Below are 286377 nucleotides of genomic sequence, written 5' to 3' on the forward strand. Positions count from 1 at the left end.
AACTCCATTTGCCTTATAAAGATGCCTGCGATCCCAGAAAAAGTTAAAATTGTCAATAAAATGGACAGAATGGTCAGTACAGGCAGTTGAAAGCCAGGTGTTCAGTGCAAACAATCTGCTGAATCTCTCCACTCCTCTTCTGACTGGCGGTAGAGGGCCACTGATGAACACCTCTGCATTTAGAGAGCTGACAGTTTCCAACAAACATTTAAAGTCTTTTTTCAGAATTTATGACTGTTGTTTCACAACATAATTTGTTCCAATGTGCAGTACCACATTCTTCACAGTCGGATGTTCAGCCCCAATATGCAGGATCTTCTCAGCCAAGTCAGAGACCATATCCTTGGGAAAACAGAGTACTTTGGTGTTGTTCTTACTAAACAGACTTTTTACATCTCTTACAGCAGAGTCACCCACAATCAGAGTTTCAGGCCCAGTCGTCAGATTTCCCTCTAGCCTTTTATTTTTGGAGTAGCTGTTGGTCCTTAGCCTGCTGTGTGAGGAGGACAGGTTATCCAGGTCATCAGAAAGAGATCTCCGGTTCTCGGTCAGCGGAGCGTATCTGTTCTGGATTGGCACACTTGGTGGTTTAGGAGGATTGTTTGTAGTTCTCCCTGTAGCAGCTGTCCATGGCTGTTTCCTAGTATGAATAAGGGTTGAAGAGGCGCTCTTCCTGGGTGATAACAATGCAGGCCAGCCAGTCGCATTACAGATTTCAGAGCGCTGGGCTCTGCCTGTTATTCGTCCTCCCAAATCCCATGGAAATGATTTACTCTTAGGCTTTGCACCCAGAGAGTTCCAGGGAGGACTACCACTTGTATATGTATTACCCGGTACACAGCCCTCCTGTTCCTTGGAATCCTTGTAGCTGCTAACTAGCTGTGAGTTAGCATACCCTTTTCCATTATTTTGCAACACTGGTAAAGTGGTGTCATTCCCACTACATAGTCCATTCACTTCCACGTTAACTTCCAACCGTTGCATTTTCATTTCCAAGACAGCCATCTTCTGTAGAAGTTTGTGGAAGTCTTCTGTAGAGAACAGAGGCATTTTGCTACCAACTAGCTTAAGCTAAATAGCATGCAGTAGCCTACCAGGCTTTAGCTGTCGCTAGGCCACGCTATTGTAAGACTGAGGTTGTCGTAAAAATGTTGAAATATGGCTGAAAACCTCCGTCTATTTACGAAGATGAACTGTTCCCATGATAAGTTAATGTCCAGGAGCCGCTGCTCGAAGTTTTCAGAGAATAAGAATAGGAAAATCAGCATAAAAAGTAAGCAGAGGCAAGATTAAGCAGAAAAGAGTCTGCACTGTAAGAAAGATAAGATACAGCCCAGATACAATCTAGTAAATCATTAACAAACAAAATACCCTTCTCATGCCAATCACTCCAAAACAAGGATTTTCTGTTTATAATAATCACTCTATTTTCCATAAAGTAGATCCATGAGGAGAAAAATTGTGGGGAAATATCATTTTCCAATAATGAATATGAAAATTTGACAATTTGGTCGGAATCTTATTAACCTCAAAATCACATTTTAAAAGAAAATCAAACCCTCCTTGTCACGATTCTTGTGTTATGTCACGTTTTTAGTTTTGTATGTCTTGTTCTATTTCGTATACAGGACTGTCTCAGAAAATTAGAATATTGAATATAGAATATAGAATATTATTTTCTGTAATGCAATTAAAAAAACAAAAATGTCATACATACTGGATTCATTACAAATCAACTGAAATATTGCAAGCCTTTTATTATTTTAATATTGCTGATTATGGCATACAGCTTAAGAAAACTCAAATATCCTATCTCTAAATATTAGAATATCATGAAAAAGTATACTAGTAGGGTGTTCAACGAATCACTTGAATCGTCTAATTAACTCGAAACACCTGCAAGGGTTTCCTGAGCCTTGAAAAACACTCAGCTTGGTTCAGTAAACTAAATCACAAGTATGGGGAAGACTGCTGATCTGACTGCTGTCCAGAGGACCGTCATTGACACCCTCCATCAGGAGGGTAAGACACAAAAAGAAATTTCTCAAAGAGCAAGCTGTTCACAGAGTGCAGTTTCAAAGCACATCCACAAAAAGTCTGTTGGAAGGGGGAAATGTGGCAGGAAACGCTGCACAACCAAGAGAGATGACCGCAGCCTTAACAGCATTGTGAAGAAGAGTCGCTTCCAGAATTTGGGGGAGCTTCAAAGACAGTGGACTGAAGCTGGAGTCCAGGTATCAAAAGTCACTGTTCACAGACGTGTCCGGGAAATGGGCTACAATAGCCGTATTCCCATGGTCAAGCCACTTCTGAACTCAAGACAACGGAAGAGGCGTCTGACTTGGGCTAAGGAAAAGAAGCACTGGACAGTTGCACAGTGGTCCAAAGTCCTCTTTTCAGACGAAAGCAAGTTTTGTATTTCATTTGGAAGTCAAGGCGCCAGAGTCTGGAGAAAGGCTGGAGAGGAGCAAAATCCAAGTTGCTTGAAATCCAGTGTGAAGTTCCCACAGTCAGCGATGGTTTGGGGAGCCATGTCAGCTGCTGGTGTTGGTCCACTGTGTTTCATCAAGCCCAGAGTAAATGCAGCTGTGTACCAAGAGATTTTAGAGCACTACATGCTTCCGTCTGCTGAAAAGCTCTATGGAGATGAGGAATTCATTTTCCAGCATGATCTGGCACCTGCCCACAGTGCCAAAACCACCAGTAACTGGTGTACTGACCATGGCATTACTGTCCTCGATTGGCCTGCAAATTCCCCTGACCTGAACCCCATGGAGAATATGTGGGGTATTGTGAAGAAGAAGCTGAAAGACACCAGACCCAACAATGCTAATGAGCTAAAGGCCGCTATTGAAGCATCCTGGGCATCCATAACACCTCAGCAATGCCACAGGCTGATTGCCTCCATGCCACGCCGCATTGATGCAGTAATCCGTGCAAAAGGATTCCCAACCAAGTACTGAGTGCATTAATGGACATTTTCAAATGTTTGATTGTGTTTTGCTGTTATAAATCTTTTTTTTTTACTTGGTCTGAGGAACTATTCTAATTTTTTGAGATAGGATTTTTGAGTTTTCTTAAGCTGTATGCCATAATCAGCAATATTAAAATAATAAAAGGCTTGCAATATTTCAGTTGATTTGTAATGAATCCAGAATGTATGACATTTTTGTTTTTTTAATTGCATTACAGAAAATAAAGAACTTTATCACAATATTCTAATTTTCTGAGACAGTCCTGTATGGCTTCGCCCTCTAAGGCTATCTCTATAGAGAACCGCAGTGACGCGTCGTAAAACCCGGAAGTAAACTTCTTCCGGTTCCTTCTTGAAAAACCAATGCAAATTCTCAATAGGATTTTGAAAAATAGCTCGAAATAAGGTCTGCGGTTGACACACATTTAAGAGAGGGATCACGTTTTGTTCAGCCGGATAATCTCCACATGTCAACCCTACTTTTATAATTTCTGAATCATAAATCTAGTCGCCAAAAGCGAAATGCTAACGTTATGCTATAAACAAACTACAAGCCAGTAGGCCTACAGCAGCAGGGTCGCACGACTTCAACGTCACGCCAACTTAAGATCGTTTCAACTGACTTGCACTGAAACCCCGGTTATCTAGGCCCTTTTTGTATTGTTTAATGTATACCACGTTTATCTAGGCCCTTTTTGTTTTGTTTTATGTATACATGTCACACTTTGGGAAACGATATTTCGATATTTCTGGATGTATAACACATGTAGAATTTTTGACAATAAAGCTGAATTTGATTTTCGCGTACTTGCATATTTTAACAAAGCTTTCAATTTTAGCCACACTGAATTTAACTAGAAGTCATGGCTGTGTCAATTACCAGTCTGATATCGTTTTACAAAGATGACAAGAAAAGTGTAGATAGGAGAGAACCACTACAAGTCAGGACACGTAACAGTGCAGCCTAGATGAAGGTGTCCTCACCGGTGTTGTCAGGGCTAGCATAAGGGACAAGGTTTATAGTGTCGGTGAGTAGTGATAGCAAGAGTACCGTTAACCTAGAGTTAATTTATTCACATTAATTCCCATCAACAAATCAATTGTATGTGTTACATGAAATCTTTATTAGGCAAGGCAAGGCAAGTTTATTTATATAGCACTTTTCAAGGCAATTGAAAGTGCTTACAAAAAATGAAAGACATTAAGAAAATGGCATTTAAAATCAGTCATTAAAAAGAAAAGCTAATAAAATAAACATTAAAAGAAAAAATACATGGATAAAAGTTACAGTGCAGTCTAAGATATAAATAGTTCAATTAAAAGCAGCGGCAAAAAGAAAAGTCTTCAGCCTGGATTTAAAAGTAGTACGAGTTGCAGCGGACCTGCAGGTTTCTGGGAGTTTGTTCCAGATATTTGGAGCATAATAACTGAACGCTGCTTTACCATGTTTAGTTCTGACTCTGGGGACAGAAAGCTGACCATTCCCTGAAGACCTGAGAGATCTGGATGGTTCATCATTTAGCAGGAGGTCAGAAATGCATTTTGGTCCTAAACCATTCAGTGCTTTATAAACAGCAGCAGTATTTTGAAATATATTCTTTGACACACAGGAAGCCAGTGTAAAGACTTCAGAACTGGAGCGACCCGAAGACACCATTGCAGTAGTCCAGTCTACTGAAGATAAAAGCATGGACATGTTTTTCCAAATCGTGCTGTGACATTAGTCTTTTAATCCTAGATATGTTCTTTAGGTGATAGTAAGCTGATTTAGTAACTGTTTTAATGTGACTGTTGAAACCAATAACTAATTTAACCCGCTGACAAGAGAGCCCACCTCCGAAGATCGTGACTGGCTGAGGGACAGACTCGGGGGCAGGTTTTCAGGAATTTCTTGGCTTCTCTCCCCAGAGCCAGAAGAGGAACACTACAGCTTGGAAACACTTACTGTTCCTGAAATTATCAAATCTGTTGGGCATCAGGGACCTGAGGCAATTGTGGCAAGCATGGCATTGTCTGAAGAGCAACAGAGGGCAATTCAGGTGGCTACCACTGGTCAGCGAACCAGCCCAAACTGGCATTTGTTCAGGAAAGGAAGGTTGACTGCCAGCAACTTTGGAGCTGTCCTGAGGTCAAAGCGTGTGACTGCTTCCCTTATTGCCAGGGTGCTAGGGCAACAACAGGCCCTTGATGGTGTTTTGTCTGTACAGTGGGGGACTATGAATGAATGTGAGGGCGTCAGGGCATTCACCACTGCAACCCAGATGCAGGTCCATGAGTCAGATTTGTGGCTCTCCCTATCAGGATTGTTGGGGGCATCTCCAGATGGTCTGGTAGGGTCTTCCTTTGTGCTGGAGGTAAAGTGTCCCTACGGAGCCAGGGAAATGACAATTAGTGAAGCATTGCGAATCAAGGCCTTCTGTGTCAGTAAGGAAGGAGAAACATTCAGCCTGCGTGAGGAACATCCTTACTGGCACCAAGTGCAAGGTCAGCTTCACCTCACTGCAAGGAAGAAGAAATACAAAAATTGTGAATTGTTTTTAATTTACATTTATTCGCCTTTGCAATGTTGTGGTTGTTAGAGTGTTAGGTTTCCTGTCAGCTCGTCTGTTGGGAAGATATAAAATATTAGTTTCATGGAAGTCACACCGTCACATATACTGTAAGAGCATTAAGACATGCAGTACATAGGCTAAAACAAAACATCTAAAGATATAACCTTGCACTTTGATAAGTCTCGTGAACATTTTCACTATTTTGACATTTTTATAGATCAAAATTGAATTAAAGAAATAAATGGTAGATTAATCCATATTGAAAATAGGTGTCAGCTGCTACACTAATTATAATAGTTATATTTCTTAATTAATTAAGATAAGATATTACTGTATTGATCCCAATTTGGGAAATGTTTGTGTTGCAGCAGCATAACAAGAAAAACTAAATATAAGTTATTATTATATATACAAAAGTATGTGAGGGATGGAATATTAAATTGAATATAAATGTAAAATGTACATGTGATTTTACGTCCAAGAGAAGCTATGGAGCAGAGACTTCTCTGCCAGCCAGAGGTGATTTGTTATTAGTTCAATATGTCAAACTGATTTCCCTGACTACAATCTTTAGTTACTTGGTGAAACGTTATGCTGCTTGTACTAATTAGACTTATCATATAAGCCACACAGGTTTTAATAGGATGTATTCATTATCTTTACTTATGTTGCGGTCTTTTCAGCAGCGCCATCTCTAAAACGGCGATACAGTCACTACCCATCATTTACATTTCACCGTGACATGGACAAAAATGTAACGTCAGCTTACCTCATGGCACGAATCCAGACTCTCCTTTGGAAAACATTGGCCGGGAAACGATAGAACAAGCACGTTTCATGCGAAGACCTGTGGTTGCAACCCGGAGCAAATTAACAAACCATTGCATAGCTAACTAGTAGCGCTAGCTTTAGCTAACGTTAGCTAACGAAACGAACTGCCGAGTAAAATTGGAAAACACTGGTAATTAATTATTCTATAATTTGTAAAACTACTGTGTTAAAAACGACAATTTCAAAAATACAGATTCTAATGGTCAGATATAGATATACAGATAGGCTACTAAAGATAGGCAGGTACTTGCTTTCAAGCAGAACACAGGGGAAAACAAACTTACAGTAGCGGGAGTGTTTACGTGTTCTGCGTAATGACGTACAACGGCCTCGACAATTTCTGTAGTCCTATTCAGCCACTCGGTAACAACCATCGTTTTTCAGATGCGTAAACTCTTCAAAAATCCCCAGTGGGGTCACTGCTGATGTATTTAATGTCGTAGAACAAAACGTGACTTATCTCTTAAATTTGTGTCAACCACAGACCTTATTTCGAGCTATTTTCCAAAGCCCTATGGAAAAAATGCATTGCTTTTTGAGGAAGGAACCGGAAGTGCTAAAAATGCTAACTTACTTCCTGGTTTTACGACGCGTCACTGCGGTTCTCTATTGGGTAATCCCCCTGTGCACCCGCGCAGCACTGAAAACAATTGTAGTCCACGCCCGCCCACAAGGTGGGCCCCACCCTCGGGCTCCCTTCGGGTATAAATAGGAAGGAGGCCCGACAATCTGCTCCCTCTTTTCTTCAGCACCCCGTTACTGAAGCACAAGAGACACTTCAATTGCAGAGTAAACATGAGTAACAATTGTGTGAGAGATTGTCCCTCATGTGGCTCTGGGTTCATAATGACTTTTCGCGGGTGCAGACGGTCAGGAGTGACCCGATCTGGCCACGCTTCCCAGCCATCAGGAGGTTCCAGGAGGGGGCGGTGGCGAACCCGAGGACCCTGAAGGCTTCGGTGGCCACATTTGTTCCCCTCACCAAGGTGGAGGGGTTCACAGATGCTGGTTTTCCAGCCGCCCCTTCTCTGGAGCCGAGCCTGACAGCGTTTTTTGGGGTAAGACAGGCCAACATAATCGCCGGACGGCGCCCTACGTTGAGCGCCCCCAGAGACCAGTATGTCGCCCGCCAGACCGACCGGGTGCACCAGTGTGCCTTTCAAGTCGCCAGCACGTCAGCTGGCTCCAGCCTGCTCAGTCCAGTTGGTTTCGCTGTGGGCGCCCAGCCCACAGCGAAACCAACGTCCGCAGCAGCCACGGCGTCCACACCGGCCACAGCTGCAGCAGAGGCCGCAAGCGGAGAAACGCCCACAGCAACCAGGCTCGCCCTTCGGCGGCTGCAGGGGCTCCGTCCCACGTCTCCGCTCCCCGCCACCCCAGAGACAGCGTCTCCCGGCGGCGAGTCAGAGGGGAGTGAGGCTCTCCCGCTCCTGGTGTGCTGCACGAGAGCCTCCGAGGAAGCAGAGCCGGTTTTGACGTTCTGGGGGTTGTGAGTAAAATAAAGTGTGTTCATTTTCCAACTTTTTGTACTGAGTCATCAGTAACAAGTGTTTCTCACATATCCCCCCTGTGTAAGCCAGCTGCCTATAACCGGTTACTAGCCAGCAGGGCTCGTTGCAAAAGCCTGCAGGTTTTAACCTCGGTTAATAACCTGCAGAGCTCGCGGCATTCCTCTCTCCCAGATATGCCTCCTACACACGGTCATAATAAATCCACGAGCACCGTTATAACGCCTTGTGTGGACAGTACTGCACACACCACTACTCATCCCCTGGGCGTGTACACGCCTCATGATGAGAGCTAGAGTGAAATGCAGCGTGTGGAGATTCCCTCGCAGCCCTTTCGCTTCAAGAAGCGCAAGCAGCGAGGGCGTGGCTCGTCACCATGACGACCATTACAGCATATCACAGAGAAGCCTTCCCCCCCCCCCCCCGCAGTTCCATGGGATACAAGAAACACTCCTGTCAACCCAGGAACAGTGTCTTGCGCTCCATTCAGCGCTGCAGGAACTCCTGTTGAAATAGGCATTTTTTCCAAAAGGGAGGAAAATCAGGGGTTTTTACTCCCGTTATTTTGTAAGTCCCGGGAAAAAAACGGGGGAGTGAGACCCATCCTTGATCTGTCAGTGTTCCACATGCTGACGATCAAACAGATGCTGGAATGTGTTCACCAGGATGTGGTTTTATCTGGACGACCTGCTATTGCTGGCTCGCCCCAGGGAGGAAGTCGCTTTACAGACGTTACATCTCGTATCGCATATGTCAAAGCCTGGGTTTTCATAATGAATTTGAAGAAGAGCTGTCCTCTTCCCTCTCAGATATCCATTTATCTGGGAGTGGAATTAAACTCAGCCAGCAGAGCGCGGCTCTCGCGGCAGCGAGTGGAGAAACTGACAGCTCCCTCTCCGGAGTGTCACGTCAGTAGTAAGATTCATCCCGCTTTCATCTCATTAGTATGCATAGAGGGTGACAGGTGCTGTGACAGGTCACACCTTCCCCTACTTATGCTAATGAGCTAAGTCCCGCCTCCCTTTGTTCGAGGTGTGAGATCTCAAGTAGGTGTGATATCCTAAGTAGGTGTGAGATCCGTCGATAGGAGGGGGTTGATGTGTATTCACAGGTGTGAAAAGCCCCCACTGTTGCGCCTTATGGTGTATCATAAAAAATGTTTCAATCACATTAGTATGCATAAAAAGTGACAGGTGGGCCCGCCCCCAAGTCTATTAAAACAAAATGCCGCTTCCATCACATTAGTATGCATAAAAGTGACAGAAGGGCCCGCCCCAATTATGTGATGTCAGAAGACCGAGGGGGTGGAGTGAGATAAAAAAAAGAACCCCGTGCAGATAAAAAGCCAGTCATTTCCAATCATCAAGTCATCTCTCCAAAAAGAAAAAATGGCCAAGAGACGCCTCGATATGGGTTTAATCAGCGAGACGCCTGTGACAACTTACCGCCATCCGTCCGGAGCGCCAGTCAAGAAACGGATGCAGTATCTGTGCCGGGTTCAAACACCTCCGGTCGAAGATCTTGAAGAAAAATGGCTTCTGGAAAATGAACATGTTTGGGGATACGTATTCAACTATATGGCGAATTAACTGCATTTCTACAATCTGAAGAATGGAGAAACGTATGGACCCCACAGTGTTAAAGCGACGTTGACCTCAACAGATTGGGCTGTGTTAACTCTGGTGTCTTCCAGAGATCTCCACGCAACCATTGTATCGGAAGAAGTAGTGCATCAAGAAAATACTGTGAAACCAGCGGTGTACAAGATATTTGCAACAAAAAGCAAAGAAACGCAAACAAAAAGCGAGATCAGAGAAGAGTTTTCACCGTTACCCCTCAATGTGGAGGAAGAAGAAGGAAATATCCCCCCGCCGCCAGAAGTGAAAAGAGTCCTGACAAGCACCGTCTGGGAAACTAAAAGCGGACCATATGGACGATGGTATTACTGCGCAAGCCGTTTGCTGACGCAGGGGGGAGGGGTTCTCTCTAAAACACAGTGTCCTGCCATCTCTCTCTGTTTCTGCTGATGTGTAAAATATACAAAATAACGTTTTATATACTTACTCTCTTGTTAAAAGGTGATGAAGTTTGTAGCGTAAGCCAGCAATCAGTGTTCTAGTTTTAAGGATCGAAGGATCCAATGTATTTTTAAATGGAGCAGAAATAGAACTAGTCTCCCAGTGCAAGTATCTTGAACAGAGAGTGTCATATTGGACTCGCACTTGACTTTTTAAGAAACATATCCAGAAAGTATCCAATACCATGAAATTCAACTTGCAACATTTTAAAACAAATTAGACCTTTTTCTTTACTGTCAATGCTGCAAAGTCATACCTCCACTGTATGATTCTATCCCACATTGAATACTGTTTTACAAACTGGTCATTTGCTTGTGCCACACACCTGAAACCCATAGAACAGCTGTTCAAGAGAGCTATCCAGGTGTTTGACAGAAAGCCACAGTCATACCACCACTGTGCCATCCTTGAAAATCACAATTTCTTGAGTTTTTGACATTTTCATGTCTTTTAAAAGTATGTGTTTTTAAAAAAATAATATTTACATGGGCTGACCCTTTTCTTTTCATTCGCATTCTGCGTTTGCTTTTCATTTTTCTTCTCCTTTTCATTTTGCTTTTCATTTTTCTTCGGTTTTCTTTACTTTTGCTTTTCTTATCTGCTAAATGTCGTTTGCGATCTTGGTGAGTGGTATGAGATATATTGTTTCTATAGAGGTTATCTATAATACCATCTTTTAAAGAAAGATATTCTTCATATGTCATATTATCATAGTCCTCTTTTGTCCTAAAGACCTTACATGGATATGATATAGAGGAGAGCTCTTCTTCGGGAATATCCTCTCCCCTACTTTGTAACATCCATTCATTAAGCCCATATACGTTATCCTGGTGATAATAAGGGTAGGCTACATCAGACTTGGTTTTTCTCAGATCCATAGCTAGTTTTCAAACTGTCGTCTTAGTGGGGTCCTTAGTTTTATATGCTTTGCTGAGTGGAGGGAGGGACTTTTTGCGTTGAATGGGGGGAGTCATCTGTAGAATTGAGAGTTTTTTCACCAGTATAATGTCCCTCACTGTTTGAGTCTTTTTTTTTTTTAAAGTTATTTTTCAACTATCATTTTCAACCAAGCAGCAAGAGGTCAAATTTAAGAATAGGTAATAGTTTGTCACCATTTTACGGGAAATAGTCAGAGCGCAATGTCACATCTTAAAGACAGCTTGAACTGGATAAATGGTTAGTCTTCAAACATACCGTACGTTCTGCATGTTAGTATATCTGGCCAATTGGTTTAGACCCTACTGCCCTAGACGCATGCTCTCAATAGGGAAGTCACGCTTTGGGAAGAGGTGTTTCATTTCACAGATCCACCTTGATTCTTGTTGTGCTGGCTGAAGGAAGAGGGACGGGGGAGGAAAATTCAGAGGATGAAGAAGCAGAAAAATAACTTGTTTTGTAAAACGGACAGCACGTCAGTTTCAAGGAAAAGATGACACCGTGTTTATGCATGACATGCAAAATATCTTGAAGCCCTACAACCACAAAAAAAAAAAAAAGGTACAAGTATATTGTGTTAAAAATATGGCAAAAAGTCGTAATATTGTATAATGTATTGTTTCATCGAAACAGTGTTAAAATCACAAACTTGCCTTTTAGAGTCGCAGTCTTTTAGAAAAATTCTGTTTTGTTAAGAGCTACCAAAACATAGTAAACATCGCAATTATTCCCAAAACAAACTGGGAATGGGGACATCGATAACATATTTTAATGTTTAATTTTCTTCAGGGCTACCGTAGTGCACATTGATGAACACTTTAAAACAGAAATAATGCTTACAAGTGTAAATGAGCCGGATTTTAGCTTTGAGCTAATTTCCATCTGTAGTCCCGTCCCATACAGCATATAAGAACATGACATTTATATATATATATATATACAGCAAAAATAAAATACATGATATGCAGAAAGAGCATGAGCAGCATACAAGCATTGACCACATGGCAGTACAATGTAGCAGCTATGATATATAAAGTGCAAGATAAGATAAAAGCAATACATAAAGTGCAAGAGGAGATACCCCTGTGTTAAAGTGCATTTATTTAACAGTGATTACCTGTCTGTTTGTTGCTCAACCATTCTTTAAGTTGATCTTTAAAACTATTGAGAGTGGGACAATCCCGTATCTCAGTTGGGGGGCTATTCCAGAATGAGCTGCCTTTAATGGAGAGGACCTTTTGTCAAAGGTGGTCCGTCTGCAGTGGACCTCACAGTCTCCTCTGGTTTCTGACCTAGTGCTGCGTCCAGTGTGTTTTCTGTGGATGAATTCCCCCAAAGGGAGGGGGGCCAGCCCATGTAAATATTTTTTTTTTAAAAACACATACTTTTAAAAGACATAAAATATGTCAAAAACTCAAGAAATTCTGATTTTCAAGGATGGTACAGTGCTGGTATGACTGTGGCTTTCTGTCAAACACCTGGATAGCTCTCTTGAACAGCTGTTCCATGGGTTTCAGGTGTGTGGCACAAGCAAACGGCCAGTTTGTAAAACAGTATTCAATGTGGGATAGAATCATACAGTGGAGGTATGACTTTCCAGCATTGACAGTTAAGAAAAAGATCTAATTTGTTTAAAATGTTGCAAGTTGAATTTAATGGTATTGGATACTTTCTGGATATGTTTCTTAAAAAGTCAAGTGCGAGTTCCAATATGACACTCTCTGTTCAAGATACTTGCACTGGGAGACTAGTTCTATTTCTGCTCCATTTAAAAATACATTGGATCCTTCGATTTTGATTGATCGTTTACTGAACATCGTCGTTGAGAGTTTTTTCACCAGTATAATGTCCCTCGCTGTTTGAGTCTTTTTTTTTTAAAGTAATTTTTTCATCTATCATTTTCAACCAAGCAGCAAGAGGTCAAATGTAAGAATAAGTAATAGTTTGTCACGATTTTACGGGGGATAGTCAGAGCGCATTGTCACATCTTAAAGACAGCTTGAACTGGATAAATGGTTAGTCTTCAAACATACCATACGTTCTGCATGTTAGTATATCTGGCCAATTGGTTTAGACCCTACTGCCCTAGACGCATGCTCTCAATAGGGAAGTCACGCTTTGGGAAGAGGTGTTTCATTTCACAGATCCACCTTGATTCTTGTTCTGCTGGCTGAAGGAAGAGGGACGGGGGGAGGAAAATTCAGAGGATGAAGAAAGAGGAAAAATAACTTGTTTTGTAAAACGGGCAGCACGTCAGTTTCAAGGAAAAGATGACACCGTGTTTATGCATGACATGCAAAATATCTTGAAGCCCTACAACCACAAAAAAAAGATTATGTTAAAAATATGGCAAAAAGTCGTAATATTGTATAATGTATTGTTTCATCGAAACAGTGTTAAAATCACAAACTTGCCTTTTAGAGTCGCAGTCTTTTACGAAAATTCTGTTTTGTTAAGAGCTACCAAAACATAGTAAACATCGCAATTATTCCCAAAACAAACTGGGAATGGGGACATCGATAACATATTTTAATGTTTAATTTTCTTCAGGGCTACCGTAGTGCACATTGATGAACACTTTAAAACAAATATAATGCTTACAAGTGTAAATGAGCCTGATTTTAGCTCTGAGCTCATTTCCATCTATAGTCCCGTCACATACAGCATATAAGAACATGACATTTATATATATACATACAGCAAAAATAAATACATGATATGCAGAAAGAGCATGAGCAGCATATTCAAGGATGGTACAGTGGTGGTATGACTGTGGCTTTCTGTCAAACACCTGGATAGCTCTCTTGAACAGCTGTTCTATGGGTTTCAGGTGTGTGGCACAAGCAAATGACCAGTTTGTAAAACAGTATTCAATGTGGGATAGAATCATACAGTGGAGGTATGACTTTGCAGCATTGACAGTTAAGAAAAAGGTCTAATTTGTTTTAAAATGTTGCAAGTTGAATTTCATGGTATTGGATACTTTCTGGATATGTTTCTTAAAAAGTCAAGTGCGAGTCCAATATGACACTCTCTGTTCAAGATACTTGCACTGGGAGAATAGTTCTATTTCTGCTCCATTTAAAAATACATTGGATCCTTCGATCCTTAAAACTAGAACACTGATTGCTGGCTTACGCTACAAACTTCATCACCTTTTAACAAGAGAGTAAGTATATAAAACGTTATTTTGTATATTTTACACATCAGCAGAAACAGAGAGAGATGGCAGGACACTGTGTTTTAGAGAGAACCCCTCCCCCCTGCGTCAGCAAACGGCTTGCGCGGTAATACCATCGTCCATATGGTCCGCTTTTAGTTTCCCAGACGGTGCTTGTCAGGACTCTTTTCACTTCTGGCGGCGGGGGGATATTTCCTTCTTCTTCCTCCACATTGAGGGGTAACGGTGAAAACTCTTCTCTGATCTCGCTTTTTGTTTGCGTTTCTTTGCTTTTTGTTGCAAATATCTTGTACACCGCTGGTTTCACAGTATTTTCTTGATGCACTACTTCTTCCGATACAATGGTTGCGTGGAGATCTCTGGAAGACACCAGAGTTAACACAGCCCAATCTGTTGAGGTCAACGTCGCTTTAACACTGTGGGGTCCATACGTTTCTCCATTCTTCAGATTGTAGAAATGCAGTTAATTCGCCATATAGTTGAATACGTATCCCCAAACATGTTCATTTTCCAGAAGCCATTTTTCTTCAAGATCTTCGACCGGAGGTGTTTGAACCCGGCACAGATACTGCATCCGTTTCTTGACTGGCGCTCCGGACGGATGGCGGTAAGTTGTCACAGGCGTCTCGCTGATTAAACCCATATCGAGGCGTCTCTTGGCCATTTTTTCTTTTTGGAGAGATGACTTGATGATTGGAAATGACTGGCTTTTTATCTGCACGGGGTTCTTTTTTTTTATCTCACTCCACCCCCTCGGTCTTTTGACATCACATAATTGGGGCGGGCCCTTCTGTCACTTTTATGCATACTAATGTGATGGAAGCGGCATTTTGTTTTAATAGACTTGGGGGCGGGCCCACCTGTCACTTTTTATGCATACTAATGTGATTGAAACATTTTTTATGATACACCATAAGGCGCAACAGTGGGGGCTTTTCACACCTGTGAATACACATCAACCCCCTCCTATCGACGGATCTCACACCTACTTAGGATATCACACCTACTTGAGATCTCACACCTCGAACAAAGGGAGGCGGGACTTAGCTCATTCGCATAAGTAGGGGAAGGTGTGACCTGTCACAGCACCTGTCACCCTCTATGCATACTAATGAGATGAAAGCGGGATGAATCTTACTACTCACGTCCCGCAGGCCCTCTCCGTGATACAGCTGCTCAGCATGACGTCAGCTGGTCACGTGGGGATCCCCCTGGGACCCCCCCACAGGAGGAGTCTCCAGAGGTGGTTCATTCACCCGCGCATCGACCCGGTGCGTCAGAGGTAAAATGTGCTGGAGCTGTTCTCCGGTTTGGGAAGTATTCCAGCACTTCGTCCTGTTGCTGTACAATCAGACATGTGTTGATTTGCACAGACAACAGGCTACGGCAGCCTACCTCAATTGCCAGGGAGGAGTACGATCAGCGCAGCTTCTGAACGCAGCCAGGTGGCTGCTGTTCTGGGCGCGCACACGCGTTGCTCTCCATCAGAGCAATGTATATTCCCGGCGAATTGAACAGAGGGGCTTGCAGAACGCAGCAGCCGTTTTATGCGAGGAGTATGGAGACTCAGACCTGTGTCATGCACACTGGGGGGCATAGCCACGAGAAATCATTTTGCTCAGGGGGTGCTGCCAAATGTGGGGAGGGGGGTTCGTATCGCTATCAGTGATACGAGCCGCATAAATTGTTTGTTAAAGTCGAGAGACACGGCAGGCAAAAACATCGTTTTTCATGCACTGCTACATTTAGAGATGTTGTGCTATTTTGATTCCATAACATGTTTTCTTTCAGGCTTTTGGAAGGAAAACGTACAAAATACACATTTAAGTGTTTATTTTACTATATATTTTGTCTATTTCTCCTAAATTCACCAAAAGTTAGCATTCTAACGTAACATAAAGTACCGCGACCGCTGTTTGCACCATGCCATCAGAGATATCGTTGGAAAGCTCCGTCTCTCCTGCACAATCTCATCGGATCCAAATATGGTTGTTTCCTTTGTATCAGCAACCAATCGTGAAAGTACAAAAGGGTCTTAAACCAAGAAACAAAATCTCATTGGCTGGTGTCAACTTCTGACAACGTGATTCGGTCAGATGCGTCACGTGGTGTGCTAAAACAATTCCTGGTTAGCTTTCCGCTAGAAATTTAAATCTCAAAATGGCAAAAGAACAGCGAAAGAAACGTTCACAGAGAAGACAACAACAATTGTCACTTGCACAAAGCTTTATATTAGATTATACAAAAGAAAAACTACCCCGAACATGAAATACCTTCACGGAGTGCTTCGAGGCGCAAGCCGTCATCCAAAGAGCAGTAGGGTTTAGCTAGCGCCACATTGCAATCTTTAATGGTCGTTTTCTCAAAATGAGTTTTTTCTCCTACTCTGAGTCCGAAATGTCCACTTCAGTTGCACTTACATACACCAAACCTTCCAGTTATATTCCTATCAATATTATGAAGGCTTTTACTGAAGTGTTTGTTCATATATCATTCATAGCCTGAATTATATAAGATTTTATACCTAAAAACATAGCGCAAATTGATATTTTAGGGCTGTTGACAGTATTTTCTGATTTATGGAGTGATAAAAAGAGATATCCGAAATCCCTTCCGTAAAAGCCTTAGATGCTAATATGACTACAAAATGAAACAAGAATTTTGAACCTGGCTTTATCCAAAGTTCAGATTTCGGTTCCTGAAATGTGTTAAAAATATGCGCATATTTAATGAGATAATGGCTCATTTGCATATTCAGAAAACTTGTAATACAAGAAAAAATTGCCTTATTGTAGGTAATTAACTGGAGAAATTTCTAGCTGATATCTTTAAGTTAGAAAAATTAACTTATTCACCTGCCTTAACTGTTAATAAACCATTATAGATCTACATCACTTAGCAACAGCTGCACATGCCCACATGCTAACTATGGGTCTTACAAACCTACAAAACATTACAAATAGTCAGAAAATATTATTTACAATATTAATAAGACTATGAATTCAATTTTAACTGATTGACAAGGCAAAACACTGCACAGCGGCTGCAGCATTAAAGGAAAATATCGTCTTACCTTCACAAAACTCCAAATGTAGCTTTCCTCTCTGGGGTGGCACTAATGAAGACCCTCATTAGAGCAGATACATCCACATTGTCCAAAATGTTACTATGGACATGCATCAAAGTCAGATGTGTCAGTCTCTTCTGTGTCATATTACTCTAGTTGTAGAGGTGGTGGGCTGAGGAGTAGCTGGTGGTCCACCCATTTTATTGGGTTGTTTGTTGGAGAAAAAAATCCAAAATCCTTTTTTGCCCCATTCTAGAAAGTTGTCACTCTGCAGTGCGTGTGTCGCGTCAATTACGTCAATTACGTCACTACCCCACGACCTAGTCCTAGATGACTCGGATTTTATTTATTTGGATAATAAATTCAAGCCACCTGACTGATACAAATATATACTATGACTATTATATGCTACTGTATGCAGCTAATTTTATTTTAAGTAAAATCATAACTATTTTATGTAGTTTAATCATTTTTATTTAGGTGGTCACTCAGTTTTTCAAATGTACACCACTCGCCAACAGGGGATGATGCAGCACCCCCAGCACCCCTACTTCCCGCGGCTATGCTGGCGGGTCACGCGCACTGGCGCCTCAGTGGGATTTGGCTTTGGTGTTACGCGCACTAAAGCAAAGCCCCATTTGAACCTTGGGATCAGGTTCCCCTTAAACTGTTATCAGCCAAAGTAGTACTACTTTTGGCTCTAATAGCAGCGAAAAGAGTGAGTGATTTGTCTGCTCTCTCTGTGGCTCCGTCATGTCTCCGGATCCAAGGAGATGGCAGTTCAGCTGTTTTACGCCCTAACCCGGCTTCGTGCCTAAGGTCATCACAACTCTTTTAGGTCAAGAGTGATCACCCTGGCTGGCTTATTCCCTCCTCCTCACAGGTCGGAGGAAGAAGCCACGTCTCATCTGCTCTGTTCTGTGCGCTGAGGGAGGCAGAAAGTTTGATATAGTGTATTTCTGGTATATTCATTTTAATGTCCCCTCCTATATTCGTGTGTGTTAAATTTGAAGGGAAATAGTACATTTTTCCTCTTTTAAATATAGCGCAATAGTCTTTTCTTCCACTTTTATGTGTAATCAAAGGGGTGTTTTTTTGGGCTATTTGTGAGCAGGTATAATACAAATTACCTTTGACATCTGCTTTGCAGTTCCCAGACCTCTGAAGAGGCCCTGAGTCTCTGGCTTCCTCTGTTAAGTGCTAAAACTATTATTGATTAAGCCAAAGGACATTTTCCTCAAATATAATGCAGTTAAAGTCCTGTTAATGAGTGATTCATGTCCAGCATGCATTAGTTAAGAAACGATAAGGGTGTTGGTGTGTTGAAATGTACGTGCGTTTCCTGCAAGACTCTTTTCAGATCAGGAGATGATTGGGTCACACACAAGTTAGAGAGACAATTGTCCTTCTGATTCTAAAGTAAGCTGACTTTGGGGTGAAAGGAAGTTCACAGAAGCCATTAAGCCACAAGAACAATTAACTTATGTTGGTTGACTGATTCGGTGACTGTCATGGGACGATGGCGTTTGGATATTTACAAGTATGGCTTTCATAAAGAAAAACAGGTGACTGTTGTGTGATAAGGTACATGATAGGATGTGTGTGTGTGTGTGTGTGTGTTGAAGATGTTTAGGGGGAATGAGTATTTGTCCTGTCAAAGAGTCCTCTGTCATGACTCCAAATCATTGATTTGGGGACTGCCTGAGGGCAGAGGGACAGAAACACACGCACACACACACACACACACAAACACACACACACACACGCGCACACAGAAGAAACAGATGGAATCAACAACTGCGGACTCACTACCTGGGGTCCCGCCCAGAAGTGAAACCGACCAATGGAACACTGCCAACTCACTGGCTAGCTCGCTCAGAAATGAACTCGCCAATAAACAAATAGCTAGGGAGGAGCAAGCGATACAACTCCTCCCCACCTGTGTATAAATGTTGTGATCATTTTGTTGCTCTGCGCTCTTGTTTCTGACTGGCTCTCGTGGTACGTATATCACACGGTGGTAGAACCTTAGCCCGGAGTACTCTGCAGAGTGCTTCGTGATTAGGTGATTGGGTGATGTATTGTATGTTTTTGCCATTAAAACAGATTATTGTTTAACCCTTATCCTGGTGCTTTGACTTTTCCTTCTTTTAAAACAAACTCATAGAGGAACGCGCGGAGCAGAGGTTCTGCCCCAACAGCGCGCGCTGTCCTGCTATGTGGCGCGCACGGCTGCCTTGCGCCGTTCTCAGCGCCTGTTTGTGCATTATAGAGAGCGCTCGATCGGGGAGCCTCTATCTGCACAACGGCTGTCACACTGGCTGTGTGAGGAAGTGTCACAGGCATATGTCTCCTCTAGGGTGGATCCCCCGGAGAACATAAATGCGCACTGCGCCAGAGGAATTTCCTCCTCCACGGCTTTGCACGGAGGAATGTCAGTGGAAGATATTTGCACTGCTGCATCTTGGTCTTCCCCCTGTTCATTTATTCAATTGTATTTGAAGGATGTCTCCCATTCCTCTCTGACACACCCTGTACTGAGTGTCTTGTCAGAGTGAGTGACGTCAGGGATCCAGCTGTGCGCCTCTTAGCCTCACGGCACACGGAGAGCGGCCCTTTTTCCCTCTTTTTGTCACTGGGCAAAGTATGACCTTCGTCTCTACTTTTTCACAGCGGCAGGTATGTATTGTTCCCAGCCTTCGTCCCCTCATGGAGAATATTCATGTTATGCTATATTCCAGGGACGGTGATGCGCCATTATGCATGGCGCAATAGGCATGGCGCAATAGGCATGGGTTGTTATTGAGCAGGTGTGTCTATGCTTCTAGTACCGGGCGGACCCAGTGGGGCGCAGACTATATCATGCTTTGCCCTTAACCCAATAGCGATAGCCTTAGAGGGCGAAGCCATATACGAAATAGAACTGAAGTTACCTACTGTAGCTCCAGCTTCTATGAGTATTGGCGTAGCCCTCTAAGTGCTGGGCCCCACTGGCTCCACGAATAGCTGAAGAAAAGTTGTTTTGTATGGGAGCAGATTGTCGGGCCTCCTTCCTAGTTATACCGGAAGGGAGCCCGAGGGTGGGGCCCACCTTGCGGGCGGGCGTGGACTACAAGTGTTTTCAGTGCTACGCGGGTGCGCAGGGGGATTACCCGATAGCGATAGCCTTAGAGGGCTACGCCAATACTCATAGAAGCTGGAGTTACAGTAGGTAACTTCATTTATGGGTGTTTTGCTGTTCTCCCTGTCATGTTTTCCTCCTTGTGTATTGTCTGGTCCTTCTCTCTGTGTTTTCCTCCCTGTCGTTAGTTTCTAATTGTGTCTAATTGTCTGATTGTGTTCACCTGTTTCCCTTCTGTTTCTCCTGTGCTCATCAGCGTCAGCCCCGCCCCTGATTGTCCCCACCTGTGTCTTGTTATCCTGTGTTTGAATTCCCCTGTCTCCCATGTGTTCTTTGTCAGTTTGTCTTGTCTCTTGCCATGGTCAGGTCTATGCTCTCTTTGTGCTCTTGTAAAGTTTTGATCCTCTCTACATGAGCGCTTTCATTTTGTTCTCTATTTTTGTCATCTCAACTAGAGATTCGATAGTGACTATTTTTGGTTCATCTTGCTGTTTTTGGAAAATAAAGTATCTTACCAATACTTTACGTCTGTCTCCCGGGTCGTGCAATTGGGTCCTATATCCTGAGTGTCTGAGTTCCTAACAGAACGAACTGACCATTATGGACCCAGCCGACCCAAGAACGCTTCATGCCGTACTGTCAGCACGAGGCGAGAAGATTGATCACCACGAGGAACAGTTGGGCATAGTCAACCAGGGAATACAAGAGCTGGGAGAACGCCAGGCAGAGATTCAGGAAAACATTTCTCCACAGATTCAACAACTGGCTGCACAGATGAATCATTTGTTCACTCACCTACAGACTGCTCCAGTACCGGCCCCAGCAGCCATGGTTCTGCCTTCACTACCGGCCCCAGTAGCCATGTTCCCGACTCCAGTTTCGGCTACAGTACTGGCTCTTCGGCCAATGCCAGCTTCCTGTGTCCTGTCGGCTTACCGACCGTCTCGAGCCTCCTCTCGAGTCCCCTCTCAAGTTCCTTCTCAGGACCCCTCTCGAGTCTCCTCTCGAGTTTCCTCTCAAGTTCCCTCTGGAGTCCTTTTTCAAGTAATCTCTCGAGTGCCCTCTCAAGTCACCTCTCCAGTTCCCTCTCGAGTCACCTCTCAAGACTCCTCTCGAGTTCCTTGTCAAGTCTCCTCTCGAGTTCCTTCTCAAGTCTCCTCTCGAGTTCCTTTTCAAGTCTCCTCTCGAGTCCCTTGTCATGTTCCTTCTCAAGTCTCCTCTCGAGTTCCTTCTCAAGTCACCTCTCGAGTGTCCTCTCAAGTCACCTCTCAAGTCACCTCTCGAGTGCCCTCTCAAGTCACCTCTCAAGTCTCCTCTCGAGTCACCTCTCAAGTCTCCTCTCCAGTCCCCTCTCGAGTCACCTCTCCAGTCAGCTCTCAAGTCTCCTCTCGAGTCCCCTCTCCAGTCACCTCTCCAGTCAGCTCTCAAGTCACCTCTCGAGGTCCTTTTGAAGTCTCCTCTCAAGTCCCCTCTCGGGTCACCTATCGAGTTCCCTCTCAAATCTCCTTTCAAGTCACCTCTCGAGTCCCCTCTCAAGTCCCTACTCAATGTCCTGGTCCGTTGGAGGTTCCGATGGGGGTCCTGGCAACTCCATGTCCTGTCCCGTTGGGGGTCCCGCCAACTACTCTTCTGCCGGGGGTCCTACAAACCCTATTTTCTGTGCCGTTGGAGGCCCCGCCAACTACTCTTCTGCCGGGGGTCCTGCCAATCCTATGTTCTGTGCCGTTGGAGACCCCGCCGACTACTCTTCTGCCGGGGGTCCTGCCAACCCTATGTCCTGTGCCGCTGGAGGCCCCACCGACTGCTCTTCTGCCGGGGGTCCTTCCAGTCCTCGGTTCTGTGCCGTTAGGGGTCCCGCCGACTGCTCTTCTGCCGGGAGTCCTGCCAACCCTATGTCCTGTGCCGTTGGAGGTCCAATCGACACCTGTTTCGTCGGGAGTCTTGCCGGCTCCATGTCCTGTCTCGTTGGGGATCCCGCCGACTGCTCTTCTGCCGGGGATCCTGCCAGTCCTACTGTATGTTCTGTGCCATTGGAGATCCCGCCGACTGCTCTTCTGCCGGGGGTCCTGCCGGTTCCGTGTCCTGTCCCGTTGGGGGTCCCGCCGACTGCTCCTCTGCCGGGGGTCCTGCCAGCCCTATGTCCTGTCCCGTTGGGGGTCCCGCCAACACCTGCTCCGCCGAGTTTCCTGCCAACACCGTGTCCTGTCCTGTTACGGGTCCCATCGACACCAGCCCTTGCTCCGTCATGGGTCCCACTGACACCAGCCCAGGTTCCGTCCAGGGTCTCGTCTACGCCTGACCCGCCAGGGGTTCCACCAGCTCCTGCCCGTCCTTGTGCCCGGCCTCCTGAGTTCCCAGCGGCTTTCGCCCTGAAGTCCGGTCTCCTGAGTTCCCCAGCCGAGGACTCCACCATGAACTCTGCCTTGCCCCCGGGCCATCTGCCCGAGAACTCCATCATGGGCTCTGCCTTGCCCCCGTGTCATGGTTTGTGAAACAAGCAGGACCCAAATGCAGATTTAAACTGAAACTTCCTTTATTTCAAGGCTATGATATCTCTATACAATGACAAACAGAACACTCACCGCAGAACTAGTCAGGGAACAAGACGAACCGACCAAGACAGACAGACAACCCAGAACTTAAATACACACAAGACTCAATCACACAACAAGACACAGGTGAGGAGGGAGGAGAAAACACAGGGGCCCAGGTGAACATAATCAGACAATTAGACACACCAGGGAAACTAATGACAAGACAATAACCCAAAGGAAAACATGACATGGAAAACAGCAAAAACACCCAAACCTACAAAACTATAAACGTGACATAACATGAGAATCGTGACACCCCGGGTCGTCCGCCCGAGGACTCCACCATGAACTCTGCCTTGCCCCTGGGCCGTCCGCCCGAGACACCCATCATGGAATGTGCTTTGCCTCTGGGTTGTCGTCTCGGACCCCCTCCACCCACCCTTTTGGATATTTTGGATTTTTGTTTTGGAAGTCTGGAATCCATCCCTTGAGAGGGGTTCTGTCACGATTCTTGTGTTATGTCACGTTTTTAGTTTTCTATGTCTTGTTATGGGTGTTTTGCTGTTCTCCCTGTCATGTTTTCCTCCTTGTATATTGTCTGGTCCTTCTCCCTGTGTTTTCCTCCCTGTCGTTAGTTTCCCTGGTGTGTCTAATTGTCTGATTGTGTTCACCTATTTCCCTTCTGTGTCTCCTGTGCTCATCAGCGTCAGCCCCGCCCCTGATTGTCCTCACCTGTGTCTTGTTATCCTGTGTTTAAATTCCCCTGTCTCCAATGTGTTCTTTGTCTGTTTGTCTTGTCTCTTGCCATGGTCAGGCCTTATGCTCTCTTTGTGCTCTTGTAAAGTTTTGATCCTCACTACTTGAGCACTTTCAAAATGTATTTGGAAAATAATTGAGTTCGCTTTTTTAATAGCCGAAGAGACAAAACATGAGTGGCATGGATAAATAAGTTTAGATATACCTTCTGCTTTAGTAAGAAGAACTCTTCCAAAAATAGTAAGAACTCTAGTTAACAAACGACTGAGAGATTTCTTCATATCTGTGATACGGTTACAAATATTAAGATCTTCTCTCCTGATATAATTTTTAGTAGGGCTGGGACTTTAACGCGTTAATTAAGATTAATTAATTACACAAAAGTTTACGCGTTAAAAAAATTAACGCATTTTAATCGCACTTATTTTTGCACCGCGGAACGTTTCTCACTGGATTAGTTTCAGGGGTACCGATTATACTGGAGCACCAACTAACGTACATGACTTCAGACAACAACAAACCACAGTGAACAATATTCAAACTTGAACGAAGAAGCTGATGAGACCGCTTTGGTTGGCCCCGTGGATGGGACATTTTGTTTTAAAAAACGGACGGATGGAAGCGTCGATAAGAGCACGGTTGTTTGCAAATTATGCAAAAAGGAATTCGCATATCACCGCAGCACATCAAGCCTCAAGTATCACCTCAATGCAAAACATATAGCAGCTAGCGTAGAAGCTAGCGTGGACGTTAGCCCGACTCGTAGTACAAGGACCCACACCCAATTCGCGTTGATCAAACAGTGGCCTATGCAACAGAGAGATTTTATTTTTCATCAGGATATTGGAAGAATAGGAGGGATTGAGGTCAATCACTGGCACTTTTTTATTTTATTTTAAATGGTACACTTTATGTTGAACTATTTATTACGTTGTTGGTGCAACTGGCACTTTATGTTGAACTGTTTATTGTTTTGGCCAAGGTTATGAGAGAGTTGGACTGAAATGTATTAGATTTTTTAAATCAACTGTTGGTAAATCAACAAAGTCTGTTATGGCCTCTGAAGCAACAGAGAGATGTTTTCTAATAGTCAGGGTTTCCAATGTTCTGAATGTACTTGAAAGTATTGTGTTTTACTTAAAAAACAAAGTGTTATAGTTTACAGAAGGTCTACCTACCAATAGGCTACCTGAATCTCTGAAATGTACTATATTCCTAAATATGCTATTGCTACACTTTATGGCAAAAATTGCACTTTTCTGTTGGTCTTGGTTAAGTACATCCTTGAAAAAAATAAACAATGTTTTGTTGCTTAAGCTTATGTATTCAGTCATTATTCAATGGTATACTAAAATCCATGTGAAAAAAAATTGCTTCTCACTGTTCTCAGGTCAAATATTTATATGTGATTAAAAATGCGATTAATTTCGATTAATTAATTACAAAGCCTCTAATTAATTAGATTAATTTTTTTAATCGAGTCCCGGCCCTAATTTTTAGATAATGTTATTCCTAAATATTTCACTTCAGGTACCACTCTAATAGAGTCAATAGTGGAATCATCACATGAATGGATAGGGAGTAATTCACATTTTGAAAGATTAAGAGATAACCCTGATAACCCTATCCAGTTCTTATTATACATCCATGGCTTCACGTTGGTAACCTACTGCTTTCCTGTAGTAGCGGGCAGGTACCGGTAGGTGGCACTGCAGGGGCCCGGTACAGCATCCTGGAAAAGACAGAAGAAGAACATGTCGTCATTGTTTTGGTCTGTCTTTTGTGCAGATTGGATGGTAGAATACATGCAATCTTTTAAGCTTTTATTTTCCAAATACTAAGATGAGTTCAGCAGACTGATAACAGAAACCTGCTGAAACAGGACGGTTATTACAACGTTATTATAGCGTAATATGACACGTAAGATCTTTTACTGCAGCTTTCACTTTCCATAGGTAACATTAGCATACTGGGACGCTTATCTGTCTGGAATAGGATAACTCGATTAAAAATGTAATGGAATAACATTGTTTGAAGAGTAGTGTAAAGTTGTTATAACCGCATTTGACCGTCCTTTCAAAAATAACGACATGATTCAGGTGAAGAAGCAAGGAGTGTCTGCATCGACCTGTTCACAAAGCAGTAGTTATTATTACTTTTATTACTATATATTACTATTATACGTGCAATTAAGTACACTTTTGAGGTTCTTTACTTTTTTTTGTAACTTCAGTTACTTTATAGATGTGGATGTATTATGTGAAATATAATCAAGTGTTAAATCAGACTTTAGTTCCACCTGGAGTACATTCACAAGCTACCCTGCATTATACAAAGTCATTCAAATTAGCTGCACCTTTACCAGCTTTGAGAACACTTTAATGATCAATCATTATAAAACATATCATATATATTATTCTGAAATGGACCAATCCGCACGATGACTACTTTTACTGTCGCTCCTTTAACTAGATTTTGATTCTAATACTTTTGTACTTTAGTAGAAAACATTTGTTAGAGTAATAACTTTGACTTGTAAAAGAGTATTTCTACACTCTGGTACTTCTACTTTTACTCAAGTACAAGATCTGAGTACTTCTCTGCAAACGTACGTAACCTGTACGTTTGCAGAGACACAAGTGTGAAGATGTGTGTCAAATGCAATTTATAAGCAATAACAAACATAATGGAAGCTGTATATGTATATTAGTGATAGTGTGTTTCCTGCTAAACATCATGTAGGTTAATGGTAAGGAGGAAAGGCCAAAAAGAATAGCTAAAACCTGCAGGAATAAAATAACATGACTTATTTAATCATTAATAATAATTTTGATTTTAACGTAAGACTTGACAACCAAAGGCTGCTTTGTACATTAAAATAAAAAGGTTTACCATGTGTGACCAGCTCAGACGTGTAATATGTTTGTTTATATGAAGTGTGAAATATACAGGGTAGTGTCCATGCACAAAGAGTTGATACTAGAGGTCAATTCATTTGCACTAAAGTTCATTTAAAATGTGGTTGAATTACTTTTTGGTAGAAGTACTCTGTGGAGCTAAAAACTGGTACTAACTACAATTTGGAAGAAAACTTTCCTAAGTATAAGAGAATAACTGATGCAATTCACAATAAAGGAAATAATCTGCTCAAAAACATCCAAACACCTGTGTTTCAGATCATTCACCATGACAACCAAGCATGGGCTGATAACCGATTCATTCAAGGTGGTGAAGAAAGCAAAGAGAGGGGCGAGAAAAGCCAAGAGACCCCTTTCACCTCCTCCGACACACCAAGGTAAAGAGTGTGTGGGTGTGTGTGTGTGTGTTCATATTTTCCCCTCAGTGAAACAGAAAGACTGTGAAAAACATTCACATTTTCAAATATGTCTCTTTATATTTGAGTTTAATGTCAGCTTTAGTTTGTAAGTGTCTATCGACTGATACCTGCACACTGTTGGTGTGTCCTATACAATGCACAATGTGACCATAGCCTTTATGGAAATGAAAACCTGATGTCCAGTTTATATTAAATATAGCAGTGTTGTAGGAAAAAAATATTAGATTTTTATTTTTAACTTTTGTTTATATTGATTAATATCTACCTATTTCATTGCTGTGTTGGATGAATCTGGTACTTGGATGTGAGATCAAATATATTTCACATAATCTCTCTCTGACTCTGTCCTTGGAGCAGAGGCTGGAGCTGTGATGCTGCAGGAGGAGGAGGAGCTGCGGACCCTCAGAAACTTTGACCTGGACTGGAGGTTTGGGCCCTGCACAGGTAACACACTGCCCAAACAGATAAAGTGCTGTCAACTCAAATATCTGTCACTGGTTTAAATGTGTGTACAGTGTGAAAATCTCTGAGTATTCAAATCCATTTCATGAAAAAGGTAATAGAATCAGGCCCAGTTCTATTATAACAAGTGCCTCATGCTTAATCAAATAAAGACTGACCTTATCCAACGTTCAGATTGATTGTCATGTTTCAGAAATGCCCTAAAGAATAATCTGACTTTTTTAAAAACATATCTGTGTTGATTTAATCAGAGTAGAATTAGTTGTATCAGATTTCAGTCAGACAACTCGCGTGTTTCTTAATAGTTTTATTAGAAGCAGCATATAGTTTGAGTTTGGCGTCTAGGCTCGGGCCTCATCACTCCACAGATTTACAAAGAACATTGAGTAATGATTAGATAACTATCCCCCGAGCCTACAGTTGGAAGCTGGGGTGGTGGTGGGGCAGGCGAGCAGCAGCAACATGAAACACAGCAGCAGGAACATGAACGTAGCAATAGCAAGTGAACACAGCAGTGGCAGCAGCAGCATAGCGAGGCAGAGGCAGGAAGACCTGGCAGCTTAAATAGAGCGGCATGTTTAGGAGAATGTGTTTGGTTGGTTGTAAGAGGGACGAGGTGCGTCACGGGTTAATGTATCATTGGTGCTCGAGTTGACTGCCCGAACTAGCTCGCAGGCTTCGCCCCATATTTGGTATTTCTTTGTGCATCAAGTAGAGACAGGTCCAGGATGATGTTAGCCTAGCTTAGCTCAAAGGTGGAGGCAGAGGGAAACTGCTAGCTCCAACAAAAGAAGCAGATATACAGCCTTGTAGAAGTCCAATAAAACATAAAGATGATTTGAACATTGTATAGTAGAAATGTAACACCACAACACAAATCACCACCAGATGCATATCATGAATTATTCTTTAAAATAACATTGATATCCCCCTGAAGAAAGAAAGAATCATTTGTTGGTGTTGTGGTTAATGGAACATCCCATGTGGTGTGAACATCCACAGGATTCAACTCTTTTCTTTAGCTTTAAAGACTTTGGTGGGGGAGTGTTCTACACTTGATTGACAGAGGTGGTGGTGCAGGTAGAGAGTAGTGATGTGTCGGTCGCGAACGAGCCGATTCTTTTGAACGGCTCTTTGGTACGAACAAGGGGAACCGAGTCGCACTTGGTGAGAGCCGTTCTTGTTATCGTTCAATCGTTGGTCCGCACTCACTGCCAAAATCCACTCGCCTTTTAAAAAGCTTGATTTTGTTCCCCAAACGTATTCTGTGAAGACCCGCTCCTACTCTGATTGGTAGGTTTCAGCACGAGGAGTGAGATGGGGTGGGTCTTAATGGAATACGCGAGAGAGAGAAGTCATAACAAGTGGTACAGGACAGGTAACAACGTGTTTTTCGGATGGAAAATGAGCCAAACGCGAAAACGCAGCAGCATTTAGATGCACTTCAACCAAAACCCAGGCAGTGATAAAGCGCACCATTTGTAAAGGCAAAATATCCTTTAAAGCAGGGTCAACAAATAATCTCCATCGCAACTTAAAAACACATTATTTAATATTAAGAGTTGCGTGAATTTTATTCAAGGCAAGGCAACTTTATTTACTTAACACATACAGAGGGTAAATTAAAAGTATATTCACTGACATGAATGACATGGATATGGCGCCACCTTGTGTCATGTTTGTTTAGGTCTGGCAATACAGTCAATCATTATCCTGGTGATTATTTCACAGATATACCTAGTAACGCCCCCTCTAAAAAAAACGTCTCTTTTGAACGGCTCTTTGAAAGGAACAGAGCCATAAGATCCGGCTCCCTTCAAAGAGCCAAAATTCCCATCACTAGTAGAGAGGGGAGAGACTTGGGATTTTTAACACCCCCCCTGTGTTGCCTCTCTTCATCTTTTGAAAAGCGAGGATGAGGCTGGTAATATATATGTGGTAATATGATATGTGCCACATGAACATTTTTAAAATCCAAGTTATTAAAAGTTTAATATTGAGGGTTTATAATATCATATTGTATGGGTCCCACTGTTCTGAGGTGAAACTGAGCATATCTTCAACAGAACATCTGAACTGTCAGGTTTTAGGCAGGAAGGCGGAACAAAGAGCAGTAAAAACAAGATAAAGTAGTCTTTACCAAAAGCAAGATTTCATTTACAAAAAAGCTGAGAGTTAGGGTTAGGGTAAACAAAGAAAAAAGACACAGCTGGGGGAGGTAAAACACAGGGGCAGCAGGTGAACACAATGAGACAATCAGGCACAGGAGGGAAAACACAGGAACGAAGGCACAAGGAGAAAATAAATGTCAAAATAAAACAGGAAACTAAAAACACAAAAACTCCAATTATGGCAAGAACAAGCCTCAATTTTAAATTCTTCCTTGTCCTGCTCCAACCTCCGTAATTCTTTTGGGGGAAATCAATTTGTTCCTATACGTTTAACTGATTTAGACCCTAATCCCTTGACAACTGTCTGCATTTTCCATGAAAATGTTACAAGGACAGCTCTACAGATTCACATAAACACTCATTCCTCTTTTAGCAAGACAAAATAAAGTGTTATATTGGAAGTAGGCCAATGGGTGTGGGATGTTTTATATAATCTTAAATTAGAAGAAAAATGTAAATGCTACTGGATATAAGCCTGTACTGTTGTATCAAAACGTACTATATCAAACTTATTTATGTAATCTTATGAGAAAAAATACACACATTTATTAAAATAAATACTAATTATTATAATCAATATTTATCAAATCATAATGTGTGATGAAAGGTGATGCTCATAGTGATATATCAATAGACAAGAATGCCCAACAAAGTGGCTGTGTGTAGCCTTTACTGTTCTGATAAAGTCCTACACTGTCATATTTAGGGCTTTCAAACCAACGCGGTTCCAGGCCAGTTCAGAGTTGGAGCCTGCAAAGCACCGTTTTTTCCTGTTCACCCCGCAGCGGAACCGCCTCTAAGCTCCGGAATCCGGTTCGTTTCAAGCACCAAAAAATTGTCGGTCTAGAAGCAAGAACCGCATACGTCACGCTTACATCGGAGGGGGGCGAGATTAACCTGAGCTAACAGTTAAAGGTGAGTATGGCAAATGAAAGTTGTAACAAGCAGTAGCGCTGAGCAAAGTGACTAGAACACAACCCACTTATTAAAAAAAACACAGTTTATAAAGTCAGGCAACACTAACCAGGCTTCGTGTGATTCTGTTTATTTGCACCTTACTTTGATCATCCGTTCGCTGTTATTGATTATTATGGAGAGCAGGCAGACGTTTTGTTTTGTATTATAGCAGCTATCGGATGGAATCAATACATGGGCTGCACAGGTTGTCATGTCCGACTATCACAAGTAGAATCATAATGAAAAATACGCCTGTAAAATGTGCCTGTAGAAAACGGCTTATGCCACAATAGGATAGCAATAGCAAGTAGTCAGTTTAGCTTCGGTTGCTATGCTAACATCACCCATTTTATACCAGAGAAACTTTAATAACAGCGTTGTGATGCCAAACAGCGTCAATTCATACTGAAACACATTCTCTTATGGGGAATTGGGGATATGTATCAGCTGCTCGTGTGACAGTCAGACAGTGAATACTTTACAGCGGCCGCGGTCGTGTGAGCTAACCCGGAGCTAACGGGAGAATAAACTCCCCTGGAAGAGCAGCACTGCAGCGGTCGGTAAACGCCGGTGAAACACATGAATAAACAATGAACCACGGCACTCTGGAGAAAAGCATAAGGTTGGAGAAGTCGTTATTTAATTTAATCTGGCTTCGTATGATTAAAAGCAACACGATCATCGACCCGAATGCAAAACAACAGAAAACAAAAAGGACATCATACAACATAATTACAGGGGTACAAATGACAACCTATTCACAATGACAGGTATCAAATAGCATTTCATCTATCCGAGCTTTAAAATGACGCAGGGGAACCAAAATGCTCAGTTTCAAAAATGTTTGCAGAGTGTTCCAAGCTAGAGGGGCTGTACACATAAAAGCTTGAGTACCTAAAACAGTCCGAGCACTTGGCACATGTTATTAAAACACATCCCGGGATCTCAGGCAATAGCTACTTGCCACTCTCAGTGAGATCAAATAGCACATATAAGTTGGTAGTTTACCCAACATGGCTTTATAGATAAACATGTACCAATGACTGAACAGTTAGTGAAGGCAAACTTGACTGTACCCTACATACAGGGTACAGTGATGAGTAGGTGCTTTACAGTTTGTAACAAATCTCAGCGCACTGTGATAGGCGGCATCTAACTTGATCAGGTCAAAATTGGCAGGTGCATTCAGATCAGATCACCATAGTCCAGCACTGGTAAAAAGGTCACAGAGACTAGCTTGTTGTTGTTGTTGTTGTTGTTGTTGTGAGCGCCGTTGGGGAGAAAATCAGCGACGTAAACGGTGACGTCATGACGCAGCAGCGGCAGCACCAGTCGGGCTCTGTGCGGTGTGAACAAAACGGGAACTGAAAAGAAAAATCGCTTCCGAACCAGAAACGCTCTAGCACGGAGCTAGAACGGGAATCGCGTTGGTGTGAAAGCCCTAATTAATGCACAAATCAGTATTGTTGATTTAATCTGCTTTCCTTCAAGTTTTATTCGTGCTAAAGCAACTTTTCATCAAACAAAGCACTGAATCATTGATCAAACCTGTCTTTGTTCTCCAGGGATCAGCCGGCTGCAGAGATGGGAGCGGGCAGAGCTTCATGGTCTGGACCCTCCTGAGGAGATCAGAGAGCTGCTGCAGACACACACAGACCCAGAGTACAGCCTGAGGTAACAAACACAGTGTATTTGAAAACAAAATACTTACTTTGTATTTACTCCTATACTCACCATGTTAACATGGTTTAGTAACGCACACTGATGAATTTGGTTTAAAGCCCATGTGTTCTTTTTGTAATGTATATGATTTACCCTATTCATGAGCTAAGATGACTGACATGGTGCATACACTCAAGTTGCAACACAGGCTGTCAGTAATATTACTTGTTATGATGTGTTTATCATGCTATGATACTTTTACTAAGGTTGAGTATTTGAACTGTATCCATCTGTATTTGATTAATATTGTTCTTCATTATTCATAACTCGTAATTATGGATAATTTGAGTCTGCATTTGAACTAGGTAAGTTTCAGGCATGTTCATATTAATAGGAACTTTATTCATTTGTTAGTAATGATTTTTTTTTATCTTTCAGCTTATGGAGGGACTATCCTTTGTGAGGAAGACATCGTCAGAACGAGAAAATAATTCCGATTAAAACAAAAGCTAAGCTAATATCAACCCAAATTGTAAAAATGCGTGTCAGAGGGATTTACCTTTCGCCCTAAGCCCCTAGAAACCTACATAGAAGAAAACAAATTAAAAGGAGGACATTTAAAGGGAGTAACCTGAGGACGAGGAGCGGAGGAAAGGTCCATCTTACAGGATGGACACAGAAGAAGACACAGCCTCCAGTTTGGGTTTTTTCTTGCATTTGTTCTTCGTAGTTTTCTACTTTTATTAAAAAAAAGTCTACCAAACTACTGATTTCTTCTTTGTTGTGTTTTAATATAGAAGGAAAGACACTGTGGAAATAAGCTGGTGAAGTGAAAGTTACACATTCACACAGTTTGCCTCAGTAACAATTTGTTCATGTGAAAGTGTTCTACAGCGCTGCCAAGAGATGGAAACATTGAAAAGGGTTAAGCCAAGTCTGTGCTAGCCTATGTTAATGGTCAGTGAGATAACAATGTGAATGTGAGGATTAAAAAATAAAATAATGTTGATTATAAACACATGTCTATGGTTTCTGTGATTGAGGTTTCTCTTCATAAACAGGGAAACAACCATGATTAATTATCATTGTACTATTGTGTGTCACAAAATGCAGTTATAGTTCTATTTTTCAGTGAAAGTAGTGCTGTAATGATACAGTTTATTGTGGAAAATATAGATTGTGGAGGGTATTAAAACGAACTTTGCAGGTACTGTTTTAGTAATACACGAGGATGAAAAGGAGGGCTACCTTCTTAAACCGTAAACCTCCTATCCCAATCCATCAATTTTTGATTGGACAGCAATATCGTCAATCACCCAGAGCTCAAACCTGATTGGAGCCCGTATCCATCAGTTAACCGACAGCAGACGCACCGCCCGCTGATTGGCCGAGATCGCTGAGACTGAGGACAGGGGGGGAGGGCGTGGGCTGGATTTGAGAGGAATCTACAGGAATCTATCGTTCTACATTCCGGCTCTCCCATTTGGTTTATTCGTACTTTATACGTCGCGTATTCAGTTAATCACGTTAATTACGCCGCAGAATTAAGTGTCAAGGTAGATACAATTAGCCGCGATAACCCATGGCGATAACACTTGAAGTCTGTCGACTTTAAATGTTAACAACATCCCCTAATTTGACGGCGAGGGAAGAAATACAGCTGTCAGTTTTCCTGTGGTCGTTGAATACTTAAGGAATAAAAAAATAAATACATTTACGGTCATGAAATTTGCATTTAAATCACATCATGGCATATGGCACAAATGTTTATTCTGAAGGTTTGGACCGGAAGTGGTTTTATGTGACTGTTAGCTTGACTTGATTGGCTACTGTAACGCTAGCCTGTATGAGTATTAGCAAGGATGCTCGGTCTCTGGTATTAGTGACCCATAGACAGAGAGTGCAGCCTGGACGAAGATTGATAATACAACGCTGTCTTGTATGACCATAATTACACAATTATTCGCCTTATATAAGACTTACTTTCTTTTTAAAACAACATTTTTACCACTCGGGAATCGTAGGCTGTTTATATGGAAATATGATTAGCTGTCACAGTATAACGGACGTAAAGCTAGACAGTTTGTGGTAAAAACGCATTTTACTTTTTCTTTTCTTTTCCGTTGCTGTTGGGAATTTAGTTCAATGCGTATGGTGCTGAGATATATCGTGCCATTCTGAAAGTGCAGGGACGGTGGACAGACGTCGCTCCGGTAAGCAACCTGTTCATCTCTGAGGATTAACGGCGGAGCAGCGCTAAAGTAGCTGCGTACTTTAGCTAGCTTCACCTGCAAACCACCAGCTATCTGCTAGCGTGTGGCTCAGAGGCTTTAGCCTGTTATGGTTTTTCTCCTGTCATTTAAAAAATGGCCTACGGTATCAGCGTATAGCCTGCTTCTAATGCAGCAATATCAAACTGCTGGCACACTCAACATGTCTCTCCGTATCAACCGTTATGTCGTCCATAATACCTAGCATTAAGGCGAGGCTTCCCTTAATAACAGCTTAAAGTGTGTAACGTGACATTTACATTTCATGTTTAACGTCTAGCGGTAAGCAAATGACTTAAGTGTTCTCATTATTATTGTTAACATATTAGCATCATGTTGGCTCCTGTCTATAATGCGGGGCGGTCGCTCACGAATGAACAGCGTTACTCCGGAGGTATTATTTTAGACACAGGCCCACCTCTAACAACCTGTCTAAGGGCCTTTATCACTATTGAAAATATGGTTTTATGATGAATTCGACATTAACAATCCATTATGAAGCTTGTACAGGTATATTACAAGTGTGCAAACACACAGCCAGGGTGGTAGGGAATAGGGAGGGACCATGGGAATAACAGGCACTTCTCACTTTTAATAATTAGAGTGGGTAAAACTAGCATATTAGATTATTTTACATGGACCCTACTTGTTTACAAGGTCCTCGAGGATTGTTCCAGCTGCTACTTTGGATGTGTCAATAGGCAATATTGTATAACAAAAAAACCGAGAATACTATTAATTGTGTTTGGAGCTACTGTACGTTAAAAAGTCTGAGGCCATTTGGTATCCATTTAGAGAAGCACATCCTACAAACAGACGCAGCTCCATGTCTCCTGGGCCTGTGTCTCTCTGCAGGCTCTAGCGTGTGTGTTGCCTGGCTAACAGAACATCTGATTCCCCAGCCAGCTGATGCTGATAACACTGTGTGCTCTTTACACAATCAACAAGAGGGCTATTACAGTGTGGACATACACTGAAATACTTCATTTCTATTGAAAATCAGGTTACATGACTAAGACAAAGAACTGATAAGAACTTTAGTCTGAGGAAAACATTGAATTTTCATAACATCCTAAACAGCAAAACCTTAAAAATGTTCAACACAGCAAAAACATATCTGACAGCCTTTTTTGTCAGCCTTATTAAAGCCATATTACCTAACTATATTCTTTGTTATCAATAAGGATGTTTACATCAAAGCGTCTTTGAGCATTAGGAAAAGGGCTATACAAATCCAATGTATTATTATTATTATTATTATTATTACATATATGCTACAAACTTTTACGATCAGTTTTATAATCGTCTCCACGTTAGTAAAAAAAGAGATTTGAAGACACAATATGATGACTTTATTTACATGTGATGTATTTAAGATAATTGCTTATTTCTATTACGCATGTGTTCTTTTTCCTCTCCTCAGTGATGGATAATGCCCATACTAAGACGGTGGAGGAGGTTTTGGGCTTCTTCACTGTCAATGAGTCTACAGGTCTGAGCTGTGAGCAGCTGAAGAAGAACAGGGAGAAATGGGGAACAAATGGTACGAATGCAAATGTCAATGTAATACTGCTGCAAATTAAACACAGAGCTTGGGGAAGTAAAAAATAATTGATCACTGCTCTGCTATGTCATTTAATAATTAAAGTACCGGTGGTGTTAATGATGTCATTTTTCTTATTCTCCACCTTCTCTCTTTTTTCCATCTACCTTTAACTCTTTCTTTACTCACAGAATTGCCAGCCGAAGAGGGTAAGATATCTATCTATCTTTCTTTCTATGCAACTGTCATCCCTCCATCAACCTATTCATACTCATCCATCCATCCATTCATTCCACCACCATCCATCCATCCATCCATCCATCACACCTTTCTTTTTTTCTTCTTTATTCTTCTGCTGCTCATTGTGTTCCTTGATGTCTTCATGCAGGGAAGTCACTGTGGGAGCTGGTCCTGGAACAGTTTGAGGATCTGTTAGTTCGAATCCTGCTGCTTGCTGCGTGCATCTCCTTCGTAAGGAAAAATAACTGTGTGCAAAACCACACTCAAACACTTGTTCACAAATATATGGATTTTGAATGGACTGTGCACTTAAAACCTGCGATAAAACACATAGGATGAGTGTTAATAACACAATGCCACATCAAACACAAACCTTTTCTCTGTCTTGTCTTCTGTGCCGCAGACCCTGGCGTGGTTTGAAGAAGGGGAAGGGACGATCACAGCCTTTGTTGAACCCTTTGTCATCCTCCTCATCCTCATCGCCAATGCTATTGTGGGAGTGTGGCAGGTAAACAGTGTGCAGGTTTATTGGATTGTCAATCATGGCACCCTATTTGGCCCATTTAATTATATTAAAGGCTCATCAAAATGTCATTATGAATGAATTAAATGTAATCTCTAATTTCTTAAATATTTGTTTCCTGTTTGACACCATTAATTTAATACAAAATAGCCTATGGCTGCATGAATCAAGGCTCTACAATAAAGCAAGAGAGTAGCAACTGGTGCACCCAATGGCTTCCAATATATATATATATATATATATATATGTATATATGTATATATGTATATATATATATATACATATATATGTATATACGTGTATATATATATATGTACATATATATATATATATATATATATATATATATATATATATACATATGTACATATATATATATATATACATATGTACATATATGTATATATATATATATATATATATATATATACATATGTACATGTATATATGTATATATATACATATGTACATGTATATGTAGAGTGTGTGTATATATATATATATATATATATATATATATATATATATATATATATATATATATATATATATACACACACACACACAGACTCTTAATTGGAATGAACCCTGTATGTGCGTTAGGTGTAAATACAAGGCTGTAAGTCCTATGATAAGTGAGAAGAGTGTAGCAGTGTGTCATCAACACAAGGATCCACGCCAAGGTCAGCAGAGTGCTACACTCATGCCAGCCTGTTTCACATGTTGCTGAGGTCAGGTATGATTCAGGTCAGTGAATCAGTGGGGCTTGCTGAATTATTGGCAATAGCAAAATTAAAGTGAGTTGCCATTCAATGTCTATGGAAAGCTGTGGCAGCCTCTTTTAGCTCAGCGACTTAAAGGGGACCTATCATGCAAAATGCACCTTTGTACGTCTTTTATACATGAATATGTGTCTCCGGTGTTCCAGGGAACTCACCATGTGTCAGAAAACAAAACCCTCTCTATTTTCCTCCTTAGCCGAAAAAAACGGATCCAGATTTCAACACTTTTCTACGTCACAAAGAGGTGCTCCGCTTATTGGCCAACTCTCCACCTATCAGGGGAATGAGCCACGGCCACGTGCATTGCCAAACCTCTCATTCGCATATACTATAGGACGGATTTCCGTCCATTTGGCTATTCAAATGTTAACGAAACGGACAGACTTCCGTGCACATCAGCGGCTGTCGGATTAAAACAGTTTAATGCATTTTAACACTCACATACCCAGGATTCCTGCTCCTTTCCTGGGTTACAAAGTGAGGTGACGCAGCCTGTCCTCTGGGTGCGCTCTGTGGGGGGGGTATCGCAGCCTGCTCCTCTCTGCCTGCCTGCCGCTGCGCTCTGCCTCTATCCACACAACTTTTCCCCGCCTTTCAGAGACTTATTGCTGGGTCAAACTCTAAGTTACAAACTGTACACATTGCATTCTTGCTAATTAGCCAAAATATGAATAGAATAAGTAGCAAGCATCGTAACAAACAGAGTAAAATAAATAGGGACAACAGCTTGTCAACTAACCATTCAGAAACGTCCTGCTGCAACCGAGATGTTTGCACCTCCACCAAAACCTCCGCTGCTTCAGGGTCAGTTTCTGGATCAAATTGATAATATGCTTGAACACATGCATTACTCTGAGATGACATGTTTATTCCACACTCGTAATCACAGCAAACATGGTAACGTGACTCTCGCCGGCTCATGCCCCCCTCTTCTGCAGGGGGGCGTGGTTAGCTGCTGCTCAGAATTTTCAAAGACAGGCTTGGAATAGAGCAAAACGAGGCATGGCTAAAAAAGGATCTGTTTGGTATTTTGAAAAATAAAATATATAAATATACATTATACAGTATAGGTATGATCATACACTTGATTGATGAGCATGATAGGTCTCCTTTAAGTTAAATGCTAGTTTAATTTTCTGTGGGGAATAGTGGCGAAATAATACCCAAAGCCAATCAGTAACCAATCCTGTAACTCCTCAGACATGTATTCTTATGTTCTATATCAATTCTTCCCTTCATATTGCTGTTTCCCTCCATGGGACAGAAATGTTTAACTGTTGCAGAGGGACACAGTTAGCTATTTCCTGGTATGTTATCAGCAGTAGACTGAAAAAGTGCTACATTAGTGCAGATCATTTCCTTTATCTGTGGTGCACTATTCAGATGACAGTTTATAAAATACACAAACCTAACGCAAGTACAACAATCATGCAATGAATCCTCTTTTTAACTTGGAAATGAGTTAGCAATTTGACCACTTTAAGTTCCCTCGTCTCAATGTCAATGTTTCCTTTTACGTTTTAATGATTGGAAGCCTAAACTAAGGTCTGAGGTTAACACAAGTTAATGAGATTTTCAATTTGTGTGACAAGTGACTAAATAAGACTACTAAACATAATCACCCCAAACGTTAGCCGTCTTTAGCTTAGTGGCTGTGATACTCAGCCATGTGAAAGGCTGTAGTTTGTTTATAGCCTAACAATAGCTGAAATCCAATGGAAACATCTAATTTATAGGTTTGCCTTTTAAAAATACATAATCACTGCACCACTCTATTCATTAAGTTTCTCAATGTTCAGTGTTGGTTTAAACTTTTCTTACCCCTTTTATTTTTTCAACATGTTTATATCAATGGGAGTAGGCAGATTATAGAAACACGTCTCTGATAGTCGTTTAGGGGCTTAGTATTCTCACTTTCTTTTCAGAGACTCAGGCTAGACGTGGTACAACAACACAATGTTTGTTTTGTTTATATTTGGTCTGTTGTTTCCTGCTGACCTCGTTTGGGTTTTATCAAAAACAAGCCAGGGCAGCCACAAGTTATTTTAGACTGGTTGGATGTGTTTCTGTTACTTGGTTTAGCTTCTGTGTGTTATTTCTCTGCTCGTGGTGTCACGTTTGGATTCTAACATTTAATCGTTCACATAGATGCTGAAAATCAAACAAAAGTTACTTGTCGGTGTATATTATTTTTCTGTACTGCTTGTGGATTCTTGACCATTTCCTGCTTTTAAATCAGTACTGAAAATACGTCTATCTCAAACTGAGAAATGCCTGTCCCAGCAAGACCTGATATACTTTAAAAGCCTCCCTGCTGTCTCCGTCTTCACATGAGGGCAACCTTGCTGGAAGGAATTTTTCCATCAACGGTCCTAGCTTCCACATCGACCATTGAAAGAACCTTTCTATGTTCCTGTGTCCGCCAGGAGCGTAATGCAGAGAACGCCATTGAGGCTCTGAAGGAGTACGAGCCAGAGATGGGCAAGGTGTACCGACAGGACAAGAAGAGCGTCCAGAGAATCAGAGCCCGAGACATCGTTCCTGGAGACATCGTGGAAGTCGCTGGTAAGTAGACTATCACTACAGGAAGGGACACTTCTTGACATCTTTTGAGTGTCAAATACTCTTTGTATTGGTTAAGTTAAGTTTGTATTTTATGTAGGATTCTGTAGGCTTTCATTTAACTTACATATTTGATTTCCTCCTTCAATGATTAAAACGATTAATGTTTCATAGTAATTCCATAAACCATATCCATATGGATATTCCATCATTTTACAGTAGAAAAACAAACCATAGAAAGATGTACAACCAGCCCTGTAGCCTAATCTAACAGCTATATTCGCGTCAGCTTCAGCATCAGACAGACGAAGACTGACAAAGACAATAGAGTCCTGCGGGAGTCACGAGGGAGGCAAATAGGAGGCAAATCCTACTTTGATTGAGCTAATTATCGCTGGTGTTTTCTTTTCTTTTGTTTTTTAGCCCCTCATGCTATAATTATGTGTATTTTCTCCATTCCTGTTCATGTGTCTTCTCGCAATTATCACTGGCCCTGTGTATCTCCTACTCGATATAACCGGCCTGCTCTCGTCTATCCCACATGCTCCACTGAGATCCAACATCTAGTTACAGGTGGCCTGTGGAACTGCCAGTCAGCTGTTCCTAAGGCTGACTTCATCTCTGGCTACGCTTCCCTGCAGTATCTGGATTTCCTTGCTCTCACTGAGACCTGGATTACTCCATCCAACACATCCACCCCAGCAGCTCTCTCCACAGCATATTCCTTCTCCCATACACCCAGACCCACTGGCAGGGGAGGTGGCACTGGTCTCCTGCTCTCTCCCAAATTGAGCTTTTCCCTCTTCAAGCTACCTAACTTCACCCCTTCCACCTTTGAATTCCATGCCGTCACAGTAACCCATCCTATACAATGAACCATTGTTGCTCTCTACCGTCCACCAGGCGCCTTGGGGGACTTCTTGGAAGAATTAGTTAATCCCCTCTCACACATCCCTGAAACTGGCCCTCCCGCTGTACTTCTCGGAGACTTCAACCTCCAGACAGGGAAGATAGCTGAACTAACATCTCTGTTAACCACCTTTGCTTTCTCACTGTCTCCATCCCCACCAACTCATAAACCTGGCAATGTCCTAGATCTCATATTCTCAAGGAACTGCTCTACTTCTAACCTCTCTGTAAACCCGCTTCACACATCCGATCACTTCTTCATTTCATTCTCTCTAACCCTTTCCAAACATAACAAACTAATCTCTTCTAACTCTGCACCCGTCCACCAATCCCCAAAAACTATTTTCCATATTCTCCACCCTCTTAGAACCCCCCAAGGCCCCTTCCCCCTCCTCCCTTCTGTCAAGCGACTTTGTTAACTACTTTGAAAAAAAGGTTGATGGTATTCGCTCTTCTTTTTCTGACTCGCCTTTACTCACCGCTGGGTCACCAGACCCTCCCTTCACCCACACACTGACCTCCTTTTCCCCTCTCTCTCCAAGTGAGGTTCTTACCATCATCACCTCTGCCTGCCCTACCACCTGTCCTCTAGATCCTGTCACCTCAAACCTCCTTCAAACTATCACTCCTGATATTCTAGCGTTTCTCTTCCATTTCATCAACACTTCTCTAACTTCTGGTCACTTTCCAAACAGTCTCAAGGAGGCAAGAGTAAACCCTCTCCTAAAGAAACCCACTCTCAACCCGTCTGATGTTATAAACATGAACCATAAGATCCTCCTTCCTACTCTCCAAGAACTTGGAGTTTCAGGCTCTGCACTTTCGCTCCTCACCTCATACCTCAAAGACCACACCTACATGGCAACTTGGAGAGGGTCCGAGTCCAACCCTTGTCAATTAACTACAGGGGTCCCTCAGGGCTCTGTCCTTGGTCCCCTCCTCTTCTCTCTGTACACAAACTCGCTCGGATCTGTCATTAGCCCGCATGGTTTTTCATACCACTGCTACGCTGACGACACCCAATTAATTCTGTCCTTTCCCCGCTCAGAGACCCAGGTCGTCGCACGCATCTCTGCTTGTCTAGCTGACACCTCTCAGTGGATGTCTGCTCACCACCTCAAGCTCAACCTTGACAAGACTGAGCTGCTTTTTCTTCCTGGAAAAGATTGTCCCACTCTTGACCTAACAATCAACATTGGCCCCTCTGTTGTTTCCCCGACTCAGACTTCAAGGAATCTGGGTGTGACCCTAGATAACAAACTGTCCTTCACTGCAAACATCGCTGCTACAACCCGCTGCTGCAGATACACGCTTTACAACATCAGGAGGATACGTCCCCACCTGACCCAGAAAGCAACGCAGGTTCTGGCCCAGGCTCTCGTCATCTCACGCCTAGATTACTGCAACTCTCTCCTGGCTGGTCTACCTGCATGTGCCATCCGACCTCTGCAGCTCATCCAGAATGCAGTGGCTCGTCTGGTCTTCAACCTTCCTAAATGTTCCCACACCACGCCGCTCCTCCGCTCCCTTCACTGGCTTCCAGTAACTGCTAGAATCCACTTCAAGACACTGTACTTGCGTACTATGCTGCGAATGGATCTGGCCCTTCCTACATCCAGGACATGGTTAAAGCATACACCCCAGCACGTGCACTCCGCTCTGCATCGGCCAAACAGCTCGCTGCGCCCGCACTGCGAGGGGGACCCAAGTTCCCATCAGCAAAAACACGTCGGTTTGCTATCCTGGCTCCAAAATGGTGGAATGAGCTCGCCATTGACATCAGGACAGCAGAAAGCAGGGTTCCCGCTGGTCTTAAAAAGTCTTAATTTTGATAATCTGAATTTAAGGCCTTAAAAAGTTAATTGGTTAATTGCACAGCCCTAACACACACGCACACTCAAGCGACACACTCACATACACACTTTTTTTCTAACACGCTAACACAGTTCTGTATTGTTATGCTCGTATGTTCAGTCATTGTTCTTATGTTGAACATGAATACATTTACTTTGTAAGTAATTATGGGACGTATTTCTTCTTTCATAGCAATTTTCCTTCATACTTTCTTGCCGTGAAATTGGTCTTAGATTCTATTCAAAGTGGTCTTAAAAAGTCTTAAATGTGAGTTGGCGAAACCTGCAGGAACCCTGAGAAAGCTTACACATCTTCCAGCGCAGACTTAAAACTCATCTCTTTCGACTCCACTTCGAGCAATACAATTACTAACAAAGCACTTATATGATATACTAATAAAGGACTGGCTTATCTAAAGCCAGTTGAGTAGCACTTCAAATGTTTTGGCTCTATGAAACCTGATGTACTTACTGTATATGATTCTGTTTTCTTCAAGTTTGTATCTTCTTGGTCGAATGTACTTATTGTAAGTGGCTTTGGATAAAAGCGTCAGCCAAATGCAATGTAATATTCTGTTCTAGCTGTATTGATTTTCATTATCAATGTGAAAATGTTTGCATGGAACATTTCTCTCAGAACCCGTTGCTGTGTCTGAATTTGGACACATTACAGTATGTCACCCTCAATACACTGCATACTGTGCAATCACTGGGCATTCACTGTGTGAATGTCCACCGTGTAGTCAGTGTATCTCAAATCGCACACAGCTGCTGTGCCCTGGCTGGAAGTGTTGATCGCGACTGTTAGCTAGCTAGATAGCAACATTATCGTTCTGTATCAAATCATTACAAACTGCTCAATTAACCAAATTGAATTGACACAGGCCTCTTTCAACCACTATATCAATAAAATATATACATGTTTCAGTATTTAATAAAGAAAAACTATTTCACTATTTAATAAAGAAAAACACAATACTGATATATAGTGCTGTGTTCAACAGTTTTTTAACTTTCATGATGTAGCCAAGATGGTGGTTGTCGAGTGCAGGAAGTGTCCTGCGTCTTACATCAAACTTTTTGACCTTTAGGAGTGCAACAGGGTACTCGTAGTTCACTCAGTTTTGCCATACTTCACATTGGGACACACAATTAGCATGACTAGTGAAGGTGCTATTCCAAGACACCTTTCGTAAAGCATACAGCTGATACAAAATTGACCACAATGTCCATGTTCTTACTGTAACCACATCTTCTGAACGCATGTTATTCTAAGATGAGGTCCATGTGAACAAAACTTTAGGAACCCCTTTCAATATAAGGCGAGGTAATACCACAACTGCACAGCACAACATAATGAGTTACAGGGCTGCCATTGTTGGACTGTATTAGTGGCATCGTACAGGTGCAGAATATTAGAAGACATTTCAGCTTCAGTTATATATTTCTTAGTCATTACTACAGAGCAGAGGAAATCTTAAACATGGTGACAGACTCACAATACAAATATATTTTTGCCTTATTTAGTTGTTATAGCATACAATAGCCTATTTACACTGCATGCAGACGTAAGGTTTCATTAGTACTAGGCTTGTGAAAAATATGAAGTGCATATTTTTCAATGAGCCAACCAACCAACCGGCAATTCCCAATATATGCATGCATGCAGGTGTGTGTGATTGTATGTGTCAAAGACTATATATTAGGAGTTTGGTTGATCTACTCTAATTTGGTCAACATAAACTCCTACATTACAGAGTTAAATATAAAAGTGCTGGTGTAAATCATTTTCGATGTACTCAGCCAATCGCCATAGCCCATATATTCGTCCAACACTCCAACCTTGAATAGCACTCATTTGAAGCTGTCTTAATATTTTTGTTCGACATCAGCTATTGAAAATCTGTCTCTTTAGCTTGCAAGACAGGGAGTGACCAGTGGGTTTATCAATGTTTTTTGTATTGAAAACAGTTGCATGCTGTGGCTGAAATTGATTAGAATAGATGTGCCATAACACAAATAAAATGTCCCAAATTAGCTAGGAAATGCAATTATTTTTACAAATTAAACTTCAATAAATAAATAACTTTTCATTGGTTAATCCATCTTTTCATTGTATGCTGGCCCTCTGGGTCATTACTTTAATTAAATTAATTAAATTATTACAAATCATTTTACATACTGTGTTGAAGTACTAAATAAATAGTTATTTATTGATGTGAAATTCTAGGACATGATGTCCCTTTCGATTTTCATCATCTTTCATACTTTGGATGGTGTGATTGTGAAATGTATTAAATTATATCCCATGTGCTATTATTAAAAAGTTGTAATATTATATGAATCTTGCAGAAACCTGCAGTTAAGAGGAAAAGAACAAGTATATTTAAAAAGGCCCCTTCATGTTTTTACACACTACCAATGTGCTTGCACTGCATGCTGTTTACACAATGCGTCTTTGTTTAGTCATTCCTGGCTCACATCTCTGCCCTCTCCTCTGGCTGTTATCGTCATGGAAACCCAGTGAGAGGTGCACAAGGCCCTCACGGAAAATATTTGATCTCAGAAGCCTTTGTAATATGGATTCATAAATGCTCAAATGAATGACAAGAAATTATAATTTCTTCCTTATTTCAATAGTATTCTGTTTAAACCTGTTTCATCCACTCAGAGTGCTTCTGGAGTGCCGAAATGTTTTCCTTCAGTGTTAGAGTGCATGTAGACGTTTAAGGTCCTTGTGACTGCCAGGGTAAATATTAAGTAGTCAGGCTTTTTTGGATGTTAAGAATGTGATATGTCATATTACAGTAGTGTGTGTGTGTGTGTGTAGTGCTTTGATTATGTCTCAGGATAACCAGTCAAAGTGGAATGGAAGCAAAGGCTAACGTCTCAGTGCAGCCTCTCCTTCTGAGTTTCTCTCTCTGAGTTTCTCTGACTCACATATAAACAGTTTATGAAAGGCTTTGCTCTCAGGAGAAAGAATTCTAAACTTCCATGTGAAGCCATCTGTCATTATTGCATAAAGCAGACATCTTACCAAAATGGTAGTCGGTTCAATTTCTCCACAACCATTCATTGAACTGCACACCTAACGTGTGTATTGCCAAACACATATGGAAGCCCAGTGTCGAGTTCATTAGTTTGGATGAGCAGTATCAGGAAATCAAATCAAGTTGTATTTATATAGCACATTTAAAAGCGATTTTTGGTCGAGCCAAAGTGCTGTACATGTAATAAAAACACTTTACTACAATCACAATAAAAGACAATCATTTACAACAGAAATATAAAATAAAAAAGAACACAGGGAATAGTCAGGTGTCTATACTATATTTTCATGCTCCGCTCTGACTAGAAGGTCAGGGAGAAGAAGTGAGTCTTTAGTGAGGATTTAAAAACCCCTAGGGTCTGGGCCGACCTCACATGGAGGGACAGAGTGTTCCAGAGCCTAGGGCCAGCTGCTGCGAAGGCTCGGTGCCCTCGGGTTTTGAGCCTAGTCTTGGGCACTATCAGCAGCAGCTGGTCAGCCGACCTTAAAGCTCTGGCTGGGGTGTAGCGCTGGAGGAGTTCAGCTATATAGGCTGGAGCCAGCCCATTTAGGATTTTAAAATCAATTCTGAACCGAATTGGAAGCCAGTGCAGTGAGGCCAGAATTGGGGTGATGTGGTCACGCTTTTTGGAAAGCTGCATGGAGCAAACCTGGAGACTAAGCAATCTGCCAAACAGGCACTGCACTTCGGTTTGAATGTCATGAACACATGTATCTCTTTGGAAATAGGTGAAACATTATCTTTAAATCTTTGTGTCAAATATAGTCTACGTTTCCCTGTTTATATGCAAGACGCTCACATACTCGTGAATCAACAGAACATTGACTTTGACTTATGGTTACATTGTAAGATACGTTAACCTCATTAAATAATTGACTTTAACTTTGTCAAGTGTTACCAAGCCCACAGGAAGTGAGCTGGCCACGTTTTTGAAGTGACCAAACAGTTGAACTACAACTTCTGTGTCAGTCATGTGATGTAATATGGGCCCCAAAAGAATGCTGTATCCAGTTCTCTGTATACATCCAAGCATGTTACCCTAATGACCCCTAACTTAAGCTGAAGGATGAAGGAAAGACACTTGAAATGTGAATGTCTCAGAGATTGCTCTTTCACTGTAAAACAAGCGCAACAAATACAAATCCTGGGTTGCACATGCTGTACTTACCCACATTCAGCAGTCAGATTACTGCTGACAGTGAGTGTGAACAAAACAAACAATTATCTATTTCTATTTTCTATTAATATATGATATATAAACATTTGAGGTCACCTTGGTGTCTTGGCCTGTAGAGCTCTTTTATTATGTGGAGATAGTAGAGTGGGAAGGAAAGACAAGCAGTATTGCAATATTGTCCACTTTCAAGTTTTTTAAAATTATTATGTAAAGAGTAACTGTACAGTTTCTCCCGCTTGGATTTTTAAGAGGCACCCTTCTTCACCACTCATCGTTTAGGAAGCGAAGTTAATATACAGTGTTGAATTAAAACCCACAATAGTCCTAATCTAGATGTAAGAACAAAATGAAATTATTATCTGTTTATTACCTTGCAGTTGGGGATAAGGTCCCGGCTGACATCCGGCTGACCTCCATCTGCTCCACGACTCTGAGGGTGGACCAGTCCATCCTGACGGGTGAGTCTGTGTCTGTTCTCAAACACACAGACCCTGTCCCAGACCCCCGAGCCGTCAACCAGGACAAGAAGAACATGCTCTTCTCTGTGAGTCCCCACAACAACATACATACGCATAACAGTACAAGGGAGATCAGTCAAAACTCAATTCAGTCAGATCTCTTAAGTTGATAAGTCCACGGAGACCTGTGAATAAGGCCATGCTAGTTTTTCCTTTTCCTATTTTGATCCTTACTACTAAGGTACCAGAGGATGTGCTAGGTTTCCTAGTTTCATATCGTATTATGCTGCCCGTTACAGCTGGCAGTGCTGCAGGTCTTAGAGGGTTAATCTGACCCGCTTTTCTGGAGCACTCAACATTGCTTATTATATACTGTATATAACTGTCCGCTTAGAGGTCACTGTTGACCCTAGTTACCAGCATTTAGAATAAGTATCTTAATAGCTTGTAGCATATTTGTAATAATGAATAACCAATTGCTCCAAATAATGAATCAGGAATACATACCTTTTGTAGAGTGTAGATTTTGATGGCACTTAACGCCGACTATCAGAAACACTTTTAACGGTGTTATATTGGGTAACAGAATGAAAGACTTTGGGGCACCACCCATGTTTTTATTGTAAATTGGGGTAAATCTTAGTTTAATTTGAAAGCAAAACAATGCCAGGTGAATAACTAATTAGCTTCTTATCATTACATTATTAAGCTAAAATCAACTTATTCTTAATTCCGTTCCTCTGATATCACAGAAATCAGTGTATTCTGTAATAATGTAGATATGCAGTCATTTTTAAATGTAGCTACATGAGAATGAATCAAATCTATGAAGCTGCTCAATGCTGAAAACTCTTTTGAGAACAAGTTTCACAGTAAAGATCATGACCTTTACCCAGGGAACCAACATTGCAGCGGGCCGTGCCATTGGGGTTGCCGTGGCAACAGGGGTGCAGACAGAGATTGGGAAAATCCGAGATGAGATGGCTGCCACTGAGCCTGAGAGGACCCCCCTGCAACAGAAACTAGACCAGTTTGGAGAACAGCTGTCTAAGGCAAGACCCAAGGCAAACGTTATCATTTATTGTGATACATTGTCAAGTAGAGAAAATTATATATCTTTCTCTGTTCCCCTGCAGGTCATCAGTGTGATCTGTGTGGCGGTGTGGGCCATCAATGTGGGACACTTCAACGACCCGGTCCATGGAGGCAGCTGGCTGAGAGGAGCTGTGTACTATTTCAAGATCGCTGTGGCTCTGGCTGTGGCTGCCATACCAGAAGGTCAAACCTTCATATCTATCAATGCAGAAACATCACTTCTTACTCGTGTTTTTACTATGTCGGTGCAAGGACAAATAGGCATTGGTGCATCGTTCTCCTCTCACTCTAAATAACCTTACATGTGCCATTGAGTAAGACACCTACAACCCAACAATGAAGCCTGGCAATGCCTGACACGAAAAAGAAAGGCTGTCAACGATAATGCATTAACGCTCACTCTTTATCTGAAAAAGGAAACGTGTTAAATCAAAGGGTCTGAATCAGTCACATTAACAAGTTTGACCCCAACTTCCTCCCTTCATTCCAGCACTGATTTGTACTCCTGTGATACATGGCAATAACAGGATGAGTGAGGTGATATTCCTATCTGTTCCGAACAGAAAATTCACTTTTAAATTGCAAATGAGATGGTTCGCTTTAGTTGAGGAGTGGGATATCGAGGACTGGGTCCTCACTGTATGAAAACATATCGACTGGCATTATGATAGCAGCAGAGAGAACAGGCTCTGTGTGGCACACGTTATAAAGGGGGGGATCACAGCGGCTCTCTTTGTTCATGCTTTAGTTAAGTGTCGGAAAATTGGTAACAAGCTAGAAAAAGGACTGTTGGCGTTCTTAAAAACCTTCTTTATATGGTTGTCTGCTAATTAGGTGAAATTCATGCACATTTTTCAGTAAACAATTTTTTTTTTATCTTACCGCTAAACAGAAAATAAATGTTAATACTAGTATTGTACTAGATTATTATTACAATTCACTAAATTACGTTTTTTAACCAAATGACAACACTAGAAAAAAGACAATGAAGCTGTTTAGACTCTTTTCCTCTCTCAAAGAAAGCCTTCTCATGGCCATGGTCTGCTTCTCGTTCTCTCCATCAGGCCTCCCAGCCGTCATCACTACCTGCCTGGCTCTGGGCACCAGGAGGATGGCCAGGAAGAACGCCATTGTGCGCAGCCTGCCGTCAGTGGAGACGCTGGGCTGCACCTCTGTCATCTGCTCTGACAAGACAGGAACACTGACCACCAACCAGATGTCCGTGTGCAGGGTAAGAACACACACACACACACACACACACACACACACACACACACACACATACACATACACATACACATACACATACACATACACATACACATACACATACACATACACACACATATCACATCATGGCATTCATCAGTTAAACATGAGGGAGCATCCAAAGAAGGCCACAGAGTTTTAATGATTTTATTTACAAAAAGTAGTGTACTATATAAAACTAACGACTATAATACTACATTTAGGTTAACACATTTGTAATCTTAAATAAGTAAAGCATATACCCTAAATGATCTTATAAAAGCCAATATTTAAGTTACAGAAGCAGTCAAATAAAGGCTGGTTGCTAATAAGCTGGGGGGGGGGCTAAAAGGAGGCAAAAGCCTACTGCAACACAACATTTGACAGATATCTCACATTAAAGCCCACTGCAACAGCACATTTTGGGAAACAGTTGCATCAACAGTATCTTAAAACCAAATGGAAAATCAGCAAAGTAAAAGCAATTTCAAATAATGAATAATTGTTGAACTGATGGAATCGGGCGTGTTAACATTGACTTCATCCTAAATCCCCAATCCCCTTCAATGTTTCCCACCCTCTCTGTATTTGCTGGCCACATATGTTTGAAAGCTTTTATCTGAGAATTTCTGCTATTAGAAAAGAGATGGAAATGAGTATCGCTACAGATGTAGCACTGAATTTCGGACTCCAGTTTACAGCTTCCTGCCTACCACCAGCCAAAGACCAGTATAGAGGAATGTTAAGCCCTCCCACTATTTTCCGAGAGGGCGTTGCCAGATTTTCAATTTCAGGTTTTAACCAGGAGATGGCGCTTCATTCACAAATACAGAAAGACAAGTTTCATGGACTTTCAGTTGTGTTTTGAAGAGCATTTTAACACATCAATATTTTAGATCAACTAAAGTATATCTAATCTTGTAATTCAATAATATATAGTCTTTATATATTAAATAATCATAATTATAATGTAAATGTTTACATTACACTTCTTTATTTGTTATGCTCATACTTTAACCTTTACAATCGTTTGCTTTAATATGCAATATATTTTAGTTTTTGCTTCCTCCTGCTCCCTTTCGGACACATACTGTATGATTTATTATTATTATTAATATGAAGATATTATTAAGATAAGATAAGATGTTACTTTATTGATTGAACACTTTAGTTTAGAATGTGCTGTCCCACGGTAATTCAGAAGGCTCACAGGTCACATTCCGACCATTATTTAAAACAATAGGTGCTTTCACACCTTCTACAGTTTGATTTGTATAGAGGGAGCTCTGTCAGTTTTCGAATTACCCATTTGCTTTCGGGGAGCCCTATTTTTCAGAGCACATCCTGCTACTAAATATGTCACACGCACGCTCTGTTGACTGGCGCAGCAGCGCGGATGCGATCAATTGCTATAAAAACACTCTTCTACTAATACAGACGGAGTCACTATGCCGGCGGATGTGGCCGTTGTTGAAGCCTCTTCAGGCTCCGCAACGGCAGGCCTCTCCCTCAGTGTGGAGCTGTCAAACTCGACCCTAACGCCGCTTACAGCCGGCCAACTAAAAGTTGTTTTCCGTTCACGTTGTCATTTTTAGACTCCTTCGCTTCTTTGCTTGTGAATCCAAAAGCTGTGACGCTTGGCTGTTTTCGTTTTGCCATATTTTTTTATTACACAGCCAGAGTTAAAAAAATATCAATATGAACATTTCAAATACCGCGCCGGCATCACCGCCATAATCATAGCAACGTAAGTAAGAATGCAGCGCCGCCACATACAGATGGCAACACCCAGACATATTCACAAATATAAAACAAATATTCAGAAACTGTAATGAACAATAACTATTATTTATTTCAAGAACTGTTATTTACAGAAACTCAACATTTCTAATCTGTGTGACACAAATATGCACGATTGTTTTGGGCTCCCCCTATTTATCTCAAAGTCAGCCTTCAGGGGAGCTCCCTCCCTCTTCGGGGGAGCCAAGCTCCTCCTAGCTCCCCCCCATTTCGAACAGTGTCTGTGGCTGAATGGCCAGCGATTAGGTGCGGGGCATTTATCATAGGTGATCAGAGCTAACTGCCTGCCGTCAGATTTCATTTAAAAAACAGATCTGATTTTAAGACTATTTCTGCGCTCATAAAGAATGATAAGAATAAGAATAATGCGTATTGAACTGGTTTCATTAATTAGTGAGTTTATTTAATACTAGAACTGCCAATCGGGTCAATTTGTGTGATGTGTGTTGTGTGTGTGCAATGTAACTTTTTTTCAATAAAATATTAAAGTCTCCCAGTCCCTGACTTTTCCTGAAAGTGTGTTATGTAGCACCCTATGTTGTTAAAAATTGCATTCTAATAGCGGGATTTGACAGGTTTAGGTAGGCCTATACAAAAACCTCTGGCGGTTCTAGTGTTAAGGTAATTAGGTACAGTAGAAGCCCTTTTTTATCAGTAACGAATTTAGCAGTTGAACATAAAAGTCAACTAACTGAGGGTCACTTGCAATGACAGTGTTGTGTCTAACCGTAAGCTTGTCACTCAGAGTAACCTACCGTTAATTTAGCTGCTGCAGAAGAAAGATCAAGGGGGGAGGGGGGGAGAGAGCTGTGGTTGATGGGCCATTAGTTGTCTAAATACACAGCTGAGAGCTGCCGTTTCATTCAGACTGTTTAAAAAACTGTAACAACGGACTATTTTTCTTAGCGGATGCATGTCAATTTAAATCAATACATACCACTATTTTTTAAATCAATACATACAACTATTTTTTAAATCAATAAAAACATTTTCTAAATCCATAAAAGCATTTCAATTAATATTGGGAGTCATGTCGTTACTTTGTTGAGAATGTGGCCGTGTAATAAGCGGGATAATTTGCAGCGACTTGTTCCTTATGGGGAAAATAACACCCGTCATGTGTGTGTAGAGGTGTGTGTGGTTAAAACACTTTCATGAAGTGAAGGAATTTCCTTCTATAAAACACGGACATGAATTCATAGATCAAGGCAGACTGGTGCACACACTCTCCTGTCCTGCCAGGCGACACGCCCGTTCTAAGCCGTGTCCCTCACTCCTCACATCCCAAGCATCCCCACAAGTGTATTATGTTGTTACATCGTTTCAGATGTTATGTTTCAGTTGTGCTCTGTCTATGTTCAGTGATGCAAACTTGTCACCTTTCGGCGAAATTCGCCGTTTTGAATCCAAAATAAGTCGTTTGTGTGATTCATGTAGATCTGCAATACAAATATTTTTGGGGTATGGGGGGGGCTGGGACCCGGAGTAATCTGCGGCCGTGAGCTGTTATGTGCCATCATGACACGCATGGTGTTCTTTTTTTATATATTATAATGAAGTACGAGCTGTGTGCTCGAGTCTTCCTGCCTGTCGGCTCTGCTCATGGATGTATAATAAGGCTCTGCTGCTCCAAGATGATGGTCTAGCTTCAGCAGCTACATTACCTACGGGTGCGTTCGTTAATATTAACTGTGCGTCCGGAGTCACTGTGGCACAGACTGGACCGCTGGTGAACAGCTGTTAGAACGGGCCGTTCAGGTGTTCAGAGCACAGCTCCCTGTCGGAGCGGCAGAGCGTGATGTGAACTGAAAAGTTTTTCTGTGGCAATATTATTTAAGGAATCGTTGAGCTAGCTAGCTAGCATACATTGTCACTATCTGCTAACGTTAGCTTTAGCCTTCTATTTCTAATAGTTTTTTTCATAGGCTATAAACAGAGGTGGTATAAGTATATATATTGTACTTGAGTAAAAGTAGAAGTACTCAGATCTTGTACTTGAGTAAAAGTAATAATCCCAGAGTGTAGGAATACTCTGTTACAGTAAAAGTCCTGCATTCAAAATGTTCCTCAAGTGAAAGTAGAAAAGTATTATCATCAAAATATAGTGAAAGTAGCGACAGTAAAAGTAGTCATTGTGCAGATTGGTCCATTTCAGAATAATAGATATGATATGTTTTATAATGATTGATCATGAAAGTGTTCTCAAAGCTGCTAAAGGTGCAGCTAGTTTGAATGACTTTGTATACTGCAGGGTAGCTTGTGGATTTACTCCAGGTGGAACTAAAGTCTGATTTAACACTTGATTATATTTCACTTAATTAATCCAGATCTGTGAAGTAACTAAAGGTATTAAATACATGTTGTGGAGTCAAAGTACACCATGTACCTCTGAACTGTAGTGGAGTAGAAGAACAAAGTAGCAAAACATTGAAATACTTAAATAAAGTACAAGTATCTCAAAATTGTGCCCAAGTATAGTACTTGTTGAGTTTATGAACTTAGTTACTTTACACCATGTGGCTATAAAGATAAAAAGACTTAAGCCTTGCACAGAGGCATGAAAATACATTTTCAAAATGCTCAACAGTGCTGCCAAAATTATAAACTGACTGCTCCACAATTTGAAATAAATGCTTTTATATATTTCTATTAGATGTGACTCTTTGGTGTTTCTGTTATTATTAACACTGCTGCTTTAGTTGTTCTGACTGCTAAAATCCTCTGTCATTCCGTGGGGTGGGGGAGCCGGGGGCTCGGATCCTTGTCACCTTTTTCATACCTGATGAGTTTGCATCCCTGTATGTTAAAAAGCCTCAGTCACCTTAATTCATGTAATAAAAACATCTCAGGTCAGTAACACTCAAAGCTAAATGTGCAATACCATGTTCAGCTATGTTACTATTTATAATGTTATTGTTGTTACATCAGAAGATGTACATATTGGAATGATTTCTTAACTTACAGTAGGCTATTTTTTACAATGTGTGTTGGAAGGATTTATTAAATTACAATGAATATTGTCATTGTTGAAGGCTTTTAGAGAAGGGTGAACTATAAGCCTGAATTACATAACATTTTATACCTAAAAACATAAAAGCCACAATAAATAAATCACAATTATTCTAGTTATTTTTACCTCCCGTATTGCTTTCAACCCACCAGCTTTTATGGTGTTGTTACGTCACTAACTGTAAGCTTGTCACATACAGTCTATGGTCACTCAGAGTAACCTACTGTTAATTTAGCTGCTGGAGAAGAAAGATCAGGGGGGGAGGGGGGGGAGAGAGCTGTGGTTGATGGGCCATTAGTTGTGTAAATACACAGCTGAGAGCTGCCGTTTCATTCAGACTGTTTAAAAAACTGTAACAACGGACTATTTTTCTTAGCGGATGCATGTGAATTTAAATCAATACATACAACTATTTTTTAAATCAATAAAAACATTTTCTAAATCCATAAAAGCATTTCAATTAATATTGGGAGTCATGTCGTTACTTTGTTGAGAATGTGGCCATGTAATAAGCGGGATAATTTGGAGCGACTTGTTCCTTATGGGGAAAATAACACCCTTCATCCAGATGAGGATCCCTCCGCTACACTATGGGATCCTGATCGACCGACGAAACTCCATTAAAATATACATATTTTTGGTGAATTACTGAGTTTAGGCACGTTAATAACGTTTTAATGAAGTTGAATACAGTATATTCATATGTGTCAGTAATTTCATGTCAATTCGGCGAACATAAACATAAATGATCGTGGTGAAGATGATGATTAAATTAGGATTAAAAATCGAGAGCCGGGCTGCATTTCCTCCCGTTCGTTTTTTTCGAATAACAAAATTATTTTGTTAAATAACAACATGGTGATGTTTTGTAAATGATTACATGTGTCTTATTTAGCACAGAGTATGATATCCGTGACATATGGATCTTAACAAAGTTCCGCTGTACATCCAGCCTACTGTATCTGACTTTATTTCACATGAGCTCCAGTGTGGAACCCCACTGCACCTCCTGGTGGATCAATGATCCATTGCAGCTGGCTTCATTATAATTACATTTATCTATCACGGGGGCGGTCTCAAGTCAAGCTGGAGGCTTTCCCTTGAGCGAGGGCATATCACGTACCAATCACGGCCCTCGCGTTTCAAACTGTCCGAAATGAATCGCTCCATCTGTATATATACTTCAGAAGTTGCCTGAGTGTAAAATGCCCTGTTGGAATGTGGACCTAACCTTCATTTGTCTTCTAATATTATGGAACTAATCAACTCCTGCATTGTTTTTCTGCATGTGTTTGCAATTGTGTGCGTTTAGATGTTTGTAGTAGACAGTGTGTCAGGGGAGCGCTGCAGCCTGAACGAGTTCACAGTGACTGGATCTACTTACGCCCCTGAAGGGGAAGTGTGAGTGTCTTTAACCTTTAATACTGTAATAATGTAAAGCCATTAACCCCTGGCAGTCTTTGAATCATTCATATGGATTAAAACAGCCTTCAATTCATCTCCCCATCCTTATCCTTACCATTTGTGTTCATCCCCTCCCTCTTTACTGCTGTGTCTGCAGGTATAAGGATGGCTCAGTTGTGAAGTGCAGTCAGTATGAAGGCCTGGTGGAGCTAGCCTCCATCTGTGCTCTGTGCAATGACTCGTCACTGGACTTCAACGAGGTAAGACATGACTGCAGAGATGACCTTAAACTGGTTATGTGTTACGCCATACTAAAACCTGTGTGTGTGTGTGTGTGTGTGTGTGTGTGTGTGTGTGTGTGTGTGTGTGTGTGTGTGTGTGTGTGTGTGTGTGTGTGTGTGTGTGTGTGTGTGTGTGTGTGTGTGTGTGTGTGTGTGTGTGTGTGTGTGTGTGTGTGTGTGTGTGTGTGTGTGTGTGTGTGTGTGTGTGTGTGTGTGTGTGTGTCAGTCTAAGGGTGTGTTTGAGAAGGTTGGGGAGGCCACAGAGACGGCGCTCATCTGTCTGGTAGAGAAGATGAACGTGTTCGACACTGAGCTGAGAGGACTCCGCCCTACAGAGAGAGCTACAGCCTGCTGCTCAGTAAGTGTGTATGTACATGTAAAGTGATGCTGGTGAAAATGACATATTGATCCTGACTTCAGAAATATCAATGCATCTCAACGCGTTTCCTCAGAGACATGAAGCGAATGTTCTGCGTGTTGACCCGTGAACTCTAGGCCACACACAGACCTGCAGCAAACATTCATTGTTTTCATTTCTAGAGTTTCCAAAGTTGCAAATAATCTCCAGCACATTGTCTTTGGTGACTTCTTCCGGAAAATGGTTTGTTACAATAAGCCATCCTAAATAGTCTGCAAAATTCCTTAAAAGAGCACTTTATAAATGTATATATATGGTTAGTAACAGAAATATTCTAACCTCTATCTTATGATTACTTTATAAGTTAGGTAGGATCCTTTAAATGCATACTTTAGTCCATGTGATATATTCTGAACTGCTAACTTGTTTAATGTATTTCAGTATTATTTACACATTTATTATATCTTGCTTTTTATTACTTTGTGTTGTTGTTGCAAAATCCCTTCGCTGGTGTAACACATCAACTTTCCCTGTTGTTGGACTAATAAAGATTATTTATCTTATTTGGTCTCATCTTAAAGGTGCCAAGAAGCTATAGCAGTCATAAAATGTTCATAGCAGATTTGAGCTTTGGATAAACAAATAGAAAAAGTACACCCCATTAACCCTCCTGTTGTCTTCGGGTCAAATCTGACCGATTTACTACTTTCATTAATCATAACTTTTTTGTTTTACATTCGATTGCATTAAGGCTTAATGATATCCTTCACAGTAGACATTTGAACATATAAAATTGCTGATCACCACTTTAGTTGAATTTTGGATGATTTAGTCAACTTTGTAACACCCATGGTGTTCCCGGTCAAAAGTGACCGCCATGAAGAAAAGGAATTAGTAACCATCCGGATCAGATTCAACACACACACACACACACACACACACACACACACACACACACACACACACACACACACACACACACACACACACACACACACACACACACACACACACACACACACACACACACACACACACACACACACACACACACACACACACACACACACACACACACACACACACACACACACATTAGATGTGTTCCCCCCCCTTATGTGCCCAATCCCCACACGAAGGCAATAGGAGGGTTAATAACTTTAGAGGTCTTTACATTAATAATTACAATATTTATACACCTTTCTCACGGGAAAGATGAGCTGATATGTGTATGTTCTGCCAGGAAAGCTCACTGTACTGTACCAAGTGTACATGTTAAAGTTGTGTTGTTGTTGTTTTTTTCAGGTCATAAAGCAGCTGATGAAGAAGGAGCTGACGCTGGAGTTCTCCAGAGACAGGAAGTCCATGTCTGTCTTCTGTTCATCCTATAAACACATCAGGTCCGCCTCTGGAGCCAAGATGTTCGTCAAGGTGTGTTTCAAGAACTCCTATAAAACGTCTCTCACGTCTTCATTTTCCCTGCAGTGTCTAATCGCCCCCCCACCCCCTCTGTCTGCAGGGAGCTCCAGAGAGCGTGCTGGAACGCTGTAACTTCATCCGGGTCGGTGCTTCCTGTCGTGTGCCTTTGAGCGCGGTGGTCCGAGAGCAGATCCTGTCCACTGTGCGGGAGTGGGGAGCAGGCAGAGACACGCTGCGTTGCCTCGCCATGGCAACCAGGGACACACCCCCTGACATCAAAGGCCTCAACGTGGAGAACTCCGCTACCTTTGCTGACTACGAGGTGATGTTGGTCATTTTTGTATAAATATATCGTATATAACACTTAATGTACTGCCATGTATGTGCCGAACGGGAATTGTAAACTGGATAGTATTTTCAAGTTACTCTATCTAAACTAGCCCCCCCTCTCTTCTCTCTCCCCAGTCGGACCTGACCTTTGTTGGCTGTGTAGGCATGTTGGACCCCCCCAGGAAAGAGGTGCTCTCTGCGGTCCGAATGTGTCGGCAGGCTGGCATCAGGGTCATCATGATCACAGGTAACACACACAACCACACACACATCTAGATGTACTCTATATGTGCACAACAACTAGTAAACGTAACATTTTATAAACAGATAGACAGATACTTTATTCATCCCAAATTGGGAAATGATTTAGTCAGCAGCAGTGTCAAGCATTACACATGAGTTAAAAACATTTAAAAGATAGAATAAGATACAAATATATAATACAATTGCAATAGAAAATACATATATCACTAGAGTATCCATATAATACACAATATTAAGAGAATGCTGAATACATTTGAATACTCTATAATGTACATTTTCACTTGGTATTTGAACATTGGACAATATACCATCTCACTAGGATTAAGCTTCATATTTACAATAACGAAAATGTATAGGCTCTAGCCAGCAGGGACCTGAAGAGCTAACAGAAAAGCCAGACATGTAAGCAGTGACCTTAGAACTTAAACAAAAGGGATCTGACATTACTCCATATGCTGTGATTATGATGTAATTTATGAGAATACAATAAGTATGTGCAATTGACAGAATATGTTTCAATGGTAATGAATATGAGAGTATTACCCAAATGAGAAGATATGAAAGAGCGTTGACAAAATGATGACATTGTTCCTTGTACTTCATTCAAAATGAACCCAAACAAAGGTGAAGTTGCTTAACTAGCATCTTGTTAGAAAGCACCAGATAATCTGTTTATACAGAAAACTAAAACATCTGTATTTTGAATATGAGCACTGGAAAGCAATGAGTATTTAGTAATTGGCAGAAAACAATGAATACATAATGTATACAATACTTCCTTTAGTTTAGCTAAAAGGCTTCTTGCATCAAACGGATGAAGTGTTAACACGATTAGCTGATGATTCCTTTATTTCCAGGCGACAACAAAGGCACAGCCCTGTCTATCTGTCGGAGGGTGGGCATCATCACAGAACAGGAGGAGGAGCAGGAGGGCTTGGGGATCAATGGGGGCCTCACAGGGAGGGAGTTTGACGAGCTGCCCCCCCACCTGCAGCGCCAGGCCTGCAGGACGGTGCGCTGCTTCGCCCGGGTGGAGCCGGCACACAAGAGCCGGATAGTGGAGTACCTCCAGAGCCTCAATGAAATCACTGCCATGGTAAGAGCACAGCCACATACTTGAGTCGGTGTTATAGAGTGGTGCAGGAATGAGTCATGTAACATGTGTTTGGTTAGATGCCTGAAATAAGGTCTGTGATTATTGGCTTTAGAGATGTTCATGTTTCTTAACATAAAATACGTCAGTAAATACATTGCATTGGTATTGCCTACATTTCATTGGATTAGATTAGATCTACTTTATCCCAATTTGGGAATTTGATTGACACTGCATCATATTCATATAGCTGACGCTGTTATCCAAAGACAAGACAATGTTTAATTCACTTCCATTTTGCCTTCCACTAAACTTTTATATCTTGTCCGTCTCCGTTTGATGCTGAAGCTGAGGCTTGAAGTAAATGCTAGTTTATAAAGACGACAGTCTTGATTACTCAGTTGGCTACAGCTGTGGGGCACCACCCTTCTAATCAGTGAGCACTGAGACTGCTGTTAAGGGCCAGAAATCAAACAAACTGGCACACTTGATACTTTAATCAGGGACATTTGAGTGGTCTTTCAGAAGTCCCACCAAAAGCTAGCCCTCAATTCCACCCTGGTCTGAAGCTTCTATGTGTCTAAGTGACTGAATTGATTGTAACAAAATGTCATCACACAAACATAAGCTGCCTTTAGGGAAGACATGTGGCCGTGAAGTAGCTCGTTAATAGCCTAATAGCATTTGACTTCTGGATTGCATTTTCACTTCAAAAATCACAACATTTGTGTTAATATATGTCGGTTATCCTGCTGAACAAAAGGTGTAAGTACCATAAATGTGTGTTTGCCAAAGATCTTATTTGCTGCAATATTCAGACAGGTGACGGTGTGAACGACGCCCCTGCTCTGAAGAAGGCGGAGATCGGCATCGCTATGGGCAGCGGCACAGCGGTGGCTAAATCCGCCTCTGAGATGATTCTGGCTGATGACAACTTCTCCACCATCGTGGCTGCAGTGGAGGAGGGCAGAGCCATTTACAATAACATGAAGCAGTTCATCAGATATCTGATATCATCCAACATAGGAGAGGTGGTTTGGTGAGTAACAGAGCTGATAGAAGACGAAGGTGTACTAACTTTGGAAATGACATAGTTTTGTCATTGTAACTTCTTCTTATCTGTCTTTCCTCTCTCCTCAGTATTTTCCTGACAGCAGCACTGGGCATGCCTGAAGCACTGATCCCAGTCCAGCTGCTATGGGTCAACCTTGTCACTGACGGCTTCCCAGCAACGGCTCTGGGCTTCAACCCTCCAGACCTAGACATCATGTCCCGTCCCCCCAGAACCTCCAAAGAGCCTCTGATCTCCAGCTGGTTGTTCTGTCGCTACCTCATCATCGGATGTGAGTCATGAGCCAAGAACAGAAAATAAGATCCTCAGTTTCTACTACATACAAAATAAATGTCCTGTTACCCACCCCCTCTCTGTGCAGGTTATGTGGGAGCTGCTACTGTGGGGGCTGCTGCCTGGTGGTTCATGGCAGCCCACGACGGACCAAAAGTGTCCTTCTATCAACTGGTAAACACGTCACTATATCCCCATCACTCATTTTCTGTCATGCTTCTGTAGTGGAATTGATTTCTTGTAGAGCTAACACAAAAGGGTGAGCAATTGAAATCTTAAAGTGTGATCATTAACATGGTATTACATGTTATTCAAATGTTAACATGTTGCCTAAAATAGTAGTTAGAAAATCACTGCATCACATTAGACAGACAAAATGATTATATGTGACCTTAAAAACTTTAGGGCAACTTATTGATAAACTGTAGGATATATAATGCAATAGATATAAACAATTGAAAAATATTGGTACAGGGTCAAATGTGTTTAAAATAATAATAATAATTTTTAAAAAAGGCATAGTATGGTATGTCGTAAAAAATTACTGTTTCCTCATCAGTCCCACTACCTGCAGTGCAGTGAAGGCCACGCTGAGTTTGCTGGTGTGCAGTGTTCAATCTTTGAGTCTCCTTATCCCATGACGATGGCTCTGTCTGTCCTGGTTACCATAGAGATGTGCAACGCCTTGAACAGGTAAAATAAAACAAATACATCTGCACACACAAGCACATTTCCTACAGTGTTGTTCTGTTTAAATATTAGGGTTCAACTTAAAGATCACCTATTATGCAAAATGCACTTTTTTTGATACATAAATATGTGTCCCCGATGTGTAAGGACACTCACAAAGTGTCTGAAAATACAACCCTCTCTCTTGTCCTCCTTACCCACATCTCTAAAAAACGGGGGTACAACGGAGCTGATCCAGCTTTGCTGCGGTCATGAAGACATTACTAAACTGTGGGCCGGCTTTACATTGAACTCCTGGCAACGTCCCGCCCGGACCTATGGTCCCCATATACAGTCGCTGAATCCCCCCCTCAGCTGTGTGTCTGTGTATTCAGCAGGATGTCTACGAGAGTGACTCAGAGTGAAGTTGTTGTATATATAACACATATAATGGCACTGTTATAGCGGTAAACACTGAATAAAGAACATGTCAAGCTATGTGCTGTATCAGAAACAATGCACGACGTGTTTTGGAAGTACTATTGTCTGTGTTTACATTAGCAAGCATCGCTAACAGTCAGAGCTAACGCTGTACTGGAGAGAGTATGTTTAAATAGCAGGATATAAAAAGGTTCTGTCCTTGTGGTAAACCCGTGAGAGAGAAAGTGTTTGAGCTCCATACTGTTTCAGAAATAATCCTTGATGTGGTTTGGAACATAATATGGCGTTTAATCACGGCAGCGTTTAGCTGAGTTTCTGCTGGTAGACAGCCTTCTCTCCACAGAGCTCACTGCTTGCATGCGGACGGACGCTCCAAAGGGGCGTGGCCAGAAGCAGCTCTGTTACATTTAAAGGGCCAGACTAAGAAACAGCACTTTAGTAACAGGGCTGAAATAGAGGGGTATGAGGCATGCTACAATGGGTGATCTGTTTGGTATTTTGAGCAAAACACTTCAGAGACATGTTTTGTATAGATATGGCCCTATAATATATTGTTCAAATATAGCATAATAGGTGAGCTTTAATATTATTGCCTTTAACTAACCTAATACAGTTATGTGACATTTGTTGACATAATCAATTAAGCCAATGTTTCAGTTTTTTCAGTTTGTGTCACTGTGATGAATTCCATGTGACTGTAATGGTTTCTTAAGGCTGTAGATCCAGGAAAGAGATGTTCTAAACTCTATGGTGCTGTCCAGTCTTTCAGAGAACCAGTCCCTGCTGAAAATGCCTCCCTGGTCAAACCCCTGGCTGGTGGGAGCCATCTGTCTGTCCATGGCTCTACACTTCCTCATTCTATATGTAGACCCACTGCCGGTAAGCATGCACTCATCAATATATTTTGGCCTACACTTATTATCCATCCTTGACTTAAACTTCCTCCCACCCTCTGTCTGTGGCTTCAGATGATCTTCCAGATACGCCCTCTGTCCTGGCCTCAGTGGGTGGTGGTGTTGAAGATGTCTCTTCCTGTCATCTTGATGGATGAAGCTCTAAAGCTCCTGGCCCGCAACTACATTGAGCCAGGAAGCCAGATGCAGGTGAGAAGATCATGAGAGCTTCTGTTAATGCTATAGAGTGGTGCAGGAATGAGTCCTAAACCCAAAAATCCTGTTTTTGATTAATTTACTACTTCCGTGCTCCCTCATCTTGAAGCAATTGATTATTTTTTCTGTTTTTTTTTAATGAAATGCCCGAATCAAGGTCTGTGGTTTATTTAAGATATCAATATTTCCACCTTTAGTTGTTTATAGCTACCGTTAGTTTTTATCTCCCAGAGATTGCATATTAAGGATAATAATCATCATAATCGATTGTAGCGTAGTAACGTTGCTTCCTGATTTAAAAAAAAAAAAAGTTTTTTTTCTGTCACTTTAATATCAAATTGGTCGGTGACGCAGAGATCAGGGAACAGATGTGACAGCGACACCAAACACGGAGCAGTCTGCTTTATCCACCAACACAAGAACACCAGTCCAGAACCAACAGCAGAAAAACCCGCTCTGAATCACTCCGTGTCGCTGCGGCTCAGAGACACAGGGAGGGATTTATGTTTTAAAGAAATACTCGCGTTACAATCATGTCAGGTTTTTGGTGGATTTAGTTGAGTCTTGGATTGCAGAGTATGAATGTCCTCTTGCTATTTTCAGACGATATACTTGTGTAAAGTTTGTGAAGGCAGGAGGAAAAAGCTTCCGCACTCTCTGTTCCTCCAAACCCCGCCCCCCCCTGAAAATAATGACTGACAGGCTGATAGTAACCTGATAGAAACTTTATTATTCACTTAATCACTGATTGAGATATGATGAAGCTAACTTAATCTCCTACAATCATGGGATGTATGTAACAGTAAGATAGAGAATGTAAGTGTGCACCCACATGCACTATTTTAGATTTATGCTGTTGTAAATACTCCTGTTGTCTGCTGTGTTCAGACTCAAGTCATGTTCGTGATGCCACATCCAGGACCTTCAGTGTCCTTTCTTTAACAGAAGGCCCTTGCAAGAATGCAGCTAGACCGCAGAAGCATTAGTTTTTTGTTTTTGAGGATGGAACAACTTCACACACAGATACTGTATAGGGATGCAACAGCTATACAATTGATTTATCATGGTTTATAAATTAATGTCAAGACATTTATGTTATTGATTTCTGAAGCACTTTCTAAATAATAAAAATAGTTAATATGTATTTACTGCATGATGAAAAAGAAGCCATGTGCAGTGATATAGAAAATTGAGGATGCGACACCTTGGTATGCATCGTGATGCATCGGGATATCGAATCGAATCGGTGACAGGATAATCGTAATCGAATCGTGAGACCAGTGAAGATGCACAGCCTTATTGCATATACACTTCAAAATTCATAAAATGCGGAGATTATCCTGCTGAACAAAATGTGTTAACTTCATTATCCAATTGAAAAACCCTTACCAAGAACCTATGATGCTAACTTCTGTGTTGGCCTACACAAATAAATCATCCCTGCACCACTCTATAAGGTCTTTTTTTACCCTTTGTTGCAATCCTTCTCTCAAACAGACCGTGGAAGAGGAAGAGGAGCAGCGGAGGACGGGGGTGAGCCCGGGCTTGATGGCGAGGATACGGCAGTCATTGAACGGCGTGTCCTGGTCATTTGTCCTGATCTCAGCTCCGCTACTGATCTGGATCTTCAGCCTGGACTCTGACATCACCAACATCTTCTGGGAGTGATGGGAGGAAGAGAGGATGGCTGGACTGTGGGGGGAAGAAGAAAGAACATCTGAAAGACTGTTGGAATAGCATGCAGAGGGCTGAGTGTGTGAGGGATAAAGAGTAAAATAGTTGGCCAACAGACAATCGGAAAACAACAGGTAACGGACAGCATCTCTTCCTTTACCCTCAAATGTGCTGTGTGTAGCATTTCAATCATTGGCTCCAGGAATCCTAATGTATGTCAAACGCACCCAGAGTGTAATATGATAGCTCTAAAGCTGTACACTAATGATAGCGTAGCCTGCTAACCTGCTAACCTCTGCATTCTAAGAAGGTTAATGATAAACATTAGCATGTTAGCATGCTATAATCTGTTTCTGTGTTGTAAAGTTTTAAGACAGCCAGCGTAGAGAATAATGTAGATCGTTATGGTTCCCAGCTTATCACATTGATTCTTTCCCGAGTATTTCACTCAGGTTGCATCAGCTGGCCTAAAACCTAGTCTGTGTCACGCTCTGTGACGGCTAGCTAGCTTACAACTAGTCATTTACCAAATGTAGAATGCCAATCAAACTAAAGAAATGTTAATAAAGTAATGTGTAAATCTATTGATCAGAACATCTGTCCCATCAGATAAAGTCTACAAGAAGTTATTAGTTAGTCGTATTGTCGTGTTTTACAGTAGGCCAACCATTCACAATATTTTTTGTGAGATTATTGGGATATATTGTGTTTTTGTAAAATATAATTTGATGTATTTTCAGTTACGCAGTAACTGCTTTGTTTGGTGCAACCCAATTTATTTAATGATCCACTTCTGTTAACAAACATCAAAGTGTGGAAGTGGTGAAAGTTATTACTACTTCAATTTAAAAAGGCAACGATAGGAAAATCAGAACAATGTGTGCAGCAGGAATATGTTTGTGTATCATTCTAACAGCTTGTTGATGCTGTTTCGGTGGTTAAATGCTACACTTAGCACCTTTTTGGATACAAATGTCTGGTTAGTGGATCTGACACACACACACACACACACACACACACACACCAGATTTACCTCTACATTGTACTTCACCAGTAATAATCTGTGGTCAGTAACAAGTAATAAGGCCAGCTCTACTATCAAACTCCTCAACAACAGTCTTAAAGTATTATTGTTCCACCTTCCTTGTAGATACTGTACATTAGACTAAGACAAGCATTTAACCTGTGAAGACAGACCTGCATGTCAGCACACGTCACACATTTCTAACCACATCAGAAGTTCAGCCTGAGTCTAGACTGTCAATTACAGTGTGGACGTACAGTATGTACAGCGGGGGGGTTCTGCAGGTGGTAATAGCTTCCGAATAGGTGACCACAGCATTTAAAGGGCCAGTCCTTCATCCTCCTTTGTCTTTTCTCTGATTGTTACTGACCTTGAAAAGCTGAGAAAGTCTTAAAGTAACTTGACATCCTGAGGCTTCACACGCTGAAGCCGAGCCTTCACACATGTTGACTTTATTAGTTATGTTGAAACACACGCTTAAAAACGGAAACTTTGACTTTAATTATATCTATAATATCAACAGATTACACACAAATGTATTAGGTTAGTTGAAAGCAATAATATCAAGTTTAATTCAAACATATTAGGTTCTACTTAATATTATTGATTTCAACTAACCTAATACATTTATGTGGAACATTTTGACAGAATACATTTGAATGAAGTCAAACTTTCAGTGTTCTCAGTGCAGCAGGTTGTGCACTTGCAGGTACGGTCAGCGTCATCTGCTACGTGAATGTAAGCGTAACAGATGAATATACTTATTTTTGTTATACACTGTCTGTGTGTATTACTTTCACTACTGCTTGAGTTGTACCTCAGAGTGTACTGCAAATGATTTGAATTCTTTAAGCACCGCTGTGATATATTCCTCATGAGTCATGGAGAGGCCTGCTTTGAGTCAGCGTTTCATTAAAAGCTTTGTGCGATTCAGCCATTTCCTGTAGCCATCTCACTCTGTTTGCCATTGAAGGGATTTTTTTATTTGTGCGACTTTTTGGATTCATGTAGTTCGAAATGACTTATTTGTCTATGACATTTGGCCACAATGAGTATAATTACGGAAGATACAAGTACAACTAATATTACATTTTTCTGCTGACACAGACTAGAAGAGCATTACATAAAGTTGTGTCTATATTCTTGTAATATGTATCAATATTATTGCATAACATAGTATAATTGCACATTTGTTCCAGTAATGCTGTGATTTCTTCCTGTAAAGTTGCCACTTAATTCTTGCAATTTAATGTTTCAAAGTGATTACACATCATATTGCTGCTTTCCATTATAAATCTGTTACTCTGTTGTCTTCTAATTTCCAGTTGATTCTTACATTATAAATGATCACATCGTTTCATGACTTTCCTCCAAAAAGTGCCACTTCATTCAAAACGGAGACTTCATTCTCATTACAGCATGATTCTATTTCTCACAACATTGCGCCTTTATGCCCAAATGTCAGATTTCAAACATTGTTTTCCCTCAAATTGGCCCATATATTTATTCATAGGCTCTTTATGACACCATTTCATAAAAACATGAAGCTGGTTTCTTTGGAGCTGTTGTGTTCCAGGCAGTTTGTGGGTTTTTTATTTGTTTTTTATTTAATTTAAATTGTTGTTTTAATCACTACTGCCAGATAATTATTTAAACATATAGTATATATAGTATATACTGTACCTTTAGTTGCCCGTAGTTTTGCTTTATTTTTAATTTTTGCTCAATGAATCACACAATAGCTTGAAAACTGCAAAACGACTGAGAGAGATGTTTGTTGCAATATATATATATATATTTTGTTTTAACAGAAGAAACACAAAACAACTTTGTTTACAGCGTTCTTCATTGTTATTATTATAGTTGTTAGCTCACACATCTTCACGAAGAAAATGAGTGAAAGGCCTTTTGGTTCCAGACTGTCACTAGAAATGAAAGTTGTACCTGGCTGACTCACCTGTTTGAATAAAGGTTGAATTGAAGAAGTTAATAATGATGACGTCATATCTGTCTCCCTCTCACCAACAACTATCATTTTACTGACACTCAATGAAGGAGCACTATTTTGGTTTTGTTTTTTTTCTAACTATTTTCTAGTTCATTCTGCTGTTAGAGAGTTTGCTGTCTTTGAAAATGATGTTACAGGACTAAAAGAAGAATACATAATATGGGGTAGAATCTTATTGTGCTGTAATTGTTTGACAAGATAAAAAAGCTCCAGATAGGTAAAATAAAAACCTCTGCAGTGGTTAGTGTTGAAGTTCAGAATTTCCCGCTTGTATGTGAAAAATGGCAGCACGAGTGCAAGCGTGTGATGACTAGATTAGATCATATTAGATAACATCAACTTTATTCATTCATTCATCTTCAGCAGAAGGTTAACGGGTATTACACAAGTTAAAATATAATACAAAATAAACATGAACAGTAAATATATACAAATCAACAGTACAGAAGATATATATCAAAATAGTATCTTAAGAATACACAATATAAAATTCAACATACATTTTTATACTCTAATAGACCCGTAGAAAAAGTAAAATGTAATACATACATGTGACACTATATACATTGCAGAAGTATGCAGTTTAAAAAATATATATATATAATTTTAATCGAATGTGCTGGCTTGGGTACAAAATTTACAAAATTTAAAATGTCCAGACTATTATCCAAAGCGATTTACTTTCACTTCCATACAGTTAACGTGCCTACGGGAGCAATTTGGGGTCAGGTGTTATGCCTTTGGACACTACATACCACAGTCCCTCTGATTGGCTGAGGCCCATTTACTGTGTTGGTGGGACAAAGACTGTATATATAATCACATTTATTTACAGTTAAATTGTGTGATTAGGTGTTCAACAATGTTAGAAATAAATGTTTCAAAGCTGATCATACTACAGCTAACCACATGGTGGGACTAGTGAGTAAGCTCCCCCCCCTCCCTCCCCCCCAGTATGTCAGTGTCGCTGGTGACAGGTGCTTTTCCGGAAGGACACACTTAGAGTGTCAAGTGAATAAGAAAAGTACATCCTATAATACACACATTCAAGTTCTACAACCACTGGCGATATGAGGTTCTATCAAACTGTGTGTGTGTGTGTGTGTGTGTGTGTGTGTGTGTGTGTGTGTGTGTGTGTGTGTGTGTGTGTGTGTGAGAGAGAGAGAGAGTGGGGTGGGCAGGCAGGCAGGACATGAGCTCCATTTATAGACATGCAGTGCTCAGAGTCAAAGTGAGTGCACATGTGCCAGTGAGTACAGCTGCCACACTTTAAATCAACAAAAGAAAGAAAGATTAAACTCTGAGACAGAATCCAACATTGTCCGGTTGGGAAACAGAAGCTCCACTGGTTGAACGGTCATCTTAAACTACAGATCATCTACTGGAGAACTCACCTTTAAAGTAAGTGACTTTAAACCTGTTGCATGATTGTGTCCTCCTTATAAAGCCCGCGCTGACTTTGAATGACCAGGGACATCAGTCTGGGGTTCTTCTGAGCCAGAAGGTCCCCCTCCGTTATCTTATCATCATGTATAACTGGGAAAAGTGTCCATAATAATAATAATAAATTGAATTTATATAGCCCTTTTCAAGTCTCAAAGTCGCTTTACAGTTTGGAAGGGGGGGGGGGAGAGAAGGACAGACGAAGACGAACGACAGACAGAGCTCCGGAGTTTGGCCTTGGGGGTGGAAAGCAAACCGGCTGAGGTGGATCTGAGGGACCGGGGGGGTTGGTAGAGGATGAGGAGGTCAGTGAGGTGGATGGTGGCGGGCTTTGTATGTGAGGACCAGGAGTTTGTAGTGGATGCGGTGAGAGACGGGAAGCCAGTGGAGTTCTTTGAGGACCGGGGTGATGTGATGCCATGATTTGGTGTGGGTGAGGAGTCTGGCGGCTGCGTTCTGGACGCGTCTATTGAGGGAGGTGGTGGAGCTGATGCCGTAGAACATTAAAAAGTCGCTTTGTATATAAAAACACATGTGATGGTGAAATGGAGTGATGGAGTTGGCCAATAGCGTTTGTAGGAGTCCAGGGACAGTTGTAACACAGGCCAGTTGTAACGCCTTCAATATCTCCAATCACAAACAAGCTAGAGTGATGAAACTCACTCTGCACATGCTCAGTTAGATGGAAAGATTGCTGTGAAAAAAAGGAGCCACGTTTAAATCTGTCGCGAAAGATATCAGGAAAAGTGTGTTTCTTAGGTAAAACATTAACAAAAATGATATGATGTATTTTTTGGACACTGTCTTGAGGTCAAATGTCTAGGAATCCAAACTAGTATTATTAGAAGCACTGTTTTGTAAGCTAAACATATAGCTAAATATGGGTCAAGCTAGCAATCAGGCAGGTTCACAGGGGGTGAAAACATGACTGGTGGTCCTGGGACGGTTGTAACACGGACCACCTGGGACGGTTGTAACACGGACCACCAGGGACGGTTGTAACACGGACCACCTGGAACGGTTGTAACACGGACCACCTGGGACGGTTGTAACATGGCACATTTACAATGAGGGCTCATTTGCTCGAATTATCAATATTGTTGATTGGTGTGCATTGTCCCTGTAAATATAAACAATAACATACTGTACAGTAAAGTGTGTGTGTGTGTGTGTGTGTGTTTACAGTATGCCAAATATCAGAAAGAGGAAGACAGACAGGGGAGTGCCACTTCCTCTAATGCAGAGGGCCTCAAATGTGAACTCAAAGTTCAGGAGGGCAAATTGGTCAGGGCAGAGGCAAAGTCCCTGGATATATGCCATCTCACCCTGTACCGGTTCCATGGAGAGTCAGGGATCAAAATTCACCCCAAAGAGTAGGCTACTGGACACCCAAGAAGGTGTTCTCAACAGAGCAAGAGATGCTTTTGAGAAAGGCAGCTGATTAATACTATGGTCTCAGCTCAAAAGAGGTAGGTCTACATCATTAAGGTAGAATAGGCTATCTATACAGATGGAAGTGACTTTTACACCTGCCACAACTGTGAATCAGATTAATTCCATCTGGTGTTCTGTTTGAAGTTCTGTTCATTGTTCATTGTTTGTTGGGGGATGTGTGAAACCCCATTACAATCTTGTTGCCTTAGAAATTGACAGCTTTCCCTATTTTTTGTCATGTAGTGTGAACAAAGGTAACCGTTATTAACATGTTACAACCGTCTCTGGCATGTGTTACAACTGTCCCTGTACACAGGGACGGTGTTAACAGTTTATTTTTTAAAATACATTTTCCAACCTGTACTTATTTCATAGAAACATCTTAAATACATTGTTTCAGTAGTTGCCACATTGAAAATGTATAATATAGCAAAATGGCTATCCTAGTGTAAATGTTTTTTTATATTGGGGGAAACCCAAAAAGTGTTACAACTGTCCCTGGTCTCCCCTATACTTCAACTTGTGGTAAATATTTGTCCTACTGTGGGTGTCACTTCGACATGGAAGTGGTCATTTATTAGGACCACAGAGAACAAATAATGAGTGTAACAGGGTATTTAGAGAGAGATGTAGATATATTTAAGGATATAATGTTTACTGTGTTCATTGCAAGATTCCATTCTAACAAGGAGGTTGTAGGAGCCATGAAACGTGTGTAGTAATGCGTTTTGTTTTAATCCTATGGTTTTAATATAAGATATTTGTTTGATCTATTGATTGGTTGGTTTGGGTCACATGGATATGGGCGGCACTCATAATAATCCTGTTCACCTGCGTTAGGTGTTTGTGGAAGAGAAGGTGACACAGGGTCGTTGTACTTTTTGTTGACCGCAAGTTTAATGATTGCTTTTATTATAACTATGTTTAAGGAAAATAAGTTGATCATCCCAGTTTTCATTAAACTACATTATTTTTCAACAGAGTTTTGATCTCAGCAATTATTTTTTGTTTCCTGCTGTAGCTATATTTTGTCAACAAAAAATAACAAGCAGAAGAAGAATCATCATTATAGCGCATGGATTAAGGATCTATTGGAGGAGAATGGAGATAAGAAATCATTGGAAATAATTCACGGAGGTAAGCACTGGCTGTTAATAAAGACTGCAGTTTTAGAAGCCGCATTCAACGCGGATCACAGCCAGGTAAGCCTTACCACTGAATGTGCACATATTCTCCACTGTACATCTCCACTGTATCTCCGCTCTGTCGCATGGAGTTGCGCTGCTCTGTTTGTGGAAATGTGATGCTTTTGAAGGAATTTTCTTTCGATCTGTGAGTGTGTTACAATCAAAGGAATGTGTTGCGTAAGACATTATATTCAGCAGAAGTACCACGTTTGTAGTTAAACAAAGTAGTTTGTAAGCATCATCTTAACTAGCTGTAACGGACAGAAAAAACACACAACCACATTTCACTGAGTTTGGCCTGGAAAACTGACCGTTTATTTCTGCGCATGCTCATTAGCATCACCACGTTTCTTTCACACTCAGGCCCACTCTTAAGATGTCATATACACATGAACGGAAACATGACTTTGTTCTTATTCAAATATGCTTAACAGAATGCACGGAGGAAGCTCGAATAATTCATTTGAAGGAATAAATGGTTGGACGTTTGAAGCCACATTTTGAACAGGAAATTCGTTTATTGCAATTGTGCTAAGAAGCCTATCCTCTCTTTGTGTGTTCCTTTTTCAAGCTGATTGCACGAGTCCAAGGTGTGACCTCCTCCGCAGCACAGACATGTCCTCCATCTAGTCAGAATGTGTTCTTTCCATTCAGTGTTCTTTCCATTCAGTATCAGTCTGGGTTTCATTGGCTACAGTGATGGCAAAGCCAGTTCCTACAAAATGTGAGCGAGGCTTTGATCTGTTTAAACCAGTATTTGTTGTTATGAAGGGAGCATCTTGAATGTCTCCAATTACTGGGTCGGTTAAGATTTTAACTTGTCTCTCAATGAAATGTGTGATGTCAAAAATGTTGCCCTGCGGCTGTTCCTCTCCTGCAGCTCACAGGCTAAAGTTCTCCACTTGTCTCTGAATTGGTTACTGCACTTTTTTATTATGATCATCATATTCGCAGCCATGTCAAGCTCATACACACACACACACACACACACACACACACACACACACACACACACACACACACACACACACACACACACACACACACACACACACACACACACCAAAGAAGTGTTGAATTCAGTCCATCATATTTCAACACCGATTGCTGGTAAATACACACTGTGTATTGATTTGTAGATCATGAATGTTTCTGTGTACACAGGGTTATATCAGTGCATGAAACTTGATAGATCCAGTCACAGTAAAAGGTCAACTGGGGTCAAACTCCTCCCCCATTCCCTAATCACTTCTCTGCTTTCAGGTTTCATGACAGATCACATCCGACACCTCATATGTAGCTGATGCAACAGCGATGCCATTTAATGGTGATTGAATGAGGAGTACTTCTAACACACACACACACAGTTAACATTCACAGTTTTTCCTCACCAAAACTATGAGTGTATCGTTTTAACCTTATTTTGCCTTTTTTTGTTGAAACATTTACAGTAACCATAGACGGTTCAGAAAGGACGGGACCTGCTTGTCCAGAAGGCCTTTCAGCCTCGGGCCAACCTAAGGTGCTTGGACCCTGGATTGCTTCTGAAGTGTGTTGCTTGCATTTGCAGCTAACGTGTTTACTGGTAGCCCGTGTAAAGCGTTGGGTCAGTGAAGAACTAAGGTCAAGAGATGCGGCGGCACACAGACGAGTGGCTGTGCCGTCTTGTGTCTGAGACCATGCCAGATAATTAAAGAGATAAAAGAAAGAAGCTATTGTGTCTGCTAGTGGTAGTAACGCTACCCGTTTACACGAGGACGATACGGGTTGTATCCGCGTAGTTTGTCTTGCATATAGCCCTTTCGTTTACACACGCCGTAACAAAACGATAGAAACGGACCCCGCAAACGACAACGGGTCCCGAGGTGGATAGATCTGCAAACGGAACGCTCTGGGGGGGCAAACGGCTCTGTGTGTACGCCCTGCCTATACGATCATTTTCTGATAAGGATGAAATAGCCCCGCCTCCCTCTCCCCACGTCTCCCTCTCCCCACGTCTCCTGCTCATAGATCAGCTGCTGGGCTGTCAGAAGAGGGGGAGGAAAAGAGAGGCTCCGTTTATTATTCTTATATTATTATATAGAGTCGTAATCAATTTGTTTTAAAGCTCAATATATAACAAAGAAGACCTCTGACCGGCACTTTTCTAATTTTGTCCGGAAGATTTAAACTTTAACGGACATGTTGACCGGCGAAAAAAAACATCCAGCACACTTACAAAACTGAAACGTTGACTTTAATTAAATGTAGCAGATTTCATTGTATTAGGTCAGTTGAAAGTATAATATTAAGTTTAGATAAAAAAACATGAGGTTCAACTTATTATTATTGTTTTCAACTGACCTAATATTTTGACTTGACAGGTAGCCTGTGTGAAGTATGGGGTCATTGAAGAGTTTATTAGTTTCTCTCTCCCAAAAAAACTTAGATGAAGACATACGGCACACAGGTCTCTTATGTGCCATAGGAAGAAATGGGAAAAGTGGCTGAAGCCAGAATAAAAAGAGTTCAGGGCCTGGCAGGCTCTACTCCCTCCTGCTATGTCTGGGCTTTCAGCAGGTCAACCTCATTTAAGCCTCATTTCTTCCCCCACCTCAATGCTGGAGAGGGAGAAATATTCAGATGTGATGTAGACACTGGGTTCTCCTTGGAAAAAATGAGGTGCCCCCCCATCCCCCCCCCTTTATGGGTATTGATGTGTCCTGACAACAGGGAGGTCGTTTCCGCACAAGTTCTATATTTAAGGAAGTCAGAAAGGCCACTCAGAGAAGCAAGGTTACATTGAAAACGTACAACTGCACCAACTTAAAGGCACACAAAATGTTATGTCTTATCCCACCCACTTTCTTCCCTTTTGCCACCGTTGACTGACGGGTTTCTTTGGAAGTTTTTTCTTGTCTGATGTAAGGGTCAAGGACAGAAGGAAAGATTACGGACGTGGCAGCCACGGACATCTCCAACAATCTCCGGCAGTCTGCGAAAAAATGGCCTCAATAGCCATGTTCAGTCCAATCTCGGAAAATTCAGCGAGACTTAAGTCAGGGTCACCAGTGTAGTAGGGTTGTCACGATACCAACATTTTGGTTTCGATACCGATACCAAGTCAAGAATTGCGATTCCGATTCTTTTTCGATACTTTTCTTAAAAAAAGGGAAACAGTCTTAAATGTAATTATTGTGCTTTATTTCACACCAGAACCATAACCATAACACAAACTTTTAAACAATGAGAACAATAAATTAAATAAATGACTAGAATTTGTATTAAATACAATTAAGCATCATCTATAAACAACTTTTTTGTTTTTCGCTTCTGGCGTCTTTTTTGTCAACAAGCCAAGGCGCAGCGGCAGTTGCACCTCCCACTTGCAGCCATGCTTCTCGCTTTCTAACATGCTCTGGCAGCTAGCGCGTGCACGAGAGAGGGGCGGGACTTAGAGCGTGCTTGAGAGGGGAGGGACTGCAGGCGCGGGTGCAGCAGTGCAGGGAGTGGAAGCAGAGGGCTGAACACACACGGCTCTTATTAAAACTGTGCTTTCTCACCGGAGTACTTTCCCCGTCATTCTTAAAGTACCGATACTAATGAAACGGAGGAATCGTAACGTTCCGGTAGAAATTGCCGGGATTTACGTTTTTACCACCTTAAAGGAGAGGTGTCATGGCCATTTCCACTGATCATAATTCCATTGTTGAGGTATACTAAAATAGAAACATACTGTGCAATTTTCCAAACTCACATTGGTTTCGCATACAGCATCTCTGTAAAGTATGTGTATTCAGCAGTATTCAAAAGGCTTGTTTGAGACAAGCGAGACCTGCGCAGACCTGCGCAATTTCGATCAACGTCTTGCTCGTGCGTTGCGTTGTTAGTCATTTTGTCCGACTTGCTCTGGAGGCTCGCTCACATGAGACGTTGAAATCTCGCGGGACAAAGACGCCCGCAGCCTTGAGAGCGAGGCGCGGCGAAGCGCCGCAGTTCCTCTCCACGGGCTGCGGAGGCGAAATGCTTGATGGGAAACGACTCGCTGGTATCTTGAGCTGAGCGCTCATTGGCGGTTTTTACCCCGTACTGCTGATGAAGCTCTCCATTGGCTCTGCAAAAGTTTGTTGTTGTTTTGTGTCAGTTTTACGTCGCCACTTCCATTCACATTTTTCATCATTGTTCCACAATGTTTATCATCATGAAATTAATATCTATATATGTTATACTATACTTGCACTGCTTACCGTTTTCATACTTTATATATCTTAGCATATTCATACACACTGTTCATACTGCTCACAGGCTGCTGTGTATATCTAGTGTATTCATACCTCTCACTGTTTATTCATCATTCAATTCATTCTATATTTTATCCTGTAGATTGTGTACATTACTTTTCACTTTACTGCTTGTTGCACTCCTGGTTGGAAGCTAAACTGCATTTCGTTGTCTCAGTACCTGTAATATGTGCAATAACAATACATTTGAATCTAATCTTGAGCAGGAACAAATGTATTTACTTAGTACATATCTGACATTAACGATTAAACGTATGTGTGCATTCTTTATAAATGCAAACCGAGTCAAGCCGACTCCGGAGGTGGCGGTATGCACCTTAAGTGGTTTGCAATCCGCCAAAAAACCGAGAGAAGAAGAAGAAGAAGGCGAAGAAGTAGAAGAAGAAGCCGACTCGGACCTGTCCGACTTCAGGCGAGCTTTTTGAGACCTCCCCCGGCTGCGATCGGCTATTCTCGTCTACTTTCGAGGCGAGCCGCAACGCGTCTCAAACAAGCCTACTTTCTCCACTAAACGGCTCGCTGCAGCTCCCCCCCCCCCCTCCGTGATTTCCTTGTTTAGAGATAGACAGCCAAACACAGCCAAACTCCACCTGAACACACACAAAGTCACAGCCGAAATAAAAACAATAAGTGTGGCTTGATATTGAGTAAGAAAAAGGTTTATAGGTGGATAAATGCTGTGAGAATGGGTCTGCAGAGAGAATTTCGCGCGATCCCAACTGTCACTGTCTGTTATCAGCCTGCAGCAGGGAGCAGAAATCAGCAGGGCTGCCTGCACTGAGTGTGTGTGTGGATTGGTCAATTTGGACCAATCAGCGGGGGCTTAACGTAACGGCTCGGCGGACGTAACGTAACGGCTCCACGGATTGGCCCATTTAGTTCCGAGTACGTGGTTACGACATACTTGCCAACCCTCCCGATTTTCGCGGGAGACTCCCGATTTCATTGCCCTCTCCCGGTTTCCTCCCGGGGTCATATTTCTCCCGATTTCTGAAAAAATCAGATTTACTCAGGACTGTTTCCACTCGGACTTTAATACAGCTACACCATTGTTTGGTTTCCATGGTAGCGCGTCTCTTTAGTAGCGTGCGCAACTGGAAGTTTGAGAGGGTGAGGCAGATAGTCACAGAAAACAGAACAAGAATCGACAACTATACCCTCTGCTCACTCCTTTCCTGAAAAATACAGGTCCAGCCCACACATATGCTCCATCAAGGATGGTGCTACAGGCTGCAAGACAATGCACTTACAACTACAATAAGCATGTGTAGATGTTAATCTAATACAGTCCCCTCCCCCCCCTCCCCGCGGTGGTTTTTAAATGCACCTGATTTCTGAGGTCTCAAGGTTGGCAAGTATGGCTTACGAAAGCACGTACCCGGAACTAAATGGACCCGTACCCGGAAGAATCAAATGACGATGACCTCATGATTACTTTTCGCCAACGAGGCGTTTTGGGGAGGTATTCAATGTTTTAGAGTTTTACTCGCTACAGGGTGTACTTTGAGGGTTTTGACTCACACCGTTTACATGCAGAAAAACCTTCATAACACACAAGGGGACGGGTAATAACCGGAAAAGCATGACATGTGGCCTTTAATGTCTGACCAATGGTTGAACAGCATTTCCGTGCACATGACTTGTGTTTAAAGTTTATAGTCTGTTTGAGTTTTGCCCGTGTGAACGCAAACCAAACCTTTTGAAAAGTGAAACAATGTAACAAACTGTCGTCTAGTGCGCACCTGAGAAGCGACTATTAGTTGTGAATGCAAGACTAAAGTGAACTATCTAAACACTCAGAGTCCTTTACTTCACCTGAGTCTCTCAATCTGAGAGGAGAGGACTCTCCTCCAGCTTGTTGTGGAACAAAGAGCTCCTTATGTCTGTTAGTGCAGCTAGCTAACCACCAGATGCTAACAACACGGTCCCTGCTGCCACCCATCCCTCTCTCTCTCTCTCCCTCTCCCTCTCTCTCCTCCCTCTCTCTCGATCACACTAAATGCACTATTGCCACACAGACACAGATCCAAGCTTGAATGACACAAGCACACGTTTATTTCCATGCAACTCTCTGATTGGTCTGGTGTCATGCCTCTATTGCATTCACTGAACACGGGAAATTACAGTCCTGCCGTCCTCTCTTGTGTCATGATGAGGTTCACGTAAAGCACGGTCAATTATATTATTGAGGGAGAATTGTCCGCGGATACAGAAAGAACTGAAGCCCTGAATGCCCAGGCCAGGCGACGCCACTGCCGCCGCTGCTGTGCCTTCACCTGCGGCCGGGCAGCGCTCCTTCCTGCTGGGGACCAACATGTTTACGCCCATCCCCACGTCTCAGCACAGCGACCCAGCTTTCTACGTCTGGCGGATGTGTTCTTCATTCGCCAAAACGCCTACTGCGGCCCCCTTAAGACGGCGCGTTCCGGCCCGCCCCTACCCTCTCCTGCAGCCCCCCTTCCGATGGCCCGCAGCAGGCAAACCAAGTCTGCGTTTCGCTGCATTCCTTGATCTCCAGTTATAACGACAGACTCCATCGCCCGGACCTAACGGAGCCGCAGTGAGCTAGCTCCGGGACGCCGGCTGGAGCTAGCCCCCTGCGGCTCCGTTAGCTCCGGCGGCCACCACTGGGATAATTGGGTCCCCTATTAACATTTGCTCCCGTTTAGCATTATGGGCGTCATAGCCACAGACTATAGAAGTCTTACCCAAGGCTGAATCATAAACTAAAATGTATATATATATATATATATAAAGGATTACGTCCTTAGCTGGCTAATAAGTAATAAGCTAAGCTACCAAGCACACAAACACCTACGAACGGGATTAACATGTATAATATTATCATTTTAGACTTCTTGGAAGTTCTGTTAGTACATTCAAGCGCACAGCACGACATTTTAATTGTCTGGTATTTGTAACAATATTCCCTAAAAGGCACAATCACCACGAACACGGCTAAAGCTAAAGGGTCAAGTACAGTACTATGACTAACTAACGTTGTAGCCTCTATGGTTGTAGCCTAGCAGAGTGGACAAGTTGCTGTTAGCTGAGGCATGTACATGTCCATCAAAGTGACCACGCCCTAATTTATGCAAAAACTTTAAGACCTAATATAAATAAAAGGGTCGTGTTAGAAAACAATTCACTCACAGATTCATAATCATGAAGGTGGAATCTAACTATATCGATAATAAAATTTATTGCATCCATGGGTAGAAACATGTTTTTTTCTGCTGTAAAGTTGGGCATTTTAACATGGGGGTCTATTGAAATTGCTCCTTTCTGCAGTCAGTCCCTAGCGGCCCATGTATGAACTGCAGTGTGTTGCACTTCCGTATTGGCGTCCCGGCTGTCCCCCAGAGTTTGCCGCTTGGTTTGTACCGGGAACAGGAGACACCCCCTTAATGAGAAACTAAGAAATTATCGGGGAATCCCTCCGGAGTGGAGTCACGACGACTGGATCTGAATTATTTGTTTGCATTTGGTAGTTTGTGTTCCAGCTGTTGATCAGCAACTATATATCCATAATCCACCAGTTAAAGGAAATACTAGTGTGTTGTGTTATAGCTGTACAATTTACCACATATTAGACCCTCCAGAAAAACGCGGGCAAAAATCCTTGATTATGTGGGCTAAAATCCTTGAATATGCGGGCTAAAATCCTTGATTATGCGATTATGCAGGGTTTTTATGTGATTTTATGCGGTGAAATGGCGAAATATGCGGAAAGTTGCGAAAAATAATAGATTTCTTTTAAAATATTGGGCTGTCTTATTTATTCTCTCTCACACACAACCTACCACTAACGTTAAACCCCTTTCCTATTCAATTAAACACATTCAATGTTTATTTATTGTAAAAGCAATGGGGCTATTTTAATCACTCTCTCTCTCTCTCTCTCTCTCTCTCTCTCTCTCTCTCTCTCTCTCTCTCTCTCTCTCACACACACACTCACACACACACACACACACACACACACACACACACACACACACACACACACACACACACACACACACACCACTTCTCCGCCTCATTCTGTTTTCATTTACTCGTTCGTTATCCGACCAGCTTCAATCTTGCAGGCTACTCACTTAGTTTCTTGTAGCCCTCGAAAGGGTTTTGGAGGTTGATGCCTCGGTGAACGTGAGTTGTTTGGCTTTCTTGTCAGCAGCAGTAGAAAGCATTTTCGAATGTTTGAATGAATCAAAGTGGGTCGTCACCTTCGACTTTCTCTAAGACGTATGCTCCAACACACAGTTGCACAGGGTGCAGAATAGTTTCCCCCCACTTTCCTGAAAGACATCGGGGTATTGCTTTGCCTGGTCTTTAGCAGAAATGTTCGTTGTGTGAGTTCCACACGTTCACTCTACGGTGTTGTTTACCTTCTGTGATGCGCGAGCTGATGACGTCACGTCATCATCATCACTACTTCACGTCGAGACGAGTTAAAAAAAAAATTCTCAACTTTGTGTGGAAAAATGCGGGGATTATGCGGCCTTTTGATAAATATGCGTCCTTTTAAAAATCTGCACCATTTTGCTGATTATGCGGTAAATTCGTTTTTCTGGAGGGTCTAACATATGGTGTTCTTAGTTCTTAGTGTTTTACGAGCGACTTATCAAGTCTTGGCAAACGGCATAAAACATGATTAAACGTGATAGTATATAAAACCATGCTCGTATATACAACCTATAGAAATGCAACACGGCGTCAGTTTAGACGTAATTCTGTCCTCCTGCTTACCGCATCATTTATGAGAAAACATTTCATAAAATTAACACAATATATTCGAGGTGGTTTTAAATAACATATCGTATTTATTTACTGAGTCTCAAACAGGCATTTGTTTAATCATTTTAAGATTGGCTTTAATCTATGTTTGAAAATGAATTCTTCATATATGATAAATGAGAGGGAACATTTTATTTATGGTATTATTTCCACATATTTCTCTCCATTCTTCCTTTTGCCAACGGTGTCGCAGTTTCTCGTCTCTCCCGTTTTTGTGCATGAGTTAGAGTTTGCGTAGAGGACCGCACGTTTTCCCGTCAAGTTAGTATTTTATAAATCGCAAACATTGCTGGCGTACACCATTTTTTGAGCGTGTATCCCTTTATAAATGAGGCCCCAGGGGCGGACTGGGACTAAAAATCAGCCCGGGACTCTCGACCGGCCCACTTCAGTACCGGCCCACTTCAGTACCGGCCCACTTCAGTACCGGCCCATCGGGATTCGTCCCGAACGTCCCGATGGCCAGTCCGCCACTGATTCTGATTCAGAACATGTCACACGTTTTTAATACCAGGGGCCTCATTTATAAAGGGATATATGCTCAAAAAATGGCGTACGGCAGTTTCTATGCAATGTTTGCGATTTAGAAAATACTAACTTGACGGGAAAATGTGCGGTCCTCCACGCAAACTCTAACCCATGCGTACGCACTAAACTCAAAAACGGGAGAGACGAGAAACTGCGACACCGTTGGCAGAAGGAAGAATGGAGAGAAATATGTGGAAATAATACCATAAATAAAATGTTACCTCTCATTTATCATATATGAAGAATTCATTTTCACAAATTGATTAAAGCCAATCTTAAAATGATTTAACAAACGCCTGTTTGAGACTCAGTGCACCCAAAAACATAACTTGGAGAAATAAATAAATACGGATATGTTATTTAAAATCACCTCGAATATGTTGTGTTAATGTTATGAAATGTTTTCTCATAAATTATGCGGTAAGCAGGAGGACAGAATTACGTCTAAACTGACGCCGTTTTGCATTTCTATAGGTTGTAGATACGAGCATGGTTTTATATACTCTCGTGTTTTATGCCGTTTGCCAAGACTTGATAAGTCGCTCGTAAAACACAGGAGGTATGGAAACTAAGAACACCATATGTGGTAAATTGTACAGCTAATATAACACAACACATTAGTTGTATTTCCTTTAACTGGTGGATATAGAGTTGCTGCGGGGGGGTTGAGATGCACGGGCTGCAGTGGAGACGCTGCGCACAGCTGATCGACAGCAGGGATACAAACCACCAAATACAAAAAAAATATTCAGATCAGTCGTCATGACTCCACTCCGGAGGGATTCCCCGATCATTTCTTACAGTTTCTCATCAAGGGGGTGTCTCCTGTCCCGGTACAAACACACTGCCTGAGGAAGGCTATGTGTATTTTTTTTGTCATTAACCTTTTTCGGACTACTTATTTATTTATTTTGGTGACGATCCGACCTCCATGCTGCTACTCTGGTTCAAATTGCATCCACCAAACAATATGATTTATCTCGACCACCCCAAAATAACCAAAATCTGACACGGTGTGAGATGTATTTTTTAGCTGTTCTGTCGTAATTTCCTGCGATCTTCTTCATAAAGTCATTCAAAATGAATGAATGAATGGGCTTTTCTTTGACTATTTATAGGTAAATATGGGCGTTACGTGAAGCCCGCAAAAGCTGCACCGCATTTCGAGTCGATTGTGATTTATAAAGGGAAACCGGCGTAGGAAGTGCCGTACGCACTTTCCTCGCCGGTACGCAATGTTTGGTGAATCGAAAAATGTCGGAAAATATCTGTACCTATTTTTTGGATTTCTACTACGTAAGCAACCTTCCCACGTGAATCCGACGCACGGCGTTATAAATGAGGCCCCAGTGCTGCCAACCTTTGAGTTCAGCTTGGAGTGAGATTTGTTTTTTGGTGAACAGTAAAAAGAAACGTTCATGTGTACAGTTTTACAAATGTATTGAACATGTACAAACTAGGGTTTCCCATTAATGTACCGGGCGCTACAGTAGAATACACACATACACAGTGTACCCGTACAATGAAGGCTCGATAATCAGCTCACAGCATATAAAAGGGCATATAGGTGTAAGCAGAGGTAAAGTGCTATTTTATAAGTGTTAACATTTTTTTAAAATATTGAAGTTAAATGAATCAACCTGGTGCATTTTGAGAGCAAAATGAATTTATGGATATGTCTCTCAATACCCATATGAAACAGAACTGTAAACAGATTTTCTTTTTCTTTATGGATATTTTACAAATCACTCACCTTTTAGGCTGTAGTTATCTCTCTCAGTCTGACAGGAGAGAGCTCTCCCTCTCCTTGTTTTAGAAACGGCTTCTAATATCCGTGAGAGCAGCTAGCTAACCAGATGCTAACAACAACAATGCAAATAGTGAGTTTGGTAGAAATATACTGTATAAAAGTAAAGTTATTGAAGATGATAACATATTTATTGAAGATTTTACATTATAAATATTCCCCAAAATTATTCAAAGCATATTATTCAAAACTCCTTGCTGTAGTATGACACAGAGGAGACTATTGATGTGTGAAGTGAGTTTGGTAGTAATATAATGTATAATAATGATTGAATATTATTGTATTCTCTTTTTTCGGAGTTGCACTTTGCAGACTGTCCCTGAGCACTCGTTTCTTCTCCGGCTGCTAATAGAGACCAAAGTAATGTGTCTAGCTCGGAGGACGATCAAAATGTGATTGTAGTTCGTTGTCAACCTTACCACGGTACTTAGGAGACGTCATTTGTGTCTGAATAATGTTTTGTTCATGAGTTATTGATCCGTGAAATCCGAATCTCCCAATATCGTTCCAACTTTACTGAACTAAGCCCGGAAGACCGTCTCATTTCGTAGACCGCTCGGTTTGCAGTTCCTTCACTTTATTTTTATATTTATATACTGTAACGGACTGGTTATAATGTTGATGTGTTTGTTGTTCAGAGTTTGTTTGCATTCTACAGAGTGTCAGTGAACGTGCCACTGTTTTGATGGACGGTTCTTGTGACCTGTAGCTGTGGGTTTGGGTGGGAGAGTGTTGTCTGGTTGGTTGGGGCTGGAAGAGGGAGGTTCCTGGGGAGAGGGACGCGGGAAGCTAGGAGAGAGCTAGCGGGAGACGTGACGGAGTGTGAGAATACGACAGGGTTAGTGGATTGTTTTGGCGTGGTTATGGCCAATAGTTACATGTGATTTGTACAATAAACTCCCGGATAAAGGACAAACCAAGCCTCCCTGTGTTCCTGTAGCGAGACGCTATATTTGGTGTCAGAAGTAAAAGTTCAACTCGGATTAACGGCAGCTAACTAGCGGCATGCTACAGTGATTGCTGCCATACAGCCTACAGTTTCCATCTCGGTGAGAACATGTCGCTGTGGGACTACTCTAAAATTAAACGGGAGGAGGAAACTGACGAGCGGCAACACTTTGGCGCTGCTGAGGGTCGGGGAACGGACAGCCACAGAGAGCGGGTGAGAGAAATGACCATGAGAATGGCCGCTGAGGCTGGCTTCGACCGCTCCGGCTACTCCCCCGATAGAGACGCCACACGCGGGAAAACAGAGACAAAGAGGGCAGGCACGAGTCAACACACTGAGCAGCACAGAGAAGCCCTCCCCTCATCTATGAAAACCCCCAGGTATGATGGCAATGCTAACTGGGAAGCATTCCAGGCATAATTTGAATTGCTAGCCAAGGCTGGCAGGTGGTCTGCTGAAGAAAAGGCCCTCCAGCTTGCAATGTGCCTTACTGGGGATGCTTTAACCAGCCTGCTGCTACTTAACCCTGATGATAGGAGTGACTATGATGCATTGGTGGGAGCTTTAAAGAGGCGCTTTGGACTATGCTCTACAGCTAGCCTGCTCTGCTCTGAACTGTGTAGCCGCAAGCTTTGGCCTGGGGAGCCGCTGAGGGAGCTCGCCAATGACATTGAGGGGCTGGTTCACCGCACCTATGCTCACATGCCTCCTGTTATCCAGAGTGAGTTAGCCCGGGACTACTTCCTCCATGGCCTACTACCAGCCGACCTGCGTACACAGACTTTGTTCGCCCACCCCAAGTATCTACAGGAGGCTTTGGAGCTAGCCACAGAGAGAGAGATGCTATGTACTGCTTCATGGAGGGCGGATGACCACACACCGAAGGTGAGCGCTGCAGTCTCCGAGACCCCGTCAGAGGATCTGCTGGGGGTGTGGACAGCCTGGCAATCTGGTTCAAGATTGCCCTCGCAGCACAGCTAACCAGGGAAACGGGGCCGGGTCTGCATAACCGGGACAATGCGGACCCCTGATTATGTGTCCCGTCCCTCTTCAAATGAGGAAACGTTGCAGCGCATTAACCAAGCAGAAGTGTTACAACCAACAGAAGAGGCTGGCGGCCAGCCTGAGCAAATCATCAGGCTGGGCCAAACCTGGGTCGAGGACTGCTGGTATGCCCCAGTGACTATTGCGGGAACAGACTGTTTTGCGCTGGTCGACACAGGTTCTTCAGCAACCTTGGTGAAGCCTAAAACGGTGAGAAATAAAACAACTATTTGCCCCACCATTGTGAAATTACAAACTGTTACCGGGGAACGATCTCCGATGGTGGGAGAGACAATTGTGACAATGGGGGTGGGAAAGAAGTCTGTTTGCTGCCCAGTGTGGGTCGCAAACCTGGAAGATTGCATTCTGGGGCTTGATGTTCTTGGGACATAAGACTGGGTCATTGATACAAAGATGGGTACACTCACTTTTCCAGATGGACAGGTCGTTCAGATGTATAGGCGGCCACCCCAGACAGGCTGTCGTGCAACCCACACCACTATAACACAGAAAACCGAGACAGTGACCGACGCCGTTGCTTGTTGCGACCCCCAGATGACGGCACCTGCACAAACCCCCACCCTACCGACCCTGGATCCTTGCCTTCACCCAGTCATTGCTGCAGAACCTGTCGCAGATGAGAGAGTTTCGGCAGTGACAGACGTCTGGCAGAGAAACTCTGATGGACTAACTCCCAATGAGCAGAACCTGCTGCTGCAGCCCTTGCTGGAATTCAAAGACTGTTTTTCACTGTCTGAGGCCGATGTTGGCCGGACAGATCTCATTGAACACAACATCGACACTGGAGATGCACAGCCCATTAGAATGAGACCGCGACGCCTCCCTCTGGCCAGACCAGCTGCAGCAGATAAAGCACTGGGGGAGATGCAACGGGCTGAACTCATCGAACCCTCCAACAGCCCCTGGGCCGCTCCAGTAGTCATGGTTCCCAAGAAAAAGAAGGAGGACTTTCGGTTCTGCGTAGACTTCAGACCGCTCAATAAAGTGACCAAGAAGGACCTATACCCCCTTCCTCGCATCGACGAGGCACTCGATACAGTGGCAGGGTCTTCCTGGTTCTCCTCCCTGGACCTGCGCAGCGGATATTGGCAGGTCCCCCTTGCCCCTGAGGCCAGACAGAAAACAGCCTTCATCACCAACGGGGGTTTATGGCAGTTTAAAGTTCTCCCATTCGGCCTCTGTAATGCCCCTGCCACGTTTGAGAGGCTTATGGACCAGGTGCTGGCAGACATCCCCCGCCATGAGTGTGTTGTTTACCTGGACGACATCCTCGTCCATGGGAAATCCTTCGAATCAGCTCTCGGGGCCCTCAAACGTGTGCTGGTGAGAGTGGCTGGAGCAGGACTGAAATTGCACCCCAAGAAGTGCTGTTTCGTGAAGCGTGAGGTGACTTTTCTCGGTCACAGGCTAATGGAGGGCGGCGTTGGCACCATGGGAGAGAAGGTGCAGGCTGTGAAGGACTGGCCCACCCCCAGCTCTGTGCAGGACCTGAAGAGCTTCCTGGGCCTGTCCTCCTACTACAGGAGGTTTGTGAAAGGGTTCTCCTGCATAGCTGCGCCGCTGTTCCGCCTGTTACAGAAAGGAGAGGTGTTTTCATGGACAGTGGAGTGCCAGGCAGCATTTGCTTTACTACAGGAAGCCCTAGTGGAGGCACCGATCCTCTTCCCCCCTGACCACACCCTTCACTTCATCCTCGACACAGAAGACAGCAACAGTGGAGCAGGAGCCGTGCTGGCCCAGGTGACACCAGAAGGAGAGAGAGTAGTGGCCTACTATAGCAGAACATTCAACAAAGCTGAATGCTGCTACTGTGTCACCAGACGGGAACTGCTTGCTGTGGTCAGCGCCATCCGGCACTTCAAGTACTACCTAGGGGCCCTCCACTTCACAGTCCGGACTGATCACTCTGCCTTACAGTGGCTCATGTCCTTCAAAGAACCAGAAGGCCAGCTGGCACGCTGGATTGAAGAGTTACAAGCATATGACTTCACCATAATTCACAGACCTGGCGTGCAGCACGGCAACGCTGATGCACTCTCCCGCCGCCCCTGCTACAGTGATGACTGCCGCTACTGCGTGAAGAGTGAGACACAAGAGAGGGAATGTCTACAGGCTGAGGTGATATGTGCAGCGGTCGGACCAGTCGGGGCATCAACTGACCATGGACTTTTAGCTGTAGATGCTGCCGAATGGAGGAAGAAGCGGGAGGGGGATGTCGACATCAGGCCGGAAACCGCTTGGGTGGCTGCACAACACAAACCCCGGTGGGAACAGGTCTCTGAGTTTTCTCGATGTTTGGTCACTGTTTGAAGCCCTGCGCCTGTGTAATGGAGTGCTGCAGAGGGGATGGAAGGAACCGGCTGCAGGAGAGACACGGTGGCAGGTGGTGGTGCCGAGGACCCTGCGGGAGACGGTACTTTGGTCAGTGCATGGAACTCCAGGATCTGGTCACTTTGGGGTCTCTAAGACTCTCCGCCGCCTGCGACAGAGATTCTACTGGGGCCAACACAGACAAGATGTGGAAGATTACTGTCGCCGCTGCGACAGCTGCACTGCACATAAGGGCCCTATCGACAGATCTCATGCCCAGCTCCAGCAGTTTCCGGTAGGGTGCACAATGGAGAGGATCGGGATCGACGTTCTTGGGCCGTTTCCCCGCACAGAAAAAGGGAACCGCTACATCCTCACAGCCATGGACTACTTCACTAAGTGGCCTGAGTCATACAGCCTACCAGATCAAGAGGCAGAGACTATTGTGGACGCTTTGGTGGAGGGAATGTTTAGCAGGTTCGGGGCGCCTGAAGTCATACACACAGACCAGGGCCGGAACTTTGAGTCCCGAGTGTTTAAGGCTATTTGCAAAAAACTGGGATCCCATAAGACCCGCACCACACCCCTTCACCCACAGAGCGAGGGCCTCGTAGAAAGGTTCAACCGCACACTGGCTCAACAGCTTGCCATAGTGACGGCAAAACACCAAAGAGACTGGGACGCCCATGTCCCCCTCGTGCTGATGGCGTACCGGTCTGCGACCCAAGATTCCACTTCCTGCTCCCCTGCCCTCCTCATGTTAGGAAGGGAGATGCGCACGCCGGGCGAGATGATGATGGGCTTGCCCCCCGACGCTCCTGTGGATCCCCCAGGGTTCGAATATGCCAGGAAACTCCAAGAACGGTTGCAGTCTGCTCAGGACTTTGCCAGACGCCAGCTGCAGAGTGCAGGTGCGAGGCAGAAGAGGAACTACGACGTGCATGCTAGATGGTCTGGGTGTATAACCCACAGAGGAAGAAGGGCAGATGCCCAAATCTAGACAGCAACTGGGAAGGGCCCTGCAGGGTTCTGGAGAGACTGAGTGAGGTCGTCTACAGGGTCCAACTGCAGCGGAGAGGGAGAATAGTTGCTCTTCACCGGGACAGGTTGGCACCCTATCGGGGTACAGCGACACCACTAGGATCATGTGGTGAGACACAGGGGGCTAGGGACAGTGTTCTTCCTTCTTCCCAACCCCCCTCTCACGACCCGGGGACCTTGCCTGGTTCCCCACAACCTGGACTTTTTTTCCCTTGCCCTACTCTGGGCCACACGGTGGGCCTGTCTCCCCCTGCCGCAGACCAGGCACGGCCGCAGAGAAATCGCAGACCCCCTAACCACCTGAGAGACTTTGTTTATTCCCTCGAGGACGAGGGACTTTGAGGAGGGGCGAAAGTGTAACGGACTGGTTATAATGTTGATGTTTGATGTGTTTGTTGTTCAGAGTTTGTTTGCATTTTACAGAGTGTCAGTGAACGTGCCACTGTTTTGATGGACGGTTTTTGTGACCTGTAGCTGTGGGTTTGGATGGGAGAGTGTTGTCTGGTTGGTTGGGGCTGGAAGAGGGAGGTTCCTGGGGAGAGGGACACGGGAAGCTAGGAGTCAATTGATTTTAAGTCAATAAAATCATTTCAATTAATATTGTGAGCCGAGTCATTATAGTTTGTTATGTATCTGGCCCAGGGCCGGCCCTAGACTTTTGGGGGCCCTAAGCGAGCTTTGGCTTGGGGGCCCCCCTCACTCTAGCGCGGTCTCACTACACACAACACGGAACCAACTTTTGTCTTATGATGTTAGCATAAGCACACATATTGTATTTAAATAAGTATGTAAACACCGTGGACCTAACCTCCTCTAGGGGGAGGAAGATTTAGTTTTAAATATTGAAGTTAAAAGCATCAATCTGGTGCACTTTGAGAGCAAAATTAAGAGATCTATACATCTCTCAACACCCATATGAAACAGAACTGTAAACAGATTTCTCTTTATGGATATTTTACAAATCACTCCCCTTTTAAACTGTATTCTTGTTTTTTCATATAGTATTTCATAACTGTTTTTCATTTATTCTCTCTGGCCGTCCATCTCATAATGTTCACATAGAAACTAGCTGTCAATAGGAATATCAATCAGAAGAATTATAATTTCATGCAAAAATCTGTCACAAAAAGAGGTTGCACATTTAAATTCAGGTGTTGTATGGCAACGTCAGTGGCCAAACAGCCACATTTACTGCTACATATACGTTCAAACATGCTGTTGACACGCAGTGGCAACTCTGCCACCATTTCAGCTGACTTTTTCTCAGAAATACTTTCACATAACATCCATATATTTCAGTGCTAGGTTGATGCTTAGCTAAGCTAACTATGAAACACTTTAACTGACAGGACTCAGGATCAACTGTGTACTGTAAGTAGCTTCTTTGAAATCACCAGGTAACGCTAAAAAACATAACATTTAGATTGTATGACAAAGTGTTTATTTAATATATCTGGCTAGCTATAGCTACTGTACTTGCTAACGGTTTAGCTTACCCCCGCGATTCAAAGTAACATCAACGTAGCTGTAATTTATGCTTTACTTACATGTTCGCATAACTTGGAAGTTTACTGACATTTACATACCTTGTTTACTTGGCTCAAGTGGTGGCTCTGGGGTTGTTGTGTGAGCCACCACTTGATAATTGTCGTTGACAATAATATAATACATGACTTTGAGAGTACATTAACTAAATTAATCAAACATACTTATCACGGAGACGGTGTACTGAGATTATAAAAAAATTTTTGCTAGGGGGCCCTTAGTGACTGCGGGGCCCTAAGCGGCCGCTTATGTCGCTTAATGGGTTGGGCCGGCTCTGATCTGGCCGTGTCATAAGCGGGATAATGTGCAGCGAGGCGGTCATTATGGGGAAAAGAACACCCTTCAGGATGAATAGGGAACCCGATGCGAAGCGGAGGGATCCTGGATCAAAATGACTACATAAACACTTATCGTGTACTATACGTTGTAGCCTTTTTATGATTTAAAAAAAAAAAATTGGTGGAACTGCAGGACGGAGTCCAAAACTGATTTCCTTACGGGGACAATAAAGTATACTGCCAAAAAGTTAGAATAAATGGAGATGTCATTTTGGGATATACAAAGCTAGATGTTTTATTAGCTAAATGTGCTTAAGAATTAATATAGACAATGAATTGGTTTTGAAATAAAAAAAACTCCACTGTGTGTTTTGAATAAACTTGGATTAAGACTGACAGGCAATGATTGGTGAGGGAATACAGTATATTTATTTTGGTCATTACAGCTGATAGTTGCATAAAACCTAATTACAGCTCAGTTTATTTAAAAACATGTTGTCATGCTATGACTCTATGTTGGGAAAGTTTTTCCTGAATTATTATAGTATTTACTAATCAGAACACTATCAGACGTTATTACCTAAATATGCATCACAGTTTACAGACCAAGTTCAGTTACATTTTCACTCACCGTTGATATCACAATGTAATCATAATCTCAGTTTAACAGCCCCTACTTTTTCTTATTCATTATTCAAAATTAAAATAAAAGTGCTTTACATGGAAGAAAAACTATTTAAGGACTGCAATGAAGTAAAATTAGACAATTACAATAATAATAGCTAAAATTAAAAAAGTAATTCAAGAAGGGACGAAACATTAAAAAGATGTTGATGACAAAGTGTAAAGCAATGGTCTTGTATTCTAAGTATCTTTAGCTACATATCCAATAACCCTGACCACTCAAATGAAATAAAGGTATAACACCTTCTACATATTTGCATTACTCCACTACTGTATTTGCAGAAACTTGTTTTGGGTCACCCTTGTAGTGTTTTTCTAGGCTTGTCAAACACAAGATAGGGAGGAAACAAATTGCAAAAGCCTCCACAGATGACATGAGAAATGCATAAGGACATCTTGAAACAGAAACAGTAGGATCTCTGTTCAGGGGTTTAACGTTCTGTGGGAAAACTACAAGGTAGTAAAGCATGTTGGCGCAGAGTTAAGATTTGTTGGACTGTCCAGATTCCCAGTTGTTCAGTGGACTAATGTTTTCCTCTTCATGCTTCCTGTCCAGCAGCTGCGATGGCTCCCAGCTTGGCCCAGGCCTTCAGGAGGAGGTGGTGGATGGCAGTCACAGCCATCATAGAGAACCTGCTCTTCTCTGCGGTGCTGCTGGGCTGGGGCTCACTGCTCATCATGCTGAAGAGCGAAGGCTTCTACTCACACCTTTGTGTTGGTGAGAGCACCATCAGAACTGCCCTCTGGTCCTTTCTAGTGCCATTAACATCCCCAGTAGGCACACATAACATTCTCCCATCATTTCAAAGCTACAATATTATTGTGTTACAGGTTGTTTTACATGGACATTTCTAATAGTGGTACAGTACATCTGGCAAAGACAGATGCTTAAATGTTTTAGGTGTGTGACTTAGTGCCGACATGCTCGAGGTTCAGGGAGGTTTCTATTTCTTTGAGGAGAACATGATTGTTTTTGGAGTCTATTCCAGGACTGATTTTACTGATGGATATGACAACCATTCCATTTTGCAATATTTCTTGTTTTAAAAATAACTACTATAAAAGATGATCCTTGAGTCTCTTCGGATACTATTAACTATTTAGTTTCTTAGGTAATTATTTTGTTGAAACTTAATCCAAGACATGCAAGATTACTTTGCCAGCTGGTAACATTAAGGGTCAAACAAGAGATAGGATGCTTCTGTTAATGTACTCTTAGAAGTTAGAAAAAACACTGACCCTCAGTGTATGCAGATGGTCATTGGCTAGGATCAAGAAGAGCCTCTTTTATATTCTACACAAGCCACATGAAAGAACAGAATATTGCTACTAAAGCCTACTACCAGATTTGAACTTTGACATAGAATCAGAACTAATAGAACATATTGTTTAATAATGTCATCTTAACATGAGTCATTGGCAAAGCTTTTGGCAGTGTTTGCAAAAGCAGCAGTGTGTTTATTTAGTTACGGTTTGAGCCTCTATAAAACAAGACCATATATCAAAGCTGCAACTACCATGTGATTAATAACAAGCGGACAAAATGAACTTCCCAAAAATCAGCCCAGACCGAGACAAACCAGCTTCTTGCATTGACCTGTGACCACCAACACAAAGACTAACTACTCTGGGCCTATCCTGTTGGCAGCGATATATTGTATTATTTTTACCCACACAGTGTCATGTTGCGGTTCTCAGTGCAGTGAGGATTTTTTCTGTTCTCTACATTCTCCTTTTTTCTATGAAACCATCCAGAAAATGTGACTGTGGACCCCAACGTGACCGTGGTGGAGAGCGGGGCCTGGCCGAGCTGTACGGAGCAGGAGGAGGTGTTGAACCTGGGCTTCACCATTGGGTCCTTCCTCCTGAGTGCAGCCACTCTGCCTCTGGGCATCCTGATGGACAGATTTGGGCCACGCCCACTGAGGCTCGTTGGCAGGTGTGACAGATATTCCTTTGTTATTTGCCTTTTATCAGAACATAAGCGCAGATTTCAACCTATTAAATAAAAGTACCATCGGAACCACAGTCAACGTGCTCTGACATCCTGTCTCTTTTTCAGCGCATGTTTCGCAGCTTCCTGTGCCATGATGGCTGCCGCTGCTTATGATCCTGAAGGTACAGTAACAGTACAATACTCCACCAGAGATATAGAAAAAATATGCAGCCTTTTTAACTTCATGTCCTACTGTATTTTGTAAATGTTTTCAATTATCTGTAAAGCTGTAGAAATGCATTTACAAGTCCTTGACGAAACCGGCTACAAACAGTTAGAGTGACTTGGAACAGAATTAATTAATTAATTCCCCAACTGTGTTGTAAAAGAAAATTACATTTTCTTCACATCGTTTTTCAGAAATAATTTTGAACATGTTGGGTGCTCACTGTCAGTTTGTAATGATGGATGAAAGTACACATTTTAACTCTCACATTGAAAGAAACTTTGAATGCACCTTTAAATGGCCAATAAAGCTTATTTTCTTTATTTCTATGTGTTCCATCAGCGCTGTCTTTCCTCATCTTCCTCGCTGTCTCCTTCAACGGCTTCGGAGGAATCTGCCTGACCTTCACCTCACTCACAGTATGACACACACACACACACGCACACACACACATACACACACACACACACACACACGCACGCACGCACGCACGCACGCATGCACGCACGCACGCACGTGCACACACACACACACACACACACACACACACACACACACACACACACACACACACACATATTATTCATTTTCCTGACATGTATAGGTTACTTCATCTGCGTTACTTGCACATTGCTCTGCAACATACTCTGCACTATTCTATTCGACACTATTTATTTTATTTTATTATTGTTTTATGTCTTTTATAGCTATGTTGCCTTGTTGGAGGAGCTAGGGACTTAAGGTTTTGCTTAATTGAGCTGTCCTATCTTAATTGATGATGCAAAGTACATTCAGTCCTCTTTGACATTTAAAAAAACTGTTGAAACGCAATACAAAAGCACAACATATTAGTGTGTCAATGTGGAGCTAAAATAAGCCATCTGGTCTCATCAATGTGGAAGTTATGACATACAGGCAGCATTAGAAAGAGGACAGGGACACAGGACAAAGGACCTGACCATGGGACAGCAAGACTCCTAGGTCAACAGGACGCCTCGTGTCCAATTTTCCATCCCTCTATATCAGTCAAAACACCTGCCATGACATCACAGACTGGGGAGTGGGCGTAGGCCTTCAGAGTCCAACAACCTCTGTGTAGTTCAGTATTCAGCTTCCAAACACTGCTTTGTGTACACCTGAGATTATGAACATATGATCTGTGTGTGAATGGTACAATCCAGAATGTACCACCTGCACGGCCTCAGAATGTTCACAAACTCTCACGCCAGGCTGGTGTGTGTGTGTGTGTGTGTGTGTGTGTGTGTGTGTGTGTGTGTGTGTGTGTGTGTGTGTGTGTGTGTGTGTGTGTGTGTGTGTGTGTGTGTGTGTGTGTGTGTGTGTGTGTGTGTGTGTGTGTGTGTGTGTGTGTGTGTGTGTGTGTGTGTGTGTGTGTGTGTGTGTGTGTGCGTGCACGTGCGCGTGCGTGCGTGCGTGCGTGCGTGCGTGCGTGTGTGTGCATTTTGCAAACCAGCACATGCTGTACCACTTGTTCTAAATTCTGCTGCGGCCTCTAAGCCAATCCAAAGCCTGGGCGGACAACACACCCTCCATAGCCCTATCCTCCTGTCAACCTTCCTGTGTTCCTCCCCCTTTCTCTTCCTGACCGAGACCGTGTCCTGGACTCGACATGGTCATTCTGGCCTCACTGCTATCATTCCTGGCTGGGTGTGTGTTTGTGTCTTGTGTATATTATCTAGTTGATAAGCTTTTACATAACTACTTGATGTAAACAGTGCACATTCCCCGCTAACCTAACTAGCTTTTAAACACGCTCTGACAATGCTGGTAGGGCAGTGTTATTTTAAATATTCTGTTTCCTTGGTCTAAGCAGGGCCAATATTAGCCTTAATACATATTGATAAAGACTAAGAGTATACAGAAACTCTCGGACGCAACTGGCCTAGAAACGGTAGAGGTTAATTGAGGACCTGGGGGCGGACAGCGTGGAGGTGGATGCTTTAGGGGCGGGGCAGAGCAGGGGAAGTGTTGAGGAAGAACTTGTTCCTCGAGAGGCGATAGTGAGTCACTGTAGCGCCAGTCTGGCCTCCGTCCAAAGAAGGAGAGGTGAATACCTGTGATCCCTTTGTGTTTTGATATTTTTTTTGGATTAAATAAAGAGTCACAGACACGGGAGAAACGAAACGCACCCTGGCGGCTATAGTTTAAAGAGGCCAGATTAGGCTTTGTAGGGTTTCTCCCTTTCCTGTAGTGTGTTCTATAGGTTTTTGCCTGAAACGCCTCCATTGGACTCCTTTGTTAACTTCCGTAGCATAATGACATCACTATGTAACACTCAAGCTTCTATTGGCTAGCGCTCCAACACGTTGTCTGTGATAGGCTAAGGGTGGGACTTCTCTAAGCGGTTGACCAATCACAACAGAGCCAGCCAGCTAACCAATCAGAGCAGACTGGGCTCTGGTTTCAGACAGAGGGTGAAAAGAGGTGCTGCAGCACAGGCAGTATGAGAGAAACAAAGAGCTTTTTGAACATTAAAGCATGAAGACATGTCACAGTAGAGACACTACATACCGATATGAACCTGGAAATGAGCAGAATATGTCCTCTTTAAATGTTGCCAGAACAAACTCAGGCTCTTCTCCCAGTGCCCAATGAGCAAACTGTTACTTTCGGCATTGTGGTATGATCTGTTTTATTTTCACTTTAAATGGAACACTCTGCAAAAAATATTAAAATGAGCATTTTGGTTCCCCTGCATCATTTTAAAGCACAGCTTGAGGAATTGATATTTGATACTCCTGGTACCTGTCTTTGTGAATACGTTTGTAAATTGTACCCCGGTCATTATGTTGTATGCGTCCTTTTTTGTTTTCTTTTACATGTGAAACCAATGTGCGGCAGGTCTCCCTTGTAAAAGAGATCGTTGATCTCGATGGGATTTTTTAACCTGGATAAATAAAGGCTACAAACAAACAAGAGTGTAGATTTGTCAGATAAGAGCCTTTGGCGAATAACATACCAGCAGAGAACACGTTGTGCCCACAGCAGCCACACTGTGTGAGTATGAAAGAGCCCAGCCTGACCGATTTTCTTATCAGTCTGCACTGTTTACAGAGGCTCGAACCGTGCTGTTAGTCACAGCTGTCAGTAAAAGAAGAAAGTGCGCCACATTTCAATAAACCACTAAACTAGTGCCCATATGACTTTATAGATGTATTTATTAATTTCTAACAATCACATTACTATATTTTTATTTTAACTTCTGCAATAATGTGTTTATTATTTCTATCTTGGATTTTCCCTTTTACTGCATTCTTTTTTATAATACATTATAATAGCCCTGTTCGAGGGAGGGAGAAACTTATATGTCATTGGCAACGACTCAACTGTAGCTGTTGTTTCAAATGTCAAATAAAACTTGAAGGAAGCACAAGGTCCCGACTACTGAGTCCCCTTCATGACCCCGGTCCTACGTTAGCACATCAGACGGATGAAAATGAGGCATTGCATATTGTTACTTCAGTGTGGAATCGTACACGGACATTACTGTATGTCACGTGTCAATTATAACATGTAAGTGAGAGGTAAAGCCTATGTGCTGAGTCATCACGCATCATGTATAATAACACTCTTCTTGGTCATGATACCAGCTTGCGCAGGGAAACGCTAAAGCTAACACTTTTGGGTTATCTGTAACGTATAAAGAAACAATAAACGAAACTTGGGCAACTAATAAAGATGTGGCTGTGACATTTAAAATGCACAAAGTTACTGTTGATATACCTTTAGTGGGAACTAGCTAGTTAGCAAAGCTATTATGATAAATAAACCTGCCTTGCCTATGAAAAATAATGCCACTTTTTTCATGTTTAATATGCAGAAACTATTAAAAATGCAAGTATAACAAATAAATGCAAAGTTAATGTTATTATTATGTTGCTGATTTGAATGGTAAAACCACAATAGGCTATATAAAGCATATGCAATATGAAGGCCACCAGTCTATATCTAAACTGTATTTAATTTATTTTCCATTTTTACCACCTGCACGGCCTCAAAATGTTCACAAACTCTCACGCCAAGGTGTGTGTGTGTGTGTGTGTGTGTGTGTGTGTGTGTGTGTGTGTGTGTGTGTGTCAGAGTTTGGTGTAAAGGGATTCACTAGCACCACCTATTGGTTATGTTTTCAAGGTGCGATTCAATCACTGAGAATTCACATTTGTTTTCTCTGGACAGCAAATGAATAGATGTATTCTTCTAACATTGTACACTGGGTCATGCCTGGAAAAAGGTCAAAGGTCATAGCTGAACAATAGATTTAGCAGCATATTGAATATTGTTGATTCACTGGTTTAATATTAAAACTCATTTATCTCTCTCTTTAGCTGCCTAACATGTTCGGGAACGTACGATCTACCATCCTCTCCCTGATGATCGGATCCTACGCTTCCTCTGCGGTCACCTTCCCTGTAGTCAAGGTCCACAACCACACACTCACACACACATCCTTGCCTTTGGGGTATTGTGGGGGTACCAGATCAGAACATTCATTTTGGGGACCCCATCTCTGAGGGTTACATAGAGTTGTAAGAGAATCAGGCAAAAACAGAGATATAACGCCAAATTGGTCACACATGCACACGCACACACACACACGCACACACACACACACACACACACACACACACACACACACACACACACACACACACACACACACACACACACACACAATTTTACACTGTACTTTGAGATCATCTTATTCTGTTTTACTTATATATAGAGTTAACCTCTCTACATTACCAACATTCTCTTGCACTATTTTATTTCTACTCTGTTTCTTCTTGAAATATTTGTGTTGTTTTTTATTTTTGTTGTATTGTTTTATGTCATATATATTTATGTGGCATTGTTGGAGGACTTATTGGAGCATGTACATTGTATAACTACACTCTAGCTGTGGATATGACAAAAAAAGCCTTTGAACCTGGAATACACACAAAGAAAGAAAGAAAGAACGATGGGGAAGAATGGTTATAAAGGAGGATGATAAAAAAGTACAATGGTAGACAGGAAGATAAGGAAGGAAATACAACTCAGCTGTGATCTCAAGAGCTGTTATCAAAGTGATATGTGACACACATACAAAGAAGTAATAAGACTTTTTTAAAACACATTTTCTTCTCCCCCTCTCTTCCACTCATCCTTTTCCTCTATCCTCTTCTCTGTTGTCACCCGCCCCCCCCCCCCGCAGGTTATCTATGACCTGGGCGTGTCGTTCCGCATCATCATGTGGGTGTGGTCGGCCATGGCCTGCGGAGTCTTCCTCAACTGCTTCCTGAACTGGCCTGCTGAGTCCTTCCCTGCACCTGAAGACGTCAGATACACGTCAGTGCTCATGAAGACACACTGACTCTTTTTTTGGCTCCTATATTGGATGGCAGTCTTTGACCAGTCTTTAAACTCTGCCAGAGCCCATACTGTTTTCCCTTTAGTGTTTACTTCCTGTCTGCCTTCTTCTGCTGTTCTATTTCGTATATGGCTTCGCCCTCTAAGGCTATCGCTATTGGGTAATCCCCCTGCGCCCCCGCGCAGCACTGAAACACTTGTAGTCCACGCCCACCCGCAAGGTGGGCCCCACCCTCGGGCCTCCTTCCGGTATAAATAGGAAGGTGGCCCGGCAATCTGCTCCCTCTTTTTTTCAGCAAACCAGCACAGTTACTGAAGCACAGCAATTGAGAATCATCATGAGCAACAACTGCGTCCGTGGTTGTCTCTCATGTGGCTCTGGGTTCATAATGAGTTATGACCTGCAGAGATAAAAGCTGTATGCGAATCCTGCCGGGGGTCAGAGCACGCGTACGCGGCTCTAAACCAGCAGGTAGCATGCACTGCGCTCGTCTCCCCTCGGGCGACAGGAAGCGGAGAGCGGACACTCATGCTGCTGTGGCCGAGGAGGACGATTGGCCCGTCCAGGCTTACGAGCCCGCGGACGGGGCCTCGTGTCCCTGGGGCAGAGTGCCGGGCAGGAGTCCGAAGCAACTCCTGCCCCGCCTCCCTCCACGGTTCACCGTTCGGTTCTCCCCTCCCTCCTCTCCCCCGGACGGGGGAGACAGAGTCGGAGCAGGGTGCCAGCTTGGCGGCCGAACATGCTTTCCCCCTCTCCGTCACCACAGCGCGGCGGCGTCTGTTACGGAGACGGCCAGAAAAGTGCTACTGGACGCTCCAATCAGCCCGGACGGGCTGTTCGGACCCCAGTTCATGAAGACGGCCACGTCTCCAGTCGGCTGATCTGCCACAGCGGCACCAACGCCCGCAGCAGCCGCGGCGTCCACGCCGGCCACAGGAGGCCGCAAGCGGAGAGACGCCCACAGCAACCGCCCCGGCGGCTGCAGGGGCTCCGTCCCACGTCTCCGCTCCCCCGGAGACAGGGTCTCCCGGCAGCGAGTCAAATGGGAGTGAGGCTCCCCCGCTCCTGGTCGGCTCCGCGAGAGCCTCCGAGGAAGCGGAGCCGGTAATTAAGCCGGCTGCCACTAATCCGTTGATTAAGTAGGCAGCAGGGCTCCCTGCTGGTTTTAACCTATCGGTTAATAAACCTGCAGAGCTCGCGGCATTCCTCTGTCCGAGATACGCCTCCTACACACGGTCATAACCCATGAGTGCCGGTATAACGCCTCATGTGGACAGCACTGCACACACCTCCACTCATCCCCTGAGCGTTTACACGCCTCATGATGACAGCCGGAGTGAAACGCAGCGTGTGGAGGTTTCCTCGCAGCCCTTTCGCCTCACGGGCAGCGGCGGCGAGGGCAATGCCCCGCCTCCCTCCACGGTTCACCGTTCGGTTCTCCCCTCCCTCCTCTCCCCCGGGCGGGGGAGACAGAGTCGGAGCAGGGTGCCAGCTTGGCGGCCGAACATGCTTTCCCCCTCTCCGTCACCACAGCGCGGCGGCGTCTGTTACGGAGAAGGCCAGAAAAGTGCTACTGGACACTCCAATCAGCCCGGACGGGCTGTTCGGACCCCAGTTCATGAAGACGGCCGCGGAACAGGTGGACGGCATTCGTCAGCATGTACAGCTGGCTCCAGTCGGCTGATCTGCCACAGCGGCACCAACGCCCGCAGCAGTCGCGGCGTCCACGCCGGCCACAGGAGGCCGCAAGCGGAGAGACGCCCACAGCAACCGCCCCGGCGGCTGCAGGGGCTCCGTCCCACGTCTCCGCTCCCCCGCCACCCCAGAGACAGGGTCTCCCGGCGGCGAGTCAAAGGGGAGTGAAGCTCCCCCGCTCCTGTTCTGCTCCGCGAGAGCCTCCGAGGAAGCGGAGCCGGTAATTAAGCCGGCTGCCACTAATCTGTTGATTAAGTAGACAGCAGGGCTCCCTGCAGAAGCCTGCTGGTTTAAACCTATCGGTTAATAAACCTGCAGAGCTCGCGGCATTCCCCTGTCCGAGATACGCCTCCTACATACGGTCATAATAACCCATGAGCGCCGTTATAACGCCTCATGTGGGCAGCACTGCACACACCTCCATCCATCCCCTGAGCGTGTACGCGCCTCATGATGAGAGTCGGAGTGAAACGCAGCGTGTGGAGGCTTCCTCGCAGCCCTTTCGCCTCACAGTGGCGGCGAGGGCAATGGCATCACAGAGAAGCCAGAACGGGGGAATGAGCAGTATTCCAGGCTGAGTGCCCCCAGCGGTAGCGCCCGCAGCGCCACGGCGCCAGGTCTCGCTGCAAGAATCCTGCTGGTTTTAACCTATCGGTTAATAACCTGCAGAGCTCGCTAATTAAGCCGGCTGCCACTAATCTGTTGATTAAGTAGACAGCAGGGCTCGCTGCAGAAGCCTGCCGGTTTTAACCTCGGTTAATAACCTGCAGAGCTCGCGGCATTCCTCTGTCCGAGATACAACTCCTACGGTCATAATAAAACCATGAGCGCTGTTATAACGCCTCGTGTGGACAGCACTGCACACACCTCCATTCATCCCCTGAGCGTGTACACGCCTCATGATGAGAGCCGGAGTGAAACGCAGCGTGTGGAGACTCCCTGGCGTGGCTCGTTGCCATGACGACCACAGAACATCTCGAGCATGTGCGCCCGCTCTTAGAGTGTTTCTCAGAGTGGCAGCGCGTGTTTCTGATGGACAGATGGATGAGCAGGCTGATCAGCAGAGGATACGTCCTGCAGTTCGCCTCTCCCCCACCCCCACAGTTCAATGGGATACAGGAAACACTCCTGTCCTTCCAGAAGCTATGTCTTGCGCTCCAATCCGAGCTGCTGGAACTCCTGTTGAAAGAGGATATTTCCAGGGTTCCTCAAAGGGAGGGAAATCAGGGGTTTTCACTCCCGTTATTTTTCTAATCCCGAAAAAGACTGGGGGAATGAGACATCCTCGATCTGTCAGTATTCCACATGCTGACGATCAAACAGGTGCTGGAATGTTTTCACCAGGACGACTGGTTCACTTCCACCTGAAGGATGCATACTTCCACGTACCCATCATCCCGAAACACAGGAAATTCCTGCGTTTTCCATTCAGGGAATATCAGATCAGACAATCGTCTGCCGTTCGGATATTTCCTGGCTCCTCGCATTTGTGTAGAGAAGGCTGGAGCCACTACACAGAGGAGGGATGAGAGTGTGGTTTTCCTCTGGACGACCTGCTATTTGCTGGCTCGCCCCAGGGAGGAAGTCGCTTTACAGACGGTACATCTCGTATCGCATCTGTCAAAGCCTGGGTTTCATAATAAATTGGAAGAAGAGCTGTCCTCTTCCCTCTCAGACAATCGTTTATCTGGGAGTGGAGTTAAACTCAGCCAGCATGAGAGCGCGACTCTTGCGGCAGCGAGGGGAAGAACTGACAGCTCTCCTCCGGCGTGTCACAACCCACACAGCCCTCTCCGTGACGCAGCTACTCGGCGTTGGCGTCAGCTGGTCACGTGATGACCCCCCTGAGTCTCTTCCAACAGGGGGACACTCCAGAGGTGGTTCATTCCCTGCAGAAGCCTGCTGTTTTAACCTATTGGTTTATAAACTGCAGAACTCGCGGCATTCCTCTGTCCCAGATATGCCTCCTACACACGGTCATAATAACCACGAGCACCGTTATAACGCCTCGTGTGGACAGCATGCACACACCTCTCATCCCCTGGGCGTGTACGCGCCTCATGAGGAGAGACGGAGTGAAAGGCAGCGTGTGGAAACTCCCTCGCAGCCCTTTTGCCTCACGGGCAGCGGCGGCGATGGCGTGGCTCGTCACCATGAAGACCATTACGGCACTTCACAGAGAAGCCTCTCCCCCCAGCAGTTCCATGGGATACAAGAAACACTCCTGTCATCCCAGGAACAGTGTCTTGCGCGGTTTTTACCCCCGCTATTTTTCTAAATCTCCTCTGTCCGGTGCGCGCGCTGTCCTGCTATGTGGCGCGCACGGCGGCCTGGCGCCGTTCTCAGCGCCTGTTCGTGCACTATAGAGAGAGCTCGATCGGGCAACCTCTGTCTGCACAACGGCTGTCACACTGGCTGTGTGAGGCTGTGTCACAGGCATATGTCTCCTCTGGGGTGGAGCCCCCGGAGAACATCAAGGCGCACTCCACCAGAGGAATTTCCTCCTCCACGGCTTTGCACGGAGGAATGTCAGTGGAAGATATTTGCACGGCTGCATCTTGGTCTTCCCCCTGTTCATTTATTCATTTTTATTTGAGGGATGTCTCCCATTCCTCTCTGACACACCCTGTACTGGGTGTCCTGTCGGGGTGAGTGACGTCAGGGAACCAGCTGTGCGCCTCTCTCCTGCCTTTTGGCACGCGGAGAGCGGCCCATTTCCCCTCTTATAGGAGGGATGTTCCTTTTTCCTCTAACACACTTTGTACGGAGTGCCTGGTCAGAGTGAGTGACGTCAGGGATCCAGCTGTGCGCTCTCCTTTCTGTCTGCACGCAGAGAGCTGCTGTTCCCCCTCTACGATCGCAGGACGAGGTGGGACTTTTGTCTCTACTTTCTCACAGCGGCCGGTATGTATTGTTCCAAGCCTTCACCCCGTTGGGAAGATAGGCATGTTTTGCTATGTTCCAGGTAACGAGCCATTACGCATGGCACATCAGGCAGGGGGGTGTTATTGAGCAGGTATGTCTGTTCTTCTAGTGCCGGGCGGACCCAGTGGGGCGCAGACTACATGATGCTTCGCCCTTAACCTAATAGCGATAGCCTTAGAGGGCGAAGCCATATACGAAATAGAACTGAGGTTACCTACTGTAACCCCAGCTTCTATGAGTAAATGGCGCAGCCCTCTAAGTGCGGGGCCCCACTGGCTCTACGAATAGCTGAAGAAAAGTTATGTTGTATGGGAGCAGATTGCCGGGCCACCTTACTATTTATACCGGAAGGAGGCCCGAGGGTGGGGCCCACCTTGCGGGTGGGCGTGGACTACAAGTGTTTCAGTGCTGCGCCGGGGCGCAGGGGGATTACCCAATAGCGATAGCCTTAGAGGGCTGCGCCATTTACTCATAGAAACTGGGGTTACAGTAGGTAACCTCAGTTCCCTTTAGTGTTTGCTTCCTGTCTGTCTTCTTCTGGGTTATAGCTAGAAAGGATCCGTCTAGTGTAAATATGACGTCACGTTCTCGTTGTAACTCTCGTTGTAATCGGAGCGGCTCGGAAACACATCTACAACAGTAACATGATGCAACATACACATGAATGCAGCAGCAATATTAATAGAGAAACATCAGACATAATAGTAAAACACTGCAAGGGAACATTTTATTGCACCAGGAGCTATCTTGGGACTTTTACTGCGACAACGTTGACTTGCCTGTGAATAAAAAATAAACCATAGTGTTGGTGATCTACAGTGTTGTCATTCTTCTTTGAACACCAGCAAGACCGCTTTTCAACAATCACACTCCCTGTCATTGACATAATTAATAGATAGTTTAGCTTCTCACCATCATTTGATGTGGCCAACTGATGTTAACGATCCTAACTGAAAGGCTGCCTGCCAAACGTAAACATTCAGCCACGTGACATTCAGCCGAACTCTCGCGAGAGTTTTACACAAGACGGATCCTTTCTAGCCATAACCCTTCTTCTGCTGTTCCCTTTAGTGTTTACTTCCTGTCTGTCTTCTTCTGCTGTTCCCTTTAGTGTTTGCTTCCTGTCTGTCTTCTTCTGCTGTTCCCTTTAGTGTTTACTTCCTGTCTGTCTTCTTCTGCTGTTCCCTTTATTGTTTGCTTCCTGTCTGTCTTCTTGTGCTGTTCCCTTTAGTGTTTACTTCATGTATGTCTTCTGCTGATTTCTCTGTCCTCCATCCTTCTGTATGCTAACCTATTTCCTTCTCTTGCTCTTTAAAAAATAATATTATTCTCTTTTTAAATTGTCTTTTCTATATAGACAATACTTGGACTCTTAGCAAACAACAATATAAAAAAAACCCTGCTGAGGTTTTAAAATAAACAGGCTTTCTTCTGCAGATTATTATGACTGGACATGTACTTAACTTAGCAACAGTGTGCTTTTGGAATGCAGATTGTCCAAACAGACCAATCGGAATACAGTATTTAACTATGTTGTGTAAAATGTGTAGATTTCAGTGGATCATTATTAGCTGAGGGCTGTAGTTATTTGATGTCTTCCTCTTTGTCTGCAGTAAAAAGGTGAAGCTGGGTGGAGTTGTGACTGAGGACAAGGTGACTGGGGACAGGTACGTGACCCACGTGGCGCTCATGGAAGACATGATGGGACCCAAGCAGCCAGAACCCGAGCATGCAGACTCACAAAGCCCACCCCAAGGTAATAACATCATTCATTCTTGTTGTACTTGTAGTCTTGTTTTTGAGCTTTAAACCTTTAATACTGTGCCTACAGTATGTGTGCTAAGCTCATTCTAGCTCCATTACAAATGATTAACGATTCAATCTTCAACATAATACACAGATTTGTTTTAATTGTCAAGCTTTTCCTTAAATTAGAAGTTATGTCGCCTAGGTAAGATTAGATAAACTAAGGATCCCCACTCTCTCTTCAGGCGGGATGCCACTTTGTCACTCTGTGTGCTCGCCCATCTTATTGTGGAGTGTCATCACCATGGCAATGACCCAGCTGAGGCTGATCTTCTTTATGGGTGCCATGAACAAGATGCTGGAGTTCCTGGTCACCCACGGCCAGCCAAACCGTAACAATTCTACCCTACACCAACACTCGTTCATATAGTAGACGTACAAAACAGATTCTCAGAAAGGTCTTATTGACCAAAACTGGGTCATGACGTTGTGTTAACGCGTCTGACGCTGTTGTCTGTTTCAGCTTCAAAAGAGCTGCTGCAGGAGGTGGAGGAACAAGGTAATGTCACAGTGGACATCACCACTGCAAACCATGTCTCTGAAAATGCTTTTAGATCATTCAGATATTTAATATATATATATATATATATAATAACACTGTGTGGATAATCCTATTTTAATCGGCATACAGCACCGCACACAGTGACATGTAGTTTCTGCATTTAACACATCCTAGTATAAGAAGCAATTGGAATCTACTATACAGTGCCTGGGGAGAATTGTGAGGGTAAGGTGCCTTGCTCATGGGCACCTTAACAGGGCCTAAGAACTGACCTGGAACCTCTCAAGTACCAGTACTGGCGACCGTCTGGTTCCCAAGCCAAGTCCCTACAGACTGAGCTATCCCATTATTTACAGTTACCGTGTTACTGGCATGTGTCACAGGATCCCTTATTTCTCTGTCTCAATTGTTTTCCTCACAGTGTGGAGAAGGCTTTGACCTTTATTATTTAAGTACTGTACATAGAGGCGTGCATCTGTGGACCTCACGCTGCTTCTGCCTGTCCTCCCTAGTTGGTTTCTACTCCTCTATCTTCGGAACGATGCAGCTGTTGTGTCTTGCCACCTGTCCTTTGATTGGCTACATTATGGACTGGAGGTTGAAGGAGTGTGAAGAGGAAAATGCAAAGAACAGGTATGAGGAGGCGATGTATACACGCAGTATGCTGATGTTTGTATAGCGTAGGTTCAGAAAGTTTCTCTCACATGTACATTAAACTGAGATGTTGGCATGTGTCCCCTTTAGCGAATATGATCCCACAAAGAGAGACAGAAAGATCCAGAAACTGACAAATGCCATGAGAGCTTTCATCTTCACCAACCTCCTATTGGTCACCTTCGGAATCCTTTCCATGATTGACAACCTGCCCATCCAGGTTAAAAAACACCTGTACTGGATTACAACCTATGTTACATCTTAAACTCATACAGACTCATACAGAGCATGTTTATCAGTCGGTTCTCTTTCCTTCTCTTGTAGTTGGTGTCCTTTGTCCTGCACACCATAGTGAGAGGATTTATCCACTCCTGCTGTGGAGGTCTCTATGCAGCTGTGTAAGTAACCCCACATACAGGGGGGTCAGAGGGTCAGGATCCAGGGCTTTAGGGTTGTGATTCATTTCTCTCTCATGTTCCGCTCCAGGTATCCAGCCAACCACTTTGGAACACTGACAGGCATGCAGTCCATGGTCAGTGCTGCCTTCGCCCTGCTGCAACAGCCACTATTTATCCTGATGCTGGGACACCTCAATGGAGATCCTTACTGGGTATAGAACATGGACACCCACACCCACACCCACACCCACACACACACACACACACACACACACACACACACACACACACACACACACACACACACACACACACACACACACACACACACACACACACACACACACACACACACACACACAGATTATAAAACATGTTGTTCTCAACACTGATATGGCTCTCCTCCTACAGATCAATCTGGGCCTTCTCATCATGTCCGTGGCTGGCTTCCTGTTGCCAGGCTATCTATTCTATCACCGTAGAAACCTGACCCGGGCAAAGGCAGAACGTGATAGGTTGGCTGCCAGCCAATCAGACAAGGAGAATGCTCCTCTAGCCCAATCAGATGGTAGAACTGCTAATAGCCAAGCCAATGTGCTTGCAGCTAACGGCTACACAACAAACAACATTCAGTAGTTTATTTATTGTGAGGATGCAAATGCCACTCACTACATTTTAATTTGAAACATTTAAGAAACACATAATAGCACAGTTTAAAATGGACTAGGAAGCTGCATTTGTAACCCTAATGTCAGACATCTCTGTGCCTTTTCTTTAGATTTGATCACTAATCATTTCAAAATGACAAGTGAAGATGGCTCAGTAGTTAGCTGTGTGGCTTTCTGGCTAAGCCTCAGTCCTGGAAATACATGCTGTTCTCCTGTGTGTGGGCTGCTTTCTCCACAAACACTCTAAATGCCCAGATGTTAGAATATGTGTATGTAAGGGTTAGGTGAACTGCATGCTGGGAAAGTTTCCAGTCTCCAAATGCTTGACCCAAATATTATTTAAAAGAAATATATCAGCATTTAAGGCCATTGCGTATGTATGCAACTTTTATCCTGTTTACTGTTACTCAGATACAGTAGCTCAAACTCAATTTCATTGCGGGCCACATTCGCATAAAGGTTGCACTCAAAGGGCCGGTTGTAACTATATAAATATATAATATATATATATAAAATAATGTATTATATTTCATTGTTCCCTCTGAATTGGATTATTATCGGATAGGAAAATAACTTAGTAATTAACTACGTCTGAAAGCAGAAGTCTAGGGCAAATAATTGCAAGTCTCTTCAGTGCGCATGTCACAAAACGAGATGCATTGTGGGACATGTAGTTTATGGGCAACCTGCTTCTGTACATCAGCATGTAACCGTATAATACACTTATTGTATTCTTTGAAAGCTCTTGCGGGGTCACATAAAATGAAGTTGCAGGCCGGATTTGGCCCCCGGGCCTTGAGTTTGAGACCCCTGCTTTAAGTAATCCATCAAATCAAGCAGCAAAGCTGCAAGCCAATAACGCACGACTACATATTAGGGCTTTGAGCCTTATTTGTCATCTTGACATACCAATACAGAAAGGACATGCTTTGAATGTCTACTCTAAAGAAAAGTTAGACTCATTAATACTGAAACAAACTCTTGATAAATTCAATAAATTGCTCCTGTTGCTACTAATACTTTGGCTGGACTTCTTAAGTAGATACTTGCTGAATGCAGCCGGTAGTATCATTAATATCTGCTGGAGTAATGCTAAAGAAATAGTTGAATAGAAGATTGATACGACTGCCTGCATGTTCAATTGTATGTAACAGATTAGCTTAGTTTAGCATAAAGACCAGTGTAAAAGCTAGCCTGGCCCTTTCCAAAGCGTTAAACATACACCTAGCAATACCTTGGAGTCATTTTATATACAGTTTGAATGAATGTGTGAGATAATATAGAGTGGTGCAGTGATAACGTGTGTTTGTAGGCAGTCACAAGGGCTCCATCGACAAAACGAAGACATTGGATTTTAGGATTATTTGAAAAAAAGCATCGTGGCACACACATCTATGATACTTACACATTTTGTTCAGCGGGATCATTTTCACATACTAAAACATAGTTTTATAATAATTGAAGCGTAAATGCAATCATCAGAGGTTTAGTAGTCCCATTTAGACATTTGCTAGCATTCGCTGTTTTTATGACATAAAAGCTCAAGACATTCACCAGTGTGGTGTTTGCCGACATTTTTTATGTTGCAGAAACAAACGTAAATCTTTTAAGGTTGTGTTAACCACGGTTCTTTTTTGGGAATCTAACCAAAAACTCTTTGAGACGTGGGAGCCCTAATGTGCTAAAATGCTAGCTCATTTCATGGTTTAGGACTCATTCCTGCACCACTCTACTAATCTGCCACTAACCAGGACGACAGGGCTTTGTAGATCAACCTGAATGTCCCATTTGGAAAGCAATGAAGTGAGGATGGATGAGGTAGTCAGTGAGGATGGATGAGGTAGTCAGTGTTTACATGCTAAACATGTCACTTCAGGTCAGAGTTGGACTTTTCCTCTATAATGGTGACTAATGGATCTAACATAACTATGATTGTTGCAACTATGGTAACATCATTTAAAGGTTATATTTAAGTAGTTTCTGTTTATGGCTTTAAATATTAACACATTTCTCAACAACATCACACAAACAAATCCCTGAAACAGTTCTAATTGATATGTTTAATAAAAACAAGGCTAAAGGTGTCTATGATAGTGGGTGATCCGCTGATTGTGACGGAGCTTCCTGCTTTTATCACCACTACCATAGAGCATACATACAGCAGTTAGCTATTAGCAGGCTAACATAGTGGAGCTACAGAGACAGATGTTTTCCTGAGAAGTTGCTGGAGACCAACACAGAGCTAAAAGAGAGAGAATAATGGACATGGAATTTACAGAAGCAAGTTTGTCCAAAGTAAAGGAGAGTAAATCTAGACACACATGCAAATGACTCTGATTGAAGCATCTTACAAGCTTTCTGAGACTGTCTGCTGGTTTCTCACAGCACTGTATTTATAACATTTTGTCAAAGTTGTCATATTGCCATGACAACGCCTTTTTGACAGTCGTGTTGCAGCCAACTTGCTAAGTATCCCTGGGATATTTGAGTTTGATTTTATGAAGTTAACTGTATTTAAAGGAACAACTAAGTTAAAGGTTTTCAAAGTTTGAAAGCTCCGTATTTAATCCCCCACCCTGTCCTCGACTGTGCAGGCACAGAAAAGGAGATCATAAGAACAATTAAATGTGTAGTACAGTATAACAATTGATTTTGTCGTAGCTAGTCACTAAAGCTGCTTTATTTGACTGTTGCATTTTAAGAAGCACTTGAATGTCACAAAGGTTGAACCCCATGCTGAGTGCAGATCTGTGATTAGGTGAAGGCCTTCAGGCTGACAGCACAACATGGCTTTCAGATCATCTGTGAACAGAGAGATTGTACAGTGTTAATAGATATGTGAAAATAGTTTAATGATAGGCTTTATTTTGTGATTACATAATGAAATGTAAAACAATATTTATTAAATAATGTGCATGCTTACCAACAGCCTCAGGTTGACATCTAAGTGCCATCTGCTGATGTTTAAGTGTCCTGATCTAAGGCAGCATACGCACAAACAAAGAAACCATTTTGTTTCAAGTCAGCAACATGCTGCTTATCTGATAGTTTGACATACAAACCAAAAGCAGGTGCACCTTAAACATAATACAACCAGTCCAGGAACACTGGCCACAAAAATGATTGTGACAGGAATCTGATGCTATAGACTTATTTATTGTATGTCCATTGTATTGGACGCGTCATGATGTAAAGATGCTGCTTGTATTGTGTCCATCTTTTGTGTGTCTTTATTTTATTGTTCATCAGGGTTAATTCAGATGAAAATGGTCACAGCATTTGTCATCACTTTTGTTGAGGAAAAGGGAGCTAAAGTGTTCTTAAAAATGTCATCAAAATGAAAAGTAAGTTAACAGATGTGTATCATCGTTGAAAACCAATTGACCACTGAGAATATAGTTTAAAAATAATTGTTCCGTGTCAATAACTTTCCTCACAAGAGGACAATGTCTTTTGTGTATCATTTATTTGGTTTCTGACTTGATTGATTGTGGAACAGTTTTAAAATATTAAAAAATTATAAAAGATGTAAAAAAGGAAATTGTGTTCTTGTTCCCGCATTAACAGAGGACTCAGTTTCAGGTCCATATCAGAATGTAGTGTCTCTACTGGGACATGTCTCCATGCTTTCATGTTCAAAAAGCTTTTTATTGTTCTCATGCTGCCTGTGCTGCAGCCATAGGCTGAATATATGATTGATTGGTTAGCTGGCTGACTCCATTGTGAATCTTAGAATCCACTCAGCATGACTCAGCAGCTGTTAACAAATTATATTAGTATTATGAATCACCAAATATTTATTGGTAAAAAATTACTTTCTGTATGTTAAAGTGATCTTCAAAAGTCACCTTCAGCCATCTGTCTACAGAAGAAATGGTGGCTGTTAGTGTTTGCTGCTTTGCCCCCTGCCATGCATTGAAGACAGGAAGCCTTCTCACCTGCTGCCCTGTGTTTTACCCCCGGGTTGCCATTTGCCCATCCCTGATGTATATCAACCAATGTGTGTAATGTGAGTGATAAAAGTAATTTATAAAGTATATCTTCTTCTTCTTTAACATGTTTTAAGCTTCCGTTACACCTTCCTCAGATGACTTGCTTTGAGAGATGCTTTTGGCTAAATGTTGTGTTAAAGGTCCCATGTCATTCTTTTCCAGTTATTACCCATCCTCTTGTGTGTTATGAAGGTTTTTATGCATGTAAACGGTCTGCAGAGTCAAAAACCCTCAACCCTCAACCCTCAAAGTCTATGCTGCCCCAAAACGCCTCGTTGGAGATTTCTCATTTTCCATTGTTTACTTCCTGGGTACTCTGACGTGTGAATACCCAGAGGCCACACCCTCTGCCAGCGTTTCACGAAACAAAGCTTCACAAAACTTTCAGCGATTCATGCCGGATATGTACAGCGTAGGGCACTGAAGAACGATGCTGTTCCTACTTTGTTTGGACCAGCGGGAGATTCTGGGACACAACCTGTAAGTATTCATTGTTGTTTGTGTATTTATGATGTTTAAAACAAACAAGGTATCTACCACGACTGTTTAAATGGGTAAACGTTTTTCGGGCTGCTAAATTGGGATCGCGGAGAAATGCTCTCCGCAGACCCATGCTCACAGCGTTAAAAACAGCCCTGCACATAACTTTTTTGCCCTGGTTCTCAAAGGAGCACCTGGAAATGTTGCTTGGTGCGCATCCTCTGTATCACGAATGTCAACGGGGGAGGGGTGTTGCGCGCCCGACCCTTCACGCGTCTTACCAGTTCTTATGCAACTCGCAAATATCTCTCTCTTCTCTCTTTTCTATCTCTCTCTTCTCTCATGTCTCTCTGTCTCTCTCAATCTTGGTGCGCAAATGCGCTTTTTTCAAATGATCCGGTGCTCCTTTTTTGGCGGTGGGTGCGCATGCGCACCTGCGCACCAGTTATGTGCAGCCCTGGTTATAAAACTTTTTCTTACTCAATATCAAGCCACACTTATTTTTTTACTTCGGCTGTGAGTGTTTGTGTGTGCTCAGGATGAGTTTCGCTTGTTCTCTCTGTATCGCCGACCCGGAAGCCTGTCCGCTCCTCGCAGCAGATCACAGCAACGAGCCTCACAAACGTCCCAACCAATCAGAGCACACTGGGTTCACAGGGAGGGGGGGCAGGAGCTCCAACAAGCCGTTTAGGACAGAGATTGAATACCAGTTAATACACATACTTTACAGAGATGCTGTATGAGAAACCAATGTGAGTTTGGAAAATTGCACAATATAAATCTATTTTAGTATACCTCAACAATGGAATTATGATCAGTAGAAATGGCCTTGACATGGGACCTTTAATGGAACATCTTAAAGAGGCCAGTGACCTACAGTAGTTTAGGGGTGGTTTACTAAATGCATCAACTTTGAACATTAGCTCCAGTAATGTCTTGCCCTAATTGCCAGTTCTCTATTCCCACAAAGTTTCAGTTGAGGTTAACTCTCCGATTGCTGAGAGCAACATGTAACATACGGAGGCGTGTGGCGCAGTGGGTTAGTGCGTTAGTGCGTTGGTGATCGGATCAGGGGATCACAGGTTCAAACCCCACTGCAGTCAGCATGTTGTTGTGTCCCTGAGACACTTTACCCCAAATTGCTCCTGTGGGGATCACCCACAGTACTGAGTATGTAAGTCGCTTTGGATAACAGCGTCTAACAAGTGACATTTAATGTAACATATCAAATAAAAGAAAAGATGATGATTGTAGCTTTACAGCAACCTCATTAGGTTTGTTTTCCAATTAAAATGTGCTGATGAATGGCAAGGTAAACACATTCACTACATATTTGTTTAAGTATAATGATTAAGTTTGGTAAAACACATTTCGTAAGGTCAATTCTTCTCAAATTTAAATTAAAAAACATAGTAATAGTCATCTTGTCTAATAGTTCTCTTAGTTAGCCTGTTAGATTCAATTCCTTATATCACAATGCTCAGGTTGATAAACAGCGCTGAGACTCACTGCATGTTATTCTCTCTTTTGAGTTTTTGACTCACTGGCCAAACCTCAGACTGTGAAACACAGCAGTCTGAATAAGAACACAAACTAAATCTCAGTATCATTTATTTCCACAAGGTTTACAACAATAGAATAGAGAGTGGGGTAAGATGAGCCGGTGGGTAAGTGGAACCAAGCCCTTTATCTAAGGAAGTGTGCACATAAATGTGACCATAAATCCAGGAAGCCCCCATCACTTCTATTTGGCTGTGATGGAGAGAAGCACATGGTAAAGTGGTAAATGTGTTTTTTTCACAATAAACCATGTTTGGCTTGTCAAAGTAAATGTTCAACACGTCAGGTATAATTACTGTTCTGTCAAAGAAAATCCAGGTCTGAAAATATGTTTCATAAATGTTGGTTATTTAGCAAGGAGTAAAACCATGTGAATCATTTAGCTAAAGATTAGCATGAAGGACTAAGATCGACAGTGGGTTTCCAAAAAGGGGCTTTGGGGTAAAGTGAGCCAGTGGTTCAACTCAACCCCCCATGAGGCACTGAAGTTAAGTTAAAGTGGACCTATCATGCTATATTTGAATAATATAGTTTAGGACCATACCTATATAAGGCATATTTATACTTTTTATTTTTCAAAATACCAAACAGATCATGCATTTTAGCCATTCCTTATTTCGCTCAATTTAACACTGTCTTTGCATGGGCTGATTCTGTGAGAACAGCACCATCTACAGGCCTGGCATATGTACTACAGCGTCTCCAGAGGGTCTTCACAGGAGAGAGAAGGGGCATCAGACCAGATCCAAAAACTGCTGACCAGCATTATTATCATTTTGATTGAAAGAAGAGTTCCTGAATTAAAGCTCGTTGTTGTCGTAAGACTTTGACTATCTAATTGTTCCTAGCCTAAAAGGACAGCATAAGTACAAATTGGCTCACCTTACCCCACTCACCCCTACGTTTATTTGCAGTAGAAAGGAAGGTACTAGTATTTAAACTGTCAATTATTTTTATTGGATATTGATTACAGTAGTCAAAGTCAAGGTCAACTTTAGTGTCAATCTTTCAGTTTGTGTGTACAGAGAGATCGAAATAACGTTTCAAACAATCCCTAATACAAAAATACAATAATACAAATATGTATACAAATATAGTACATTATATTACCAAGCTTAAAAAGACAACTAATTGAATAGAAGAAAACCAAGTCCCAACAATGTTTTATTCTCTGAGAGATTATCACAGAGTAGATATTGATATATTACGAGATAAATGTAGGAACATAGTTATTGATGTGTGAGGTTGAGTTTGGGACAGTTGGGGGTTTATCGTGGGACAGCACAGAGGCTGTAGGGTTTGGGGCAGTGCGTGGCTCCTAACTTGTACTCCAGAGTTGGCTGCACCCCTGGGGGGGGCGCAAAGGAAAATCTCTGAAGGAGGGTGGTGAAGAAGATAAATAACTCGGCCCTGGCCAGCTGCTCCCCCAGACACACACGCTTACCTGAGAACACACAAAAAATCAGATGTATTCACACAATCTTTATTCACTTTTCAGACTTTGTGCCTGCTCCTTTGTCTATGGGGAGTTACACACTGAATGGATGGGCACATCATTAAACCCCCAAACATTACAAACTATCCCATTTGAAAGCTATAACTACCAACTAACCTGCTGAAAAAGGAAGGAAGGCTTCTCTCTTCCTGAATGTTCCATCCTGGTCCAGAAAGTGCTGAGGGTTGAAGGTGTGAGGAGTTTCCCAAATGGACTCGTCTCGTAAAACGGAGATCAGTGTGGGCAGGACCATGGTGCCCTGAGGAGAATCCAGTCAGGGAAATGTCTCTTTGTTTGCATTCTTCAAGTTAGTTTGTTTTAATAAACAAAAAAGAAACATGATTAAAAAAAGATTACAAGGTCAGCTTCTAGGTTCATTCTCAACCTTGGAAACACAGGTTGTCGAATGAATTAAAACATTAAAAAAAGCACCACACCTGTGCTGATCAAAATCATGTGGTACATGAAAAGCTACCAAATAGAATATAAATCTTTGAAACCAAAGGAAGATAACCTGAACAAAAAATAAATCTGTATGCTGAGTACAATTAGCTTGTTGTGTCTCGATGGGAGTTGGATTTTGAGTTTGTTTGTTTTTGATTGACATGATCTTTAATAGTTGAGTGACTGGTTAACTGCTATGCTAATAGAAAATCCAATTAACAGAACAAACAATAAGCACCGCGTACCTTCGGGAAAGTGTACTTGTCCAGTGTGGTCTCCTTGTTTGTCATGCGGACCAAATTGAGGGGAAGAATGTTGGCCATTCTCTGGATTTCATGGATGACTGCGTCAGTGTACGGCATGTTTTCTCTGTCAGTCACAGACGGCTGCTTGGATGAACCAACCACAGAATCTATCTCTGCCTGGACTTCCTCTGCACAGTGGAAACAGGAAACAGTGTGAGTCCGGGCACTGCATACATGACGGGGAAATGTTGTGCAACACACTAAGTAAGGTCAAGTAACGATGCAAACAAAACATGCAGGAATGGGTGTGTACAGGTACTAATCAAACAAACACACACCTTGAATATGAGGGTAGTTGATCATGAACAGCAGTCCCCAGTGTAAAGTGGTAGTGGTCGTTTCAGTTCCAGCACCAAACAGATCCAGAGTGCAAAAACATAAATTATTCAAATCAAAACCAGATTCTTTGTGCTTGTTCTATAAAAAAAAAAAAAAGTTCCATGTATTAGTTGACATATATATATTAATTAAAAATAGAACAGAGAAATCAACAAACACAATCAGGTGGTGCAGGTCCTTAAACCCGGAAATGAGTTAGCATTTTCGCACTTCCGGTTCCGCTTAGGATTAGATCCCTGATATAGATCTGTGGTTAACACAAGCTTAAGAGTTGTTTACGTTTTGTTCAACAACAAAAACTATAAGAAAATATGTCAGTGTACCACAGCCAGGAAGCTGACAAACAACTGATTCTGTCTTTTCCCCAGTCTGAAACCCAGGTGGTCGCACGCATCTCTGCCTGTTTGGCTGACATTACATTACATGTTACTTGTTAGACGCTTTTATCCAAAGCGACTTACATACTCAGTACTGTGGACAATCCCCACAGGAGCAATTTGGGGGGAAGTGTCTCAGGGACACAACGACATGCTGACTGCAGTGGGGTTTTAACCCGTGCTCCCCTTATCCGAACACCAATGCACTAATCCACTGCGCAACACATCTCTCAGTGGAGGTCTGCTCACCACCTGAAGCTCAACCTAAACAAGACTTAACGGATCTTCATCCCAGGTAAGGACTCTCCCATCCATGACCTGTCCATCAACACCGACCCCTCTGTTGTTTCCCCGAATCAGACTGCAAGGAGCCTGGGCGTTACCCTGGACGACCAGCTGAACTGCTAACATCGCTGCTACAACCTGATCCTGCAAATACACTCTGAACAACATCAGGAGGATACGTCCCCTACTGTCCCCTTCTGTCCCCTATTGTCCCTTTCTGTCCCCTTCTGACCCCCACTGTCCCAGGAGGACACTCAGGTCTTGGTCCAGGCTCTGGTCATCTGACGGCTGGACTACTGAACTCCCTCCTGGCTGGTCTACCTGCAAACGCCATCTACAGCTAATTCAGAATGCTGCAGCCAGACTGGTCTTCAACCTCCCCCAGTTCTCCCACACTAAACCTCTCCTCCACTGGCTGCCAGTTGCTGCCAGAGTACGCTTCAAGACCCTGGTACTGGCCCCCCAGGCTTTGAATGGATCAGCTCCTTCCTACATCCAGGCCTTGGTTAAACCATGTACTCCAGCACGTGCACTACGCTCGAGTCAGCAGATCGGCTTGCTGCTCCATCACTGCGAGTGGGACCCAGGAACCCCTCAAACATGCCTGTTAGCTATCCTGGCTCCTAAATGGTGGAATGAGCTTCCCATTGACATCAGGACAGCAGAAACTCTGCATATCTTCCGTTGCAAACTGAAAACGTTGTACTTTGGCAATTAAGTTATTCTAAAAAAAAGAAAGAAAAATAAGCCCTTTAAAGAGTTAGCTTAGGCCTTGTAACTGATTCAACAGCACTTATTATGGTATGACTTGCTTGAAGTGAATATATCTGCACTCCTTGTTTTTCCGTTTTTTAAGTCGCTTTTGATAAAAGCGTAGCCCAAATGAAATGTAAAAGTAAATACCCTACTGGTGAATGTCTGAAACTTCTGTGTGACGTAAAAACAGCGGTTGCTAAATGAGACAACTAAACGTCATCAGGCCAAACATTAGCTGCCTTTAGCTTAGCGGCGTTGTCAGTAAGTCATGCAACCTCTGGCTGTAGTTCCTCTCTAGCCTTACATTAGCTTTTTACTTCTGGTGATTGCATTCACGCTTAAAATAATCATAAATTGGTGTTAATATGTGGAGATGATCTTACTGAACAAAAATAGCAAATGTGTCAGCTAAATGCAAATGCAATGTAATGTGTGATCCACAGATCTTATTTTCTGCAACATTCTGTAACCCAAGGGAAAATGTATTTTGCTTTCTGTTGAGGGATCCTTGTGATGATAACTTTCAGGTCGGCCTACACTAATACATGATCCGTGCAGCACTCTATACAGAGCATATATCATCCATCACCTCTCCCATCTCTGTGAGGAAGCAGTCGATGTAGTCCCTGGGGAAGGACGGGTCAAAGCTCTCTCTGTGTTCCTTGATCTTCGTCTGTATGTAGTCAAGCAAATCTTGTGTCAGAGTGAAAATCCTCTGGTGGGGTCCAGGCAGTCGCTTCATCAGGCCGGGCAGGGTGTTGTACAGCTAAAGAGCACGGACACAAGAGGAAATTCAGTGTATACTCTATATACAGTATACAGTGCAAACAAGGCCTGTACACATTAGGCACAAAACACACACGCACAAACACATGCATTTTTTAGTTGTAAGAGCGTAGGGGCTACCATGTTCAGTACCCAGGAGTAGTTGTTGGTTCAGTGCATTGCTCAAGGACGCCTCTGCAGTGACCAGGAGGTGAACTGGTACCTCTCCAGGTTACAGTCCAAAGTCCTACAGACTGAGGTCATTTTTGTACTATTGCCCACTCCTAAACAAAACTATGTCAGTTTTACATCTGCACATTTATTCCAGATCTCCTTTCACAGGAGACATTTTGATCACGGTAGAAAAGCAAAGCTGTCAATATTAATTTGAATGATAACACCACTTATATAAACACAGCGGTAGAGAGTACCTCAGTACATTTACTCAGGTAGTATAATTGTTGAGGTACTAGCACATTCTTTAAATACTTTGATTATTTATATTATTCCTTTTATTTCATTTCAGAGTGAAATATTAAACATTTTAATACACTATATTAATCTGAAAGCTCTAGTGTCCTTTCAGAACAACATTTCAAATCAATAAAATATAAATATCATCATATAAAAAAGGTGTTCAAAATTGTTCAAAATACTAATAATCAGTTAATGCAGTCAGAGTCCAATAATGTAATATAAATGATATATAGATCATGGGGGATATTAGCATTTTTTGGAACATTTTGCTGTACATTTGAAATCATACTTTTGTATTTTACTTTGGTTTTAATGCATGATTTGTTTGTGTTATGGAGTATTTTTTTACACGGTTGTATTGACACTTTTACTTACAGTAAAGGATCTGGTTACATCTTCCATCAACATTTTTGAGTCGGAGTTCATTATTAAAATTCAATGCCATTTTAATTCAGTAGTTCTGGAACCCTCTTCCGAATTAGTTTAAAAAACTTTATGAAAATGTATGGGGTTTGGCTGGGTAATTCCTCACAATACAAATGATGAATGTGTATGAATGAGTCTCACATGAGCCCATATTCCTCCCTCTAAGTACATCAGCTCGTTGAAGGTCTCCAGTATATACTGGTGCTGCTTGTCATCGTAGTCAAAGCGGTCCCCGAACACCAGGCAGCAGATGATGTTGGACACTGCGTTGTTTATCAAGGATTGTGCGTTAAAAGGCTTGCCTGATAAATAAAAGGGAAAATATGTATAAGACAGGACAAAAAGTCAAAACATAACAGTGTGATGAGAAGAAGTTATGACTTTGATCACTGAAACAATGCAGCGCATGGTCTAAGGTCCATGCTCCAAATGTGAAGAGAAATCACATGTCAAATATTGCATCATGGGCCGCCTTATAGCTAGGATGGTCGAGCTTGTGAAGGACCCGGGTACGAATCCGGCTCAGGACCATTTAATGCACGTCATCCCCTCTTTCTCCCCATTTCAAGTCTTTCTCTTCAATAAAGGCACTAGTTGCTCAAATAATTATTTTTTAAAATAAAAAAATATTGCATCATGATGAGAAAAAAGCATTGATGGTTTATTTTTAAATAAGATCCGTGCCTTTGTGAAGGGTGAACGCCTCAGAGAGAAAGTGGCTCTCCTGCTGGATGGACGGCTCCAGGGACATCTTCCCCACACCAAAGTTTCTGAGGGTCCGGATAGCAAATCTCCGCTGCTGCCTCCAAGGATGTCCGTTTGATAACAACAGACCTTTTGGAAACAGAATAAAGCATTAGATATGAACGTAATTGGAATTGGACAGAACTAGCAGCTAATGCTAAACTAAATTCACTATGCTCATGTGTCTGATACAGTGTCAGACTGTCAGATAGGGCTGGGCTAAGAATGAAATCAAATATTCTGATTAGGGCTGTCACCGTTAATGTGTTAACCCTTGCGACTAATCCGGAAACTACAACGCGTTAAAAAATTAATTGATGTTTGTTTATGTTTACTGTGCCACTTCCGGTGTTAAAGGGGCACGGTCCGTGGGAAACTAGCCTTGCTAGGAACCATTCATTTTTTGTTTCATTTCTGGTTTGTGCGGTTTTTTATTTTCTATAGTTATTACGATGTCCAAAATGTAGGAAGTTATCTAGGCTCATATTACTTTATCAATATAATAGCGATATATTACCCAGCCCTAGTGTCAGTCTTATGCCAATACCCATTCAAATGCAACATACAGTACCATTATTCCCAGCTAATGCACTAAACAACGGTATCGTCGGGCGGTCCTCGTAGTCCTCTCCTTTCTGGATAAGGATCTCTCTCACCAGCTCGTAGTCATAGACGAACACAATTCTCCCACCAAAGAGCCGCAGGCTGAAAATCTTTCCATATTTTTCTGCAAACTGAACACAGAGAGCACACTGGTGTTCAGGATCACTGAGCAGACAACACACAAATCATTCCAGCTTTGGAGGTTTATATATGTAGAAGGATTCAATATCAATAAATGTATAACCTTTATTTACATTGAAGTACCGGTATATCAATAATACAATAATAATACAAAATGTAATCAACAACTAACCTATGATGTACTATAATCTGACATAATCCAGGGGGGGATTCACAAAGTACCCAGTGGTATTAAAAGTAGTTCACATAAAGTACTAAATCCTTACTTAGAAGCCCGAAATTGATTGAATTTACACTTAAAAAATCATAAAGTGGCGTAAATATGTGGAGATCATCCTGCTGAGCAAACGTGTTAAGTATCATAAACGTTTTTTGCCACAGAGCTTTTTTTCTGCAGTATTCCCAAATCCGATGGAAAAATACCATTGCTCGTAGTCGTGGCAGCTGCAACTTTAAAGTGATGAACACATCACACACATCGATAATTATAATCAGTAATGTAATATAGAAAGGGGGGACATTCTGCAAATGTAGTTCTATTGCGTTTGGTGCTTTCAGTATATTTTAATATGAATACTGTTTTCATTTGACTATGAACACAGGACTTTAAGATTCTGTTTTGGAATACCAACATCATGTCAAAGCAGAGAGATACAGCCATCACCTCCACATATTCCCAACTTTTAATTTTATATAATATATACAGTACTTACACCTGTCACAATTTGTCATGAACAATTTGTTATTCCCTTTCTCACCTCCTGACCATTATATCTGATGAAATACTTGTCTTCAATTAAATACTAGAGCAATTTAGGGTTAACTTCACTGTAGTAGACATAACCAGTGTTGGGCAAGTTACTTCCAAAATGTAATATAGTACATATTTCTTATTACTTAAGTAATAAGTTACATTACAATATTACTGTCTCTGAAATTTAATGAGTTACACTACTTTTATATGACTTTTGAGTTACTTTACCAAAATAACCTCAAAAGAATGGCTAGGTATTTTAAATGCTAAAATGTACTTTAGTGCAGCTCATTATACATCCAGTGAAGGGCAATGTGGTATAGCATAACAACTGTGTAGGACAGGCCATTAAGGCTACAAACAACTGTTATTACTTGGCATAGTTGAATACTCGATTCTGATTGTAAATTCATAACATGTGACATGTTGTTAATACAGTAGTAGAGACCACTGTCGAGGACTATAATGAGGATCAAGAAAGGTTAAAAGACGGAGCGCTGGACAATCCGTGTATCTACCGTCCAATTGTTTTTCTTTATTAAACACGTAAACGGAAGAGCGTCTTTTTGCATTTTGCTTTTTACCTTACTAAATGGTGAAATGGTGCTTGGAGCGAGGGGCGGGGTGAAACTCACAGAAGTGATTTCAAAACAAAAAGCACTCGTTTTCTTGGAACGGTGATAATATTATAAACAAGGGGAAAGGTTCACAAGACCTCATGAAAGACGACACACGAAGTGAGGATACCCGGCCCGGAGGAAGCCCGGGGTTCCCTTCTGGAGCCAGGCCCAGAAGGAGGACTCGTCGGCGAGCGTCTGTTGGCCGGGCTTGCCACGGAGCCCGGCCGGGCACAGCCCGAAAAGGCGACGTGGGCAACACCTCCGCTTCTCCGTCCCGCGGGCCCACCACCTACGGGAAACAGCGATGGGGTCGGGTGCACTGCCAGAAGGGTGGCAGTGAAGGCAGAGGGTCTCGACGGACCAGACCCGGGCGACAGAAGCTGGCTTTGGGGACGTGGAACGTCACCTCTCTGGGGGGGAAGGAGTCGGAGCTTGTGCGGGAGGTGGAGCGTTACCAGTTGGATCTGGTTGGGCTCACCTCTACGCACAGCGTCGGCTCTGGAACCTTACTTCTGGATAGGGGTTGGACTCTATTCTTCTCCGGAGTTGCTCAAGGTGTGAGGCGCCGGGCGGGTGTGGGGATACTCAAAAGTCCCCGGTTGGGTGCTTCGTTGTTGGAGTCTACCCCAGTGGACGAGAGGGTTGCCTCCCTACGCCTGCGGGTTATGGGGGGGAAAACTCTGACTGTTGTGTGTGCTTATGCACCCAACAGCAGTTCAGAGTATACGGCCTTCTTGGAGACCCTGGAAAAAGTCCTGTATGGGGCTCCTGAAGGGGACTCTTCAATCTTGCTGGGAGACTTCAACGCACATGTGGGCAATGATGGAGACACTTGGAGGGGAGTGATTGGGAGGAACGGCCCCCCTGATCTCAACCGGAGTGGTGGTTTGTTACTGGACTTCTGTGCTAGTCATGGATTGGCCATAACAAACACCATGTTCGAACATAAGGATGCTCATAAGTGTACGTGGTACCAGAGCACCCTAGGCAGAAGGTCCATGATCGATTTCGTTATCCTATCATCGGATCTGAGGCCGTATGTTTTGGACACTCGGGTAAAGAGAGGGGCGGAGTTGTCAACTGATCACCATCTGGTGGTGAGTTGGGTCGAGTGGCGGGGGAAGCCTCTGGATAGACCTGGTAAGCCCAAACGTGTAGTTCGGGTGAACTGGGAACGTCTGGAGGAGGCCCAAGTTCAGGAGGCCTTCAACTCACACCTCCGGCGGAGCTTTTTGGGCATTCCTGTGGAGGTTGGGGACATTGAACCAGAGTGGCCGGTGTTCAAAGCCTCTATTGCCGAAGCCGCGGAGGGGAGCTGTGGTCTCAAGGTCCTAGGTGGCTCAAGGGGCGGTAACCCTCGAACCTCCTGGTGGACACCGGTGGTCAGGGAAGCCGTCCGACTGAAGAAGGAGGCCTTCAGGGATTTGTTATCCCGGGGGACTCCCGAGGCAGTTGCAAGGTACCGACAGGCCCGAAGGGCAGCAGCCTCAGCCGTGGCCGAGGCAAAGCAGCGGGTGTGGGAGAAGTTCGGAGAAGACATGGAAAAAGACCTTCGGGCGGCACCAAAGTTGTTCTGGAAAACTGTCCGACACCTCAGGAGGGGGAAGCAGGGAACCATCCAAGCTGTGTACAGTAAGGATGGGACGTTGTTGACCTCAACTGATGGAGTGTTAGGGCGTTGGAAGGAGCACTTTGAGGAACTCCTGAACCCGACAACTCCGCCCTCTATGTTAGAGGCAGAGCTGGAGTATGACGGGGGATCGACACCAATCTCCCGGGGGGAGGTCACTGAGGTCGTCAAACAACTTCACAGTGGCAAAGCCCCGGGGGTGGATGAGATCCGCCCAGAAATGCTGAAGGCTCTGGGTGTTGAGGGACTGTCATGCTTGACACGTCTCATCTACGTTGCGTGGAAGTCGGAAACAGTACCCGAAGGAGTGGCAGACCGGGATGGTGGTTCCCCTTTTTAAAAAGGGGGATCAGAGGGTGTGTGCCAATTACAGAGGCATCACACTACTCAGCCTCCCCGGGAAAGTTTACTCTAAAAGGTACTCGAAAGGAGGGTCAGGCCGATTGTCGAACCTCAGATTGAGGAGGAACAATGCGGATTCCGTCCTGGTCGTGGAACGACGGATCAGCTTTTTACTCTCGCAAGGATCCTGGAGGGGGCCTGGGAGTACGCTTATCCAGTCTACATGTGTTTTGTAGACTTGGAGAAGGCATATGACCGGGTTCCCAGGGAGTCACTGTGGGAGGTGCTGCGGGAGTATGGGGTGAGGGAGTCTCTACTCAGGGCCATCCAATCTCTGTACTCCCAAAGCGAGAGCTGTGTCCGGGTCCTCGGCAGTAAGTCGGACCCATTTCAGGTGAGGGTTGGCCTCCGCCAGGGCTGCGCTTTGTCACCAATCCTGTTTGTAATATACATGGATCGGATTTCGAGGCGTAGTCGTGGGGGAGGTTGTCTGCAGTTCGATGGACTAAGGATTGCACCACTGCTTTTTGCAGATGATGTGGTTCTGATGGCTTCATCGGTCTGCGACCTTCAGCACTCACTGGATCGGTTCGCAACCGAGTGTGAAGCGGCTGGGATGAGGATCAGCACCTCCAAATCTGAGGCCATGGTTCTCAGCAGGAAACTGATGGACTGTCCACTCCAAGTAGGGAATGAGTCCTTACCCCAAGTGAAGGAGTTCAAGTATCTCGGGGTCTTGTTCTCGAGTGAGGGAACAATGGAGCGTGAGATGGGTCGGAGAATCGGAGCAGCGGGAGCGGTACTGCAGTCGCTTTACCGGACCGTTGTGACGAAAAGGGAGCTGAGCCAGAAGGCAAAGCTCTCTGTCTACCGCGCCATTTTCGTTCCTACCCTCACCTATGGTCATGAAGGATGGGTCATGACCGAAAGAACGAGATCGCGGGTACAAGCGGCCGAGATGGGTTTTCTCCGCAGGGTGGCTGGTGTCTCCCTTAGGGATAAGGTGAGAAGTTCGGTCATCCGGGAGGGACTCGGAGTTGAACCGCTCCTCCTTCGCGTCGAAAGGAGCCAGTTGAGGTGGTTCGGGCACCTAGTTAGGATGCAACCTGGGCGCCTCCCTAGGGAGGTGTTCCAGGCACGTCCAGCTGGGAAGAGACCAAGGGGTAGACCTAGAACCAGATGGAGGGATTATATATCTTCGCTGGCCTGGGAGCGCCTTGGGATCCCCCAGTCAGAGCTGGTTGATGTGGCCAGGGAAAAGAAATTTTGGGGCTCTCTGCTGGAACTGATACCTCCGCGACCCGACCACGGATAAGCGGGAGAAGATGGATGGATGGATGGATGGATGGGAAAGGTGAAATTAGCGATCACAACGAAAACGGCCAAGACACATATTGAACCCAGAAAAGGAATGTTATTAAGGCCTGTAAGTATAATAAGCCTGTGTCTAAAATGGACCACATTGTTAGGAGATTTGAACGATACAGCAATTCTGCACTGCGGTCACTCAGCCGTCTCTCGCGTTGTTTTTTCAAATCAGCTGCTCTTCATTTTTTGTCCTGCAATATTTGATGATCGATACAAATATTTGTTATCATAAGTTATTCATAAAACTGACACTGTTGGACTCGGTACCAGTTTGACTGCTACCAGAAATAAAATGAAGTACTTTTACTGTGTACTTTGCAGTGGTGGCTGGTGGAAAATATTTGTGGTGGGGCTATGGAGATGTTGACCAAACCATACTAGGGGGGTCCGGGGGGATGCTCCCCGGGAAGACACATTTGAGAAATAACCCCTTAAACTATGACTTCTGGTGATGTTAAAGGGGGGGGGGGGGGGGGGGGGAGGACAAATTGAGGCTTACAAATATGAGATAATCCATAATCTTCAGTGTGGTTAGCTATGAATCTTCCAAAACTTCCTAACACCTTGTCCTGGACATAGTTTCAACTGTGCAACAGTACAATAGGCCCACACAAACTGCAGAACACTGGTGCTTTTGGCAAAACTCCAATGATTTAATTCCCATTTAAAATCAGGAGACTAAATACGAACATTGTGTGTGTGTGTGTGTGTGTGTGTGTGTGTGTGTGTGTGTGTGTGTGTGTGTGTGTGTGTGTGTGTGTGTGTGTGTGTGTGTGTGTGTGTGTGTGTGTGTGTGTGTGTGTGTGTGTGTGATACTTGCCAACCCTCCCGATTTTTGCGGGAGACTCCCGATTTCATTGCCCTCTCCCGGTTTCCTCCCGGGGTCATATTTCTGCCGCATTTCTCACGATTTCTAACAAAATCAGATTTACTCACGACTGTTTCCACTCAGACTTTAATACAGCTACACCATAGTTTGGTTTCCATGGTAGCGCGTCTCTTTAGCAGCGAGCGCAACTCAAAGTTGAGTTCTAACCGGTTACATTGGCGACACACTTTACCTCACATTTACTATATTGATTGTAAGATAGCAAAACTAAACAGAGTGCAGACAGACTACTGAAGCCTCCTCTCCACATGAACTTCAACCTCTCTGTGAAGGTCAGGTTTAATGCAGTATGCTGCTTTGTTGCTTCTGTAGACTCTGTGCTCTTTCATTCCAGTAAAACTCCTCAGAAACCATTAGAAACCAGTATTTGACCAATAAACAAAACAATTGACAAAACTTTTAACTATGAAATATGTTAAACTTTGGTGAGCTTCAGCGGGGTAAGGCCATATAGGAGCTCCCTCACAAATACCCAGGGGTTAAATTGGGCTGGGGCTGTCCGGGGCTAAGCCCTGGCACATAGGACGATGCTCTGACGTCATCACCCTCACACATTTGTCATATGTTTACAAAAAAGGATATATATGTTAAGACTTTTCTCGTTCTTAATATAGACTATATTTAGGGTCTATATGTGTTGACTTTACTTTAAAATAGCAGATCTCTGTGACCGGATATAGTTTGGCTTCCGTTTACACGCATTCGATTCATTAACGTGTCCGTTCACACTAGACCGCTGGAAATGCTGGAAACGATGTAGTACATATGTCAGGCCTGTAAGTGGCGCTGCTGCCGCCCGAAATACACCAAAAGCAGCGAAGAAGATCCCGGAGCATGGTTGCCATGGTTGCCCTTCTGTTTATTCTCCGCGGTGGACGGCGTGTTCTCCTGCTGTATCTCTCAGGTAGTCCACCAGCAGATGAAAAACACCCACCTCTCCGCCTCTTCCAAGGAACGAGGGGACCGTGCGGCAGAGTTTCCGTAAAAAAAATGTTCCGCCGGTCAACCTATCCGTTAAAGTTTAAATCTTCCGTACAAAATTAGAAAAGTGCCGGTCAAAGGTCTTCTTTGTTATTTATTGAGCTTTAAAACAAATTGATAACGACTCTGTTCTCTGTATAATAATATAATAATATTTAATAAACGGTGACTGCCTCTCTTTTCCTCCCCCTCTTCTGACAGCCCAGCAGCAGCAGGAGACGTGGGGAGAGGGAGGCGGGCTATTTCATCGTTATCAGAAAAGGATCATATAGGGCACACACGGAGCCGTTGGACCCCCAGAGCGTTGCGTATGCCGGTCTACCCACCTAGGGACCCGTTACCGTAGTCATTTAGTTCCCCCCCCCACACAGAGCGGAGCAAGGCAACGAAACTTAAAATAATAAGCAGCATTTTACGGCGCGCTATGCATGGGGCCGCCTTGTGGGGTTTCCCGACATGTCGTTTCAGTAAATTAAAGGGTGTTTCATGTTGTCGTTGCTGTGAACCTTCTTAATACCTTGGAAAATGCCGTTTAATACTTTTTAATAGCCTTAATTTTCGCTAAATTGATTTATCAACTTTTAATAGTTTTGAAGACCCCGCGGACACCCTGCTGTAAAATACAGGTCCAGCCCAAACATATGCTCCATGGTGCTACAGGCAACTACAACTACAATAAGCATGTAAATGTTAATCTACAGCTCCGGCGATCCACTAGCACCTGTCTCCACCTGCAGACACAGCCATCCTCATCAACTACTTACTGTAGCATCACCTTGGATACGAGTCCAAACAACTCACAGACTGCATCGGGCGCTGAAATTGCCGCCCTGAGACCATCAGATCTGACAACGCTGATTGGCTGAAATTATGTTTCGGCGGTATAGTTTACAGATAGCAACAGTCAGCAATGTGTTGCCTGCTGCTGCTCTGGCTGAGGGCTCCTTTCTTACCGCCCAGACGAGAGAGGGTAATGATTCACGCTGCAGCCAGGCAGGAAACATGTGACTTATCAGTAACTTTAGACATCGTAAAACTATTTTAAATGAGATTTTATTGTAGATTATACATTTTACTGATACCAACTATATCATATTTACCTTACTTTAAAAAATATATATATATATTTTTTAATGACAATCAAACATGTGGGAAGAGGGGGGCGGCACCCCTAGTGCCCCTATGGGCCGACCGCCACTGGTACTTTGTGAGTAATCCTCTGTCAGAGTCCCCTCCATAGTACATAATGCATGTTTCCTGCTATCTTTGATGAATGACAACAAATACAATTTTACCATTAGCTCTTAATGATATTGATACTGTTTCACTCAGTAGTCTTACACCCACAATACAATGAAGTAATTCAAGTGTGTTGTTTAAAAATCCTCTGTCAATGTCCCCTCCTGAGAACAAAATCAAGCCACTTCTGTTAAGTTTGATGAGGGAAAAAATGATTTTTGCCATTAGTTCTTTGTGAGTTTGACACTGTTGGACTCAGTACTAGTGAAACTACTCCCACAAGTATAATGAAGTACTTTTACCATGTACTTTTCCAGTAATCCTCTGTCAATGTCCCCTCCTGAGTACAATAATGCATGTTTTTCTGCTATTTTTAATAAGCGACTGATATTATTGGAGTATTTTAAGTATTTTAAGAGGATATGGTGGACAAATTATCAGCAATACTTCCAGTCAGTACTCCAGCAGCAGCATGTTACACCTTGGAAAGTCTTTAGAGACTGGCCTGGATAGCTGGTCACAAATATCCTTCAGCAAAGTGACACACTTTGTCACTCTGGTTGGCCTCTTATGATGCTGCTGTCTTTTAATATATAATTATTTCTCTGCCGCTAGTTCGTACCTCGCAGATTCCTCAGTCTCATCAGCCTCATCCTTCCATCAATCCCAGTCAATGCCTCCAGTACACTTCCAGTGTATGACTCCATATGATATGGTCCTGATGCTGTAAGGTTGATGCCCCATGATCACACAATGACCCCTCTAAAGTCTGAGTGCCAGCTGCCAAGGACCTCATATTATGTCTGTCATTAATGTTACATCACACATTATAACCACTTTACAATAAGACTACTCTTATAAAGGGTTTACGAATAGTTTGAAAATGTATTTATTAATTAGGTTGTGAACACTTTATAAATCATTAATAAGCTTTTATAAGACATGAGATAAACAGGGCAACTGTGACCGGTTGCTTGCCAAATAGTGAGCCCACATTTATCTGTACTGCTAAGTCTTATATTGGCTACCTAGCTTACTTCGTCTTCTTCATCAGCCGGCATCCTTGGTATCTGCTGTTCACTGAGGTGATTCTCGCTAATACCTCATTCACACCAACGCAACTCCGGTTCAAGCTCCGTGCTAGAGCTTTTCAGTTTCAGAACCGGTTCTTCGGTTTAGCTCCGGCTCTTTTCACACTGCCCAGAGTCCGACTGGTGCTGCGTCATTGCGTCATCGTTTGAGTCATGACGTAACCGTTTGCGTTCTGCTTCATAAAGCCAAAACGCGCGGAAACCCCTCACAGCTGACACCGACAACAACAATGGCCGATTGTGCTCCAGCTTCCTCTGTACCTCTTCGGAAGACCAGATTCCCAGCAGGTAGCTGGTCTCTTCAGTGGACCACTGCTGCTTGTTAAGTTTCTCCATCGTTGTGTACAAACTGGATAAAATGTGGGCTTTTTGTTGTTGTTAAGAAGTTGATCCCGCCCCTGCCCCCACCTCGACGTAAGAGTGACGTATGTGGTGCTTTTGCTCTAGCCGGACAATTTGTTGGTGCTCTAAATTAACCGGATTCCGGAGCTAAGATGCTGCTCTGCTGCGGTGTGAAGAGGAAAACCCGGTGCTTTTCAAGCTCCAGCTCCTAACCGGCCCTAAAACACCGTTGGTGTGAATGAGGTATAAGTAAGGCTTAGTCCTCTTGCCAAATAGTGAGCCTGTGTTGCTGTACAGATGTAGCGATTCATTTCAGACAGTTTGAAACGCGAGGGCCGTGATTGGTACGTGATCTGCCCTCGCTCAAGGGAAAAACTCCAGCTTGACTTGAGACCGCCCCCGTGATAGATAAATGTAATTATAATGAAGCCAGCTGCAATGGATCATTGATCCACCAGGGGGTGCAGTGGGGTTCCACACTGGAGCTCATGTGAAATAAAGTCAGATACAGTACGCTGGATGAACAGCGGAACTTTGTTAAGATCCATATGTCACGGATATCATACTACTGTGCTAAATAAAAGACATTTAATCATTTACAAAACATCACCATGTTATTATTTAACAAAATAATTTTGTTATTCGAAAAAAACGAACGGGAGAAAATGCAGCTCTTGATTTTTAATCCTAATTTAATCATCATCTTCACCACGATCATTTATGTTTATGTTCGCCGAATTGACATGAAATCACTGACACGTATGAATATAATGTATTAAACTTCATTAAAACGTTATTAACGTGCCTAAACTCAGTAATTCACCAAAAATATGTATATTTTAATGGAGCCTCGTCAGTCGATCAGGATCCCAAAGCGTAGCGGAGGGATCCTGCATGAAGGGTGTTCTATTTCGTATATGGCTTCGCCCTCTAAGGCTATCGCTGGGTAATCCCCCTGCGCTGAAACACTTGTAGTCCACGCCCACCCGCAAGGTGGGCCCCACCCTCGGGCCTCCTTCCGGTATAAATAGGAAGGAGGCCCGGCAATCTGCTCCCTCTTTTTTTCAGCAAACAAGCACAGTTACTGAAGCACAGCAATTGAGAATCATCATGAGCAACAACTGCGTCCATGATTGTCCCTCATGTGGCTCTGGGTTCATAATGAGTTATGACCTGCAGAGATAAAAGCAGTATGCGAATCCTGCCGGGGGTCAGAGCACGCATACGCGGCTCTAAACCAGCAGGTAGCATGCACTGCGCTCGTCTCCCCTCGGGCGACAGGAAGCGGAGCGCGGACACTCTTGCTGCTGTGGCCGAGGAGGACGATTGGCCCGTCCAGGCTTACGAGCCCGCGGACGGGGCCTGGTGTCCCTGGGGCATAGTGCCGGGCAGGAGTCCGAAGGAACTCCTGCCCCGCCTCCCTCCACTGTTCACCGTTCGGTTCTCCCCTCCCTCCTCTCCCCCGGAAGGGGGAGACAGAGTCGGAGCAGGGTGCCAGCTTGGCGGCCGAACATGCTTTCCCCCTCTCCGTCACCACAGCGCGGCGGCGTCTGTTACGGAGACGGCCAGAAAAGTGCTACTGGACGCTCCAATCAGCCCGGACTGGCTGTTCGGACCCCAGTTCCACGCCATGGTGGAGTCCATGAAGACGGCCACGGAACAGGTGGACGGCATTCGCCAGCATGTACAGCTGGCTCCAGTCGGCTGAGCTGCCACAGCGGCACCAACGCCCGCAGCAGCCGCGGCGTCCACGCCGGCCACAGGAGGCCGCAAGCGGAGAGACGCCCACAGCAACCGCCCCGGTGGCTGCAGGGGCTCCGTCCCACGTCTCCGCTCCCCCGCCACCCCAGAGACAGGGTCTCCCGGCGGCGAGTCAAAGGGGAGTGAGGCTCCCCCGCTCCTGGTCTGCTCCGCGAGAGCCTCCGAGGAAGCGGAGCCGGTAATTAAGCCGGCTGCCACTAATCTGTTGATTAAGTAGACAGCAGGGCTCCCTGCAGAAGCCTGCTGGTTTTAACCTATCGGTTAATAAACCTGCAGAGCTCGCGGCATTCCCCTGTCCGAGATACGCCTCCTACACACGGTCATAATAACCTATGAGCGCCGGTATAACGCCTCATGTGGACAGCACTGCACACACCTCCACTCATCCCCTGAGCGTGTACACGCCTCATGATGACAGCCGGAGTGAAACGCAGCGTGTGGAGGTTTCCTCGCAGCCCTTTCACGGGCAGCGGCGGCGAGGGCAATGGCGTGGCTCGTCACCATGACGACCATTACAGCACATCATAGAGAAGCCAGAACGGGGAATGAACAGTATTCCAGGCTGAGTGCCCCCAGCGGAAGCGCCCCCAGCGCCACGGCGCCAGGGCTCGCTGCAGAAGCCTGCTGGTTTTAACCTATCGGTTAATTAACTGCAGAGCTCGCTAATTAAGCCGGCTGCCACTAATCTGTTGATTACCAGCAGGGCTCGCTGCAGAAGCCTGCCCGTTTCAACCTCGGTTAATAACCTGCAGAGCTCGCGGCATTCCTCTGTCCGAGATACCGCCTCCTACACACGGTCATAATAAACCCATGAGCGCCGTTATAACGCCTAATGTGGGCAGCATTGCACACACCTCCATCCATCCCCTGAGCGTGTACGCGCCTCATGATGAGAGTCGGAGAGAGACGCAGCGTGTGGAGGCCCCCGCGCAGCCCGTTCGGTCCAAGCCCACCTGGGGTTGCCTCACGCCCTGTGTAAACCAGCTGCCTATAACCTGTCAGTTAATAGCCAGCAGGGCTCGTTGCTAAAGCCTGGTTTTAACCTGTCGGTTTATACATTTCAGAGCGCGCTAATTAAGCCGGCTGCCACTAATTTGTTGATTAGTAGACAGCAGGGCTCACTGCAGAAGCCTGGTTTTAACCTGTTGGTTAATAAACTACAGAGCTTGCGGCATTCCTCTGTCCGAGATACGCCTCGTACACACGGCCTTAATAAACCCATGAGCGCCGTTATAACACCTCATGTGGGCAGCACTGCACACACCTCCATCCATCCCCTGAGCGTGTACGCGCCTCATGATGAGAGGCGGAGTGAAACGCAGCGTGTGGAGGCTTCCTCGACGCCCTTTCCCCTCACAGTGGCGGCGAGGGCAATGGCATCACAGAGAAGCCAGAACGGGGGAATGAGCAGTATTCCAGGCTGAGTGCCCCCAGCGGCAGCGCCCGCAGCGCCACGGCTCGCTGCAAGAAGCCTGCTGGTTTTAACCTATCGGTTAATAACCTGCAGAGCTTGCTAATTAAGCCGGCTGCCACTAATCTGTTGATTAAGTAGACAGCAGGGCTCGCTGCAGAAGCCTGCCGGTTTTAACCTCGGTTAATAACCTGCAGAGCTCGTGGCATTCCTCTGTCCGAGATACGCCTCGTACACACGGCCTTAATAAACCCATGAGCGCCGTTATAACACCTCATGTGGGCAGCACTGCACACACCTCCATCCATCCCCTGAGCGTGTACGCGCCTCATGATGAGAGCCGGAGTGAAACGCAGCGTGTGGAAGCTCCCTGGCGTGGCTCGTTGCCATGACGACCACAGAACATCTCGAGCATGTGCGCTCGCTCTTAGAGTGTTTCTCAGAGTGGCAGCGCGTGTGTCTGATGGACAGATGGATGAGCAGGCTGATCAGCAGAGGATAAGTCCTGCAGTTCGCCTCTCTCCCACCCCCCCCTACAGTTCAATGGGATACAGGAAACACTCCTGTCCTCCCAGAAGCTATGTTTTGCGCTCCAATCCGAGCTGCTGGAACTCCTGTTGAAAGAGGATATTTCCAGGGTTCCTCAAAGGGAGGAAAATCACAGGTTTTCACTCCCGTTATTTTTCTAATCCCCTGAAAAAGACTGGGGGAATGAGACATCCTCGATCTGTCAGTATTCCACATGTTGACGATCAAACAGGTGCTGGAATGTTTTCACCAGGACGACTGGTTCACTTCCACCTGAAGGATACATACTTCCACGTACCCATCATCCCAAAACACAGGAAATTCCTGCGTTTTCCATTCAGGGAATATCAAACGAGATCGTCTGCCGTTCGGATATTTCCTGGCTCCTCGCATTTGTGTAGAGAAGGCTGGAGCCACTACACAGAGGAGGGATGAGAGTGTGGTTTTTCTCTGGACGACCTGCTATTTGCTGGCTCACTCCAGGGAGGAAGTCGCTTTACAGACGGTACATCTCGTATCGCATCTGTCAAAGCCTGGGCTTCATAATAAATTGGAAGAAGAGCTGTCCTCTTCCCTCTCAGACAATCGTTTATCTGGGAGTGGAGTTAAACTCAGCCAGCATGAGAGCGCGACTCTCGCGGCAGCGAGGGGAGGAACTGACAGCTCTCCTCCGGCGTGTCACAACCCACACAGCCCTCTCCGTGACGCAGCTGCTTGGCGTTGGCGTCAGCTGGTCACGTGATGATCCCCTTGGGTCTCTTCCAACAGGGGGACTCCAGAGGTGGTTCATTCGCTGCAGAAGCCTGCTGTTTTAACCTATTGGTTTATAAACTGCAGAACTCGCGGCATTCCTCTGTCCCAGATATGCCTCCTACACACGGTCATAATAACCCACGAGCACCGTTATAACACCTCGTGTGGACAGCATGCACGCACCTCTCATCCCCTTGGCGTGTACGCGCCTCATGAGGAGAAACGGAGTGAAAGGCAGCGTGTGGAAACTCCCTCGCAGCCCTTTTGCCTCACGGGCAGCGGCGGCGATGGCGTGGCTCGTCACCATGAAGACCATTACGGCACTTCACAGAGAAGCCTCTCCCCCCAGCAGTTCCATGGGATACAAGAAACACTCCTGTCATCCCAGGAACAGTGTCTTGCGCGGTTTTTACCCCCGCTATTTTTCTAAATCTCCTCTGTCCTGTGCGCGCGCCGTCTTGCTATGTGGCGCGCACGGCTGCCTTGCGCCATTCTCAGCGCCTGTTTGCGCACTATAGAGAGCGCTCGATCGGGCAACCTCTGTCTGCACAACGGCTGTCACACAGGTTGTGTGAGGCTGTGTCACAGGCATGTCTCCTCTGGGGTGGAGCCCCCGGAGAACATCAATGCGCACTCCACCAGAGGAATTTCCTCCTCCACGGCTTTGCACGGAGGAATGTGGAGTGGAAGATATTTGCACTGCTGCATCTTGGTCTTCCCCCTGTTCATTTATTCATTTTTATTTGAGGGATGTCTCCCATTCCTCTCTGACACACCCTGTACTGGGTGTCCTGTCGGAGTGAGTGACGTCAGGGAGCCAGCTGTGCGCCTCTCTCCTGCCTCTCGGCACGCGGAGAGCGGCCCTTTTCCCCTCTTATAGGAGGGATGTTCCTTTTTCCTCTGACACACTTTATACGGAGTGCCTGGTCAGAGTGAGTGACGTCAGGGATCCAGCTGGGCGCTCTCCTACCTGTCTGACACGCAGAGAGCTGCTGTTCCCCCTCTATGATCGCTGCGCAAGGTGGGACCTTCGTCTCTACTTTCTCACAGCGGCCGGTATGTATTGTTCCCAGCCTTCACCCCGTCGGGAAGATAGGCATGTTTTGCTATGTTCCAGGGACGGTGATGCGCCATTACGCATGGCACAACAGGCATGGGGTGTTATTTAGCAGGTGTGTCTGTGCTTCTAGTGCCGGGCAGACCCAGTGGCGCGCAGACTACATCATGCTTCGACCTTAACCCAATAGCAATAGCCTTAGAGGGCGAAGCCATATACGAAATAGAACTGAGGTTACCTACTGTAACCCCAGCTTCTATGAGTAAATGGCGCAGCCCTCTCAGAGCTGGGCCCCACTGGCTCTACGAATAGCTGAAGAAAAGTTATTTGGTATGGGAGCAGATTGCCGGGCCTCCTTCCTATTTATACCGGAAGGAGGCCGGAGGGTGGGGCCCACCTTGCGGGTGGGCGTGGACTACAAGTGTTTCAGTGCTGCGCGGGGGCGCAGGGGGATTACCCAATAGCGATAGCCTTAGAGCAGGGGTTCTCAAAGTTTTGATGAGTGAGGGCCAATTTAGGTACCCAATATTGGATTGAGGGCCGCCCAAGAAAAAACGGAACACACAATTCCAAAACAAATCTTCTCTTTATTGCACACACACACACACACACACACACACACACACACACACACACACACACACACACACACACACACACACACACACACACACACACACACACACACACACACACACACACACACACACACACACACACACACACACACACACACACACACACACACACACACACACACACACACACACACACACACACACACACACACAGAGAGTATTGCGCTGGAGTTAGTGATATGCTGTGGATTTCCTGTCTTATCAGCAGGGCCCTGTTTCAGAACCAATTCCAGCTACTCAAGCACCACAGGATAGTCTCTGCAAGACAAATACAGAGAGACAGAGAGGGGGGAGGGAGAGAAAGAGACTTTTAAAATAGAAGCTTACCAAAGACCACAATAACACAGTATTCATCATCATCATTGTTATTATTATTGTTGTTGTATTTGTAACACAAATCGGCTATTATTGCCTGTCATCAACATACCTTTTCCTACTTTGAATGGGATTTATGGTGCTGTCGTCTGTTGGCTACTATTCCTTTGATGTCCGGTTCCATCTCCATTGTTGCTATACGAAGGAAAGCATGTAGATGGGCATCCGTCAGCCTGGATCTCAGCTGGGATTTGTTGATGGCCATGGTGGAGAAGGTTTTCTCACAAATGTATGTGCTTCCGAACAGAGAGGCCATTCTGATGGCATGTTGGCGAAGTGCAGGGTACGTAGATGGGGAAAGTCCTTTGTAGAACTCGATGAGATTCTTGTCTCGATATGCTGCTCTGGCCTCAGAGCTCTCCTGCAGGTCGATGAGCTCGAACTGCATTTCTGCAGGCTCTTCTTCGGGTGCACATGTGAAGGGATCTTGGAATAGGTTGAATGACTTCTCGTGGTCACTGAAGTCCGAGAAGCGGTGGTGGAATTCCTCTTGGAGTTTTTCCATGAGGTTGTGGTTCTTGTCTGAACACAGGTGATGTAAAACGTCACATTCACCTGCGAGCACCTTGCAGGTGGGGAAATGGGTTAGATCCCCCTCTCTGAGCTGTCCCTGCACTAGTTGAAGTTTTCGCTGGAAAGCTTTGACGCTTTCAAACAATGTGGAAATGAGCTTCCCATGGCCCTGCAGCTTCACATTGAGATCGCTGAGAAAGGTGTTCAGGTCAACAAGGAACGCTAGGTCACAAAGCCATTCAGTGTCACTTAACTGTGGCAGATCTTGTCCTTTTGATTGCATTAACTCAGCGATTTCTTTCCTCAAATTAAAAAAACGCTTCAGTGTGGCACCTCTGCTCAGCCACCTGACAGCAGTGAAGTATATGACGTCACCAAATTCAGCCTCTGATTGCACCAAAAAAGTTTTGAATTGACGGTGATTCAGACCTCTGGACTTTATGAAATTCACTGTCTTCTCACCTCCGTTATTGGCCACTTTGTCGCTGAGCAAAGAGACAGCGCCCGCCTTTCTCCCGACCATGGCTGGCGCTCCATCTGTTGTGACACCGAACATGGATGTCAGCTCCACATTGTATGCATCGAGACTACGACACACAGCATCACAAATGTCGATTCCCCTTGTTCTGTCTTTGATACTCTCCATGCTTAGCAGTTCCTCGCCTATTTCAAAGTCCTCCGTGACCGTTCGAATGAAAATCAGCAGTTGTGCAGTATCAGAAATGTCTGTACTCTCATCCAGTGCTATAGAAAAGGACCCCTTGCCTAGGCCTTCCACACGTAGTCCCAATTGCTCTTTGAGATCATTGGCCAGATCTTCGATTCGTCGCGTCACTGTGTCATTCGATAAACTTATGTCACGGAACTTTGACTTTTGTTCAGGGCATACAATGTCAGCCACTTTCAAAATGCAGTCTCGCACGAATTCTCCATCACTGAACGGCTTGCTCCGCCTGGCAATTTCGTGAGCTACCACATAGCTAGCCTGTGTTACAGCTTCACCGGATTTTGCAAGATTTGTAAAAACTGACTGCTGGGCAGTTAAACCTCTTTGAAGTTGTTCAAGTTTAGTTCTGCGCTCCTTGCCCATGAACTTCTCATACATTTTATGATTGGTATCATAATGGCGTTTTATGTTATACTCCTTGAGCATTGCATTCACCTGCTTGCAGATGAGGCATATCACTTTATCCGACCCCTGAGGTAAAACGAAGTAAGCGTTGCTCCATTTCTCCTGGAACTTCCTTTTCTCCTCACTGACAAAACGTTTTTTACGCGACGGCCCTGGCTCCTCCATCTCGCTTACACAACGAAAACTTCCAACAAATTTTGTTTCCGATGTTCACGTGAACACTTTGCCGCCTTTGGGACGTGCATCCAATCAGGGAGTGAGTTTGGGGATGCTCGCGCTGGGGGTATTCAGTGGAAATAACAGTGTGCCTGAGTGTGGACGTTGGGAGAGACAGCTTGTTGTTTTATTATTGTATAACCGGACTTTTGTGTGCGTTCATATACTTAACCACACACGCAAACACACACACTCTTTCTCTGCCGTTACATAGCAGACACTACTTTATCTGTCAAGTTGTCTCCGATGCCACCACAACTTCCTGTCAAACACGTTATCTCGCCTTCAAAATAAAAGCATGCAAACGGAACTGGAAGTTAACCTAAATTAAATCCAAAATACACATAAAACTACAACGAAGGCAACAAAAACAATGCAACATCTCCTTCAGTCTCAGAGGACACAAAGTTGGGTTATCTACAGACAGTGACTAGCTAAAATCGCTAGCTAACTCCCGTTTCTGATAACTTACAACAGATTTTCCGCTTAACTGCAACTCGCGAGATTTGCGAGATTTGCGAGATTCAGGTTACCAAATAAGGAGTGAGAGTGACGCGTAGAGGAACCGGAAGCTGCGCTAGCCTCCGGTGGCTACCATAATGCTATCATTTAGTTTCTCCGATTTTTGCACAAAAATGGATTGATGGACCATCAATAAATAAGCCATGCCTGCTTCATGTATGGAAGAGGACCAGCGCCTCAAGAAAGCAATCATATCATCAGGTGTGGTCTCTAACATTTATAAATTATTATCTAGGGCTGCCCCGAATACCTATTCTCCTGTCCAACTGTCCTGGGAGCATACCTTGAATATCTCTCTGTCTGCTTTGCAATGGAACTCCATTTGGCAGTCAGCTATTTTCTCTTCTAAATGTGTAAGATTCAGGATCATACAGTTCAAAATTCTCAATAGAGCTTACATCACCCCTGTTACAAAATCCAAGACGGACAATAAACAGAGATTTATGCTGGCATGAATGTGGCAAGCGAGGTACATTGTTGCACCTACTCTGGGAATGCCCAGCGGTAAAAAAAACTTTGGTCAGAAGTAATATCCTTATTGTCTGAATCTTTAAAAGTTAATTTCCCTACATGTCCCATTGCATGTCTACTGGGTCTCAAGCCAGATGGCAATCCTGCAAGGACTACCGATCGGCTCTGGACATTGGCCTGTTTAGCCACAAAAAGACTCCTATTAAAGTCCTATTAAACTGGAAGGAACGCAAACCAGCCTGCTTTACTAGGGACTCATGGCTGAGGGAGTATCTGGACCTACTGAACATGGAGCGTGCAGCTTCTCTGCTGGGGGATTTTGAGGGGAGACAGGAGGATTGCGGTTCACTGTCCGCAGCTCTCCTATCTAACCCTGTCAATATGGCATCTCCTGTGTAATGTATAATGTATTGTGTATGTAATGTCCTGTGTATGTCACAATCAGCTGTCTTAGGAAGTCATCCATGCATCCACCCCCCCCCCCCCCCCTCCCCCATTACGTTTTGTTTAGTTGTTTGTTGTTACATGTTTTGATGTACGGTTTGTTATCTGGAGCAATGTCTGTTAAAAAAAAAAAAAAAAAAAAATTTTTTTTTTTTACTGTACTTGGGGTTTAACAGGTTAACTATCGCGGGCCGCCAGAAACATTTCCGAGGGCCGCCATTGGCCCGCGGGCCGCACTTTGAGAACCCCTGCCTTAGAGGGATGCGCCATTTACTCATAGAAGCTGGGGTTACAGTAGATAACCGGTGTTATTTTCCCCATACCGAACAAGTCGCTGCAAATTATCCCGCTTATTACATGGCCACATTCTCAACAAAGTAACGACATGACTCCCAATATTAATTGAAATGCTTTTATGGATTTAGAAAATGTTTTTATTGATTTAAAAAATAGTTGTATGTATTGATTTAAATTGACATACATCCGCTAAGAAAAATAGTCCGTTGTTACCGTTTTTTAAACAGTCTGAATGAAACGGCAGCTCTCAGCTGTGTATTTACACAACTAATGGCCCATCAACCACAGCTCTCTCCCCACCTCCCCCCCTGATCTTTCTTCTCCAGCAGCTAAATTAACTGTAGGTTACTCTGAGTGACCATAGACTGTATGTGACAAGCTTACAGTTAGTGACGTAACAACACCATAAAAGCTGGTGGGTTGAAAGCAATACGGGAGGTAAAAATAACTAGAATAATTGTGATTTATTTATTGTGGCTTTTATGTTTTTAGGTATAAAATGTTATGTAATTCAGGCTTATAGTTCACCCTTCTCTAAAAGCCTTCAACAATGACAATATTCATAGTAATTTAATAAATCCTTCCAACACACATTGTAAAAAATAGCCTACTGTAAGTTAAGAAATAATTCCAATATGTACATCTTCTGATGTAACAACAATAACATTATAAATAGTAACATAGCTGAACATGGTATTGCACATTTAGCTTTGAGTGTTACTGACCTGAGATGTTTTTATTACATGAATTAAGGTGACTGAGGCTTTTTAACATACAGGGATGCGAACTCATCAGGTATGAAAAAGGTGACAAGGATCCGAGCCCCCGGCCCCCCCACCTGTTATGTGCCATCATGACACGCAATGGCCCATCAACCACAGCGCTCTCCCCACCTCCCCCCTTGATCTTTCTTCTCCAGCAGCTAAATTAACGGTAGGTTACTCTGAGTGACAAGCTTACAGTTAGACACAACACTGTCATTGCAAGTGACCCTCAGTTAGTTGACTTTTATGTTCAACTGCTAAATTCGTTACTGATAAAAAAAAAGGGCTTCTACTGTACCTATTACCTTAACGCTATAACCGCCAGAGGTTTTTGTATATGCCTACCTAAGCCCGTCAAATCCCGCTATTACAGGGTATCTGCAGGATTCATAGAGATGAATTTACTACCTTTTACTACCTTTTTTACTACCTCCACAATATTTTTTACTACCAACACGACATCAAGCAGCAGCCCTTTTTGGACTACTAATTATAAGGTATTAGTGTGACACTGTCACACCCGTCATACATATCAGGTACACTAATGTTTAATTGTGATCATTAAGTATTGTCATTGTCAATTGTGTTTTTTTTTGTAGTGTTGAGTTGACCCTTAGCCCTAATAAAGTGAGTAATAACCTTGACACTTCTTAAACACATATCACTTAACAACCATAAATATTAATAATAAAGTGTCACATCACACACACTTACTCACAAACACGCATTCTCTCACAAACACGCATTCTCACACACACACACACACACACACTTAAGCAGTTACTGGTGCGTATTAATAATGCGTATTAATGAAAAAAATTGAAAATCAATCAAATAAATAACTTTAATGAACAATATGCTCTGAGGACTACAGCTTTCAAAGATCTGCTTCAATATAACATTCACCATATTTAAACACAATAACGTGTGTGAGGAGTGCATGTATGCACATGTCTGTGGGTGCGCCTTTGTATGGATGTTGTTGTTGTTGCAATCTACATTGTATCTAAGTGAATCATTTAAAACAATAACTGTAGGGGTGTACGTGTGTGTGTGTTTGTGTGTGCGTGTGCCTGCATTCGTCTGTGGGTGTGCCTGTGTGCAGTTGTTGCAATCTACATTGTATCTAAGAGAAACATTTAAAACAATAACTGTGAGGGGTGTACAGTCACAGAAGTCTCAGTTGTGAGGACTTATCTTCAATTATTTTCTCCAATTTGCAGAGCTCTTCTTTTTTTTCTTTCTGCCTTCTGCGAAGGGTATTGGACTTGATTATCAGTTCAGCCATTTTGGACCCAGCCTTTCCCTCAGCCTGCTCGGCCAACTTGTCCGCGTCCTTTTCCAGTGAGTGACAAACACGGCGAAGTACCTCTTCCTGTCTTCTGAGGTCCAGAAGCTCCTCCTCCACTGCCTTCCTCCTCAGAGCATGGGCAGCACTCTCTCTCTTTTTCTTTTCACTGTCAAGGTACAGTCTGTACTGGGATCTAGCTGATGAGGCAGAGGCAAGGAGCTCCTTTGTGAGGGGCACTTTCAAAACACCACCACAACTGTTGATCCTGTCACAAACTAGTCTCAGTGATTCCAGTGTGCGGTCATGGAGATTGCATGTCTCCACCTCTTTGTTCACTGAAAATCCTCTTTCCACAGTGGCTTGGCCATGGGAAAGAAGGAGGAGACTCTGGCAAAACTGCAGCAAGTCAGGGTAAGGCCTGCTGAGGGTTGTGTAGAAGAACACATCAAGGCGGTCCTTCAGTGGCTTGAAAGCCAGGAAACGTTCATCCCGTCCTTCCAGAGAGGTCAACGATTCGAACTGTTGAATGATAACATCACCTACAATATTGACAAAAACATAATCATTAATGACATTTAAGTACATTTCAAAGTAGAACACCCTTAGAACATGGCCTTCATTTGAATGACCTTCCCTGTCCCTAGACATACTGTATTTTTTCTTACCAGCTGGAATGCCACCTGTCAATCTCTTTCCCTGAAGGAATGTCTGCACTACACTCTTCATTTGCTTGATGCACCACTCCGGTTCTTGGTGGATTTGTGTGGGATCAAGGCATGCAATGTGCCTAACCATTGGAACCTTTAGGGGGGATTTGTCTTGCAATTTCATGACAACCTTAACAAGGCACTGCAAACATTCTTTCCTGAAGGTTAGCAGAGAGAGCTCCCCTATCTTGCCTCCTGGTTTGCTCTGAAGGGCCTAACAAATAGAGAACATTAATGTTCATACAAGGATATTTATTTGTCACATATATAGAGATACTTGTGTAAAACCTGTGGGGAAAAGATGTTGGTTGTCTGCTCTCTGGTGTGTGTGTGTGTGTGTGTGTGTGTGTGTGTGTGTGTGTGTGTGTGTGTGTGTGTGTGTGTGTGTGTGTGTGTGTGTGTGTGTGTGTGTGGGTGTGGGTGTGTTTGTGTGTGTGGGTGGGTGGGTGGGTGGGGGAGTGATGGGATATGTGAGTATAGTTCAGGATGAGTTCAGGATGCATAAACATTCACTGCTATGATTGGAAATTAAACTATGACAAGTTACACATTTAAAACAATCCTAACAATTTAACCAGAGTGAGAAAGAGGTTTGGTATATCCTCATGGCTGTGGTTCAGTTTAAGCCTCAATGCCAAAGGCCTGGTGGTGAAGACCACTGAAGTTTGAAAGATAACCATTAACAACCACACAATTACGATAGCTATATTGCTTACCACAGAGGTGGTTAAATAATGCCCAATGTTACTCATTCATTTTCTACCCTAATAGTTCGAAGTAACTATTTATTTGTGCCGACAGCACATTTCATGTATGACATTGAAAGTATCTGCAGTAATTACCTTGATGGCAGATTCAGCACCCAGGCCGATGTCCACATTTTTCAGAGCCACCCAGTTCTTCTCCTCAGACACCTGGATTGTGATAAGTTGCAGTGGGCTTCGGTCCTGTATAAGTTCCCTTTTAACAAATCGCCGCAGTAAAGCCTTAAAAGAACAACAAAAACTGTTAGCAATCAAGTCACACCTGTCAACTGATACAGTTTAATCACATTCAAATAAAGACAGTTACTCTACAGGAATTACATTTCTTACCATCAGGAGTTCTTTCAGATCTTTAGCAAAAAAGGGCAGCACAGGCTCGTCGGTCTGATATTTGGTCAGGAAGGGGTTGAAGCTTCGTGCAACTGACAAGAAGAACTGGAGCTTTGGAATTATCAAATTATCATCCCGTGCTGCCAAAATGATATCATATGACGCCGTGTTTGGGTTTGTCACCTTTTTCTTCTGAACAGCATCAACATATGTTAAAAGCACAGGCCAAATGTCGACAGCTCTCTCAGCCACAGGGACATTTTCCACCCATCTGTGGCCACAGAAAGATCGGGGAAAGGTAGAAGATCCTGTGGTGGCGGTGTAATCTTCTCTACGGGCAGGAACATTGTGGAAGATGTAGTGCATAGCTCGCAACAGTTTGTCTACCTGCCATGTTGCGAATCCTGCCTTCATGGCATTGTGGAGGGTGTGCAAGCCACAACTGCCAACACTGATGAGTTGTGCATCCCCATGAAGCTCTGAATGTTCGTTCTGAAGGAGCTTCAGCAGCTTGAAGTTGACATTTGGGCCATCCATACTGACAGACAGCAGGTGTCTCAAGTTGAGTTGTGCAACACATTCCTGTGAATTGTCACAAAAAACAAAGTTTATTGAAAATTTTAATCTGTCCTGTGGTTTTTGGTTATTCATAAAATAGACAATAGATAGACAGTAAATACAGTGCCAGTAAGTATAAGTCAAACGTGTTTCCCCCTTTGTAGTACCAGTATGCATCTTTCAGAAATATTAACCAAATCCTTCATCAAAATGTGACCCTGCAAGGCGAAACCAGTCGCTTTGGTAAAATGTACAAAACTAAGTTATTGTTCTCATATGAACGGCCATAAACTAAGCTTTCCAACGATATGTATATTGAGGCTATTGCTAGAACAATCGTTAAGATAACTGTATCCAAAGTGGCATGGTTCTCCTGTCATGATAATGCTAGAAGAGGAGAAAATCACCTTTTTAAGCGGCGTTGACAAATGGTATGACTGCTAATGTGTTGCATCTTCACCGGGCTTAACAGTCAAAACGTATGTTTTTCCGTGATTTGTCCACGATATGAAATGATATGTAGACTGTATACTGTCAAATTATGCGAAAACATGAAATTCAACATTTTAACCCGGATGTTTGTTTACCGTGGATTTTCTCAAAATAGCATTGAGCGCAAAGCGACTGATATCGCCTTGCAGGGTCACAAAACACACCCGACACACACGTCGTGTAGGCTAAAGCTTAGGCTAACTATGACATAAACATTTTCAAATGGGCATATAACGACAATAAGAAAGAACAAACAAGAAAATATCAACTCACTTTAATGCTTTGCAGCAAGTCTTCAGCCCTTGCATGTCCAAGAAACTGTGACCCAAAATATGAAGATGTCACGCGGTCATCTCTCCAGAACCGAACGTGAATATCCATTTGCTTCTTCTTGGCGGACTGGTTCAGAGACTCGTCAAACATGACAACATATGGCCCAGAAGCATTGATGCTATTTATAAGAAGCTTCTTAAAATGTGGAGCAATGCCAAATCCAAGGATATACGATGTCTTATCTTTGCCACAAACAAAACTTTTGGCTATGTCGGAGTCAGTGAACATGTTTTCGAACAATTCCCCAATGCCCTCATTCGAATTGAATGAATGATGGTTAGCTGCTGTGTTCAGGCACCAGAGAACCTCAGCCCTGAGGGCTGATGTTTGTGGCGGTAACGTCTGCTGTTTGGCTATCGCAGCCGTGGTGGTGCTGGTGGCACTGGTTTGCTGCCGAGGTGGTGCGACTGTTGCTGATAAGTTGGCATGATCTGCCGCGATCTGTGTGGTGCTGCTGCTAGCATCGCAAAACAACGAAATCGGCAGCTGTCCCCCCCTCACCCGAAGCCGCTGCTGGTGTATAGCCGATCCACTGTGGGACTTGATAGCAGTAATGCCGTTCCAGGTAACATTTATAGTTTTTTTGCAGACACTGCAAAATGCTTCACGGTCATTTCCTATGACGGGTTTAAGCCAGTCTTTATATAAGGGGTCATCAACCCATAATTGCAAAAACTTGCACTTCCCCATTTCACACTAAATTTGCTCGAATTTGCTAACATCAGAAAAAGTAGACTGCAACTGTGGCAAAAGGCGGCTCTGCTAACGTCAATTGTTGGAAAAAGGCGGAAAATGTTGTAAGCGTCGCTGATAGGCTATGAAGTCCACACAGGTTACCTCTACGTCATTGCTATCAACTACGCCTCACTCAGGTCCTGTTAGCACCGTATATATTTTTAAACTACGTAGGCTAGATGAAATTCAAACATGCAGACATAAATAATAAGCAAACAATGGAAACTCATTATATATTGAGGCAGAGTTTTAAAAAAATTACTACCAAGTCAAATTGCGTTTGTTACCTTTTACTACCTTTCAAGGGCCTTAATTTGGGTAGATTCTTTTTACTACCTTTTACTACCTTTTACTACCGCGCGGACACCCTGTATTAGAATGCAATTTTTAACAACATAGGGTGCTACATAACACACTTTCAGGAAAAGTCACGGACTGGGAGACTTTAATATTTTATTGAAAAAAAGTTACATTGCACACACACACACAACACACATCACACAAATTGACCCGATTGGCGGTTCTAGTGTTAAATAAACTCACTAATTAATGAAACCAGTTCAATACGCATTATTCTTATTCTTATCATTCTTTATGAGCACAGAAATAGTCTTAAAATCAGATCTGTTTTTTAAATGAAATCTGACAGCAGGCATAGGCTCTGATCACCTATGATAAACGCGCCGCACCTAATCGCTGGCCATTCAGCCACAGACACTGTTCGAAATGGGGGGGAGCCACCCTGAAGGCTGACTTTGAGATAAATAGGGGGAGCCCAAAACAATCGTGCATATTTGTGTCACACAGATTAGAAATGTTGAGTTTCTGTATAACAGTTCTGGAAATAAATAATATTTATTGTTCATTACAGTTTCTGAATATTTGTTTTATATTTGTGAATATGTCTGGGTGTTGCCATCTGTACGTGGCGGTGCTGCATTCTTACTTACGTTGCTATGGTTATGGCGGTGATGCCGGCGCGGTATTTGAAATGTTCATATTGATATTTTTTTGCAAAACTAAAACAGCCAAGCGTCACAGCTTTTGGATTCACAAGCAAAGAAGCGAAGGAGTCTAAAAATGACAACGTGAACGGAAAACAACTTTTAGTTGGCCGGCTGTAAGCGGCGTTAGGGTCGAGCTGGACAGCTCCACAACGAGGGAGAGGCCTCAACAACGGCCACATCCGCCGGCATAGTGACACCGTCTGTATTAGTAGAAGAGTGTTTTTATAGCAATTGATCGCATCCGCGCTGCTGCGCCAGTCAACAGAGCGTGCGTGTGACATATTTAGTAGCAGGATGTGCTCTGAAAAATAGGGCTCCCCGAAAGCAAATTGGTAATTCGAACACTGACAGAGCTCCCTCTATACAAATCAAACTGTAGACGGTGTGAAAGCACCTATTGTTTTAAATAATGGTCGGAATGTGACCTGTGAGCCTTCTGAATTACCGTGGGACAGCACATTCTAAACTAAAATGTTCAATCAATAAAGTAACATCTTATCTTAATAATATCTTCATATTAATAATAATAATAAATCATACAGTATGTGTCCGAAAGGGAGCAGGAGGAAGCAAACACAAAAATATACAACAAATATACTGCATATTAAAGCAAACGATTGTAAAGGTAAAAGTATGAGCATAACAAATAAAGAAGTGTTATGTAAACATTTACATTATAATTATTTAATATATAAAGACTATATAGTATTGAATTGCAAGATTAGATATACTTTAGTTGATCTAAAATATTGATGTGTTCAAATGCTCTTCAAAACACAACTGAAAGTCCATGAAACTTGTCTTTCTGTATTTGTGAATGAAGCGCCATCTCCTGGTTAAAACCTGAAATTGAAAATCTGGCAACGCCCTCTTGGAAAATAGTGGGAGGGCTTAACATTCCTCTATACTGGTCTTAGGCAGGTCGTAGGCAGGAAGCTGTAAGCTGGAGTCTGAAATGAAGTGCTACATCTGTATGTTAGAACTGCTTTACAAATGGTTCTTAATGATTAATAAAGTGTTTACAACCCAATTCATAACCTAATTATAAACCCTTTATGAATCATTTATAAGGGTAGTCTTATTGTAAAGTGGTACCCAATTTTCTTTCCTTTTTTCTCTTCTCTTAACTGAATAGTCCTGTCTTTAAGTATAATACAATATAAAGTCCTTTTCCTGCACCATTTGAAGGCTTCATAAACAGGCATTCTAACTGTATGTGTTTGGAGAAATAACACAATCAATGGCCCAGAATTGTACTTTATAAACTATGAATCTTGTGGTGCTTGAAAAATTACACACTGGCTAAGCCGGCCAGGTTATGCCTTTTATGGAGCCCTTTTTTGCAATATTTATTAAAATATTAGTTTATATTCTGGTTCTGGTTCTATTTCAACTACTTTATAAAGGAAACCTTTATTGGCTGAAATTTTTTATTTAGAAAGGTTTTTGTGACAAATAATTTCCAAAGTAACCTTTTTTCTCATTTTATATATCACTTTCAAATGTTTACACACAACATTATTAATTTATACATTTTTATCTAATGTTCAGTTTTTTTTTTATAATGTATCAATTAATTTGATTATATTTCCTTGAGGCTGAAAGATATCCAGCAGTTCAACATGCAAATGTTTAATACAAGTAAGTATATTATTATAACAGGGAAAAGTAAATAAAATAAGTTTAGTAGGAGGATGTAGATTTATTTTTTCTCTCACCTTGTAATTACACAATCAAACAATCAATAATTTAGCTCCGGCCTTCACTCACAATAAAACATTTTGTTGAATTGGACACATTTTTCGAAGCCCAATTGACTGACATGCAATGCCTGGACTGATGGAAGAATCTGCGAGGAATGAACTAGGAGCAGAGAAATAATCATATTTTAAAAGACAGCAGCTTCATAAGAGGCCAACAAGAGTCACAAGGGTTTTGTCACGCGATGTGGAGGTGAAATGTCACTCCTATCTTTTTTACTGATATACTTACTGGACCATTTCTTTGCCACACCCTCTGACACTAGTTTAGATGTAACTGTATTTATGACAGTAAAAGAGCTGCTCTATACATCTTTACATACATTTGCAAAACGTTTGTCAAGATTATGACCCTTCTATTGATGTAATTTTATTCTCTTTTCTATGTCTGTGTTTTTATCTCTGATCATTCTTTATAAAGAGTTTTGCTCCATAATAACTAGTAGGCTAACTAATGATTAAAGTTTTGCACTGTTGTGCTTAAAGGTGGGGTATGTCATTTATTTCCGAAACACTTTGTTATATTCCATGGAATACTCTTAACATCCCGATAGGATAGCAATGAATACATTAAATGCTTTGACAATAAATACATTAAAAAAATGTCATCTGTGGAAGCCGTGGTACTGTAAAAAGCACGACCAATCATTTTAGCCAGCACGGCTAAAATAACTGGATGGCCTACCTGCCTGTCAGCCTTCCATCTGTGCACAAACTTATCTCGTGCCCTCATTGGTCATGTGGGTGTTCGTGTGTTGGAGGATGGGCTCTGAAATGCTGCGTTCACACCGGACGCGACGCGAATATTCGCTTCGCTCTAAAAACGCTGCTATCGCATCGCTCTAGTCCAGGGGTGGGGAACCTCCGGCCTCCGGGCCGTATACGGCCCGCGAGACCATTTGGTACAGCCCTCGAGGTAATTTATAAAACACACGCAAAAAAGAAAAAAATTCAAGAAATCTAGACCGCAAAATAATTAAACAAGCGAGTGCCTGTTTTTCCTGGCCAAGGTCAGGGTCCTTGAACACAACACGAGCCTAACGTGTCATCAAGTGGTATATGTCTCGTCTGACAGGAGTGTAGTTCTAACGGAGAGCAACAGAACGCGGCTCCGGGCCGGGACTTCACAAATTGCAATACCCATAAGGAGCCGTACACATGCCGCAGTTTTTGCGTGGCTGTGTCTTTAGTTGAAAGCCCAGTGGCGATCTGTTCATCTGTCATACTGATCATACAGTCAATAACGTTGTTGTTATTAGCATCTGGTTAGCTAGCTATGCTAACGAATATAAGAAGCTTTTTCTCCAACCAGTGAGGTAAAGGCACATCTTTATATGATCATTATAGTTATAGAAAAATAAGAGAATAAAGTAAACAGGTATACAATACTAATATGACAGTAAAACAAAGTTGTTATTAATAAACAAGAATACAGTTTAAAAGGGAAGTGATTTGTAAAATATCCATAAAGGAAAAAAATCTGCTTACAGTTCTGTTTCATATGGGGGTTGAGAGATGTATCCATAGATCTCTTCATGTTGCTCTCAAAGTGCACCAGATTGATGCTTTTAACTTCAACATTTAAAAAAAAAATCTTCCTGGTGGTGCATGCCCCCAAACCCCCCTAGATGAGGTTAGATCCGCCCCCCCCCACCCCACTTAAATCATATCCACATGGATATAAAACTAAATACATTTGCACACATCTTGTGTCCATATCTTTCCGTTTTGGTGGTCATGCCACGGTGCATGAATGCGCGGGTCATGGTCAAATATCTGGATTAAGAGGTTGCTTTTTCTTTGCACAGCATGAAAGAAACGCGAAATGAATGGGCTGTGATTTGAGTTTTTTAAGCAGACGTTGAGTTCAATCATTTGTACGGCCCTCGAAGGATGTTGTAAAAATTGAAATGGCCCTTGAGAGGAAAAAGGTTCCCCACCCCTGCTCTAGTCGCTCGAGTTTAATGCTACGTTCACACCGGACGTGATGCGACGTGATTACATGTAAAGTCAATGCAGAGATACGATCAGACGCGAATTCGCTCCGACGGCACGCATGAAGCGGTGGACGCGGCGCGAATCAGCATATCGTTAGCCTAATAGCATAATTGCCCAAGTCATTTTTTGGCCAAATTGTGATATCTGCCTAACTTTACTCTCCTACCACTGCTGCATCACCCTGCCTTATTGCCTATGTCCTCAGCCTATCAGAACGCATTTTAGGGTACAAAATCACTATCTGCCTAAGTCGTCTCTTTGACTTAGGGATTTTTGACGCTACATACAAAAATGGCGGACCGCATGAGACAGAGGGTTCTGCTGACCACAAGTGAAGCATTAGCTCTTCTTTTTGATTCATCTGGTGAGCTAGTTCATATTTCTTCAACTTTCTAGACACTAATTGTACTTTCAGTCAATCAAAGGGATTAGGAACTGTGTGTTTAAACTTTTAATCACATTTCTGCGACAAGGTATGATGAAGTAGCAACACTCAGCAACTTTATTTTCTTCTGCTTCAGGGTCAGGAAATGAACTTGATAACAATTTAGAGAAGGACTCAGAGAAGGATTTAGATGACAGTAGATGTGAGAAAGAAGGAAATGACATAGACATTGGGCAACGGATTGAAGAAGAAACAGCCGATGAAGCCTCCAGAGCTGATTCTGATCCTGATTCATGGTCAGAAAGTGAACACGATGACTCTGTCTTGGATGAGGACTATAGACCTAAGAAAGATGACCGCCCAGATGATGATAGTGATGCAGACACGGCTCAACATAGTGAAGAAGAGGCTGCACTTGAAGCTCCCGCTGTTAAACGTCATAAGCGTCCAAGGTCACATATGTGGAAGCAACAGGTGATAAAAGAGAAGCGCCTTAAGGGGGAGAATTACAAGAACGCAACGGGACAGGAGAGGCAGCCAAAGACCATGGGCCCACCCTGCACATCACAGCACTGCTTAAGGTCGGAGAAACGAAGTTGTGAACTGCTGAGTGAAGAAGAGAGAACGGATATCTTCAACAATTTCTGGTCCATGCCCTCCTGGGAGACACGCAAGCTGTATATGCAGACTTTAGTGGAAAATGTGCCTATAAAGCAGAAGAAAGGTGGTGTTGCATCAAGGAGAAAAACGTCCCTATCATACCACCTGCAACTGGCAGATAGATGTAAACTACCTGTGTGTAAGATTATTTTCTGTTCAACCCTTGGCATTGCCCCCAGAACCATCGGATCATGGTTAACTGTGGACATGAAAACCAAAACTGATCCGCCCAAACCCAAGATCAATAAGACTGGTCCACATATGCCCATATAAGATGCTGACCAGACCTTCCTGAAAGAATGGCTCTCTGGGCTGCCTACTGTTCCATCCCATTACTGCCGTCAGGTTCCCTCTTATCAGGATAAGAAGTTTGTGGAGCCGGGAACAGTTCCAAGTGACCTTCACAAGGAATACCAGAAAGCTGCTGGTAAAAGTGGAGCACGTGTTGTGAGTGAGACATATTTCCGAAAAGTGTTCAGTGAGCAGAAATACTCTGTGTTCGTACCAAAAAAAGACCAGTGTGATGTATGTATCGGCGCCAAGGTGGAAAATATAGATCAGGATACCCTTACTACTCACATGAAATTAAAGGCTCAAGCTCAAGCTGAAAAAGCTAATGATAAACAGGAATCCAGTGACAAGGTCTCAGTGTGGACAATGGACCTTCAGAACATTCTTCTGTGTCCCAAGACAAAAGCTAGCAAGATGTATTACATAACTAAATTACAGATGCACAACTTTACTTGCTTCAACCTGGGTAACAAAGATGGATATTGTTACGCCTGGGAGGAGCATGAGGGCTCCCTCAGCAGCAAGGTTTTTGCCCATCTGCAGTACAAGCACTTTGAGTCAGTCCTTGATGCCAACCGAAACATCGAAAAGGTCATAATCTGGAGTGATGGCTGTGGTTATCAAAATCGATGTTGTACCATCACAAATGCGTACCTAGATCTGGCCATGAAGCATGGTGTCACCATAAAACAAAAGTTTCTGGTTGCAGGGCACACACAAATGGATTGTGACTCCATGCATAGCCTCATTGAACGGCGTACCATCAAAGATATTCACACTCCACGTGATTACATTGTCATCTTTGAGACTGCACGTTTGCACCCATCCCCATACAAGGTGACCCAGCTATACCACAGTGACTTCATGAAGTTATCTGGGGCCTATGTCACCAAAATTCGACCAGGCAGAAAAGTTGGCGACCCCAGCTCTCCAGTACTTGGCAGATGGGCGAATCCGGCACAAGTTGGATTTTGAGTCTGACTGGGAGGACCTACCTCAGCGACTCAGCATCCCCGAAGAACCGGTCCACTGGGTCCCACTCTTTCCTGCCCAATTGCCAATTACTCTCAGGAAATACAATGACTTGCAAGCAATGAAACCAGTACTACCAAGAGTGGCCCACCAGTACTACGACAACCTCCCTCATCAATAGAAAACGAGTTCACACAGCACCTGAGTAGGATTTGGTTAAGGTTAAACAAGTAAAACAACTTGGTTAAGGTCAGACATTAAGAACAACTTGGTTAAGGTTAGACAGGTAACACAACTTGGTTATATTTAGGAAAGTAAAACTACTTTTCTATGTTATGTTTGTATAAATGTGTACAAAAAGTTGTGTAAGAAAAATGGCCTAAGTCATGGCACATTCTGCCTAAGTCATTTTTATTTGTTATGCAATTGATGTTGTGTCTTTTTTTTTGGTGCAAATTAGTTCACACATCTGGTTGCACTTACTGTTACAAAATCAATAAAAAATACCAATGTGCTTGCTAAAAATTTAGTTTTTTCTTGTTTTCCAACAACATTCAAATATGACATGGGCAATTATGCTATTAGGCTAACGATACAATGTTAGCTTAGCCTGGTCGACCCAATCTCCATTCAGAAAACAAGCATTTTAAAAGGTTTTTCGCCTGCCGTCTTGTCTGCAGACTTGTCAAGCATTAATTCATGGTTTTTACTAACCGGTATCAGTATTTTGTTACTTCGGCATCATTTAGAAATGTGTATTACAATTTAATCACGGTAAAATATGTTCATTTTCTTGTGGTTGTAGCTCCCGAGCCAGCGCGTCTTGTTGAATGATGCGAATAAACACAGCTGGCAGCCGCGGTTAAACTCGAGCTACGAGAGAGTCCGGTGTGAACGCAGCATAACCGCGGCTCCCAGCTGTGTTTATTCGCATCATTTCTAAAACTGAGCATATTCTGTCAGCTCAGATTTTATTTCTGCTTTTTTAAACTGTAGTATGTGCTCGTCGTGTGTTTCATTGATTGTGTATAGGCTACTGCCTGAATATGCTGAATGAAAGGCAGGTTTTCCTATCAATAACATCTCTGAGCAGATGACCGGTGGTTAACTAACACAAAGCCCCGGTGACGCGCAATGCACGAGCAGTAGACGTCACTTCAGTTATGTTAAACAGATGTTTGTGTGAAAAGCATTCGATGTATTGTTTGTTGTCCGGATTTAAAGAGCATTGTAACGCATAGCCCATATAACAAAATATGGACTATGCTGATAGTATATGGTAGCCTACGATGCAAACACATACATGTATAAACCATAGACTGTATATATAAAGGTATAAACACATAAAGATATGCATACCTCCGGGATCTGCAGGTGGAATCTGGTGGGACTAACGCGAAGCAGGTCGCCAAGGAACGGGAGAGCCCATGGTCCGGGGGGGAAGTTCGCCGGGGCTCTGTTCTTCAGAACGTCCGCCACCATCAGGAAGACAAAGAGGAATATCAACACACTCTGACAGTCCACACACTCCCAGCCGAGCACACTGCGAACAGCCTCCATCCTTCAGCTCTGTTCGGAGTGCTGAGAGCTGCTCTGTTTTACTCTGTCAAACAACTTGTTGTACAATTTATCGACTAATCAACGCTCAGAGGGAAGTGGGCGGGGTGACTCACCTTCAAAATAAAAGTCTGAGTTCACTTCAGTACACTACTCAGATTACCGAAGACAGTAATACTAATAATAAAGTGTTATGGTACCTGTCTCCAAAAAGTGGATACAGTTAAATACTTGGGTCTATGGCTTGACTCTGAGCTCACATATCGACCCCGTATTGAATACATGCTGCAAAAAGATGATCTAGTTTGTTACTAAGTCCAAAAAACTGCTTCATCATCACACCCACTGTGACTGTACTTCTACTCCACTACAATTCAGAGGTAAATCATGGCATACTTTTACTCCACTACATGTATTTAGTTACTTTACATACATGGATGAATGATGTTAAATCTAACCAAGTGTTACATCAGACTTTAGTTCCACCTGGAGTAAATCCACAAGCTACCCTGCAGTATACAAAGTCATTCAAACTAGCTGCACCTTTACCAGCTTTGAGAACACTTTAATGATCAATCATTATTAAACATATCATATTATTCTGAAATGGGCCAATGTGCACAATGACTACTTTTACTTTTGGTACTTTAAGTAGGCTATATGTTAATGCTAATACGTTTCTACTTTTACTTGAGACACATTTGAATTGCAGGACTTTTACTTACAACACAGTATTCACTCTGGTACTTCTACTTTACTTGAGTACAAGATCTGAGTACTTCTTCCCCCTCTGCTCTTAAAGTAAGCCACTCCTTATGCATTAGTAATGTCTAAGAATTTACTTAAATGTTTCGGCAAGAAAAAAGGTAGGACAAGTTGTGTAAATGTACAACTAAAGAAATATTTTATAATATATATTTAAAAAGCATTAATTGCGTTATTATGATGCAAAGTGATGGTAAGGGGCTTGGAAAAGCATCATGTTGCTAAGGCTCCTCACACTGTAAGTAAAATCACGATGTGGAGTTGACATGTCACTCCTATCTTTATTACTGATAATAACTGACCCATTGTATTGCCCCACCCTCTGATACTAGGTCAGATGTAACTGTATTTTAATACTTTAAATAGACTTCTGCTAAATACAACTTTTACACAGTACACTTGCATTACTGGTAAATCTTCCTTAAAAAAAATGTCAACCATACTTTGTCCATGCACATGCCTTCAGTCGACCAGCTGACAAGTTGAAGCTCCAGCTTGTTTTTCACCTCAGAGGCAAACAGTGTTACATAAGATTAATGCCATGCCTTTGTTCAAATAGCCTAATATGACCTGCAGCCAAATAACCTGAGACCACCACAAATTTTACAGACGGTCTTTTAAAAATATATTTACCATTACTTTGCAAGCACTTTTTGAGACGTTTGTTCCGTTTTATATGAATCCTGACAATATCAGACACTGGAGTCCACATAGCCTTCCACCTGGAAACTGTGAAGCAGCTCACTCAGGAGTACGTTCCAGTGTTCAGCTTGGGGGGAGGCAGCGAGAGGATGGTGTGTATTTCAGGAGAGAATATGGTCAAACAGCTTTGTTGTCCCTGAAATGTCTTTCCTAAATGAAGCAAGTTCTTCAGGGCAAAACTAAATTCCTGCATAATGTGTTCAAGATCGACACAGTGCTAATATTATGGCGTTCGTGATATACCCATTTGTTAATAATTCGCTAACACTTTCCCACGGGCATAGCTTTGAGCAAAGGTGTGCGAGGTCTCAGTCCATATCTAATCTTGCACACTGCACAACCCATCAGCCTTATATTTGTTGTGTTTATCCCTTTGTGTTCATTCATGCAGGGATTCACAAGTTTTAATACCACATACCATCATTGACTGCTGACTCCTCATTACTCTTAACCGGCCAGTACAGTGGGCTTGTTTAGTTTTGAGTGTTTGTAGCTCTGTAGTTTGGCTAATAGAGCTAAAAGCTATTGGTTCTATAACTGAGTATGCCGGTTGTTTTCTGGTAAATGGACTGTACAGCTCTTTATCAGGTCTGTACGACCCCTCGAAGCGCTTTACATACGAGTCATTCATACCTCATTCATACAGAGCAGTTCCACTTGCTTTGGGAAGCTAGCATTAATACACATTCACCATTCGCCATCTGGACCAAGATACATCGACATGTTGACAGCACGGGCTGGGATGGAACCATATGGAACCCACAACAGTTGCCTTTTCTTACCAAATAAGTTGTAATTACTCAACATTTTGATGCTGTTTTTTTTAATGCCACTAACAACTATAGATGATGATAAAAAGTAAAGAAAAAACAGGAGGTAGTTACAATCAGTGTGGTACTAAAATATGGATTCAGGCTTTGCACTACTGTAGTTGTTTTGGAAATGTGTGTGTGTGTGTGTGTGTGTGTGTGTGTGTGTGTGTGTGTGTGTGTGTGTGTGTGTGTGTGTGTGTGTGTGTGTGTGTGTGTGTGTGTGTGTGTGTTAATAAGAAGCTTGGTAGCCCCTGCTGTCAGTTTAATCTCCCCTTTGTTTTGCTGTGTCCAGACCTATGGTCCAGACCCATATGGGCTCACGCACGCACGCACGCACGCACGCACGCACACACACACACACACACACACACACACACACGCACACACACACACAAGCATACGTTAGTGTGTCAGTGTGCCACCACAGGAGAGGATTAAAACCTCATGTCAGAGACAGTTTATGAGGCAACCATGCTTAGAAACAATAACATATTACCATGGCATTAGTATCTATTGCATTCAGTCAACAAGCCTCTGCCGGGTGTTGCTGTGTTGGTGAATTCATTTAATCACGATTAAGTGCAATCATGACGTTTACTGTAAAGGAGGGGCGGGCGTGGCTGGAAAAGCAATAGAAAACCATTTCAGCTTGACTGACACCACATTCGTCCAATCAGTGATGTTTTTGTTGGGACAATTCTGTCGTTGGACCCTGGCATTAGAGTTTTGTAGTAACCTTTCTTACAAATATGTCGGCCTCTGGGAATCTCTTGGCCACCAATATTATGGATAAGAACACAATTGTTTAGGAACAACTTCCGTGTTGGCGGAGTGGCCTGTAGACAGATGCAAGCTATTTTAAAGAAGTTAAGGAACCAGGCAGCTTGCAGCCCTAACGCTAGCTCACAGTTGTTACCGCAGAGCTAGCTGTGTAGTAAATAACGTTAGGCATAGTGCGAGGTAGCCACACATTTAAGGTATTAGCTTGACGCTGGGAAAGCTAATTCAGCGCGCACAGCTAGACTCGTTGCGGTACAGCTTGCTGGCACCGCTGAAGGAGTCGTACCGATTTTATGGATGTAACGTTAAGAAGCTGTCTCAATTTATTTTAATCCCAGGAGGAACTAACACCACCATGACTGACACATCCCATTCACCGTGCCTGGACCCAGAACAGCTGTGAAGCCCTCACAGGTGAGCTGAAGTGTTAGCCTGCTGCTAGCCAGGGCTAACCAGTGTTAGCTGAAGGATAGCTAATGTTCCATGTACAGGTAGCGAATACAGTATACTTAGCCTTACCTTTCACACTTACGGCCTAAACCACGAATCGTATTTAGTGTGTTGTAGCTAATATATAGGTATTATGTTATACATCTCCCCTGTATCCTGGTGTTTCATTTCCATCCCCGTGCTTGTTACCGTTAACCCCAGTTATCTCCACCCTCTTTTCATCACAATGGCCTCGCTAACGTTACAGTTATTTTCTAATATAAACTAGCTCACCTTACAGTTTAGCTGGGTCTTTAATTGCAACTTAATTGTGCTTCTCATGCCAGGACTGTAACGTTATTACCGCAATATGTGTCCCCACCCCGGCTTCGAGATCACCCACTCTCCAGTGTGGGCTGGATGTCTTTCTAAGAACACAACGCTATGCCAAATTATTGATGTGAGATTTGCCTGGATGTTTTGAAGATCGGCAATCAAACCGAGGAGCCGCTGCAAGATTACATACATCCATGCCAATTTCTAGATTTTATCCCACAATATCGAAAAAATGCTTTATAAAATGTCTCGTTAAATGATCACTTGCTAACCGTCCTTATCACACTACACATCTGTCAATTACAATTGTCAATGTAATTTGGCGTGCTGTTTTCTTTTAAAAGTGAATGGCACGTCTTGGCCGGGCTCTATGGTTTCCACTGAGCTGTCAAACCGTGTGAAGCAGTCAGTGCGTGTTGCGGCTCAGCTGTGTCCATGGAGCCTCCTCTGCATGCATCTGAGAGGTTAGCAAGCCGAGCGATTCCACTCAAATCGGCTCTGCAAAATGTCACTTATACGTAAATCTAAAATTGGAGACTTATTGTCTCGAGATAAGGATGTTGGCATCATTTGTCCGATTGGGTTCATCTACCAATGCTCCAACCGCGGTTCCTCCTGTGCTGCCGAGCCTGCTGCGGGGAGCACACACACACCCTGGATTTCTGTGTGCATGTGCTGTCAAGCTGGAAGATGCTTTTAGATGTAAGAGGGTGCCATTGTGTCTGGGGATTTAATAGCATTAACAGCATTGTAGAATAGTGGTTCTGCTTGATGGTCAGCTTTGAACAGATCACATGTAAATGATTCATAGATGATTAAAGGCATAACTAACTCAATGCTTAATGAGCTTGATGAAATGCAGCTGTGTATGTTAAGAATTCCTCTACAAAATACATTTTAGAAAATTGAGAGCACTCAATAAGGGTTAGTGTGTGAAAAACAATTGTGCTCTAAATGTCACCATAGGTTCAATACATTATAACTGTAATAACATTGGAACTCTGCAGTGTGCAACTTACCTTTTTCATTTATTTTCGTAATGATTGAAGGCACGATGATAGGTTTCTGTAACGCTATAAAGCAGATGTAGCATATCCTTTTTGCACAGTCCAGGAGTTGGCATCATGCCACTTGGACGTACCTGGTTCATTTGACAGAGTTAGAAACGTGGATTTCTGCCATTACATTACATTGCATTGCATTTAGCTGACGCTTTTATCCAAAGCGACTTACAATAAGTGCATTCGACCAGGAAGATACAACCTTGAAGAAAACAGAATCATATAAGTACATCAGGTTTCATAGAGCCAAACATTTCAAGTGCTACTCAACTGGCTTTAGAAAAGCCAGCCCTTTATTAGTATATAAGTGCTTTGTTAGTAATTCAATCGCTCGAAGTGGAGTCTAAAGAGATGAGTTTTCAGTTTGCGCCGGAAGATGTGTAAGCCTTCTGCTGTCCTGATTTCAATGGGGAGCTCATTCCACCATTTTGGAGCCAGGATAGCAAACCCACGTGTTTTTGCCGACGGGAACTTGGGTCCCCCTCGCAGTGCGGGTGCAGCGAGCTGTTTGGCCGATGCAGAGCGGAGTGCACGTGCTGGGGTGTACGGTTTAACCATGTCCTGGATGTAGGAAGGGCAAGATCCATTCGCAGCATGGTACACAAGTACCAGTGTCTTGAAGTTGATTCTAGCAGTTACTGGAAGCCAATGAAGGGAGCGGAGGAGTGGTGTGGTGTGGGAGAATTTAGGAAGGTTGAAGACCAGACGAGCCGCTGCATTCTGGATGAGCTGCAGAGGTCGGATGGCACATGCAGGTAGACCAGCCAGGAGGGAGTTGCAGTAGTCTAGGCTTGAGATGACGAGAGCCTCGACCAGAACCTGCGCTGATGTCTGGGTCAGCTGGGGACGTATCTTCCTGATGTTGTAAAGAGTGTATCTGCAGCAGCGGGTTGTAGCAGCAATGTTTGCAGTGAAGGACAGTTTGTTATCTAGGATCACACCCAGATTCCTTGCAGTCTGAGTCGGGGAAACAACAGAGGTGCCGATGTCGATTGTTAGGTCAAGAGTGGGACAATCTTTTCCAGGAAGGAAAAGCAGTTCAGTCTTGTCAAGGTTGAGCTTGAGGTGATGAGCAGACATCCACTGAGAAATGTCTGCTAGGCAAGCAGAGATGCGTGCGACGACCTGGGTCTCTGAGCGGGGAAAGGACAGAATTAGTTGGGTGTCGTCAGCGTAGCAGTGGTATGAAAAACCATGCGGGCTAATGACAGACCCGAGCGAGTTTGTGTACAAGGAGAAGAGGAGGGGACCAAGAACAGAGCCCTGAGGGACCCCTGTAGTTAATTAACAAGGGTCGGACTCGGACCCTATCCAAGTAACCCTGTAGGTGCGGTCTTTGAGGTATGAGGTGAGGAGGGAAAGTGCAGTGCCTGAAACTCCAAGTTCTTGGAGAGTGCGAAGGAGGATCTGATGGTTCACCGTGTCGAATGCAGCAGACAGGTCCAGAAGGATGATGACAGAGGAGAGGGAGGCTGCTTTAGCAGTGTGCAGTTCGTCAGAGACAGCAAGGAGAGCAGTTTCTGTTGAGTGACCTGCCTTGAAACCAGACTGGTGCGGATCCAGAAGGTTGTTCTGATGGAGATAACAGGAGAGTTGTTTAAAGACAGCGCGTTCAAGTGATTTAGATAGGAACGGGAGGAGAGAGACAGACCTGTAGTTTATAACATCAGAGGGGTTGAGAGTGGGTTTCTTTAGGAGAGGGTTTACTCTTGCCTCCTTGAGACTTTTTGGAAAGTGACCAGAAGTTAGAGAAGTGTTGATGAAATGGGTGAGAAACGGTAGAATATCAGTAGCGATAGTCTGAAGGAGGTTTGAGGGGATAGGGTCCAGAGGACAGGTGGTAGGACGGGCAGAGGTAATGAAATGAATGCCATGAAATGTCTACATGCCTATATGCATGAACATGTGGCAGCCTGCCAAGTTCATAGATATATTGGGTAGAATACAAGAAGCGCTATGCTATCTTGTATTCCTGCTTGTTTGCATGGCAGTGTGCATGTGTGCAATCAGCCCATGTCATCTCAGAATGTGTGGATGCATTGTGCACAAACCTGTCTGTGGCATAATGGTGTTGTTTTCTTTTATATTCAGAGAAGTGATGACATAGGCAGGCTTTTATACTTCATATCTATATCCAATTGTCCATTAAACCAAATGTGTCACCTTGTTTAACTTGTGTAACTGGAGCAAAGGTTATGCTTATGTGCTACCGACTCATTAATGGTCCACAGGTACCGCCCGAATGCAGCCCAACATTAGTGATCATCATGCATACCGTAGCATCGGGTATGACGTTATGCTCGTTCCACACGCCCTGTAGTTTATGCACATCTACAGGGCTCGACATTAAGGACTGCCCGATGGCCCGGGGCCATCTAGTATTTAGCTCGGGCAATGAAGCCTCACCTGCTGGTTGCCCGATCGGGCAATCTATTATGCCAGTATCATGCAGCTCGCGGATCCAGTAATGAGTGATCCGACAGTAAAAATAAGCATATCTATAACTAGTTTAGGTAGTTTGAGAGGTAATTAAAATAGCTACGTGTGATATTCTAACCTGAAGTGTTTGTTTTGTCCGCTCACCGCTGCATGTGATCATGTAGAGCTGCGTGTCGACTCGTCAGCAGCAGCTGGTCTCTCTCTCCCGTCAGATTAGACTTCACTCGCGTTTATGTCCATATTGATCAGATCCAGCTAGTTCTAGCTAATGATATGACTACCTGCTTATTAAAAGACACCTAAACAATAAGTATCGCTATGCAACCGGGTGAGGCCACAAAGTATAGCGCAGCATTATGCATTTGTTTACATGCCCACCGGAACCCCGAGGCATTACCAACAGATCAACGCACAATCAACCCAGACAGGACATCTCTTTCTCCACATTACGTGTTAGACATTAGAATTGACTATTATTGTCTGTCACATACTCTTCTTGTCTGTCACATAAGTGGCGCAACTGAAGCGGTATTGCGCTAAAGGGAAATTATTTTGAGAGATTTAGATTTGCCGGCTAACGGGAACTCCGACGTCACCATGTTGTGTGCTTCGCGGATGCGCTCGGCTCCTCTCGACCGCTGCTTGGGTCTGCTCGGTCAGCTTCCGGATGAGGAATTATTCATTCGACCAACTTACAGTAGATAACATTACAAACATTTTTAAAAGGGGCCATAATAGTGTAAATAATGTTTGTTTTGACAGTTATAACTGAATGTAATGTTTTCTACTTTTTTACATCTGATGAAGGCATTTGCCTTCATCAGATGGAAAGTGTCTTGATCAACAACTTAAGTATTTCTTATAGCTATGCAGGGCATGCAAGCGAGCAAACAAGAGCAAACAAACAAGTGAAATGAAGAATAACATTTAAATTGTACAATATAATATTGTGGTGGTTCATCTTATAATTCAGTCTAGAGAATGCACCAGACAGCATCTACAGTAAGACCTGGAAAAATCTAAATGTTCTAGGGGGAGGCCCCCCAAACCCTTCGTGCCATTTCGTCCGTCGGCATTTTTCAGGGCAATCTCTATTGGGCTCAGGGCCATCTGTAAATTAGCTTAGATGGCCCACAGGGCCATTAATACTTAATGTCATGCACTGCATCTAGCTTGTTTGTTGACAAGAAGAAGACAAAGAAAAGAATCACAGTCACCATTGCTCACCAACATAATTCCTCTTTAACGGAATACAAAAAAAGCAACCTGGCATTAAACTCCTTTAAAACAACAAAACTTCAAGTAGAAGATCAATATGTGGATAATAGTAATAATAACATCTACCTACAACACTAGGGTGTCAGTTAATGCACTGTTATAAAGCAGGTTTTTGATCACATTGTAGGTTAAACTACCTAATGTATAACATATTTGGTGTTTAGACTGACAGGCTGAGGTACATGTTGTCTTTTATGACCAACCTCCTGTCATTTCGACTATATAAAAAGGCCAGAATGATGAGATGAGATAATGGGGAGCATCGCTCTAGTTATCTCCGCTCTTCAAACATCCTTAATGCTGATGAATGGGGCCGCAGTAATGGATAAGGAGAAGTAGGACGGGTCCATCTGTCACGCCTGGCCTGAGAAGATGCACTACTTCGCTTATTGATTTAAGGGTTAAAGTCTGGAGTCCATAAAGGGAACAACTGTGTGACTTTCTCTCTCTGCTTGTCTCTGTACCTGCTAACAGCCTTTACTGTTGAAGCTGCTGAGCTGTGCGTGCCCTGTGATGAGCCAATGACAGGGAGGCAGGCAGGTAGTAGCTCTGCTGAGCTGTTAGTGCCATGAGGCCGATTTGAAATGCCAGAGCAGTGATCCTTACTAGTGTTTATTCCTCCGGGTCGTCTTAGGTCCCTGCCCCACGAGGACGAAAACGGTCGTTTGCGTTACTGTTTAGTGTCATATAGACCGTTCTGCCACACTAGGACGACCGAATATGACAGTAAACAACTGCGGAAACGATAACGGGTCCCAAGGTGGATAGAACGGCATACGCAACACTCTGGGGGGTCCAACGGCTCCGTGTGTACGCCTTATACCAGGGGTGGGGAACCTTTTTCCTCTCAAGGGCCATTTCAATTTTTTCAACATCCTCCGAGGGCCGTGCAAATTATTGACCTCTGCTTAAAAGTACTACAATCACAGCCCATTCATTTCGCCTTTCTTTCATGCTGTGCAAAGAAAAAGCAACCTCTTATTCCACAAGATGTGTGCAAATGTATTTAGTTTCCTATCCATGTGAACATGATTTAAGTTGGGGGGGGGGACCTAACCTCCTCTGGCATGCCCCCCCGGGAAGATTTCAAACTGTATTCTTGTTTATTAATAACAACTTTCTTTTACTGTCATATAGTATTTTATACCCGTTTACTTTATTCTCTTATTTTTTTATAACTATAATGATCATATAAAGATGTGCCTTTACCTCACTGGTTGGAGAAAAAGCTTCTTATATTCGTTAGCATAGCTAGCTAACCAGATGCTAATAACAACAAAGTTATTGACTGTATGATCAGTATGACAGATGAACAGATCGCCACTGGGCTTACAACTAAGACACAGCCACGCAAAAACTGCGGGGTACTGCTTGGAAGTGCTGGAGCGACGTTCTGGTGCTCTCCGTCAGAACTGCACCCCTGTCAGACAAGACATATACCACATGATGACACGTTAGGCTCTTGTTCTGTTCAAGGACCCTGACCTTGGCCAGGAAAAACAGGCACTCGCTTTGTTTAATTTGTTTGCGGTCTAGATTTCTTAAATGTTTTTCTTTTTTGCGTGTGTTTATAAATTACCTCGAGGGCCGTACCAAATGGTCTTGCGGGCCGTATACGGCCCGGGGGCCGGAGGTTCCCCACCCCTGCCCTATACGATCATTTTCTGATAATGATGAGGCAATAGCCCCGCCTCTCCCCACCTCTGCTGCTCACCCCCGCGTCAAAGTAAATTGCACACTGAATTCAGATTAGCCTATACTGTATATCTTTCTCTCGATATGGACATAAACGCGAGTGAAGTCTAATCTGACAGGACGGAGACACGCAGCTCTGCTCACCTGCAGCTCCTCCCGCTGTGATGCAGCGGTGAATGGAGCAAAACACACACTTCAAGTATAAATATGTTTATTTTTACTGTCGGCTGGGTCACTCATTACTGGATCAGCTGCTGCATGAGACAGACACTGACGCTGTCTGAAGAGAGGGAGGAAAAAGAGAGGCTCCGTGTATTTTATTATTATATTATATAGAGTCGTTATTCATTTGTTTCAAAGCTCAATAAATAACAAAGAAGACCTTTGACCGGCACTTTTATAATTTTGTCTAGAAGATTTCAACTTTAACACACGTTGACTGGCGAAAAAATCTGCCCGGTTCTCTCGGCCCCCACCGCGGAGAATAAACAGAAGGGCAACCATGATTCTTCGCTGCTTTTGTGGAGGAAGTTACAGCGCCACGTACAGGCTCGGCATATGTACTGCAGCTTCTCCAGCGGTTGGAGCTAAACGGAGCTGTCTCGTGTGGACAGACACTATCCGGTGAATATTGCGTGTGGACGGAAGCTTTTTTGCGTTTGCGTTAATCCTATGCGTTTTCTAGAATGCGTCCTCGTTGGGCCGGGGCCTTAATCAACCTACTGGCTATGAATGATTGTTTTGGACAGTGGTTGTGTGAAAAGAATCAGTCACCATCTCCAAGTAAAACCCTGCTAATTGCTAAAAAGTTGAATCTAGAAACACCCTGACTTGGCTGGGAACTGACAGACTTTGGCTGGGAACTGACAGACTTTGGCTGGAGGAGAGTTTCTAGTTGGTTCCTTTTGTACTTATGCAAGAGTCAAAAACTTCTGCTTTAATGCTGAACAAACACTCTCCCAAAAGGCAACAGGTCACAATATGTTATTAAACTTAAAAGTATCTCTTAATGCAGTGGTTCTCAACTGGTCACGCCTCGAGACCTACTTTGTTCCTTTGTCCATAAATCGCGACCCGAAATTTTGAACCACTCAAATCTATTCAACAAAAAATCGTGCTGCAATATATATTATACGCTTTTCAGCAGACAATATTAATTAAAGTGAAGTGCATATATCCCTTATATCCCTTCACAGAACTAAAGTATGGTTTAAAAAAAGTTTTAATGAGATGATGGAATCAAGTTTCTAGAATCAAAGCTGAACTGTATAACATAAAAAGGCACACTTGTATGGTACTCAATAAAAGGGCACACTTGGAGCCAATTCACCAGACGTGAACAATGTGACATGCTGAACATCCAACCCCAGAAGAGGGTCTGGGGATTCTCCCCCATGGAGATTTTTAGAAATACTAACATATAAATACGCATTCTGGTACACTCTGAGAAAAAAATAAATAAATGTATTACTACCCGACATATTAATAATATTTGATGCCATTGTTTGTTTTTCACTTTGTTCTGAAGCTGAACCTTCTGCTCCACACAGAGAAAAGAGCAAAGAGGAGATGGTCTGTGTGATTGACTTTAAATTGTGGATAAGGGTAGATAGCCCCCATTGTTCTGTGACCTGTCAATCATCAAACCGGGGGTCATATTTCATTTTGTGTTCATTTTATCTGAAGTTGTACCCATGGATGTATAAAGAGTAGTTCTACAGCAAAGTTATTCTCCGTGGGGACTTCCGGCAACAATCTTGATTCTGATTGGCCAGAAGACTCGAGAAAACATCTGCAAAGATGTTTTATTGAGAAGTCTTCAAAACCGTTTATGTTCTCCGGTACTTCCAGTCCAACGCCTACTGCATGTCACGATACCAACATTGTGGTTTCGATACCGATACCAAGTCAAGAATTGCGATTCAGATTCTTTTTCTATACTTTTCTTAAACAGTCTTAAATATAATTATTGCGCTTTATTTCACACCAGAACCATAACACAAACTTTTAAACAATGAGAATAATAAATAAAATAAATGACAACAATTCGTATTACATAAAATTAATACATTTCTTACAGACAGGCCTCGTGGTGTCCGTAGGCTTGCCCTCACTGTCAGAGATATAGCTAAAATACTTCCAAATGTAGCTTCTGGCGTCTTTTTTGTCAACAAGCCGAGGCGCAGCGGCAGTTGCACTCCCACTTGCAGCCATGCTTCTCGTTTTCTCACATGCTCTGGCAGCTAGCGCGTGCACGAGAGAGGGGAGGCACATAGAGCTTGCTTGAGAGGGGAGGGACTGCAGGCACGGCTGCAGTGCAGGGAGTGGAAGTAGAGCGCTGAACACACACTAGTGATGGGAATTCCGGCTCTTTCGGCTCCCAAACGGCTCTTCAGTTTACCACATATTATACCTTTTTACAATTAAATCAAATGTAGCCCTGTTTTGACTAATGAATGATTTATGTGTACACATATATCACTTAAATTATTCAATACACCCTTTGTACTGAAGTATTGAAAAGTAAAAATTACATGTTTAATATAAATGATTTGCTGTGGCCAAATGTTTCCATTGCATTTACAGACCCTTGTAACTCTCTGATACCACCCAATGAATGCACTGACTTGCTTGTAGAACCACGCTACACAAAGCAGATAGCAACACCTATAAAAACTTAAGCATAGATATTTAAAAAAAGGGGCTACTGTATCGAAATTTTAAAATTATATTTAAAGAAAAGGCCCTGACAAAACAGCAGGGCTCTATTTCAGTAACTATTAACTATAGGAAAAAAGACAGCAACAGCTGACATCAAATATTTGCTGTGCCTAAGGATAATCATAAATAAATAACATAGTGAAAATAAATATATTGCAATGCTCAAAACAGCAGCATCCAACCGTCTCTAATCCTTGGATATTACATGTCACTGCATGCATGCACGGAGCAGCTGTAGCACAGAGATCATCATCATCATCATCATTCTGTCTTGTATTACTTAACAAAATAACAAAAAAAACGGCTTGTTCGTGGGCGTGAGCCGGCTCCCGTCGTTCACTTTAAAGAGCCGGCTCGTTCGCGACCAACACATCACTAACACACACGGCTCTTATTAAAACGTCGCTTTCTCACCGGAGTACTCCGGTCTCCTGTTTTGTCGGAGTCCTTTTTCCCCGTCATTCTTAAAGTACAGATACTAATGAAACGGAGGAACCGTAAAGTTTTTAACGGCAGGGTATCGTGGTACCTTTCAAGTATCGGTACACCGTGCAACACTACTGCATGCACAGCGTTAGAAAATCGGCCCTTCAAAATAAAAGTTTTCCCCCAAAAACTCACACATCTGCGACCCACTCGAAACGGGTCCGCGACCCATTTTTGGCTCATGACCCACCAGTTGAGAACCACTGTCTTAATGTATGCTATAAAACTTGCGAATACATAATATGATTTGCCTTATCTTGTCCTGGTGATATCTGGTTGATTAGGGCTGGGTAATGTTCACATTTGATACTGGTCCCCGGAATTTGGTACGTTACCTTACTCTCTCTGTATTATCAAAAAGTAATAGCCAGTTGTAAATAAAAAAAAAAAACACTTAATTTAAAAGTTATTCACAATTTAGTTATTTATTTCGAATGTTTTACACACCGCATGGAAATAAAAACCCTCCCTTACCTCTGAGCCTGTCACTCTGTCAGACGGGCATTACATCGTCAGAGAATGAAGCCGTGTTCTGGAGAAAGCAGATATGAGAAGAGCCGCCCCGAACAGCTTTCCATTTTGCGGCTAGACTGCAGCTCATATTTTCTCATCCAGATGAGCTCTCAGGTAGCAACATTTAGCACAGATTGATTCAACGTGACGTGGTACTTGGCAGTGCCGACTGCATTTGGTGTTTACCGTTAAAAGTACTGTCTTTGGTACCAAAGCCTATGAGTGTTGCCGTAAAAAACCTATAAAATATTTTACAAAATAAACACTGATTATTTGAGCTTTACCCAATTTTTGTTCCTCTCATTGCTTCTGTAGGTGCAGCCTCCTGACCAACCACCAGACTGGATTATTTTCACTGGCAGAGACGTGTGGTTTGAGTTGATACTCAATACTGCCACCTCTGTGTTTTATCCACATATAAAGGAATACAGATCGAGGAGGTCACTGATCAGCACTGGATCCTGTTGTTGATGTTGGAAAATTATACATTAAACCTAAAAAAAAACAATATACAAAAAGGATTCTCCCTCTTCCATACATAAAAGCCACAGCGTTTTTGTGTGATTGAGTTCATCATCAGGACGTTGCTCCGGTGAGAGTGTATCCTCCAGGAGATTGTTGTGCGAGGGTGTTATCAGAGCCTCAGTGCTCTCCGCTGGGAAAGGAAGCAAAGGGAAGGCCCTGCACGTCCCTGGAGAAGAAGGGAACAGAGCCCATAGCTGGAAGGCTGACTGTTAGATAACTAACAGGCACGGTCACACTCTAACACAGTGGAGCCAAGAGACCAGTGGGGGGTTTGCGTTTGCTGGCTGATACACTAGATAAAACCATTATCTATTCGCAAATAACTCCCAGTGCTCCAAATCCACACTGTATATTAAGTTCATTTCCATGGATACTGATGGATGTTCCTACAGATGTTTTCGAAAGACCACCAATGTCTTCTTATTGTCTTCCGATCCCATCCCCGGAGCTGCTGGCAGGTGAGGTGGTTTGAGTCAGCCACCGGCGGGGTTTAGGGATGCCCCGACACAGGAAAACCAGGCTACTCCACTGGCCCCTTTACAGACTGCTGGTTCTAATAAGAGTCCTAGACTGAAGGCAAATTATCTCCTCCCGAAACATTTTTTTTAACCAAACATTTTCTGGCTTTTAATTTAAGTGAAGGGGAATCTCCAGACATTTTGCTAGCACAGACTTGGCTACAAAATTGCCCTACACACTCACAACTTATTTAGTTTTGAGCTTTCCTCTACATTATTTCCTTGTTTCAGCCTAATTTGCTCCATCTTTTCTCCTACTCAGACATGCCTACCTCTGCCATCTCTTGCACCTCACCAGACTCCATTCACAGAACAATCACATGAAGCTGGAGGAGTTCACATCAGGTGCAAGTTCATTCGTTTAGCTGCAACGTTTCTCTGTCAAGTTTTTATTGGCACCAATTGAGTTTTAATATCTTGTTAACAAACCTCTTTTTTTATTGCACCATCGTCATGTTTTTAATCAAGCCTTTATTCACATTGCAAAACCTCAAGCAATGTCCTCTCTTAAAATGATACTACTCTATTGGAAACCGACACAGAGGAATGATCACATACAATTTGCTTGTGTTTGTAATTGAATGTCATGTTTGGAAGAACAGAGCTGTGAGGACCCCTCCTCCTCTACAATTAGCGGCTTATTTTTTCATCCTGCTTTTTCACCGGTTTCCTGGCTTTCAGGAAAACAAGCTTTTTTTTAATCTCACACACACAGTACATCACGTTTTTTCCACGTTAAAGAGGACGCCCTCTTTAATTATCCCTCCTTTTCTGTTCTATTGTCCTATTACGTTTTTTTGTTTTTGCCAATCCATCATCTCTACCCCCTACAAATCTACTCGTTACAGAGACACTTATCTCTGAGTGAAACATTCTTAACCATAGCGGTTGCTGGAAAGATAAAACCTGCTACATAAAGGACGTGATGCCAGGTATCGGCAGTAAGAGTGGAGGGCGGGGTCCGTCCTCATCCCCCCTCCCTCACACCGTGATCCCGGCCAGCAGACCCCTGAGACCCTCCCGCTATGTCCCGGTGTCTGCAGCCACTTTCTTCCTGGTTGGCTCCACCACGCTCTTCTTCTGCTTCACGTAAGTGTCAACAGTGCATGGTCTCACACACAAGCCTGTTTAAAGGTGAAATGACTGTTTCATCAAATAATGCATGAGAAACCATAACATTCAGTAAGTAATGATAGAGAGCAGGGCCTCGTTGTTTGTACATGTCCCGGCAGCGTCTTATCGTTTTTTCAACCCAGTTGAGATATAACCAAACCCACTTGAGGAAAGCATCGATGCAGCGTCAGAGCGCCACACACAGCGTTTTCCTCCCACTAAATAGGAATTTGACAGCTACAGACGATTCATAGAGCATCTTTTTCAAAGTCAATTGTTGAAAATAGCGCTTTTTGAATATGCATCGCTGAATAAATGTTAATTAATGTAAATTCAACATAGATTTAAGAATAATAAACGTTCAAACAAACTAGTCTTTGTGTTCTGATAAACAGCCTATATCGTTTTTATGTGTTTTATGTTATATTACTTCAGCATTGTTAACATAGGGACGTTCTCTTCGTACATCCATGAGAAAGTCGACAAAAGCTACGTGAATGTGGAAGTGGGTATGGTTAAATCTCCATTGGGTTGGAAAAACAATAGACTCATCCCTGCAGTGACCAGAGAGCAGCTGAGTCTCGTCCTCCTGCGCTGACCCCCCATGTGAACGATGAACACATGGCTCTGTCTCCTCTCATTATCCCTTAGTGAAGTGGTGGAAGAAGAACTCAGATTTTTTACTTAAGTAAAGGTAGCAATACTGCATTTAAAAGTTATTCGTTGCAAGTAAAATTCCTACATTCAAAGTCTTGATTAAGTAGCATCAAAATATGCTTTAAGTACCAAAAGTAAAAGTACTCCTTGCGTAATGGCCCATTTCAGAATCGAATATATACTGTATATATTGAGTTACTCGGCTATTATTATGATTATTCATGTGTTTTTATCACGGCTGGTAAATATAGGGATAATATAAATAACATGCTATACTGCTACTGGATATCTTAACCTATAAATATGTCAAACTTGATTTATATTTTATATTGGCAAGTAATCGTTATCTAAAAAGTAACCAAGTTCTAGTGGAGTATAAAGTGGCATACACCGGGAATACTGAAGTACTTTAAAATTGTACTTAAGTACTGTACTTTAGTTAATGTACTTTGTTACTATCCACCGGTGCCGAAGTGTGTGCGAGGGTTGGCAGGCACCTACACGTTTGGTGTTTTGATTGTCTGGCGGTGCAATTTTTTCCATTGACTTACATTGAGAAAGAGATGGCAATTGTATAATGCAGGTATTCCGTACAGCGAGTGAAAGAGGTTATGTGACTTAATTGCAATATCCTCTTGAATTGTAATACCTTTTGCAACATTTGTGTCCATTATCTTTTCTTATTGATCAAATCAATTTGTCTATGTTTTTTAAGGTATCTCTATTATTATTGTATTAACAACATTTTCAAAAAGGTTTGACATATATGCAGTGTCGCAATACCAAACTTGAAAAATCAAATACCTTCCCAAAGAACAGAGGATTGAATGCCCTGATGGTACAGAGTGATGTGAGAGTCACCCTGAACTAAAGGTTCCTCCTCGACTCCTCTCTCCTCTGTGACTTGAACCGGAAATCGATCAAGACACGCCATGTTGAAGGACGTCCCAATCGCTTAAATGCACGCGGTGGAGTCGAGGAGAGAAGAGGCTTCCAGAGGAGACGAGAGCGAGGGTACACAAGAGTAGACAACGCGGAAGTGTTTTCACTACTCGTGCATCAAAGCTCCGCCCACAACTGCACAGCCGTCTGCTCACTGCAACTGTTCTGACTGTTCAAGTAGGATCAGTCATTAAATGTTTAAAGTGTGTGAAATATACTTACAAATTACTTAATAATGTTTTGATTATAAAATAGTAACTTACAGTTCTTACTTGTGGTTTTTGATGCATGTGTGGACAAAACCCACAGAACGTCAAACATTAAGGATATATAAAAATACGGGTAACATACCGAACTAATCTTTTAGTGATTTGTGTCTCTATGTAGGAGAAATTAAATAACACCTAATACAAAAGTTCATCTGAAACAAGCTCAAATAACATAATGATATTAATCCATCAATTATTATTATTGTTATGATTATAATTATAACTTAAAGGTAGAGTAGGTAAGTTTGAGAAACCGGCTCGAGATACACCTTTTGTTATATTCCATGGAATGCTCTTAACATCCCGATAGCAATGAATATCTTAAGTGCTTTGACAAAAAATCCATAAAAAAGTCATCTGTGGAAGCTGTAGTACTGTAAAAAGCACGACCAATAATTTTAGCCGGCCCGGCTAAAATAACTGGATGGCCTACCTGCCTGTCAGCCTTCCATCTGTGCACAAACTTATCTCGTGCCCTCATTGGTCATGTGGGCGTTCGTGTGTGTTGGAGGAGGGGCTCTTTAAGGAAGTGGCAGATTTTTTCCAGCTGTGTATTTTCAAATTCTAGCGCACTCGAGCTGGTTTCTCCAAAATGACCTACCCCACCTTTAAAGGGGACCTATCATGCAAAATGCACTTTTTGATGTCTTTTATACATAAATATCTGTCTTCGGTATGTCGGGGAACTCACGCAGCGTCAGAAAATAAAACCCTTTCTCTTTTCCTCCGTACCCAAATCTTTTAAAAACTGGGGTACAACAAACGCCGATATGAAGTGAAATCGGCGGCGGACCCACACAAAGTTGCTATCAGAAACAATGCCTGATGTGTTTTGGACATAACCTCGTCTTTGTTTACATTAGCAAGCCTCGCTAACACTCAGAGCTTGTGTTTAACCCTGGGGGAAACATCTTGCAAGAAACAGCGTCTGAGGGCTTCTTAACATTTAACAAACTATGAATGTGTCATACGGGAAGAAACTCAGCTATCAGACAATATTAACAATTTTTAGCTAAATGAAACACAAGGGTAATATCAAGCCTCTGAATTATCCGAGAGCGAAAAAATGCTAACGCACTTAGCACAGAAGTCACGGTATAAATACTTTATTACTTATCGGATCTGCACAAAAAAGATATCAGATTCTAGAGGTATAAGTGTCATCACTGTGCAACCAAAACTCATGGCATTGAAGGCAAACCCAGACAACACACCATGTAGCTTTACGGAGCCAAAACGGCAAATATGCCTTACCTTTGCTGTTTTTCTGATCAAAAGTTGTATTCAATGGCATTAAAACAATATAAACGCTGCTGAAGGTTAATCCAATGTCTCTGTGTCCCTTTGAAATGATTACTGATAATCCATCATCATATTTATGGCTATAACCTAGTTTTCAGAGCGTAACATAGCTTTCGGTTTGGGCAAGCTGCGTGCGCATCACTCTCACTCCTCAATGTTAACGTGTAGGTGGATTTAGGATCTTCTCCTCAATTCGAATTGGCTCTAACAGTTCAAAAGAGGTGTCAATCATCAAAATCGACGGAGGGTGGCCAGATACAGTGGGGAAAAAAAGTATTTAGTCAGCCACCAATTGTGCAAGTTGTCCCACTTAAAAGATGAGAGAGGCCTGTAATTTTCATCCTAGGTATACCTCAACTATGAGAGACAAAATGAGAAACAAAAAATCCAGAAAATCACATTGTCTGATTTTTAAAGACTTTATTTGCAGATTATGGTGGAAAATAAGTATTTGGTCAATAATAAAAGTTCATCTCAATACTTTGTTATATACCCTTTGTTGGCAATGACAGAGGTCAAACGTTTTCTGTATGTCTTCACAAGGTTTTCACACACTGTTGCTGGTATTTTGGCCCATTCCTCCATGCAGATCTCCTCTAGAGCAGTGATGTTTTGGGGCTGTCGCTGGGCAACACGGACTTTCAACTCCCTCCAAAGATTTTCTATGGGGTTGAGATCTGGAGAGTGGCTAGGCCACTCCAGGACCTTGAAATGCTTCTTACGAAGCCACTCCTTCGTTGCCCGGGCGGTGTGTTTGGGATCATTGTCATGCTGAAAGACCCAGCCACGTTTCATCTTCAATGCCCTTGCTGATGGAAGGAGGTTGTCACTCAAAATCTCACGATACATGGCCCCATTCATTCTTTCCTTTACACGGATCAGTCGTCCTAGTCCCTTTGCAGAAAAACAGCCCCAAAGCATGATGTTTCCACCCCCATGTTTCACAGTAGGTATGGTGTTCTTTGGATGCAACTCAGCATTCTTTCTCCTCCAAACACGTCTAGTTGAGTTTTTACCAAAAAGTTATATTTTGGTTTCATCTGACCATATGACATTCTCCCAATCCTCTTCTGGATCATCTAAATGCTCTCTAGCAAACTTCAGACGGGCCTGGACATGTATTGGCTTAAGCAGGGGGACACGTCTGGCACTGCAGGATTTGAGTCCCTGGCGGCGTAGTGTGTTACTGATGGTAGCCTTTGTTACTTTGGTCTTAGCTCTCTGCAGGTCATTGACTAGATCCGCCCGTGTGGTTCTGGGATTTTTGCTCACCGTTCTTGTGATCATTTTGACCCCACGGGGTGAGATCTTGCGTGGAGCCGCAGCTCGAGGGAGATTATCAGTGGTCTTGTATGTCTTCCATTTTCTAATAATTGCTCCCACAGTTGATTTCTTCACACCAAGCTGCTAACCTATTGCAGAGTCAGTCTTCCCAGCCTGGTGCAGGTCTACAATTTTGTTTCTGGTGTCCTTTGACAGCTCTTTGGTCTTGGCCATAGTGGAGGTTGGAGTGTGACTGTTTGAGGTTGTGGACAGGTGTCTTTTATACTGATAACAAGTTCAAACAGGTGCTATTAATACAGTTAACAAGTGGAGGACAGAGGAGGCTCTTAAAGAAGAAGTTACAGGTCTGCGAGAGACAGAAATCTTGTTTGTTTGTAGGTGACCAAATACTTATTTTCCACCATAATTTGCAAATAAATTCTTTAAAAATCAGACATGTCTCTTTTTTTCTCATTTTGTCTCTCATAGTTGAGGTATACCTAGGATGAAAATTACAGGCCTCTCATCTTTTTAAGTGGGAGAACTTTTTTGCCCCACTGTATATGGCAAATCCACCCAAATGACCCCAGAAGTGTTTTTTGCTGTTGCTAAACCTCTCTAAAAAGGTCAAATGTCACTTGTTTTCCATCAATCTTGATACAGGGTACTTATTATATGTTATTGTTTGGGTTCCTAGTAATGTTTTTATATTTTACCATTGTTCAATCTGAATTTACTTTAAAATAAAAAAACATCTATATTGATTCTGACTTTTCGACATCCAACTCACAGGTTTATCATTGCTTTGAGAAAAAAGATTATTAATTTGCCCATTTTTAGAAGTGAAGAAATAGTCATTTGTTCTGGGAATGTCATTTTCGAGTCTGAGACCTGAAAAACAGGCTCAGGGGTTAACCGGTTAAAAAGCAGGAAATAAAAAAAGAACTCACCTTGTGATAAACCCGCAAGAGAAAAATTATTTGAGCTCCATACTGTTTCAGAAATAATCCTTTATGTGGTTTAGAACAGGATGGTGTTTTATCACAGCAGAATTTAACTTATAACTAATGTCTCCGGTAGAATTCTGATCAGGCATTAGCTCCGCCTCCTTTTTTTTTTTTTTCGAGCTATGGACACAAAATCCGCGTTCCTCTAACAGGGCTGCAAAAGAGGGGTATGAGCAGTATGAGGCATGGCTACAATGGGTGAACTGTTTGGTATTTTAAGCAAAAAACTTCACAGACATGTTTTGTAATATTTTTCCAATATAGCATAATAGGTCCATTTGAAATTACATTTTATACCTGGAAAAACAAATACAGGACCGAAAATAATACATTGAAATCTATAATAAAAGAGAGGTATGGAAGAGATCGACAAAATTATTTAAATGTAAAATTAAATCCCAGGTTTGAAGGGATTTGTGTGGAGTGAAGTCCAGTGACGGGTGATAAAACTGCACACACCAGAAGTAAAGGGGGTTGTTTATGGATACGCTGGAGTGAACGAGGACATCCCAACTCATACCTGATGACTCCTCTGTCCTCGCCTCTCTTCCTCGCATCTTTCACTCGCGTCTTACAGGGGCGGAGCTAAGACGCAAGGAAGGGGCGTGAGGGAAAGGAGGAGGCGAGATAATCAATTGGGATGAGCCTTGAGTCTGTGAACCGTTTACGTAGCCTGCTAGTGAATAGAAGTGAGAACCTTGTAAAGCCAACTTCGGCACGGATTCTCTACCTGAAATTTGCTCTGAATCATGTTTTTGGAACCTTAAATTGAAAAAGCCATAAATACATACGATGAAACCCACTGTAACATTTATCAGCATTGGTAGAATATATTGGATTTATGTTGATCCTGTAGACAAAAACAAACACCCACACAAAGTGCTTATTTTTCTCCATGTCTGGTGGATATGCAGCGGAGCAAGTTGTAAAACCCAAACGACATATTATATTGTATTATACTAAATTGACATTAAATAGTGACCCATCGGGCTTATTCAAATGAATCACTTTTGAAGTTTAACTTCAATTGTGATATAGGTAATTGAGAAATCTTGAATATGTGTTAATATATTAATCTGTTTTCAATGTGTTCATTAAAGATTAAACCTCAATACATGAATAGGTTGGTTTAATTTGTCCAGTGTTGGATACTAAAAGAAGAACAACTGTACTTAACTATCAGACTAAAGGCACCAGGAAACATAGTATTTTAAACCAAGACAGGTTGATGTATTTGCCACTAAAACACTATAATGTGGATTGAAACCTGTAGTCCTTTCATAAAATGCACCTTTATTAGAAAAAAATCAAACCAACAAAACAATTATAGAGCTGATAATCGTTTGACCTTTGATACAATATAATATTGTTATCCAAGATCAAATCCAGCTGTGTTGGAAGAACAAACGGATGTTTAGATAACATTAATAGTTTTTTAAGAGGATCATGTTTTGCCTGCATCAATACATTGGCTACAGGGAATGAGGAGAAATGAAGAAGTGAAACGTCCCCAAGTGTTCCTGGCCAGATTAGAACCAGGGACAGCGCACTTCATGGCTACTCCTGAACCTCTAGGATATCTTTTTAACTAGCCAACAGAAGAGATTTACAACTAGCTGAGCAGCAGAACATTATTATTATAACCAGGGTGAGAGTTAAAGTCTCTCCTGAGTGGGTCAGATACAGCCTCTCGACAAAGAGTAGGAGGTAGGGGATTTAGCTGTAGTTTAGGAATTTGGGGATTGAATGAGAATAACAACAAAACACGAAAAAGTGTGTTTGGTTGTGTGTGTACGTGTGTGTTTCAGTGTGCATGTGGTTCAAATGTGAGAAAGTCAGATTGTGAGTAAGTGTGCTTTTGTGGCCGTCTGTCTGCGTGTGTTTGAGTGCATAAGTGAGAAAATCTAATCTGTGTGTGTGTGGCCCTTCAGCTTTAGATTGGCGAGGGGTAAATAGGCCAACATCTGTCAATCTGACAAAAGCCCGTGATCCAGTCCCTCTCTGCAGTCTCACTAGTAAATTAATAGTAATCTGAAAAGTGAGGGAATAACAAAAAAAACCTAGGGACCCTCCGGCGTGGGATCACTCTGTCAATGAACCCTCCCCCAATTGAAACGTGCTCGGACCACGCCTATTTTAGACCGTGACCATTTATCTTGATCTAAACTTCACACCAATTGTAAGGGAATCTTCTGCAGAAATGGAGAGTCAGGACTCAGAGAGACACGAGGAGAGTTGGAGCTTTGATGTCAAACACTGAATGTTTATTTACAAGTATTGGACGGAGAATTTCACATCACAAGTCACACAGCCAGAGATTCTGACTGCCTTGGTGGGTTGCCATGTCAAATCTGCCCAGCCTCTTTCTGATAGACCTTTTAACTAGTTTACAGAGAGTTAATCCACATATTGAGGGATGGTGCGTAAACACCTGGGAACACTGGAGATATCGCCAACATCTGTAAATACTGAATCACTTGTCTGTGGTGCTTAGAAGCCAGTGTTCTCACAATCCTAAAACCCTCTGTGACCGATAGGTCAGGCCATAAAACTGGTAATGTCAACAATAGCTGAGACTTCCCATTCCTTAAGACAGATAACAGACTTAGGGTTGGTCGTAAACGTCAACACACAGAAAAGGTTAGACTCCTAGGAGTAAGACTAAATTAATCCCTAACACCAATGACCCAGAAAGTACGCCGGGGATTGACCACATTTTTATAGTGAGTGACCAAACATTGGTACTTCAACTATTTTGTCAGACATGTGAAGTACTTTTTCCCATTGACTTACATTGGGAGAAATATGTCTGTAAATCAGCGTATCATTTATTTTGAGGTAAATGAACAATACAGTCTGAAAAGTTGAATTGCCCTTGTTACACACTTGTAACATGTTGTATCTGTATCTTGCACATCAGTTGAGCAATCGCTTTGACAAACTCTCCCGACACAGAATGACAGAATTATAAACACCTGAAGTTCTGAAACCTCCGCTGAGGTTCTTCCTGCTATAGTAGGAGTCTCCAAGAGCACATTTTGCTATGATGACCCACACTGTCAAGCTGGAAAGGACACTAGCGTTGAAGCCGTTAATAACTATTAGTCCGTAAAACGTGTCAGCGCAGCTTGTCGCTCTGGAAACACAGCCTCACTTTCAAATGTAACCTTATTATGTATCAGAATCTTTGTCTTGCTTTTCCTCTGAGTGTCGTAATCTGTCTTCATGTTTCAGGTGTCCGTGGCTCTCAGAGCGGTTCTCTGTGGCTGTGCCAATCTACAATGGAGTCGTCTTCCTGTTTCTTTTGGCTAACTTCTGTATGGCCACATTCATGGACCCTGGCATCTTCCCGAGAGGTGAGAGCACGGACAGTTTAATGTACTGTATTTGTGTGGTGTTGATCCTGGCTTCAAGTGTTTATCTTTCTTGCTCATATTTGTATCCCTGTTAAAGCCTTTTTAATCGTAGGGTTGTGTTAGTGACGTGTTCTTTTCCTGTCCCTGCAGCCGAGGAGGACGAGGACAAGGAGGACGATTTCCGCGCCCCCCTCTACAAGACTGTGGAGATCAGAGGGATCCAGGTCAGGATGAAGTGGTGTTCAACCTGCCGCTTCTACAGGCCGCCACGCTGCTCCCACTGCTCCGTCTGTGACAACTGTGTGGAGGTGATCTTACACTCACCCATTCATTTCACAAATACATCAAATGCATACATTCACGGCACCTGTCGTCTGTTTACCCTTTAAAAAAATATTTATTAAAACTTAACCTGTTTTTATTTGCTAAGTTCATTAAAGTAGGCCATCATCCGTAGTAGGAGCTCAACTCTATCAAGTGCTTAACCCTTAAATGGTTTCTGTGTTCTTGGGTACAGGCTGTGCCAATGTCTAAAATGGGTGTTATATGTATTATATTATAGTATACTCATATCGGCAAACGCTCCCACCAGTCTCCTGGAAACACTTGCAACAAGCATGCCTAAACACATTTTTGAAGTTATCAGCAACAACGGTGGGGCTCCTCACTACTGAGTTATTTTATGAAACTTTAAGTTCTGTTTTTGTTGTTCTGTTTTTTTTGGGCTTAAACTTAATCTTTTGATCGGCTGATGAACAGCTTGTTTGAGTTTAAATGCTGTTTACAAAAATTGCCAACTCTCTTTCAATCATCAAACCGAGGGTCATATTTCATTTTGTGTTCATTTTTATCTGAAGTTGTACCCATGGATGTATAAAGAATAGTTCTACCGCAAAGTTATTCTCCGTGGGGACTTCCGGCAACCATCTTGATTCTGATTGGCCAGAAGACTCGAGAAAACATCAGCAAAGATGTTTTATTGAGAAGATGATCCCTATGTGACAGAAGTCTTCAAACCGTTTATGGTCTCCGGTACTTCCAGCCCTACGCCTACTGCATGCACAGCGTTTGAAAATCGGGCCTTCAAAATAAAAGTTTCCCCCCCAAAACTCATACATCTGCGACCCACTCGAAACGGGTCCGCGACCTACCAGTTGAGAACCACTGTCTTTTTCTTTTTTTTTTTATATTTTATTTATAATTTTCAGGTTTATGCAACAACAAAAAAACACGTAGCATAAAAACGCAAAGCATCCCCCCCCCCCCCAAAATAACAAAACCAAGAAAAACAAAAGTCAGTGCATAAATCAAAACACAACAAGATACTACACATACACAGTGCTACTGTATGTCCAGAGGTCTGTTGGTTAATCAGATAATATACCTATGTGGCGTCAGTGATGCATCTATAAACTCTAAATAAGGCTGCCAGATCTTCAGAAAGTTGTTATATCCTTTTCTAAGACTATATGTGATCTTTTCAAGAGGAATACAACTGTTCATTTCTAAAGACCATCTATCAATGAGGAGAGGAGTCAGATTTCCATGTTAGTGTTATGCATTTCCTAGCCACACATAAAGCAATTTCTATACATTTTATTTGGGATTTAGTTAAAGATCTATTGAGACTTGTGAAATTGCCCAGTAAGCAAAGCTCAGGATCTAACCGGAAGGTAGATCCTGTGATCTTGGTTAAGGCGTCACAAAAATCGTACCAAAAGGGCCTCACTTTTGTGCAAAGCCAGGTGCAGTGTAGGAAGGAGCCGACTTCAATACCACACCTGAAGCACATCTCTGACAGCTCGGGCTTGGATCTATGTAGTTTCGGTGGGGTGAGGTACAGTTGATGGAGGACATTATAGTGAACCAGTCTGTACCTGGCATTAATAGTCGCTGACAAATTGTCTTTACATCAATCTGACCAGAGCTGTTCATCAATTGCTACATCCAGATCTGACTCCCATCTCACTCTAGATTTGTGTAAACCTGGCTTTGGGACCTCATTCAGCAGTAAAGAGTACATTTTAGAAATACCTTTGTATACATTTCCCTCATGAAGCAGTTTCTCCACATCAGTCAACACAGGTAAAGTCATCCCAGGGTCCAGGTTGGCTACAAGAAAGGATCTTAACTGAAGATAGCAGAAGAAGGTCTTGTTGGACAAGTCATATTTCCTCTTTAATTGTTAGTTGTCTGTCTGTCTTGGATATAATCCTGGGGTTCCATTTATAAATAAATTCGCTAAACACTTTTTCTTTCAGGAGGTGCAATCCAATTTGTATCCAGGATGGGGCACCGTCACCCTCAAAAAAGGCTGAAACAAATCGTATTTGAGCCGCCAAATAATACTTTTTAAAACATGGTAATTGAAGGCCCCCTGATCTGTAATCCCACATCAATTTCTCTATAGATACCCTGGCCACTTTACAGTTCCATATAAACTGTCTAACATGTTTATTGAGGGTTTAAAAAAAGAAGAAGTTTGAAGCAGTTGAATGGGCAAGGACCGGAAAAGATACTGTAGCCTTGGTAGTATATTCATTTTCACACAATTAACTCTGCCAATTAGAGTAATGGGTAAACTCATCCACCTTTGTAGATCACTTTCAATTCTACTGAGCAATGGGAGGAAGTTAAGTTTGTATATATTTTTAAGGTCATTATCTATAGTTATCCCAAGATATTCTTTATTGTTAAGCCACTTAAATGTACTCAGTGTAATCAAAGTTAGTTAGTAGAACGATTTCACTTTTCTCACCTTATATCCTGAGATATCACCATAAGCATTTAGCAGAGTCTGTAATTTGGCGAGGGAGTTACCAGGGTCTGTCATCTGCCAGGAGATTAATTTTATGATTTGTCTGATCTACTCTAAAACCCTTTATATCAGGATCCTGTCTAATTGCTTCAGCTAGGGGCTCAATAGCCAAGACAAAAAGCCCTGGAGACAAAGGGCAGCCCTGTCGGCTTGATCTACTCAATTAATAAACAACTGACTAAACCCAAACTTGGCCAAGACTTTAAATAAATATGGCCACTGCAACAGGTCGAAGGCCTTTTCAGCGTCTAAAGCTACATCTATACTGGGCTCAGTCTTTGACTTTGTTAAGTGGATAATATTAAAGAGCCTACATAAGTTATCAGCTGATGAACGTTTAGAAATAAAAAACACTCTGGTCCGGGTTAATTAATTGTGGCAAACCTTGGCCAAGCCTGTTAGCCAGGGCCTTAGATATTAATTTATAGTCCGAATTCAATAATGAAATTGGTCGAAATGAAGAGCACTTTAATGGAGCTTTATTTTGTTTGTGGATCACAGTGATTATGGCGACTGTGGCTGCAAGGGAGTGCGGTCGTCTTTCAACCAGAAGCTTGTGGGTTCGATCCCAGCCCATGCAGTCAACATGTCGATGTATCCTTGGGCAAGATACTTAACCCTGAGTTGCTCCCGATGGCATTGCCAACGGTGTGTGAATGTGTATGAATGTTAGTTCCTCCACTGTATGAATGAGTGTGAATGGGTGAATGACATGTAGTATGTAAAGCGCTTTGAGGGGTCTTAAAAGACTGGATAAAGCGCAATATAAGTACAGTCCATTTACCATTTATGGCAGTAGAGAATGATTCAGGCAGAGTTTGAGTTTTGATGCGAAGTTAATTACATCCATGATGAGTGGGATGAGTAAATCCTTAAATTCTCTGTAAAATCCTGGTACGAAACCATCTTCCCCCGGCGATGTATTAGATTGCAATGAGCCCAAAGCCTTTTCAATTTCTTTCAGAGTGTAGGGAAGATGAAGTTTATTTTGGTCTTCTTGGCCAAGTTTTGGCAAGTCAATAGTGGACAGGAATTCATCAATTTTAGTCAGATCTTCTGGTGATTCCGATTTATATACATTTGCATAAACCTGTTTAAATGTGCCATTAATTTCTACCGGGTTATGTGACACTGAACCCGCTTCAGTTTGAATTGCGTTAATTGTTCTTGAGCTTTCCTCTTTTCTCAATTGCAAGGACAGCATTTTATGTGCCCCCAATTCTTAATACCTTTGTTTAGCTCTTAAAATGACTTTTTCAATTTTATAAGTGTGTAGCGTATTGTATTTGAGCTTCATGTTTAACAGCGATTGGTATAATACCTTGGACCCAGATAGTTGAAACTCCTTTTCCAATTTCAAAATATATGTTTCCAGTTTTTCTATTTCTGCCATATATTTCTTTTTAATACCTTTTGTATAATAGATTATTTGTCCCCTTCAATAAGCTTTAAGTGTGTCCCATAGTATAAAACTATTGGGGGAGGAAGGACAGTTAGTCTCGCAGAATAGCTTTATCTGGTCCCTAATAAACATGCAAAAATCAGGTTTTTGAGGAAGGGTAGGGTTCATTCGCCATCTATATGAGTTAGTTTTTTTTTCTGGCATCAAAATAGACAGGGTCAAAGGAGAATGATCAGACAGGGTCCTAGATAAATATTCAGATTCCAATGCTCTATGAACTAGCTGCGTTGATAAGAGAAAAAGGTCAATCCTAGTATGAGACTTATGGGGACAGGAATAGAAAGAGTAGTCTCTGCATGAGGGTGCATCCGTCTCCAAAAATCTGTCAAATTTAGATCTTCCTTAAATGCCAGGGTGGTTTTGGCAGCTTTTGATTTAGATACTGCCAAGGATGACTTATCCAGAATAGGATCCAGGCAAAAATTAAAATCACCCCCTACCAGTATGTTTTGTCGTCCCCCTGACACCGGTTGGGTGCGTATAAGTTTAAAAGTGTCCAGGATTCTGAGTAAATCTGACAATTAACTTTAGACTCTTTTCCTTTTAACCGGTCCGTTTAGTCCATTCACATTAAAGCTAAAAAATGTCACTGCCCTGTTCATCAACAATAAGAGTATACATCGATCATTGTATTATGGCCTCTTTGTGAAGTCACCATGCAAGTGTAAATGTATCTCCCGCAGTAAAGTGGCAAAAAGTAAGATAAAGCACTGACAATAGAAAGAAAAAAGAAAACGCTCCCACCCACCCACCCCTCTCCCCCCGAAGTGCCTACTCCTGAACATCCGGCACAGAGATACAATATTCTTCTTCTTTCTTTTAACCCTTCTTTTGTAGGACTTCGACCACCACTGTCCGTGGGTGAACAACTGCATTGGCAGGAGGAACTACCGCTACTTCTTCCTCTTCCTCCTCTCTCTGACGGCGCACATCATGGCCGTGTTTGGGTTCGGCATGCTCTTCATCCTCTACCATCGGCAGAATATTGACCGCCTGCACGCCATCGTCACGTATCCTTTTAGGATCTGTTTTTTGTAGTTTTTCCTTTTTAGGGATGGCAAACCAGTTTAAACATATTCTGGACAACCAGTTTCGATAGCACCATGAAATCAAAACATTGATCTTGTCTCTTAAGGTTTTTCCTTAACCCCCATGCTCTCAGGCTGGCTGTAATGTGTGTTGCAGGCCTGTTCTTCATCCCTGTGGCTGGTCTCACTGGCTTCCACATAGTGCTTGTGGCCAGAGGCAGGACTACTAATGAACAGGTGGGACCTTCACTAACAATTCGTAGTCCCAGAAATCCTGTAGTTGATATTTTTTAGCCACAGATAGCTGGGTAAATGTTGGCTCTCTGTAAATAATAACAAGAGTACAATCTAGATCAGCACTAAAAGAAAAGTGTCTGTTTGTGATATATGACTACAATAGAATAGGAAAATGCAGAGAAGGACATGTCTGTTTAAGGTGTAGAAACAAAGTGGCAACAGCTGCTTTGGAAAGATGTGGAACTAGGAAAAAACCCAATATTAAAGTTTGACATTATGAGCTATTTTCCCTTTTCCACACAGTTTTAGTTCAGGTGATAATCCTAACTGGTACATAGATGTTCTCTAGGTATATATATTTAAGCCCCACATGCTTTGTTATCAGAATAAGTGACATTATTCAGAACATATTGAATATAAGTGATCATGCCCATACTGTATTCATTTCATTTGAGTGGGGACATGTTCAATATCCTTTCATACTTTATCCATCCTCCCTCTCATCTTTTGATATCTCTGATGTCCTTCTCTTTCTTCAGGTGACAGGGAAGTTCAGAGGAGGTGTTAACCCTTTCACCAATGGCTGTTGGAAGAATGTCTCTCATGTCCTCTGCAGCTCACAGGCGCCCAGGTGCATATTCTTCCTTTTCCTTTTTTTGTAGCCTACATGCTCATATAGTTTAGTTATACAACAGTAAATGCACTACAGTAGATATGATGCGTCCTGGTGCCGGGCGCTTGCTAACTTTCCTGTTGTGCCGATTCTGGCCGGAGAGACGTTATTACCAGCAGGTGGATATACCTTAAAAAGAGCCATAACCGTGCTCGTCATAGGTGCGCTTCGGCGAAGATACTACATCCCTGACAGCGCTCGCCGCTCCACGGTTATGCATGCTTGAATTTCTGAAGAACAAAATGCAATAAAAGATGTATACATTCCTTGATGATGTCATTCTTTATCAATTGTTTTCAAGCTTAATAATAACCACAGTTAATATGTAACTTCCAATTTGTCACGTTGACCGGTAAGATTATTTTTCTAACAGAAACTCTGGTGAGTATATCACTGCATTTAGAAGAAGTCTTTCTTGTGACAGAAGTGCATTTGTGCAGTGGTTGGTCTTCATGGTGTGGTCTGTGCTCTGCAGGTATCTGGGCAGGAAGAAGTGTGTGCAGAGTGTGTGTGTGCAGCCTCCCTTCCTGCGGCCGCAGCTGACAGAGGCCCAGCTGGCTGCAAAGATCCTGGACAACGGCATCCAGGGAGATCTGCACCGGGTAAGATCAGCAGGATGGAGCGGCGGTATAAAAACAAATAGAGTTGCTTTGGCCTTTTGGTCAAACACACGTGAGGTAAATGTGATGTGCTTCTCACTCAGATTGCACTTGGTTAGTCTATTTATAGGCAGGTCCAGGTGGCAGCAGGTGGTTTAGAAGCTGTTTGAAATTTAAAAAATATATTGGTGGGCTTGATTGCAAAATGAAATATTCCCACAGGGATAGATATGTATAATATGTGTAGTAAATGTACAGGTAAAAAAATGATTTCAGAGTGAAGCAGGAAGAAGCGGTTATTTCCAGGTCGTCAAGCATTCTCTGGCAGCAACCACAGTTTAAAAAGACAGGTCAAAGTAAGGCTGGGTCTGATGGTAAATGACCAATCTACCTGGCTAGTTTTTGTCATTTTTAGTAGTTAAGTAATAGCAATACACTTTTCAAGTGTGTTGTAAGAGACTGGTTATTCAGTGGAAGCCTCAAGGTGCATGGACATTTTGATAAATGCATTTTGAAAACTGCAACCGTTAAAATTGAAGTCTTTATAATGTTAACATAAATGTGAAGCAGCATTACCTGGTGAGGGAGATGCAAGATTGAGATTCACTTTCAATGTTATTCATACAGAGAATGTTCTGTGGAAAGTTGATTAACAATTGCAGATAGATGCATAGATGGAAAAAAAGGAAAGGAGATTTAGTTTTCCCCAGTATAATGTTTTGATAATCAACCCCTTTAATCTGTATTCATAGTATAATGTTGTTTTCATAACCCTCCCCCCTTTAACATTTGTATTCATAGAACAATCTTGTTTTGATAATCACTCCCTTACCCCCTTAAAGATAAACAGTAAAATAATGTTCAGAATCAGTCACTATACTCATGGCAAACCAATGATTTGGCATCATGCTAAGTAATGTTGTGGATGCATTGAGCTGCCGATAAGTTGCACCTGATATCAAATGTGATATTGCACTTGATCGTTTGTTGCAGTTAATGATGCATTTAATTGGGATACAATTTTTCTTTTTTTTTATCTTTATAATATATGCATTACGATGTTATTATTTTAGGACAGATGGAGATTTTTTAAATCTCACATACTCCCTGCAGTACTCCAAAGAACCCCTAGGAGGACACTCACTGCCATTTGAAAAACAGTTTTCTGAATGATACTAATTTGGTATTTTTAACAAAGGAGGGGAAGTAATACCATGACTTACTGTACATTTCAGTCATGTGATTCTTTGACTTTGTATTTCTCTTCCATCCAGTCCAAGTCCAGTCTGGAGATGATGGAGAGCCAGTCATGTGACGCTGAGCCTCCACCTCCTCCCAAACCGGAGCTCCGCTACCCTGGGATCACCCGAGGAAACACAGAGGGTAACGCTTTCTGACTCTTAACCATACAATGCTCTGGTTCACTACTTCACAGTGAGTTTATTCAATTATTTTTCTTCCCACCCTCCTGCAGAGTGCAGTCTACTGAACAAAGCCCCTCCCACCCCCACCATGTACAAATACAGGCCCACCTACAGCCCTGGGAAGAACCACACAGCGCTCACACATGCTTACGCCAACCAGGTAATCCACACATGTACAGCAGGCTGCATCTGAACAAGCAGGGGTGCATAAATGAAAGGGACATGGAGGGTGTAAGGGGGCATTGAAACAGATATAGTACTATATTACACACAATTACAGAACACTTTATTAATCAGAGCACTCGCACATTTAGAGCACTACATATTTGTCTATCTTTTAAACAATAAAAGGAATCAGGCAGAGATACTGCATGACCTATGACACAGTGGTCTACAGTTTATTGATCAAGCTAGTGTCTATGTTGAGCAGGGGTCGTACCAACATATCGTTTTTATGAGTATAAAAGCAAGACATTATTCGGCATCCAGTCTTGACACTGATTTATTAATGTGGAACTGATCGGCTGTCAAGATATGCATTATCAGTGTAGATTAAGATTTCCTTTTTTCTAGAATTACTATAATTTGTCCAAAGGGTGTTTATATAAATACATCAAAAAAAGAGGGCCAAGGATTAAGCCTCGATATTTTACATCGGAAATAATAATTTTGTATTTTTACATTATAAACACATCTCGTTCTTTCTGATAGCTAGAAATGTAAATCATGTGAGAGCCAGGCCAGTTGTTCCTTCAAACAGAGTGGTCAACAGTTTCAAAGCTGCACTAAGAAATACAGTGCTGAAATCTGAATCCAGGAGACTAGAAAAAGGGAAGTAAGAATAAAGAAATGTTTCTATTTCATATTCATTTCTTCAACATGATACAGCTCTGAAACAAATGAAGAGACCACTCCACATGTTTCTTAAATCTCAATCTCTACATGTATGGCAGCCATTCCATTCCAGTGTCTGTTGAATTCCTTCACAGAGGAATGTTGTCAGTAGTTTATAGAATAAAAAAAACAAAAACGTCAATTTGACTCAAACACATACCTATATAGTAAAACCAGAGAAACTGATAATGCTGCAGTGATCTCTTAATGTTTTCCAGAGCTGTAGTATCCAATCAAGAGTGTTGCCTGATGCGCTGTAGATCTATGAATAGGTCTTGTGCTAATTGGAGCAGGATAGCTTATATTAGTAGTAAATATTGGTGGCAGTGCAATGATGTAGGGATACAATTTAGATTACTTCAGATGCTCTGAATGGGACAGCATGTGACAGTTTACCACTGCCAGAAGTAGGGATAATAATCAGATTTCTATTATTCCCATATTTGGTAAGGCAAGGTATGAGTAATACAGTGAAGCTGACAGTCTCAATTTAAAAATCAGCTATCAGTATGTAACTAAAAGTATATCAGATGCACTAAGGTGTGTGTGTTTTCTGTTTTTTTTTTTCATTTGTCCCTGCCTTTCAATCTAATGCATCTCCATTTTTGTTTGTTTTTTGATTTCCTGTCGCCCATCTGGGTTTGGTTTCTCAGTGGCTTTCTGTCGATCAATATCAGTAAGTGGTTGTGCTGAAAGCAATTTTCCTCATATTTTCTTTGTTTCCTGCCCCTTTCTGTTTGCCTGGACATGGGTGAACTACTGTGTTAATACATCTAGAGACTGGATTCATCTCTCTGGTAATGTATAGGGCTGAGGAATAGAGAGTCCTTTGTGTTTGAATCAAAGGACTGTATCCAAGTACATCTAGACATGGTACGGATGGTTCTACTCAGAATTTTTACCCATGTCCGGTTCATTTCCTCCTACCTGTCAATCCACAACTTTGTTTTGATTTTCCTTAATTTTTCCCGAATGAGAAGTCTCCTGTAGATTCACCAAGAGCTTGTCAAAGAAGTAGTCAAACACAGTATCAAAAGTACCACAAGTGCCCTTCGTATATAATTTGATGTTTCAGCTGGGTTCTTCTCATAAGGCGCATTCACACCGCAGTACTTTTCCCACAAAGGTTCATGTACGTAGTACATGAGAACTCTTTAGTTCTCTTTAACTAAGTACAGACCGCGTTCACACCGGAATAAATCCCTGAGGGAGGATTAGGCAAATGAAGCCGCTGACTTCAATTCTTCTTTTTCTGCTTTGGGTTTACTGGCAGGCCGCAAACCACTTCACGGCGTATACTGCCACCCGAAGTCCCCGGCCGGAAGTCCCCGGGGACTGGCTTCAGTAGAAGCTGCTGGGACTCCCAGCAGCTCCTACTGAAGCCTTCCGAGTAAATCGCCAGAACGCCGACACCTCCTCATCTCCACCGCTTCCATGTTTTCTTTTGTGTTGCCGTAAGTTAGTCTCTCTGCGTTTCTGCGCTGGGCTAATGCTAATAATGCTAATGCAAGGATAATAAAATGGCTGCTTCACAAAACTTTGTTGGAGTTTTACGGGCCGTGGTTTGCAATCCGCCCAGCCACTCAGACATAGGAACCTTTTTCTCCCACGAAAGTACCTGCTCTCTAGCAGGGACGGAAAAGGGGGTAAAAAAGTTCTGATGAACTAATTTTTGTTCCGGCTCTTTTTGGTGTGAACGTGACATTTCGGAACTATATCGGAACTAAAGTGGGAAAAGTACTGCGGTGCGCCTATACAGAGATGAGCCTAATGACGACTCAGAAAGAGGAATCATGTTCCCTCTTCTCCTTGGTTGCAGTTTGAGGTGAAAGCAGTAAAAGAAGCAACAAAATAAGTTGTTACTTTTAAGTGATAATGACAAAAGTTTATTTCAAAATTCATGAGGATATTATGACTTGTGTAATGAAACATTTGTGACCTCGATACACAACATGTATACATTACGCATACATACAACCATTTATCATACTATATTTTCCGTTTACAGTCTTTTGTTGTGTTGCATTTTTTTATTTGACTTTTTACCCTCACAACACCACAGTACCAGAAACATTGGTATCAAAATAAACATATTAAACTTGTGTTACAGTTAAGTTAGTGTGCTGTATCCAACTAAAGCTTTCCTCCTCGAGCTCAGCCTCTGTCTGCATACCATACAAAATGTGTTCACCAGTCTGAAATGTTACTACATGTATGCAAGTAGAAGTACCCGAGTGAAGGAATACATTTTTACAAGTAAAAGTCCTGCATTCAAAATGTTACTCGAGTACAAAAGTATTAGCATCAAAATATATTTAAAGTACCAATGGGGAATTTAAGTGAAAACCACGCCAAAGAGGCAAAGAGCGGGGGTGCAGCTCCATAGATCAAATGAGAAACAAACTCAGAATAAATGTCTCCAGACCGGGACCAGTGACCGGCGCTCTGCCTTATTGTAAGGTGTGCAGAGTCTTCCTCTGTCCACGCCTCCTCCATCTCAGCACTGTGATCTTCTAAAGGCCCTCGGCATCAGAGCTGACCTGAGTGGAGCTGTTGTGTCAGGAAGTGTACACTAGAGGGAGTGAGAGTGCAGCAGGAATCAAATCAACCTTTATTTATATAGCCCAATATCACAAACACTTTCTCTGAGAGGGCTTTACAGATTAACAAACTTAAATGACACTGCTAAAAGATCAAATGAATTTACAATAATATAATAAAAACACAAGATAGCATGTCAAATACAAATACAATCTGATCAAAAACGACAAAAATACATTAAAAACAAAAAGATAAAATGGATGACAAACATTGGGCACTCTTAAACCAGCTTTAACTTTATGCTTTTGAAGGTCTTCAGAACACTCTTAATATTTTGTACACGGTCTGACTCCCAAATAAAAACGGTTGGTTCCAGAGAGAGGGAGCTTAGTTGAACGCTCTCATCTGGTTTTGGGGGACCTGCACTCTGGACGTAATGCCCGAGAGGGGCAATAGTGGATTCAAATATCTTTTAGGTAGGATGATGCCTGACCATTAAGCGCTTTGTAAGTAAGAAGTATTTTCAATTAGATTCTGTAATTTACTGGGAGCCAGGGTAGAGCTGCTATAATTGGAGCGATGTGGTCCTTTTTCTGTGTTTTGGTTCATAGACAGGCTGCAGCAAGTTGTACCAGGAAGTACAGCAGGAAGTAGTTCAACTCCAGGTTGCTCCCTTGCTCAGCTGCTTGTTGTTTCTTTTCCCTCTCCTCCTCCTCTTCCTCCTCCTCCTCCTCCTTTTCATCCTCCTCCCTCCTCCAGCTGAGTCGAGGAGAGAGTGTTGGCAGTGCAAAGGACTCCTCCTCCTCCACCTCCTCCCTCCTCCAGGCCAGTCAGCAGCCCGGTTTCCGCTCCCAGCCCAGCCTGGACCGCAGGGACGCTGTGGGGGGGGCGGGGGTTGGAGCTGGGGAGGAGAGGAGGGAGGGGAGAAGAGAGGTGGGGGGCATCCCTGGCTACACCCTCGGTGGACGTTCGTACCCCTCCTTCTCATCCAGCTCCACCCACACCTCGGCCGGCACCACCCACCTCTCCGAGGCAACCACCACCTCCGCCAGCTTCAAGAGTTTAGCCAATCAGACGCCCCCGCCTCACCACCCGTCCCGCAACGGGAGCCTTTCGTATGACAGCTTGGTGGCAGATGGAGAGGACTTCAACAAAGGGGTGGTGGTGGCCCCTGAGGCTCCGTCTGGGAGACCCTGTACGCCGGCAGCAGGCGGCTACACCTCCCCCTTCCTGTCTCACCCGAGAGACGCTGAGATGCAGTCGCCCCACCACTACCACCGCTCCTCCCACCTCCACCACCACCAGCCCTTCCTCCATCGCTCCTCCTCCACCACATCCTCCTCCCCCCCACCTCCCCTAGACAGGGAGCGCCTGCTGGGGGATCCTCACCCCCTGCCAGCCAATCACACCTCTGCTCCGCCGTCCTCTGCCGCCCCGCCTCCCCCACACCATCGCCACCACCACGCCCATCACCACCACCACCACGCCCACCATCACCACCACTCTTCTTCCTCTTCATCCACCAGCCGCCCTCCCCGCTTTGCCGGCCCTTACGCGCCCCCCCACCACCATGCCTATCCCTACCGCACCCGATCCACCGACACCCCCCTGGGACCCTCCTCCTCCACCTCCACCACCCACCCTCCCCGCTCGCCCCACCCCCCGCCCCTGGGCAAGTCTCTCTCCTACTCCAGCGCCGCCGCAGCAGAGATGCAGTACCGGCTCGTCCGTAAGGCCTCAGCGTCAGCCGGGGCCAACGCGGCGGGGGTGGGAGGAGGAGGGGGAGGAGCTGGGGGAGGAGGAGGAGGAGGAGGAGTAATGCTGCCCCCAAAGTGAGTATGACCTTCGCCTTTTGTCGGGACCATTGGTTTGCACCTGCCCGCCTCAACAGCTGACTACCTGATTGACTGCTCTTCCTGCTTCTCCTCCTCCTTCTCTCCTCCTCCTCCTCCTCCTGCCAGGTTTCCTGTGAGTTGTCTCTCTTTCCCTTTGCCTGTCTTCCATGTGTCTGAGCTTTCATGTGTGATGCTGCGTTATCATAGGAATCATCAGTGCATCATGTGTTCTGTTCTGTACTTTTAATATCACGTTCTCACAAGTCACCCCCAGACACAGACAACATTTAGCATGAAGGCGCCTGGTCTGTCTGTCGCTGCATGTTCCTGTCTTCCCCTGCTCACTGTCCCCCCCATGCACAGGGTCATTTCATTGTGTCTCCACTGTGATTACTTGTTGAGTTTGAATGCTGCATGAAATCCACTTTTCAGATGATCTGTGTTGAATCAGTGAAATAAAAATATGGTTTTAACTTTCATACTGAGATACAAAAATGTTTCCGCATCACACTTTTATTTACTTATGAAATCTTTCTTAATGAAGGAATACCCTGATCACATTCACAGCAGGAGGCTCCAGTCCTTCAAAACATAAATATATACATATATATGCAGATATATATTCTACTTAAAGTTTCAAAAGTACTCATAGAATGACAAATACTCAAGTAGAACAAAGAAAAGATGTATAAAGTACAGTCCTTGAGTAAATGATGATGCTGTTAGGGTCTCTCTCCTCAGGGTGCAGTGTGATGATGGTGTTAGGGTCTCCTCAGGGTGCAGTGTGATGATGGTGTTAGGGTCTCCTCAGGGTGCAGTGTGATTATGGATTTAGGGTCTCCTCAGGGTGCAGTGATGATGGTGCTAGGGTCTCCTCAGGGTGCAGTGATGATGGTGCTAGGGTCTCCTCAGGGTGCAGTGATGATGGTGTTAGGGTCTCCTCAGGGTGCAGCAGAGACTGTGTTCTCTGTGTGGGAGGACAGAGCTCTCTCTGGACTTCCTGCCCCTCACACTGTCTCTGTGTCCTTCCTCCTTCAGGGATGAGCTGATCCAGAGGAAGCCTCTGAGTCGGTCCAATGGCGGCCAGCCCTTCTCCTCCTGCTCCGCCCCTTCCTCTCCCTCTCACCCAATCAGCGTGTGTGCCCGACCCGGAGTGGCCTATCCCAGCTCGACCCTGACCCACAGTCCTGCTCACAAGCCTCAGGGGGGCGGGGTGAAGAAGGTGACGGGCGTCGGGGGCACCACCTACGAGATCTCTGTGTGAGCGGCCACCAGACCCCCCCTGGAGGAGCGAAGAGGAGGTTCTGCGGCCTCCTCCCCCTCTGAGGGAGAGAAACCGCTTTTGAGGGTCTGAGGAGGAACCAGATCTCACTGCTGGTTGGCTGTGGAGCTAGACTGGATCCACCGCACTTCCTGTGCAGGTCACGTGATGCTGGAGCACGCAGGAACCTTCTCAGTCTGCTCGCTGTGTTCAGGTGTTACATTATGCATTCCCACTGCCAGGGGGAGGGCTCTGACCCCCGCCAACTGTAACGTTACAGTCTGCTTGCCAGCACTGTGAACCCAGAAATGTTGAGTACCCCAAAGTTTCATGTTAGAAATGAAGTAGTGGCCCTCCAGTAATTACAAACTGCCGGATGGATAATATGTTGGGCAATTTGCACAATTTGCATAAATTGCGTTAATTGGCATTAATTAGCATTGCTATGTGGACAATAGTTTAAAAAAGGCTTGGCCGATTTGGAGAATTCTAGAGTGGATTTGGGGGTTATTGAGGACGCTGAATCCGTTTCTGACATTTTCAGGATCAAAAATGGAAGTTTAACCAGAAAGTGGCTATATTTGTACTCTGGGTGGGCTGATTTTGACTACCATCAGAAGTGTTAGAGACAATTGGATATAGAGGGCACAAGTTGAAACTCTACCTATGAATTCTACTGTGAAGAATTATTGTTCCAACAAATAAGCAATGTTTCCAATACAAATGATCCAGAGTCCACTAAAACTTAAAAATGGACCCAAATTTGTCAAAATCAGCCCACATAAGCCGCTTTCACACCAATTACTTAGTGCCGGCACTTAGTGCCCCCAGGGCACTAAGTACCAATCGCGTTCACACCTGAATAAGTTCCCTGAGGGAAGATTACGCAAATGAGCCGCTGACGTCACTTTGTCTTCTTCTGCTTTGGGTTTACTGACAGGCCGCAAACCACTTCACGGCATATACTGCCTCGCGAAGTCCCCGGCCGGAAGTCCCCGGAGTTGGGGATTGGCTTCAGTAGAAGCTGCTGGGACTCCCAGCAGCTTCTACTGAATCCTTGCGAGTAAATCGCCAGAACACCAGAACGCCGACACCTCCTCATCTCCTCATCATACATTATATTTACAGGATACATTTACATAGTTATAGACATTTACAAGTGCCCATAGTATCAACGAGCATTTCATTTAGCCTAGCTTTAAAAACATGCGGAGGAAAGAGATTGCTCTGTTTCAATTCTTGCTGAAGATTGTTCCCAGCAAGTGGAGCTGCGCACATAAAAGCTGTCTTACCTAAGACAGTCCTTGCTCTTGGCACATCTAACAATACTACATCATGCGATCTCAGACAAAAGCTGCTTGCAACTTTCTGCGTTATCAGAGAGCAGATATAATACGGGAGTTTACCCAACAAAGCTTTATAAATAAACGTGTACCAATGACTGAGCCTCTTTACAGTAAGTGATGGCAAACCTGCCTTGGTATACAGGGTACAGTGATGTGTAAGTGCTTTACAATTTGTGACAAATCTCAGTGCACTGTCATAGGCGGCATCTAACCTGTTCAGGCAATAGGCAGGTGCATTCATATACAACAAATCACCATAGTCCAGCACAGGTAAAAAGGTCACAGTGACTAGCCTTTTCCTGGCCTCAAGTGAGAAACAGGACTTGTTTCTGAAAAATAAACCGATTCTAACCCTCAGCTTTTTAAGCAGGTTATTGACATGAAGTTTAAAAGTCAATCATCAAGCCATATTCCTAGGCATTTATAACACGTAACCACTTCAAGTACTTGTCCTTGCATAGTAACAATATCTAAAACAGGCTCTGGTGTCTTTTTAGCCTTTGAAAATAGCATTACGTTGGTTTTATCAACATTTAAAAGAAGCTTAAGCTCAGCGAGCTGAGTCTGAATAATGTTAAAAACAGCCTGTACTGTAATTTAAAAACAGCCTCCTGAATGGAGGGACCTGCACAGTACATCACGGTATCGTCCGCATAACAATGTAAAGTAGCTTCATCCACATTTCCACCTGTTGATATATATGGAGAATAAAAGTGGACCTAAAACAGAACCTTGAGGAACACCATTAGCCATGTTTAACCACTCAGAACTTTCAGAGAGGTAGTTCACAAACCACCCCACTGCATGGCTGGATATGCCAATACTGAGTAGCCTCTGCTTTAAGATGCGATGATCGACGGTATCAAACGCTTTGGAAAGGTCAATAAATAGAGCTGCACAACTCTGCTTATTGTCTAAGATACTCGTAATAACATTCACCACTTTCATTGTGGCAGTGATGGTGCTATGTTGCTTTCTGAAACCTGACTGATGTTTAGACAGGATATCATTTTTACATAAAACTCCTTTACTTCACTCACTAGGCGTTCGAGCACCTTCGCCAGAACTGACAATTTAGAGATTGGCCTATAGTTATTTAAAATAGTTGCCTCCCCTCCTTTTAGTAAAGGCAAGAAATAAGCTGACTTCCATATTTTTGGAATTGCATTTGTGCTGAGGGAGAGGTTAAAAAGAGTAGTAAAAGGTGGAGCAATAAAATCTGCAGCTTTCTTTAAAAAGAAAGGTTCTATGTTGTCCGGGCCAGCCGGTTTCTTAGGATCTCACTTAGATAATGCTTCAAGAACAACATTGACAGTAAAAGGAGTAAAACTGAAAGGGCTTTCCAGACCACATTGTTCAGAGTCACGGATTGGGGTGTTCACAGCAGCAGAGTTAGTGACAGAATCAAACTGAGAGCCACAAGACACAAAATGCTTATTAAAGCAATTTAACATGGTAGCCCTGTCCGATATAGAGCCAGATGCTGTGGTAAGGCACGGAGGTAGCTCATTACGGATCTCACCGGTGGATATCGATTTGATGGGTTTCCAACATTTCCTAGGATTATTTAGGTTTTCTGTGGTAACTGACAAATAGTACTTCGACTTAGCACTTTTGACATGTGAAGTGAAGCTATTCCTTAGCTGCCTAAAACGCAGCCATTCTACCTCTGAGCCTGTTTGCCTAGCCTTTGCCCTGGCCTTGTTTCTCTCATGAAGGAGACTAGACAGTTCAGCAGAAAACCAAGGATTGTCTCGTCCCTTTACTCTAAATGTACGCAGGGGTACATGTCTATCAATGATCTCCTTAAAACCAAGATAAAAATAAGACCATGCAGTTTCTACATCAGCACACAGATCGATTTTTCCCCAATCAAACCCAAACAGATCTTGACAAAACCCTGCTCCACAAAATGTTTTATGTCTCTCTTAATAATAATACGAGGTTTAGCCTTTTGGACCTTAGTGTCCCTAATTGTGGCTACAGCACATTGGTCACTCAAATCATTCGCAAATACTCCCACAGATGAGTATTTATGGGGAACATTAGTTAGAATGATATCAATTAGGGAGGATTTATTAGGGGACTTAATGTTAGGGCGAGTAGGACTGTCAACAATCTGAGTAACATTTAAAGAGATACAAAGGTTTTTAAAATCCTCTGAAACTGCAGTTAACCAGTCCCAGTTAAAATCACCAAGTAGCACTATTTCCTTGTAGTCTAGTTGCGATAAAAGATTTGCTAGCAAAGACAAGGAGTCCTTGACAGCTGAGGGGGGTCTGTAACAGCCCACCACCATGACCTGTTGCTCCTTTGCCACTTCTATATTTAAGGCTAAAAATTCGAATTGCTTACTGATAGATTTGGAAACTAATGTGGATACACTGAACTTATTCTTAACATAAATGGCAACACCACCACCTTTATTAGGCCAGTCGGAACGATACACATTATAACCATTTAAGGCAATGTCAGAGGCCAAAATAGATTTATTTAGCCATGTTTCTGATAAAACACTGACGTCAGCGTCAGTCGAGCTTGCACAAATGCGGACAGAATCTAGTTTACCTAACAGACTGCGCACATTCAAATGGATGAAACCCAACCCAGACCTAGCTTTAAAATCAGCAGGAGCAGCGATCTGACTACTACTACTGGGCGGACCAGGGTTAGGTTGTACATTTCCTGACAGTAATAGCAACAAAAAAACCAGGCATCTTTTCCTCTTAATCGACACACATACATTGTCATCTACTTTTAGAATCACTGGAAAAAGTCTGCGAGAGTGTGATTAGAGCTTAAGAAGCAGTCCTGAAGAACCATCAACGCAGGCAAACAAAAAAGACAAACATATTTTGTCGAGCAGATTGTCTGTGACAAGGCAACCGGTAATTGTTTGTGTAACACATCCGAACCTTTGCAGGGGATGCCCACTGCGGGTAGCAGAACAGACCTGAATCCAGTAGACTTCTCAGAATGACTAGAGATCTTCTCTCCTTTAGTGCGCTGGGCTAATGCTAATGCTAATGCCAGCAAATACAATGGCGGCTTCAAAAAACTTTTCAGAGTTTTACGGGCCGTGGTTTGCAATTCGCCCAGCCAATAGCAATTGGTACTTTTTTGGTACCACCTCTCTAGCAGGCACTAAACATGGGGGTAAAAGTTCCCGGCACTCAGTACTCTTTTTGGTGTGAACGCGACATCAGGGGTACTAACGGAACTAAACGGGAAAAGTACGGGGGAAAGTACTCTGGTGTGAACGTGCCTATTGTAGTAGAAGTATGGCCAATTTATGCTTAAAAATGCCAATTTGGATCCTGAAAATGTCAGAAATGAATTAAGCATCCTCCGTAACCTCCAAAGCCACTCCAACATCGGGCAAGCCATTTTTTTAACTATTGTCCACATAAGCTATAATGCTACATTTCTAACACAAAATGTTGGGGTACTCAACATTTCCGGGTTCACAACAGGACTCTATGAGCTGACACCTAGACTGTTACCCAACAGCACTTTTACACTGAAGCTGCATTGGGTCACATTGGTGTTATTTTCCATCATTTCCACACTCAGTTTTTGAACATCATTGAACGCTATGATGATGATGATGATGATGCAGCACAGTGTGTGGAACCTGATTGAACTGAAATTGGAGAGCTTCTCACAGTGGAGCTGTTCAGTGTAAACTAAATGTGATGTGTACTTTGAATAAGCCTCCAGCAGACGGAGTGATCTGATTGGACCTTGAGCAAAGGTGTTTTCGTGATGTGTGATGATCTGCGGCCACAGCCTGAAGTCAGTAACGTGGTGTTGTATTATGGGCTGGAAGGAACAGCACATGAACCTCTCCATTGATGTTGTGAATGGACTCGCCTTTATATAGAGCCATGAAAACTGTGACTGAAAAAAAAACGAATTGCTGATTCCCCGTCTGTTGATTTGCTCTTAGATGTGAATATGATTCCATGTTTGTACAGGGTGATGTGATTTTAAATGTGGATTTCTCTTTTTAAGTGGCATTCATAGCAGACCGCAGCATGCACTACTATTATACTGGCCACTGAGTGTGGTCTGTGAACAAACGGGAGACAAAGTGAACAAGGAAGTCATGTTTCGGCCCAACACACACAACTCATTCCTAAGCAACTGCCTTGAAAATTAAAGTGTTTTTTATGTCACCTATTTAATTTGAAATGGTTTGATATGAATTGATATAGAAATATATAGCTGTTGATAAATGAAGAGTTTTAATATTGACTTAAAATAATGGTTGAGTTTTAGAATCCTGATAAAAAAGAAAGTGAGTAAATACCTCTCAGAACAGATGCCTTATTTCTACATGTTCAGTAGTTATCTATACGACGTTTACTCTGTTCTACCATAGAGGAATATGGCTTCTCCTTTAAAAAAGAAAGAAATGAAGCCAGTGGCCCCAACACTAACTATTCAAAAAGGAAACAACATCAGCGGAATTCACGTTTGGTGTGGCTTGGGAAATGCTTTTATGATGAAGTTAAAAGATAAGAGAGACTCCTGGTCTGAGACATGTGTTAAATGGTTGTGAGGATGTGTTGACACAAACAATAACTGTCCTGATGAAGCTTTCTGGGACAGGGTGATCCAGGATCAGCTGCACAGTAGGTCTACAGTGGACACTAAATCTAACCTTTAAATAATATTATTGTGTTGCCTCTTTTATATACATCACACCTTAGGAAACAATGGAACCAACTGATGTTAAGAGTTGTTTACACATCATTAGGTTGATCTTTAATGTGAACATTTAAATGTAGTAGCTGGTAAAGAAGGATTTCACCTTGATGACATTTGATAGCCTGGTATCCTTATTCATGATAGCACATCTTAATCTATCAGTGGCGCTATCTGGTATGAATACATCTAAATTTGCAGAGTAGCCTTATGATGTCTGTTACGTATGGAATCAAATTAGGGTCAATAATATTCACAAATTATTTCACAGTCTGCAGTTGTATATCACCTGTTGTGCGCATGTGAAAAGATTTTGTGCATGTGTAAAAAAGTTTTGTGCACACAGATATAATTTGCTCGTGTAAAAACATTTTGCAGCTGTAGAAATATTTTGCAGATATAATTTGCACGTGTAAAAAAGTTTTGCAGGTGTAGAAATATTTTGTGCAAGGATATTTACAACAGTGAGGTTTCACAAAGTCTGAGATACGGACACACAAATTTCCTATCTGTGTGTGCGAACCTGAAGTTACAAGCTACAAGCTGCTATTTACGAGTACGAATTTTGACCCTGTTTTTACGCCTGAGTATGCTAGCCAATCAGCACGTTGCCCACTGACTAGCCAATCGGGACGTAGCCCACTGACCATCCAATCATAGGACACAAGGTTCTAACGCGTTCGTTTTGCTGACCTGCGCCACTTGGAGCGTGCTTGCGGGAGTCAACATGGAGGAGCCCGAGGCGAACTCTTGTGGGACACAGGTGGGTTAATTACATGCTACCACGGAACATGCCACTACAGTTTTAATTAACTAACGTTACATCGTAATTAACTAAATATATCAAGACAGCTGTGCGTGCATCCCTGAGTTACTTATATTTTATATTTAACGCTAGCTAGTTGATGTGGTCTTTGCTATTGTCTTAGCTAGCTACAGTCTGTTGGCTAAATTAACGTTTGTTGTTGTTGTTGTGCCGTTTGAATGAGTAACGTTAATGTTAAAGAAATTAATGCAACACTTTTGTCGGGTGCTTCCTGACATAATGCCCCGGGCATTTAATATGGAGAGGAAGGTAACGTAACGTTAGTTAGCCAAAGGTCGAAAAGGTTCAGTTTCCAATCCGACTTGTGTTCACGTCAGCTGGAAAATAAGTGAACAGAAAAGGAACGATAAAGTGGGCTAACCATACGATCTTCATAATCAATAATAAATAACTGTATGGCCTACTCAACACAAATGCTCCTTACAACCCGCTGCAATAGACGATGAGCGATTCATGTTTTCTTAAAAATCAATCAATCATATTATTATTATTATTATTATCAATCTAATTATTTTATTTGTTTAAATATAATTCTATATTTTTTTCATATACTCTACAGTCCATACATTATACTTTTTTGCATGAAAAGGGCAGAACTTCAAAAGCTTTAACCTGAAACACATGCCTCACTGCTCGAGTTCAGGCCAAAATTAGCCTTACTTCATTCATTTAAAAGACCAATCAGCAATATTTAGGACACAAATAACATATTTATAACAATAAATGCTCTTCCTCAGCTTTGTTTTATATAATGTAAACACAAGCAGTATTGTAGCCAAAGATAAACATTTCACTATACATTGTGCGGGTCATCTTATGTAGGCGCCGATCACATCATGTTATTCAGCACAACACCACAAAAAGGGGTCTGGCGATGGACACGAAGATTATTTCAATCATCAAAGGACTTGGTGGGACAAGATGTGGTGTGGATACATCAAGCAATTAATACCTTTTTATTTTGCAGATATGGTATGGTAATATTTGGTGGAATTGATGGATTTTCAAGAAAGGTTAGTGCTTCCTGGAGTTTATTTTACAATTGACCAAAAGTGAATTGATATTAAATGCCATTTTTTAAAGTTAATTATCACGCACATACAGTATGGGGTCAGTATTTAATTCATTAATAGGTTATTTGAGTACTGTGTTTCTGTGGTGCTTACTTTTTCTTTTCTATAAATGCTCTCATAGATCATGTACCTACAAGTAGCCAATAACAACAAGGCTTCAACAGCTCTGCAGTTCTTCCTTGAGGCTGTGGACAAACACGGATTTCCATCCAGGTAACAGGCTATTTCTTGTTTTGTGTGTGTTTTTTTTTACATGTAAACATTGGATTATTGGAAATACTGAATATGAAGAAAAATGTCAGGTGCACTTGATACAGTTAAAAGAACACTGATTTGTATCAGTCTAGGCCATTTTATAAAAATAAGGTAGACTTTTGTCACGGCAGCCGTATTGACATGAACTAACAGGTAAATACAGGTTAAATTAATTAAGTTGATATAAGGTTCCATTCTATTTAGTGCAGTAGAGCCTTTCCAGTGAGCCAACATGCACAATAGCAGCACCCTGACTGTTTGATCTGAATGGAACAGAACATTAATTAGTATCACTGGTAACACCTGTGTTTACCCTACTATTTTATGTCAAAATGGCTGCTTTTCAAAAAGGTCTATAGGCCTACATGATCAACAGATTTTTCACTAAGTTTTACAAGAAAAGTTGTAAATTGATAGTTGGGGATATAGTGCCTATTAAGCAAAGGCCCAGGAAGCCCTAGCACCCCCTATATGTCATTTCTGAAACAACACTTTACCAGTGATGACACTTATGGGGATGGCCTTAGAATGAGATTGGATTATTCATTCCTTGTTTATATTACTTTACATGACCTCATGACATATTCCCAATATTATGTGTAGGTCTTTCCAGTGATGTGCCCATAAAGAATGTTTCAGTCTCATACTAAAACCTCTTGTTTCTGTGGTAACAAAATCTTTAAAACTGCTGGTTCCCTGGGGGATTAGCCAGGAGCCAATAGTGAAGCTTGTTAAATGGCTATAGCTGTACTTAGAAAACTGGAGATACAGCCAGCTCTAAGAGTACAGAGATTCAAATTTCACATTGTCAAATTACTTAACATGGTATCTGTATGGTTGTACATGTCAAGGGTCAGAGGAGACCAAGGTGTGGAAAATGTGGACATTGCCAGACATATGTTTGACGTTCGTGGGTGCAGCAGGGGAAGCATCATCTCAGGGAAAAGTGTTCATAATCAAAGGTAATATCAGTGTATGGTTGTAGCTTCTGTCATAAAGCTTTCTTTGGTCAAAATATATTTTGCTAGTGTATCGCTTAATAGTGACGTGCTGCCATTAATTATGGTGCTAAAAGTTGTTGCTGAGATTAATGTACATATTAGTGTTATTAGGGATGGGGAAAAATCCATTGAGTTACTATTTGCATTTTTTGCAACGTAAAGGTGTGATAATTGTTTACGGACTGCATTTATTCATTTATTTTTGTCAACTGTCTTTCAGGATAGAGCGCCTGTGGCGTGACGTGTGGAATGTCGTGTCAAGTATTTATTACGATCTGCTCCACAGCCTAGAGGAGGATGGCCTGCTCGACCCAGCAAATTGCACACACCTTTTCTGTGCTCAGTATGTCTTTCTGCCCCGAATTCAGGAAGATCTTGACACATTCACAGATGGCTGGAATAACCATTCACTCCGAACAGAACGTAACCTCACTCCTAACCAGCTGTGGGAAATCGGGAAGAGTCAGAGCCCTGTCAGCCCTCCTGACAACTTCGAGGTAAAGGGGAAAAACTGTTTTGTAGTTCTGTGTTTTATTCACCATTGTGGAGGAAGCCAATGTTAGCACACCTTGCTTTCTTTTAGAAGTCATAACAATGTTAGTATTTGGTTATATGTTTATTTGACAAAATCCTTACACTGTTCTTAATATTATAATGAAAATGCAACACACGGGAACTGGAATTTAGCCTACCAGGACCACTGTGTTTCACTTTACCAGGCATCTTCCAATAGTACACAGCAATAACCATATGCATAATCAGGCTACAGCAGAATTACAATTTGTGTCAAAGCCAACAATGGGCTATGCAACACAATGTAACATTGAGTTTCAGTTGCATAGAATAGTTTTGTTGATATACAAAGACATAGGCCACAATCCCAAAAATGTAAAACTAATGAAAACAACTACTGTTGTTATTTTTCTTTGAATTTGTAGGCCTCAAAAATAATATTGCAGGAAAAAAAGATGCTGACTTCTTTCACTGGTAAATTAACACCTGAAAACTGCAATGAATATGCAGTGCACTAGTCTATTTAGTCTGTACAAGGATAACATTTAAACTAAATAAATGGCTTAATAAATTAAAGTTCAGTAATGCATGTCAAGTGATTGAAATCTAGTTTAGTATTCATGTCAAGATTGACAAAACAACAATTTAATCAGTGGGGTGGAAATAATTTAATAATAAATAATGGACTGTATTAGTAATTTAGAATTTGTATTTGTTGGGAGCCAAATGATTTCTAGAAAAGGTTCCTGACCACTGTTTTAGGGTGTCATCCCATGTAATTATTTTAACAAACCCGATTACTTTTTTATTTCAGGGGATCCATTTTCCAGATGTGGAAATTGCAGACATGGATCAAATTGGAGTACAGGTTCCTGAACTGGCATCTCCCCTGGGCATCGAAGAACTGGAAGGACTGAATCAACTTTTTAATCCTACTGCTCCTTCATTGTGTTTTGGGGCAGACATCTATAGTGCTGTAGTTCACTACATAGAGGGTGTCCTTGAATCAAGTCAGGAAGCATAAGGCACAATGCATACTAACTTTCAGCAGTGGAAGAAGTATTCAGTAATTAGTTGCATATAAATCCTTTATATCCTGTTGGCTAGTTTAATCTCCATCAATGCATCATATTCTATAAGATCATCATGTGTTTGTATCTTTGTCTCTGTCCTGTGAGAACCACGTATCTCTACAAAGTCAGAAAAACAGCCTGTTTTCAGCTTTGTGACGACTACTTTTCAAGCTGATCCAAGAGGCTTTTTAAAGAGTTTATTTAGCTGAAGAAGAATTTAAGTAACACTTCATCCTTCAGTTGATCACAAACATTCAACACCAACACATCTGGAGATACGTGGTACTTTTGTGGGGGTGGTTGGGTAGAGGATGATGGAATATATATATATATATATATATATATATATATATATATAGGGCATGACTGTTATATTCTCATTTTGAAAAGGGAAAATAAATGTATTTCAATTTTAGAGGCCTACTTTATTTGTAGTAACCTGAAATGTTACTCTTAGAATAACATGGCTTTCCACTAGCTAATGCAGTTCCTTGTTACATGAAAGATACTACAGTAGTAGTATAATGTTCTATTTTAGAACTCACAATAATGTCCCTACCTTTCATCCTGACATTGACTTCTGTTCATTCCGCTACGACTTGAAAAAATCATTTTCAGAGACTTCAACCTGCATTCAAAATAGTCCCCGGGGAAATGTTTACACAGCAAATGATCAGTTCTGTGGTTTATGAATGGAAATTACTTTTTTAGCCGCAGAACATTTTAAGGTATATAATATAATAATTCACATTTTGATTGTTGTGAAAAATGTAAAATGTGGGTAAATTGAAATGAAGCAAACATCCAAAGTCACTGGTCAATGGTTTATTTCTTAGAATCTTTGGATACAAGAGCTGTAGGATTCAAGTAAATACATCAGCAATAACAAGTACTGTAATAGACCATTTTCTAAATATTGACTCTATTAACAGAATGAATGATGCCATTGGTTACAACTACCTGAACCAGGTGCCAGAACTACATATGGCACAATCCAAACAGCCCTTCCAACAAAATGCAGTACAAAAAGAGTACCAGGCAAAGGTTATAGTATCTGTCACAAAATGTCATGTTCAAGTTCAATTTTGAGCTGACCACTGGAACAAATGAAGTAGTAATAATCTCAAAAGGTTTCGTTTCTGTGAGTCGATATTCTTAAAATGGAGATCTCTTTTCAGGTAAAAGAATACCAAAGACAAAATCCCTTTTTACACCAATGAACAAAAGCAGAAGCTCCATAACACTGAAACAATGTTTTTTTTGCAACAGAATCATACTGATGAGCAGTATCTAAACTAGACCAAAGCCTGTAACATAGGTTGCAATGCAGCTCTCCACATGCTTGGAAAAGTCCTCATAGTTTTGGAAGTGCCCAGGTACATGCAATGTGCCAAAACATGTGGAAGACTTCAGGTACGCCCCCTTCACAACTCGGACCTTCAAGGTGTCTGTAGGGATTTCCCACCCTACCCAGAATTTTGTCAGCTGTTCGAGTTGGGATAGAGAGGCTGCATTCAAAGACAACAAGAGGTTGTGGAAATACATCAAATAAATGACATTTGCGTTTTTAAAGATGAGCTGTATTTTACTGCTTTACCATGTTGTTTTATATATAGGTAAATGGAAATACTTTGTTGGGATAGTACTGAGCCCAAAAAAGGAGGGTGGCACAAAGTAGTATTAGCAAAGACCACATCAACTAGCTAGCGTTAAATATACAATTTAAGTAACTCCGGGATGCACGCACAGCTGTCTTGATTTATTTAGTTAATTACGATATAACGTCAGTTAATTAAAACTGTAGTGGCATGTTCCGTGGTAGCATGTAATTAACCCACCTGTGTCCCACAAGAGTTCGCCTCGGGCTCCTCCATGTTGACTCCCGCAAGCACGCTCCAAGTGGCGCAGGTCAGCAAAACGAACGCGTTAGAACCTTGTGTCCTATGATTGGATGGTCAGTGGGCTACGTCCCGATTGGCTAGTCAGTGGGCAACGTGCTGATTGGCTAGCATACTCAGGCGTAAAAACAGGGTCAAAATTCGTACTCGTAAATAGCAGCTTGTAGCTTGTAACTTCAGGTTCGCACACACAGATAGGAAATTTGTGTGTCCGTATCTCAGACTTTGTGAAACCTCACTGTTGTAAATATCCTTGCACAAAATATTTCTACACCTGCAAAACTTTTTTACACGTGCAAATTATATCTTCAAAAACTTTTCACACACGCACAAAATATTTCTACAGCTGCAACATGTTTTTACACGAGCAAATTATATCTGTGTGCACAAAACTTTTTTACACATGCACAAAATCTTTTCACATGCGCACAAAAGGTGATATACAACTGCAGACTGTGAAATAATTTGTGAATATTATTGACCCTAATTTGATTCCATAGTTACGTGCCAGGCAGGCGGTACTTGTTGTTTTCCTTCTCCCTGTTCTATTTCGTATGGAGAGGCGAAGTCCCTCCCCTTCCGGGAGCCTCCATGGGACCCCGGAAGCGGAAAATTATACATTGAAGTCAATGGAGAGAGAAAAGTTATCTTTTGATCGCGTTTGAATTGTGCCACGAATGACACATATGATGTTTGTCAATCTTAAACAATCATTTCCATGTAAAAAAAGTCACAGTTTGTCGTAAAACTGTTGAAATATAAGACTATGAAATATACGCAACTAGAAAGACTACAAATCCCAAATGCATTCTGCGTCGCGTAAGTGATGTCATAGGCGATAAAGACTGGTTGCGACTCGCAAAGCAAAGAGGAAGAAGAAGACTGATTTATTCCCTCCAATAAATATAAGAGATTGCTCCAATAAATTCACTTTTACAAGATGCCTGTGTGCTTTGTACCAGGTTGTAATGACAAAAGAGATCATACCACTTGCTCGTTCTATCGCTTCCCGTCTTATGAAAGGACCAGGAGTCGTTGGACCAAACATATCAGGTAATATACATGTTTTGCATGGAACATAGTCAAGTTAGCTACCTAGCTAGTAGCGAGCATGTTAGTTAGCATTACATTACATTACTTAGCCTTGTCATTTGTATTAGCCTTAACATGAAGTAAACCAAAATGTTAAACAGTAAGAGTAGTTATGATGGTAAGTATTTTGTGAAACATTTGAAGAGTAGCCTATCGCCCCCTCCACCAGGTGCTAAGGGGGCGGGAGGTAGGCTAACGCCACATTAGCATATTTTCTACTTAATGCTATCTGCACAAATGGTTAACATTGAACATTAAAAGATCAGGCAGTTCAGGTAGAGTCGAAGGAAGGAAGGCAGGCAGCTTTGCATGACATTCTTCTGGACGTGTTTCATTGTGATGATAGTGAGAGTGAGTCAATCTGTTTGTTGGAAAGTGTTAGAAATTAAAATCAATGTTTTGATGCTATAATGTAGCTTAAACATACCGTCAGTTTAAACGCTCTTTTATACTGAAAAACCAGAAATTCTTGTGCACAAGCAGTTAAGCTTTTATTCTGAAAATCCTTCATCTACGGTTAGCATGTAGCATGTGGCTAATATACGATTTCCTAAAGAGGTGAATTGAGAAGCGAAATGACTTGGTGTGGTGAAAACCGAAACCTACTGATTTAACACTACAACGATAGATGTCGAGATACTACCATGTTGAATATTAAATGAAAGTACAGTTTGTTTGAATACATTGTTGTTTACAGACGAGAGTAGCATGTGGCAACATCCGGAATGACCGGAAACCAAACGAGCCGAGAAGTATTGTTTAGAGTATTGATTACACCGTTTAGAATGTGTTAAATGAAAAGTGATGAAAGAGAATATGAGGAGAAACGGCGTGTTAAGCATATATTGAATGTGAAAAGAACCTATCCTCTGTTTAAATGCAATAACGGACATTGGAGACGAGGTGAGCCGGCTGGCGGGGAGGAGCCAGCAGAGGATATATATAGCAGCGCCGGAGGAGAGATCCGCTGTCTTCTTCTTGCTCAGGAGAACCAGATCACAGCTGTTTTCTGCCGGAACAATATTCTGTCTGTAACACTACCGCGCCTTTTTTAATTAAAGTATCCCATTTGAATCTTTTCAGAGACTCCATTTAGTCTCATTTTAAAGCTTCTCTCCTGGACGTGAGAATAAAGAACATATTTAACAAAAGACAGTAGTTGAGTGATTACTGAGAGAAAATTATTAAAATAGATAATTATTCAGTGTTGTTACTTTAAAGTGTTGTTACTGACCTTTTTCTCTTTTATTGTCTTTACCTCACCTGTAACTGCTGAGACCCTGAGGAACATGCACACTGGACTGACCTGTTCTGGCAACCTGATTTCCACTGTACGTAATATTATTTGGTTATGGTATATTATTTATATACATCAAAGGCACAATGCACCCCCCAGAGACACACATGTATTGAGTGTGATATTTTGCATTGGTCATGTGGAATCATCTTTACATACTAGAAAACTGTAGGAGCGGCAACTTGTTTTGAAATTGAATTTTTAATATCCGATAAAGTTGATCTGTTTTCTTTATTCTTCTCTCTTCCCAGCTCCATCCATCACCATTCTCTGTTCCTGCAGGTCCTGCTTGCTAATCAATATTCATATTTTTTTACACAATTACAAATAAAGTCAATGTATTGTATGACATGAAGTTGTGCTTCATTCTGAGTCAATAATAGCTACATGGATGTGTCGTCGTCGTCGTCGTCGTCGTCGTCGTACAGATATGTATACAAATATATATATATCCTATATACACCATGTATAATGATGGTGTATGATGTAGAAGGAAGTGTGTTAGATAACAAGTAAATATAGAGTTACATACAGATCCATGTTACAGCAAAAGATGGAATAACTAAGAAGCACGCAGTATAATAATAATTACACGCAACAATTAAATAACTGCTCAGCATCTCCACCACAATCCCAATCTGCTGTGTCCTGTTTTCCTCCCCTCTGCATAACACCCCATCACACATACGACCTTACGGTATAAATAGGAAGGAGACCCGACAATCTGCTCCCTCTTTTCTTCAGCCAGCGTTACTGAAGCACAGAGACACTAAACAAAGTCAATTATGAGCAACAACTGTGTACGAGATTGTCCCTCATGTGGCTCAGGATACATCATGAGATACGACCAGCACACGATGTGCGAACCCTGCCTGGGGTCAGAGCACACGGACACGGCTCTCAGCCAGCAGGTCGCATGCTCACACTGTGCCCGTCTCCCCTCGGCCGACAGGAAGCGAAGAGCGGACGGTCTCGCTACTGCGGCCGAGGTGGACGATTGACCCGTCCAGGCTTTCGACCACGTGGACGGCAGCAAAAGCAGGTGGACGACATCCGCCAGCACGTTAGCTGGCTCCAGCCTGCTGGGCGGTCACAGCAGCACCAACGCCCGCAGCAGCTGCAGCGTCCAACCTGACCACAGCGGCAGGAGGAGAGACGCTCACAGCAGCCGCAGCGGCGTCAGGCTCGCCCTTCGGCGGCTGCAGGGACTCCGTCCCACGTCTCCGCTCCCCCGCCACCCCAGAGACAGCGTCTCCCGACGGCGAGTCAAAGGGGAGTGAGGCTCCCCCGCTCCTGGTCTGCTCCACGAGAGCCTCCGAGGAAGCAGAGCCGGTTCTGACGTTCTGGGGGTTGTAAGTAAAATAAAGAGTGTTCATTTTCCAACTTTTTGTACTGAGTCATCAGGAACAAATGTTTCTCACATATCCTCCCTGTGTAAGCCAGCTGCCTATGCCTTATCGGTTACGAGCCAGCAGGGTTCGCTGCAGGAGCCTGCCGGTTTTAACCTATCGTTTAACAAACAGCAGAGCTCGCGGTATTCCTCTGTCCGAGATACGCCTCCTACACACGGTCATAATAAATCCATGAGCGCCGTTATAACGCCTCATGTGAACAGCACTGCACACACCTCCAATCATCCCCTGAGCGTGTACGCGCCTCATGATGAGAGCCGGAGTGAAACGCAGCGTGTGGAGGCCCCCTCGCAGCCCTTTCGCCTCACGGGCGGCGAGGGCAATGGCGTGGCTCGTCACCACGACGACCATTACAGCACATCACAGAGAAGCCCGAACGGGGGAATGAGACTCATCCTTGATCTGTCAGTATTCCAGGCTGAGCGCCACCAGCGGCAGCGCCCGCAGCGCCACTGCGTCAGGGCCCGCTACAGAAGCCTGCTGGTTTTAACCTGTCGGTTAATAAACTGCAGAGCTCGCTAACTAAGCCGGCTGCCACTAATCTGTTGATTAGTAGACAGCCGGGCTCGCTGCAGAAGCCTGGTTTTAACCTGTTGGTTAATAAACTACAGAGCTCGCGACATTCCTCTGTCCGAGATACGCCTCGTACACACGGCCTTAATAAACCCATGAGCGCCGTTATAACGCCTCGTGTGGACAGCACTGCACACACCTCCATCCATCCCCTGAGCGTGTACGCGCCTCATGATGAGAGTCGGAGTGAGACGCAGCGTGTGGAGGCCCCCGCACAGCCCTTTCGGTCCAAGCCCACCTTGGGTTGCCTCACGCCCTGTGTAAACCAGCTGCCTATAACCTGTCGGTTAATAGCCAGCAGGGCTCGTTGCTAAAGCCTGGTTTTAACCTGTCGGTTAATACATTTCAAAGCGCGCTAATTAAGCCGGCTGCCACCAATCTGTTGATTAGTAGACAGCCAGGCTCGCTGCAGAAGCCTGGTTTTAACCTGTTGGTTAATAAACTACAGAGCTCGCGGCATTCCTCTATCCGAGATACGCCTCGTACACACGGCCTTAATAAACCCATGAGCGCCGTTATAACGCCTCGTGTGGACAGCACTGCACACACCTCCATCCATCCCCTGAGCGTGTACGCGCCTCATGATGAGAGTCGGAGTGAGACGCAGCGTGTGGAGGCCCCCGCGCAGCCCTTTCGCCTCAAGAAGCGCGAGCAGCGAGGGCGAGGCTCGTCACCATGACGACCATTACAGCATATCACAGAGAAGCCTTCCCCCCCCGCAGTTCCATGGGATACAAGAAACACTCCTGTCATCCCAGGAACAGTGTCTTACGCTCCATTCAGCGCTGCAGGAACTCCTGTTGAAAAAGGCATTTTTTTCCAAAAGGGAGGAAAATCTGGATTTTTTACTCCCGTTATTTTCTAAATCCCGGGAAAAAAACGGGGGAGTGAGACCCATCCTTGATCTGTCAGTGTTCCAAAAAGAGAGAAACACATGCTGACGATCAAACAGATGCTGGAATGTGTTCGCCAGGATGTGGTTTTATCTGGGCGACCTGCTATTGCTGGCTCGCTCCAGGGAGGAAGTCGCTTTACAGACGTTACATCTCGTATCGCATATGTCAAAGCCTGGGTTTTCATAATGAATTTGAAGAAGAGCTGTCCTCTTCCCTCTCAGATATCCATTTATCTGGGAGTGGAATTAAACTCAGCCAGCAGAGCGCGGCTCTCGTGGCAGCGAGTGGAGGAACTGACAGCTCCCTCTCCGGCGTGTCACATCCCGCAGGCCCTCTCAGTGATACAGCTGCTCAGCATGACGTCAGCTGGTCACGTCAGCTGGTCCAGAGGTGGTTCATTCGCCCGCGCATCGACCCTGTGCGTTAGAGGTAAACGTGCTGGAGCCGTTCTCCGGTTGGGAAGTATTCCAGCACTTCGCCCTGTTGCTGTACAATCAGACATGTTTTGATTTTCACAGACAACAGGCCACGGCAGTCTACCTCAATCGCCAGGGAGGAGTACGATCTGCGCAGCTTCTGAACGCAGCCTTCGTCCCCCTTGGAGAATATTCATGTTATGCTATTTTCCAGGGATTGTGATGCGCCATCACGCATGGCGCAATAGGCATGGGCTATTATCTGAGCAGGTGTGTCTGTGCTTCTAGTACCGAGCCGACCCAGTGGGGCGCAGACTACATCTTGCTTCGCCCTTAACCCAATAGCGATAGCCTTAAAGGGCGAAGCCATATATGAAATAGAACTGAAGTTACCTACTGTAACTCCAGCTTCTATGAGTATTGGCGTGTGTGTGCTGGGCCCCACTGGCTCCACGAATAGCTGAAGAAAAGTTATTTTGTATGGGAGCAGATTGTCGGGTCTCTTTCCTATTTATACCGGAAGGGAGCTCGAGGGTGGGGCCCACCTTGCGGGTGGGCGTGGACTACAAGTGTTTCAGTGCTGCGCGGGTGCGCAGGGGGATTACCCAATAGCGATAGCCTTAGAGGGCTTCGCCAATACTCATAGAAGCTGGGGTTACAGTAGGTAACCTCAGTTTTCTCTACAGCTAATCAGCAGCTGATCAGTACCTGTCTGGGCAGCTGAGTCTGACGGCTGATTGGGTCCCCTCACCCTCAGCTGGCCTATCAGCAGCCCGGGCCGATCATAAAGGAGGCACCCAGGAAGCGTTCTCCTTCTCTCACCCTGGGGCTGTGTCTCAATTCAGGGGTTGTATCCTTAGGGGTACGCGGTCGACGCAGGATGCGGCCGACGAGACCACGTAGGCTGGACCGAGCGGCCTCTGAAATGAGACAGTCTAGCCTACGGAGCGCTTCGTATTTACGTCACGTGATACGCGCTGTTCGGTTGCGTTGCTCCAGCAGCCTGCTAGCAAATTAGCTGAAAAGGATCCACAAACTTTACTTTTACATTTTTTGGAGATCACCGTCGGCGATGAAACAAAGAGAACCATGGCCAGGTAAATAAGATGAAGCTGTTCCTTTAGCCCCCAGTAATGTTACATTAGTAAGTTAACAAATTCAATAAATATAGCTGATGTAACTTAATCATATTATTTCATATTTAAAATAAGTCTTCATTTTTCTGTACTAATAAAACTATATGTTTTTTAAATGAACAAAATCATGTTATATCGATTGATTTTTAACAATATTAGTGTTCTAATCTTAATAACTGCGACTGATTATAACAGTTTATATTCTCCTTCTTCTCCTAAACCTGCCCAGATGATGTCCCACTGGCTCCAGGTCAGCCCCCCCCCCCCCCGCTCTGCTGAAATACACAATTAAACATTTTCTATGACCTATTTTTTGAATTAGTAAAATTAAACTGAAGACAGTTTAATGACCTAGAGATATCCTATTATTCCACTACTTATGTACACATGTTGTAAATAATGGTTAAAACCTCAGTAAATGAAATAAACAATGTGTGTACAATTATTAATTTTGTATTTTCATCTAAACACAAAGTAGAGGTAAGAATATATCCATCCTCTCTCTGCAGCTTCAGGTCTTCTATTATTATAACTTTCATCATTGAGACAGAGGAAATCAATCATGTTATTTAACATCATCAGCAGTAAAAACAAATATCAGCAAAAGTGTGTTTATCGAGTTGTTTATTTGTATTATATGTGCAGCAAGTATATAGAAGCAGTTGTTTGGGGAATCAGACAGACTCAAGCTATAATCGTTAAATATCTATTAAAAGAAAGGACACATACAAAATCAAATTCTGAAAGTAAGACAGAAGTCTGTAGGACGGCAGTAAGCAGAGGTCTGGGTGGAGGATATTCCTGATCGCCGTTTTGCTTTCTCCAGCACCACGGGGTGTCCAGGTGGATGGCAGCTCTGTCCTGATGATCCGCTGGGGTTAGGGGTCTTTCTCCAGCACCTCGGGGGATCCAGGTGGATGGCAACTCTGTCCTGCTGATCCGCTGTGCACTTTTCAGATTAGGGGTCCTTCTCCAGCAGATCAATTTCTCCAGAATTGTCCTAATTACAGAGAAAAACAAGAGAAAAAAGAAAAAAGTGAATTAATCATATTAAACACAGGGTTGCAAAAGTATTATTGCAAACATTTAACTAAGCATTTCAGACAAACAATCCTTAAAGGATCATTTAAAATGATGTACTGTTCTGGTTTTTTAAAAACTAAAGAGATTAAATGACAGTCACACGTGCATCCCTTTGACAGCACTGCACAAACTAACATCAAGCAAAAGGCTGACTGTCTATTTTTGATTGTCTTATTATGGGATTAGGATGTTTAAATACACCTAAATAAAAGATGATCAAATCTGGTGGAAATATTTAAAATAGGCTTTTCTTTTAGCCCTACCTCAAGGCAGCATGAGCTGAATAAAAAGGTTGTAATGTTGTCCCAAAGTTTAATAAACAGTAAAACATTGGAACATGTCAGAAAAATAAATAAAGCTAACAGCAGCTACACGTCAGGTTAGCATTTTATAAATTCAACCGTAGCTACTGTAGGCTATACCGGTCTAAATGTTTTCACTTTGGTCTATTTATGTAATGTAAAGTATAACTTATCTATAACAGAGCCAATAGGCTTGTTTGAGACAAGCGAGACCTGCGCAGTTGCGATCAACGTCTTGCTAGTGCGTTGCATGATGGTTAGTCATTTTGTCCGACTTGCTCGGTTATGGCTAGAAAGGATCAGTCTTGTGTAAAACTCTTGCGAGAGAGTCAATTACAGGGAGTGTGATTGTTGAAATAGGGTGTTAGCGGTCTTGCTGGTGTTCAAAGAAGAATGACAACACTGTAGATCACCAACACTATGGTTTATTTTTTATTCACAGGCAAGTCAACGTTGTCGCAGTAAAAGTCCCAAGATAGCTCCTGGTGCAATAAAATGTTCCCTTGCAGTGTTTTACTATTAAGTCTGAGGTTTCTCTATTAATATTGCTGCTGCATTAATGTGTATGTTGCATCATGTTACTGCTGTAGATGTGTTTCCGAGCCGCTCCGATTACAACGAGAGTTACAACGAGAACGTGACGTCATATTTACACGAGACGGATCCTTTCTAGCCATAACCGACTTGGTTTGGAGGCTCGCCTACATGAGACGTTGAAATCTCGCGGGACAAAGACGCCCGCATTCTTGAGAGCGAGGCGCGGCGAGGCGGCGCAGTTCCTCTCCACGGGCTGCGGAAGCGAAATGCTTGATGGGAAACGACTCGCTGGTATCTCGAGCTGAGCGCTCATTGGTGGTTTTTACCCCGTGCTGCTGATGAAACTCTCCAATTTGCTCGGCAAAAGTTTGTTGTTGTTTTGTGTTAGTTTTACGTCGCCACGTCTTCCAGTCACATTTTTCATCATTGTTCCACAATGTTTATCATCATGAAATTAATATCTATATATTTTATACTATACTTGCACTGCTTACCGTTTTCATACTTTATATATCTTAGCATATTCATACACACTGTTCATACTGCTCACAGGCTGCTGTGTATATTCATACCCCTCCCTGTTTATTCATCATTCAATTAATTCTATATTTTATTCTGTAGATTGTGTACATTACTTTTCACTTTACTGCTTGTTGCACTCCTGGTTAGAAGCTAAACTGCATTTCGTTGTCTCAGTACCTGTAATATGTGCAATAACAATAAAGTTGAATCTAATCTTGAGCAGGAACAAATGTATTTACTTAGTACATATCTGACATTAACGATTAAACACGTGTGCATTCTTAATAAATGCAAACCGAGTCAAGCCAACTCCGGAGGTGGCGGTATGCACCTTAAAGTTGTTTGCAATCCGCCAAAAATCAGAGAGAAGAAGAAGAAGAAGCCGACTCCGAGCTGTACGACTTCAGGTGAGCTTTTTGAGACCTCCCTCGGCTGCGATCGGCTATTCTCGTCTACTTTCGAGGCGAGCCGCAGCTCGCAAGGCGGCGGGCGTCTTTGTCCCGCGAGATTTCAACGTCTGATGTAGGCGAGCCTCCAGAGCAAGTCGGTTATGGTTATGGCTAGAAAGGATCCGTCTTGTGTAAATATGACGTCACGTTCTCGTTGCAACTCTCGTTGGAGCCGCTCGGAAACACATCTACAGCAGTAACATGCAACATACATATTAATGCAGCAGGATAATAGTAAAATACTGAAAGTGAACATTTTATTGCAACAGGAGCTATCTTGGGACTTTTACTGTGAAAACGTTGACTTGCCTGTGAATAAAAAGTAAACCATAGTGTTGGTGATCTACAGTGTTGTCATTCTTCTTTGAACAGCAAGACCGCTAACACCCTATTTCAACAATCACACTCCCTGTCATTGACATAATTAATAGATAGTTTAGCTTCTCACCATCATTTGCTGTGGCCAACTGATGTTAATGATCGTAACTGAAAGGCTGCCTGCCAAACGTAAACATTCAGCCATGTGACTTGCAAACTCTCGCAAGAGTTTTACACTAGACCAGGGGTCTGCAACCTTTTTGACCAAAAGAGCCATTTTTCTCCTTTTTCCCAAACATTTTTTTGTCTGGAGCCGCAAAACATATTTCATAGCTTGATAGCTAATAAAGTTGCATTTATTGTTATATCAGAAAAAAACTACAGTTTTTTTGCATTTATTAGGCTATTTATTACATTATATAAAACTGTTAACCTCTAATAAGAAACAAAGAACTCCTATAAGGACTGCTACAGGATTTGATTTGTAGATTTGATTTGTTTTTGATCTGTATTTTTGAAAATTATGTAACTTTTTTATTTTATTTTTAGCATATTGTTTATTATATTATAACTTAGTACTTTTTTAGCATATTGTTTATTGTTTATTATATTATAACTTAGTACTTTTTTTAACGCATTTCAGATATGCTACACTAAGCTGTCTGTGGCTCTTTCCTGCCGTAACGCTGCAAATTTCCCCTCTGTGGGACTAATAAAGGGATTCTGATTCTGATAAGGAGAATTAAAAATAATACACAGGCCTACTTTAAAATAAATTAAACACAGCACTTGGGGAGTCCTCTGCACATTTGAAGGGAAAAAATATGATTAAAATGGGCCCACTTTGAAATAAATAAAACATATAGCTGCAACCTAAAAAGAGTTAAAAGTAGGGTAGGTAAGAATGGAGAAACCAGCTCGAGTGCGCTAGAATTTGAAAATACACAACCGGAAAAAATATGCCTCTTCCTTCAGACTTTCTTACAGAGTCCCTCCTCCAACACACACGAACGCGCATCATCAACAAGGCCACGAGATAAGTTTGTGCACAGATGGAAGGCTGACAGGCAGGTAGGCCATCCAGTTATTTTAGCCGGGCCGGCTAAAATGATTGGTCGTGCTTTTTACAGCGCTATGGCTTCCAGAGATTAATTTTTGTATGTATTTATTGTCAAAGCATTTAATATATTCATTGCTATCGGGACGTTAAGAGCATTCCATGGAATATAACAAAAAGTGTTTTCTGAAATGAATTACATACCCCATTGAATTATGACTGAAGATCGTCAGCTGTTTTCCTCTCCCTTGTTGTTCCTCGATACGTAAAGGCTGCAGCACCGTTGACAACTTCTCTCTACATATCAAACATACCGGTAAACCAGCATCGTTTGCTGTGAAAGCATATAACTGTCCACGCAGAATTAAATCCTGTGTTCCTCCGGTACTTTTCTTTGATTTAACCATAGTTCGCTCATCGAGCCGGGGGTCCCCGCGCGAGCGCCTCCAAGAAAAGGCGCTCGCGCGGGACCGTAGCAGGATGTGACGCATATTTTAGTTGAGTTGACCTAATTAAAACCGTTTTGTGTCACAGTATCACCTCAAAATACAAGATACGAAACATTTTCAACCATGCAACAAAATATAAATAGTCCTACAAATACTTTTATTTTATATCCTTCTTATTTTTGTCTAAGCTCAAGGGAACCAGAGCAGAGGGCTTAAAGGGCCGCATGTGGCCCGAGGGCCGCGGGTTGCCGACCCCTGCACTAGACGGATCCTTTCTAGCCATAACAGAGCAAGTCGGACAAAATGACTAACCATCATGCAACGCACTAGCAAGACGTTGATCGCAACTGCGCAGGTCTCGCTTGTCTCAAACAAGTCTAGTGATTCCTCTGCTTGCGGCTGCTCAAGCGGCAAACCCTGGGGAAGAGCCGGGACGCCAATACGGAAGTGCCACACTGCAGTTCATCTAGTGGAGCAGTTTCCATAGACCCCCATGTTAAAATGCCCAACTTTACAGAAGAAATAAACATGTTTACATCGTGGTTCAAAAAACCATATTCTCTCTATAGTTAGATCCCCCCTTCATGAATATGGATTGGGGGGGTGAATTTTTTCTCAACTCATCTGTTTAATTAATATTAAGCCTTAAAGTTATGCATATATTAGGGCGTGGTCACATTGAGTGACAGCTCCTGACTGCTGCTGCTAGCTTCTTGTCTCTCTGCTAGCTGCCCCGTGAAGCTAGCTACAGGGACTCTGCCTGCTCAGTTCATCCAGGGAACACAACTTGATCCGGCCGTGGTTGTTTGTTCTTCATGCTTATATATCGGACTATTGTGACTCGCTCTGCGGTTAAAACGGACGGTGCATTAATGCGGTTTTGCGGTAAGTGAAATTTGAGTACTTTATTTATGTGTTACAGTGGCGAGCCGTGACTTTTATACCTAGGCCCTCTGACACTGACCCCCCCCCCCCCTTCCCTCTTAAAAAGAAGAGATATTACGTCACAGCGTATACTTCAGCGGAATATCAAAACAGCGGCCCGGCGTGCAAACGCATCAATGACACACAAAACCACACAAAATAACACAATTTATATCAACACCTATCATGACAGGGCACCCACAGCCAAGTAACAATTACAAATGAATTAAGTCGGCACGGTGGCCCACATTGAAAATGACTTAGGCCTACCTTTGATGATCAAATCACTTAAACACAAAGTCCATCCTCCTGTCCTTTTGGATGAAGCACTTGCAGGTCATTCAGCTGATCCTTTGCCACTCCAGTTTATCATTGTAACTCAATCTTGAAAATGACTCGGTTAATAATTTCGGAATCATAAATCTATCGATCATAAATCTATCGATTAGATTTTTGATTTGAAAATAATAAAAGTAGGGTAGACATGTGGATATTATCTGGCTGAACAAAACGTGCATTTATCTAACAGGTTCGTTTTCCACAGACCTTATTTCAAGCTATTTTCCAAAATCCTATGGAGAAATCCCATTGCTTTCTGTAGAAGGAATCCGAGCGCGGCTTACTTCTGGGTTTTAGGACGCGTCACTGCGTCACTGCACCACTTGCATAGAGTGGCGAAGTCACGCCCACTTACTTCCGCATCATGGGACCTTATTCCGAAAAAATAATACATTGAAGTCAATGGAGAGAGAAAACTTATCTTTTGATCCCGTTTGAATTGTGCCATGAATTACATATACAGTGGGGCAAAAAAGTATTTAGTCAGCCACCAATTGTGTAAGTTCTCCCACTTAAAAAGATGAGAGAGGCCTGTAATTTTCATCCTAGGTACACTTCAACTATGGGAGACAAAATGCGGGGAAAGAATCCAGGAAATCACATTGTAGGATTTTTTATGAATTAATTGGTAAATTCCTCTGTAAAATAAGTATTTGGTCACCCACAAACAAACAAGATTTCTGGCTCTCACAGACCTGTAACTTCTTCTTTAAGAGCCTCCTCTGTCCTCCACTTGTTAACTGTATTAATGGCACCTGTTTGAACTTGTTATCAGTATAAAAGACACCTGTCCACAACCTCAAACAGTCACACTCAAAACTCCACTATGGCCAATACCAAAGAGCTGTCAAAGGACACCAGAAACAAAATTGTAGACCTGCACCAGGCTGGGAAGACTGAATCTGCAATAGGTAAGCAGCTTGGTGTGAAGAAATCAACTGTGGGAGCAATTATTAGAAAATGGAAGACATACAAGACCACTGATAATCTCCCTCGATCTGGGGCTCCACGCAAGATCTCACCCCGTGGGGTCAAAATGATCACAAGAACGGTGAGCAAATCACACGGGGGGACCTAGTCAATGACCTGCAGAGAGCTGGGACCAAAGTAACAAAGGCTACCATCAGTAACACACTACGCCGCCAGGGACTCAAATCCTGCAGTGCCAGACGTGTCCCCGTGCTTAAGCCAGTACATGTCAAGGAGGCCCATCTGAAGTTTGCTAGAGAGCATTTAGATGATCCAGAAGAGGATTGGGAGAATGTCATATGGTCAGATGAAATCAAAATAGAACTTTTGGTAAAAACTCAACTAGACGTGTTTGGAGGAGAAAGAATGCTGAGTTGCATCCAAAGAACACCATACCTACTGTGAAACATGGGCGTGGAAACATCATGCTTTGGGGCTGTTTTTCTGCAAAAGGACCAGGACGACTGTTCCGTGTAAAGGAAAGAATGAATGGGGCTATGTGTCGTGAGATTTTGAGTGACAACCTCCTTCCATCAGCAAGGGCATTGAAGATGAAAAGTGGCTGGGTTTTTCAGCATGACAATGATCCCAAACCCACCGCCCGGGCAACGAAGGAGTGGCTTCCTAAGAAGCATTTCAAGGTCCTGGAGTGGCCTAGTCAGTCTCCAGATCTCAACCCCATAGAAAATCTTTGGAGGGAGTTGAAAGTCCGTGTTGCCCAGCGACAGCCCCAAAACATCACTGCTCTAGAGGAGATCTGCATGGAGGAATGGGCCAAAATACCAGCAACAGTGTGTGAAAACCTTGTGAAGACTTACAGAAAACGTTTGACCTCTGTCATTGCCAACAAAGGGTATATAACAAAGTCTTGAGATGAACTTTTGTTATTGACCAAATACATTTTCCAACATAATTTGCAAATAAATTCTTTAAAAATCAGACAATGTGATTTTCTGGATTGTTTTCTTCTCACTTTGTCTCTCCTAGTTGAGGTATACCTAGGATGAAAATTAAAGGCCTCTCTCATCTTTTTAAGTGGGAGAACTTTGGTGGCTGACTAAATACTTTTTTGCCCCACTGTATGTTGTTTGTCAATCTTAAAAAATCATTTCCATGTCAAAAAATTCAAAGTTTGTCTTAAAACTGTTGAAATATAAGACTATGAAAAATACGCAACTAGAAAGACTACAAATTCCAGAGTCGCGTAAGTTCTTTCATAACTGATGTATTCCCTCCAGATAGCTAAAAATACATTTACTTACTGTAATTACTTACTTTAACAAGATGCCTGTGTGCTTTGTACCAGGTTGTTATCATACCAGTAATAGTACCTCTTGCTCGTTCTCGAAGAGCAACTAAAACAAAACACGAGAGTGTACCTTGTTAGCTAATCTTAGCTAGCTGACATTAACGTTACACATTACACTCGTGTTACTCACCGAAACCTTGTAAAGCCGGTCCCGCATGCTGGCTCTTAGAGAACCGACTAACTCCCCTATTTCGTATGTACAGCTCTCAACATGCCCAGACTTGTAGTGATTTTCACCTCTTTTAATTCTTTCGCCTCATTCTGAAAGAAAGAGGTGAAATGTACCAACGTGACGGCCATCTTGGTGTTGATGACGTGTGCAAGACCAGAGTTGTAGTTCATTGAGCGCTTCACACAAAGAAATGTGTAACTTCACAGTTTTACGACACATTTAAAAAAAATTGACTTGCAAAATTATCTTTTAAATTGACAAACATCATATGTGTAATTCGTGGCACAATTCAAACGGGATCGAAAGATAATCTTTCTCTCCCCATTGACTTCAATACATTATTTTTCCGATATAAGGTCCCATGGAGGTCCACCGGAAGGGGAGGGACTTCGCCACTCTATATACGCCGGGATCCGGAGTCATGGATGATCCTGCGGTCCTGTGTCATGGAGCGCGAGTCCTGGATCTTGAGTCGTGGCTGTGGTCCTGGATCATAAGTCCTGGATGGATATCCTCGTGGATTCATCTTCCTATTATACACACATGCATTTCCAAACATTTGGACTACCTATGCTACAAATGTATTATCTTTTCAATTTACACACGGCATCTATTGCACGTCTGTCCGTCCTGGGAGAGGGATCCCTCCTCTGTTGCTCTCCCTGAGGTTTCTCCCATTTTTCCCTTTAAACTGTGGGTTTTCTCTGGAAGTTTTTCCTTGTACGTTGTGAGGGTCTAAGGACAGAGGGTGTCGTATTGTCATACTGATATTCTGTACAAACTGTGAAGTCCACCGAGACAAATGTAACATTTGTGATATTGGGCTATATAAATAAACATTGATTGATTGATTGATTGATTGATTGATTGATTGATTGATAGACCTCACTGCGGGCGGAACTTGTCATAAAGTCCGCGAAAATAAAGCCCGCCCATTTAGAGGGAAGATATGATTGGTCAATTGTACTGTCATTTGACATTACTCTCTCATTGAGTTACTATAGCGGGCCCTCTGTGAATGTAGAGAGGGACCGAAAAGCCCTCCCGTCTTCACAGTAACTCGCAGGGACGGCATTTAACCCTTCACATTCCAACAGAAACTGAACAGGCAGATTCGAAGGATTTATTTCTTTGGAAATTTTATTTTAAATACAATTAAATCAAGTTATATTTGGTAAAACTAATGAAAAATGTAACAACAAAAAAATATTAAAAAACATATTTTTTTTTTTTTTTTTTTTAATGTTTTCAAATATTATTTTTTTGAATATCTTAGGCCCTCACAGAGGGCCTAGAGGGCCCTGACGGCTCGCCACTGATGTGTTAATGATTTTAATCAGCTACGTCAGGGGCGGAGCTTCAGGGGGGGCTGTAGGGGCAGGGCTCCCCGGGCCCGGGACGGTCGGGACCCAATGGGGGCCCGTCGCCGAGGCAGCAGGCTCCGCCCCCGAGATATTCGCCGGCGGGCCCTGCTGCCTCGCGCCACTGAGTGCACTGACGTTCCTGGTCATATTAGGTATAAAGCATTGTAGCCTATAATATGAGTTGAACTTGTGCTGCTATTTTCACACTCACATTTAACATTAAAACATGAAAAATTGCAAGTGAATCCCTTCTATTGTCTCCAAATGTATTTTGGGTAAAATCGTCATCAACAGCCGTCCATCAACATCATACGTAAATGAACGTCAACGTCATCATCAATCACTTGTCATTCAACAGAGCACTGTCTAAGCATGAGCAGTTATAAACACAAAAGTGGAGCTACAAAACGCAAAGAAAAAGATAAAAAGGACCATGGAAAAGCCTAATTGTCCAAGCTAGATGGATATTTTTTTTGCCCTACTCCTCCTCCTGCGGGAGATGAACCTGAAGTTGTTGCCACAGCCAGCCGTGTTTCATCCCCGAGCCCCAGCCCGCCAACAACGTTAGTGGGGGTTAGCCAGATTTACAGGTAGGCTACAATCACGGACACACACTGTCAACAAGAAAATGTGAGTTTGTGGTAAATGTTGATATCATGGTTGTTGTTACTTCGTGTAGCTCGGCCGCCTAGCTTATTTCCTTTTCTGTCTCTCGACTGTAGTGATGATGATAATAATAATAATAATAATAATAATAATAATAATAATAATAGGGACGACTAAGCAGCTGCTAGCTGCTCGTCTAGAGGAGAGCCAGGCCTGACGCTTGACCAGCCGCACCCCTCCCCCTCCGGCTCCTTACCTGCTGCGCCGCAAGGTGAAGAAGTACCGGACACTGGGAATGAAAGCAGCAACAGGTCTCCTCCTCATGCTACTCCTACGGGTGAAACTCAGACCACGGATCATGATGTGTCCTGCAATTATCCTCTGGAGCGTTTTCCGACTGATCGGGCAAACTATTTTTGAAAACATTGAGGACGCCAATATCAAAAGATATATCTTTAAAATGGGCCCATGCAAACCCAAAGGTCCATTTCCCAAAGACAAGGATAACCGTTGCTTTTCAGAAAGCTATTACACCTCCACCACTAAAGTTGGGATGAAATTTCCACGCAGCTGGATGTGCTATTCCCCAAAATTGGACTGCTGCTACTGTGAGCCTTGCTGGCTTTTTTGCCAACCGAAAGGCACCGTTCTACAACAATGCATGGGTAAACGGAATAAAAGAATGGAAACATCTTTCTACTAAAATTGAGAGGCATGAATCCACTCAAATACACCTTGGTGCATGCGTAGTATATGAGCAGTGGAAAACCAACGGCACAATAGATGCTGACATGGAGTGGAATGTGCATAATGCCGCCCAATTTTGGAGACAGGTCGTGGAGCGCATTGTTAATGTAACTCTCACTCTAGCTTCAAGCAACTTGGCATTCAGGGGCCATCGAGAGGTTCTAGGGAAAAGCTGGCAACTTTTTGTCAATAATAGAATTATTGGCTCGCTACGACCCTGTTTTGAAAGAGCTAATCAACCGAACAGAAGGGTCAGTGAAATACCTCAGTCACCAGACAACAGTCATGAGATTATTTACATATTATCTCAACGTGTGAAAGCTGACATCATTGATGAAATAAACGAAGCCCCATTTTATTCCGTCATCATGGACACAACGCAAGATGTGTAAAAGATAGACCAGTTGAGTCAGGTTTACCGCTACATAACTGTTGTTAAGAACGACATGGATATTGCAACAGATATACAGATCAATTAAGTCTTTTTGGGTTTTGAAGTGACTAAAGGTTCATCAGCTTCAGAGCTTGAAAACAAAATCCTTGGTTCTATAGAGAAAAACGGATGAGATCTGTCTAAATGTCGCGGACAGGGCTATGATGGGGCGGCTAATATGAGTGGCGTGCAAGCAAGAATAGCCGAGAAGGAGCCCCTTGCCCACTATGTTCATTGCGCTGCTCATAATCTCAACCTAGCACTCAACGACTCTGTTAAAAATGTCCCTGGAGTGAAGCAGTTCTATGACACTGTAGAGACGCTCTACAACTTTTTTGGTCACATTATCAAACGATGGGCATTGCTCAGTGAGTTAATCACGCCAGAGAGCAGAACTATCACATTAAAACGCTTATGTCCCACTCGCTGGTCATCTCGCCATGATGCGCTTGTTGCGTTAAGGCACAAATATGGAGACATTATAAAAGCCCTCGTCAAAATATCCCTTACCAGTGACAAAAAGGATGAGCGCAATGAAGCAAGTGTACTCAAGAATGCCATAAGCAAATGTAGCTTTCTATTTTTGGTCAACATGCAGACCAAGATTTTGGAAAGCATAAATTGTGCTTCACAGTTAATGCAAGCAAAAGACGCGGATATTCTCAAAGCATCTACTCTACTGCAAAATGCCATCAGTGTTTTGGTGAAGTATTGGGGACAATTTGATGAGGCGAAGTCCGCCACTCTTGCCCTGGCTACTAAATGGGGAAGTCAAACACAGTTTGAAACAACCAGGGCCAGGAAAGTTAAGAGACACTTTGATGAACTTTCTGAAGACAGCCGCCTCACTGACGCAGAGAGCAACTTTCGGGTGACCGTTTTCAATGCATGTCTCGATATAATCATCCAGCAACTGTCCCAAAGATTCACCATCTTAAATGCAACTGTGAACATGTTTGAGGCAATTCACCCCAACACACTACTACAAGCAAAGGATGAGGATTTACACCAAGCTGCCCAGCGGCCGCCAGCTTCCCTGGCCAGCTGCTTTCTTTCAGAACCTGTTTCAGGGACAAAATACAAAAACTAAAATCTGTCGCGGATCTGGTAAAAATGCTCATTGTTTACAACCCAGCAGTAACATCTACATTTAGTGAGGTTTGCACAGCCTTCATCTTATTTCTGACTCTTCCTGTCACCGTGGCAACCGCCGAGCGCTCTTTCTCCAAATTAAAACTCATCAAAAACTATTTGAGGAGCACGATGGGACTGGCCTTGCTGTCCATCGAAAAGTGACCGAGCCAAGAAATTGGACATACAGCGGATTGTGGACGAGTTCGCGGAGCACAAGGCTCGCCGAGTGCCCTTCAAGTAGTGGGGAGTACACTTCAAATTTAATTTGTACAGTAGCCTACTTGTACGTGAATGTATGGGCCGCCGTGCCAATTTTACACTGCTGTGCTCTCATGGTGGCGGCTGGCTGTCCATGGTGAATGGTGTGTCAGAAATGTAGTCATTTTATTAGGCTATGTTTTCGTTGTCCTTGTGGTTTGTTGGACTTTATGTCATGTTATATCATTATTATCTCTGATATATATTTAGTTTCTATACCCTTTGCAGAAACGAAATCTTAAATATTACACCTTTTCTTTAGTTACTTTTCTTTCAAACATTGTTTTAAATTGTAATCTTACTGACTGAGCGACTTTTTACGCACGAGCGTCAGATTACCATACCGCCCGACTCCCGATATTTTTGTCAAGCTTTATTGGGTTTAAAGGGCCCAGTCATGTGGCCCCGCCCCCCGGCCCGGGTTTGATATGTGCCGCCAGTGAGCTACGTAATGAATGTTAAGGCTTGGTTTAGCGTGTAAGCGAGTGGTAGCTACATCGGTACTAACGATGCTAATAGTAGCCTCCAAGTTAAAATCGTAGACTATATATAAAGGTTAAAACGAAATAGACAAGTGTTAAGCGTTAAGTGGGATAATACTGTACAACAAACGGCTTCTGTTTGAGGTTGATAAAATAAGGTCATCCTTGTAACTTAGAGAGATATTTTATTACGTAGGTAGGAACTGTATGCATTGCTAGGGTTGATTTAAATTGGCTGTGCTCAAGTATGTAGACAAGCTAATGTCGAAGTAGTGTATGTGAAATCAAGCTCACAATAAGATGTGTGTATATTACAATTATTAATGTCATATTTCAAGATGATTACTTAGATATTACAATATGGTTGGTTGATCTGGAGTTCATTATTGAGCTTACACGTTAACGTCACAGTCATTTGAAGAACAAACCCAAACCTTGTTGTTTTTATTAATCGCATTACCAAATGGGTATCAAATAAACAGGAAGCATTGGTAACACAACTTCCAAAGTTACAGTAAAATAAAAAGGACCCTGACTCTGAAAATACACAATCCAACATGTTCAACATCAGTTATATTGTTTGTACACATGGTACTTTACATATATCTGTTTGTTTAAGGTGTCCAGGTGATGCAGACAGGCTGGACCAGAGAGTGAGAGACAGAACTGGACTCCTCACAGCAGTGAACTTCAGCACAGGTATAAAGACTCTATTTTTCATACTGTAGAAAGACTCAAGAAAGATATTGGGTTAAATGAATGAAGTATTGACTTTAATACACTGATATACATTCCATTAAACAATACTAGATCACCTACACATCAGTTAAGTTGACGACGCTGAAGTTGGCTTCCGATTCAGAGCATCCGATCCGACAGTTAAGGGGAAAGTTAAGGGACATTTAATTTACAACGCTGAGCGAACAATCCTCCGTGTTTGAACCTCTTAAATCGCTGCATAGCCGATTTATTTGGACTGGATTATCCCAGAGACTCTAAAGATTCTTTATAACACAGTTTTAGATTTGTGAAACCTTCATTCTATTTGTGAAAATAAAAAAAAAGCAGATTTCAGTGCTTTTTTCGCATCTTGACCCCATAAAACCAGGTCCTGATCTAAAACCACTAGACCTAGACTCATCAAATCTGGACCGGATTATCCCACTGAGGCTAAACATTCTTTATAACACAGTTTGAGATTTGTGAAACTTTTATTCTATTTGTGAAAATACAAAAAAGGGAGATTTTGCTGCTTTTTTTACATGTAGACCACATAAGACCAGGTCCTGATCTAAAACCACTAGACCTAGACTCATTAAATCTGGACTGAATTATCCCAGAGAGTCTAAAGATTCTTTATAACACAGCTTGAGATTTTTGAAACCTTAATTATATTTGTGAAAATACAAAAAGGGAGATTTCACTGCTTTTTAAAAACAGATCTAGACCACATTAGACCAGGTCCTGATCTAAAACCACTATAGCTAGACTCATCAAATCTGGACTGGGTTATCCCAGAGAGGCAAAAAATTCTTTAGAACACAGTTTTAGATTTGTGAAACCTTAATTCTATTTGTGAAAATAAAAAAAAAAGGGAGATTTTGCTGCTTTTTTTTACATCTAGACCACATAAGACCAGGTCCTGATCTAAAACCACTATACCTAGGCTCATCAAATCTGGACTGGATTATCCCAGAGAGGCTTTACATTCTTTATAACACAGTTTTAGATTTGTGAAACCTTAATTCTATTTGAGAAAATAAAAAAAAGGGAGATTTCAGTGCTTTTTTCATATCTAGATCACATCGGACCAGGTCCTGATCTAAAACCCTAAAAATCTAAAAATGTTTGGTTTTTGTGACCAGTTAGACTCATTAAGGCCATTGTTTCCCTTTATAAGTACAACTACGGACGTGGATTGGAGTCTTTCAGAGCCAGTGTAAAGCTATATGTACATTAGTAATCATAGTTTTTCTATGTCAAAAAAAGTATAAACAGCATCAATATCAAAACTTGCTAAACATGCTCATGCCTTTATTATATTTGTGTTGCAAAGGTCATGCCACAGTCTGACAAGCATAACTTGTTTAAGAATTCAAAATGTAGCCCCCACTTCAATCCATAAAGCATTCCAAATATATATCATGTGCAGTGCTCATTAGTAGCCATCATCCCATTGAGTTTAAATATACTGGGACCCCAGCAAGGCAGCGTTACACTGGTGAGTACATGTGAAAGGATTTCAGGAGACTTTTTTGCTTCATTTAAATTATTTTAGTGGTTTGAGTAAGAGTACTTTTTAGAAATTCTAACAATGTATTTTTGAAAATGTATGAAACAAAAAAAAGTCTCCATACCTGTTAAATAACAAAGTAACTTTCTACGAATAAATTCAAGAGGTTTTTTAAGATAGGCTACATGTTCTGAAGCCACTGTGGCCTCAGGATGCTTCCGACACAACATTCAATAGCTTTAGCCAACGAGCTGCTGGGTCAGGTGAGACTGCATCAGCTCTGTGCCCTGATGTGAGCTACATCATCTGTCTTTTCGAGTATGTGGTGTTCTAAGGCTCTGTGCCCGTTAGCATGTTAGCCTAGTTCCTGCTGTGACAGACCCTGCAGTTTGTGATCGACTCTTACCGCTGATACACTGGCAGAAAGAACATAATTGTGAGGCCTGGTCTCCTAAAAAGCAGATGCAGTCTACAAACAAGAGCAGGGAGGATGAGACACATGTTGGCACAGTCGTGCATTACAATCATAAAGCAGAACAAAAACAGTTAGCCAAAAGCAAAGCAGCATGAGCAGAACACGCTGTGGTGTCTCTTAGCAACGCGGTGCAAATTATTTATGACTGGATCATTTATTAATTGCTGTTAAAGCATAAACAGTTAGTTGCTTTAACTTTAATAAAATGATCCTGTGAGGATAATAAGTTAATTTGAAGCAGACTGAGTGTCAGGGTTGGGGAGAAATAGGACCCAAATGCAGTAAAAGGACTAAAAGGTCAGGTAACAAAAAGCGAGCTTTTTAAAATGCACTGAAATCTTACTTTTTTTTATTTTCACAAATGGAATTAAGGTTTCACAAATCTAAAACTGTGTTATAAAGAATCTTTAGAGTCACTGGGATAATGCAGTCCAGATTTGATTAGTCTAGGTATAGTGGTTTTAGATCAGGACCTGGTCTAATGTGATCTAGATGTAAAAAAGCAGCAAAATCTTCCTTTTTTGTATTTTCACAAATAGAATAAAGGTTTCACAAATCTCAAAGTGTGTTATAAAGAATCTTTAGACTCTCTGGGATAATCCAGTCCAAATAAATTGGCTATGCATCAATTTAAGAGGTTCAAACCATGGTTCAAACACGGAGGATTGTTCGCTCGGCGCTGTAAATTAAATGTCCCTTAACTTGCCCCTTAACTGCCGAATCGGATGCTCTGAATCGGAAGCCAACTTCAGCGTCGTGTTAAGTTGAGGGTTTTTTCCATGCAAAAAGTTACATTTAGATGTTAACAAGCAATATGATTTTGTCAGCTTTCTAATTTAATATATTGAAGGCAAAGATATTTAACACAGTGAGAACTGCTACTATTTATCTCTCAATATTGTCTGTAAAAAACGTGGTAAAAGTTATTCTTTCAGTGAGACAACAGAGCAAGCTTCAACAGTTGCACTACATTTTGATAACAGTTCAATATTATTTTGATAATAACATACATTTCAATGTTGATGAACTTCATACTGTTCATTCATAATCTGATTGTCTTTGTAGCTCACTGTTGAAATAAAAAAAAAACATTACAATTACAAAATAATTATATCTACAGCCCCTAAACACACAAACACACCGCTTTCATAAATAACACACTTGTTCTGCAATAATATGTTTTATGTTTCCTGTAATTTTTGTTAGGAAAGGACATGCCTGAAAGACACGACATGTTCTCCTTCTCTGAGTGTCAAGAAGAACATCAAAGAGGAAAATTAAAAGCTGATGCTATGAGATTTTAAGACCAGTACACTAAGAAACTACTTTTATTGTAAAAACAGTCAGCTGATCGAATGCACCTATTTCCACATCTACACTCCATCAGCTGATTTTTTGTATTTGCCTCGCTTTATGAGCTTCACATCAATTGTGCCTTTTACCGCAGAGTTTGCAATGTCACAAATGAATGGGGCCAATCTTCAGTCAGATGTGAATGTGTAATCTAACATTTTCAGTAAGAATAATGGACAAAAGGAGTGCAAATACAATTTATTCAAATGTGAACCAAAAGTTAATCAAACATGTTTTAAATAAAAAGCACATATGGACAGAAGGTTTAAACCTATTAAATGTATAAGTAAACACATTTAGTCAAATAAAGTGACAGACTAGGCCCTGTGCAGTTGGTATCAGCTTTGCCCAGCATGGGCTCCTCTGCGAGGAGGACCAGGCCTGATGGAGGACATCAGGCCGGGTCCTCCTTGCAGAGGAAAGACCCTCAGTCCTCTCCGGGCCAAACCAACAGACAGGACGTCCATCACACGGAGGTTTCTCCCTGAAGTCTCTGCAGCTTTCTGGACACCACGCTGTCTCAATCCGTCCAAGCTGAATATGAGAGGGGGAAAATGAAACTAATAAATGCTTTAGAGTTTAGACAATAAGAAACATAAAGTTGACTGTTGAGTTGCTCAGTTTTTTTAGATTGTCAATACTATTACTGTATAACTAATATATCAGGTTAAGAGGCACATTCAAATAAAGATTGGTCTTTAAATACATGTTGTCTTTTGAATTGTTTGTCTAAAGTCAAGGATCTAGAACTGGTACTTAGTTTTAATGATACAGTCTGGTTATTATGCTGTTTGGAGGAGGCCTCACAGGTAAGAGCACTAACTAGCTACCATCACATGTACCTTAGCTTTTATTAAACGTATAATTAAGTGATATCAAAATATAAATAACTAATGTCATGCAAACATATTAATATTTGCTTGATTCCAGTGTTGAATTTAGCACAATTGCATACAAACGTTAAGGGATTTTAAGATTCTGAAGTATTATGCTAAAAACTCAATAACTTAGATTATTATTTATAGTTCTCATTCATAACACTCCGTTCGATGTCTCACTATGGGATGCACTTCAACGCGTATGCAAACAGAAGCATCAATCTCATGATTGGCTGGTGATCTTGACGTCTACGTCAGGGAATCCACCCACCCTTTAAGTAGCTTGCGCTATGTCGCAGCGTAATTCAAACACCTCTTCTCGCTTCAGAGCACATCTCGAATGTCAGTAGCCGGGCTAGCTTAACGGTCCACAGACTGAACCAAGCAAACATTCGGTCGACGGGCGCTTGCCGGTTACTATTTTGCTTTGCAGAAGAATTGAACAAATATTAACACACCAGTTGATATTATAATCTGCCCCGCCGTTTTTTCTTTCGAAATAACGGTAAGGTTTGATTTTTTTCTTCAAAAAGTAACATAGTTGTTAGTTAGTCCCTCCGCGCCGACACCACGGCGAGCGAGGACGGACTCTTCTCTCCCTCACACCAGAGGAGACGAAGATAAGAAAAATATTAACACACCAGTTAATATTTTTTAAAGAAAAATCTACCCCGTCGTTTTTTCCTTTCGGAATAACGATAAGGTTGGATTTTTTTCGGTAACATACCTGTTACTAGCTTGTCCCTCCGCGCCGACACCCCGGCAAACGAGGATGGACCCTTCTCTTCCTCACACCAGAGGAGTCGGAGGCTCGGAGGCTCGGCTCTGCGGCTGCGGATTTAAGATCTCGGGCACGGACTCACACCAGGTCTACTCGTCCTGCCTTGGCCTGGAACACTCCCAGGAAGCTATCGATACCCCCGGTTCGTGCGGGCACTGTGCCCGCTTCATCATCAAGAGCCTCCGCCGACGGCTAGCGCGCCAGGCTAGCCTCTCGGTCCAGGAACCCTTCATGTCCGTTGATTCGCCGGCCGGCAATCGGGACATGGTGGCGACCGCCGCGGAGATTTAGCCCGGCGCTGTGTCAGGCTGCGGTTCAACAATGGCGGTAGCCGCGGAATCGGAGCCCCGCGCCGTGTCAGGCTGGGGCCCGGTGGCGGCAAGAGCCGCGAGAGCAGAGCCCCGCGCTGTGTCAAGCTGGGGTTCCCAACTGGGCCTCACCGTGGTTCCACCCGCGGAGGATGTCCTAGAGCTGGATTATATGGAGGAGGATGAAGAGGATGCCTCTGAGTTCCTCTTATCCGACTCGGATGAGCACGAAGATGACATCTTCGTTTCATCTGCCCAGGCTGCCAAGCCGGAGGCGATGTCCGCTCCCCCGGGCAAAAGCACACCAGCTTCGCCCTGCCTCAGTATGGACTTGCAGGCCGTCTGCCAATGTGCTGCGTCCAGGCTGGACATCCCCTGGCCTGAAGTGGCCAAGGAGACCTCCAGATCTCGCTATGAGGGGAAGAACTTGCCCCAAGCAGCGAGGATGAAGAGGCAGCTTCTCCCAGTCTTTCCAGAGATGCTGGACGAGGTGTCGGTCTCGTGGAGAGACCGCCCTTTCAGCAACAAGGCCCCAATCCAGGGTGCCTCCTCTTTGGACCGTGACGCCATGGAGAAGCTCGGCCTGCTCCGCATGCCGCCCATGGAGCCGCTGGTGGCAGCCCACCTCCAACCGCGGCTGGCTTCGGCACCGAACGAGCCTATAAAGCTGCAGCTTTGTCCGCCAGGGCGCTCAACGTCTCCTCGCTGCTGACCGCCTACCAGGCGGAGCTCTGCGAGGACATGACGAACAAACCGGAGCCTGCCGTGTGGGATGAAATCGCAGCGATCACGGACATTTGCCTTCGTGTGCAGCGCTGTGCAGTCCAAGCCACGGGCAAAGCACTGGGGATAATGGTGATACAGGAGAGAGCCAGGTGGCTTAACCTGACGAACCTTCCAGACCAGGAAAAAGAGGACGTCTTGGACATGCCTATTGTTCCCGAGGGCTTATTTGGCTCCGCTCTAGCTTCGATGCAGCAGCGGTGTGAATCCAAAAAGAAGGAGGATGAGGCTCTCCAGCTTTGTCTTCCCCGAAGGGTCCAGCCGCCGCCTTCAACGGCCCCGCGGCAGTCCTTCGCTCAGGCTGCCTCACGTCCTGCCCGTTTCAAGATCCCGAAACAGCAGAGGCCACAGCCCACCCCGGGTCTCCAGCCCAGACACGAGGCGAGGACGAGCTGGCCAAGAAAGTCTCTGGTTCTGGCAGCAGCCGCTCAGGCACAGCCGGTCCAGACTTTCAGCCACCAGTGTCGACCGGGGTTGTCAACCTGGGGGTACCACCGTGTTCAGACACTAGAGGGACCCATAACACAACAAATAAAGACACAGAGGGCAGACGACAGGGATGTGACATCTCCACTCGCTTTGAGAAGCGAAAACTGAGGGATGCTCACAGATTCTGCTTGGGTTTTCAAGACAATAGCACACTAGCACAGGGTTACAGACTCCAATTCGCTGTAACCCCCCCTCAGTTTTCGGACATTCTGCATACGCAAGCCCGGGGAGAGTCGGCCCATATTCTGGAGCAAGAGATTCTCTCGCTATTAGAAAAGAAGGCTATATCTATATTACCCTCCGAACAGAGTCAGAGCGGCTTTTATTCCAAGTATTTACTCATTCCCAAACGGGAAAGGAACGGAATTCGGCCTATACTAGATTTGAGGGCTCTGAACAAATATCTCAAAAGATACAAATTCAGAATGCTCACTCACACATCTCTGTTGCGTGCGCCAAAACGATTGGTTCACATCAGTCGACCTGAAAGACGCGTATTTCCACATCCCAGTATATTATCCACACAGGAAATATCTGAGGTTCGCCTTTCAGGGTGTCTGTTACGAGTACAGAGTACTTCCCTTCGGTCTGTCTCTCAGCCCACGAGTGTTTGTACGGTGTACGGAAGCCGCGATAGCCCCGTTAAGACAACAGGGTATTCGCCTGGCAACTTATCTGGACGATTGGCTCCTTCTCGCACAGTCGGAGCAAGAGGCTATTACGCAGACGAATGTCCTCGTAAAACACCTGCTCGACCCGGGTTTCGTAATAAACACGGAAAAGAGCATGTTGTCCCCAGCCCAGACTGTACTCTTCCTGGGCCTACGCCTGAATTCGGTGCCCTTTACTGCCCGCCTGTCAGCAGAGAGAGTGAAAGCCTTCAGGGCTTGCCTCGCTCATTTCCAGCCACGCAAATATGTTCTCTTCAGATCATATCTGCGGTTACTGGGGCTCATGGCGTCAGCCATCCTGGTGGTACGACTGGGACGCTTACACATGAGGGAGTTTCAGCGCTGGGTAGCTGCCCTCAGACTGTACTCTGTGCGTCATGGCGCGCGGAGAGTGATGGTCACTATGAAATGCGTAATGGCACTGCGCCACTGGCTGCACCCGACCTTTCTGGTACGGGGCGTGCCTATGGGTGCTGTCCTTTCACGGAAGGTGGTCACCACAGACGCATGTCTGACAGGCTGGGGAGGTATTTACGAAGGTCGTCCGGTGAGGGGTCTCTGGAGCAGTGACCTCCAGCGGTCGCACATAAATTACCTGGAGCTTTTAGCGGTGTTCCTCACCCTGAAACGCTTTCTGCCTTTTCTCAGAGGACATCATGTCCTCGTGAGGACAGAAAACACGACCACAATATCGTATATAAACCGCCAAGGGGGTTTGTGTTCTCTCCAGTTACACATGCTGGCACGCAAACTGATCTTATGGAGCTGCGGACGTCTCCTCTCTCTGAGAGCGACGCACGTACCAGGAGTGATGAACCTCGAGGCAGACCTGCTGTCCAGAGGCGTACCACTATATGCAGACTGGACTCTACATCCAATAATTGTGAGTCAGCTGTGGGTGCGTTACGGCCGGGCCGCGGTGGATCTGTTCGCATCAAAAGAAAACGCTCAATGTCAGCTGTTCTTTTCAATGCACGATTTAAACGCACCGTTAGGCGTGGACGCGCTCGCGCACGTTTGGCCTCCGGTCCTTCTGTACGCGTTCCCACCCCTGGCTCTGATACCCCCAACTCTGGCCAGAGTGAGAGAACAACGCCACACACTGATTCTAATAGCTGATCCTAACGCAGGAACATACTGTCTCAGGCGGGGGGGACGATTTTTCACCCACACCCAGAGCGCTTGGCACTATGGGCCTGGCCCGTGAGTAGTATAACCTGAATACAGTGGGACTCCCTCAGAAGGTGATAAACACTATTCAGAGTGCAAGAGCTTCCTCCACCAGGTCCCTCTATGACTGTAAGTGGAGGGTGTTTGAGGAGTGGTGCCTTCAAAAGGGACACATCTCTTTTCAATGTCCTGTCGGGGTGATTCTATAATTTCTAAAGGATCTGATTGATAAACACAGAGCTTTCTCTACGATCAAAGGGTACCTGGCTGCTATTGCTGCATGCCATGTGGGCTTTGAGGGAAAGACGGCTAGCCACCATCCCTTGGTCTGCCGTTTTATGAAAGGGGCTCGCAGGCTCCTCCCTGTTTCCAGGTCACTGGTGCCCTTATGGGACTTGGTAGTGGTTTTAGATGGGCTCAATCGACCTCCATTTGAACCCCTGGAAGAAGCTGACATGAAACACCTGTCACTGAAGACAGTGTTGTTACTGGCTCTGGCATCTGCCAAGCGAGTCAGTGACATTCATGCGCTCTCTGTACATCCTTCATGCACTCAGTTTGCCCCGGGGCAAACGAGAGTGTTGCTGAAGCCCAACCCTGCCTTTGTCCCTAAGGTGGTTGGCTCATGTACCCCCATTGACATTGAGGCATTTCCTCCGCCACTGTGTTACTCTGAGGAACAGCGGCCGAATTTGCTGTGCCCAGTCCGTGCTTTACGCACCTATATGGACAGGTCAAAAGAGTTTAGATGCAATGACCAACTCTTTGTATCCTGGGCTAACCCCCATAAGGGCAAGCCCGTTACCAGGCAACGGCTCTCCCACTGGATTGTGGAAGCGATTGATACGAGTCAGGGTTTGCAGGCACCAACGGGCCTGCGTGCTCATTCTACTCGTGGACTGGCTACATCCTGGGCTTTGTTCAAGGGTGTTTCCATCCAAGACATTTGTGCAGCAGCGAGCTGGTCCTTACCGCTCACTTTTGTCCGCTTTTACAGGCTAGATGTCTCTGCTCCAAGTGTGGCCCGTGCAGTGCTGGGCCCGGTGTTGAGACAGGGTTCTACCTGTTAAGTTCTGGTTGTTTTGGTGATTTTCGAGATAAGCATGTCTAGCAATACGGGAGTTTCAATATCCCATAGTGAGACATTGAACGGATTGTTATGAATGAGAACTATAGGTTACTTACGTAACCCCAGTTCTCAGAGTAACATGAAGTGAGATGTCTCACCAGACGGCCCTTCTTGCTAATGCGAAGCGAGAAGAGGTGCTTATTTTGAATGACGCTGCGACGTAGCGCAAGCTACTTAAAGGGTGTGTGGATTCCCTGACGTAGACGTCAAGATCACCAGCCAATCAGGATTGGCGTAATGAGATTGATGCTTCTGTTTGCATACGCGTTGAGGCCAGGGCCGTATCCAGGATTTCCTAAATACCGAGGTCCAAATATGTTAGGGGATTTAGTCTAATCTAGTTAGGTGCTTTTTAAGTCCTGTGGGGGGTCACAAATTGGATAATATATTGATTTCAAACCATGTCAGTGGGCTGCAGCATCAATTATTTTTGAAAGTGTAATACATAACAATCAGTTGATTGTTACTATTAATGATCTGGACATGCAGAAGAGGCTAAAATGATCACAAAACATTGTCAACATTCATTTTACATGTCTCACTCCTTTCCATAACCTGCATTCTCTCTTCCATCTTCTTTAGTCTCTCTGTCTTCTTCCTGTTCATTACTCTCTCTGTCCTCTACACTTTCTCTTTGTTCAATCTCTCCCTCGTTGTTCACTTTTTGCTCCTTCTCACTTGTCACTCCTGCCAGTGAATTAAAAGCAATTCAGCAATTTAGTTCATTTCACTTGTTTGTTTGCATTTTGTTTTTATTTAAATTTGTTTTGTTTGATTCTCAAAAGAGAACAAAGATGTAAGCAAATGGTGTTTTATACAATTGTATGTTATGATGACATCAAAACTGCAATAGATGTATGTTGTTTTACAATTATGCCTATTGTAAATTAAGACTGTTGTTATAGATATATATATAGATAGATATATAGATGGGGTTATTAAGCCTACATTTTTTTGTGTGACTGTACCTGCAGTTCCTCCCTGACTTCCATCACACTTTCTCTCTCTCTCTCTCTCTCTCTCTCTCTCTCTCTCTCTCTCTCTCTCTCTCTCTCTCTCTCTCTCTCTCTCTCTCTGCCTGTCCTGTCTCTTCCTTACCAAAGCTGAGCTTCGACTGACGGTCTTTTCATTATATCTAAGTCAGTGTAAAAAGAAAACAATACAATGTTATATCTTCAATGTTTTACTCAAATTTAAATGAAAGAAAAGCATTACAACGTTTGTTAAAAGGTAATCCTTCTGACATTGGATGAATGTAATTAACTTTAGCTCTCTAGCTGGTTTATTCACGCAATTTAAACCAAAGTATAGCCTATAGCTGCAATATAAGTTAGTGTGTTGTTATGTTGTCGGACGTCCACTGACTAACGTAGAGCGTTCACACAGGATCTGTTGGTCCTATGATGTCCTGATGAACAGAAACACAAGCAGCTGCTGGACTCAGATCTCTAGATACCTCGTCACTCCTTCGCTGCTCCGGTTCAAGTCCGTGCTGCGGTGGTTTGTTGATACATGTCGTCTTCTTCTGTTTGCTTTAATCGAGGCTATGTAGTTATGCAGCGCCCCCATCGGCAGTAAATGGAAGTACTACAAAGAACCCCTTTTAGTGCAATTATTTCACAAGTTTTGTATACACAGCTCGAAAAATATTACCGAGGTCCGGACCTCGGTGACCTCAATGGTAGATACGGCCATGGTTGAGGCGCATCCCATAGTGAGACATCTCACTTCATGTTACCCTGAGAACTGGGGTTACATAAGTAACCTATAGTTTTGCTGAATAGTTTCATGTCCGCTTACCTTAGAAACGTAAAATGCCACGGCAGTGTGCAGATGGGGAGCATGTTAGCTTAACTTGGTAGCTTCAGCTAGCTCTGGAACTTTCAGCTCGGTGGCAGGAGGTCCCGCCTCGGCTCCGCCTATTTGCCCTTATTTGGAGCAGGCTGGACTAGGCGGGAGTTGAACTCTGACGTCAGTGTCGAGCCGTTAGTGGCCGACTCCGCCTACTAAGGGCTTCTCGGCAACTCTGCAGAATCCTATGTGTGACGTCACGGACCCTACGTCCATTTATATATACAGTCTATGGCCGTTTCTCAATCGCGAGGAAACTGGCTTCCAAGCCAATATTTCAAGGATACTACGTCATCGAGTGCCGCCGAAGGACTGTTCCAATCTCCAGCATACTTGGAATTCCACCGAGGCCACGTCCTTGGTTTGGGGGTAATTTTGAGGCTGCACATGGGTAGACTTTGCGTCCTTCAAATCCCCACAATGCTTTGCGCACGGACCAATTTCAAAAACCCTTGCGGAGAATGGCTGAACCGACGCAGCACAGCACACATTTAAGTGTAAGTATGTAGTGGCGTAGAACATGTGTTGGTAAATATGTTACTTTGTTGCATTTGTTATCACCAAAAATGTGTTCCGTGAAAGTAAAGCAAGTTCATAATTAGATAGACATCGTGAGGTATTTATTTTCGGTACAGTTTATGTTGAAACCGTTAGAGAGAGTGGCACACTTGTTAGCCTGTTCCATTCTTCTTTGTTTTCCGAAACCGTGGCTTGGAAGTATACTTGCTTCGTTTCTGAAGGAAGTGACTTGGAAGTATGTGACTACCAAGCCAGTATCCTCGCGATTGAGAAACGGCCTATGTTTTAAATCCACTCTGCTGGGGAGACCGGAAGCCATTTAATTTGAAAAAAACTCCCTCTTCCCTGCGCGCATTGCACCCTGGGATATGGTAGGCCGCGGAGTGTACATCAGATGTATCCTTCAAATTGGGGAAAAGTAGGCTGCATTCGTGGGCCGCATTCGGAGGAGTCTCGTCTTTTAAAAAAATTGGGACAGCCTTCTTTCGGCGGAAGTGACGTGTGCGGTCTAAGAATGCACCCTTCTAAGGATACAACCCCTGAATTGAGACGTAGGCTGAAGTTGAATAGTACATTTAGCTTAGGAACCTTCCTAACGCAGTGAAATGACCCGGAAGTCCCTCAGTGGCAGCCATGATAAGTGCCGTTCAAATTCTCTAGAATGATAGGAAAGGAGGTTTCAAACTTCCCTTATAACCTCCTTTAGCTTAGGAACCACTGGACCTCCCTAACCGAACGGAGAGAAGAAAATGCTGCCCCACAATGCCTTGCAGCCGCAGCATTTGCCCTCACACAACAGCCGGCCGTTCACGGAAACAAACGATTATGACGGAGAAGTTATATCATGAAAGTTACGGTGCTTATTAAGCATTTTAAAACGTATGTGGTAACTTGCCAAAGTGCTTTGTTTTGAAAGTTCATCAGTATTATAATCAAAAAGAGAAATATGAACATTAGTTTTTACTGAAATGATCAAATAAAGTCAACATTTCACTGAGCTGTGTGGGGTTTGTTCAACTTTTAAAAGATGCTTGAATGGTGATATACACAGTGATAGATGTTAAGGACTAACGTTTATAATAAATACATTTGTATTTATTTTAAGATATTTTCATACAATCATACTTATTGGGATCATTTGTATTAATGTGGACCGGAGGGAGAGGGTGACGAGCATACATTTCACTTTCCTTTTTTATTTCAATTACAACTTTGGTCATGAAGAATATGTTTCTCTGTTGTCCACGTTCATAAAGCATAAAACAACAGCATCAGAGCACGGTGCAGAGTCTCTAGATGAGTTTACAGTAGTCCCTCGTTCTTTTTAAACATCCATGTAGTCCGTTGTATAGAACACTGTAGTTTCCATAGTTTCGCCCAGTGGCGAGCTGTGACTTTTATACCTAGGCCCTCTGACCCTGACCCCCCCTAACCTTTATTAGTTACTAAATTATAAAAGTAACTAGTAACAAGTTACTTTACTTTAAAAATAATAACAATAAAAATACAAGTGTTTGTGTTGTTCTGTGGCACAGTAAGAGAAAAGACAACTCCCCATCATTGTAGCATAATAGAAACATTAACATTATGGATAGATTACCGGCCCACAAGCGAGTACTGCAAGACATAGCCCAAGAACGCAATGGTGAGAGATCTATTGAGGCACGTGGTCTGCTGGCACAGTTGGATCTAGAATTCATTGTGCATCTTGTAACACTCCGTAAAGTGTTTGCAGAAACAAAATTTCTCTCTGACATGTTACAGTCTTCATCCCTTGACCTTTCAAAGGCTGTGGATTTAGTTGGATCTTTAGTTCAGACATTGAATGACTTCAGGCAGGAGTAATTTTTTGATAACTTGTGGGATGAAGTGTTGAAAATTTCTGAGCAATGTGATACTGCAATACAGCCAGCAGCAAAACGACAAAAACGACTGAGCTCTAAACTTGCTGAAAGCTTCGTATTGACTACTATTGGACAGAGAGAGACAGAACAAGATAAACATGGGTTTCGTACAGCCTTTTTCTACCCTGTCATTGATCAGAGGCTCAATGAGCTTAATAGACGGTTTTCAAACACAAACTGTGACATGATGAATAGCATCCAAACTCTTAACCCCAAAAGTGATGCCTTTCTGAAGGAGACAACTCTGTTTTCATTTGCTCAGTTGTATGATGCAAATATTGAGGACTTGGGGTATGAACTACATCAGCTCAGCAGAATTTTAGATATAGATAGAAAATAAAGACTTGGATGCAGAGACCTGATAGTACAGTGGAGCTTGTTCAGTTCATTGAGACTTATAAAGAAGTGTTTTTTGAGCTCTTCAGACTCTGCAAAATAGCAGTCGCAATCCCAGTCAGTTCTGCTTCCTGTGAGCGTAGTTTTTACTACATTGAAGCTGGTCAAAACTTTTCTCAGATCCATCATAACTGATGAGAGACTGAGCAATCTGGGTGTGCTTAGTATTGAGTCTAGGAGGTCAAAGGCTTTGAATCTTGACTTATTTGTTGATCGGTTTGCCAAAAATCACAAAAGCCGCAGGATTTTGTTGCTGTAATGTGAGATTTTGGGAAGGAAACTACAGCCTGGGATGCAGACACCCTTATGTAAAGTAGAGATGTAACTGTTCATTGCCTTTATTTTTATATGTAAATCTGTGTGTTTTCCAGATATCACTGTTTTACGTTTACTAGAAATGTGACGGAATAGACAAAACTGATTAGTGCGCGTGCAGAAGAGGTGTGCATTCTGTATTCAGTCTTCATGTTTGTTAAATAGCCTACGTGTCTGTGCTTATGGGAAATAATACATCTGACATCTATGTTTTCTATCTATATCCATGTATTTTTATTTAAGTCAACATTTAACATTTGTAGACTTGTATATTAAATCCTTTTCTGTGGATTTAAAAATGTATATTTTCTGTTACTCTCGTTGCGTAAACTTGTTGATCGGTTTGCCAAAAACCGCAGGATTTTGTTGCTGTAATGTGAGATTTTGGGAAGGAAACTACAGCCTGGGATGCAGACACCCTTATGTAAAGTAGAGATGTAACTGTTCATTGCATTTATTTTTATATAAATATAATATGGTGATAGTGCAAAAATGGTACTATAACTTAAGCTGAAGCTAACAGTAATAACTATAAGATCTATCTGAAATAAATAAGTGTACTGAAACAAATACCAATAACTGTATTGCATTGTTTTCTTATGCCCAATTACTTCATACTGTCTAGTTCTCTTTTTCGTCCTGCATTTATTGTGCCCCCCTCAGAAAATAACTGGCCCCCCAGTGGCCCCCCCAGTCAAATTGGTCTAGAACCGCCACTGCATAAATCTATCGATCATAAATCTATCGATTAGATTTATGATTCGAAAATAATAAAAGTAGGGTAGACATGTGGATATTATCCGGCTGAACAAAACGTGCATTTATCTAACAGGTTTGTTTTCCACAGACCTTATTTCGAGCTATTTTCCAAAATCCTGTGGAGAAATCCTATTGCTTTCTGTAGAGAGAATCCGAGCGCGGCTTACTTCCGGGTTTTAGGACGCGTCACTGCATCACTGCACTACTTGCATAGGGCCCTTCTTACTTCTCTTATTTTTCATTTCCTCGCTCCTCGGTCTCGGTCTCACCGGAAGTTGATTTGTCTGCGCCATCTTGAGTAGCGTCCCAATGGCCTTATTTTTGCCGGACGACCGAGGAGCGAGGAGCGATAATGGAAGAGCTATAATCGAGGAACCATCAGACCATCCTCCGATGAAATCCTCAGACACTCGCCCAGCCCCTTACTGTGTATCGCTCACTGATTGGACGATGCAGCGCATGCACCGATGTGATGCTTCTTGACATGAGAGCAGTTTCCCAGCGGAGTGAAGAAAATACATGAACCTCACGGGAGTCACTCCTCAGTTTATACCGTGTTTTTCTTTCAATTCATGTATCATTTAGTTACAAATATGTGTTATATCTGAACAACAAAGTGGTCAAGAAAATCATTTTATTCATTTTTTGGAAACATTTTCATGATCGCTTTTTTCGTTTTACATTTTCATTTATTGTCATTTCCATTCAGTCAGTCATTAAGTGCTATTTAAAATGTTTATTTGCTAAATATTCAAACAAACAAACAAAGTTTGCAATCCAATTAATGTTAATCTAACTGGGTTTTGATAGATAACATATATCTTTTTCTTCTCTGAATTATTTTATTTATTTTGTGCACTCTAGTCAATATTAATCAAACTATTGTTCGTTTCTACATTTTAAGAATGGCGTTTATCTTTTTTGAGAATTAGTTCTTATTTTATTTTAATTTATTTGGGTCTACAACAGATTATACACATGTTTGTGTCAGTAAATGTGTACTAACAGAGGTGGGGGTGTGTGTGGAAACAACGGGGACAGAGCTGGCTGCTGTCAGACTATCAGCTGTGCAGCGTCATCACAAACGGACATCGCTTCACGTGTAGCTCCGGAGGAAAGGGTTATGGCTAGAAAGGATCCGTCCAGCGCCATAGAGAGGCGAAGTCCCGCCCATCTACTTCCGACCCATGGGACCCCGGAAGCGGAAAATTATACATTGACGTCAATGGAGAGAGAAAAGTCATCTTTCGATCCCGTTTGAATTGTGCCACGAATGACACATATGATGTTTGTCAAATTAAAATAACATTTTGCAAGTCAAAAAAATAAAAATGTGTCGTAAAACTGTGAAGTTACAATTTTTTTTGTGTGAAACCGCTCAGTGAACTACAGGTCTCTGGTCTCGCACAATACGCGTCACCATCACAAAGATGGCTGTCACGTTAGTAAATTTCACCTGTTTCTTTCAGAATGAGGCGAAAAAGTATAAAACGAGGTGAAAATCACTACAAGTCTGGGCATGTTGAGAGCTGTACATACACGAAAGGGAGCGGTTCTGTAAGAGCCAGCATGCGGGACCGGCTTTACAAGGTTTCAGTGAGTAATATGAGTGCAATGTTTAAGGATAATGTCAGCTAGCTAACAAGGTACACTAACGTGTTTTGTTTTAGCAACTAGTTTTCTCCTTAAGAACTTTGTGGTGTCTGTGTATGCTGTGGATAACATTAGTGTTCACAAGAACAAGATACACTCCCGTGTTTTGTTTTAGTTGCTCTTCAGATTGAAGCGGCCAGTTCTATATCGACTATATGTGTGATCTCCTTTTTACATCTCGTTGTGTCATTTGAGTTTATTTGCTGTGTGTAGATTCAAGGATTTTGGTTATCTTGTCCAGGGATGCAAACGTGTCACCTTTCGGCGAAATTCTCCGTTTTGAATCCAAAATAGGTCGTTTTTGTGATTCCTGTAGATCTGCAATAAAAATATTTTTGGGGTATGGGAGGGGGTCTGGGACCCGGATTAATGTGCGGCCGCGAGCTTTTTTTTATATATTATAATGAAGCGCGAGCTGTGTGCTCGAGTCTTCCTGCCTGTCGGCTCTGCTCATGATGTATAATAAGCATCTGCTGCTCGGCGATGATGGTCTAGCTTCAGCAGCTACATTACCTACGGTGCGTTCGTTAATATTAACTGTGCGTCCGGAGTCACTGTGGCACAGACTGGACCGCTGGTGAACAGCTGTTAGAACGGGCCGTTCAGGTGTTCACAGTAGAGCTCCCTGTCGGAGCGGCAGAGCATGATGTGCACTGAAAAGTTTTTTTTCCCCGTCGCAATATTACAGTAGGGCCTGGCTCATTTCGTGGCATCTGCAGGCAGTGGCAAGTACTTCCGGCATCTGCCACAGAGGCCGCTACTCCGTGGTATCTGTGGCAAGTATATGCCACAGATGTGGTATCTGTGGCAAGTATATGCCACAACTTGCCGTGGCAACTATATGCCACAACCATGCCACAACTTGCCGTGGCAAGTATATGCCACAACTTGCCGTGGCAAGTAAATGCCACAAGTTAAGAGAAGGTTTATGGTAGCTGCCACGCGATCTAACATTGTTGACCAGAGGTGGGAAATAGGCTAACTTGTATACTCAAGTAGCCTACTGTACTTGTGATTTAGAAATAGCCTACTTGTGCTATAAGGATAAGGACAACCAAGCGCAAAGCCTACAAGCACTGAAAAGCTGGCAAGGGGAGACGGATGAGCATGACTCAGCGTTCTGTCAAGAACTCGAACAATATAAATTGTTCGCCAGTTTCAAAACGCAATAAAAGGGTGGATAAAAAAGCATGCATTGTGTCTCGATTTTTAATATACTGTCATGATTGTCTTAACGGAATAACATGGTTTGTTTAGATTCACTGATATCAATATCTAATAAGAATAATCTTAAGCATTTAAATAAAAATGTTCAACCAGAATTAAAATATTAAATAACAAAACAGATACAATGACATTAATCTGTTTATTAACAACGAAAATAATACAAATTAAGTACATATGCCTGGATTTAAAATAACACATTTATACATGTGTACAATCAAATATAACTGTCCTTTGCCTCATTTATAAAATATAAATCTTAGCATCTCACTAGCAGTGGCAAATGCAATCAGTTACAGCTGCCCTAAGTCTGTAGCCAAGTCTAATAACACCATTGTACACGTTGCTGTGTCAATACAGATATTTATTTTTTAATTATTTGTCTTTACTAGTAACAATACACCTGGTTATCGTCAGTGCTTGAATTGGAATAAAAAAGGTGCCAGTACTCTAAATCAGCAACAAGTATTTGGCACAAAGTCATAGTATATCCTATAATGCTGGTGGGTTTGTCTCTTTACTGTATATTTTAGAAAGGCTCACTGTACTTAAACAAAATGACTCAGGGTGCATCTGAGATTAGAGGGGGTGCAGTGGTAAAGTGCTAATATTGAAGTTAGATGCATCAATCTGGTGCAATTTGAGAGCAAAATGAAGAGATATATGGATACCTCTCAACATCCATAAGGAAACAACTGTAAACAGATTTACTTTTTCTTTATGGATATAAAAGAAAGTAAAGCTTGACTCCTACTGGCTGGTTAAATGACTCCTCGTCCCTGAGGCCACTACCAGTTTTTTGTGCCATTTTGCTGGATTTATTTGTCAATAGCGTTGCTGCACAAAGTGATAGCCCTCTAGTTTAAATCTACTACCCAAAAAGAAACATATGGAGATGGGTTACTATTTAAAAAAAATTGCAAATCTATTTGGGAACAGTGGGGCCGGGCCTCAAATCCTATAGGGGGTCCGGGGGCATGCTCCCCCGGTAAGATTTTTTTTTAAATGTTGGACTTAAATGCATCAATCTGGTGAATTTTGAGGGGGAAATAAAGAGACTACACCCATATGAAACAAAAATGTATACATTCAAATAATCATAAAATCATAAGTACATGGCCATAACCAATAACATACAATATCCAATATGAAAAAACATTGAAACTTGTTTATTTATTTGTTTTTGGTTCATTTATAGTTGTGAGTGTGTCTGGGCTCCTGAATCGGCCTCTCCTGTCTCCCTCCTCTCCCCCTGCTCCTCTTTGAGGCAACAGCAAAGACTAGTTTTAGCTCTCAACAAGTTTATCTTACCTTTTTTCACCTAGTTAACATTTTGTTTGTATTATTCATGCATATTTTACTAATCACTACCCCCTCAAATGGAAATATGTGTTTACATAAATGGTGACCGAACCGTTTGAGACCCACTGAGATAACTTAAACTAAGTTAACTATCTAAAGACTCAGAGATTAATTTACCTCACCAGAGCTAGCTCCTTATATCCGTTAGCGCAGCTAGCTAGCATCATGCTAACAACAATACACGTAACCGGTGCGCGCGCTTTCTCGCTCGCTCGCGCCAGACATACACCAACACACACCCTCCCGAGCTTGAATGACACACAGAGACCAATCGAGAGCATTAGTATGATCTGTATGAAAGTGGCAATGTCGGCAGGCCACGTCATGTAGACAGCCAGTCACCCTCTGTGAGGCAGAGTCAGACCCACATTTGCGCTGCGTTGCGTTTACAATATATACGTATATTGCCGGCGGCTGAGTACCGGTATTTTACTGAGTACCGGCACCACATGGGTAAAAATCAGAAGTGCCGGTACTGCGTACCGGTGAGTACCGGCCCAATTCAAGCACTGGTTATCGTAGCAAGCAGTGGAAACTCCCCTCAAGAAGCGACAATTGCCAAGGGCTTGCGTTGCAACGCTCACTTGCCAATATTTCTTTTTTTATTACAATATAGGCCTATGTTTAGCCTACTATCATAGATATAGCACGTTTGTTTATTTTAGCAAACCAAGTAGGCTATTCCAAGTAAAATTGAATATAAATGATAATTTATTATCTTTTTGAAAAATAGAGATCGCACATCAGTCCTGTGATAGTCCAGCGACATTTTACACGATAAATACGAGTTTAAATATCAGCATTTGCCACGGAAGGCGAGTGGCAGCTACCGTAAACCTTCTCTTAACTCTTAACTTGTGGCATTTACTTGCCACGGCAAGTTGTGGCATATATAAGTTGTGGCATATACTTGCCACGGCAAGTTGTGGCATGGTTGTGGCATATACTTGCCACGGCAAGTTGTGGCATCTGTGGCATATACTTGCCACAGATACCACATCTGTGGCATATACTTGCCACAGATACCACGGAGTAGCGGCCTCCGTGGCAGATGCCGGAAGTACTTGCCACTGCCCGCAGATGCCACGAAATGCGCTTGCTGTCTCTCCAATATTATCGTTGAGCTAGCCAACTAGCATACATTGTCACTATCTGCTAACGTTAGCTTTAGCCTTCGTTTTCTAATCGTTTTTTTCATAGGCTATAAACAGCGGTGGTATAAGTATATATCTTGTAATTGATTAAAAGTAGAAGTACTCAGTTCTTGTACTTGAGTAAAAGTAGAAGTACCAGAGTGTAGGAATACTCTGTTACAGTAAAAGTCCTGCATTCCAAATGTTCCTCAAGTAAAAGTAGAAAAGTATTATTATCAAAATATAGTGAAAGTAGCGACAGTAAAAGTAGTAATTTTGCAGATTGGTCCATTTCAGAATAATATGATATGTTTTATAATGACTGATCTTTAAAGTGTTATCAAAGCTGTTAAAGGTGCAGCTAGTTTGAATGACTTTGTATACTGCAGGCAGGGTAGCTTTTGGATTTACTCCAGGTGGAACTAAAGTCTGATTTAACACTTGATTATATTTCACATCATTCATCCACATCTGTAAAGTAACTAAAGGTATTACATACATGTAGTGGAGTAAAAGTACACCATTTACCTCTGAACTGTAGTGGAGTAGAAGTACAAAGTAGCAAAACATTGAAATACTTAAGTAAAGTACAAGTATCTCAAAATTGTGCCCAAGTATAGTACTTGTTGAGTTTATGAACTTAGTTACTTTACACCAGTGGCTATAAAGATAGAAAGACTAAGCCTTGCACAGAGGCATGAAAATACATTTTCAAAATGCTCAACAGTGCTGCCAAAATTATAAACTGACTGCTACACAATTAAAATAAATGCTTTTTATATATTTCTATTAGATGTGACTCTATGGCGTTTCTGTTAATATTAACACTGCTGCTTTAGTTGTTCTGACTGCTAAAATCCTCTGTTATTCCTCATTTTAAAGCCGATATTCTGTGGGGTCAGGGGGCTCGGATCCTTGTCACCTTTTTCATACCTGATGAGTTTGCATCCCTGTTGTCAATTTGTTTGGTTATCTAGGCACAGCTGTGTGTGACTCCCTCTGGTACACTGGTATGTGTTTTCCTAATGTAGAGAGCATTGATTAATTAATAAACTACACACTGACTCTAGATCCTGACCAAATCCTTATTTTTTGATCAAATGTTTTTCAAAAAAATGTATTGTATATTATATAACAGCTGCACATCACAGACCGGAGTCTCTGCTACTGTGGACCACGAAGGAGGGGATCATCATCCCCATCCCCAAAGACCCTGCATGGCATGGAAATCTCCTCCTCCTGGAACAATTCTACACCCAGCATATGCTCCCTGTGTTGGCCAGTAGAGAGGAGGACATTTCAATAAACATACTCTTAACACCCTCGGACTCTGCGTTGTGTTTCGTATGTGTGATGGGGTGTTATGCAGAGGGGAGGAAAACAGGACACAGCAGATTGGGATTTTGGTGGAGATGCTGAGCAGTTATTTAATTGTTGCGTGTAATTATTATTATACTGCGTGCTTCTTAGTTATTCCATCTTTTGCTGTAACATGGATCTGTATGTAACTCTATATTTACTTGTTATCTACCACACTTCCTTCTACATCATACACCATCATTATACATGGTGTATATAGGATATATATTTATTTGTATACATATCTGTAAATTGTATAATTTTATTTTTCGTATTTGGGATTTCTCTTTTGTCCACTCAAATACACTTGGCCCTTTCTCTTTTCCATGTGGAAAATGGCAGCTGCATATTCTGCTTTTCTCATCTGCTCCCTGTCTGCTCATCTACGATGAGAAAATTATATAATTAATTACTAATAATCATTTAAACCTGTTATTACCAATATTTCACAAATTCTTCATGTAAACTTAAGAGTACAGCTGTATGTTGAGTATGTCAACTTTGCTTGGTTCATCTTACTGGGGGGCAGCTACATGGATGTCGGTGCAGTCCACAATAATTTTGCAGCTGAAGGCAGAATGAATTTATTATTGACTCAGAATGAAGCACAACTTCATGTCATACAATACATTGACTTTATTTGTAATTGTGTAAAAAAATATGAATATTGATTAGCAAGCAGGACCTGCAGGAACAGAGAATGGTGATGGATGGAGCTGGGAAGAAAGAAGAATAAAGAAAACAGATCAACTTTATTATCGGATATTAAAAATTCAATTTCAAAACAAGTTGCCGCTCCTACAGTTTTCTAGTATGTAAAGATGATTTCACATGACCAATGCAAAATATCCCACTCAATACATGTGTGTCTCTGAGGGGTGCATTGTGCCTTTGATGTATATAAATAATATACCATAACCAAATACTATTACGTACAGTGGAAATCAGGTTGCCAGAGCAGGTCAGACCAGTGTGCATGTTCCTCAGGGTCTCAGCAGTTACAGGTGAGGTAAAGAAAATAAAAGAGAAAAAGGTCAGTAACAACACTTTAAAGTAACAACACTGAATAATTATCTCTTTTAATAATTTTCTCTCAGTAATCACTCAACTACTGTCTTTCCAACAAACAGATTGACTCACTCTCACTATCATCACAATGAAACACGTCCAGAAGAATGTCATGCAAAGCTGCCTGCCTTCCTTCCTTCGACTCTCCCTGAACTTCCTGATCTTTTAATGGTCAATGTTAACCATTTGTGCAGATAGCATTAAGTAGAAAAGATCGCTGATACTAATGTGGCGTTAGCCTACCTCCCGCCCCCTTAGCACCTGGTGGAGGGGGCGATAGGCTACTCTTCAAATGTTTCACAAAATACTTACGATCATGACTTACTGTTTAACATTTTGGTTTACTTAATGTTAAGGCTAATACAAATGACAAGGCTAAGTAATGTAATATAATGCTAACTAACATGCTCGCTACTAGCTAGGTAGCTAACTTGACTATGTTCCATGCAAAACATGTATATTACCTGATATGTTTGGTCCGACGACTCCTGGTCCTTTCATCAGAGGGGAAGCGATAGAACGAGCAAGTGGTATGATCTCTTTTGTGATTACAACCTCGTACAAAGCACACAGGCATCTTGTAAAAGTGAATTTATTGGAGCAATCTCTTATATTTATTGGAGGGAATAAATCAGTCTTCTTCTTCCTCTTTGCTTTGCGAGTCACAACCAGTATGGAGCATTATCGCCTATGACATCACTTACGCGACCCAGAATGCATTTGGGATTTGTAGTCTTTCTAGTTGCGTATTATTCATAGTCTTATATTTCAGCATTTTTACGACAAATTGTGACTTTTTTTTGCATGGAAATGATTGTTTAAGATTGACAAACATCATATGTGTCATTCGTGGCACAATTCAAACGGGATCAAAAGATAACTTTTCTCTCTCCATTGACTTCAATGTATAATTTTCCGCTTCCGGGGTCCCATAGAGGCTCCCGGAAGGGGAGGGACTTCGCCTCTCTATAGATAGAAGAGTTACGACAGCGGAAGTCCAAAAACGGTTATCGTCACGTGGTTCATGCAGACGAGGATCGTTCCCCGGAAGTTCATGGCGGGCAATGTGAATGCATTGATAACAGGAGATAGAACTACGATTTTTGGTAATTATTAGTGAATAAAGGTTTTGATTTACAATATTTATACAACAAATCGATATGTGTATGTATTTACATCAATATGTTTTAAAAAATAAAATAGAATTTGCTAATATTAATTGATAATATTAGGATTAGTGTGAACTAGTTTACATGTTAGGCTAACAGTGCCTTGGTTAAAGAGCCTGTTGCGGTTTATTTATAGCTTTGAATTCTTTAAAACCAATATTATCTTCTTAAACTTCTATGGTAGTCAGGAGCATCACTTTCTAATGTTTATTGATATATTTAGAGGGAGGGGATCTAAAGGAATGCTTCAAAATTCAGATTAGATTCATTTCTACCATTTTCTTAAATTCATGGTAGTTTCAGTAATCCCATGGTAATTGAGGACACAAGTTATCTAAATGACTAATGTCATCTTTATGGCTTTCAGAAAGGACAGGAGACCGACAGGTGACTATCAAAGGACTAGCAGCAGCAGCAGCAGCAGCAGCATGATGATGATGATGATGTTAAATGTGTTGTTTTAGGAATATCCATTGCAAATACATGGAATTCAATAAACATTGAATAGCATATCATGCAGTTTGTCTGTGCCTTTTCCTCCGTGTTGTCCTGGTTTGCTGTGCTGCCTCCTAGTCGCCACCATGGTTTGCTGTGCTGCCTGGGGATGCTCAAATCGCTCCGAGAAAGGAGTACGAATGTACGGCTTTCCCACTGACACAGAGCGGAGGAAAAAATGGCTGGCTCAAGTCAGCAGTAGCAATTTCACGACCAACAGCAAAAAATATGTGAGGTTATTATATACAAAAACTGCATTTGCACTTTTACACAAAACGAAAACTACACCATTGGGAAAGCTTAATGTTTTGTTTAATACAAAAAAAACAGGGAAAGGCTTGAAAAACACAGAGTTGAGACTCAGGGTGCAGGGTGAGGGTCTCAATGCAGGTATTCAGGCTCCATTGAATCCCCCTCTGGTTCTTGTGCTGAAAGAGGGAGTAACAGACAGGAGAAAGGGTTATTCACACCTATATAGCACACCTATTGGATGGGAAATTGTCTTGGGGAGATAAGGTGTGGTCTTTGTTCCCAACTGAAGTTATGGAACTTTATTATTTGTGAGTTTAACAAAGTATGACAAATGGCATCAGTAACAGATGTGAAATGAATTTCTATAAAGTTGTCTCACATTCTTGGTCATATTTTATATACAGTATGTAATGAGTATAACATGTCCAGTAAGTATAAAGTGTTTCCTAATACGGTGTATTCAACCACTATGGTATAGTGTATGCCGGTACTATGGTATGGTATCCTAGCTTAATCTGTTATCTGTAAACGTTCCCTAAATCTACTAATTTAGGGATAATCCACTGACATCCTTTAATACACATGTTAATTTGAATCAGATGTACTGATAATATCCGCAATATAAATCTTTAAACTTCTTCTTACCTTTAAAAGTCCGTCACGAACGGGCTATTATGCTGCAACTCTACAGCTCTGCTAGCCTTGGCGCTAACTTCCGGGGAACGATTGAGAGGCTCCACGATCCGCCATTGCTGTAAAAAAGTGGTCAATAGAGCTCCTGCGGTCACGTGACTTTTGGTTATCAGCCACCATTTTGGCAGTAAACATGACGACCGGCGCCATCGTTTTCCTACCGTGCGAGTATACATCTCATTTTAATTCAAGTGAAATTCGGCTTTATAGTACAAAATTAGAAAGATTAAATATAAGCAACCCATATAATGCACCCGGTGTGCTTTTCAAGAGCATAACCTCCTGCTCTGAAGACGATGTACCCGACTTGCGCTACGCGGACATCCACAGCTATCTTGTAAGCTTTCCATCAGTGTACTCAGGAGACTCCCTCAGAGCTTACAAAAGCTTGGAGGCTTACAAATGGTGTCAGTCCGGCTTCGTAAACAACATTCAACTGTGGAGTCTTACATCCAAAAACTTCGGCATCATCACTGCAAGGGTAAGTATTAAATTATTCCAGTTTGATAGGCAGTGTCACGTTAGCATTGTTTGTTTATTAGCTTGTCTAGCTACGGCAGTGTCACGTTAGCATGTTTGTTTATTAGCTTGGATAGCTACTGCAGTGCGTCTGAAACTAGTTTGTATTTTTGAACGTACTCAACCAAAGTGGCTGGCGTTTTTAACCTTTATCTATTTTTGAATTTCATATATAGGTTAATCACTCCCAAAGGCTTAATGAAAGTCAACTAAAGCCATGGGTGGTGGTCAGGAACGACGGTGTTGTGCTGGGAGCCCACTGCAACTGCACAGCGGGACTCGGGGAGAGCTGCTCTCCCCGAGTCCCGAGGAATATTTTCAACACGGGTTTGTTTACCACTAGCTTGCTACAAGCTAACTGGCTAGGCTGCACCAGAGCCACACTTGTTGAGTTAAAAAGGGACATCACAGAGTCCGTTAGCTATAATAACTGGGTGCTAGATTCTACTTCGGTAAAAATTAAACTGACCAGAAACTTTTTGTAGCATTGTACTGTATTCCTTCACCCACCTGATATGAAGTGATCACTGCATAAGCGAAAGCAAACGGCCGGGGGTTCCCATCTTTCAGTCTTGTTCAGACGGCTCCTGGCTCTTTTAATCGCTGCGATCCACTTTTCCCTCCTCTCCGCGTCTTTTGGAATGCGATAATAAGATACACCTTTCTTCTTCCCACGCCTATTTGTGCAACCTGGTGCACAGCAGTTATCCACCATCCTCGACAGTCTGCCAGTGCCTGCCAATGAATTTACTGACGCGATTACTGCCAAAATGGCTGCCCCCTTCGTTTCTCGTCACGTGACCAGCATATGTGACATCATCCGCAGGAGCTCTATTGGAGTGAACGGAGATGACGTAACTCTCAGTCTATATGGCGCTGGATCCGTCTAATGTAAATATGACGTCACGTTCTCGTTCTAACTCTCGTTGTAATCGGAGCGGCTCGGTTGTAATCGGAGCGGCTCGGAAGCGCAGTCACGTGGCTGAATGTTTACGTTTGGGATGGCGAGAAACTAAACTATATTAAGTATGTAAATACTTGTTAGCGGTCTTGCTGTTGAAAGAAGAATGACAACACTGTAGATCAGCAACACTATGGTTTATTTTGTATTCACATGCAAGTCAACGTTGTTGCAGTAAAAGTCCCAAGATAGCTCCTGGTGCAATAAAATGTATGTTGCATGTTACTGCTGTAGATGTGTTTACCTCTTTTATATCCCGTTGGGTAGTTTAATCTGCAGCAATGCACCATATTCTATAATATCATCATATATGTGTCGCTTTGTCTCTGTCGTATCTTTCAAAAGTAAAGTGAAACAGCTGTTTTCAGCTTTGTGATGATGCATTTTCCAGCTGATCCAAGAGGCTTTTTAAACACCTTACTTGGCTTAGGAGGGAGGGGAATTTTCTCAACACATAAAGGAACACTTTATCCTTCAGTTTATCACAAACATTACATCAACCCATTTGGAGATCCTAATTTGAATCTGTAATTTGATATTAAGGTTTTAATAATGAAATGAGGTCATGAATCGAGTACAAGGTTAAGATCATCTTTATTATCCTATGTACAAAAATGAACATACAACATTAATATAACAGTAACGAATAAAACCAAATAACATTATGCAACTCTGATCTTCTTGCTGATACTTTTCAAAGTTACTTTTACATTTGCTCTACTTCTCCTGCTACTGTTTGCTCTGCTTTCAACTTCTCTTTCAACTCTGCTCTTTACTCTGCTTTCCCTGTTTCCTCTGTTCTCCTCTCCTCATCTTCTCCTCAGACTATCCTCGTTTTGCTGTATCCTCTCCTCTCCTGTTCTCCTCTCCTCATACTCTCCTCCTTTTGCTGTCTCCTCTCCTCTGTTCTCCTCATCTCCTCTCCTCATTTTGCTGTTAGATATTTAGACTGTAATGACAGCTTATGATATACTTTTTATAACTACGTCAATCAAATGCAATGGATTAAAAACATTGTTTTACTTACCACCTCTTTACAGCTCCATTCATCTCCAAGCTTCCAACATTCACCTGGTGGTGGTGCCTTGGATGAAAACAACTTTTGATATGATACAATACAACAACAATAGTTAACACCTATCCACAGCAATAAGCACAATGAGAAGACTAATGGTCTCTTTTATATCAGTTTCTATTGGAGTGAAATGAACTGTGCCATGTCACATAGGATTGGAATGGATGATTGGCTGTGTTTTGTGAATATAGAGGAGATGGCAAAAGTAAATATACTTTGTTCTTACCTAAAGCATCTATCCTCCTCTTCGTACCCCTGCCTGCTCCTCCCGCATTAGACTCTGGGGACTTAGCTTTTAAAATCTTGTTCAAGCTGTCCACTCTGTAGTTGGATCTCATGACCTCAGCTTTATGACCCACCCGGCCTGAAAAAGGGTGTCTACGATGGCTGGTACTGAGAGGTGTTATGGTCCTCTTCTGCCTTTTGTGTTTGGGGAGGCGTGAAGGTGAGAGGAAGACTACTGTCATGTGGGGTGTGTTGCTTTACGTCCTCCAAAAGATCATTTAGTCTTGATATCACTGTACACATGAACGTCTCATCCTTTAGGTGGTATGTGTGCTCAGTAATTTCGCGCAATAAGGTCCCACACTCCTGTCGTTTCCTATCTCTTGAGGACTTTGAGTGGTTACCACTGCTCTGATTACAACGAGAGTTAGAACGACGTCTCTTCTCGATCTTCCCGCGTCCCGCCCACCCTGACCCTTTCCGATTACAGCCGAGCCGCTCCGATTACAACGAGAGTTAGAACGAGAACGTGACGTCATATTTACATTAGACGGATCCTTTCTAGCCATAACCGGAGGAAAGGGCGTCCTATTGCTCTTAAAACTCATTTCCCTGCTTCTCGTGGTTTCCTTGCATCTCTCCATGCTTCCCTGGAGGGACTAGTCGCAGGGAAATGATGCAAGTGAGGGAAGCAAGGAATCCATTTAACCGAAGTGAGAAGGGCCCATAGACCTCACAGCGGGCGGAACTTGTCATAAAATCCGCGAAAATAAAGCCTGCCCATTTAGAGGGAAGATATGATTGGTCAATTGTACTGTCATTTGACATTACTCTCTCATTGAATTACTATAGCGGGTCCTCTGTGAATGTAGAGAGGTACCTTCAAGCCCTCCCGTCTTCACAGTAGGCTTGTTTGAGACAAGCGAGACCTGCGCAGACCTGCGCAATTTCGATCAACGTCTTGCTAGTGCGTTGCATGATGGTTAGTCATTTTGGCCGACTTGCTCTGGAGGCTCGCCTACATGAGACGTTGAAATCTCGCGGGATAAAGACGTCTGCAGCCTTGAGAGCGAGGCGAGGCGAGGCGCCGCAGATCCTCTCCACGGGCTGCGGAAGCGAAATGCTTGATGGGAAACGACTCGCTGGTATCTCGAGCTGAGCGCTCATTGGTGGTTTTTACCATGTGCTGGTGATGAAACTCTCCAATTGGCTCGGCAAAAGTTTGTTGTTGTTTTGTGTCAGTTTTACGTCGCCCCCTCCATTAACATTTTTCATAATTGTTCCACAATGTTTATCATCATGAAATTAATATGTTATACTATACTTGCACTGCTTACCGTTTTCATACTCTATATATCTTAGCATATTCATACACACTGTTCATTGCTCACAGGCTGCTGTGTATATTCATACCCCCCACTGTTTATTCATCATTCAATTAATTCTATTTTTCATTCTGTAGATTGTGTACATTACTTTTCACTTTACTGCTTGTTGCACTCCTGGTTAGAAGCTAAACTGCATTTCGTTGTCTCAGTACCTGTAATATGTGCAATAACAATAAAGTTGAATCTAATCTTGAGCAGGAACAAATGTATTTACTTATTACATATCTGACATTAACGATTAAACACGTGTGCATTCTTTACAAATGCAAACCGAGTCAAGCCGACTCCGAAGGTGACGGTATGCACCTTAAAGTTGTTTGCAATCCGCCAAAAAACCGAGAGAAGAAGAAGAAGAAGGCGAAGAAGAAGAAGAAGCCGACTCGGAGCTGTTCGACTTCAGGCAAGCTTTTTGAGACCTCCCCCGGCTGCGATCGGCTATTCTCGTCTACTTTCGAGGCGAGCTGCAACGCGTTTCAAACAAGCCTAGTAACGGCATTTAACCATTCACGTTCCAACAGAAACTGAACAGGCAGATTCGAAGGATTTATTTCTTTGGAAATGTTACTTTAAATACAATTAAATCAAGTTATTTTTGGTAAAACTATTAAAAAATGTAACAACAACAAAATATAGAAAATAATATTTTAAAAAAAAGTTTTTTTTATTAATGTTTTCATATATTATTTTTTAGAATATCTTAGGCCCTCACAGAGGGCCTAGAGGGCCCTGACGCGTCTATCGTTTTTCCAACCCAGTTTAGATTTAACCACGCCCATTTCCGCATTACGCAAGGATCGACGTAGCTCGACGCGATAGCGTAATAGACTTAATCTTCGGCAGTTATAGCGGTCGCGTTAAAGCAGGATATTGAATAGTTGTTTTTTGTCTTTCCAAAAGATTTGTTGACTGAAAGTAAACGATCCTGTAATCAAAGCCGATGCTTGCGTAATGCGGAAGTGGGATCTAAACTGGGTTGGAAAAATGATAGACGCGGCACTGCCGGCTCGCCACTGGTTTCACCCATAGACTGTATATATAAATGGACGTAGTGTCCGTGACGTCACCCATAGGATTCTGCAGAGTTGCCGAGAAGCCCTTAGTAGGCAGAGTCGGCCACTAACGGCTTGACAGCGACGTCAGAGTCTAATCCCGCCTGCTCCAAATAAGGGCAAAGAGGCGGAGCCGAGGCGGGACCTGCTGCCTCCGAACTGGAAGTAAACAGAGCTAGCTCAGGCTAAGAAGCTAAGCTAACATGAAATACGTGCATACCAAGTTACTGCTAACAGTGTAGTTCCCCTATATAAACGTTACATTCATAATCAAATGAGACAATCTGCAAGAGAATTAGCTATGTTTTGTTATTCTTAATGCTTGTCATTCACACGTTAAGAAAAGACGGACTCCACCGCCTGGCCCCGGACCTAACGGAGCCGCAGTGGGCTAGCTCCGGGACGCCGGCTGGAGCTAGCCCCCTGCGGCTCTGTTAGCTCCGTCAGCCACCGCTGGGATAATTGGGTCCCCTATTAACATTTGCTCCCGTTTAGCATTATGGGCGTCATAGCCATAGACTATAAAAGTCTTACCCAAGGCTGAATCATAAACTAAAATGTATATGTATGTATAAAGGGTTACGTCCTTAGCTGGCTAATAAGTAACAAGCTAAGCTACCAAGCACACAAACACCTGCGAACGGGACATGTATAATATTATCATTTTAGACTTCTTGGAAGTTCTGTTAGTACATTCAAGCGCACAGCACAACATTTTAATTGTCTGGTATTTGTAACAATATTCCCTAAAAGGCACAATCACCACGAACACGGCTAAAGCTAAAGGGTCAAGTACAGTAACTACAACTAACTAACGTTGTAGCCTCTATGGTTGTAGCCTAGCAGAGTGGACAAGTTGCTGTTAGCTGACAGTGAGGCATGTACATGTCCATCAAAGTGACCACGCCCTAATTTATGCAAAAGCTTTAAGGCTTAATATTAATTAAACAGATGACTTGAGAAAAAATTCACCCCCCTAATCCATATTCATGAAGGGGGGATCTAACTATACAGAGAATATGTTTTTTTGAACCACGATGTAAACATGTTTAATTCTGCTCTAAAGTTGGGCATTTTAACATGGGGGTCTATGGAAATTACTCCCTTCTGCAGACTGCTCCTACTGGCCACTAGATGAACTGCAGTTTGAGGCACTTCCGCATTGGTGTCCCGGCTCTTCCCTGGTTATGGCTAGAAAGGATCCGTCTAGTGTAAATATGACGTCACGTTCTCGTTGTAACTCTCGTTGTAATCGGAGCGGCTCGGAAACACATCTACAGCAGTAACATGATGCAACATACACATTAATGCAGCAGCAATATTAATAGAGAAACATCAGACATAATAGTAAAACACTGCAAGGGAACATTTTATTGCACCAAGAGCTATCTTGGGACTTTTACTGCGACAACGTTGACTTGCCTGTGAATAAAAAATAAACCATAGTGTTGGTGATCTACAGTGTCATTCTTCTTTGAACAGCAGCAAGACAGCTAACACCCTATTTCAACAACCACACTCTGTAATTGACCTGTAATTGACATAATTAATAGATAGTTTAGCTTCTCATTTGCTGTGGCCCACTGATGTTAACGAACTGAAAGGCTGCCTGCCAAACGTAAACATTCAGCCATGTGACATTCAGCCAAACTCTCGCGAGAGTTTTACACAAGACGGATCCTTTCTAGCCATAACCCTCTTCCCCAGAGTTTGCCGCTTGGTTTCACCCAAGCCCCCAGGAAGTGCGCCGGACTCAGATGAAAAGATTCGTGCTGGCCAAACGGCGGTACTACGTTTGGTTGCCAGGCCCGGAAACACTTTTTCCGATTGACTTACATGGGGAAAGAGTGGTCTGTAAATCGTTGGATAATTTTTTTTAAATTAAATAAACTACCCAGTATGAACACTTGTATAGCCCTTATTAAAAACATTCGTTCCTCAAGTTGTAAAAATGTGCTAATAACGTTATTCTGAAAGTTATTTCCCTCTGCATTATGAACGCGCATCTAACCCACGGGACCGCGCCGCCCGGCACGTTCATGTGATGTGACGTGTTCAATACTAAATAAGTTTTACCTTTACCCATGGATGCACAATAAGGACGGACCCATATCGCCTTACTGCCAGCCCACGGAGCTGTAATAATGGATATATTGCACATGTTTGCTGTAATTCATCCTTTGTAAAATATTATGGGCTGTATGATGTAAATCTTTTATTAAATAAAGTTAATATTACCGACGTATATTAACGTCCCTGTAGCTTCTTATTGCACTTGCAATATACCATTAAAGGAGTTGCACGTTGCTGTTTGCTATTACTATAATACCACGCAGGGATAAGCCAGTTTACAACCTTTGCATGTGGGCACAACACGTTTTGACCCAGATTAATTAGCTATACCATATGATATCGCCCGAGGAAGTCGTCATACTTATATATATATATATATGTGTGTCACAGCTCTAATATATATGTGTGTCAAAGCTCTAATCAAATTAACAGTTGTATTAATTATACTTATATATATATATATATATATATATATATATATATATATATATATATATAGCCTGTGTTGTATATCTATACACACAAATGAACAACCTTGTGTGTGTCAAATAACAAGTTGTAGTGTTTATTTTAGTGTTGTTTTATGCTTATCCACATTTTGATTTCAGAGCACAGTAGAATGCTGGGCACAACATAAAGCTCAACAGTGAAGCTGGCAATGCTGAACAAAACCATGTAGAGTTATAATATTTATTCAGCTGAAAAAGTCAAAGCTCTACAAAAATGTAATTAAAAATACATAAGCATTTCAGGTAGAAATCAGCATTTTATATAGAAATTCACAAAAATAAGAAATGAAACCTAAAAGAGATTAACACAGTTAACACATGTATACCTCTGATGGCTGGCATAGGTGGAACAAATAGTGACAACAAATGTAAATACAATTTATATAGATTAAAAGGTAATATATATAATATTGATTGCAATTATTATATTTAAAAAAATCCACCAAACATGATCAACAGGAAAGCCCTCTGAAGGCATTTCATGGTTTGAAAAAAAGTTGAGGATGGGGTCCGGACAGTTCAATCAGGAGAGACTTAATTTTGTTTAAAGAACATTTATTGACACATGTCATATGATAAATGTTAAGTCTTTGGCGATTAGACCCCGATCCTGAAATCTTATATCTAAAGGGGGAAAAGCCGTGAGCATATAGGGAACCCCCCGGGGTCTAGACACTGTTGATGATGCTGAAGATCTGGATTTGATGAGGAGATGGGATGAAGTGGAGGTGTGATGAGGTCTTTGGATTAGCTCTCCTGGCTCTGGATATGATGAACGGAGGTGGGTGGAGAGGAGGCGGGCGGCAGCATGAATACCTGCAATCACAGCTGACTGCAGGAGAGAGGAGAACCATTTTAAAGTTTGGCTGCAGCACGATAATTGGCTGCTGGAGAATGAGGTGAATGTAATAGGTGAAAGACAGCGCCCGTGATGAGCTGATTATAAGCAGCTGCGGAGTGAATGTATACATACCCAGTCTTCCTGAAAGAACTTGCGCTGAGCTTCATATAGTGACAAGTGTTCAACAGTTCTTCCTGTTGACAGAAGATGGCACTTTTCTGAGAGGGAGCCAGCTGGCAGACACTGGACAGTGGCAAACCAACAGATGAAACAGGAATCCATCTGAGAGGCTATGTGGAAAAGGATAACAAATAATGTCAGCAATACATGAACATATTTAACCACTATCATTCAATTCGGTAATTGCAGGTTTGTTAGCATGATATTTCAAACATAAATGGCCTGTCTTAGTTTAAAGCCCACTCACCACGTCAAGGTGCAGGCCACGAATGAGGGCACAACAACGATCACAAACAGTACATACACACGAGACAACACTTACATACATATAAATAACTTACATATATAATGAACAATGAACATTTAACAAATACAATGTTTGGGTAGTTATTTTAATAGATTGAACCCTTTGAATACATTGAACACATTGAATACCTTTAACATAAATAACACAATTGAAATGTACAATAACTAAACCCTTAACTACATACATTATACATCTCCAGTCTGGCAATATTTCAGCAAGATTTGGTATCAGATATGAAAAAAAAACTGACCTGTTGAGAGTTTTGCGTGTCCATGTTCAGTACAGACTTGTGCCGCGTTAAGCGTACTCCAAGTAGTATGTTGAACACAGACTTGCAAACAAAATACAGCAAATTGGTCACTTACAGTTGAAGGTACAGATACAACATAATGAATATTGGCTAGAAAGAAGCTTGGGATGTTGCTGTTGAAATTCAAATAAATCGTTCCACTGTTGAAAACCATGTGTTGCGTTTCTTAAAGGAAGGCTCCACTCATTAGATATTTAATCAAAACTTCAGTATTTAGTGAAACATTATGTTTAAACCATACCCTGAAGAAATCTGCGATATTCCCCAGCTCTTTTTTATCAAAACCTGTATATTCCATCAGGCAGCTGCCATTATCAGTAGTCACTAGAGATGTTAAGATTCACCGATTCGCATCGGTGCACCGGCATAAACGTTCAAGATGCGAGTGCACCGGTTGAAAGAGTGCACATCGGCTACAGTTTGGGTTGAACTCGCGATGCATCGATTGCGTAGCGTCTTTGCATCGGTAAAAAACCGATTCATTCATATAAAATCCCCTTATCTTGTCAACGTTCAGCAGAGACGATCTTTGATATTTGCTTCGCCACTACGGAGAACGAGAGTCTCAGTTATCAACACACACGGAAGTTGAGGAGAAAGAGAAACACAGCGCAGCGAAAAATACCTACAAATCAAACGTTTGGCAACACTTCGGATTGTTCAAGAAAGACGGTGTAATAGTCATTTATGCTATATAGTTGACCGCAGGTCATGGAGAGTAATAAGGTATCCGTAGACCTTTGTATGAGGTATCTTTATTACTTAACAGGTCTATAGCCATGATACATAGATCCGTCCTAGATGCGGACTTGCATACACACAGTATCACTCTGCAGCCGCACCCCATCAGTAACGTCCTGATGGTATATGTGCGCGGCACTATTACTACAGACGGTCAACTTGAAAAATCACTCGCAAATTGTTAACGATGCCGAGCCGCTTTAAAGTACACAAGTAGTACGAGGAACTTAGCGACGCACATAAAGAGGCGACATGGGGTCTGCGGCTGAAAAGAGAAACCTGAAAGTGAGACATATGAGTTAAATCACTCAGTGAGGTGTTCTGTCAGAGAGAGGTGTTTAGCTTACAGCAGCCTGTGACGGCCAATAATAATTTAAATGTCTTCCTTACTGTAAGCAGTTATGAAATACCTGTTTGTGAAAGGTTATTTGTTTTCTTTATTGTTCAGATAGAAACCAATGCTTTCTGCTCACTGGTGTGTTAGCCTCTGAGTGTTAAGCACATCAGGCTGGCAGCTGTATGGGCATTGCTCTATGGTAGCTGTTATTTGCACATTGTTAATCATGAGCAATGCATCCTTACCTTGTTTAACTGTGAGGTGTTATACAATTGTACTCTGGAGAGCTTTTAAAGGTAAAAAAATAAACGGCATGATGGGATGTGCAGTACCAAATATGTAAAGCACTTTTTTGTTAATGTATGATTTGCTGCATATAAGGAATAAAACAAAAATCCTCTGTCGTACCATATTGAAGTATCATTATTTTTGCATCGTGTTGAATCGCATCGTATCGCCCCGAATCGCATAATGTTGAATCAAATCGTATCGAACTGTATCGCAACAGGGGTGAATCGTATCGTATCGCATCGCCTGGTGTTTCAAAGGTATCGTTAATGTATCGTATCGTGGTAACGTATCAAGATGCGCATCGCATCGGCCTCAGTGATGGAGATGCACATCCCTAGTAGTCACGTGATCCGAAAAACTAGGTTGTGACGTCATCTATGCGTTCACTTTGTAAACACACCCTTTATATATACAGTCTATGAAAAACACGAACAGCTCATTCGACGAAAACATGGCGGAGTATTTGAGTTCGGACTCGTCAGCCGAGGAAGAAGTTTTGATCAATGTGGAGAGATTGGATGGGGGAATTCAGCCATACAGGCTCGAGCCAAGTGGCCAGAACCGTCAGGAATCCAGGGACAGTGACGATGAGGATGAACAGCACGATGATCTTGCTGGAGACGATCCCTTTACTCGTGCAATTGATTTGGGGTAGGGAGACCTGTAAATGAATGGTTTACTTGCGATCGGTTAGTAGCCATGGACAATCCTCTTATGAACATATGTGGTCATGAGCTTGAAGAACTTGAAAATAAACTGTTCACAGACGACCTGGATTGCACACAGGGGAATCCCCCTCTCTCTCCCTCTCCTGACAGCCTGTCAGTATCTCACGCAGCTCACTGATCCAGTAATGAGTGACCCGACAGTGAATAATAAATATATTTATAACTAGTTTAGCTTGTTCCAGAGGTAGATAAAATAGCGAAGTGTAGGTCTAACTCTTGTGTGTTTCGCTCCGCTCACCGAAGCACACGTTGCATTCCGCTATTTTACTGTCTTTTTCGGACACCTTAAAATAATGCCACTGCATCCCTATTAAGTAATGGTTGATTAATAAATCCCATTTTATGTTTCATCACACTCTCAGAGTAGTCGTCCGGAAACTTGAAATGTTCGCTGCATACATGCGCCTGTGGATCTTTCGGTTCGGGCCGAGCACAAATTTCGCTAGCCACTGCCTCCGAACGTACTTCCCCGTTGGCAATAGATTTGATACCCACAAATCTACAAACGCATACAAATACTACTCGGATATAACCCATAAAAAACTGGTAGAATATCCTGACTGCTTAAACCTCAAATATCTTATGGAAGAATGCAAAAACTGAACTAGTAACAGATGAGGTATCTTCAACCTTCTGTGCTGCCATCTCATATATCAACTTTTTAGGAGGTTTGACATGCCTCCCACATCTAGTAGTGACTGAACCACCACAGCTCGCATGAACACTATGAGGTTGCGTGCAAAAAGCATTGGTTTCATCAACAACTTCTGTGTAAGTTAAACGAGAAACACCAACTGAGTCTGGGTCAGTCAAGTCAGCAGCACTCACAGGGTCTGGGTCAGGTGGTAGAGTCACACTGTCAGGGTCGGTTGGTAGAGTCACACTGTCAGGGTCTGAGTCAGATGAGTGAGTATCAATGGCAGGGACTGAGTAAGGTGAGTGAGCATCACTGGCAGGGACTGGGTCAGGTGAGTCAGCATCACTGGCAGGGACTGGGTCAGGTGAGTTCATGAGCCAGTCCACAGTGCGATCGTAGCCATCTTCATTGACCACATGCACAGAGACTTGACCACTTCCACATTCCTCATCCCCATTATCTGAGTTGACAAACGAGGCAGGAGTTTCAACCTCGTCTATGAAAAGAAAATCAACCGGGAGAAGCAGGTTCTGATGCACAACTCTCTCTTTTCCAGATTGGGCATCTCTTATCCTGTACACGTTAATCCCAGCCCTCACCGACACAACATCATAGGGCGTAGAAACCCACTTGTCAGCAAGCTTTCTTTTGCCCCTCTCACCACAGTTGGCGAACAAAACTCGATCACCCACACCCAGCAGAGAACCCTTGACTTAGCGGTTGTAAAGCCGAGCATGACGGGCTTGCTCATTTAGGCTGTGATTTTGAGCAATCCTTGCAGCTTCACACAAGTCCTGTATCAACTGAGAGACAAACTCATTATGGCTGACCACTCTTTCATCCTGAAGCCCATGCTGGAACACAATGTCAATAGGGAGACGTGGCACCCGGCCAAACATGAGGTAAAAAGGGGCAAAGCCGGTTGTCTCATGTACTGTGCAGTTGTAGCAAAAGGTCAGCGTCTGCAACACCCGGGGCCACCTGGCTTTCATTGTTGGGGGAAGGGTTCTCAACATATTCCCCAGCGTTCTGTCACGCCATTACCCATGGGGTGGTAAGGTGTTGTGTGTGACTTTTGCACCCCTGCCACCTCCAAAAGGTCCTTAATCAGTCTGCTCTCAAAGTTGGCACCCTGATCTGAATGGATTCTCTTGGGGAAGCCGTATACACAGAAGAAATCATTCCATGACCGGCAAGCAACATGTTTTCCCCGACAGGGGAAAGCATGTGCCATTTTTGAGAAATGGTCAGTGACAACCAATACATCAACTGTCTTCTTGTCACCAAGTTCAGCTGTCCAAAAGTCAATGCACACCAGTTCCATAGGTTCGGATGTCTGAATGCTTTCCAGAGGCGCCCGGGCTTCGGGTTCAAGTGTTTTAACAACACATCTCTCACATCGTCGCACATGGTCATTTATGTCTCTTTCCATGCCAGTCCAAAAAAACCTTTCCCTAGCAAGGGACAGTGTTCTCACACGGCCCTGATGACCAGCATTGTCGTGGAGGCAAAGGAGAATCTGAGGCTTGAGATTATCTGGCACAATGAACTGGAAAAGCTTTTTGTTCAGTCGATGGCATGTTCTCATTCTGTACAGAATTCCATTGTGGACTTTAAAGACCCTGTGAAGTGTGCACCTGTGCATGATCTGTTATGCTAATACGTATAGTAATGACCAAAATTGTCCATTGGAACCCATATCAAAAGATGTTGGAATAGCAACGAATTGGACGAGTTTTGAATTTTCCGGGGAAATCTGCAGTCGACCTTCGCCTTCGTGGGCGTGGCTTGCGATCTACTGCGTGACGTCACGAGATGGACGCCCGCCGCACTGTTTACATTCACCACCGTTCATTTTTTCTCTTTTTCAAAGTCGAATTTCTCAACGTTTTTGAGCTAGTATTTTCCTGGAAAGTGTGTCGGAGTCGACTGGAAGTGATTGCCAATCGAGAAAACCTGACAATGGAGGCGACAGTGAAGAAAGAGGGATGAAAAACACAGGGAAAACGATGCATTGCCGCTGGCTGTAGTAATGTCAAGTCTGCCGAAGTGGCGATGTTTCTGTTCCCAAAAGATGAAGGTGAGCCTGGCTGGTGTCATTGTTTCGTAGATTCTTTGATTGATCATGATAAATAAAGGCCACTGGTCGATTCGAGAGAGAGAGAAAGAGAGAAAGAGAGACTGAGAGTTACAGGGTTGTTGTTAGCATCTGGTGCTAGCTCGGAGCTAACGGAGATTAGCTGTTTCAACAATAAGGAGAGGGAGAGTGCTCTCCTGTGGGACTGAGAGAGATAACGTCAGCTCAGGGAGGTAAACTGTAGCCTAAGTTATCTCAGTGGGTTTGGTCATTTATGTAAACAAATATTTCCATCTATGTAATATTAGTTGTATAAAATAGGTTAAGAAATCCTTCCAATGTTTTTTGATTATTGAAATATATGTTTCATATGAGTGTTGAGAGCTGTATCCATAAATCTCTTAATGTTGCCCTCAAAGTGCACCAGATTGATCACTTTCCTCATCTATCCTGTCCGAAAAGCTGTCCAAATCAATCATTTCTCTCACACTAGTATCACTTTCCAGAGTCTCGGCCATGCTTACAATCGCAACTGGGTACATCTTGTGACGTCACAGCCACTATCGTCTGCAACTTCCGTTAGGCTCAGACGGCAAAATTAATAATTCATTAATTCATTAATTATGAATTATTAAAAATTATTTTAGCCATGAACAGAAACAATGATATGTAAGGAATGAAACTGCCATTTCATTTTGGTGCAAAAACATGCACTTCACTGGGCCTTTAAGCTTTCTCCAGTGTCTGAGGAGTTTTCTGACGCCGCCTGGTTCAGATGTTGCCTCGCGTCTAGTAGCTTTCCTCTTTTGATGCATATAGAACAGGACCCTGCTTATGGTCTTGTCTTGCTCCTGGAGATTCAAAAGCTGGCTCTGAGGAATAGGAGTGGAAGAGTCTTCCTCAGGCAACTGTGGCAGTGATAAGTTAGCACTGGGTAGGCCACGATCACCATGAGCCCTCAATGCAGCTGACACTTCTTCTGAGCTGATGGAACTTCCCACAGGCTGGTGAACAGGCCCAGCACCAAGGTCAGATGACGTTGACCGGGTGCCTTGGACAACCTGGCAGTTGTTTGTCAGCCGAAAAACATCCTGCACTGTGCCCTTGACAACTCCATTGACTTCGTCCAGTAGTGCAACATATGGCTCTTTCAACAAGCGGTAACCAACAAATGACTGGACAAAAGGCTCACGGCTCAAGGCATCTGCAACAATGTTTTTAACAACCAGAACGTACTTAAGATCGAAGTTGTACGCTGCAAGCTTGGCCACCCACCTTTGTTCACAGGCATCCAAACGTGGTTTTGTCAGAATGTACGAAAGGGGGTTGTTATCTGTCCAAGCGGTGAAATGTCTCCACTTTAACCAATGGCTGAATTTGTCGCACACAGCCCACTTCAGCGCCAAAAACTCCAGCCTTTGTGCTGGATAGTTCATTTGAGACCGGGTCATCGTCTTACTTGCAAAGGCGACAGGCCGTGCAACTGTCTCACCAGGTGACACTTGTGACAAGACGGCTCCAATACCATCAAAAGAAGCATCAACAGCGAGGATGAAAGGCTCATTGAAGTTTGGGTGAGCCAACGTGACACCATGAGTGAGCTCACTTTTCAGAGTTTGTAATGATTCCTGACACGCAGGTGTCCAGTCATTAGACGTAAGAGCTGCTGGGGCAGAGGACTTTTTCTTGAATTTCTTGCCTTTCTTCGCATGTGATTGAACTTGTCGGCCAGAAATGAGTCTGAACAGAGGTTTGGCCTTCGCAGAGCAATCGGCAATGAAATGCTGATAATAGAAGACCATGCCCAAGAATGACCTGATCTTCTTCCAGGAAGGCGTGACACCATCACTCTCCATCAACTCTGCTTCCCCCAAATCAGCAATGGTCTTCACTTTGTCAGGGTCTGTTCTCACCCCATCTGGACAAACAATATGACCCAGAAACTTAACTGAACTCTTCAAGAGATGACATTTCTTAGGGGCCAGCTTGAGGTTGTGATTGTTCAGACGGGAGAACACCATTTCCAGACGTTTAAGAGCCAGCTGTTCATTAGGGGCAAAAACCCTCACGTCGTCAAGGTAACAGAGTAAGCTGCTGAAGTTTTCATCTCCGAATATTGACAACATCATCTGCATGAAGGTTGCGGGACTGTTGGACAGGCCTTGAGGCATCCTATTGTACTCATGGAGGCCGAAGGGTGACGAAAAGGCTGTGTACTTTTTGTGCTCCTCATGAAGTGGCACGTTGTAGAACCCAGAAGTCAAGTCCATGGTGGAGAAGAAATCATTTCCTCCCAGTGCAGCAAGAGCATCGGCTTGATGAGGCAATGGGTGTGCGTCTTTTAGAGTCTTTGCATTGATCCATCTGAAATCAGTACAAATGCACAGACTGTCATCCTTCTTCCACACCAAGGCCAATGGGGATGCATACTCACTGTGAGATTTCCTGATTATGCCCTTTTCCTCCATCTCATTCAGTGTAGTCCTCAGCTTCTCATACTGGCTTGGTGGAACCCGGCGGTAAGGCAAGCGAAACGGCCTCTCGTCCACAAGGAGTATTTTGTGGACAAAGTCTGTAGCCTCCCCACAATCCATCTTGTTTCTGGAAAAGATGGACTCATACTTCTCAAGAAGCTGAAAAAGTCTATCTTTCCACTGCTCAGACACCTCACAACTCTCCAAGTCCAAATCTTGTAGCCCAAGCTTGTTTAGAGCGTCCTTTCTTTGTTCAGGGGTCTTTGTTGTCGAAGAGCACTTTGAGACACTATGGCTATTTACTGAAACCTTTTCAGCTGGGGGCAGCTCTTCAACTGTAACACATGGGAAGACATCTGCAATCTTACAGTTTCTCCTCAGAGTCACTGGCTCACTGCTTGGGTTAATCAGTGTGAGGAGAACCCACCTGTCACCCCACAGAGGTGTGACTACACGGCCAACCAACACATTTCTGGGCCTTGATCTTGATTTAGTCAGTTCAACAACCACTGTGCTCCCCACTGACAAAGGTGTTTATGCGGGCAATTTTCCCCAGACAAGGTGTTCACACAGTGGTTCAAGAGTAACACTCTGCCTCAACTTCACTGTGCCGATCTTGTCAGGCAGGGGTCCCCCACGCCAATTCTCAGAGATGGAGAGCAGGGACAAAAATTGGCAACAATCATCATCTGCAATGTCAACTGGTGTAGCCAGAAGTCTCCAATAATCGTCAGACTTTTTCATCAGATGTATGAGAATCTTGATAGCATTACTACCAACAATCATGTCGTCTGTTTGTCCAGGGATGACTAATGTTGGGATGAGCAACTTGAACCCATAGATTGTCACCTCCAAATCATAGACTGCTGTCGGGTAGATATGGTGACCACCAGCACCAACAACAACAATGTCATCAGCAGGACTTCTTTTCAAATCAGGGCATTGCTGCAAGAGGCGTGCAGCTGCAGCTTCGCTCAGAGAGCATGACATAGAGCCACTATCAATCATGGCTTTCAGTGGAACATGAAACATTTTTGTAGAACAAGCTGTCGGATTTCTGAAGTTTCTGCGTCATTTGGAAAATGACAGTCTTTCCAGACGGTGCAAAGGAACAAAGAGATTCATACAAAGACTCCAAGTCATCACTGTCACAGCTGGGAGGGTCACTATCATGATCCACACTCTCCTCCCTGAAGTGCGGAGCCATTAGTTTTCCGACTGTGGGGGAGCCACAAGTAAGCCTAGAATGGTTTGGTGAGTGGCACTGAAAACAGAGTCTATGGTCACGACAGTGGTTGAAAGTAGAGTGAGCAACGTCATGACAAACAGAGCAAGGCGTGTCATGCAGCCCTTCAATCCTGGGACGTCTTGGGACAGACTGTCTGGCTGGACTCGATTGAACAGGCCTCTGCAGAAGCACCTTCTCCAGCATGCCAATAAGGCGTTCCATGGTAGCAGAGTCTGTGGCATGTGCTTGTGGTGCACCCTGTTCCCCGGTAGGTGGCATGTGTGGCATAGGGGTAGTGTGCTGTGTGTTCACCCTTACCTTCTCTTCAGTTACCTTACTCATCCTGGATGTCTTCACTGAGTGATACTCATCTAAGATGTCCTGAACTTCATGAGCAGTCCATTTGTCCATCGTCTTGGACCGAAATGTCATAGAAAGCTCAGGGGAGGGACAGTTCCTTATGAACATTCTAGTTACTTCTGTGCCAGGACTATCGAGCGTCTTGCCCTGCTCTCTAAGACGTTCAATGGCAAGGTCCACAGCACGGTGCAGCCTGAGCCAGTAGTCAAATGAATCCTCACCTTTCCCAGGCAGTGTGGTGTCAAAGTCTGCTAAAGGGAGCTGTGAGCATGGTGCAGAGTCAAAGTGCTTTCTTAGGAGACCATAGATAGCTTCAGGTTCACGTGTGATGTCTGTCACTGTTTCTGGTTCCAAACCTGACCACGTCTTTTGCTTTGCCTCTTAGATGGGTAAGGATCTCCTCAGCCAGTTCCTCAGGTCTCAGGTTGTTTTTCCTAATGAAATCCCTCATGAGTTCCTCCCACTCTCTGACCAAAGTGAAATCATAGCTGTCTCCTTTAAAGAATGGGTGATCTTTTAGCTTTCTGTGGGATACAAGCTGCACCTGAGAGGCACCAAGCACGTTTGAAGTCGACATGTCAACATTTACTGGTGAGGTGGCAGTATTGGTCAGAGGGGCACTAAGAGATGGGCTTAGTTGAGTCATAATGTTCTGTACTACTTTCTGACTAACCTGCTGAATACATCTCCCATCTGATTAGCAATCTCAGTAGCAAGGGTATCAGGGCTAGGAATAGCAGTGCTTGCATAACGAGGCTCATGTAAAATGCCTACAGAGGGGCTAAAAGAAGGGGCTACATCCCTACTGGCCAAAGTGAACCCTGGCGTACCCTGACTATCCCCCATTACAATACCATGCCCACAAACAGGGGTCTCAAACACAGGAGAACCCAACATTCCCCTCCCCCTGCCAAAACTAGTTCCCCCCAGATTAAAAGTCATCACGAAAAAATAAAAAAAACAAAGATATTCAAAATACAAATGTCAAACACAGATCAGTAGCAGAAAAAAAAAAACTAAAACAAACAACACATGAGCTATATATATAGAGCCAAAGTACTGTGTCCACCTGACAACAAGGAGGAGCAGCAACAGCAGAAACAGTCCCCGGGACGGGCTGAAGAAATCACTATCCAGCCGGAGAGTCGACGGGTCACGGCACCAATGTGACACTCGGGTCCTGCTTTGCTGTTGCTTTCTTGTACTTCACCAGAGTCAGTTTGAGATATCAATCAGCTTTTATTCCAAAGCTAAGAATCCTCTAACACTGACGGATTCCCAAAATGCACCACATTCAGCGCAACACTAGCTTCCGACTGCGACTCTTCAAAATAAAATAAAATGACAAAACTATGGCTGTAGTCCTAGTTTAACAGGATTTAATAAAACAAACATTCATTATTTACACTGTTACACTGTCATGAATGCGCGGTGCTGTTACTTGTACGCAAATTGACGTGCTTGATGTGAACGAGCATTTTGGGGGCATGGTTAAAGTTGCGCATGCGCTATGAGCACACATACGGGTACTTCTGCCGGGCATGCCGGGTAATCTGTGACGTTTCGCTCTTTCGAACGTTGGAGAAGGGTCTAGCTGCGGCCGCGGACATTACACAACACTACACACACACTACACGACACGCCCACCTGACACAACACTACGGTGGCTGAGAGGCACTACCGTTAAAAGCGAATTGACGAGATTTACATCATACAGCCCATGTAGTATAATATTTTACAAATGATGAATTACAGCGAACATGTTCAATAGCTCCATTATTACAGCTCCGTGGGCTGGCAGTAAGGCGATATGGTCCATTGTTATTGTGCATCCATGGGTAAAGAGAAACTCATGTAGTACTGAACACGTAACATGAACGTGCCGGGCGGCGCGGTCCCGTGGGTTGGATGCGCGTTCATAATGCCGAGGAAAATAACTCTCAGAATAACGTTATTAGCACATTTTACAACTTGAGGACCGAATGTTTTTAATAAGGGCTATATAAACGTTCATACTGGGTAGTTTAGTTTAAAAAAAATTATCCAACGAGTTACAGACCACTCTTTCCCAATGTAAGTCAATGGGAAAAAGTGTTTCCGGGCCCAGCAACCTAAAGGAAGTGTAGTACCGCCGTTTGGCCACAACGAATATTCTCATCAGACTCCGGCGCACTTCCTGGAGGCTTGGTTCAACCTCCACTGTCCGCGGCCGCAGCTAGACCCTTCTCAGCCACCGTAGTGTCGTGTCAGGTGGGCGTGTCGTGTAGTGTCGTGTAGTACTAGGCTTGTTTGAGACGAGCGAGACCTGCGCAATTTCGATCAATGTCTTGCTCGTGATTTGCATGATGGTTAGTCATTTTGTCCGACTTGCTCTGGAGGCTCGCTCACATGAGACGTTGAAATCTCGCGGTACAAAGACGCCCACAGCCTTGAGAGCGAGGCGCGGCGAGGCGGCGCAGTTCCTCTCCACGGGCTGCCGAGGCGAAATGCTTGATGGGAAACGACTCGCTGGTATCTCGAGCTGAGCGCTCATTGGTGGTTTTTACCCCGTGCTGCTGATGAAACTCTCCAATTGGCTCGGCAAAAGTTTGTTGTTGTTTGGTGTCAGTTTTACGTCGCCACTTCCATTCACATTTTTCATCATTGTTCCACAATGTTTATCATCATGAAATTAATATCTATATATGTTATACTATACTTGCACTGTGTTGAGGTTTAGGATGGCAGCTTATTCTTACGCTGCACTCGGAGAGAAATATTGGAGACGGAGACTATGAACTGTTTAGCCCTTGTGCATGATTTATTCCTCTGCTTCACAGGTGATTCCTTCGCTCAGCCGAGCTAACTTAGAAAAGAACAAAGATAGACAGTGTACACGTGCATCAGGTGAACACACCCTCATTTACATGGCGCAAGTCTGGTCATTACGTAGCACGTAATACTACAGTGCCTCACAGTGGTACAATAACAGTATTACATCCCTATAGTACAGAATAGACACAATCTCTCTATACATACAATAACTGAGGACATACATTATGTAAACACTCACTGGTATCTCGAGCCGAGCGCTAATTGGTGGTTTTTACCCCGTGCTGCTGATGAAACTTTCCAATTGGCTCGGCAAAAGTTTGTTGTTGATTGGTGTCAGTTTTACGTCGCCACTTCCATTAACATTTTTCATCATTGTTCCACAATGTTTATCATCATGAAATTAATATCTATATATGTTATACTATACTTGCACTGCTTACCGTTTTTATACTTTATATATCTTAGCATATTCATACACACTGTTCATACTACTCACAGGCTGCTGTGTATATCTAGTGTATTCATACCCCTCACTGTTTATTCATCATTCACTTCATTCTATCTTTTATTATGTAGATTGTGTACATTACTTTTCACTTTACTGCTTGTTGCACTCCTGGTTAGAAGCTAAACTGCATTTCGTTGTCTCAGTACCTGTAATCTGTGCAATAACAATAGAGTTGAATCTAATCTTGAGCAGGAACAAATGTATTTACTTAGTACATATCTGATATTAACAATTAAACACATGTATGCATTCTTTATCAATGCAAACCGAGTCAAGCCGACTCCGGAGGTGGCGGTATGCACCTTAAAGTTGTTTACAATCCGCCAAAAAAACGAGAGAAGAAGAAGAAGCCGACTCCGAGCTGTCCGACTTAAGGCGAGCTTTTTGAGACCTCCCCCGGCTGCGATCGGCTATTCTCGTCTACTTTCGAGGCGAGCCGCAGCTCGTCTCAAACAAGCCTGTTGTGTACTGTCCGCGGCCGCAGCTAGACCATATTGGAGAGTTGGGCCATTATATCATCATGCGCTAATGAGCAACTCTCATAGGAATGAATGAGGCCCCGCCTCCCACGCTGTATCCAGGGTTGCGTTCTGATAATCCAAAAATCAGCTCCTAAATTCTAACCCTATCTCCTATTCCTTGACCTCTGAGTGAAACGTCACAGGGTTAAGGTATAGTGGATAGAATAATTCAAAAGGACTTAGGAGAAGAGACTGCGGTACTTTAGAGAATCCGAATGCACTTTCACTATCTGACGTGTTTATGATGCGCCAGCGGACGTCATTGTGTGCGTCTGCTGCTGTGGTGAAACTATGTGTTCTATACAACGGACTAAATGGATGTTTAATAAGAATGAGGGACTCATCTAGAGACTCTGCACCGTGCTCTGATGCTGTTTTATGCTTTATGAACGTGGACAACAGATAAACATATTCTTCATGACCAAAGTTGTTATTGAAATAAAAAAGGAAAGTTAAATGTATGCTCGTCACCCTCTCTCTCCGGTCCACATTAATACAAATGATCCCAATACGTATTGTGACAGTTTACTTATTTAGGTTCTTTGGGGGGCCAGTCAGGTCTCTCTCCTGACGTTTGAGATTTGGCTAGTCAGTCAGTTTTAGTAAGTCTGCACAAAGGTGTAAACATCTCACTGCAAACACCCAACATTGAATGACATTAGAAAATATAAGAAAGGACACAACTCAAAATTATAATCACAAATAGCAAGTGTATTTTTGAATACCCCACAAACAATCAAACAATTAGTCTTCCCACAGTTCAATGTTAAATCCAAAACGTTCCACTTCGGGTTTTCTTCAAAATAAATAAAACAGTCAATTTACCACGGGAGAATGTCAGTCATTTTTAGCAAACCAGTCGGTTTTGAAAATCCAGTCCTGGTTTTTAAGGTGGTTGGGAGATGACCGGCTCCTTTCAGTTTTGTAAACAATAATCCGGGAAGTGAAGCGACAGAAGGGTATGATGACGGTGGACGGTGGATCAGACAACGGTAACACAGACTTTAAACGACCTAACTGCTGGTCTCTAAACAGATGAGCGTGTTGCTCCACCGATCCCTCTTGCTGCACACACCTTTCCCTTCCTGCTCCGTCTAACTAAATAGGGGAAAAAGGAAATGGAGGCGCCAACCAAGAGCGAATCCCTGGCTGGGTGGGCGTTACCGTGAGTGACTACCGGTCCCATAAAAACCCCGGTTGTTACACTCCTTCCCCCATGAGAGAAGCCTGACATAGCCTGACATTGTATGAAAATATCTTAAAATCAATACAAATGTATTTATTATAAACGTTAGTCCTTAACACCTATCACTGTGTACATCACCATTCAAACATCTTTTAAAAGTTGAACAAACCCCACACAGCTCAGTGAAATGTTGACTTTATTTGATCAATTCAGTAAAAACTAACGTTCATATTTCTCTTTTTGATTATAATACCAAGTCACCCATCTATATCTTGCCAATCCTTTTATGGAAAACGTCCCCTGCAGGTATAAAAAATGTGGTGACATCAAGTAACAACTAAGGAATCATATAATTCATAAATGATCAAAGTATTGATTTTATGTTTGCAGGAAATCATGATTAACCACCTGTCCATTACAGTGGACGTCATGCATCACTGGCTATATTTCAACTACAATGAATACTGGTACTGCTGCTGGTGTACCCAGGGCCGTCCCTCCCTACAGGCAGATCATGCAGACTGTGTGGGGCCTCACCTTGTGGAGGGGGCCACACCTTGCGGAGGGGGGCCTCATCTGAGGCGCACCTATGCGCTTATGTGGCGCAATTAGGGTGGCGTGGCACGGTTTTGCCGCTGCGAGGCTCCACTAGCACTCATCAAATAACTGTGCATGGGGCCTCAAATTGGCCCATGGCCCTGGTTATGGTTTTTGGGCCGTAAATCAATATACTTATGTTATTATAATGTAATTTTAAGTTTGCACATCTTTATTTACCATTTTTTCAAAATTTACATCTCTTCAGTTCAAACCCTGAATGCATACTGTCCACCTGAGTGGACATATAAAAATATCTTTGAAAAAACTAGATTTAAAAAAAAAAAATTCAAACACCTTACCCAAGAGCAATAATAACACTTGAGGCTTTCATAATTCATGCATGAAAGGTTAGCATAGCTAGCTAACCAGATGCTAATAACAGATCGCCACTGTGCTTACAACTAAAGACACAGCCACGCAAACACTGCGGCATGTGTACGGCTCCTTATGGGTACTGTAATATTTGAAGAGCTGGAGCGGCGTTCCGGTGCTCTCCGTAAGCACTCTAGTCTCCACTCCTTTCAGACGAGACATAACAAAGTGAAGACACGTTACGCTCGTGTTGTGTTCAAGGAACCTGTCCTTGGCCAGGAAAAACAGGCACTCGCTTGTTTAATTATTTTGCGATCTAGATTTCTTCTTCTTTTTTGAAGTGAGAAGTTGTCTGTCAGTCGGACGGACTAACGGACGGACAAACGGACGGACTGACGGACCCCCCCCCCCCCCCCCAAAACGAAAACTCTTCGGTTCTCCACGAATTACACAAGTCACCCAAAGCAGCATTAAAAAAGCGGGAGGCGCCGAAAAGTGACTAAAGGCCCGTCTACACTACAGGCATGAAAAAATCTTGAAGCTGGGCGTGTCTGAAGCTTGGCGATTTTTTGCGATCAACCAATCACATGAATCTCCCGCCCCCGACATACAAAGCAATAGCAATGTTAAAACTAAGTAAACTGGATATAAACTCTCCAAACAGGCGAAAAAACTATCAGTTTCACCCACTGTCTCAGCCACCTCCCTCCATGCCTGGTTCCTCCGGTTTGTATTCCGGTAAATAGTTCCGGTCGTAAAGAACCGGGTGATTTGCTACCGTAATATCTCGTTTGGAATATGAGGAAATGAACTGCGGTCTGGCTCTCCCAGCTTGCACGCGGTTTGATTGGCTGCGCTTGCACTGGCGGGATTTGCATAAACGGGATTTGATTGGCTGATGCCAAGCATCGATGCTGATAGATGCTCGTGATGCTTGCAAAGCCATGCCATGCTCCCCAAAATGCAGTTCGGCGAAGATTAAAAATCTTCTACGTCACCCCATTCAAGTGAATGGGCGAAGCGTTGAAAGCATTTTTTGATGCCTGTAGTGTAGACGTACCGTAATTTGCATCACTGCAGCTTACCATAAAGTAATTTTTCCCCCTGGAAAAAGCTGACCCACCCTATTTTATACAGGCCTGTGTGAGTACCATATGTGTTCGGGGTACCATACATAGATATATATAAACACAAATGTTTATATATATCTACCATATGTGTTCGGGGGCCGTCTCTTACCAATGACGTCACGCATTGTACGCATTGTGGCTGTACGGTAATTTACCCAGGGGTGCTCGGGGGCAAATCATCACTACAGATCATGACGAACCGAATTGAAGTATTCCTATACTCAGGGCTGCCAACATTTGAGTTCAGCTTGCAGTGAGAGTTTTTTTGGTGAACCGAAAAAAGAAAAGTTCATGTGTACAGTGTTACAAATGTATTGAACATGTACAAACTAGGGTTGCCCATTAATGTACCGGGCGCTACAGTGGAACACGCACATACACAGTGTACCCGTGACTCTTACAATGAAGGCTCGATAATCAGCTCACAGCATATAAAATGGCATATAGGTGCAAGCAGAGGTAAAGTGCTATTTTATAAGTGTGTGTGTGTCTGGGGGGGGGGGGGGGGGGGGTCCCTCACCTCCTCTAGGGGGGTCCGGGGGCATGCTCCCCCGGGAAGATGTTTTTATTTTTTATATTGAAGTTAAATGCATCAACCTGGTGCACTTTGAGAGCAAAATGAATTTAAGGATACATCTCTCAACACCCATATGAAACAGAACTGTAAACAGATTTTCTTTTTCTTTATGGGTATTTTACAAATCACTCACCTTTTAAACTGTATTCTTGTTTTAGTGTCATATAGTATTTCATAACTGTTTTTCATGTATTCTCATAAATGGTGACCAAACCGTTTGAGACCCACTGAGATAACTAGACTAAAGTTAACTTATCTAAACAGAGTCCCTTACCTCACTGAGCTGTAGTTATCTCTCAGTCTGAAAGGACAGAGCTCTCCCTTTCCTTGTTTTAGAAACAGCTTTTAATATCCGTTAGCGCAGCTAGCTAACCAGATGCTAACAACAACAATTCAAATAGTGAGTTTGGTAGAAATATACTGTATAGTAAAGTTATTTAAGATGATGCCATAGTTATTGAAGATTTCACATTATAAATATTCCCCACAATTATTCAAAAGCATATTCTTCCAAACTCTTTGCTGTAGTATGACACACAGGAGACTATTGATGTGTGTAGTGAGTTTGGTAGTAATAAGCTTTATAGTAAGTTATTTAAGATGATTTTACATTATAAATATTCCCCAAAATGATTCAAAAGCATATTCTTCCAAACGCCTTGCTGTATGACCACCAGGAGACTATTGATGTGTGTGGTGAGTTTGGTAGTAATAAGCTTTATAATAGTAAAGTTATTGAAGATGATGCCATATTTATTGAAGATTTAAATTATAAATATTCCCCAAAATGATTCAAAAGCATATTCTTCCAAACTCCTTGCTGTAGTATGACACGCAGGAGACCATTGATGTGTGTGGTGAGTTTGGTAGTAATACGCTGTATAATAGTGATTGAATATTATTGTATTCTCTTTTTTCGGAGTTGCACTTTGCAGACGGTCCCTGAGCACTCGTTTCTTCTCCGGCTGCAGAGACCAATGTAATGTGTCCAGCTCGGAGGACGGCGCGTATTGGCTTTTTTTTTTAAATCAAAATGTGATTGTAGTTCGTTGTCAACCTTACCACGGTAATTAGGAGACGTCATTTGTGTCTGAATAATGTTTTGTTCATGAGTTATTGATCCATGAAATCAGAATCTCCCAATATCGTTCCAACTTTACTGAACTAACCCAGAAGACTGTCTCATTTACTAGACTGCTCGGTTTGCTGTTCCTTCACTTTATTTTTATATTTATGTACATTTATTGTGGACGAAAACTTAGCGTGAGGAAAGGCAAGTGTGGCGTGAGTGCGTGAGATATGGGTTAATTGCGTGACTCTCACGCTCAATGCGTGAGTGTTGGCAGCCCTGCTATACTTCTAGCGTGTGAAAATGTTTGGGAAAAACATGTTAAAAAAAATTGAAAACGGAGCAATCGCTGTACGGCAACTCAAGAGGAACATTATACATGGTCAAATTCCGAACATTTAAACATAGCCTACACTTCATTCTTTACTTTGTCCGTTATTAGATGTAGAAGATATTATTTTTTTTTCCGTCATGTTGTTTCCATAGCAACAACTTCAAACAGGAAGTTCACCTAAATTACATTTAAGACACTGCAACGTACGAAAGTAACAAAAACGTGTGCAAAACGGAGCAGTGGCTGCGATGCTAGCTTTGCGGCTAGCGGTTAGCATTTTCAATGGAAATACACATCGAAACGTCATGTTTCAGTAAAAACAAGGCCCCACTGATCATCTACTCTCTGAGAGGATTCAAGGGATGCCTGACTTGAGTTTCTAGCACCAGGGAAAGCGGACAAAAGTGCCCCAGATCAGCCTCTTAAATTTACCCAGGGCCTAGTGCTTGGCTTTGGGCATAAAAATTCAGGAAACTCACCTGAGTATTTTATTACATATCTAAACTTTGGAGAGGAGTTGGGGGACAAACGACACATCAAATCACATCACATCTCCACATCAAGCCGAAGCTAATTAGAATATTCGTGACTGCCTAGCCTGCGGGGAAATTGGTGTGCGTGACGTCATTGGTAAGAGACGGACCCCGAACACATATGGTAGGCCCTAAATTCATTTTTATTTCAAACCTTTATTTAGACAGATTGGTCCCTTGAGATCATCGATCGCATTTACAAGGGAGACCTGCATCATTTAGTTCCAAATGAAAAATAAAAACAACATACAAACAAACAACAGAGGATATCATATTTACATATTCAACATTTACAAATACCCAGAGTGTCAGAAAGCATTTCATTTAGACGTGCCTAAAATACATTCAGAGAAATAAAAATGCTCAATTTCAATTTCGCCTGTAGACTGTTCCAAGCAAGTGGAGCTGTGCACATAAAAGCTGTCTTACCTAAGACAGTCCTTACTCTTGGTACATCTAACAAGACTATATCCTGCGATCGCAGACAATAGCTGCTTGCAACTTTCTGCTTTATCAATGAACAGATATAATACGGGAGTTTGCACAACATAGCTTTATAGATAAAAGTGTACAAGTGACTGAGTGACTGAGCCTCCGTACAGTGAGTGATGGTAAACCTGCCTTGGTATACAGTGTACAGTGATGAGTAAGTGCTTTACAATTTGTGACAAATCTCAGAGCACTATGATACGCAGCATCTAGTTTGCTCAGGTAGTTGGCAGGTGCATTCATATACATCAGATCACCATAGTCCAGCACAGGTAAAAAGGTCACAGTGACTAGCCTTTTCCTGGCCTCAAGCGAGAAACAGGACTTATTCCTGAAAAAGAAACCTAGCCTAACCCTCAGTTTTTTAAGCAGGTTATTCACATGAAGTTTAAAAGAGAGACAGTCATCAAGCCAGATACCAAGGTATTTGTAACAGGCAACAACTTCAAGTTTTGTTCCTTGCGTAGATACAATATCTAAAACAGGCTCTGGTGTCTTTTTAGCTTTTGAAAAGAGCATTATCTTGGTTTTATCCACATTTAAAAGAAGCTTTAGTTCAGAGAGCTGAGTCTGAATAATGTTAAAAACAGCCTGTAATTTAACAACCGCCTCCTGAATGGAGGGACCTGCACAGTACATCACAGTATCGTCCGCATAGAAATGTAAAGTAGCTTCATCCACATTTTCACCTAAACTGTTGATATATATGGAGAATAAAAGTGGACCTAAAACAGAACCTTGAGGAACACCATTAGCAATGTTTAACCACTCAGAAGACAGCCCATCAAAGTGAACACATTGGGACCTTTCAGAGAGGTACCGGTAGTTCAAAAACCACCCCACTGCATGGCTGGATATGCCAATACTGAGTCGCCTCTGTTTTAAAACGCGATGATCAACGGTGTCAAACGCTTTGGAAAGGTCAATAAACAGAGCTGCACAACTCTGTTTATTATCTAGCATACTAGTAATATCATTTACCACTTTCATTGTTGCAGTGATGGTGCTATGTTTCTTCCTGAAACCTGACTGATGTTTAGACAGGATATCATTTATACATAAAAAGTCCTTTACTTGTTCACTCACAAGTCGTTCGAGCACCTTAGCCAGAACTGACCATTTAGAGATTGGCCGATAGTTATTTAAAATAGTTGCCTCCCCTCCTTTCAGTAGAGGCAGGACATAGGCAGACTTCCATACTTTTGGAATTGTATTTGTGCTGAGGGAGAGGTTAAAAAGAGAAGTAAGAGGTGGAGCAATAAAATCTGCAGCTATCTTTAAAAAGAAAGGTTCTACGTTGTCCGGGCCAGCCGGTTTCCTAGGATCTAACTTGGATAAAGCTTCATGGACAATACCAACAGTTAAAGAAGTAAAACTGAAAGGGTTTTCCAGACCACATTGTTCAGAGTCAAGGACTGGAGCGTTCACAGAAGCAGAAGCACAGTCAGTGACAGAATCAAACAGAGAGCCACAAGAGACAAAATGCTTATTAAAGCAATTTAGCATAGTAGCCCTGTCCGATATAATGCCAGATGCTGTGGTGAGGCACGGAGGTAGCTCATTTGGGATATCACTAGTGGAAATCGATTTTATGGCTTTCCAAAATGTCCTAGGATTATTCAGGTTTTCTGTGGTAACTGACAAATAGTACTTTGACTTAGAACTTTTGACATGCTAAGTGAAGCTATTCCTTAGCTGCCTAAAACGCAGCCATTCTACCTCTGAGCCTGTTTGCCTAGCCTTTGCCCTGGCCTTGTTTCTCTCATGAAGGAGACTGGACAGTTCAGCAGAAAACCAGGGATTTTTCGTCCCTTCACTCTAAATGTACGCAGAGGTGCATGTTTATCTATAATTTTCATAAAACCAAGATAAAAATAAGACCATGCAGTTTCTACATCAGCACACAGATCGATTTATCCCCAATTAAAATCAAACAGATCATGTAAAAAACCCTGCTCCACAAAGTGTTTTTTATCTCTCTTTGTGATGATGCGTGGTTTAACTTTTTGGACCTTAGTGTCCCTAATTGTGGCTACAACACAGTGGTCACTCACATCATTAGCAAATACTCCCACAGATGAGTATTTATATGGAACATTTGTTAAAATGAGATCAATTAAGGAGGATTTATTTGGGGACTTAATATTTGGGCGAGTAGGACTGTCTATAATCTGAGTAATGTTCAAAGAGGTACACAGGTTTTTAAAATCCTCTGACACAGAAGTTAACCAGTCCCAATTGAAATCACCAAGCAGTACTATTTCCTTGTAGGAAAGTTGAGATAACAGTTTTGCCAATGAAGATAAGGAGTCCTTGACAGCCGAGGGGGCCCTGTAGCAACCCACCACCATGACCTGTTGACCCTTTGTTACTTCGACATTCACAGCTAAAAATTCTAGTTGTTTACTAACAGATTTGGAAACCATATTAGTTACACAAAACTTATTTTTCACACAAATGGCAACGCCACAACCTTTTTCAGGACGGTCAGTGCGATATACATTGTAACCATTTATGTAAATGTCAGAGGCCAAGATGGATTTGTCTAGCCACGTTTCTGCTAAGACAATGACATCAGCATCAGTTGAACTCGCCCAAATACGGACAAAATCTAAATTTAGGTAACAGACTGCGCACATTTAAATGAATGAAACCTAACCCCGATCTAGAAATAAAATCAGCAGGAGTAGCTATTTGACTAAAACTACTAGGTGGACCCGGATTTGGCTGTACATTTCCTGATAGTAACAACAACAAAAATACCAAGCACCTTTTCCTCTTAATCAACACACATACATTGTCAGCTGTTCTAGAGTCACCAGCAAACTTCGCGAAAGTGAGATTAGAGTTCAAAAAACAATTCTGAAGCACCGGCTTCACAGGCATGTGAGAAAGACAGACATTTGACGAAATGACAGAGCAACTAGCAATTGTTTGTGCAACCCATCTGTACAGGGGATGTCCACTGCGGGCGGCAGAACAGACCCGAATCCAGCAGAATTTTCAGGATGACTAGCGAACTTCTCCTTGTCCAGCACAGTCAAAAAAAGGAACAGCAGAAACACGACATTTGCCATTTTCCCAGTCCAGCTCAACAGCATCCACGATGTCCCCGAAGCAAAACCACATCAGGACAGCAGCAAGGAAATAGGCAAGCAGCAGTGTGGCAACACTCCGGTTTCTCCGCGGTATCTCCAGACCAGGCCTCCCCCGCACAGTAGCACCCAACAGGTGGGAGTAGGCCTCCAACAGCAGGTGGATAGCGGCCGTCAGCCGTGGGAACCACCATCAGCAGAAGCAGAAATGGGGTTTGCTCATGCAGAAAATGAAATTAAATGTCTGCATACGCTACCGGCTTAGATATGTCTCATAATTATTTGTGTGAACATAAAAATAATGTGTGTAAATATGTGATTTGTAAATGTAAAACACCATCCACAAATGTATTTAAAAGATTTGCAAACTCACAAATAAATGTGCAAATGTAAAACGGATCTGCAAATACGCCAAATATTTTTACAAATAAATAAAAGATCTTTGAATATCTCTTTAACATTTACAACTTTCGATCAGGCATTTGTGAATCCATTTTGTATTTGTCGACCAAAAATGCGCTTGTGGATCTCAAATCTCTGCTCGTGGATCTCAAATCTCTGCTCGTGGATCTCAAATTTCTGCTGGTGGATCTCAAATTTCTGCTGGTGGATCTCAAATTTCTGCTCCTGGATCTCAAGTCTCTGCTTGTGGATCTCAAATATTTTTGAGACAAACTTTCTGCCGGTCTCGGCTAAAATCTACTCGTGTCACTCGCCACTACCTTTGTGAATGTGTGTGGTGGGAGGTGGAGGAGTTAGGTATTGGGGTACCCTTACATTTCATCACGTAGGTAACAAATGTTAGACACAGTAGGTTAGTGGATTGTTGTCACCCCTGTATTTTGCTTTGTCCAGTTGTTAGTAGTTCAGATAGTGAGGGTTTTTGTTTCAGAGGACAGATGTAGAGATAGGCCTGGTTTTGTTATACTCATTAATTTTGTTTGGCACAATCTCCTTTGTCTCCTACTCCTCACTCAAAGAGCATTTATGGTCAGTTCCTTGTTGT

The 286377-nt window shown here is 42.8% G+C and overlaps 8 protein-coding genes and 2 long non-coding RNA genes across 23 annotated transcripts; 5 read left to right on the forward strand and 5 right to left on the reverse strand.

The window, feature by feature from the left end:
- The first annotated feature begins 7116 nt into the window (after positions 1-7116).
- Positions 7117-33143, forward strand: LOC307038748 (uncharacterized protein). 4 transcript variants are annotated; one of them, XR_013808090.1, is made up of 6 exons: positions 7117-7846; positions 26715-26833; positions 27230-27319; positions 30215-30423; positions 32031-32139; positions 32566-32593. XR_013808090.1 is itself a non-coding variant. In XM_079680419.1 (5 exons), the coding sequence occupies exons 1-5, from the start codon at positions 7185-7187 to the stop codon at positions 32588-32590; spliced, it is 1005 nt and encodes a 334-aa protein (XP_079536545.1). In that variant the 5' UTR covers positions 7117-7184; the 3' UTR covers positions 32591-33143. The 4 variants fall into 4 exon arrangements, 2 of the variants coding, with proteins under 2 accessions (XP_079536545.1, XP_079536546.1); XR_013808091.1 differs by having other exon boundaries at positions 27233-27319; XM_079680419.1 differs by lacking the exon at positions 30215-30423 and having other exon boundaries at positions 32566-33143.
- Positions 33144-33952: 809 nt separating this feature from the next.
- On the forward strand, positions 33953-68051 carry LOC307032459 (sarcoplasmic/endoplasmic reticulum calcium ATPase 2). The gene is made up of 24 exons (XM_079670439.1): positions 33953-34340; positions 35821-35940; positions 36132-36149; positions 36329-36411; positions 36584-36688; positions 39912-40050; positions 47414-47580; positions 48391-48546; positions 48631-48772; positions 49654-49820; positions 55960-56048; positions 56209-56311; positions 56559-56690; positions 57996-58121; positions 58210-58431; positions 58575-58686; positions 59561-59799; positions 60615-60835; positions 60937-61139; positions 61230-61315; positions 61701-61834; positions 63013-63130; positions 63220-63354; positions 64858-68051. Exons 2-24 carry the CDS (start codon positions 35823-35825, stop codon positions 65026-65028), a joined length of 3186 nt encoding a protein of 1061 aa, XP_079526565.1. The 5' UTR covers positions 33953-34340; positions 35821-35822; the 3' UTR covers positions 65029-68051.
- A 1197-nt stretch (positions 68052-69248) lies between these two features.
- On the forward strand, positions 69249-111629 carry LOC307029985 (large neutral amino acids transporter small subunit 3-like). Of its 7 annotated transcripts, XM_079666203.1 has the most exons (18): positions 69249-69467; positions 71965-72080; positions 73394-73457; positions 73582-73652; positions 91971-92132; positions 93170-93353; positions 93477-93532; positions 93919-93995; positions 97920-98012; positions 98789-98922; positions 105178-105320; positions 105556-105702; positions 105834-105869; positions 106385-106505; positions 106617-106746; positions 106851-106924; positions 107013-107136; positions 107336-111629. In XM_079666203.1, the coding sequence occupies exons 5-18, from the start codon at positions 91979-91981 to the stop codon at positions 107558-107560; spliced, it is 1698 nt and encodes a 565-aa protein (XP_079522329.1). In that variant the 5' UTR covers positions 69249-69467; positions 71965-72080; positions 73394-73457; positions 73582-73652; positions 91971-91978; the 3' UTR covers positions 107561-111629. The 7 variants fall into 7 exon arrangements, with proteins under 7 accessions (XP_079522329.1, XP_079522327.1, XP_079522328.1 ...); XM_079666201.1 differs by lacking the exon at positions 71965-72080; XM_079666202.1 differs by lacking the exon at positions 71965-72080 and having other exon boundaries at positions 91974-92132.
- A 2929-nt stretch (positions 111630-114558) lies between these two features.
- Positions 114559-154853, reverse strand: LOC307017001 (cytochrome P450 2J4-like). 2 transcript variants are annotated; one of them, XM_079646418.1, is made up of 9 exons: positions 154562-154841; positions 120609-120771; positions 119978-120127; positions 119435-119595; positions 118215-118391; positions 116147-116285; positions 115809-115996; positions 115237-115378; positions 114559-115068 (listed from the first exon to the last, which is right to left on the reverse strand). In XM_079646418.1, the coding sequence occupies exons 1-9, from the start codon at positions 154760-154762 to the stop codon at positions 114893-114895; spliced, it is 1497 nt and encodes a 498-aa protein (XP_079502544.1). In that variant the 5' UTR covers positions 154763-154841; the 3' UTR covers positions 114559-114892. The 2 variants fall into 2 exon arrangements, with proteins under 2 accessions (XP_079502544.1, XP_079502545.1); XM_079646419.1 differs by lacking the exon at positions 114559-115068 and having other exon boundaries at positions 115286-115420; positions 154562-154853.
- LOC307017014 (general transcription factor II-I repeat domain-containing protein 2A-like) lies at positions 136123-138086 on the reverse strand. The gene is made up of 2 exons (XM_079646437.1): positions 136613-138086; positions 136123-136443 (listed from the first exon to the last, which is right to left on the reverse strand). Exon 1 carries the CDS (start codon positions 137717-137719, stop codon positions 136619-136621), a length of 1101 nt encoding a protein of 366 aa, XP_079502563.1. The 5' UTR covers positions 137720-138086; the 3' UTR covers positions 136123-136443; positions 136613-136618.
- Positions 141750-146343, reverse strand: LOC307016991 (uncharacterized protein). Its single transcript, XM_079646407.1, has 5 exons — positions 145335-146343; positions 144012-144593; positions 143760-143903; positions 142876-143131; positions 141750-142749 (listed from the first exon to the last, which is right to left on the reverse strand). The coding sequence occupies exons 1-5, from the start codon at positions 146082-146084 to the stop codon at positions 142088-142090; spliced, it is 2394 nt and encodes a 797-aa protein (XP_079502533.1). The 5' UTR covers positions 146085-146343; the 3' UTR covers positions 141750-142087.
- Positions 154854-157580: 2727 nt separating the features above from the next.
- LOC307029170 (palmitoyltransferase ZDHHC5-A-like) lies at positions 157581-200524 on the forward strand. Of its 2 annotated transcripts, none has more exons than XR_013805242.1 (12): positions 157581-158232; positions 169092-170908; positions 179607-179728; positions 179879-180036; positions 184846-185018; positions 185171-185273; positions 185813-185904; positions 186422-186548; positions 187820-187928; positions 188020-188129; positions 192164-193372; positions 194278-194418. XR_013805242.1 is itself a non-coding variant. In XM_079664894.1 (12 exons), the coding sequence occupies exons 2-12, from the start codon at positions 170745-170747 to the stop codon at positions 194501-194503; spliced, it is 2457 nt and encodes an 818-aa protein (XP_079521020.1). In that variant the 5' UTR covers positions 157581-158232; positions 169092-170744; the 3' UTR covers positions 194504-200524. The 2 variants fall into 2 exon arrangements, 1 of the variants encoding a protein (XP_079521020.1); XM_079664894.1 differs by having other exon boundaries at positions 192164-193236; positions 194278-200524.
- A 450-nt stretch (positions 200525-200974) lies between these two features.
- On the forward strand, positions 200975-209935 carry LOC307030413 (uncharacterized protein). Of its 2 annotated transcripts, XM_079666818.1 has the most exons (7): positions 200981-201319; positions 202350-202395; positions 202577-202668; positions 203562-203672; positions 203932-204208; positions 205039-209618; positions 209836-209935. In XM_079666818.1, the coding sequence occupies exons 2-6, from the start codon at positions 202357-202359 to the stop codon at positions 205246-205248; spliced, it is 729 nt and encodes a 242-aa protein (XP_079522944.1). In that variant the 5' UTR covers positions 200981-201319; positions 202350-202356; the 3' UTR covers positions 205249-209618; positions 209836-209935. The 2 variants fall into 2 exon arrangements, with proteins under 2 accessions (XP_079522945.1, XP_079522944.1); XM_079666819.1 differs by lacking the exon at positions 203562-203672 and having other exon boundaries at positions 200975-201319.
- Positions 209936-250832: 40897 nt separating this feature from the next.
- Positions 250833-253954, reverse strand: LOC307029177. Of its 2 annotated transcripts, none has more exons than XR_013805250.1 (2): positions 253846-253954; positions 250833-253376 (listed from the first exon to the last, which is right to left on the reverse strand). It is a non-coding gene; the product is annotated as an uncharacterized lncRNA (long non-coding RNA). The 2 variants fall into 2 exon arrangements; XR_013805251.1 differs by having other exon boundaries at positions 250833-253370; positions 253846-253938.
- A 7905-nt stretch (positions 253955-261859) lies between these two features.
- Positions 261860-277164, reverse strand: LOC307028241. The gene is made up of 3 exons (XR_013804899.1): positions 276872-277164; positions 262666-262823; positions 261860-262524 (listed from the first exon to the last, which is right to left on the reverse strand). It is a non-coding gene; the product is annotated as an uncharacterized lncRNA (long non-coding RNA).
- Positions 277165-286377: the final 9213 nt, after the last annotated feature.

Source organism: Notothenia rossii (assembly GCF_949606895.1).
Source record: "Notothenia rossii genome assembly, chromosome: 1".
NCBI lineage: Eukaryota > Metazoa > Chordata > Actinopteri > Perciformes > Nototheniidae > Notothenia > Notothenia rossii.

Bases quoted from the DNA above. Each gene is read 5' to 3' on its own strand.
- LOC307038748 (XM_079680419.1), top strand. From the start codon at position 7,185: ATGTGGCTCTGGGTTCATAATGACTTTTCGCGGGTGCAGACGGTCAGG. The intron at 7,847-26,714 runs GTGAGTAAAATA...CCTGTGTTTCAG, and splicing joins GTTTTGACGTTCTGGGGGTT to ATCATTCACCATGACAACCA. The intron at 27,320-32,030 runs GTAACACACTGC...TTTGTTCTCCAG, and splicing joins GAGGTTTGGGCCCTGCACAG to GGATCAGCCGGCTGCAGAGA.
- LOC307032459 (XM_079670439.1), top strand. From the start codon at position 35,823: ATGGATAATGCCCATACTAAGACGGTGGAGGAGGTTTTGGGCTTCTTC. The intron at 36,412-36,583 runs GTAAGGAAAAAT...TCTGTGCCGCAG, and splicing joins TTGCTGCGTGCATCTCCTTC to ACCCTGGCGTGGTTTGAAGA. The intron at 59,800-60,614 runs GTAAGAGCACAG...TGCAATATTCAG, and splicing joins TCAATGAAATCACTGCCATG to ACAGGTGACGGTGTGAACGA.
- LOC307029985 (XM_079666198.1), top strand. From the start codon at position 70,959: ATGGTCTCAGCTCAAAAGAG. The intron at 93,354-93,476 runs GTGTGACAGATA...TCTCTTTTTCAG, and splicing joins CCACTGAGGCTCGTTGGCAG to CGCATGTTTCGCAGCTTCCT. The intron at 106,925-107,012 runs GTAAGTAACCCC...GTTCCGCTCCAG, and splicing joins GGAGGTCTCTATGCAGCTGT to GTATCCAGCCAACCACTTTG.
- LOC307017014 (XM_079646437.1), bottom strand. From the start codon at position 137,719: ATGGAGAGTATCAAAGACAGAACAAGGGGAATCGACATTTGTGATGCT.
- LOC307016991 (XM_079646407.1), bottom strand. From the start codon at position 146,084: ATGGGGAAGTGCAAGTTTTTGCAATTATGGGTTGATGACCCCTTATAT. The intron at 144,594-145,334 runs GTGAGTTGATAT...GACAATTCACAG, and splicing joins ACTTGCTGCAAAGCATTAAA to GAATGTGTTGCACAACTCAA. The intron at 143,904-144,011 runs GTAAGAAATGTA...TGTTCTTTTAAG, and splicing joins ATCTGAAAGAACTCCTGATG to GCTTTACTGCGGCGATTTGT.
- LOC307017001 (XM_079646418.1), bottom strand. From the start codon at position 154,762: ATGGAGGCTGTTCGCAGTGTGCTCGGCTGGGAGTGTGTGGACTGTCAG. The intron at 120,128-120,608 runs GTACTGTATGTT...TGTTTCCAAAAG, and splicing joins TGCATTAGCTGGGAATAATG to GTCTGTTGTTATCAAACGGA. The intron at 115,069-115,236 runs GTTAGTTGGTAG...GTGTGTTCTCAG, and splicing joins CTTCCTTCCTTTTTCAGCAG to GTAAGCGTGTGTGTCTGGGG.
- LOC307029170 (XM_079664894.1), top strand. From the start codon at position 170,745: ATGCCAGGTATCGGCAGTAAGAGTGGAGGGCGGGGTCCGTCCTCATCC. The intron at 185,019-185,170 runs GTATCCTTTTAG...CCATGCTCTCAG, and splicing joins CGCCTGCACGCCATCGTCAC to GCTGGCTGTAATGTGTGTTG. The intron at 186,549-187,819 runs GTAAGATCAGCA...TCTTCCATCCAG, and splicing joins TCCAGGGAGATCTGCACCGG to TCCAAGTCCAGTCTGGAGAT.
- LOC307030413 (XM_079666818.1), top strand. From the start codon at position 202,357: ATGGTAATATTTGGTGGAATTGATGGATTTTCAAGAAAG. The intron at 202,396-202,576 runs GTTAGTGCTTCC...ATGCTCTCATAG, and splicing joins TTGATGGATTTTCAAGAAAG to ATCATGTACCTACAAGTAGC. The intron at 203,673-203,931 runs GTAATATCAGTG...ACTGTCTTTCAG, and splicing joins AAAAGTGTTCATAATCAAAG to GATAGAGCGCCTGTGGCGTG.